Here is a 288,358-nt window from a genome sequence, read left to right as displayed (position 1 = left end):
CTGTGTCCTGATCCACTCAGGGCCTGCATCTCCTTGTTAAACTCCTTCTTGAAGCGATCCCTGATTGACCGCCACTGCTTGACAACTCTTTAACCTATAAAGTGAAAGCACAAATTGGTTAGTATACAACTTACATCCTGCAACATGAATGAACTGTGAATACTTAAGCGCTTCATTCTGGGCCCGAACATCGAGTTCCTCCCAGGTGTCCACATTACATCATGGCAGACTTCCTCCCAGAGTCAACGGGTCACAACGATACCAGCGTGACGGCGGTCCTCCATGATCCACAACGGCTCCCACTCTCGAATTAGATCGATGAGGAGGTCGATGTTTAGCCCGTCCTCCTCACTGTCCGAGTCAGGAGCAAGCAGTGAAGCCTGTTAAAAAAGACAAAAAGCAAAGACATTAGACTCAAAATAACAACATCAAGCTGAAAGAAAAAAAAAGGTGCTTACTCGATAGCGACCCCCCTGACGCTCACGCCGATGACCCTTGGAGGCGCTTTGAGGAACCCTGGATTGAGCCCCAGAATCGGAAGACTATAAAAGAAAAGAAAAAACATTGTGTGTTTTGATGTAGGCTTATGAGTTGTGTGTACTGTGATGTCTGTTATGATCTCTTTTTGTGTTGTGTGTACTGTGATGTGTGTGATGATGTGGTTCTGCGATTCATGTAAACTTACCAATTGCGAGCACACTCCGGGTATCTCTCCACCCTTCACGTCTCCTTCTGGAAGCACCTCTTGTGCTGCAGTTTCCTGTTATACAAAAATGATATATTAATAATTATATATATACTAGCTGTACTACCCGGCTTCGCACGGGTTAGTAACTGCTGTTAGCAAAATAGAATGTGTTAACAAAAAATTATTCTGCACACAAAAACCACAAAACAAATAAATAGAAATGTAATTATTAAAAGGCAAAAACTAAGTTAATAGAAGCATTTCACAACATATACTTGAGCAGCAGAGATATTCCGCACAGATTTAACTAAATTGGCCAAGTAATGTGAAGTAATCTTCTACTACTAATTTGAGAGCCTTTTGATAAACGACATTCGTAGTTTTTCCTTCAGGTGCAAAGGCGAACAGATTTTTGGCTGTTCCACCTCTTGAACAGGCCACATAAAGTTGACCATGAGAAAAGCATGGAGATTGTAAATCGATTCCAACTACTTTCAAGGACTCTCCCTGAGCCTTGTTGAAGGACATAGCAAATGCCAGTTGAACAGGAAACTGGAGGCGTTTAAAATCAAAAGGCAAATCAGATGGAATGAGAGAAATTGTTGGAATGAAAACATCTCCAGTGGCACATCCTGTCAAAATGGTTACCTCAATTACATGTGGAAACAGATTCATAATCAAGAGTCTTGTTCCATTACACAGTTTTGGTGGATCCAAATTTCTCAATAGCAGAATAGGTGCTCCAGGTTTTAGAAAGTGGTTGTGAGGAGGAAGTCCTTGTGGCTCCAAGGAATTGAGGAACTCAGTTGGATAAAATAATGCTTGAGCAGGGTCTATTACTGTATCCACTGACTTGTAGGTTGAGCACAAACCTGGAAGGAGATTTTGAAATTGAAGATTGATCTTGTTGACGCTGTCATTTTTGGGAGCTAGTATAGCCTTTTCACACAGCCAGCCAGAATTTTGAAGTCACAATGCAACAAAAATTGCTTGGGAAGGTGATCTGTCCAGTGGTTGAGTTTACTGGTGCCTTGCCATCTCCAATAGTCAACAGCTGGCTCAAAAACAGTCCAGCAGAAACATTGCCTGTCATGTAGACCCTCATGTTTGTGTTCAGTGAAATTTTCTTTACTTTTCTCCAAAGGTATGATGCTTTGACACAGGCATTGAGTTCGTCTGCAGGGGTTGATCTTGGAATAACAGGTAGTGTTTGGTGTAAGTCACCTGCCAAAACAACAGCTACTCCTCCCATGATATATTTGTTGCTACGCAGGTCTTGCAGCAGTCTGTCCACTGCTTCCAGAGCCCTTTTGTGTGACATGGCGCATTCATCCCAAATGATGGCACTACATTTTTGAAGCAATTTGGCCAGTCCTGAACCCTTGGCAATATAACACACATGGGGCTGTCACTATGAGACAGGTTAAGTGGTAGTTTCAATGTCGAATGTGCTGTCCTGCCACCTTTTAAAAGCGTAGCTGCAATTCCAGAAGATGCCACTGCAAGTGCAATCTTTTTTTTTGTCGAAATTTTGCCAGGAGCAAGTTGATTACAAATGTCTTTCCTGTTCCACCTGGAGCATCAAGGAAGATAATCCCACCTTTGTTGGTTTCACTGAAACTTAAAATGTAGTTATAGGCGTCCCTTTGATCTGGTACCAATATTGGCTCGTTCTGAGACACAAACACTGTCAGTTCATCAATATTGTAGCTTGTTTCTATGAAAATCTCCCTACACATGGATGCCTTCAGGATTTCTTATTGGAGCAGGCAAACCAAGCAACTGTAAGGCTTTTCCTGACATTGCCATGCACTGATCTTCAAGGAGCATTAAAGTTTCATTGAACATTTCCTCAGTGGAGTTGATGAGTTGCTGAGGATTTTCCCTTCTAATTTGCATAAGGATGTCCTCACTGAGATCAGTTTTGTACTTTGTCCGAATCTCAAGAGGATTTGAAATGCTACAGGTTGTTAGAATAATAGCAAAGATGTGTCTTAGTCTCTTTGGGGTTTGTGTGGCTGCTGCTTCACTGAGGCTCATGTCCCAGTGTCCATCATTTTCCAGAAGTCCTTTTCTTTGGCAAGCTTCCCTGAATGTTTCACACACATGGCCTTCAATGGTCTTCAGGCCAGAAAATGATGTAGGGCCTTTGACAACATGAAGTAACATGCGCAGGTAGAAGTACTCTGCATTTGACGGATGAACAGTGTAGACACGACTAAAAATATCAGTTGCTTTCACCCCTGGATAGCCTTCAATATCAAGCCCCCGTTTCCTCCGTTCCAGTGTTTTTCTGGAGGCATTCCAAGTGTACTACTTTGGTAAATCATAGTAGAGAATTGTTTTTGCAAAAGGGTCTTGTTGACACAGCTCAAAAAATGCCAATAGGGTGGTCTTAGGTGGTGTTAGGAGCTGCTGCTGCAAGTTTGCTGGGTTACAGTAAATTCTCTGTCCATTTTCCAAGTGCACACTCAGATGCACAACTAGTGGGTAGCGCTCATGAATGGAGAATCCTAGTATTCTCCAAACAGCTTCATTGCTGCTTATGTACCTGCCCATCTGGACTGCCTCCATTTCATCAATAATAGGTCAATTTTTCTGGAGTTCAAAAACTGCTTGATCACTTGTGGACATATTTGCAGATATACTTGATTCATTTCAAAGGGTGGCAAGATTCAACATTTATGTGTGCCTGGAAGATTTTTGAGAGCAAAGGGTTGTAAGGCACTACCCGCCTGTTGTAAATTTCTATCTCTTGGAGTGATGATCCAACATGCATTTTGAGCTTTGCTGTGAAACCACCATCCCCTGGCTTTCTTCTTCGGTAGACTGGATATCCATCTTGTCCTGTTTGGGTTTCTTGGACCAGGGATCGTGGGTAATGCTTTGAACACCTGCCATCAATCATACAGGGAGAATTTTTGTTGAGACTCCCACATGGACCATGGATCATGTTTTTGTGATGGTGTCAAACAGCAATGGGTCAATCTAAAGGTCTGGCAATTCGGCACTGATGATATTGTCAATTTCGTTAGGCTGTATTTTTTGCTTCAGCTAGATCAAGATGTGGGCGTGAGGAAGGCCTCTTTTTTGCCATTCAACTTAATACATCCAGGACTGCATCTCAACATAAATATGTGATTTTGTGATGAGATTAGTTATGTTTGAAAACCAGAGAAATAAGGTCATGGAGATTCACTGTTTTTTGGCCCGCAACAGGTGCCCTCCAATTTCCTCCCAGGCAGGATTGCAAGTAAAGGTGATGACAAGATCTGGACGGCCATACTTTCTCACATAAGTCATTGCATCATGTGTGTATTCATGCATGTGTCGTGGGCTTCCCGTGACAGTTGATGGAAGAGTAACCATTTTCCCCAACTCTTTTGGATCAGCATCATTTGCAACAGCATCTCTAAGGTGAATATATTCCTCTGCCCTGAGCTTATTTTTATTTAGCCAGATATATAAAAGACATTCACTCTCAATCTTTGCATACATGTCAACAATAAATTGGTGGAAGAGGTGTTTGTATTTCAAGATGTGATTTTCCTCTGCAAATCTTGTCATGATCCTAAATGCATAGAACCGGATACAACGTGAGGCCATCCGGTGCAATCCGGGGCTAATACAAGTCTATGAGAAAAAAACGGAACCGTTTGCAGCTTTTGCCGGTTCCATTTTTTCAAAAAAGGCTCATGTGTGAAAGTAGCCTTACCCTAGCTCTAAACACTATTTAACAGTAAAAAATAAATATACAGGCCACATTTTGAAGAATGTGGTATCTCAGTCAAACGCCAGATGTATCTGTGGCCTACAAAATGTGGTATTTCAGGGCTACATTCCACTGTATTTGCTGTTTTTAACCTGATTTCTATACACTATTTTTGGGGCCAAAATAAAAACACAGGCCACATATTTTACAGTGTGGTATCTCCGTGACATGCCTCATTTATCTTTGGTCTACAAAGTGTGCTCTTCAGGCTTCCATTCACCTTTTTTGCTGTGTGTTACCCTAGCTCTAAACAGTAAACAGTAAACAGTAAACACCCATGGGGAAATGTTTGTCAGCCCATGCACTTAGTGTATGGGCATGGCAAGTCTAGGAGACCCGCTCCTTTAAATTGGGCCTAGTTTTTAATGAGGCCTTCCTCCACATCTCATCATCCACTGCCACTAGTGTTATGATCCGGTGACTTTGGAGCCGCATGAAGCTTTCTCTGGAGTAGGTGGAATCTGTACTGACCGCAAACCCTGAACTAACACCGCAACTAGAAGTAGCCATGGGGTGTGCCTAACAAACCCTAGACACCTCGACACAGCCGGAGGACTAAATACCCCTATAGATGGAAATAGGAATACTACCTTGCCTCAGAGCAGAACCCCAAAGGATAGGCAGCCCCCCACGAATAATGACTGTGAGTAGGAGAAGAAAGACACACTCAGGCAGAAAACAGAATTCAGCAAAAGAGGCCACTCTAGCTAAATAGGGAAAGATAGGACAGAATACTAAGCGGTCAGTAATAAAACTCTAAAAATATCCACAGCAGAAAATACAAAAGTTCCACAATCTAACTAAAGACATGGAATGTATATCTGCAACTCCTGAGAATCCAACAAGACTGAGAAAATACTGACACAATCTAAGCTGGACAAAAAAACAATGAATAGCACTCAATTATTAAGCACACAGCATGTGTGCCACAAAAACAAAACCAGACACTTATCTTTGCTGATTTGGCAGCAAGGCAGAAGGAACTAAACAAGGACCAACACCTCCAAAAAACATGGACAACTGGCAAGGACTAATGAATCCTGCACGCCTAAATACCCCAGTCAGAACTACAATCAGCAGATACACCTGACCAGGACTGCAACCCAGGGACAACTGCATTACCACCTACAACCACCGGAGGGAGCCCAAAAGCAGAATTTACAACACACTAGATCACCAGGGTTAACTTGTTCCGAGCTGCTACAGTGTTGTGAATCATACTTTTTGGCTCCCTCTTGTGGTCACTAGTGGTATGACTCTGGGATTGTCTTTTCCCAGCTTGGCACCCACCTGGTTCGTTAGTCCAGGGGTGTTGCTATTTAAACTTCCTGGATTCTCAGTCTGGTGCCTGGCATCGTTGTAATCAGTTCCTTTCTGTTTGCTCCTGTCTGCTGGTCCTGGTTCTTTGCAAAATAAGCTAAGTCCTGCTTCATTACTTTGGGTTATTTGCATTGTTCTTATTTTTGTCCAGCTTGTACAATATGTGATTCCTGATATTGCTGGAAGCTCTAGGGGGCTGATATTCTCCCCCCGCGCCGTTAGTCGGTTCGGGGGTTCTTGAATACTCAGCGTGGGAATTTTGATAAGGTTTTTTGCTGACCGTATAAGTCATCTTCCTATATTCTGCTATTAGTCAGTGGGCCTCTCTTTGCTAAATCCTAGTTCATTCTTACGTTTGTCTTTTCTTCTTACCTCACCGTTATTATTTGTTGGGGGCTTGTATCCAACTTTTGGGGTCTTTTTCTCTGGAGGCAAGAAAGGTCTATTTTTCCCTTATAGGGTTAGTTAGTTCTCCGGCTGGCGCGAGACGTCTAGAATCAACGTAGGCACGTTCCCCGGCTGCTGCTAGTTGTTTGTGCTAGGATCAGGTATACGGTCGGCCTAGTTACCACTTCCCTATGAGCTGTTTTTTTGTGTTTGCAGACAATGTAATAACCTCTGAGACCCTCTGCCATTGGGGTCATAACATACAGTCAATTTTTGGGCATGGGTGTCTATGATCCCCATAAAAAAAATGTTTAAAAAATGTAAAAATGTACCCCCCATGGGGAAATGTTTGTCAGCCCATCCACTTAGTGTATGGGCATTACGAGTGTAGGAGACCCGCTCCTTTGTAATGGGACAGTTTTTAGGAGGCCCTCCTCTATGTTTCTTCCAAGAGGGATTGGGGTACATGTAAATTTGGGTCAAGGCGGCCCTTGCATTCAATGCATAAGGAGACAGTATGGCAGGACCAACTGAATAATGTGAAGTGGGTTTTCCTGTGGCCATCCAGTAACTGGGTTCAAAGGCTTATTGGGGTGCATATGTCTTGATAGCGGCGCAGGCCTTGGATTAAATGCAACATTTTTTCAGGAAGCGCTCCTGTACCTCTCGTGAAAGGGGTTTTGGGGTACGCTGTAATTCTTGGCAGCCACTCACTTTATAGGCTACAACAGCATAGGAGACCCACTGTTTCATAATGGCCCTTTAAGAAGATTAATGCCGCCTGATACCTCTCTAAAAATAGGCTTTGTGACTTTAAGGCTGCCATCACACTAGCAGTGTTTTTTGTCAGTATTTTACATCAGTATTTGTAAGCCAAAACCAGGAATGGGTGATAAATGCAGAAGTGGTGCATATGTTTCTGTTATACTTTTCCTCTATTTGTTCCACTCCTGGTTTTGGCTACAAATACTGATATAAAATACTGATCAAATACTGCTAATGTGACGGCAGCCTAAGGGTCCCTCCTTCATATACATGAAACAAGATGTCTCCTTATGTGTCACACACCACATGGCCAGCTAGGGGTGTTAAATGTTACAATGACCTTTCCCAGTGAATGCATTTGCATTGGTTGAAAGCAATGTTACAGTTGAAAAATGCATCAAAAACGCTGCGTGTGAACATAGCCTAAGTGATGGAGAAATATTTTGGTCTGGGGTTAATTATTTTGCCTTATATACAAGTCATTACCCTGGAGAGGATGTACCTTAACATATTTTCCAGGAAAATCCATTTTGGTTTCGTTTTTGTATGTTTTTTGGTGCACCTGTAAAAATGGCGTGAAACTCTGACAGCATTGCTTACACCTGTGACCTAGGAGTCAGGAATGCTTCCAGGGGCGATCCCCATGATGTTCCTGTGTCATATGAGCAGTGATTCCATCATTTTCTGACATTTTTAGACCTTAAAAGGACCCCGGGGGGATCGCGGTAAAAATACTCGGGTTTCCCATAGACATACATTGGTCTCGTTGTTCTGGCCGAGTACCCGAGTATTCCAATCTGCTCTACCAGAGCAACGAGCACCCGAGCATTTTAGTGCTCGCCCATCACTACATATAACGTGTAAACCGAATACCGTACGAACAGCGAATAGTAACGAATACACTCGCTCATCACTATGTCTGCCACTAATTTTTGTGAATGTGTAGGTTACATAGTTACATAGTTACATGGTTATTAAGGTTGAAGGAAGACTTTAAGTCCATCTACACTCACTGGCCACTTTATTAGGTACACCTGTCCAACTTCTTGTTAACACTTAATTTCTAATCAGCCAATCACATGGCGGCAACTCAGTGCATTTAGGCATGTAGACATGGTCAAGACAATCTCCTGCAGTTCAAACCGAGCATCAGTATGGGGAAGAAAGGTGATTTGAGTGCCTTTGAACGTGGCATGGTTGTTGGTGCCAGAAGGGCTGGTCTGAGTATTTCAGAAACTGCTGATCTACTGGGATTTTCACGCACAACCATCTCTAGGGTTTACAGAGAATGGTCCGAAAAAGAAAAAAAATCCAGTGAGCGGCAGTTCTGTGGGCGGAAATGCCTTGTTGATGCCAGAGGTCAGAGGAGAATGGGCAGACTGGTTCGAGCTGATAGAAAGGCAACAGTGACTCAAATCGCCACCCGTTACAACCAAGGTAGGCCTAAGAGCATCTCTGAACGCACAATGCGTCAAACTTTGAGGCAGATGGGCTACAGCAGCAGAAGACCACACCGGGTACCACTCCTTTCAGCTAAGAACAGGAAACTGAGGCTACAATTTGCACAAGCTCATCGAAATTGGACAGTAGAAGATTGGAAAAACGTTGCTTGGTCTGATGAGTCTCGATTTCTGCTGCGACATTCGGATGGTAGGGTCAGAATTTGGCGTAAACAACATGAAATATTTGGGATGTGGTGGAACGGGAGATTCACATCAGGGATGTGCAGCCGACAAATCTGCGGCAACTGTGTGATGCCATCATGTCAATATGGACCAAAATCTCTGAGGAATGCTTCCAGCACCTTGTTGAATCTATGCCACGAAGAATTGAGGCAGTTCTGAAGGCAAAAGGGGGTCCAACCCGTTACTAGCATGGTGTACCTAATAAAGTGGCCAGTGAGTGTAGTTCAACCCATAGCCTACCCTAACATGCCCTAACATGTTGATCCAGGGGAAGGCAAAAAAAACCCATGTGGCAAAGAGTAACTCCACCATGGGGAAAAATATTCCTTCCCGACTCCACATACGGCAATCAGACTAGTTCCCTGGATCAACGCCTTATCAAGGAATCTAGTGTATATACCCTGTAACATTATACTTTTCCAGAAAGGCATCCAGTCCCCTCCTAAATTTAATTAATGACTCACTCATTACAACATCATACGGCAGAGAGTTCCATAGTCTCACTGCTCTTACAGTAAAGAATCCGCGTCTGTTATTATGCTTAAACCTTCTTTCCTCCAGACGTAGAGGATGCCCCCTTGTCCCTGTCTCAGGTCTATGATTAAAAAGATCATCAGAAAGGTCTTTGTACTGTCCCCTCATATATTTATACATTAAAATAAGATCACCCCTTAGTCTTCGTTTTTCCAAACTAAATAGCCCCAAGTGTAATAACCTATCTTGGTATTGCAGACCCCCCAGTCCTCTAATAACCTTGGTCGCTCTTCTCTGCACCCGCTCCAGTTCAGCTATGTCTTTCTTATACACCGGAGACCAGAACTGTGCACAATATTCTAAGTGTGGTCAAACTAGTGACTTGTATAGAGGTAAAATTATGTTCTCCTCATGAGCATCTATGCCTCTTTTAATACATCCCATTATTTTATTTGCCTTTGTAGCAGCTGCCTGACACTGACCACTGAATATGAGTTTGTCATCCACCCATACACCCAGGTCTTTCTCATTGACGGTTTTGCCCAGAGATTTAGAATTAAGCACATAGTTATACATCTTATTACTTCTACCCAAGTGCATGACCTTACATTTATCCCTATTAAAGCTCATTTGCCATTTATCAGCCCAAGCTTCTAGTTTACATAAATCATCCTGTAATATAGAATTGTCCTCCCCTGTATTGATTACCCTGCAGAGTTCAGTGTCATCTGCAAATATTGAAATTCTACTCTGAATGCCCCCTACAAGGTCATTAATAAATATGTTAAAAAGAAGAGGGCCCAATACTGACCCCTGTGGTACCCCACTGCTAACCGCGACCCAGTCCGAGTGTGCTCCATTAATAACCACCCTTTGTTTCCTTTCCCTGAGCCAGCTCTCAACCCACTTACACATATTTTCCCCTATCCCCATTACTCTCATTTTATGTAACAACCTTTTGTGTGGCACCGTATCAAAAGCTTTTGAAAAGTCCATATACACTATATCCACTGGGCTCCCTTGGTCCAGTCCGGAACTTACCTCTTCATAGAAGCTGATCAAATTAGTCTGACATGATCGGTCCCTAGTAAACCCGTGCTGATACTGGGTCATGAGGTTATTTCTCTTCAGATACTCCAGCATAGCATCCCTTAGAATGCCCTCCAGGATTTTACCCACAGTAGAGGTTAAGCTTACTGGCCGATAATTACCGAGTTCAGTTTTTGTCCCCTTTTTGAATATTGGCACCACATTTGCTATACGCCAGTCCTGTGGTACAGACCCTGTTATTATGGAGTCTTTAAAGATTAAAAATAATGGTCTATCAATGACTGTACTTAATTCCTGCAGTACTCGGGGGTGTATCCCATCCAGGCCCGGAGATTTGTCAATTTTAGTTATTTTTAGACGCCGCCGTACTTCCTGCTGGGTTAAGCAGGTGACATTTAATTGGGAATTATTATCACTAGTCATATTGTCTGCCATGGGATTTTCTTTTGTAAATACTGATGAAAAAAAGTCATTTACCATATTGGCTTTTTCCTCATCCTCATCCACCATTTCACCCAGACTATTTTTAAGGAGGCCAACACTGTCATTTTTTAGTTTCTTACTATTTATATATTTAAAGAATATTTTGGGATTATTTTTACTCTCTCTGGCAATGAGTCTCTCTGTCTCAATCTTTGCTGCCTTGATTTGCTTTTTACAGAATTTATTTAATTTTCTGTATTTATTTAATGCCTCCTTACTACCTACTTCCTTTAATTCTCTAAATGCTTTCTTTTTGTCTCTTATTGCGCCCCTTACAGCTCTATTTAGCCATATTGGTTTCCTCCTATTTCTAGTATGTTTATTCCCATACGGTATATACTGTGCACAGGTCCTATCCAGGATGCTAATAAACGTCTCCCATTTTCTTTGTGTATTTTTGTGTCTCAGGATATCGTCCCAGTTAATTGCACCAAGATCATCTCTCATCTGTTGGAAATTTGCCCTCCTGAAGTTTAGTGTCCGTGTCACCCCCCTACTACCCATCTTATTAAAGGTTACATGAAAACTTATTATTTTGTGATCACTATTCCCCAAGTGACCCCCAACCCTTATATTTGATATGCGGTCTGGCCTGTTGGTTAATATTAGGTCTAGCAGTGCCCCCCTTCTTGTTGGGTCCTGAACCAGTTGTGAAAGGTAATTGTCTCTCATAGTTGTCAAAAACCGATTACCTTTACTGGAACTGCAGGTTTCTGTTCCCCAATCTATTTCAGGGTAGTTGAAGTCCCCCATAATAATGACTTCTCCTTGAGTCGCAGACTCATCTATTTGCTTTACGAGGATATTCTCCATTGCTTCCATTATTTTTGGAGATTTATAACAAACCCCTATCAGTAATTTATTATTTTTTCCCCCTCCCCTTATCTCCACCCACAGGGACTCTACATTTTCATTAGATTCACCTATATTATCACGCAGGATGGGTTTTAAGGTCGATTTTACATACAGACACACCCCTCCCCCTCGCTTATCTGTACGGTCATTTCTGAACAGGCTATAGCCCTGCAAGTTAACAGCCCAGTCATGGCTCTCATCCAGCCACGTCTCAGATATCCCCACCATGTCATAATTATGCTCCAACAACATTAGTTCTAATTCGTCCATTTTGTTGGCTAGGCTTCTGGCATTAGTATACATGCACTTGATGTTACTCTCTGTACCTCTATTCTTTCTTAAATTATTAACTGTTCTAACCCCACCCCCTATGCCACCGCCACCCCCAACTTCCTTATTTGTGCCCAGGTCTCTATCTGCCCTATCTTTCCCTCCTATAAATTGAATACCCTCCCCCCCAATCCCTAGTTTAAACACTCCTCCAACCTTCTAACCATTTTCTCCCCCAGCACAGCTGCACCTTCCCCATTGAGGTGCAGCCCGTCCCTAGCGTAGAGCCTGTAGCCAACTGAGAAGTCGGCCCATTTCTGCAGGAACCCAAACCCCTCCTTCCTACACCAATTCTTGAGCCACTTATTAACCTCCCTAATCTCCCGTTGCCTCTCTGGCGTGGCACGTGGTACAGGCAGTATTTCGGAAAATACCACGCTGGAGGTCCTTGCTTTCAGCTTGCAGCCTAATTCCCTGAAATCATCTTTAAGGACCTTCCACCTACCTCTAACTTTGTCATTTGTGCCAATGTGCACCATGACCGCTGGGTCCTCACCAGCCCCTCCCAGTAATCTGTCCACCCGATCAACGATGTTTCGGACTCGAGCGCCAGGTACGCAGCACACCGTCCGACGATCCCTGTCTTTGTGACAGATTGCCCTATCTGTTCCCCTAATTATTGAGTCCCCCACTACCAGCACCTGTCTGGCCTGCCCTGCTCTCCTATTTCCCTCCTTACTGGAGCAGTCACTCCTCCGGCTTTCAGAGGACATGCCTGGCTGCAGCAGTGCTACCCCTGTACTGGCACCCCCCTCATCTGCCAACTTAGCAAACTTATTGGGGTGAGCCAGATCAGGACTAGCCTCCCTGGCACTCTTCCCTCTACCCTGCCTTCTATCTGTCACCCAGCTAACTGCCACACTGTCCTGCAGCTCCATCCTACCATCCCCCTCCTCATCTATCCCATTGAGCGTCTGCTCTGTGAGCAGAAGACTCCTCTCCATATTGTCTATGGATCTCAGTGTTGCCAGCTGCACATTTAGATCCTGAATCTGAGCTTCCAAATGCACAACGTGCTCACATCTTGCACAGCAGTATGCACCCTCGACCGGCTGGTCAAGGACTGCATACATGTGGCAAGACGTGCACTGGATGGCATTAACAATTGTGGAGCACATTTCCTAATGAGGATTGCACCACACAGAAACGATAATTAAAAATAAATACAAAGTATTAATTAAAAAAAAAAAAAAAAAACAGAAGCAATTCCTCCCTTGGAAACTCCCTGATTCCAAAGTCACTGAATCACAAGTCACACACTTACCGCTGTTCACACTTACGCTCAGGTCACACTCAGCTCGTTCACACTCGCTGTGCTGAAGATTTATAGATTTTTTTTTCTCTCTATCTCCCCTCAACAGCAATCCACCTTGCTGTTCAGATGCACTTCCACTGAATGGGTCTTCTTCATGTCTGTTGCCTGTATCAGTAGGCCTCCGAGACAGGCAGTCCTCTACATCTTTTGAGTCAACCGCTCGGGTTATTATCCTTACATTTTTCTGACAATAGTAGTCTATGAAACTGATTTTGTGCCATCTGGGAGTGGATGAGCATAAAAGCAGGTTGAGCTGTTGTTTGTGGTACGAGGGCTCCCAGCACAGCAGGCCTACACATACCTCACTCACCTCCTATGAGGACTCCCAGCACAGCCGGCCTACACAAACCTCACCCACCTCGTATGAGGGCTCCCAGCACAGCCGGCCTACACATACCTCACTCACCTCCTATGAGGACTCCCAGCACAGCCGGCCTACACAAACCTCACCCACCTCGTATGAGGGCTCCCAGCACAGCCAGCCTACACATACCTCACCCACCTCGTATGAGGGCTCCCAGCACAGCCGGCCTACACATACCTCACCCACTTTGTATGAGGGCTACCAGCACAGCCGGCCTACACATACCTCACCCACCTCGTATGAGGGCTCCCAGCACAGCCAGCCTACACATACCTCATCCACCTCATATGAGGGCTCCCAACACAGCCGGCCTACACATACCTCACCCACCTCGTATGAGAGCTCCCAGCACAGCCGGCCTACACATACCTCACCCAACTCGTATGAGAGCTCCCAGCACAGCTGGCCTACACATACCTCACCCACCTTCTAAGAGGGCTCCTCCCAGCACAGCCGGCCTACACATACCTCACCCACCTCGTATGAGGGCTCCCAGCACAGCCAGCCTACACATACCTCATCCACCTCGTATGAGGGCTCCCAGCACAGCCGGCCTACACATACCTCACCCACTTTGTATGAGGGCTCCCAGCACATCCGGCCTACACATACCTCACCCACTTTGTATGAGGGCTCCCAGCACATCCGGCCTACACATACCTCACCCACTTTGTATGAGGGCTCCCAGCACAGCCGGCCTACACATACCTCATCCACCTCATATGAGGGCTCCCAACACAGCCGGCCTACACATACCTCACCCACCTCGTATGAGAGCTCCCAGCACAGCCGGCCTACACATACCTCACCCACCTTGTAAGAGGGCTCCTCCCAGCACAGCCGGCCTACACATACCTCACCCACCTCGTATGAGGGCTCCCAGCACAGCCAGCCTACACATACCTCACCCACTTTTTATGAGGGCTCCCAGCACATCCGGCCTACACATACCTCACCCACTTTGTATGAGGGCTCCCAGCACATCCAGCCTACACATACCTCACCCACCTCGTATGAGGGCTCCCAGCACAGCCAGCCTACACATACCTCACCCACCTCGTATGAGGGCTCCCAGCACAGCCGGCCTACACATACCTCACCCACCTCGTATGAGAGCTCCCAGCACAGCCGGCCTACACATACCTCACCCAACTCGTATGAGAGCTCCCAGCACAGCTGGCCTACACATACCTCACCCACCTTGTAAGAGGGCTCCTCCCAGCACAGCCGGCCTACACATACCTCACCCACCTCGTATGAGGGCTCCCAGCACAGCCGGCCTACACATACCTCACCCACTTTGTATGAGGGCTCCCAGCACATCCGGCCTACACATACCTCACCCACTTTGTATGAGGGCTCCCAGCACATCCGGCCTACACATACCTCACCCACCTCGTATGAGGGCTCCCAGCACAGCCAGCCTACACATACCTCACCCACCTCGTATGAGGGCTCCCAGCACAGCCGGCCTACACATACCTCACACACCTCGCATGAGGGCTCCCAGCACAGCCAGCCTACACATACCTCACACACCTCGTATGAGGGCTCCCAGCACTGCCAGCCTACACATACCTCACACCCCTCGTATGAGGGCTCCCAGCACAGCAGGCCTACACATACCTCACCCACCTCATATGAGGGCTCCCAACACAGCCAGCCTACACATACCTCACCCACCTCGTATGAGGGCTCCCAGCACAGCCGGCCTACACATACCTCACCCCCCTCCTATGAGGGCACCCAGCACAGCCGGCCTACACATACCTCACCCACCTCGTATGAGGGCTCCCAGCACAGCAGGCCTACACATACCTCACCCACCTTGTATGAGGGCTCCCAGCACAGCCGGCCTACACATACCTCACCCACCTCGCAGGCGATCGTAATCCAAACTGAACATTGCAATATTCGCTCATCTCTCGTCTCCACACTCTGTAACGTCTGATATTATTTGTACAGGTTACACTTAATTATAAAGAGCTGTGGATTTTATTGGTGCCATATAAATAAAATCATTATTTTCCTGTTTGCTTATTTCAATCACTTTCTCCTTTACATACTGGTTGAATAAAGAACCAAGTGATGTTTGGATGTTTCCATATGTAACAAATGACTTTACATGGGAATCTTTCCTTTTTCTAGTGACTCCACAGAACATTAGATGATGTGTGTAGAAGGTGTGCTGTGCTTTACTAACATTACTTATCACACATATTACAGATATTATTAGAAAATAATTATTCAATCATATTACAACACTTGTACTTAAGAAATGCGGGGAGTGTCAGTACCTGAGGGTATCCGTATAATCCAAGGATTTGTGCTGCTGCAATAGTGGGAAGTGAGTGCTGATCCCCAACGATACCAACCAGCTGACCACGGCCCGTACAAGAGTAATTCGGTATTATCTCACCCGGGCCAGACAGAAAATGTAACACATGTCGTGTTGCCAGTCGTCCGTCAGAGCACGAGTCATAAAGATGATATCCCAGCGTAATATTGGGCAAAATGTCCGGATTCTTGTTGATATTTTCGATGGCAAAAAGAAGAATCAGAAAAGGTAATCTATACTGAGAGTCTTCCCTATAAAAAGATTAAAAAAAAATCTTTAAATAAATGAATATACTGTACATATACAATATATATATATATATATATATATATATATATATATATATATATATATATATATATATATATATATACACACAGTGCTTTGAAAAGTATTCCTTTTCTGAGAACTTTTCCACACTATCTCACATCACACTCGTAAAGCCTAACCCTCGTTTTAGTTTTAATTTCATAAATTAATAGTAGACATGAAAATAAGCAGCTTTGATACAAGAACTGAGATTAGCTCATAATAATAATAAAGTGTATAGGATATTCACTCACAAACAATGACATCACCTACTCAAGGACGACAAGGACACTCCCTGAGAAAGCCACTAGGCGAAACGTGCGTTTGCTTCACAGGAGCCACGGGGTGCGGACTATTGGCATGATTTATGTATTCTCTTACTCCATCTTTCTTTTGCCTTTCTATGTATAATGCATGTTTCCAATATTTACTTATATCAGTTTATAGGCTAATGTTATGGGGTTTTGTATAAGTAGGAGGTTGTAACTGTGTCCTTGTACCCACTACAATTATTGTGTTGTGCTCTTGAATATTTTGTCATTTGGTTTCCCTTTTTTATGTCATCTATATTTTAAATATTATTATTTATTAAATATTCTATACTAGATGGTAGCCCGATTCTAACGCATCGGGTATTCTAGAATAGGTATGTAGTTTATTTATGAAGATTTTATGAATAATACATTGAATACACAGGATTCGGCCGGCCGCGACCAATTAGTGAAGCGTGGCTCAAATCCCGCTCCAATTAGCGGCCAGACTGCGCCTGTCACTGATTGTTCGAGGCCAGCCATGTGGTATATAACACCCCACATAGTAAATAGCACAGCCACGTAGTATATTGCACAGCCACATAGTATATAGCACAGCCACATAGTATATAGCACAGCCTATGGAGTATATAGCATAGCCAACGGAGTATATAGCACAGCCACGTAGTATATAACACAGCCACGTAGTATATAGCACAGCCACATAGTATATAGCACAGCCTATGGAGTATATAGCATAGCAAAGGGAGTATATAGCACAGCCACGTAGTATATAACACAGCCCACGGAGTATATTGCACAGCCACGTAGTATATAGCACAGCCACATAGTATATAGCACAGCCTATGGAGTATATAGCATAGCCAACGGAGTATATAGCACAGCCACGTAGTATATAACACAGCCCACGGAGTATATAGCACAGCCACGTAGTATATAACACAGCCCACGGAGTATATAGCACAGCCACGTAGTATATAACACAGCCCACGGAGTATATAGCACAGCCACGTAGTATATAGCACAGCCCACGGAGTGTAAAACAGCTCACACAGCATATAACACAGCTCAAGTAGTATATAACAGCCCACGCATGCAGTATATAACACAGCCCACGTAGTGTATAACACAGCCCATGTAGTGTATAACACAGCCCACACAGTGTATAACACAGGCCACGTAGTGTATAACACAGGGCACTGTTATGATCCTTATTGGCTGAGGATCACAAAACGGACTAGCTAAGTTTCTGAACATAGAAACGAGCTCTAGGGAGGTGGTACCTGGACTGACCGCAAACCTGATGCTAACCAAACACACTAAAGGTAGCCGGTGAACGTGCCTAAAATCCTGGAAGTCTCGACGCAGCCTGAGAAACTAGCTACCCCTAGAGGGAAAATAAGACCTCACTTGCCTCAGAGAAATAACCCCAAAGATATAGGAAGCCCCCAACAAATAATAACGGTGAGATAACGGGAAAATACAAACATAGAAATTAAAACAGATTCAGCAAATGAGGCCCGCTAATACTAGATAGCAGAAGACAGATAGGGAACTGTGCGGTCAGTAGAAAACCCTATGCAAAATATCCACGCTGAGAATACAAGAACCCCCACACCAACTAACGGTGTGGGGGGAGAAACTCAGCCCCATAGAGCTACCAGCAAGTGAGGAAATCACATATAAGCAAGCTGGACAAGGACTAATCACCAACCAAGAAACATATTGAACACTGGTGATCAAAAAATGAATAAACAAAACTTAGCTTCTCTTGAAGAGACTGATAACGAAGGAATGCAGGAGAGCTCCAAATAGCACTGAATACATTGACAGCCAGCAACAACTGAAAGTCCAGGTGAGCTAAATAGGAAACCAACTACCAGATAACGAGACAGCTGATGCCAGCCACAAACCTACAGAAAGACACAAAGAGCCACCAGAGGGAGCCCAAAGACAGCACTCACGCAGTACCACTTGTGACCACAAGAGGGAGCCCAAAAATAGAGTTCACAACAGGGCACGTAGTATATAGCACAGCCTACACAGTACATTGCACAGCCCACATAGTATATTGCACAGCCCATGTAGTACATTGCACAGCCCACGTATTATATTGAACAGCCCACGTATTATATTGCTATAAAGGTACGGATGAATGACCTCGGGGAGACCAAAACATCCCACACCGCGGAGACACCATCACATGTTTCTCAACGCAGTGATCCAGAACACTGCCCCCATCCCTTATGGGAAATATGCAAATGCATGTAGAGTAGCTGCGGATACACCATCACGTGTTTCTCAACGCAAGCAGTGAATAGCCAGGCCTTTCCCCAGGAAGGAACAACCACGGGAAGGGCAGCATCCAATAATGGAAAACATCCAATACAGGAAAACCACCTATGCCAAGCATGGTATCCATCCACAGACAGCTGTTTCAGGGTTTTTGCCCCTCATCAGTGTGGAGCAGGAAACTGGCTATTAGGAGCAGTGCCTAGTAAAAAGGCTATAAAGGTACGGATGAATGACCTCGGGGAGACCAAAACATCCCACACCGCGGAGACACCATCACATGTTTCTGAATGCAGTGATCCAGAACACTGCCCCCATCCCTTATGGGAAATATGCATATGCATGTAGAGTAGCTGCACCACCAGCAATGATACTCCAACTACTAGCTCACCACTCCAGACCGAGAAATCCACGCACTAGACAGAAGCTATAATCGGTGACCCCCAATGTTCAGGAGAACTATTTAAAGGCAGTGGGCATGGCCCAGCTTCCAATCCGAGCATCAGGTAAATTAACCACGGACCAGCTAGATAAAATCTAGCCGAGGCCAATGAGCGCATAGTGGTCAAAAGCGGAATTACCACTGCCTGTCGAACGACCTGGTCTGAACAGCGTCCAACATGACAGTACCCCGCCTTCTACGAGGGACCCCAGGGCCCTCAAGGCTTATAGGACCCGGCTTGACCGGATGGCAGCGGTGGAAATACCTGATTAGCCGATCCGCATGAACGTTCGAGGCTGGTACCCAGGACCTCTCCTCAGGCCCATAACCATGCCAGTGTACCAAGTACTGGAAAGTGTGGCGCACTACATGAGAGTCAACCACCTTGGAGACTTCAAATTCCAAATTACCATCCACCAAGACTGGAGATGGCATAGGCGCCGCGTCCACGGAACCCACCACCTTCTTTAAAAGAGACCTGTGGAACACGTTGTGTATCTTATACACCGTAGGAAGCTCCAATCGGTACGCTACTGGGTTAATGACGGCGGTGACCCTAAATGGACCAATAAACCGTGGACCCAATTTAGGGGATGGTATTTTGAGTCTTATGTTTTATGTGGATAACCACACCCAGTCAACCACACTCAGGTCCGGTCCTGGCACACGCTGTTATGACCCCAGTGGACAGGGTCTCAGAGGAACGTGTAAGTCTGCGAGATACAAAAATCCAGCTCATAGGGCTGTGGTAACTGGGTTGACCAAATAGCTACTCCTAACGCCAACACTAGAAGTAGCCGGGGATCATGCCTACGGTGATCGCTAGATGACTCGCGCCAGCCGGAGAATCTAACTACCCCTAGGAGAAGAAAACAAAGACCTCTCTTGCCTCCAGAGAAAGGGACCCCAAAGCAAGATACAAGCCCCCCACAAATAATAACGGTGAGGTAAGAGGAAATGACAAACACAGAAATGAACCAGATTCAGCAAAGAGAGGCCAGCTTACTAATAGCAGAATAAAGCAAGATAACTTATCTGGTCAACAAAAACCCTATAAAAATCCACGCTGGAGATTCAAGAACCCCCGAACCGTCTAACGGTCCGGGGGGAGAACACCAGCCCCCTAGAGCTTCCAGCAAAGGTCAGGATACAGATTGGAACAAGCTGGACAAAAATACAAAACAAAACCAAAGCAAAAAGCAAGGAAGCAGACTTAGCTTGAAATACAGGAACCCGGATCAAAGGACAAGAGCACAACAGATTAGCTCTGAATTCAACGATGCCAGGCATAGAACTGAAGGTCCAGAGAGCTTATATAGCAACGCCTCTGAACTAACGGCCCAGGTGAGCATATAGGAGAAGACAGAAGCTCCAGTGTCAAATCACTAATGACCACTAGAGGGAGCAAAACGCAAATTCACAACAGTACCCCCCCCTTAGTGAGGGGTCACCGAACCCTCACCACGACCACCAGGGCGATCAGGATGAGCGGCGTGAAAGGCACGAACTAAATCGGCCGCATGAACATCAGAGGCGACCACCCAGGAATTATCTTCCTGACCATAGCCCTTCCACTTGACCAGGTACTGAAGCCTCCGCCTGGAGAGACGAGAATCCAAGATCTTCTCCACCACGTACTCCAACTCGCCCTCAACCAACACCGGAGCAGGAGGCTCAGCAGAAGGAACTACAGGCACAACGTACCGCCGCAACAAGGACCTATGAAACACGTTGTGGATAGCAAACGACACAGGAAGATCCAGACGAAAGGATACAGGATTAAGGATTTCCAATATCTTGTAAGGACCAATAAAACGAGGTTTAAATTTGGGAGAGGAAACCTTCATTGGAACAAAGCGGGAAGAAAGCCACACCAAATCCCCAACACGTAGTCGGGGACCCACACCGCGGCGGCGGTTGGCAAAGCGCTGAGCCCTCTCCTGTGACAACTTCAAGTTGTCCACCACAAGATTCCAGATCCGCTGCAACCTATCCACCACAGAATCCACCCCAGGACAGTCAGAAGGTTCCACATGACCCGAAGAAAAACGAGGGTGGAAACCAGAGTTGCAGAAAAACGGCGAAACCAAAGTGGCGGAACTAGCCCGATTATTAAGGGCAAACTCAGCCAACGGCAAGAAGGTCACCCAATCGTCCTGATCAGCAGAGACAAAACACCTCAAATAAGCCTCCAAAGTCTGATTAGTTCGCTCCGTCTGTCCATTAGTCTGAGGATGGAAAGCAGACGAAAACGACAAATCAATGCCCATCCTACTACAAAAGGATCGCCAGAATCTGGAAACGAACTGGGATCCTCTGTCTGACACAATATTCTCAGGGATGCCGTGCAAACGAACCACGTTCTGGAAAAACACAGGAACCAGATCGGAAGAGGAAGGCAGCTTAGGCAAAGGAACCAAATGGACCATCTTGGAGAAGCGATCACATATCACCCAGATAACAGACATGCCTTGAGACACCGGAAGATCAGAAATGAAATCCATGGAGATATGTGTCCAAGGTCTCTTAGGGACAGGCAAGGGCAAGAGCAACCCGCTGGCACGAGAACAGCAAGGCTTAGCTCGAGCACAAGTCCCACAGGACTGTACAAATGACCGCACATCCCTTGACAAGGAAGGCCACCAAAAGGATCTGGCCACCAGATCTCTGGTGCCAAAAATTCCTGGGTGACCTGCCAACACCGAGGAATGAACCTCGGAAATGACTCTGCTGGTCCACTTATCAGGCACAAACAGTCGGTCAGGTGGACAAGAATCAGGCCTATCAGCCTGAAATCTCTGCAACACACGTCGCAGATCTGGAGAAATAGCTGACAAGATAACTCCATCCTTAAGAATACCAACAGGTTCAGCGACTCCAGGAGCATCAGGCACAAAGCTCCTGGAAAGAGCATCGGCCTTCACATTCTTTGAACCTGGTAAATACGAGACAACGAAGTCAAAACGGGAGAAAAACAATGACCAGCGGGCCTGTCTAGGATTCAGGCGTTTAGCAGACTCGAGATACATCAGATTTTTGTGATCAGTCAAGACCACCACACGATGCTTAGCACCCTCGAGCCAATGACGCCACTCCTCAAATGCCCATTTCATGGCCAACAACTCCCGATTGCCCACATCATAATTTCGCTCAGCAGGCGAAAACTTCCTAGAGAAAAAGGCGCAAGGTCTCATAACAGAGCAACCAGGGCCTCTCTGCGACAAAACGGCCCCTGCTCCAATCTCTGAAGCATCCACCTCAACCTGAAAGGGAAGCGAGACATCAGGCTGGCACAAAACAGGCGCCGAAGTAAACCGACGTTTCAACTCCTGGAAAGCCTCCACGGCAGCAGGAGCCCAATTAGCCACATCGGAGCCCTTCTTGGTCATATCCGTCAAAGGTTTCACAATGCTAGAAAAATTAGCGATAAAACGACGGTAGAAGTTAGCGAAACCTAAGAACTTCTGAAGACTCTTAACTGACGAGGGCTGAGTCCAATCAAGAATAGCTCGGACCTTGACTGGGTCCATCTCCACAGCAGAAGGGGAAAAAATGAACCCCAAAAAGGGAACCTTCTGTACACCAAAAAGACACTTTGAGCCCTTGACAAACAAAGAATTTTCACGCAAAATTTTAAAGACCATCCTGACCTGCTCCACATGCGAGTCCCAATTATCAGAAAAAACCAGAATATCATCCAGATAAATGATCAAAAATTTATCCAGATAGTTCCGAAAAATGTCATGCATAAAGGACTGAAAAACTGAAGGGGCATTAGAGAGCCCAAAAGGCATCACCAAGTACTCAAAATGACCTTCGGGCGTATTGAATGCGGTTTTCCATTCATCACCTTGCTTAATGCGCACAAGGTTGTACGCACCACGAAGGTCTATCTTGGTAAACCACTTGGCACCTTTAATCCGGGCAAACAAGTCAGACAACAGCGGCAAAGGATACTGAAATTTGACAGTGATCTTATTTAAAAGCCGATAGTCAATACAAGGCCTCAAAGATCCGTCCTTTTTAGCCACAAAAAAGAATCCCGCACCAAGAGGGGAAGAAGACGGACGGATGTGTCCTTTCTCCAGAGACTCCTTGATATATGAACGCATAGCGGTATGTTCAGGTATCGACAGATTAAACAGTCTTCCCTTAGGAAACTTACTGCCTGGAATCAAATCAATTGCACAGTCACATTCCCTATGAGGAGGCAGTGCACTGGACTCAGACTCACTGAAGACATCCTGATAACACTGGCCAACAGTGAAAATGTTTCTGAAATGAAAATAGCTGGTTTGTAATAATTTTAGCATCCTAAAAACGAATATGTTACTTAAAAATCATTATTAGCTCTTGTTGCTGAGATACAGGTCATTTAAGATTATTATGCAGGAAAATAGGGAAATTTTGAATTTTCAACAAATGTGTATTGGTAAACCTGATTACAGACCTGTTGAACCAATGTCAGCCATTTTATAAATTGTGTCTGCATAGTTTGTACTAATTGAAGTCTCTTTCTCTTGTTGCAGTAATTTTGTGGAGAGAATTTACACTTTGAAAATGCCTCGTAAATGTGCAAATATTGTTAACAATTTTTGTTACGTGTGTGGTTATGTGACATTTGCCAACCAAAGAAGACCAATTACTCCACTTGTGAAGACTGCTTACCATCATTACTTTGCTTATACGTGGCACTTAAATACGTGGCACTTATACGTGGCACTTAAATACGTGGCACTTATATACGTGGCATTTTGAGACCTATAATTTTTCCACATTTTGGTCCACAGAGTCATGTGAGGTCTTGTTTTTTGCGGGACGAGTTGACGTTTTTATTGGTAACATTTTCGGACACGTGACCATTTTTTATCACTTTTTATTCCGTTTTTTGTGAGGCAGAATAACCAAAAACCAGCTATTCATGAATTTCTTTATACCGTTCTGCGTTTGGTAAAATTGATAAAGCAGTTTTATTCGTCGGGTCAGTACGATTACAGCGATACCTCATTTATATCATTTTTTAATGTTTTGGCGCTTTTATACGATAAAAACTATTTTATAGAAAAAATAATTATTTTGGCATCGCTTTATTCTGAGGACTATAACTTTTTTATTTTTTTGCTGATGATGCTGTATGGCGGCTTGTTTTTTGCGGGACAAGATGACGTTTTCAGCGGTACCATGGTTATTTATATCCATCTTTTTGATCGCGTGTTATTCCACTTTTTGTTCGGCGGTATGGTAATAAAGCGTTGTTTTTTGCCTCGTTTTTTTTTTTTTTTTCTTACGGTGTTTACTGAAGGGGTTAACTAGTGGGACAGTTTTATAGGTTGGGTCGTTACGGACGCGGCGATACTAAATATGTGTACTGTACTGTGCAATTTATACTCTTGTAATGAATTCTTCTCGCTACCTACAGCACATACTTCCATGGCGTGTATCTAAAAAACGAGAGCTAATTAAACAATTCTGTGGGTATATTTGAGTTTCTCGACCCAAAATTAGTAATATTTGCCTATTTTCATCAAAGAAACATAAAAAAAGTTGTTTTTTGTTGGCCTGTGTAATCAGACAAATACTCCGGAACTTCCGAAGGCGTAGAAGAAGCAATAGACACAGGCAGGGAATCCTCATGAATACCACGACAGCCCCAACTTGACACTGACATAGCCTTCCAGTCCAGGACTGGATTATGGGTCTGTAACCATGGCAGCCCCAAAACAACCACATCATGCATTTTATGCAAAACAAGAAAACGTATCACCTCGCGGTGTTCAGGAGTCATGCACATGGTAACCTGTGTCCAATACTGCGGTTTATTTTCTGCTAATGGCGTAGCATCAATACCCCTAAGAGGTATAGGATTTTCTAATGGTTCAAGAATAAAACCACAGCGCTTAGCAAATGAGAGATCCATAAGACTCAGGGCAGCACCTGAATCTACAAACGCCATGACAGGATAAGATGACAGTGAGCAAATCAAAGTTACAGACAGAATAAACTTAGGATGCAAATTACCAACGGTGACAGGACTAACAACCTTAGATATACGTTTAGAGCATGCTGAGATAACATGTGTAGAATCACCACAGTAGTAGCACAAGCCATTCTGGCGTCTATGAATTTTCCTCTCATTTCTAGTCAGGATTCTATCACATTGCATCAAATCAGTTGTCCGTTCAGACAACACCATGAGGGAATTTGCGGTTTTTCTATCACATTGCCTCAAATCAGGTGTCCGTTCAGACAACACCATGAGGGAATTTGCGGTTTTGAGCTCCCGCAACCGCCGGTCAATTTGAATAGCCAGGGCCATGGTATCATTCAGACCTGTGGGAATAGGAAAACCCACCATAACATTCTTAATGGCTTCAGAAAGGCCATTTCTAAAATTAGCAGCCAGTGCACACTCGTTCCAATGTGTCAGCACGGACCATTTCCGAAATTTTTGGCAATACACTTCAGCCTCGTCCTGGCCCTGAGACATAGCCAGCAAGGCTTTTTCAGCCTGAATCTCAAGATTGGGTTCCTCATAAAGTAAACCGAGCGCCAGAAAAAACGCATCAATATCAGCCAATGCCGGATCTCCTGGCGCCAACGAAAAAGCCCAATCTTGAGGGTCACCCCGTAAGAATGAAATAACAATTTTTACTTGTTGAGCAGAGTCTCCAGACGAACAGGGTCTCAGGGACAAAAACAATTTACAATTATCCCTGAAATTCCTAAACTTAAATCGGTCTCCTGAAAACGGTTCAGGAATCGGTATCTTGGGTTCAGACCTAGGATTTCTGATAACATAATCTTGTATACCCTGCACACGAGCAGCAAGCTGGTCCACACTTGTAATCAAGGTCTGGACATTCATGTCTGCAGCAAGCTTAAGCCACTCTGAGGTAAAGGGGAAAAGAAAAAAAAAAAAAAAAAAATGAGAGAGAAAAAAAAACTCAAAATTTTCTTTCTTATAATCCCACTTCTGCAATGCATCAAACATTCAATACTGGCCTGGCATACTGTTATGACCCCAGTGGACAGGGTCTCAGAGGAACGTGTAAGTCTGCGAGATACAAAAATCCAGCTCATAGGGCTGTGGTAACTGGGTTGACCAAATAGCTACTCCTAACGCCAACACTAGAAGTAGCCGGGGATCATGCCTACGGTGATCGCTAGATGACTCGCGCCAGCCGGAGAATCTAACTACCCCTAGGAGAAGAAAACAAAGACCTCTCTTGCCTCCAGAGAAAGGGACCCCAAAGCAAGATACAAGCCCCCCACAAATAATAACGGTGAGGTAAGAGGAAATGACAAACACAGAAATGAACCAGGTTCAGCAAAGAGAGGCCAGCTTACTAATAGCAGAATAAAGCAAGATAACTTATCTGGTCAACAAAAACCCTATAAAAATCCACGCTGGAGATTCAAGAACCCCCGAACCGTCTAACGGTCCGGGGGGAGAACACCAGCCCCCTAGAGCTTCCAGCAAAGGTCAGGATACAGATTGGAACAAGCTGGACAAAAATACAAAACAAAACCAAAGCAAAAAGCAAGGAAGCAGACTTAGCTTGAAATACAGGAACCCGGATCAAAGGACAAGAGCACAACAGATTAGCTCTGAATTCAACGATGCCAGGCATAGAACTGAAGGTCCAGAGAGCTTATATAGCAACGCCCCTGAACTAACGGCCCAGGTGAGCATATAGGAGAAGACAGAAGCTCCAGTGTCAAATCACTAATGACCACTAGAGGGAGCAAAACGCAAATTCACAACAACACGCCTACTGTCAGCCACATGTTTGTACCTAGCACCCACACTCAACAGGCGCTGTTTAACTCTCCTCCAGACTGATAATTGTGCTCCTAACTGGTCATCCTCCGGGACGCCGGAAGAGCCCCCCTGACTCAAAGTACAAAATTGAGGAGGAAGCCCGTAAACACAAAAAAACAGAGACTCCCCAGACGACTCCTGGTGGTGATTATTGATGGCAAACTCAGCCAAAGGAAGAAACTTCGACCACTCCTCCTGGTTATCCGAAACAAAGCAGCATAAGTACTGTTCCAAATTTTGATTCATACGCTTGGTCTGACCATTTGACTGAGGATGAAATGCCGTGAACAAACTGCTTTCCAAAATTTTGCCACAAACCGAGACCCCCTATCAGAAACGATGTCAGACAGAACCCCATGACGTCTGACCACTTCCTGCACAAATACCTGAGCCAAAGTCTTAGCGTTAGGCAACGAAGGCAAAGACACAAAGTGTGACATTTTTGAGAACCGATCAACAATCACCAAGATGACCGTGTTCCCAGCTCAGGAGGGCAAGTCAGTGATAAAATCCATGGAGATTTCCGTCCATGGCTTACTAGGTACCTCGAGAGGAAGTAGTGTGCCAACAGGATGGGAGCAGGGCATCTTAGTCCTAGCGCACGTGGTGCAAGCTGACACGTATGAGACCACGTCCTGTTGGATCTTGGGCCACCAAAACCGACGTGACACCAACTCCAAAGTACCCCTAACCCCTGGATGGCCAGCCAGGACAGCATCATGATGCTCTGCCAAAACCTTTAAGCGGAAATGAAGCGATACAAACGTTTTGTTGACGGGAAGCTCAGATGGTACCTCCTCCTGGGCCTCGGCAATCTCAGCCTCAACCTCGGTAGTGAGTGCCGAAACCACAACACCCTTTTGGAGGATGGGTACTGGATCTTCCTGAGGCTCTCCCCCCGGAAAACACCTGGACAAAGCATCCGCTTTAGTGTTTTTAGAACCAGGTCTGTAAGGGACAACAAAGTTGAACCGGGTGAAAAACAATGCCCAGCGAGCCTGCCTGGGAGACAGACGCTTGGCAGACTCCAAATAAAGCAAATTCTTATGGTCGGTAATAACAGGAACCTGATGAACCGACCCCTCCAAGAAGTGTCGCCATTCCTCAAAGGCCAATTTGATTGCCAACAACTCTCTGTTGCCGATATCGTAGTTACGTTCGGCGGGCGACAGTTTCTTGGAAAAATAGGCGCACGGACGCAAACCGCTCAAGGATGAGCCTTGTGACAACACCGCCCCCACACCAACCTCAGACACATTGACTTCTATAACAAAAGGTTTCGATACATCTGGCTGCACCAGAATGGGAGCCGAAACAAACCTGTTTTTAAGAGATTCAAATGCGCACACAGCAGCCTCAGGCAAAACGGAGAAATTGGTACCCTTATTAGTCATGTCAGTTAGCGGTTTAGCAATGATAGAAAAATCCTTGATAAACTTGCTATAGTAGTTAGAAAACCCAAGGAACCGCTGAAGTGCTTTTAGGTTATCAGGCCGTTCCCAATGCAACACCGCTTGCACCTTAGCGGCGTCCATTTTAAAACCAGAAGCAGACAAAATATAGCCCAAGAAAGGCAACTCCTGTACCGAAAATACACATTTCTCCAGTTTTGCATACAGCTTATTTTCTCTGAGAAGCTGTAACACCTGCCTGACATGATCTAAATGAGTATCACGGTCGCAAGAATATATGAGGATGTCATCTAGGTACACAATAACGAATTTCCCCAAAACATGCAAGAACACATCATTTATGAAATGTTGAAACACTGCAGGTGCGTTAGTCAACCCAAATGGCATCACCAAATTTTCAAAATGACCCTCAGGGGTATTAAAAGCCGTCTTCCACTCATCACCTTGATGGACTCTTATGAGGTTGTACGCCCCCCTGAGGTCAAGCTTGGTAAACCACTTAGCACCTGCCACCTGGTTGAACAAATCCGGTATCAATGGCATAGGGTATGGATCACGAACCGTAATCTGGTTTAATTCCCTGAAATCCAGACACGGCCGAAGTCCACCATCTTTCTTCTTAACGAAGAAGAACCCTGCTGCCACTGGTGAGGATGAAGGCCTGATGTGCGCTTTGCTCAAACTTTCAGCAATGTAATCCTTTAGCTCTTGTCTCTCCGGACCGGAGATGTTAAACATCCTTGCTTTAGGCAACTTGGCCCCTGGTTTAAACCTGATAGAACAGTCATAGGAGCAATGTGGTGGCAACTCTGAACAACCCTTCTCAGAGAACACATCCACAAAATCCAGAAGTAACTCAGGAACTCTTGGAGTCACAGGAGAATTTCTTGGCCACATGTGTTTCTGCAGACAGAAATCACTCCACTGAATTATATCCTGAGTTTTCCAGTCAATAACCGGGTTGTGTGTAGACAACCATGGAAAACCCAGAACCAATTGTGCCGGAAGACTCTTGAGCACCTTACATGTAACCTGCTCGAAATGAAGAACCCCAATGTGGAGTTTAACCTCAGCCACAAACTCAGTAATCTCCCCCTGTGGGAGAGGAGCAGAATTGATGGTGACCACGTGGATAAGATGAGGCAGTTTTTCGATCCTAAAACCAGCAGTGCGCACAAACTCCTCATCAATGAGATTTGTGGCAGAACCACTATCCACAAAAACAGTGATTGGTAGCTCTCTGCCAGCGACAACAACTTTGGCAGGGAGCATGCACTGAGAAACCATCATGGAGGATATACATAAGCTCAGATTGGACTCCTCCACACCCTCTGAGCTTAGAAGTTTTCCACTGTTGCATTTTTCTTTGACAGCAGAGGACAGATATTAATAAAATAACCAGTTTTACCGCAGTAAAAACAGGCTTCCTGAGTACAGGAGCTCGATTCTTAACATGTGATACCAATGTGACTTGCATAGGGTCCGTGGGCTCACCTGCAGCAACCTCACGTGAACCTAAACCTTCACCCACAGGCGGCGTCTCATGATCTTCCTGACGCAAATGGCGATCAATGCGGACAACAAATATGGTCAAAGAAGAGAAAGAGCCAAAAAGAACGTGCACACCTACTACAAAATATATAGCAAAATATAGAATAAATTTTATTACAAGCAAAAACACCATACAAATATAAAATCAATTAAAAAACGTGTAACAAAGTACACAACACCCCAATATAACAGCCTATGCAGGAAATGCGAAATCTGCAAAAAACACGCTAAATACACTGTACTAATGAACACCTTGTTCACAAGAAATACAATATGAGGTATGCTAACATAAATGTTTATAACAGAAATGCACGGACCAAGCCCTCTAAAAAGCACACACACATTATAGGCGTCCCTATATGTGTCCTAAATGAAAGCAAATGTAAAGGGCATATAGCGTGTACACATATACAATATGCTAGTGGCCCTGAAAGGGTGAAAGGAATGCTGCAAATGAGTTAAATCTCACAAAGTACGAGCCTGCAATTAAACCCTGGGAACCACAGAGAGTGGAGAGAAGCTCAGGTAAAACAGGCAATGAATACAACCTGGAGCCCAGTCATGTATCTGGAAAAAAAAAAAAATGTGGACCACAGAGAGAGCAGGAAACGCTGTGCAATGCTGAAAAGTGAGGGCAGCAGGGAAAATGGTCCACAAAACACCCAGATATATCAGGGCCAAAATGTGGGGTGTGGAAAGATCCCACGCGTATCGCTGCTGAAAAGCAGCTTCGTCAGGGAAAGTAGTACACGTAAGCAAGTGTCCGCTTTATATATGTATAGTATAATGAGGACATACTATACGGGTGTGCTGCGTCTGTAGCACAGGACCAGAAGTGAGTCAGAGGAAGCGGGGCCTGCACTGATGTGAGGAAACAATCCAGCAAGTGAATACACTTGCATGGATAGAGGAAGAGGAGCCGCCGAGAGAAGTATTCAGGCAGAGAGAGGAGAGCAGGCGCAGTGTGCGGCAGGATCAGAAAAGGAATGGAGCAACAGTAGTGCTGCAGGCATAGAAATGAATGGAATCAGAACGCACTGCATATGAAGGGAAACCTAAAGATAAACTGCATAATAGTTACAAAATGCATATGGCTATGAAATAGAGCCAAGGGACACATATTAAAAAAAAAAATATATATATATATATGTATATATATAACGATATATGTATATCAAGAAAAACCCACCAAACCCAAATATATAGAGGGGTAATACAAAATAACAGGGGGTCAGGATATATGCAAAAATAAATATAACCATAAAGAAATTCATATAGATGCCCGAGGGCAAGGTACATAGAAAAACTTACATAAGGGTATACAAAATATGCATAAAGATTTTTTGTAACAATGAGATGTCACATATACATATATACATACACGCACATATACATATATATACAGTATATACATATATATATATATATATATATATATATATATATATATATATATACACATGCATACATACATGCATACACACATATACATAATTAATTGTACAAAGAACAGTACGGTGTCCACACATATGCTCCAAGAACGTTCCAGAATAAAGGCCCAGAACAAGTGAACCACGATGCCTACAAATGAATGCTCTAGTCCAAAAGATGCTGCGCATTGTAGCTGGGGCAAAAAACTTTGGCCAAGGGTAAGACATGCCCCCAGTAAAGAGATCTTGATCCTGCCGTGGGGGAAATTTAGACGTGAAAAGATGTCTCCAATAACACGAACACCACAAAATAGCACCATAGTAAAGGGATACAGTCCAGAGAAAGTTATTTCTTTATATGTATATAATAATGGTCCAAACAGAACAGGGCCATATTGAGAAATAAGAGTCAGCCCAGGAATCCTGTATATAACAGTTCTTCGTTTAGTCCTGAGGGTGCCATAGAATTGAGGCGAAAGATCCAGCGGGCTTCATGTTGGAGGAGAAGTCTACGTCGGTCACCACCTCTTTCATTACAGAAGATTTTCTGCAGGCCAAAAATGCGGACAACAAGACTCATAGCGGAATCTAGTGAAGCAGGAGTCTCGTACATTAGGAGGGCTTTTTTAACCTTATCAGAAACTCAATGAATAAAGTCACTCCAGAGCACGGGATCATTCCACTGTGTGTCGACTGCCCAGCGGCGAAATTCAGAACAGTAATCCTCTGCAACACGCTCCCCCTAGCAAATAGTGCATATCTTAGATTCTGCTAGAGCCATTCTGTCCGGATCGTCGTAAATGTGTCCTAGAGCAGAAAAAAAACTCTCCATCGAGTTAAATGTAACAGAATCAGACGGCAAAGAAAATGCCCATGTTTGGGGATCGCCGCTTAATAATGACAACACCAGGCCCACACACTGAGCCTCATTACCGGAGGAGATCGGGCGCATACGGAAATACAGTTTGCAAGCTTCCCGAAAAGAAACAAATTAACTGCGTTCCCCAGCAAATTTTTCAGGCAAATTAAACTTAGGCTCAGCAACTTTACCTGTAACTCCGGCTTGCACATTAGACACTGCTAGTCCCTGTTTCTGTACTACCCCCCTTAACTCAGTGACCTGTAGGGACAGCGCCTCCAACTGGCGGGTTATGGAAATCATGGGATCCATGGAAATAATGTTGGGCCGATTATAATGTCACGGGAGACCTAGGCAGGAAAGAGCTAATAACCCGGGCCCCTGCGATTTCCCTCAGACTAGGGAACCCCTGACTGACCCTCTCCCAGAGTTTACACTGATGGTGTGCATGTCTGGGCCTCCACCCTCGCCCTATCTCCTGTTTCAACCCTAGGCTGAAACCACCACCCACCACCCAGTGAAGAGTCCACACTCCAACACCCACAGTTAGCACATACAAGGATAACGGAAAAATAAGCACCATGCCACAGTCACTCAGGAATACACTATAAATGCAAAGGGCAAAACAAATACAAATATAGGAAGGAGCAAATAAGTCAATGGGAAATACACCACACACAAGACAGAAGCTATAATCGGCGACGCCCAATGTTCAGGAGAACTATTTAAAGGCAGTGGGCATGGCCTAGCTTCCAATCCGAGCACCAGGTAAATTAAGCCCGGACCAGCTAGATAAAATCTAGCTGACGCAAATGAGCACATAGTGGTCAAAAGCGGAATTACCGCTGTCTGTCGAATGACCTGGCCTGAACAGCGTCCGACATGACACCCATGTAGTACATTGCACAGCCCATGTATTATATTGCACAGCCCACGTAGTATATTGCACAGCCCATGTAGTATATTGCACAGCCCACGTAGTTTATTGCACAGCCCATGTAGTACATTGCACAGCCCACGTATTATATTGCACAGCCCACGTATTATATTGCGCATCCCACGTAGTATATTGCACAGCCCGTAGCGCTCCGGTCCCAAGAGTGCATTGCGGTTTCGTGAGATGATGACGTGCGGTCTCGTGAGACCGCTACGTCATCATCTCACGAGACCGCAATGCATGGAGCGGTCACCGGAGCGTCACGAGGAGGGGGGAAGGCCTGTTCCTGATCTGGGGGCCGACACACGGTGAGTATATAACTATTTTTTATTTTTTTTATTATTTTTAACATTAGATCTTTTAACTATTGATGCTGCATAGGCAGCATCAATAGTAAAAAGTTGGTCACACAGGGTTAATAGCAGTGGTAACTGAGTGCATTACACCGCAGCATAATGCGGTCTGCTAATGCTGCCATTAACCCTGTGTGAGTGCTCACTGGAGGAGATTATGGAGCGGGCACTGACTGCGGGGAGGAAGGAGCGACCATTTTGTCGCCGGACTGTGCCCGTCGCTGATTGGTCGTGGCCGTTTTGCCGCGAACAATCAGACAGACAGAAAGACAGAAAGACGGAAGTGACCCTTAGACTATTATATAGTAGATTTTATATTGTTTCTCATGTGGGTTATTCACTCAGTTTGAGTAGGTTAAATAAGCAGCTTTGTAAGATCTAAACCAAGGAGTCCACTTCTTTCTCTTCGGAACTGATCGGTGTTTATTAACGTTCTCCCCTCTAAGGTAACACCGGGGTTCAGTGTAGAGAGACGTTCCCATTACTGAGATAGGAGATGGCAGTAACTGATGGACTGTCTAATTCGGAGCATGTGCACAGCGCAGACAATTATTTTTATTACATTTTACCTCCATATTCACCTCTCCAATACACGGTCTTTTACCAGGTCCTGGTTTATGGTTTATTCCTAGAATTTCTTATTTTGTCATTTTTTGGAACATTTTTGAATTTTGTGGAAAAGATGTTAAAAATAATGCAAACATCTACCTGTACATGTCTTTTACCAACTTAAATTCAAAGGAATGGAGCACACTCAGCAAATCATGTGGTGCAGGCTGTACTTGGGAAGAACCCAATACCAGTCAAATAAGCGAGAAAACAGCCGCACTCTCTCGGGTTATAGCTTGCAAAGTGGTGTATTTATTCACATGTGTTTGACATTCAAATATATGTACACATACAGCAGGATAAGAAAAAAAGTGACGTTTCGACCCAGTTCCGGGTCTTTCTCAAACTGAGTAGCTGATGCTGTTTGAAAATTTGAAATTAGGTCCCAAAAGGGGCTCCTCTTGGTGTGGCGCTGGGGTATCCTGCTTCCTGGAAGTGTGTGTGCACACACTTCCAGGAAGCAGGATACCCCAGCGCCACACCAAGAGGAGCCCCTTTTGGGACCTAATTTCAAATTTTCAAACAGCATCAGCTACTCAGTTTGAGAAAGACCCGGAACTGGGTCGAAACGTCACTTTTTTTCTTATTCTGCTGTATGTGTACATATATTTGAATGTCAAACACATGTGAATAAATACACCACTTTGCAAGCTATAACCCGAGAGAGTGCGGCTGTTTTCTCGCTTATTTTACCAACTTAAAGCGCCACTCCAGCTTTCTTTTCCTGCAGCCCTGCAGTGATGCTACTAATGTCAGTCCCCTGCACTTCTACAGCCTCATACTCACCAGGTGCCATCTCCATCTGCTCTCAGCGCTGCACCCATCGGTCTTCAGCAGTTTGTGACCGGTCTGATTGCTCTAGTGCGGGACTGATGAGCAGGAAGTCACTCCTCAATGCAGGAGACTCCCATAGACTCACACTGAGAGCTTGTGATTCCCGGTCGGTTAGAAGCTGCCGTCACAAGATAGTGCGGTGCAGCTGAAGATGGAGGGTGGTAGGTATAATACTAGGGGCAGGGAACCTAAATTATTAGCTGCACTCCAGCGCTGCCATAACACATGCTGAGTGGTGTGATAACTGGAGAATGATACACACCACACATATATATCATACTGGAGCCATGATTGGTTTTCTATATGTACAGTTGTGTGAAAAAGTGTTTGCCCTAATAATAATAATAATAATAATTAGTGATGAGCAAGCACTAAAATGCTCAGGTGCTCGTTGTTCGGGTCAAGCAGATTGGAATACTCGGGTACTCGGCCAGAACAACGAGCCCAATGTAAGTTTATGGGAAACCCGAGTATTTTACCGCGGTCCCCCGTGGGTCCTTTTAAGGTCTAAAAACGTCTGAAAAAGATGGAAACACTGCTCATATGACACAGGGACCTCATGGGGATTGCCCCTGGAAGCATTCCTGACTCATAGTTCACATGTTTATTCAATTTTTTCCGAGATTCATGCTATTTTTCCCGGTGCCACAAAAAATACATGAAAACAAAACCAAAACGGGTTTTGCATGAAAATATGTCAAGGTACATCCTTTGCAGGTTATTGACTTGCCTGTAAGGCCAAATATTTGACCCCAGACCGAAAATTTCCTCTCCCACTTAGGCTTAGTTCTGACGCAGCGTTTTGGAAGCGTTTTTCAACTTTAACATTGCTTTCAACCACTACAAATGCATTCACTGGGAAATGTCATTGTAGCATTTAACACCCCTAGCTGGCCATGTGGTGTGTGACACATAAGCAGACCCATCTTGTTTCATTTATGAAGGTGGGACTCTTAAAGTCATAGAGCCTATTTCTACTGGTGTATCAGGCGGCATTAATCTTCTTAAAGGGCCATTGTGAAACAGTGGGTCTCACAAGCTGTTGTAGCCTATGCTGTGAGTAGATGGGCTACCAAGAATTATGACGAACCACAATACCCCTGTCATAGGATGTCCAGGGGGGACTCCTGAAAAAGTGTTGCACTGAATTCAAGGCCTGCCTTGATACCAATTCATATGCACCCCATTATGCCTTGGAACCCACATACTGGATGGGCCCATGAAAATCATCTTCACAATATGCATTTTGTGCTCCATACTCCTTTGTTTTACACATTTGCAGCAAGGCGAGCCGTGCTGCATAGTCAGTCATATGCAGCCCATTAGGCCTTGAAACCCACATACTGGATGGAGCCATGAAAATCCACTCGTATTTTGTAATGGTATGATGGTTCCCTCTTTGAACAATTATTTACAGGAGAATTTGGCAATTTTATTTGCCATGTTGTTAACACTAAGGTTCAGATACGGCTTTAAAAAAGGCTAATATTTGCAATACAATGTAACATAGTAATATAGTAACATAGTAACATAGTAAGGCCGAAAAAAGACATTTGTCCATCCAGTTCAGCCTATATTCCATCATAATAAATCCCCAGATCTACGTCCTTCTACAGAACCTAATAATTGTATGATACAATATTGTTCTGCTCCAGGAAGACATCCAGGCCTCTCTTGAACCCCTCGACTGAGTTCGCCATCACCACCTCCTCAGGCAAGCAATTCCAAATTCTCACTGCCCTAATAGTAAAGAATAGTGTTGAGCATTCCGATACCGCAAGTATCGGGTATCGGCCGATACTTGCCGTATCGGAATTCCGATACCGAGATCCGATACTTTTGTGGTATCGGGAATCGGTATCGGGATTAATATCAATGTGTAAAAGAAAGAATTAAAATAAAAAATAGGGATATACTCACCTCTCCGACGCTGCCTGGACTTTACCGCCGTAACCGGGAGCCGTTGTACCTAAGAATGTGCGCTTGAAGGGCCTTAGATGACGTCACGGCGCTCTGATTGGTCGCGTAGTGGTCACGTGACCGCTACGCGACCAATCACAAAGCCGTGACGTCACCTAAGGTCTTTCAAGCGCATGAAGAGAGGTGAGTATATCCCTATTTTTTATTTTAATTCTTTCTTTTACACATTGATATAGATCCCAGGGCCTGAAGGAGAGTTTCCTCTCCTTCAGACCCTGGGAACCATCAGGATACCTTCCGATACTTGGTGTCCCATTGACTTGTATGGGTATCGGGTATCGGTATCGGATTAGATCCGATACTTTGCCGGTATCGGCCGATACTTTCCGATACCGATACTTTCAAGTATCGGACGGTATCGCTCAACACTAGTAAAGAATCCTCTTCTATGTTTGTGGAAAAACCTTCTCTCCTCCAGAAGCAAATAATGCCCCCTTGTGCCCGTCACCTTCCTTGGTATAAACAGATCCTCAGCGAGATATTTATATTGTCCCCTTATATACTTATACATGATTATTAGATCGCCCTTCAGTCGTCTTTTTTCTAGACTAAATAATCCTAATTTCGCTAATCTATCTGGGTATTGTAGTTCTCCCATCCCCTTTATTAATTTTGTTGCCCTCCTTTTTACTCTCTCTAGTTCCATTATATCCTTCCTGAACAACGGTGCCAAAAACTGGACACAGTACTCCATGTGCGGTCTAACAAGGGATTTGTACAGAGGCAGTATAATGCTCTCATCATGTGTATCCAAACCTCTTTTAATGCACCCCATGATCCTGTTTGCCTTGGCAGCTGCTGCCTGGCACTGGCTGCTCCAGGTAAGTTTATCATTAACTAGGATCCCCAAGTCCTTCTCCCTGTCAGATTTACCCAGTGGTTTCTCGTTCAGTGTGTAATGGTGATATTGATTCCTTCTTCCCATGTGTATAACCTTACATTTATCATTGTTAAACCTCATCTGCCACCTTTCAGCCCAAGTTCCCAACTTATCCAGATCCATCTGTAGCAGAATACTATCTTCTCTTGTATTAACTGCTTTACATAGTTTTGTATCATCTGCAAATATCGATATTTTACTGTGTAAACCTTCTACCAGATCATTAATGAATATGTTGAAGAGAACAGGTCCCAATACCGACCCCTGCGGTACCCCACTGGTCACAGCGACCCAGTTAGAGACTATACCATTTATAACCACCCTCTGCTTTCTATCACTAAGCCAGTTACTAACCCATTTACACACATTTTCCCCCAGACCAAGCATTCTCATTTTGTGTACCAACCTCTTGTGCGGCACGGTATCAAACGCTTTGGAAAAATTGAGATATACCACGTCCAATGACTCACCGTGGTCCAGCCTATAGCTTACCTCTTCATAAAAACTGATTAGATTGGTTTGACAGGAGCGATTTCTCATAAACCCATGCTGATATGGAGTTAAACAGTTATTCTCATTGAGATAATCCAGAATAACATCCTTCAGAAACCCTTCAAATATTTTACCAACAGTAGAGGTTAGACTTAATGGCCTATAATTTCCAGGTTCACTTTTAGAGCCCTTTTTGAATATTGGCACCACATTTGCTATGTGCCAGTCCTGCAGAACAGACCCCGTCGCTATAGAGTCCCTAAAAATAAGAAATAATGGTTTATCTATTACATTACTTAGTTCTCTTAGTACTCGTGGGTGTATGCCATCTGGACCTGGATATTACTAACAACAAAATTCAAGGAATAGTATGATTAAATAGTGTGAGTGCATACACTTTTTTTCTATGTTAACATACACCGGTAACATATAAGTACACATAAGTATTAAATAACTATAGTGATTATACATATATCTGAAGATACACTACATACAGTATATTTAGATCATCATCACCAAGAGGCTTTTCAACATCATCCGTCTGGAATATCAGAGAAGCAACACCAAGACAGAGAACCCCTGGGAGATTACCTACACTGCATAGGCATCCCCAATTATGTAGGTATCAGCACACTGTACAATTACAGGTACCCCAGTTTTGACATCTGTCTTAGTCATGTTTCTCTGGTTTTATATAGTAATTTACACTATGTAGTAACTCTAGTTTCACCCAGACCTTCAAGTGGCCACTTTTCAAGGTTGTATGAATCTGAGATATCATGGACTCATCAGACAAAGAGCCATAAACCCCTAAAAAATAAAAGCCACAAGGATTTAGATCAAACCACCACCAGCATAGTTTCAGTAAACCTTAATGTTTTAGAATGACAAACAGCAAACATATAGAGGATTAGAACTGTTTGTGAAGTGAATAAACAAACATTTATCAAGATTCTGTCACTATGAGCATTGTCTGTCACATCTGTAAATGTTTTACAAGAAATGCAGCTATGTGATTGTCTGAATGCATTCTGTATACAGTATTTAAATCTTGGTTACAAATATCCATTTGTATCTTTGCCATTTGTACATTTGAAGCTGCCAAAGTTTTGGCTCTCAAGGAGAGAAGCTAAAGGAGTCGACAAAGAAATAATTGTAATGAACTACACAGCCAAACTAACAGCATTGCTTTATAAAATTTATATGAAGTATATCGTGTCCAATGTGAACAACCAGGCAAAACAAAAAGGAGCTTTTTAAGGGAGCTCTTTAAGGTACACAAATGTTATGAAGTCTTTGCCAACAAGGCTGTGGTTTCACCAATGTGGGGTACCTTTTTTAAAAATACACTAGTGCCATTGCAGGCCCCTAGCCAAAAAATTAGTGGCCTATAATAGTACAGAACACGTTCACCCTGGTGATCTAGTGGCAGTTAAAGGACACATTGCAGGAGACCGAGTTAAGAAGTAGGCCCAAATAAATGTCATGCCCAATTCCCCAATGTGTTGTCCTTTTTAAAAAAAAATAAAATAGTTGCATCACAGCCCCCTAGCCCAAAAATCAGTGGCCCATAACAGTACAGAGCAAGTTAACCATGGTGATCTAGTGGCAGTTAAAGGACACATTGCAGGAGACCGAGTTAAGAAGTAGGCCCAAAGAAATGTCATGCCCAATTGCCCAATGTGTTGTCCTTTTTTTAAAAAAATAAAATAGTGCCATCACAGCCCCTTTGGCCAAAATGCACGATACAGACCACGTTCACCCTGGTGATATATTGGTTCTGGATGAGGAGTGTTACAGAACCCCCCAGCACCCAGAATATGTTATGCAGTTATTTGTATATATAATAGGTTCCATGTGAGATATATGTCCCTAATGCATCAGCCCACAGGCTGCGCCCCTGGGCAGAGGAGACAAGATATCCCCCTTCTGACCTCCCCCACCTTTGTAATTCCCACAGTAAATATCAGCAGGCTCCAGCCACCTGCGGCTATTGTAATGTATGTCTGGCCTGCCGCTTTTGAATGGGCCTACCCTCTGTATCTGTTGTGATATATATTCTGTGTTCTGTGAATAAAGTGTTGTGAGACTGGAAATACGTGGAGAAGCAGTCAGCATTTATATGCTCTCATGTAATCAAGGAATTCCAGCCAGCGTCCTTCATTCAGACTCCAGCCAAAGACAAAGTGGACCTCCTGAAACACGGGGTGGTACTGAAAGAGGTACCCCAGCTTGGTAGACCCCGTTACACTGGTGGCAGCAGTGGGATCTGATACCCCTTCTACAGGAGGGAAGGAATAAATGGAAAACAACTACCAGAAGTTAAAGAGGACTACATTAAAAGATCTAGTGGAAGCCCGAGGGTTAAACGCCAGCAACAAAACAAAAGCGGATTTGATCATGGAACACGATGGTGCAGCGCCCCCTATGTGAACGTGGAGGAGACTGAATTCCAGAGGGAGGTAAAGAACAGACTGGCGTTCTATGGCCCAAACCCTGCAGTAGAGATCATACGAGAGGTGATGGCTGATGTGCGTACTGATCTGAAGGAACAGATGGCCGAGCCGACCAGGATAGAGCTAACCAAGATGGAGATGGCAGAGCGGACCAAAGTGGAGCTAGCCAAGATGGAGATGGCAGAAAGGAGAGAGGAGAGTCAGCGAGCAGGGGGAGCTCTGGCCTCCAACCAGGTACCTTCCACAGTAAGCCACAAAAAGATCCAGTATAATGTCTTCCGACAGTTGGGGGAGGCAGAGGAAAACATTGATGGCTTTCTGCAGGACTTTGAGCGGCAGTGTGCCCTTCATCAAGTGAAGCCGGAGGAACAGGTTCAGATTCTGGCCAGCAAGCTGACCGGCCAGGCAGCGGATGCCTATCACATGGTACCTGATGAGGACTGTATGGACTATGAGCGGATCAAAGAAGTGATCTTGGCCCGGTATGCGCTGACCCCAGAGGCATACCGCCAAAAGTTCCGTGGACTTATAAAATGAGTAACCGATACCCACGCTGAATGGGCCTGTAAATTACCACGGTCACTGCTACAGTGGGTACAAGGGAGCCAAGCAACCACTAAGGAGGACGTCCTCCAGCTCTTCTTGTTAGAACGATTCTTTAATGGACTAACCCCCGAGACACAGGAATGGCTTCGGGACAGGCGGCCAATGACTCTTGAGGAAGCCGCTCGTCTGGCCGATGAACATCATGACGCCAGGAGGCCTCAGTTGTCTGGATCAAAGATGGTCACTAGGGTTCCGCCGATAGACCTGGAGGGCCCCAAACCACCGAAGATTGTAGCGGGACCAGCTAGAAACCTGGCCTACCACAGTTCCCCTGGGGCGCGATGCCACACCTGCCGTCAGCTGGGCCACCTGCAAAGACAATGTCCCAACCGGACTCAGCATACCCAGTGGCCAAAGGCGGGAACAGCTACCTTCAGCCGGGCCGCTGTACACTGCTACCAAGGCAAAGCTGACCCGGCATTGGGGGCTATGACTAACCATGGGATGGAAGAGATGGAGGAAGTGCTGCATGAAGTAGACCCCATGCAGGCAGCCCAGGCAGATAATCGACAACAGTATAGACAGGTCGTGTGGGTTAATGGGAAACGCATGCAGGGACTAAGAGATTCCGGAGCAACTTTGACCCTTGTGAAGCCTCATCTCGTCTGGGACCAAGAGAAGACGGACCGGACAGTGGCAGTCCGTGTAGCAGGGGGAGCCATACATCGACTGCCCACTGCCAGGATTCACCTGAACTGGGGAGTCATGGATGGCCTTGTTGAGGTCAGCTTGATGGAGAATTTGCCTGCAGACGTCTTGCTAGGAAATGACTTGGGGCCTATGTTGTCTGCCTTCTCGGTTGCCCCTCTGGCTGAGACATATCCTGTGACCACCCGGAGACAAGCTCGAGCTGCAGAGGCGGAATCACACTCAGAGGAGGCCCAGGTAAGACATCCCAGCCCTACACGTATTCCCATAGCCAGACACATTTCTTGAGCCACCCCAGATGAATTTAAGAGGGAGTTACTTGAGGATCCTTCATTGGAGGGATATCATGGGAAGGCACAGGAGGGGAGAGCGGTACTGGAAGGGGAACAGTTTATATGGAAGCAGGGACTCCTCTACCGGATCACAGAGCAGCACCACACAAGGACGAGCCCCACTATAAAAGGACAGCTGGTAGTTCCCAAGAAGTATAGGCAGGAGTTACTGCGAATCTCTCATGACATACCCTTGGCCGGGCGCATCGGCATCAGTCGCACCAGGCATCGTCTGACACAAAACTTCTTTTGGCCGGGGGTCACCTATGATGTTCGTCAGTACTGCCAGACCTGTGACAGTTGCCAGCACATTGGCAAGAGGGGAGATCGATGCAAGGCCAAATTATGCCCCCTCCCCATTGTGGAGGAACCATTTAGCCGAGTAGCGGTCGATCTGATAGGGCCGTTAGCTAAACTCAGTCCGTCAGGGAAAAGGTATATATTGACAGTGGTAGATTATGCCACACGGTATCCAGAGGCGGTTGCGTTACCTAACCTACTGGCAGAGACGGTGGCGGCTGCCCTGCTCCAGGTTTTCTCACGGGTTGGAATTCCCCTGGAGATTTTCTCGGACCAGAGTACCCAGTTTACAGCAGAGGTGACCAACCAACTGTGGAAGCTGTGCGGCGTAAAGTCCATTAGAAGTGCAGCGCACCAGAGTCCTGGTAGTTGCAGTAATGTTGCTCTTCCACCAGGGGGAGTGATGTTACGACTGATTGTACTAAAGGAGTTCACCTGACCAGGTATCACAGTCACACACTACACTTCACACTCCGGCCACCAGGGGGAGCAAAGGGTTCTATCTATTAGGCCACTCCTCACACTCGGGTAAAACTGGGGGTTGGATAGGAAGTTAGAGAGAGAAGCTACCTGGGTTTGACCCAGAGAAGACCTGTCAGGCAGACGGGGAGAAGGAGGAACATCTGAGCTGCAGACAGAGGTCCCTGTCAGGGGTGGGATCCTGGCAGAGACTTAGCAAGAGATAGAACGTTACAGAGCTGCGCCTGCACCTCATTGCGGCAGCATCTTAAGAAAGGACAAGACGTGGAGAAGTGAGAAACGAGATAACAGCACAAGGAGATAACACCAGGAGGAGTCCCGCCTTAAGATCGGCAACATCCTTCTGAGGCACGTAGCCGGTGGCCAGAACACCGAGGGAGTAATAGGCTCTACGCATTACTTTAAACAACGGCAGGACAGTTAATTCCAAGTTGGCTGCCCAACCTTAATACCTATGAAGACAACGGAGGCAAATTGTGAGAGAAGGGCGTCACTAGGGTCCCTATAAAATAGCTCCAGGCCTTCCCTGTCATACGGGTCGTCCTATCCATACCATCTGGGGGACTGAGAGAGAGAAACAGAAACATACACGACAGTTGTGAGGACTATCCCGTGGTGCCCAGCATGGAGGTACTACAACACACAGGCACTTTTAGGAAGGCTACTGATTTCCACCTGCAAAGGGAACTCTGGATGTGCCTTCGGACCGGCCGGACTCAGCCAGCCCTGTTAGCAGTGCTCTGGATTGTGGACACTGAAGTCTACAGTAAAAGGTAAAGAGACTGCAACCCTGTGTCCTCGTTATTTACTGCGACCTACACCATCATCATCAACCTTACTTGGAAGCGCTGGGGACATACTTCACCTGTGGGAAGGTATACCATCTAGCTGCCATAACATCACCCCAGCGGACACCTAAGCAGCGTCGGTCACCCTGACCGAATACCACAGGTGGCATCACAAACACTTGACAAACTACACCTTTAATTGGGCGCCCTTTAGCAGGGCCACGGACTGGGTCGGGCCACCGTGACATCCCCAGAACCGAGACAGAGCGACCCGGTACCGAGTACCCCACAGCCCTGCGCTTGGGGGCGATCCAGAAGCGCCCCGTACCACCCGCAAACCAATGGGTTGTGTGAACGCTTTAACGGGATGTTAAAACAACTCATTGGGACTTTTACCAGGACCTACAGGGACTGGGAGAAATTCTTGCGTCACCTCCTGTTTGCCTATCGGGAGGTGCCCCAAGAATCCACGGGGTTCTCCCCGTTCGAACTGGTATACGGTAGACGGGTAAGGGGACCCCTAGACTTAGTGCTAGAACACTGGGAAGGGGAGGGCACCATAGAAGGGGTACCTATTGTACCCTATGTGCTGGAATTCCGGGACCGCCTACAGGAGCTGACCCAGGCTGTACGTGGGAACCTGCAGATGGCCCAATGGCGCCAGCGCGTATGGTACGATCGGAGGGCTAGAGAACGCACCTTTGAGATAGGACAGAAGGTCCTGTTGTTAGAACCCACTAGGCAGAAAAAGTTCCAAGCTGCATGGCAGGGGCATTACCAGGTAGTGGGGAAAATAGCCAACACCACCTATAATGTTGCCGATTGTGACGACCCCAGGGTTATCCACATGTTCCATGTGAATATGCTGAAGCCCTACCGGGAGCGCCCTGAAGAGGTAGTGGCCATTTGTGCACCTGAAGTAGAGGATGTAGCAGGACTCCCCTTGCCTGATGTCTTAGGGGAGAGGACTCAGTCTAAAACATGGGACCAGGTACACTGGGGTGAAGACCTAGGTCCCCAGGAGAGACAGCAGGCAGTGGCGTTGTTGAGGCAGCGACAGAGAATGTTTTCAGGGAGACCGAGTTACACCCACCTGGCACAACACAAGGTTGAGACCCAGGATCAGACCCCCCTGAGACAACCCCCCTTCTGTGTCCCTGAGTCTGTACGAGAAGGGATGCAACAAGAGATACGAGAGATGTTGCGTTTAGGGGTCATTGAAGAATCAGATAGTCCTTGGGCATCCTGTTGTGAATTCCGTTCTCAGGCTCCCTCCTCTGGTCATGAATGGTACTTTGTTGAGTTCTGTTCTTGGGCTCCCTCTGGTGGCTTTGAGTGATACGGCTGGTCTTTAGCTGGGCTCCCAGCTGCCTCATTTTCTGCTATGCTGGTTCCTATTTAACTCCACCTGGATCTTTACTTGTTGCCAGCTGTCGTTGTATTCAGTATTGGTTCAGATCTCTCTGGGACTTCTCTTGTGACCTGTCTCCTCCTGGCGAAGCTAAGTTTATGCTTGTTCATTTTTGCTCATTGCTTTTGGAAAATGTTTCTCAGTACATGATCAGTTCAGTCCAGCTTGCTTATATGCTATTTCCTTGCTAGCTGGAAGCTCTGGGGTGCAGAGTTGCGCCCCTCACATCGTGAGTCGGTGTGGGGGTCTTTTTGTATTCTCTGCATGGATAATTTTGTAGTGTTTTGTACTGACCGCACAGTTCCCTTGCTATCTTCTGACTATTTAGTTATTAGCGGGCCTCATTTGCTAAAACCTGTTTTCATTTCTATGTTTGTGTTTTCTCCTTAACTCACCGTTATTATTTGTGGGGGGCTCTCTATACTTTGGGGAAATTTCTCTGAGGCAAGTGAGGCTTTGTTTCTCTCTAGGGGTAGCTAGCTCTCAGGCTGTGAAGAGGCGTCTAGGCAGAGTCAGGAACGCTCCACGGCTGCCTATAGTGTGTGTTGATAGGATCAGGTTTGCGGTCAGTAAAGTTCCCACATTCCCAGAGCTTGTCCGATATTTCTGGTTTACCTGTCAGGTCATTTCAAGTGTTCCTGACCACCAGGTCCATAACAGCATCCCCCGTAGTGTTAGTGCCCGAGAAGGATGGGACTACACGGTTTTGTGTAGAATATCGCAGGCTCAATGAGAAACCGGTGACGGATGGGTATCCCATGCCACGCGTGGATGAGCTGTTAGACCGGCTGGCGGGGGCAAAGTATTTGACCACCATTGATCTATGCAAAGGCTACTGGCAGATTCCCCTTAGTCCTGACGCTATTCCCATGTCTGCATTTGTCACCCCATTCGGCTTATTCCAGTTTCTAGTTATGCCATTCGGGATGAAGAATGACTCTGCGACCTTCCAGAGGCTGGCTGACCGGCTTCCGGATGGTCTCCAGGACTATGCGTGTGCCTACCTGGATGACATCACCATCTACAGCGCGACATGGGAAGAGCATCTAAATCACCTAGAGACAGTATTGGACAGGATCCACAAGGCCGGAATCACCCTGAACCCAAACAAGTGTCACGTGGGCAAAGCAGAGGTTCAGTATTTAGGACATTGGGTGCGAAGTGGGAAACAGCGACCAGAAACAGCCAAGATTGAGGCCATAGCCAAATGGCCCACCCCACGCACTAAAACCCAGGTCATGGCATTTCTAGGGACAGCGGGGTATTACAGGAAATTTGTCCCCAATTACAGCAGCGCCTCACTGATCTGACCCATAATAACCAACCCCGCCAGGTAACCTGGACCCCAGAGTGTGAGGAAGCCTTCCGCCAGCTAAAGGACGCCCTCACCAATACCCCTGTATTGGCTGCACCCGATTCACCTAAACGTTTCCTGGTTCACACAGACGCTTCTATGTTTGGATTGGGGGCAGTACTGAGACAAGTCGGGCCAGATGGCCAAGAACACCCGGTAGCTTACCTGAGTCGGAAACTACTGCCCCGTGAAGTAAGCTATGCGGCCATCGAGAAGGAGTGCCTGGCAGTAGGATGGGCACTCAAAAAGTTACAACCATATTTGTATGGACGACAGTTTTTCCTCCTAACGGACCATAATCCCCTAGTCTGGCTTAATCGGGTCTCCGGAAACAACGCCAGATTACTGCAGTGGAGTTTAGCCCTACAACCTCTAAACTTCACCATCCACTACAGACCCGGCAAACAAAACTGTAACGCCGATGGACTAAGTCAACAAACGGAACTTGTACCAACCCCATAAACTTCGGTCATTGCCAAACTGATCCGTTAAGGATCAGACTGTGTGTGCCGATCGCGTCGCTGAAAGGGGGATCCGTGTTACAGAACCCCCCAGCACCCAGAATATGTCATGCAGTTATTTTTATATATAATAGGTTCCATGTGAGATATATGTCCCTAATGCATCAGCCCACAGGCTGCGCCCCTGGGCAGAGGAGACAAGATATCCCCCTTCTGACCTCCCCCACCTTTGTAATTCCCACAGTAAATATCAGCAGGCTCCAGCCACCTGCGGCTATTGTAATATATGTCTGGCCTGCCGCTTTTGAATGGGCCTGTCCTCTGTATCTGTTGTGATATATATTCTGTGTTCTGTGAATAAATTGTTGTGAGACTGGAAATACGTGGAGAAGCAGTCAGCTTTTATATGCTCTCATGTAATCAAGGAATTCCAGCAAGCGTCCTTCATTCAGACTCCAGCCAAAGACAAAGTGGACCTCCTAAAACATGGGGTGGTACTGAAAAAGGTACCCCAGCTTGGTAGACCCCGTTACAAGGAGGAAAGGAGGAAGAGGATAAGGAGGAGGATAAGAACAAACAGACCAAATCTGCCCTTGTTCATTTTTATAATAGTCAGCCTGTCAGCATTTTCAGTTGACAGGCGGATGCGCTTATCTGTTATAATTCCACCAGCTGCACTAAAAACCCGCTCTAACAGAACGTTAGCAGCAGGGCAGGTCAGGACCTCCAAGGCATAGAGAGCCAGTTCATGCCATATGTCCAGCTTGGATACCCAATAATGAAAAGGCACAGTGAAATCACGGAGGACGTTTGTACGATCTGCAAGGTACTCCCTCACCATCTTCCCAAACATTGCATTTCTTGTGACAGCAACCCTTGCCTCTGAGCTGCCACGATGTGAGGGTCTGAGAAAACTGTCCCAGAACTTGGCAATTGTTCTCATGCCTGAGCTGGATTGTACTTCTGTCGCTCTCGCTTGGACTCCTTGGTTGTACAACAAACTCTGACGTCTGCTGCCAGCGTTCTCACATGGGAATATTCTAAGTAATTACACTACAAGGGCCCTGTGGTACTGCAACATTTTAGTACACCTCTCTGCCTCAGGCAGAAGAGATTGAAAGTTCTCCTTGTAGCGTGGGTCTAGAAGTGTCACCCTAAATTTTGATAATCCGAGGGTCACATGAAATGCAGCTCAACATAAAGTCAGCCATGCGTGCCAGACTGCTAACAGGCAAGACTTCCGTGTCCTCACTAGTATTGAGCGATACCTTCCGATATCTGTAAATATCGGTATCGGATTGGATCGACCGATATCCAAAAAATATTGGGTATCGCCGATACCTTTTTGGAAATGCACTGAATAGCAAGGTGGATTGCTGCTGAGGGGAAAAAGAAAAAAAAATCTTTAAATCTTCAGCTTAGCGAGTGTGAACGAGCTGAGTGTGACCTGAGCGTAAGTGTGAACGGCAGTAAGTGTGACTTGTAATTCAGTGACTTTGGATTCAGGGAGTTTCCAAGGGAGGAATTGCTGTATGTATTTTATTAATACTTTGTATTGATTTTTATTTAACGCTTTTGTCTGGTGCAATCCCCATTAGGAAATATGCTCCACTATTGTTAATGCCATCCAGTGCACATCTTGCCACATGTATGCAGTCCTTAATCAGCCGGTGGAGGGTGCACACTGCTGTGCGAGATGTGAGCACATTGTGCATTTGGAAACCCAGATTCTGAATCTAAATGTGCAGCTGGAAACACTGAGATCCATAGACAACATGGAAAGGAGTCTTCTGCTCACTGAGCAGGCGCTCAATGGGATAGATGAGGGGAGGATGGTAGGATGGAGCTGCAGGACAGTGAAGCAGCAAGCTGGGAGACAGAAAGCAGAGTAGAGGGAAGAGTGCCATGGAGGCTAGTCCTGATCTGGCACACCTGTTGTGAATCATACTTTTTGGATCCCTCTTGTGGTCACTAGTGGTATGACTCTGGGATTGTCTTTTCCCAGCTTGGCACCCACCTGGTTCGTTAGTCCAGGGGTGTTGCTATTTAAACTTCCTGGATTCTCAGTCTGGTGCCTGGCATCGTTGTAATCATTTCCTTTCTGTTTGCTCCTGTCTGCTGGTCCTGGTTCTTTGCAAAATAAACTAAGTCCTGCTTCATTACTTTGGGTTATTTGCATTGTTCTTATTTTTGTCCAGCTTGTACAATATGTGATTCCTGATATTGCTGGAAGCTCTAGGGGGCTGATATTCTCCCCCCGCGCCGTTAGTCGGTTCGGGGGTTCTTGAATACTCAGCGTGGAAATTTTGATAGGGTTTTTTGCTGACCGTATAAGTCATCTTCCTATATTCTGCTATTAGTCAGTGGGCCTCTCTTTGCTAAATCCTAGTTCATTCTTACGTTTGTCTTTTCTTCTTACCTCACCGTTATTATTTGTTGGGGGCTTGTATCCAACTTTTGGGGTCTTTTCTCTGGAGGCAAGAAAGGTCTATTTTTCCCTTATAGGGTTAGTTAGTTCTCCGGCTGGCGCGAGACGTCTAGAATCAACGTAGGCACGTTCCCCGGCTGCTGCTGTTTGTTGTGCTAGGATCAGGTATACGGTCAGCCTAGTTACCACTTCCCTATGAGCTGGTTTTTTGTGTTTGCAGACTATGTAATAACCTCTGAGACCCTCTGCCATTGGGGTCATAACAGTATGACAGGCCAAAGTGAATAGTTAATGCATTGCAGAAGTGGGATTAAAAGAAAGGAAATTCTGAGTTTTTTTTTTTCCTTCCTTTCTTCCTCCCCTTTTTCTCTGAGTGGCTATAAGCTTGGCTGCAGACATGAATGTCCAGACTCTGATTACTAGTGTGGATCAGCTTGCTGCTCGTGTGAAAGGCATTCAGGATTTTGTTACTAGTAGTCCTATGTCAGAACCTAAAATACCTATTCCTGAGCTGTTCTCTGGAGACCGATTTAAATTTAGGAATTTCAGGAATAATTGTAAATTGTTTCTATCTCTGAGACCTCGTTCGTCTGGAGACTCAGCTCAGCAGGTTAAAATTGTTATCTCCTTCTTGCGGGGCGACCCTCAGGATTGGGCCTTCTCGTTGGCACCAGGAGATCCGGCATTGGCAAATATTGATGCGTTTTTTCTGGCGCTCGGATTACTTTATGAGGAGCCCAATCTTGAAATTCAGGCAGAAAAAGCTTTGCTGGCTATCTCTCAGGGCCAGGATGAAGCTGAAGTGTATTGAAAAAAATTTCAGAAATGGTCCGTGCTTACTCAGTGGAATGAGTGTGCTCTGGCCGCAAATTTCAGAAATGGCCTTTCTGAAGCCATTAAGAATGTGATGGTGGGTTTCTCCATTCCTACAAGTCTGAATGATTCCATGGCGCTGGCTATTCAGATTGACCGGCGTTTGCGGGAGCGCAAAGCCGCTAATCCTCTGGTGGTATTGTCTGAACAGACACCTGATTTAATGCAATGTGATAGAATTCAGACTAGAAATGAACGGAAAAATCATAGACGTCAGAATGGGTTGTGTTTTTACTGTGGTGATTCTACACATGTTATATCAGCATGCTCTAAACACTTAACAAAGGTTGTTAGTCCTGTCGCCATTGGTAATTTGCAACCTAAATTTATTTTGTCTGTGACCTTGATCTGCTCATTGTCTTCCTACCCTGTTATGGCGTTTGTGGATTCAGGTGCTGCCCTGAGTCTCATGGACTTGTCGTTTGCCAAGCGCTGTGGTTTTGTTCTGGAGCCTTTGGAAAATCTTATCCCTCTTAAAGGTATTGATGCTACGCCATTGGCAGAAAATAAACCGCAGTTTTGGACACAAGTGACCATGTGCATGACTCCTGAACATCGGGAGGTGATTCGTTTTCTTGTTCTGCATAAAATGCATGATTTGGTCGTTTTGGGTCTGCCATGGTTACAGACCCATAATCCAGTTTTGGATTGGAAGGCTATGTCTGTGTCAAGTTGGGGCTGTCAGGGAATTCATAGCGATTCCCCGCCGGTGTCTATTGCTTCCTCTACTCCTTCAGAAGTGCCTGAGTATTTGTCTGACTATCAGGATGTATTCAGTGAGTCCAGGTCCAGTGTTCTTCCTCCTCATAGGGACTGTGACTGCGCTATAGATTTGATTCCGGGCAGTAAATTTCCTAAGGGAAGATTATTTAATCTGTCTGTACTTGAGCATACCGCAATGCGTTCTTATATCAAGGAGTCTCTGGAGAAGGGGCATATTCGTCCATCCTCTTCCCCTCTTGGTGCGGGATTCTTTTTTGTGGTCAAGAAGGACGGATCTTTGAGACCTTGTATAGACTATCGGCTTCTGAATAAAATCACTGTTAAATTTCAGTATCCTTTGCCTCTATTGTCGGACTTGTTTGCCCGGATTAAGGGTGCCAGGTGGTTCACCAAGATAGATCTTCGCGGTGCGTACAACCTTGTGCGCATTAAGCAGGGAGATGAATGGAAAACTGCATTTAATACGCCCGAAGGTCATTTTGAGTACTTGGTGATGCCTTTTGGGCTCTCTAATGCTCCTTCAGTGTTTCAGTCCTTTATGCATGACATCTTCCGGAAGTATCTGGATAAATTTATGATTGTTTATCTGGATGATATTCTGTTTTTTTCTGATGATTGGGACTCTCATGTAAAGCAGGTCAGGATGGTGTTTCAGGTTTTGTGTGAGAATGCTTTGTTTGTGAAGGGCTCAAAGTGTCTCTTTGGAGTGCAGAAGGTTCCCTTTTTGGGTTTTATTTTCTCCCCTTCTGCTGTGGAGATGGACCCAGTCAAGGTCCGAGCTATTCATGATTGGACTCAACCTACGTCGGTTAAGAGTCTTCAGAAGTTCTTGGGTTTTGCTAACTTCTACCGTTGTTTTATCGCTAACTTCTCTAGCGTTGTTAAACCGTTGACGGATATGACCAAGAAAGGTTCTGATGTTGCTAACTGGGCTCCTGCAGCCGTGGAAGCCTTCCAAGAGCTGAAGCGCCGATTTACTTCGGCGCCTGTTTTGTGTCAGCCTGATGTCTCACTTCCTTTTCAGGTTGAAGTGGATGCTTCTGAGATCGGTGCAGGGGCTGTTTTGTCGCAGAGAGGCTCTGGTTGCTCTGTAATGAGACCATGTGCTTTTTTCTCTAGGAAGTTTTCGCCTGCTGAGCGGAACTATGATGTTGGGAATCGGGAGTTGTTGGCCATGAAGTGGGCATTTGAGGAGTGGCGTCATTGGCTCGAGGGTGCTAAGCATCGTGTGGTGGTCTTGACTGATCACAAAAATCTGATGTATCTCGAGTCTGCTAAACGCCTGAACCCTAGACAGGCCCGTTGGTCATTGTTTTTCTCCCGTTTTGACTTTGTGGTCTCGTACCTACCTGGTTCAAAGAATGTGAAGGCTGATGCTCTTTCTAAGAGCTTTGTGCCTGACTCTCCTGGAGTCTCAGAGCCAGCTAGTATTCTTAAAGAGGGAGTAATCTTGTCGGCCATTTCTCCTGATTTGCGACGTGTGTTGCAGAGATTTCAGGCTGGTAGACCTGACTCTTGTCCACCTGACAGACTGTTTGTTCCTGATAAATGGACCAGCAGAGTCATTTCCGAGGTTCATTCCTCGGTGTTGGCAGGGCATCCGGAGATTTTTGGCACCAGAGATTTGGTGGCTAGGTCCTTTTGGTGGCCTTCCTTGTCACGGGATGTCCGGTCATTTGTGCAGTCCTGTGGGACTTGTGCTCGGGCTAAGCCTTGTTGTTCTCATGCCAGCGGGTTGCTTTTGCCCTTGCCTGTCCCGAAGAGGCCTTGGACACACATTTCCATGGATTTCATTTCAGATCTTCCGGTGTCTCAAGGAATGTCTGTCATCTGGGTGGTATGTGACCGTTTTTCCAAGATGGTCCATTTAGTGTCCTTGCCTAAGTTGCCTTCCTCTTCCGATCTGGTTCCTTTGTTCTTTCAGAATGTGGTTCGTTTGCACGGCATTCCTGAGAATATCGTGTCTGACAGAGGATCCCAGTTTGTGTCCAGGTTCTGGCGATCCTTTTGTGCTAAGATGGGCATTGATTTGTAGTTTTCATCTGCCTTTCATCCTCAGACTAATGGCCAAACGGAGCGAACTAATCAGACTCTAGAGGCTTATTTGAGGTGTTTTGTTTCTGCAGATCAGGATGATTGGGTGACCTTTTTGCCATTGGCTGAGTTTGCCCTTAATAATCGGGCTAGTTCCGCTACTTTGGTTTTGCCATTTTTCTGCAACTCTGGTTTTCATCCTCGTTTTTCCTCGGGACATGTTGAGCCTTCTGACTGTCCTGGGGTGGATTCTGTGGTGGATAGGTTGCAGCAGATTTGGAATCAGGTGGTGGACAACTTAAAGTTGTCACAGGAGAAGGCTCAGCGTTTTGCCAACCGCCGCCGCGGTGTGGGTCCCCGACTTCATGTTGGGGATTTGGTATGGCTGTCTTCTCGGTTTGTTCCTATGAAGGTCTCCTCTCCTAAATTCAAGCCTCGCTTCATTGGTCCTTATAAGATTTTGGAAATCCTTAATCCAGTGTCCTTTCATTTGGATCTTCCGGTGTCGTTTGCCATTCACAACGTGTTCCATAGGTCGTTGTTGAGGCGGTACGTTGTGCCTGTGGTTCCTTCTGTTGAGCCTCCTGCTCCGGTGTTGGTTGAGGGCGAGTTGGAGTACGTGGTGGAGAAGATCTTGGATTCTCGTCTCTCTAGACGGAGGCTTCAGTATCTGGTCAAATGGAAGGGCTATGGTCAGGAGGATAATTCCTGGGTGGTCGCCTCTGATGTTCATGCGGCCGATTTGGTTCGTGCCTTTCACGCTGCTCATCCTGATCGCCCTGGTGGTCTTGGTGAGGGTTCGGTGACCTCTCCTTAAAGGGGGGGGTACTGTTGTGAATCATACTTTTTGGCTCCCTCTTGTGGTCACTAGTGGTATGACTCTGAGATTGTCTTTTCCCAGCTTGGCACCCACCTGGTTTGTTAGTCCAGGGGTGTTGCTATTTAAACTTCCTGGATTCTCAGTCTGGTGCCTGGCATCGTTGTAATCAGTTCCTTTCTGTTTGCTCCTGTCTGCTGGTCCTGGTTCTTTGCAAAATAAGCTAAGTCCTGCTTCATTACTTTGGGTTATTTGCATTGTTCTTATTTTTGTCCAGCTTGTACAATATGTGATTCCTGATATTGCTGGAAGCTCTAGGGGGCTGATATTCTCCCCCCGCGCCGTTAGTTGGTTCGGGGGTTCTTGAATACTCAGCGTGGAAATTTTGATAGGGTTTTTTGCTGACCGTATAAGTCATCTTCCTATATTCTGCTATTAGTCAGTGGGCCTCTCTTTGCTAAATCCTAGTTCATTCTTACGTTTGTCTTTTCTTCTTACCTCACCGTTATTATTTGCTGGGGGCTTGTATCCAACTTTTGGGGTCTTTTCTCTGGAGGCAAGAAAGGTCTATTTTTCCCTTATAGGGTTAGTTAGTTCTCCGGCTGGCGCGAGACGTCTAGAATCAACATAGGCACGTTCTCCGACTGCTGCTATTGGTTGTGCTAGGATCAGGTATACGGTCAGCCTAGTTACCACTTCCCTATGAGCTGGTTTTTTGTGTTTGCAGACTATGTAATAACCTCTGAGACCCTCTGCCATTGGGGTCATAACACACACCCCAATAAGTTTGCTAAGTTGGCAGATGAGGGGGTGCCAGTACAGGGGTATCAGTGCTGCAGCCAGGCATGTCCTCAGAAAGCTGGAGGAGTGACTGCTCCAGTAAGGAAGGAAATAGGAGAGCAGGGCAGGCCAGACAGGTGCTTGTAGTGGGGGACTCAATTATTAGGGGAACAGATAGGACAATCTGTCACAAAGACAGGGATCGTCGAACGATGTGCTGCCTACCTGGCGCTCAAATCCGACACATCGCTCATCGGGTGGACAGATTACTGGGATGGGCTGGTGAGGACCCAGCGGTCATGGGGCACATTGGCACAAATGACAAAGTTAGAGGTAGGTATAAAGTCCTTAAAGATGATTTCAGGGAATTAGGCTGCAAGCTGAAAGCAAGGACCCCCAATGTGGTATTTTCCGAAATACTGCCTGTACCACGTGCCCCGCCAGAGAGGCAACGGGAGATTAGGGAGGTTAATAAGTGGCTCAAGAATTGGTGTAGGAAGGAGGGGTTTGGGTTCCTGCAGAAGTGGGCTGACTTCTCAGTTGGCTACAGGCTCTACGCTAGGGATGGGCTTCACCTCAATGGGGAAGGTGCAGCTGTGCTGGGGGAGAAAATGGCTAGAAGGTTGGAGGAGTGTTTAAACTAGGGAATGGGGGGAGGGTATTCAATTTATAGGAGGGGAAGATAGTGCAGATAGAGAACTGGGCACAAATAAGGAAGTTGGGGGTGGCGGTGGCATAGGGGGTGGGGTTAGAACAGTCAATAATAATTTAAGAAAGAATAGAGGTACAGAGAGGAACATCAAGTGCATGTATACTAATGCCAGAAGCCTCACCAACAAAATGGACGAATTAGAATTAATGGTGTTGGAGCATAATTTTGACATGGTGGGGATATCTGGGACGTGGCTGTATGAGAGCCATGACTGGGCTGTTAACTTGCAGGGCTATAGCCTTTTCAGAAATGACCGTACAGATAAGCGAGGGGGAGGGGTGTGTCTGTATGTAAAATCGACCTTAAAACCCATCCTGCGTGATAATATAGGTGAATCTAATGAAAATGTGGAGTCCCTGTGGGTGGAGATAAGGGGAGGGGGAAAAAATAATAAATTACTGATAGGGGTTTGTTATAAATCTCCAAAAATAATGGAAGCAATGGAGAATATCTGTTGTGGATTCTGTTTTTGGGCTCCCTCTGGTGGTTACAACTGGTACTGGGTGACTTTGGTGGGTTGCGGTCTCTGGTTTCCACCTGTCCATCAGTGGCTGGGTGTTTCCTATTTAACCTGGCTTTCCTGTCATTCCCTTGCCGGCTATCAATGTATCAGTGTGTCTCTGTTACTTTTGCTACCTGCTCCTAAGGCCTTCAAGACAAGCTAAGTCTGGATTTCCCTGTTTCATGTTTGCTTTCATGTTTTTTAGTCCAGCTTGCAGATATGTGATCCTCTGCTGCTGGTTGCTCTGGTGGGCTGAAATTACCACTCATGTACCATGAGTTGGCACATGAGTTCAAGTAATTTCAGGATGGTATTTTGAAGGGTTTTAAGCTGACCGCGCAGTTCACCTTTTGTATCCTCTGCTATCTAGCTTTTAGCGGGCCTCATTTTTGCTGAATCTATTTTCATAACTACGTTTGTGCCTTCCTCTCATTTCACCGTCATTATATGTGGGGGGCTGCTATTTCTGTGGGAATATTTCTCTGGAGGCAAGCGAGGTCTGTGATTCTTCTGATAGGGGAAGCTAGATCTCCGGCTGACGCGAGGCGTCTAGAGTCCCCCCAGGAACGCTCCCCGGCTACTGCTAGTTGAGTGTTGAGGTTCAGGATCGCGGTCAGCTCAGGTTCCATCACCCTAGAGCTCGTCCTGTTTTTGCCCGTGTTCAGTTGTTACAATTCCCTGCCATTGGGAACATGACAGTATAGCCGGCCCACAAAGTGTTAATTGTTTGGGCTGAAGCAGGAGAAAAAGAAGTGTTGAGGAGAAATTTTTTTTTTTCTTCCTCAGAGTTTTGCTGCCTAGCCCTTAATTGCTGTCTAGCTGCTTCTTACCTCCTCTTAACCCTTGAATGGCTCTGACCTTAGCTGTTTAACATGGATGTCCAGAGTTTGGCTTCCAGCCTGAATAATCTCGCTGCTAAAGTTCAAAGCATACAGGATTTTGTTGTTCACACTCCGATGTCTGAACCTAGAATTCCTATTCCAGAGTTTTTTTCTGGAGATAGATCTACCTTCCTGAATTTCAGGAACAATTGCAAATTGTTTCTTTCTTTGAAATCTCGCTCCTCTGGAGACCCTGCTCAGCAGGTCAAGATTGTGATATCTTTCCTGCGGGGCGACTCTCAGAATTGGGCATTTGCATTGGCACCAGGGGATCCTGCATTGCTCAGTGTGGATGCATTTTTTTCTGGCACTGGGATTGCTCTATGAGGAACCTAACCTGGAGATTCAGGCTGAAAAGGCTTTATTAGCCCTCTCTCAGGGGCATGATGAAGCGGAGGTATATTGTCAAAAATTTCGGAAATGGTCGGTGCTTACTCAGTGAAATGAGTGCGCCCTGGCTGCAAACTTCAGAGATGGTCTTTCTGAGGCCATTAAGGATATTATGGTGGGGTTCCCTATGCCTACAGGTCTGAATGAGGCTATGACTATGGCCATTCAGATTGATCGGCGTTTATGGGAGCGCAAACCTGTGCACCAGTTGGCGGTGTCTTCTGAACAGGCACCTGAGACTATGCAATGTGATAGAATTCAGTCCAGAAGTGAACGGCAAAATTATAGGCGGAAAAATGGATTGTGTTTTTATTGTGGTGATTCAGCTCATGTTATATCAGCATGCTCTAAACGCACAAAAAGGGTTGATAAATCTTTTGCCATTAGTACTCTGCAGTCTAAGTTCATTTTGTCTGTAACTCTGATTTGTTCACTGTCATCCATTTCCGTCGATGCCTATGTGGATTCGGGCGCTGCCCTGAGTCTTATGGATTGGTCATTTGCCAAACGCTGCGGTTTTAGTCTGGAGCCTCTGGAAATTCCTATTCCTTTAAAGGGAATTGACTCTACACCATTGGCTATGAATAAACCGCAGTACTGGACACAAGTGACCATGCGCATGACTCCCGTTCATCAGGAGGTGATTCGCTTCCTTGTACTGTATAATTTACATGATGTACTAGTGCTTGGTCTGCCATGGTTACAAATTCATAATCCAGTCCTGGATTGGAAAACAATGTCTGTGTTAAGCTGGGGATGTCGGGGGGTTCATGATGATGCACCTCTGATTTCAATCGCTTCATCTACTCCTTCTGAGGTCACTGTGTTTTTGTCTGACTATCGGGATGTTTTTGAGGAGCCTAAGCTCAATTCGCTCCCTCCTCATAGGGATTGTGACTGTGCTATAGAATTGATTCCTGGCAGTAGGTTCCCTAAGGGTCGTTCATTTAATCTGTCAGTGCCAGAGCATACTGCTATGCGGAATTATATTAAGGAGTCCTTGGAAAAGGGACATATTCGTCCATCTTCGTCCCCTCTGGGAGCAGGTTTTTTTTTCGTGGCTAAAAGAGATGGTTCCCTGAGGCCTTGTATAGATTATCGCCTTCTGAATAAGATTACAGTCAAATATCAATATCCATTGCCATTATTGACTGATTTGTTTGCTCGCATTAAGGGGGCTAGGTGGTTCACTAAGATAGATCTTCGTGGTGCGTATAATCTTGTGCGGATAAAGCAGGGTGATGAGTGGAAAACCGCATTTAATACGCCTGAGGGCCATTTTGAGTATTTGGTAATGCCTTTCGGACTTTCTAATGCTCCTTCAGTCTTTCAGTCCTTTATGCACAATATTTTCCGTGAATATCTGGATAAGTTTATGATTGTGTATTTGGATGATATTTTGGTGTTTTCTGATGACTGGGAGTCTCATGTTCTACAGGTCAGGAAGGTGTTTCAAGTTCTGCGGGCTAATTCTCTGTTTGTGAAGGGTTCAAAATGTCTCTTCGGAGTCCAGAAGATTTCTTTTTTGGGGTACATTTTTTCTCCTTCTACTATTGAGATGGATCCCGTCAAGGTTCAGGCTATTTGTGACTGGACACAACCTACATCTGTTAAGAGTCTTCAGAAGTTCTTGGGTTTTGCTAATTTTTATCGTCGGTTCATTACTAATTTTTCCAGTGTTGTTAAACCTTTGACTGATTTGACTAAAAAGGGTGCTGATGTTGCTAATTGGTCTCCTACGGCTGTGGAGGCCTTTCAGGAACTTAAGCGCCGGTTTTCTTCTGCTCCTGTGTTATGTCAACCAGATGTTTCACTTCCTTTTCAGGTTGAGGTTGATGCTTCCGAGATTGGAGCGGGGGCGGTTTTGTCACAGAGAAGTTCCGATGGCTCGGTGATGAAGCCATGTGCGTTCTTTTCTAGAAAATTCTCGCCCGCCGAGCGCAATTATGATGTGGGTAATCGGGAGCTTTTGGCCATGAAGTGGGCATTTGAGGAGTGGCGTCATTGGCTTGAGGGTGCTAGGCATCGTGTGGTGGTCTTGACTAGGGTTGAGCGAAACGGGTCGATCATTTTCAAAAGTCGCCGACTTTTGGCTAAGTCGGCGTCTCATGAAACCCGATCCGACCCCTGTGCTTGTCGGCCATGCGGTACGCGACTTTCGCGCCAAAGTCGCGTTTCAATGACGCGAAAAGCGCCATTTCTCAGCCAATGAAGGTGAACGCAGAGTGTGGGCAGCGTGATGACATAGATCCTGGTCCCCACCATCTTAGAGAAGGGCATTGCAGTGATTGGCTTGCTGTCTGCGGCGTCACAGGGGCTATAAAGGGGCGTTCCCGCCGACCGCCATCTTACTGCTGCTGATCTGAGCTTAGGGACAGGTTGCTGCCGCTTCATCAGAAGCAGGGAGAGCGTTAGGCAGGGTCCACTAACCACCAAACCGCTTGTGCTGCAGCGATTTCCACTGTCCAACACCACCTTCGGTGTGCAGGAACAGTGGAAGCTATTTTTTTTTTTTTTTCCCCTCAGCGCTGTAGCTCATTGGGCTGCCCTAGAAGGCTCCGTGATAGCTGTATTGCTGTGTGTACGCCACTGTGGAAACCAACTGCTTTTTTCAAAGCACATATCCTCTTGTTCCTTCCTTTCTGCACAGCTATCTTTTTTGTTTGTCCACACTTTTTATTTAATTTGTGCATCAGTCCACTCCTATTGCTGCCTGCCATACCTGGCTTACATTACTGCAGGGAGATAGTAATTGTAGGACAGTTTTTTTTTTTTTTTTGTTTTTTTTTTGTGGGAGATTAAGATTGGCATTTCTGCTACAGTGCCATCCCTGTGTGTGCCATCTCTCACTGAGTGGGCCATAGAAAGCCTATTTTTTTTTTTTTTTAAATATTATTGGGTTTCTAAAGTCTCCCTGAAAAAACAAAAAAAACCTAAAAAAACAGTGGGAGAGTAATATTGCCCTTTCAGCTTGTGTGCCAGTCTTGACTCCTGGGTGTGCCACCTCTCTCCCTCTCATTCAGTGGGCCATAGAAAGCCTATTTATTTTTTTTTTTAAATATTATTGGGTTTCTAAAGTCTCCCTGAAAAAAACAAAAAATACATAAAAAAACAGTGGGAGAGTAATATTGCCCTTTCAGCTTGTGTGCCAGTCTTGACTCCTGGGTGTGCCACCTCTCTCCCTCTCATTCAGTGGGCCATAGAAAGCCTTTTTTTTTTTTGGTTTTTTTAATATTATTTGGTTTCTAAAGTCTCCCTGAAAAAAACAAAAAAAACATAAAAAACAGTGGGAGAGTAATATTGCCCTTTCAGCTTGTGCGCCAGTCTTGACTCCTGGTTGTGCCACCTCTCTCTCTCTAATTGTGGGCCATAGAAAGCCTTTTTTTTTTTTTAAAATATTATTGGGTTTCTAAAGTCTCCCTGAAAAAACAAAAAATACATAAAAAAACAGTGGGAGAGTAATATTGCCCTTTCAGCTTGTGTGCCAGTCTTGACTCCTGGGTGTGCCACCTCTCTCCCTTTCATTCAGTGGGCCATAGAAAGCCTATTTATTTTTTCCGTGATTTGTGTTCTAAATTCTACCTCAACACAAAAACACTACATCAATCAGTGGGAGAAAAATATTGGCCTCAGTCAGGGCTTGTGTGCCACTGCTGTGTGTGCTATCTCTCATTCAGTGGGCTATAGCAAGCCTATTTTTTTTTTTTTTTTTTTTTTTTTAATATTATTTGGTTTCTAAAGTCTCCCTGAAAAAAAAAAAAAACCTAAAAAAACAGTGGGAGAGTAATATTGCCCTTTCAGCTTGTGTGCCAGTCTTGACTCCTGGGTGTGCCACCTCTCTCCCTCTCATTCAGTGGGCCATAGAAAGCCTATTTATTTTTTTTTTTAAATATTATTGGGTTTCTAAAGTCTCCCTGAAAAAACAAAAAATACATAAAAAAACAGTGGGAGAGTAATATTGCCCTTTCAGCTTGTGTGCCAGTCTTGACTCCTGGGTGTGCCACCTCTCTCCCTCTCATTCAGTGGGCCATAGAAAGCCTTTTTTTTTTTTGGTTTTTTTAATATTATTTGGTTTCTAAAGTCTCCCTGAAAAAAACAAAAAAAACATAAAAAACAGTGGGAGAGTAATATTGCCCTTTCAGCTTGTGCGCCAGTCTTGACTCCTGGTTGTGCCACCTCTCTCTCTCTAATTGTGGGCCATAGAAAGCCTTTTTTTTTTTTTTTTTTAATATTATTTGGTTTCTAAAGTCTCCCTGAGAAAAAAAAATAAATAAATTAGGTGGGAGATTAATATTGACATTAGTGCTTGAGTGACAGTCCTGCGTGTGTGTCATCTCTGTGATTTTGTGCCACAGAAAACAGAGTGTGTAACATTGTGCCTGATTTTCCTTGTGGTCTCACCAACCTGTTAAGGGATATTGAAATCATACTGAAGTTATAGCTCACCGTGTAAGTTGTTTGATAGCAACAAATAAAGTTACTTTGGTTAAGATTTTAAAACAATGAGGAAGTCTGGTGCAAGAGGTCGTCGTGGGCGTTCATTGTCAGCTGGTAATGATGGTAGTGGTAGTGGAGCATCAGGTGGTCGTGGGGATAAAAATATTCCACCTAAGTCTGGAGCTGTGGAGCCAGTTTCGTCGTCAGGCTACACAAGGCCTCGAACGCTCTCTTTTCTGGGAGTAGGAAAACCGCTTTTAAAGGCGGAGCAGCAACAGCAAGTTTTGGCTTACATTGCAGACTCAGCCTCTAGCTCTTTTGCCTCCTCTTCCGAAACTGGTAAATGTAAAAGCAGCGCGTCGCTTGTGGATGTTCACGGTCAGGGACAAGTCGCTTCCTTGTCCTCCTCAGCAAAAACTACAACAAGAGAGAAGGATGCAGCAGGCGACACAACGGGTCACTCCATGGAGCTCTTTACACATACCGTCCCTGGCTTAGAAAGTGAAACATTTAACAGGCCATGCCCATTACAAGTATATTCTGACATGGAGTGCACTGATGCACAGCCACAGCCAGAGTACTATGCTGCTCCTTTGACTCAGACCACCACATTGCCCTCTCAGGGTACAGATCCACAATCAGACCCTGATGAGACTATGTTGCCCCGCCACGAACGCTATACCACCGACCGACACAGTGACACAGACGAAGTTGCACACGAGCTCGAAGAGGAGGTAATAGATGACCCAGTTATTGACCCCGATTGGCAGCCATTGGGGGAACAGGGTGCAGGCGGCAGTAGTTCAGAAGCGGAGGTGGAGGAGGGGCCGCAGCAGGCATCAACATCGCAACAGGTTCCATCTGCCGGGCCCGTATCTGGACCAAAACGCGTGTCAAAGCCAAAACCTGTTGGAGCACAGCGTTGCCATCCGGTTAAAGCTCAGTCTGCAATCCCTGAAAAGGGATCAGAGTCTAGGAAGAGTGCAGTCTGGCATTTTTTTAAACAACATCCAACTGATCAGCGCAAAGTCATCTGTCAAAAATGTTCAACTAGCTTAAGCAGAGGTCAGAATCTGAAAAGTCTAAATACTAGTTGCATGCATAGACACTTAACCACCATGCATTCTCAAGCCTGGACTAACTACCAAACGTCCCTCAAGGTTGTAGCACCCTCGGCCAATGAAGCTAGTCAGCAACGCAACATCCCTTCCGTCACTGTAAGGCCACCATTTTCCGCACCACCGGCAGTATCTGTGCAGGTTTCTTTGCCAGCCAAAAGCAGTCAGGGTCAGGGAATCACCAGTTTTGTAGGAGGAAATATTGCATGTAGGGCACCGGCGGAAACAATACCGTCTCCAACCGTCTCTCAGTCTGCCATGTCCACCGGCACACCCGAAAGTTCCACGATCTACAGCTCTCCAGTCCAGCTCACCCTACATGAGACTCTGGTTAGAAAAAGGAAGTACTTATCCTCGCATCCGCGTACACAGGGTTTTAACGCCCACATAGCTAGACTAATCTCGTTAGAGATGATGCCCTACCGGTTAGTTGAAAGCGAAGCTTTCAAAGCCCTGATGGAGTACGCTGAACCACGATACGAGCTACCCAGTCGACACTTTTTTTCCAGAAAAGCCATCCCAGCCCTGCACCAGCATGTTAAACAGCGCATCGTCCATGCACTCAGGCAATCTGTGAGTACAAAGGTGCACCTGACTACAGATGCATGGACCAGTAGGCATGGCCAGGGACGTTATGTGTCCATCACGGCACACTGGGTGAATGTGGTGGATGCAGGGTCCACAGGCGACATCAATTTAGGGACAGTTGTGCCTAGCCCACGGTCTAGGAAACAGTTGGCTGTAGGCGTTCGCACCCCCTCCTCCTCCTCCTCGTCCTCCTGCAGAAGCTACAGCTCTTCCACAGAACGCAGTCGGCCAACCACTCCATCGGCAGATGACACTGTTGCACACCAGTTGTCCCATTATGGGCCAGCTACTGCCAAGCGTCAGCAGGCTGTATTGGCTATGAAGTGTTTGGGCGACAACAGACACACCGCGGAAGTTCTGTCCGAGTTCTTGCAACAAGAAACGCAGTCGTGGCTGGGCACAGTAGATCTTGAGGCAGGCAAGGTAGTGAGTGATAACGGAAGGAATTTCATGGCTGCCATCTCCCTTTCCCAACTGAAACACATTCCTTGCCTGGCTCACACCTTAAACCTGGTGGTGCAGTGCTTATTGAAAACTTATCCTGGGTTCTCCGACCTGCTCCTCAAAGTGCGTGCACTTTGCTCACATATCCGACGTTCGCCTGTACACGCCAGCCGTATGCAGACCTATCAGCGGTCTTTGAACCTTCCCCAGCATCGCCTAATCATAGACGTTGCAACAAGGTGGAACTCAACACTGCACATGCTTCAGAGACTGTGCGAACAGAGGCGTGCTGTTATTTATTTGTGGGAGGATACACGGGCAGGCAGTAGGATGGCAGACATGGAGTTGTCAGGTGTGCAGTGGTCGAAGATACAAGACATGTGTCAAGTCCTTCAGTGTTTTGAGGAATGCACACGGCTGGTTAGTGCAGACAACGCCGTAATAAGCATGAGCATCCCCCTAATGCGTCTGCTGATGCAAAGTTTGACGCACATAAAGGAGCAGGCGTCTGCACCAGAGGAAGAGGGAAGCCTTGATGACAGTCAGCCATTGTCTGGTCAGGGCAGTGTACAGGACGAGGTAGCGGGCGAAGAGGAGGTGGAGGACGAGGAGGATGATGGGGATGAGTATATTTTTAATGCGGAAACTTTCACGGGGGCACAGGAAATTGGTTGCGTGTCACGGCCGGGTTCTGGTTTTTTGAGGGACACAAGTGACGTAGATTTGCCTGCAACTGCCCCTCAACCAATCACAACCGGAGATTTGACAAGTGGAACTTTGGCCCACATGGCGGATTATGCCTTACGTATCCTACAAAGGGACACACGCATTACGAAAATGATGAACGATGACGATTACTGGTTGGCCTGCCTCCTTGATCCACGCTATAAAGGCAAATTGCAAAATATTATGCCACATGAGAACTTGGAACTAATATTAGCAACCAAACAATCAACTCTTGTTGACCGTTTGCTTCAGGCATTCCCAGCACACAGCGCACGTGATCGTTCTCACACGAGCTCCAGGGGGCAGCAGACTAGGAGTGTTAGGGGTGCACACATCAGAAGTGGCGTTGGACAGAGGGGTTTTCTGACCAGGTTGTGGAGTGATTTTGCTATGACCGCAGACAGGACAGGTACTGCTGCATCAATTGAAAGTGACAGGAGACAACATTTGTCCAGTATGGTTACTAACTATTTTTCATCCCTTATCGATGTTCTCCCTCAACCGTCATTCCCATTTGATTACTGGGCCTCCAAATTAGACACCTGGCCAGAATTGGCAGAATATGCATTGCAGGAGCTTGCTTGCCCGGCAGCAAGTGTCCTATCAGAAAGAGTATTCAGTGCTGCAGGGTCAATATTAACCGAAAAAAGGACTCGTCTGGCTACCCAAAATGTTGACGATCTAACATTCATTAAAATGAACCACAACTGGATTTCAAAATCTTTTGCCCCACCTTGCCCGGCCGACACCTAGCTTTCCTATGAAAAGCTCTTGCCTGTGAATTACTTTTCTAATGTCTAATTTGCTGCTGCAGATTGTACAGCATACGACATGTTTACACCTCCCTAAATGGCCAAACTCCCCACACGGGGCCGTGGTATCGCGACTTGGCGCAAGCACCCGTGAGACTGCTGTTTGTCTGAAGAGGTGGGTGTGCTCGCTTTTGGTTGACGGCATTGCTACTGGGTCCCTCATAGTACAATGTAGTGTCTCTGGCGGTGGTGGTGCGCACCCAACGTCAGACACACCGTTGTAACATGAGTGGCCCTGGGGCGGTCCCGCCGGCCTCAAGAGAGTTCCCCCCTACCCCAGCTCAAACTGGGCTCTACTACGTGCAAAATTATGTCGCACAGCTCCACCAATCTTTAGTCTATTCGCTGACATCATTCAATGTCTGGCACTGACAATACAAATTTGTAGACATCTATGATGCAACTTAAAGTAGTCTGTGTCTGTGTCCTATATTGGCACCATTAAATAGTTACTGCCAAATTACTATGTCAGAAACACAGCAGATGAGCCCACCCCTGTACCTAAGTATGCCATCTTTTTTTTTGTTTTGGTTGTTTTGCGAGACATTAACATCTATTTATATTTTGGGAGTACTGGGACAGACACTCCTTGCACTACTCCTCCACTCAGCACCAAGCTGCCTGCCCGTGTATCCATGTAACCGCTGTAAAACTGCCATGAGCCTATTGTTTGTTATTTTAGGCCTTTGATAGCCTGTCTGCGGTCCCTACTCCTCCACTGACCACCAAGCTGCCTGCCCGTGTATCCATGTAACCGCTGTAAAACTGCCATGAGCCTATTGTTTGTTATTTTAGGCCTTTGAAGCCTTTCTGCGCTCCCTCCTTCCACTAGTCCTCCACTGACCAGACCACTGCTGCCCGTGTACCCCTGGAACCAATTTTAAAGTGCCTACAGCCAGCCCATTTTATTGTGTTAGGCCTTCGAAGCCTGTCTGCGGTCCCTCCTTCCACTAGGCCTCCACTGACCAGACCACTGCTGCCCGTGTACCCCTGGAACCAATTTTAAAGTGCCTACAGCCAGCCCATTTTATTGTGTTAGGCCTTCGAAGCCTGTCTGCGGTCCATACTTCCACTAGTCCTCCACTGACCAGACCACTGCTGCCCGTGTACCCCTGGAACCAATTTTAAAGTGCCTACAGCCAGCCCATTTTATTGTGTTAGGCCTTCGAAGCCTGTCTGCGGTCCATACTTCCACTAGGCCTCCACTGACCAGACCACTGCTGCCCGTGTACCCCTGGAACCAATTTTAAAGTGCCTACAGCCAGCCCATTTTATTGTGTTAGGCCTTCGAAGCCTGTCTGCGGTCCCTCCTTCCACTAGGCCTCCACTGACCAGACCACTGCTGCCCGTGTACCCCTGGAACCAATTTTAAAGTGCCTACAGCCAGCCCATTTTATTGTGTTAGGCCTTCGAAGCCTGTCTGCGGTCCATACTTTAAATACTCCTCCACTCAGCACCAAGCTGCCTGCCCGTGTATCCATGTAACCGCTGTAAAACTGCCATGAGCCTATTGTTTGTTATGTTAGGCCTTTGATAGCCTGTCTGCGGTCCCTACTTTAAATACTCCTCCACTCACCACCACCAAGCTGCCTGCCCGTGTATCCATGTAACCGCTGTGAAACTGCCATGAGCCTATTGTTTTTTTATGTTAGGCCTTTGATAGCCTGTCTGCGGTCCCTACTTTAAATACTCCTCCACTCACCACCACCAAGCTGCCTGCCCGTGTATCCATGTAACCGCTGTAAAACTGCCATGAGCCTATTGTTTGTTATGTTAGGCCTTTGAAGCCTTTCTGCGCTCCCTCCTTCCACTAGTCCTCCACTGACCAGACCACTGCTGCCCGTGTACCCCTGGAACCAATTTTAAAGTGCCTACAGCCAGCCCATTTTATTGTGTTAGGCCTTCGAAGCCTGTCTGCGGTCCATACTTCCACTAGTCCTCCACTGACCAGACCACTGCTGCCCGTGTACCCCTGGAACCAATTTTAAAGTGCCTACAGTCAGCCCATTTTATTGTGTTAGGCCTTCGAAGCCTGTCTGCGGTCCATACTTCCACTAGGCCTCCACTGACCAGACCACTGCTGCCCGTGTACCCCTGGAACCAATTTTAAAGTGCCTACAGCCAGCCCATTTTATTGTGTTAGGCCTTCGAAGCCTGTCTGCGGTCCATACTTCCACTAGTCCTCCACTGACCAGACCACTGCTGCCCGTGTACCCCTGGAACCAATTTTAAAGTGCCTACAGCCAGCCCATTTTATTGTGTTAGGCCTTCGAAGCCTGTCTGCGGTCCATACTTCCACTAGGCCTCCACTGACCAGACCACTGCTGCCCGTGTACCCCTGGAACCAATTTTAAAGTGCCTACAGCCAGCCCATTTTATTGTGTTAGGCCTTCGAAGCCTGTCTGCGGTCCATACTTCCACTAGGCCTCCACTGACCAGACCACTGCTGCCCGTGTACCCCTGGAACCAATTTTAAAGTGCCTACAGCCAGCCCATTTTATTGTGTTAGGCCTTCGAAGCCTGTCTGCGGTCCATACTTTAAATACTCCTCCACTCACCACCAAGCTGCCTGCCCGTGTATCCATGTAACCGCTGTAAAACTGCCATGAGCCTATTGTTTGTTATGTTAGGCCTTTGATAGCCTGTCTGCGGTCCTTACTTTAAATACTCCTCCACTCACCACCTAGCTGCCTGTGTATCCATGTAACCGATGTAAAACTGCCATGACTGCCTACTGTTTGTTATTTTAGGCCTTTGATAGCCTGTCTGCGGCCCCTACTTGCAATACTCCTCCACTGACCACAATGCTGCCTGGAGTGCCTGCCTGTGTATCCATGTAACCGATGTAAAACTGCCATGACTGCCTACTGTTTGTTATTTTAGGCCTTTGATAGCCTGTCTGCGGCCCCTACTTGCAATACTCCTCCACTGAGCACAATGCTGCCTGGAGTGCCTGCCTGTGTATCCATGTAACCGATGTAAAACTGCCATGACTGCCTACTGTTTGTTATTTTAGGCCTTTGATAGCCTGTCTGCAGCCCCTACTTGCAATACTCCTCCACTGACCACACCAATGCTGCCCGTGTACCCCTGGAACCTATTTAAAAGTTCATAGAGCCTAGTTATATATTTTATTTACTATTAATAAGGCCATGATGGACTACGCTGTACCACGCTACAAGCTAACCAGTCGACACTTCTTTTGTGAGAAAAGCCATCCCAACCCTCCACCAGCATGTAGAAGACCGCATTGTCCATGCACTCTGGCAATCTGTGAGTACAAAGGTGCACCTGACAACAGACGCATGGACCTGTAGGCATGGCCACGGAAGATTACGTGTCCATTACGGCGCAATGGGTTAATGTGGTGGATGCATGGTCCACAGGGGACAGCCTACTAAGTCTGTCTGCAGTCCCTAATTCAAATTGTCCTCCACTGTCTAAATCGGAACTTCCACCTTCTGGCTTTCGGCCTATAGTATCAGAAATTAAACTGCATTTGGCCTTCAACTTTGGTTAGGGCCTACTAACGGCTTCTGCCCCTCCCTGGTGTTGCCCTCAACTAAATAAAGCTGAGCTTCAACCTTCCGGCTCTCATTATGTGGTTTTAAAAAAAAAAATGGTGGTTAGGGCCTACTAACGGCTTCTGCCCCTCCCTGGTGTTGTCCTCAACTAAATAAAGCTGAGCTTCAACCTTCCGGCTCTCATTATGTGGTTTAAAAAAAAAAAATGGTGGTTAGGGCCTACTAACGGCTTCTGCCCCTCCCTGGTGTTGTCCTCAACTAAATAAAGCTGAGCTTCAACCTTCCGGCTCTCATTAAGTGGTTTTAAAAAAAAAATGGTGGTTAGGGCCTACTAACGGCTTCTGCCCCTCCCTGGTGTTGTCCTCAACTAAATAAAGCTGAGCTTCAACCTTCCGGCTCTCATTAAGTGGTTTTAAAAAAAAAATGGTGGTTAGGGCCTACTAACGGCTTCTGCCCCTCCCTGGTGTTGTCCTCAACTAAATAAAGCTGAGCTTCAACCTTCCGGCTCTCATTAAGTGGTTTTAAAAAAAAAAAAAATGGTGGTTAGGGCCTACTAACGGCTTCTGCCCCTCCCTGGTGTTGTCCTCAACTAAATAAAGCTGAGCTTCAACCTTCCGGCTCTCATTAAGTGGTTTTAAAAAAAAAATGGTGGTTAGGGCCTACTAACGGCTTCTGCCCCTCCCTGGTGTTGTCCTCAACTAAATAAAGCTGAGCTTCAACCTTCCGGCTCTCATTATGTGGTTTTAAAAAAAAAAATGGTGGTTAGGGCCTACTAACGGCTTCTGCCCCTCCCTGGTGTTGTCCTCAACTAAATAAAGCTGAGCTTCAACCTTCCGGCTCTCATTATGTGGTTTTAAAAAAAAAAATGGTGGTTAGGGCCTACTAACGGCTTCTGCCCCTCCCTGGTGTTGTCCTCAACTAAATAAAGCTGAGCTTCAACCTTCCGGCTCTCATTAAGTGGTTTTAAAAAAAAAATGGTGGTTAGGGCCTACTAACGGCTTCTGCCCCTCCCTGGTGTTGTCCTCAACTAAATAAAGCTGAGCTTCAACCTTCCGGCTCTCATTAAGTGGTTTAAAAAAAAAAATGGTGGTTAGGGCCTACTAACGGCTTCTGCCCCTCCCTGGTGTTGTCCTCAACTAAATAAAGCTGAGCTTCAACCTTCCGGCTCTCATTAAGTGGTTTTAAAAAAAAAAAAAATGGTGGTTAGGGCCTACTAACGGCTTCTGCCCCTCCCTGGTGTTGTCCTCAACTAAATAAAGCTGAGCTTCAACCTTCCGGCTCTCATTAAGTGGTTTTAAAAAAAAAATGGTGGTTAGGGCCTACTAACGGCTTCTGCCCCTCCCTGGTGTTGTCCTCAACTAAATAAAGCTGAGCTTCAACCTTCCGGCTCTCATTAAGTGGTTTTAAAAAAAAAAAAAATGGTGGTTAGGGCCTACTAACGGCTTCTGCCCCTCCCTGGTGTTGCCCTCAACTAAATAAAGCTGAGCTTCAACCTTCTGCTCCAAATTACCATTTTAAAAAATGCAATAGGCTTTTCCGGCCTACTAAAGGTGTCTGCCCCTCCCTGGTGTTGTCCTCAACTGAACAAAGCTGAGCTTCCACATTCTGGCTTTCGCCCTATACTATCAGATATTAAACTGCATTTGGCCTACTAGTGTGGTTAGGCCCTTGAAACAGTGTCTGCTGCTCTTGGGTTTGCTACTCCACTGAACAAAGCAATGCCGCCTGTTTAGTCCTGTTACCAATTTTGAACTGCATGTAGCCTACTTTATTCTTTGGCCCTATATCTGTTTCCTCCTCATCCTGCCCATTGCCCAGCCACTGCTAAATGAGTCTGCTGGTACATTGACCTAGACCACTACATTCCCCTTGTACTCTACACAGCCAGAATCTGTCCCTGCTGAAAGTAAGGTTCCCCTTCCCGCATGTTATACCACCTTACACAGGGACAAAGAGGAAGGTGCAGATGAAAGTGCAGGTTCCTTCATCAGGTGGGGGGGCATACTCGTTGGCGACGTCACTGGCACAGGGCCCCTCAGAGTACGCAAAAGTGTCGCTGCTGGTGGGAGGCGCCCCCGCCATGCAAACACACCGCCGTACTTTGAGGGGCCCTGTGCCAGTGGCAATGCGAACGAGTGGGCCCCCCCTGCTTGCTCAGGATCACAGCACTTGCAACTTTTAAATACTTACCTTTCCCTGCAACACCGCCGTGACGTAGTCCGCATTTCCTGGGCCCACGAAAAACTTGAGCCAGCCCTACTCCCCCCACAACTTTCCCCCAATTCCCTATGCCCAACTATTATTATACAGTTAATTAAGATTGGCAAGCTTCAGAAACAAGAATGGATGTTTTTGGCATTAAAATGGGCACTGTAGGTGTTTTCCTGGCCTCCACTCACTGCCGACTATGCTTCCCCATTGACTTGCATTGGGTTTCGTGTTTCGGTCGATCCCCGACTTTTAGCGATAATCGGCCGACTGCACTCGACTCGACTCTGGACAAAATCGGGTTTCCCAAAACCCTACTCGATCTTAAAAAAATGAAAGTCGCTCAACCCTAGTCTTGACTGATCACAAAAATCTGATTTACCTTGAGTCTGCCAGGCGTCTGAATCCTAGACAGGCTCGTTGGTCGTTGTTTTTTTCTCGCTTCAATTTTGTGGTTTCATACCTGCCAGGTTCAAAGAATGTGAAGGCAGATGCTCTTTCCAGGAGTTTTGTGCCTGACTCTCCTGGAGACTCTGGGCCTACTGGTATCCTTAGGGATGGGGTAATATTGTCCGCCGTCTCCCCAGACTTGCGACGTGCATTGCAGGAGTTTCAGGTGGATAAACCTGATCGTTGTCCACCAGAAAGACTGTTTGTCCCGGATGATTGGACCAGTAGAGTCATCTCCGAGGTCCATTCTTCTGTGTTGGCTGGTCATCCTGGAATATTTGGTACTAGAGACTTGGTGGCCAGGTCTTTTTGGTGGCCTTCTTTGTCAAGGGATGTGCGTACCTTTGTGCAGTCTTGTGAAGTGTGTGCTCGGGCTAAGCCTTGCTGTTCTCGGGCCAGTGGGTTGTTGTTGTCCTTGCCTATCCCAAAGAGGCCTTGGACGCACATTTCCATGGATTTTATTTCAGATCTCCCTGTCTCACAGAAAATGTCCGTTATCTGGGTTGTGTGTGACCGCTTTTCTAAGATGGTTCATTTGGTACCCTTACCTAAGTTTCCTTCCTCCTCTGAGTTGGTCCCTTTGTTTTTTCAGAACGTGGTTCGTTTGCATGGGATTCCGGAGAATATCGTTTCTGACAGGGGATCCCAGTTTGTGTCTAGATTTTGGCGGACGTTTTGTGCCAAGATGGGTATTAATTTGTCTTTCTCGTCTGCATTCCATCCTCAGACGAATGGCCAGACGGAGCGAACTAATCAGACCTTGGAGACTTATTTAAGGTGTTTTGTTTCTGCTGATCAAGATGACTGGGTAGCCTTTTTGCCACTGGCCGAATTTGCTCTTAATAACCGGGCTAGTTCTGCTACTTTGGTTTCTCCTTTCTTTTGTAATTCGGGGTTTCATCCTCGTTTTTCCTCTGGTCAGGTGGAGCCTTCGGATTGTCCTGGAGTAGACGTGGTGGTGGACAGGCTTCATCAGATTTGGAATCAGGTGGTGGACAATTTGAAGTTGTCTCAGGAGAAGGCTCAGCAGTTTGCTAATCGCCGTCGCCGCGTGGGTCCCCGACTTCGTGTTGGGGACTTGGTGTGGTTGTCTTCTCGTTTTGTCCCTATGAAGGTCTCTTCTCCTAAGTTCAAGCCTCGGTTCATCGGTCCTTATAAGATCTTGGAGATTCTTAACCCTGTGTCTTTTCGATTGGATCTCCCAGCATCGTTTGCTATTCATAATGTGTTCCATCGGTCGTTATTGCGGAGGTATGAGGTGCCCGTTGTTCCTTCGGTTGAGCCTCCTGCTCCGGTGCTGGTGGAGGGAGAATTGGAGTATGTTGTTGAGAAGATCTTGGATTCTCGTGTTTCCAGACGTAGACTCCAGTATTTGGTTAAGTGGAAGGGTTATGGTCAGGAGGATAATTCCTGGGTGGTCTCCTCTGACGTTCATGCGACTGATTTGGTCCGCGCCTTCCATAGAGCTCATCCTGATCGCCCTGGGGGTTCTCGTGAGGGTTCGGTGACCCCTCCTCAAGGGGGGGGTACTGTTGTGGATTCTGTTTTTGGGCTCCCTCTGGTGGTTACAACTGGTACTGGGTGACTTTGGTGGGTTGCGGTCTCTGGTTTCCACCTGTCCATCAGTGGCTGGGTGTTTCCTATTTAACCTGGCTTTCCTGTCATTCCCTTGCCGGCTATCAATGTATCAGTGTGTCTCTGTTACTTTTGCTACCTGCTCCTAAGGCCTTCAAGACAAGCTAAGTCTGGATTTCCCTGTTTCATGTTTGCTTTCATGTTTTTTAGTCCAGCTTGCAGATATGTGATCCTCTGCTGCTGGTTGCTCTAGTGGGCTGAAATTACCACTCATGTACCATGAGTTGGCACATGAGTTCAAGTAATTTCAGGATGGTATTTTGAAGGGTTTTAAGCTGACCGCGCAGTTCTCCTTTTGTATCCTCTGCTATCTAGCTTTTAGCGGGCCTCATTTTTGCTGAATCTATTTTCATAACTACGTTTGTGCCTTCCTCTCATTTCACCGTCATTATATGTGGGGGGCTGCTATTTCTGTGGGAATATTTCTCTGGAGGCAAGCGAGGTCTGTGATTCTTCTGATAGGGGAATCTAGATCTCCGGCTGGCGCGAGGCGTCTAGAGTCCCCCCAGGAACGCTCCCCGGCTACTGCTAGTTGAGTGTTGAGGTTCAGGATCGCAGTCAGCTCAGGTTCCATCACCCTAGAGCTCATCCTGTTTTTGCCCGTGTTCAGTTGTTACAATTCCCTGCCATTGGGAACATGACAAATATCCTCGTTAAGCAAATAGATGAAGCTGCGACTCAAGGACAAGTCATTATTATGGGGGACTTCAACTACCCTGAAATAGATTGGGGAACAGAAACCTGCAGTTCTAGTAAAGGTGATCGGTTTTTGACAACTATGAGAGACAATTACCTTTCACAACTGGTTCAGGACCCAACAAGAAGGGGGGGACTGCTAGACCTAATATTAACAAACAGGCCAGACCGCATATCAAATATAAGGGTTGGGGGTCACTTGGGGAATAGTGATCACAAAATAATAAGTTTTCATGTCTACTTTAATAGGATGTGTAGTAGAGGGGTGACAAGGACACTAAACTTCAGGAGGACAAATTTCCAACATATGAGAGATGATCTTGGTGCAATTAACTGGGACGATATCCTGAGACACAAAAATACACAAAGAAAATGGGAGACGATTATTAGCATCCTGGATAGGACCTGTGCACAGTATATACCATATGGGAATAAACATACTAGAAATAGGAGGAAACCAATATGGCTAAATAGAGCTGTAAGGGGCGCAATAAGTGACAAAAAGAAAGAATAGAGAGAATTAAAGGAAGTAGGTAGTGAGGAGGCATTAAATAAATACAGAAAAATTACATGAAATCTGTAAAAAGCAAATCAAGGCAGCAAAGATTGAGACAGAGAGACTCATTGCCAGAGAGAGGAAAAATAATCCCAAAATATTCTTTGACTACGTAGATAGTGAGAAACTAAACAATGACAGTGTTGGCCCCCTTAAAAATAGTCTGGGTGAAAAGGTGGATGAGGAAAAAGCCAATATGCTAAATTACTTCTTTTCATCAGAATTTACACAAGAAAATCCCATGGCAGACAATATGATCAGTGATAACAAAAATTTCCCATTAAGTGTCACCTGCTTAACCCAGCAGGAAGTACGGCGGCGTCTAAAAATCACTAAAATTGACAAATCTCCGGGCCCGGATGGGATCCATTCCCGAGTACTGCAGGAATTAAGTACAGTCATTGATAGACCATTATTTTTAATCTTTAAAGAGTCCATAATAACAGGGTCTGTACCACAGGACTGGCGTATAGCAAATGTGGTGCCAATATTCAAAAAGGGGACAAAAACTGAACTGGGAAATTATAGGCCAGTAAGCTTAACCTCTACTGTGGGTAAAATCCTGGAGGGCATTCTAAGGGATGCTATACTGGAGTATCTGAAGAGGAATAACCTCATGACCCAGTATCAGCACGGGTTTACTAGGGACCGTTCATATTAGACTAATTTGATCAGCTTCTATGAAGAGGTAATTTCCGGACTTGACCAAGGGAACCCAGTAGATGTAGTGTATATGGACTTTTCAAAAGCTTTTGAAACGGTGCCACACAACAGGTTGATACATAAAATGAGAATAATGGGGATAGGGGAAAATATGTGTAAGTGGGTTGAGAGCTGGCTCTGGGATAGGAAACTGTTGTGAATTCCGCTCTTGGGCTCCCTTTCGGTGGTTGCAAGTGGCACTTTTGTGAGTTCTGCTCTTGGGCTCCCTCCGGTGGATGTAAGTGGTATGGCTGCTTCTTGGATTTAGCATCAGCAGCTGTTTCCACTGATCATCTTTCTGGCTCGGCTATTTTAGTCTGGCCTTATCCCTCACTCAATGCCAGTTGTCATTTGTTCCTGCTTAGAGTCACAGCTCTTTTGGATTTCCCTGACACTCTGACCAGTTCAGCAAAAGATAAGTCCTTGCTTCTCCTTTTGCAGTCCACTTATTGTGGACTTTATTGTTCAGCTCATTCTATGTTTTTTGTCCAGCTTATCAGTATGGAACTATTCAGCTAAGCTGGAAGCTCTGGGCAGCAGATTTTGCCCTCCACACCTTTAGTCAGGTGTGGAGATTTTTACAATCTCTGCGGTGGCCTTTTTCTAGTTTTTATTACTGACCGCACAGTGTTCTGTCCTGTACTATCTGTCTAGCTAGAATTGGCCTCCTTTGCTACATCTTGTTTCATTCTATGTATGTCATTTCCCTCTCCACTCACAGTCATTATTTGTGGGGGGCTGTCTATCCTTTGGGGATTTTCTCTGAGGCAAGATAGCTTTCCTGTTTCTACCTTTAGGGGTAGTTAGTTCTTAGGCTGTGACGAGGTGTCTAGGGAGTGACAGGAACATCCCACGGCTACTTCTAGTGTTGTGTTAAGATCAGGAACTGCGGTCAGTATAGTTCCCACCTGCATAAAGCTCGTCGCATGTCGCTCCTAAATCACCAGTCCATAACAGTACAACTGGCCGAAAATGAGTTAAATGCATCTCAAAAGAAGGAAAAAAAAAGAGTTCTGAGCCTTTTTTTTTCTTTAGTCTGTTTTGTCTTTTTTTTTTCCTCTTAATCTCTGGGTGGTTCAGGATTTTGACACGGGCATGGATGCTCAGGGTTTGTTTTCTCATGTGGATCAGCTTGCTGCAAGAGTACAGAGTATTCAAGATTATGTTGTTCAGACTCCGGCTTTAGAGCCTAGAATTCCTACTCCAGATTTGTTTTATGGGGATAGATCCAAGTTTTTGAACTTTAAAAATAACTGCAAATTGTCTTTTGCTCTGAAACCCCGTTCCTCTGGTGATCCCATTCAGAAAGTTAAAATAGTCATTTCTCTGCTGCGTGGTGACCCTCAGGACTGGGCATTCTCCCTTGAATCAGGGGATCCGGCATTGCTTAATGTAGATGCATTTTTTCAATCGCTCGAATTATTGTATGACGAACCTAACTCTGTGGATCATGCAGAAAAAAACCTTGTTGGCCCTGTGTCAGGGTCAGGAAGCGGCAGAATTATACTGCCAGAAATTTTGAAAATGGTCTGAGCTCACTAAATGGAATGAGGATGCTCTGGCAGCAATTTTCAGAAAGGGTCTTTCTGAAGCCCTTAAAGGGAACCTGTCACCCCGTTTTTTCCGTATGAGATAAAAATACTGTTAAATAAGGCCTGAGCTGTGCATTGCAATAGTGTATTTTGTGGACCCCGATTCCCCACCTATGCTGCCGAAATACGTTACCAAAGTAGTCGTTTTCGCCTGTCAATCAGGCTGGTCTGGTCAAAAGGGCATGGTGTCTTCCCCCAGATCTTGCTTAGTCTTCCGTTGGTGGCGTAGTGGTGTGCGCATGCCCAAGGTCCCGAATCCACTGCACAGGGGAGTGAAAAGATCGCGATGTGCGCTATTTCATTGGTGATCGGTGGGGGCGGCCATCTTCCTTTGGCCGCGCGTGCGCAGAAGCGGCGCTCTGCTGGCCGCGGCTTCAGGAAAATGGCCGCGGGATGCCGCGCGTGCGCAGATGGAGATCGCGGCGGCCATTTTCCTGAAGCCGAGATGCGAACTCTGCTTCAGGAAAATGGCCGCCGCGATCTACATCTGCGCACGCGCGGCATCCCGCGGCCATCTTCCTGAAGCCGCGGCCAGCACAGCGCCGCTTCTGCACATGCGCGGCCAAAGGAAGATGGCCGCCCCCACCGATCACCAATGAAATAGCGCACATCGCGATCTTTTCACTCCCCTGTGCAGTGGATTCGGGACCTTGGGCATGCGCACACCACTACTGTCATGATTCCCAATGGCAGGGACTTAGGCAAAAAACGGACAAGCTCTAGGAAGGATGGTATCTTTAGGTAACCGCGATACTGAACCTAACACGCAACTAAAAGTAGCCAGGGGGTGTGCCTACGTTGTCTCTAGACACCTCGCACCAGCCGGAGAGCTAACTACCCCTAGTAGAGGAATACACAGACCTGACTTGCCTCCAGGGAAACCCCAAAGGTTATAGTAGCCCCCCACATATAATAACGGTTAGGTAAGAGGAAAACACAAACGCAGTATGAATATAGATTCAGCAAAGCGAGGCCCTCTGACTAGATAGCGGAATATACAAAAGAGGACTTCGCGGTCACCTCAAAAACCCTAAACAGCCATCCTGGAATTACCTTAACTCCGTTGTCAACTCATGACACCGGAGTAGCAATTCCAGATCACTAGATCTTCCAGCAGCATGAGAAATGTTAATGCATGCTGGACAAAACAAACACAAAAAGCCAAAGATTCAACTTAGCTGAATTGCAGACTTGGAGCAGGAAGCAAGCAACAAGGTGCTCTGATAACATTGATTGCCGGCACTACAATGACTGAGAAGCCAGACTAAATAGGAGACTCCCAATTTCCTAATGGAAACAGGTGCACTGGAAAAACAAGACACCAGTCAACCAGTACCACCAGTAACCACCAGAGGGAGCCCAAAAACAGAATTCACAACAGTACCCCCCCCTTAAGGAGGGGGCACCGAACCCTCATGAGAACCACCAGGGCGATCTGGATGCGCCCTATGAAAGGCGCGAACCAAATCAGAGGCATGAACATCAGAGGCAGTCACCCAAGAATTATCCTCCTGACCGTATCCCTTCCATTTAACCAAATATTGAAGTCTCCGTCTGGAAATGCGAGAGTCCAAAATCTTCTCCACAACATACTCCAATTCACCCTCCACCAGCACAGGAGCAGGAGGCTCAACAGAAGGAACAACCGGTACCTCGTACCTCCGCAACAACGACCGATGGAAGACATTATGAATGGTGAAAGATGCTGGTAGATCCAAACGAAAAGATACAGGATTAAGAATCTCCAAAATCTTATAAGGACCTATAAACCGAGGTTTAAACTTAGGAGAGGAGACCTTCATAGGGACAAAACGAGAAGACAACCACACCAAGTCCCCAACACGGAGATGATGACCCACACGACGATGACGATTAGCAAACTGCTGAGTCTTCTCCTGAGACAACTTCAAATTGTCCACCACATGACTCCAAATCTGGTGCAGTCTATCCACCACAGTGTCCACTCCACGACAATCCGAAGATTCCACCTGGCCAGATGAAGAACGAGGGTGAAACCCTGAATTGCAAAAGAAAGGAGAAACCAGAGTGGCAGAACTGGCCCGATTATTGAGGGCAAACTCTGCCAACGGCAAAAAGGCGACCCAATCATCCTGATCAGCAGACACAAAACACCTCAAATAAGTCTCCAAGGTCTGATTAGTTCGCTCCGTCTGGCCATTAGTCTGGGGATGGAACGCAGACGAAAAAGATAAATCAATGCCCATCCTGGCACAGAACGCTCGCCAGAACCTAGACACAAATTGAGATCCCCTGTCAGAAACGATGTTTTCCGGGATACCATGTAAACGAACCACATTCTGAAAAAATAAAGGAACCAACTCCGATGAAGAAGGCAATTTGGGCAAGGGTACCAAATGAACCATCTTAGAAAAACGGTCACACACCACCCAAATAACAGACATTTTCTGAGAAACCGGGAGATCCGAGATAAAGTCCATAGAGATGTGCGTCCACGGCCTCTTCGGAATAGGCAAGGACAACAACAATCCACTAGCCCGAGAACAGCAAGGCTTGGCCCGAGCACAAACATCACAAGACTGCACAAAGGTACGCCCATCCCGAGACAGGGAAGGCCACCAGAAGGATCTGGACACCAAATCTCTGGTACCAAAAATTCCAGGGTGACCTGCCAACACAGAAGAATGAACCTCTGAGATGACTCTACTGGTCCACTCATCTGGAACAAACAATCTCCCAGGCGGACAACGATCAGGCTTATCAGTCTGAAACTCCTGCAAAGCACGTCGCAAGTCTGGGGAGACAGCAGACAAAATCACTCCATCCTTAAGGATACCCGTAGGCTCAGAATCCCCAGAGGAGTCAGGCTCAAAACTCCTAGAAAGAGCATCTGCCTTCACATTTTTCGAGCCCGGCAAGTATGAAACCACAAAATTAAACCGGGAGAAAAACAAAGACCAGCGCGCCTGTCTAGGATTCAGATGCCTGGCAGACTCAAGGTAAATCAGATTCTTGTGATCAGTCAAGACCACCACCTGATGTCTAGCACCCTCAAGCCAATGACGCCACTCCTCAAATGCCCACTTCATAGCCAAGAGCTCCCGATTACCGACATCATAATTTCGCTCGGCGGGCGAAAACTTTCGAGAGAAGAATGCACATGGTCTCATCACTGAGCAATCGGGACCTTTCTGCGACAAAACCGCCCCTGCTCCAATCTCGGAAGCATCAACCTCAACCTGAAATGGGAGCGAAACATCAGGCTGGCGCAACACAGGAGCAGAAGAAAAGCGGCGCTTAAGCTCCTGAAAGGCCTCCACAGCCGCAGAGGACCAATTGGCAACATCAGCACCCTTCTTAGTCAAATCAGTCAGAGGTCTAGCCACACTTGAAAACCCAGTTATAAATCGACGATAGAAATTAGCAAAGCCCAAGAACTTCTGAAGACTCTTCAGGGAAGTAGGCTGCGTCCAATCACAAATAGCCCGAACCTTTACAGGATCCATCTCAACAGAAGAAGGGGAAAAAATATACCCCAAAAAGGAGATCTTCTGAACCCCAAAAATGCACTTTGAACCCTTTACAAACAAAGAATTGGACCGCAAAACCTGAAAAACCTTCCTAACCTGTTGTACATGCGACTCCCAGTCATCCGAAAAAATCAATATATCATCCAAATACACAATCATAAATTTATCCAGGTATTTACGGAAAATATCGTGCATAAAGGACTGAAAGACTGAAGGAGCATTAGAAAGACCAAAAGGCATTACCAAATACTCAAAATGGCCCTCGGGCGTATTAAATGCAGTTTTCCACTCATCTCCCTGCTTAATCCGCACCAAATTATACGCACCCCGAAGATCAACCTTAGAGAACCACTTTGTCCCTTTAATACGAGCAAATAAATCAGTCAATAGTGGCAAAGGATACTGATATTTGACTGTAATCTTATTCAACAAGCGATAATCAATACAGGGCCTCAGGGAGCCATCCTTTTTACCCACGAAAAAAAAGCCTGCTCCTAAAGGGGATGAGGATGGACGGATATGTCCCTTTTCCAAGGACTCCTTAATATACTCTCGCATAGCAGCATGCTCAGGCACAGACAGATTGAACAAACGACCCTTGGGAAACTTACTGCCAGGAATCAATTCTATAGCGCAATCACAATCCCGATGAGGGGGAAGAGAACCAAGTTTAGGCTCCTCAAAAACATCACAAAAATCAGACAAAAATGCCGGAATTTCAGAGGGAGTAGATGAAGCAATGGAAACCAAAGGTACTTCCCCATGAGCCCCCCGACATCCCCAGCTTAACACAGACATTGTTTTCCAGTCAAGGACTGGATTATGAGTTTGCAACCATGGCAATCCAAGCACTAAGACATCATGCAAGTTATGCAACACAAGGAAGCGAATCACCTCCCGATGGTCAGGAGTCATACACATAGTCACTTGCGTCCAGAATTGTGGTTTATTCCTAGCCAAAGGTGTGGAGTCGATACCCTTCAGAGGGATAGGAACTTCCAAAGGCTCTAGGCTAAACCCACAGCGTCTGGCAAACGACCAATCCATAAGACTCAAGGAAGCGCCAGAATCCACATAGGCATCCACAGTGATAGATGATAATGAACAGATCAAAGTTACAGACAAAATAAACTTAGATTGTAAGGTGCCCATTGAAAAAGACTTATCAACCTTTTTTGTGCGTTTAGAGCATGCTGATATAACATGAGCAGAATCACCACAGTAGAAGCACAACCCATTTTTGCGCCTATAGTTCTGCCGTTCACCTCTGGACAGAAATCTATCACATTGCATAATCTCTGGTGCCTGCTCAGAAGACACCGCCAAATGGTGCACAGGTTTGCGCTCCCGTAAACGCCGATCAATCTGAATAGCCATAGTCATGGATTCATTCAGACCTGTGGGCGTTGGAAACCCCACCATGACATCTTTAACGGCGTCAGAGAGACCTTCTCTGAAATTCGCCACCAGGGCGCACTCATTCCACTGAGTAAGCACAGACCATTTTCAAAATTTTTGACAATATATTTCAGCTTCATCATGCCCTTGAGAGAGGGCTATCAAGGCCTTTTCAGCCTGAATCTCCAAATTAGGTTCCTCATAGAGCAACCCCAGTGCCAGAAAAAACACATCCACACTGAGCAGCGCAGGATCCCCTGGTGCCAATGCAAATGCCCAATTCTGGGGGTCACCCCGCAACAAGGAAATAACAATTTTAACCTGCTGAGCGGAATCTCCAGCGGAGCGAGATCTCAGAGAAAGATACAATTTACAATTGTGCTTAAAATTCAAAAAACGAGATCTATCTCCAGAAAAGAACTCGGGTATAGGGATCTTGGGTTCAGACATAGGAGCATGTATAACATAGTCTTGGATATTTTGAACCTTAGAAGCGAGAGCACTCAGGTTCGAAGCCAAACTCTGGACATCCATCTCTTAACAGCAGAGATCTGAGCCATTCAGGGGTTAAGAGGAGAGAAAAAAAAAAAAACAGAAAAAACAGCAGACTGCAATTATGGCTAGACAGAACTTCTGAGTAAAAAACAAAAAACAAAAAGTGTCAGAAACTTCTTTTTTCTCTCTTTCTTCAGCCAATACTCTTAATACATTACGGCCGGCAATACTGTCATGATTCCCAATGGCAGGGACTTAGGCAAAAAACGGACAAGCTCTAGGAAGGATGGTATCTTTAGGTAACCGCGATACTGAACCTAACACGCAACTAAAAGTAGCCAGGGGGTGTGCCTACGTTGTCTCTAGACACCTCGCACCAGCCGGAGAGCTAACTACCCCTAGTAGAGGAATACACAGACCTGACTTGCCTCCAGGGAAACCCCAAAGGTTATAGTAGCCCCCCACATATAATAACGGTTAGGTAAGAGGAAAACACAAACGCAGTATGAATATAGATTCAGCAAAGCGAGGCCCTCTGACTAGATAGCGGAATATACAAAAGAGGACTTCGCGGTCACCTCAAAAACCCTAAACAGCCATCCTGGAATTACCTTAACTCCGTTGTCAACTCATGACACCGGAGTAGCAATTCCAGATCACTAGAGCTTCCAGCAGCACGAGAAATGTTAATGCATGCTGGACAAAACAAACACAAAAAGCCAAAGATTCAACTTAGCTGAATTGCAGACTTGGAGCAGGAAGCAAGCAACAAGGTGCTCTGATAACATTGATTGCCGGCACTACAATGACTGAGAAGCCAGACTAAATAGGAGACTCCCAATTTCCTAATGGAAACAGGTGCACTGGAAAAACAAGACACCAGTCAACCAGTACCACCAGTAACCACCAGAGGGAGCCCAAAAACAGAATTCACAACACACTACGCCACCAACGGAAAACTAAGCAAGATCTGGGGGAAGACACCACGCCCTTTAGACCAGACCAGCCTGATTGACAGGCAAAAACGACTACTTTGGTAACGTATTTCAGTAGCATAGGTGGGGAATCGGGGTCCACAAAATACACTATTGCAATGCACAGCTCAGGCCCTATTTAACAGTATTTTTATCTCATATGGAAAAAATGGGGTGACAGGTTCCCTTTAAAGATGTTATGTGGGGTTCCCTACGCCTGTTGGTTTAAGCGAATCTATGTCTTTAGCCATTCAGATTGATCGGCGCCTGCGCGAGCGCAAAGTGGTGCACCATATGGCAGTGTCCTCTGGACAGAGTCCTGAGCCTATGCAATGTGATAGGATTTTGACTAGAGCAGAACAGCGGGGATACAGACTTCAGAACGGGCTGTGTTTTTACTGTGGTGATTCTGCTCATGCTATTTCTGATTGCCCTAAGCGTATTAAGAGGGTCGCTAGATCTGTTACCATCAGTACTGTACAGCCTAAATTTCTCCTGTCTGTGACCCTGATTTGCTCATTGTCATCCTTTTCTGTCATGGCATTTGTGGATTCAGGCGCTGCCCTGAACTTAATGGACTTAGAATTCGCCAGGCGCTGTGGTTTTTCTTTGCAGCCTTTGCAGAGCCCTATTCCTTTGAGGGGTATTGATGCTACACCGTTGGTCAAGAATAAACCTCAGTATTGGACTCAGCTGACTATGTGCATGGCTCCAGCACATCAGGAAGATTGCCATTTTCTGGTGTTGCATAATTTACATGATGTTGTTGTACTGGGTTTTCCATGGTTACAGGTACACAATCCAGTGCTGGATTGGAAATCTATGTCTGTGACTAGTTGGGGTTGTCAAGGGGTACATACTGACGTTCCTTTGATGTCAATTTCCTCTTCCCCCTCCTCTGATGTTCCTGAGTTTTTGTCAGATTTCCAGGATGTATTTGATGAGCCCAAATCCAGTTACCTTCCTCCACATAGGGACTGTGATTGTGCTATTGACTTGATTCCTGGCTGTAAGTTCCCTAAGGGCCGACTTTTCAATCTGTCTGTGCCAGAGCATGCCGCCATGCGGAGTTATATTAAGGAGTCTTTGGAGAAGGGGCATATTCGGCCGTCTTCATCACCATTGGGAGCTGGATTCTTTTTTGTTGCCAAGAAGGATGGCTCCTTGAGACCCTGTATTGATTATCGCCTTCTTAATAAGATCACGGTCAAGTTCCAATACCCTTTGCCTTTACTTTCTGATTTCTTTGCTCGGATTAAGGGTGCTAGTTGGTTTACCAAGATTGACCTTCAAGGAGCATATAATCTTGTTCATATTAAACAGGGTGACGAATGGAAAACTGCATTTAATACGCCCGAGGGCCATTCTGAATACCTTGTGATGCATTTCGGGCTTTCTAATGCTCCTTCTGTATTTCAGTCCTTTATGCATGATATTTTCCGCAATTATCTTGATAAATTCTTGATTGTGTATTTGGATGATATTCTGATTTTTTCCGATGATTGGGAGTCTCATGTGAAGCAGGTCAGGATGGTATTCCAGATCCTTCGTGATAATGCCTTGTTTGTGAAGGGGTCTAAGTGCCTATTTGGAGTTTAGAAGGTCTCTTTTTTGGGGTTTATTTTTTCTCCTTCGTCTATAGAAATGGATCCTGTTAAGGTCCAAGCCATTCATGACTGGATTCAGCCCACATCTGTGAAGAGCCTTCAGAAATTTTTGGGCTTTGCTAATTTTTATCGCCGATTCATTACCAACTTTTCCAGTGTGGTTAAGCCCCTGACCGATTTGACAAAGAAAGGCGCTGATGTGACGAATTAGTCCTCTGCGGCTGTTGAGGCCTTTCAGGAGCTTAAACGTCGATTTACTTCTGCCCCTGTGTTGTGTCAGCCGGATGTTTCTCTTCCTTTCCAGATTGAGGTTGACACTTCTGAGATTGGGGCAGGGGCCGTTTTGTCAGAGGAATTCTGATGGTTCCTTGATGAAACCGTGTGCCTTCTTTTCCCGAAAGTTTTCACCTGCGGAACGCAATTATGATGTCGGCAATCGGGAGTTGTTGGCTATGAAGTGGGCATTTGAGGAGTGGCGACATTGGCTTGAGGGAGCCAAGCACCGCGTTGTGGTCTTGACCGATCATAAGAATCTAATTTACCTCGAGTCGGCCAAGTGGCTGAACCCTAGACAGGCTCGTTGGTCCCTGTTTTTCTCCTGTTTCGATTTTGTGGTCTCACATCTTCCGGGATCTTAGAATGTTAAAGCGGATGCCCTCTCTAGGTGTTTTTTGCCTGATTCTCCTGGTGTCCTTGAGCCGGTTGGCATTCTTAGGGAAGGGGTGATTCTTTCTGCCATCTTCCCTGATTTACGGCGGGTGCTTCAGGAATTTCAGGCTGATAAACCTGACCGCTGTCCTATGGGGAAGCTGTTTGTTCCTGATAGATGGACAAGTAAGGAAATTTCTGAGGTCCATTGTTCGGTGTTGGCCGGTCATCCTGGGATTTTTGGTACCAGAGATTTGGTTGCTAGGTCCTTTTGGTGGCCTTCTTTGTCGTGGGATGTGCGTTCTTTTGTGCAGTCCTGTGGGACTTGTGCCCGGGCTAAGCCTTGTTGTTCCCACGCTAGTGGGTTGCTTTCACCTTTGCCTGCCCCTGAGAGGCCCTGGACGCATATTTCCATGGATTTTTTTTTGGATCTTCCTGTGTCCCAGAAGATGTCTGTTATCTGGGTGGTTTGTGACCGGTTCTCTAAAATTGTCCATTTGGTACCTTTGCCTAAGTTGCCTTCCTCCTCTGATTTGGTTCCATTGTTTTTTCAGCATGTGGTTCGTTTGCATGGCATTCCGGAAAATATTGTGTCTGACAGAGGTTCCCAGTTTGTTTCTAGGTTTTGGCGGGCCTTTTGTGCTAGGATAGGCATTAATTTGTCTTTTTCTTCGGCGTTCCATCCTCAGACAAATGGCCAAACTGAGCGAACTAATCAAACCTTGGAAACCTATTTGAGATGCTTTGTGTCTGCTGATCAGGATGATTGGGTGGCTTTCTTGCCGTTGGCCGAGTTTGCCCTTAATAATCGGGCCAGTTCGGCTACTTTGGTTTCGCCTTTCTTTTGTAATTTTGGTTTCCATCCTCGTTTTTCTTCAGGGCAGGTTGAGCCTTCTGATTGTCCTGGTGTAGATTTTGTGATGGACAGGTTACAGCAGATTTGGACTCATGTGGTGGACAATTTGACGTTGTCTCAGGAAAAGGCTCAACGTTTTGCTAACCGCCGTCGGCGTGTTGGTCCTCGGCTTTGGGTGGGGGATTTAGTCTGGTTATCTTCTCGTCATGTTCCTATGAAGGTTTCTTCCCCTAAGTTCAAGCCTCGGTTTATAGGTCCTTATAAGATTTCTGAGATTATCAATCCAGTGTCTTTTCGTTTCGCCCTTCCAGCCTCTTTTGCCATCCACAACGTTTTCCATAGATCTTTGTTGCGGAGATATGTGGTACCCGTTGTTCCCTCTGTTGATCCTCCTGCCCCGGTGTTGGTTGAGGGGGAGTTGGTATATGTGGTTGAGAAAATTTTGGATTCTCGTTTTTCGAGGCGGAGGCTTCAGTATCTTGTCAAGTGGAAGGGTTATGGCCAGGAGGATAATTCTTGGGTTGTTGCCTACGATGTCCATGCCGCCGATTTGGTTCGTGCTTTTCACTTGGCTCCTCCTGATCGGCCTGGGGGCTCTGGTGAGGGTTCGGAGACCCCTCCTCAAGGGGGGGTACTGTTGTGAATTCCGCTCTTGGGCTCCCTCCGGTGGTTGCAAGTGGCACTTTTGTGAATTCTGCTCTTGGGCTCCCTCCTGTGGTTTTGAGTGGAATGGCTGCTTCTTGGATTTAGCATCAGCAGCTGCTTCCACTGATCATCTTTTTGGCTCGGCTATTTTAGTCTGGCCTTATCCCTCACTCAATGCCAGTTGTCATTTGTTCCTGCTTAGAGTCACAGCTCTTTTGGATTTCCCTGACACTCTGACCAGTTCAGCAAAAGATAAGTCCTTGCTTCTCCTTTTGCAGTCCACTTATTGTGGACTTTATTGTTCAGCTCATTCTATGTTTTTTGTCCAGCTTATCAGTATGGAACTATTCAGCTAAGCTGGAAGCTCTGGGCAGCAGATTTTGCCCTCCACACCTTTAGTCAGGTGTGGAGATTTTTACAATCTCTGCGGTGGCCTTTTTCTAGTTTTTATTACTGACCGCACAGTGTTCTGTCCTGTACTATCTGTCTAGCTAGAATTGGCCTCCTTTGCTACATCTTGTTTCATTCTACGTATGTCATTTCCCTCTCCACTCACAGTAATTATTTGTGGGGGGCTGTCTATCCTTTGGGGATTTTCTCTGAGGCAAGATAGCTTTCCTGTTTCTACCTTTAGGGGTAGTTAGTTCTTAGGCTGTGACGAGGTGTTTAGGGAGTGACAGGAATATCCCACGGCTACTTCTAGTGTTGTGTTAAGATCAGGAACTGCGGTCAGTATAGTTCCCACCTGCTCAGAGCTCGTCGCATGTCGCTCTTAAATCACCAGTCCATACCAGGAAACAAAGGGTGGTTATTAATGGAGCACACTCGGACTGGGTCGCGGTTAGCAGTGGGGTACCACAGGGGTCAGTATTGGGCCCTCTTCTTTTTAACATATTTATTAATGACCTTGTAGGGGGCATTCAGAGTAGAATTTCAATATTTGCAGATGACACTAAACTTTGCAGGGTAATCAATACAGGGGAGGACAATTTTATATTACAGGATGATTTATGTAAACTAGAAGCTTGGGCTGATAAATGGCAAATGAGCTTCAATGGGGATAAATGTAAGGTCATGCACTTGGGTAGAAGTAATAAGATGAATAAGTATGTGCTTAATGATAAATCTCTGGGCAACACCGTCAATGAAAAAGACCTGTGTGTATGGGTGGATGACAAACTCACATTCAGTGGCCAGTGTCAGGCAGCTGCTACAAAGGCAAATAAAATATTGGGATGTATTAGAAGAGGCATAAATGCTCATAAGGAGAACATAATTTTACCTCTATACAAGTCACTAATTTGACCACACTTAGAATACTGTGCACAGTTCTGGTCTCCGGTGTATAAGAAAGACATAGCTGAACTAGAGCGGGTGCAGAGAAGAGCGGCCAGGGTTATTAGAGGACTGGGGGTCTGCAATACCAAGATAGATTATTACACTTAATGTATAAGTATATGAGGGGACAGCACAAAGATATTTCGGATGATCTTTTTAATCATAGACCTGAGACAGGGACAAGGGGGCATCCTCTACGTCTAGAGGAAAGAAGGTTTAAGCATAATAACAGACGCAGATTCTTTACTGTAAGAGCAGTGAGACTATGGAACTCTCTGCCGTATGATGTTGTAATGAGTGATTCATTACTTACATTTAAGAGGGGACTGGATGCCTTTCTGGAAAAGTATAATGTTACAGGGTATATACACTAGATTCATTGATAGGGCGTTGATCCATGGAACTAGTCTGATTGCCGTATGTGGAGTCGGGAAGGAATTTTTTTCCCCAATGTGAAGCTTACTCTTTGCCACATGGTTTTTTTTTTGCTTTCCTCTGGATCAACATGTTAGGGCACTTTAGGTTAGGCTATGGGTTGAACTAGATGGACTTAAAGTCTTCCTTCAACCGTGATAACTATGAAACTATGATACTGATACCGGAAACCAATGCAAGTCAATGGGACACAAATATCGGAATAAAAATAAGCCATTTCTTTCCTTCTACATCCTGTTCCGGAGGGGGGAAGAGTGTGGGCGGTACATGGGCGGAGAGTGCATGTCTGTATTGGACCGAGGGGGGTCTGTGCGGGCCTGCCGGGGCTCTGTACGGGCCTCTCAGGGGTCTGTGTGGGCTTCCGGCGGTCTGTGCGGGCCTGCTGGGTGTCTGTACAGGCCTCTCGGGGGTCTGTGAGGGCCTGCCAGGGGTCTTTACATGCCTCTCGGGGGTCTCTGCCGCCTGCCGGGGGTCTGTGCGGGTGTGCAACCATCGTCCGATGGGACTACAAGTCCCATTTGGCTATGCCTGCTACAATGGCAGTGATTGACACATTAGCCAATTATGGGACAGTAGTGGTCCCATCATCCGGCTAATGTGTTAAATGTAAAAAATCAAACATGCATACTATATACATACTGCATACATACTACATACAACATACTACTCACATACTACATACATACATACTACATACATACAACATACTGCATACATACATACATACATACATACATACATACATACAACATACATACAACATACTATATACACTCACTGGCCACTTTATTAGGTACACCTGTCCAACTTCTTGTTAACACTTAATTTCTAATCAGCCAATCACATGGCGGCAACTCAGTGCATTTAGGCATGTAGACATGGTCAAGACAATCTCCTGCAGTTCAAACCGAGCATCAGTATGGGGAAGAAAGGTGATTTGAGTGCCTTTGAACGTGGCATGGTTGTTGGTGCCAGAAGGGCTGGTCTGAGTATTTCAGAAACTGCTGATCTACTGGGATTTTCACGCACAACCATCTCTAGGGTTTACAGAGAATGGTCCGAAAAAGAAAAAAAATCCAGTGAGCGGCAGTTCTGTGGGCGGAAATGCCTTGTTGATGCCAGAGGTCAGAGGAGAATGGGCAGACTGGTTCGAGCTGATAGAAAGGCAACAGTGACTCAAATCGCCACCCGTTACAACCAAGGTAGGCCTAAGAGCATCTCTGAACGCACAGTGCGTCGAACTTTGAGGCAGATGGGCTAAAGCAGCAGAAGACCACACCGGGTACCACTCCTTTCAGCTAAGAACAGGAAACTGAGGCTACAATTTGCACAAGCTCATCGAAATTGGACAGTAGAAGATTGGAAAAACGTTGCTTGGTCTGATGAGTCTCGATTTCTGCTGCGACATTCGGATGGTAGGGTCAGAATTTGGCGTAAACAACATGAAAGCATGGATCCATCCTGCCTTGTATCAACGGTTCAGGCTGGTGGTGGTGATGTGCAGCCGACAAATCTGCGGCAACTGTGTGATGCCATCATGTCAATATGGACCAAAATCTCTGAGGAATGCTTCCAGCACCTTGTTGAATCTATGCCACGAAGAATTGAGGCAGTTCTGAAGGCAAAAGAGGGTCCAACCCGTTACTAGCATGGTGTACCTAATAAAGTGGCCAGTGAGTGTACGTACTACATACATGCATACTACATACATACTACATACATACAACATACATAATACATTCATTATATACATACATACATGCATACATACTACATACATACTGTGATGCAGTGACCCCTTTGGCAGCTAGGGGGTGCTGTATGTGCTCCTTGGGATATGCATGGAGGCATATCTGTTGTGATAATGGTGGTGAACAGTGACTGGCATTGTTGTGAATGGCCGATATGTGTCGCAGAGGGAGTCTGCGTGGTAAGTCTGATGTAATGTGGTTGTTCTGGGACCTGTAGTCCATCAAGAGTTTGTGTAGTGTTGTATAATAGTCAAGGGAGACTTACTAGGCTAGTTGTCTAAGGGGTAACGTTTCTCCTTATGGAGAGTGACATACCAGCTGGCTTGTCTGTCATGATTCCCAATGGCAGGGACTTAGGCAAAAAACGGACAAGCTCTAGGAAGGATGGTAACTTTAGGTAACCGCGATACTGAACCTAACACGCAACTAAAAGTAGCCAGGGGGTGTGCCTACGTTGTCTCTAGACACCTCGCGCCAGCCGGAGAACTAACTACCCCTAGTAGAGGAATACACAGACCTGACTTGCCTCCAGGGAGACCCCATAGGTTATAGTAGCCCCCCACATATAATAACGGTTAGGTAAGAGGAAAACACAAACGCAGTATGAATATAGATTCAGCAAAGCGAGGCCCTCTGACTAGATAGCGGAATATACAAAAGAGGACTTCGCGGTCACCTCAAAAACCCTAAACAGCCATCTTGGAATTTCCTTAACTCCGTTGTCAACTCATGACACCGGAGTAGCAATTCCAGATCACTAGAGCTTCCAGCAGCACGAGAAATGTTAATGCATGCTGGACAAAACAAACACAAAAGGCCAAAGATTCAACTTAGCTGAATTGCAGACTTGGAGCAGGAAGCAAGCAGCAAGGTGCTCTGATAACATTGATTGCCGGCACTACAATGACTGAGAAGCCAGACTAAATAGGAGACTCCCAATTTTCTAATGGAAACAGGTGCACTGGAAAAACAAGACACCAGTCAACCAGTACCACCAGTAACCACCAGAGGGAGCCCAAAAACAGAATTCACAACAGTACCCCCCCTTAAGGAGGGGGCACCGAACCCTCATGAGAACCACCAGGGCGATCTGGATGCGCCCTATGAAAGGCGCGAACCAAATCAGAGGCATGAACATCAGAGGCAGTCACCCAAGAATTATCCTCCTGACCGTATCCCTTCCATTTAACCAAATATTGAAGTCTCCGTCTGGAAATGCGAGAGTCCAAAATCTTCTCCACAACATACTCCAATTCACCCTCCACCAGCACAGGAGCAGGAGGCTCAACAGAAGGAACAACCGGTACCTCGTACCTCCGCAACAACGACCGATGGAAGACATTATGAATGGTGAAAGATGCTGGTAGATCCAAACGAAAAGATACAGGATTAAGAATCTCCAAAATCTTATAAGGACCTATAAACCGAGGTTTAAACTTAGGAGAGGAGACCTTCATAGGGACAAAACGAGAAGACAACCACACCAAGTCCCCAACACGGAGATGATGACCCACACGACGATGACGATTAGCAAACTGCTGAGTCTTCTCCTGAGACAACTTCAAATTGTCCACCACATAACTCCAAATCTGGTGCAGTCTATCCACCACAGTGTCCACTCCAGGACAATCCGAAGATTCCACCTGGCCAGATGAAAAACGAGGGTGAAACCCTGAATTGCAAAAGAAAGGAGAAACCAAAGTGGCAGAACTGGCCCGATTATTGAGGGCAAACTCTGCCAACGGCAAAAAGGCAACCCAATCATCCTGATCAGCAGACACAAAACACCTCAAATAAGTCTCCAAGGTCTGATTAGTTCGCTCCGTCTGGCCATTAGTCTGGGGATGGAACGCAGACGAAAAAGACAAATCAATGCCCATCCTGGCACAGAACGCTCGCCAGAACCTAGACACAAATTGAGATCCCCTGTCAGAAACGATGTTTTCCGGGATACCATGTAAACGAACCACATTCTGAAAAAATAAAGGAACCAACTCCGATGAAGAAGGCAATTTGGGCAAGGGTACCAAATGAACTATCTTAGAAAAACGGTCACACACCACCCAAATGACAGACATTTTCTGAGAAACCGGGAGATCCGAGATAAAGTCCATAGAGATGTGCGTCCACGGCCTCTTCGGAACAGGCAAGGACAACAACAATCCACTAGCCCGAGAACAGCAAGGCTTGGCCCGAGCACAAACATCACAAGACTGCACAAAGGTACGCACATCCCGAGACAGGGAAGGCCACCAGAAGGATCTGGCCACCAAATCTCTGGTACCAAAAATTCCAGGGTGGCCTGCCAACACAGAAGAATGAACCTCTGAGATGACTCTACTGGTCCACTCATCTGGAACAAACAATCTCCCAGGCGGACAACGATCAGGCTTATCAGTCTGAAACTCCTGCAAAGCACGTCGCAAGTCTGGGGAGACAGCAGACAAAATCACTCCATCCTTAAGGATACCCGTAGGCTCAGAATCACCAGAGGAGTCAGGCTCAAAACTCCTAGAAAGAGCATCTGCCTTCACATTTTTCGAGCCTGGCAAGTATGAAACCACAAAATTAAACTGGGAGAAAAACAAAGACCAGCGCGCCTGTCTAGGATTCAGACGCCTGGCAGACTCAAGGTAAATCAGATTCTTGTGATCAGTCAAGACCACCACCTGATGTCTAGCACCCTCAAGCCAATGACGCCACTCCTCAAATGCCCACTTCATAGCCAAGAGCTCCCGATTACTGACATCATAATTTCGCTCGGCGGGCGAAAACTTTCGAGAGAAGAATGCACATGGTCTCATCACTGAGCAATCGGGACCTTTCTGCGACAAAACCGCCCCTGCTCCAATCTCGGAAGCATCAACCTCAACCTGAAATGGGAGCGAAACATCAGGCTGGCGCAACACAGGGGCAGAAGAAAAGCGGCGCTTAAGCTCCCGAAAGGCCTCCACAGCCGCAGAGGACCAATTGGCAACATCAGCACCCTTTTTAGTCAAATCAGTCAGAGGTCTAGCCACACTTGAAAACCCAGTTATAAATCGACGATAGAAATTAGCAAAGCCCAAGAACTTCTGAAGACTCTTCAGGGAAGTAGGCTGCGTCCAATCACAAATAGCCCGAACCTTAACAGGATCCATCTCAACAGAAGAAGGGGAAAAAATATACCCCAAAAAGGAGATCTTCTGAACCCCAAAAATGCACTTTGAACCCTTTACAAACAAAGAATTGGACCGCAAAACCTGAAAAACCTTCCTAACCTGTTGAACATGCGACTCCCAGTCATCCGAAAAAATCAAAATATCATCCAAATACACAATCATAAACTTATCCAGGTATTTACGGAAAATATCGTGCATAAAGGACTGAAAGACTGAAGGAGCATTAGAAAGACCAAAAGGCATTACCAAATACTCAAAATGGCCCTCGGGCGTATTAAATGCAGTTTTCCACTCATCTCCCTGCTTAATCCGCACCAAATTATACGCACCCCGAAGATCAACCTTAGAGAACCACTTTGCCCCTTTAATACGAGCAAATAAATCAGTCAATAGTGGCAAAGGATACTGATATTTGACTGTAATCTTATTCAACAAGCGATAATCAATACAGGGCCTCAGGGAGCCATCTTTTTTACCCACGAAAAAAAAACCTGCTCCTAAAGGGGATGAGGATGGACGGATATGTCCCTTTTCCAAGGACTCCTTAATATACTCTCGCATAGCAGCATGCTCAGGCACAGACAGATTGAACAAACGACCCTTGGGAAACTTGCTGCCAGGAATCAATTCTATAGCGCAATCACAATCCCGATGAGGGGGAAGAGAACCAAGTTTAGGCTCCTCAAAAACATCACAAAAATCAGACAAAAATGCCGGAATTTCAGAGGGAGTAGATGAAGCAATGGAAACCAAAGGTACTTCCCCATGAGCCCCCCGACATCCCCAGCTTAACACAGACATTGTTTTCCAGTCAAGGACTGGATTATGAGTTTGCAACCATGGCAATCCAAGCACTAAGACATCATGCAGGTTATGCAACACAAGGAAGCGAATCACCTCCCGATGGTCAGGAGTCATACACATAGTCACTTGCGTCCAGAATTGTGGTTTATTCCTAGCCAAAGGTGTGGAGTCGATACCCTTCAGAGGGATAGGAACTTCCAAAGGCTCTAGGCTAAACCCACAGCGTCTGGCAAACGACCAATCCATAAGACTCAAGGAAGCGCCAGAATCCACATAGGCATCCACAGTGATAGATGATAATGAACAGATCAAAGTTACAGACAAAATAAACTTAGACTGTAAGGTGCCAATTGAAAAAGACTTATCAACCTTTTTTGTGCGCTTAGAGCATGCTGATATAACATGAGCAGAATCACCACAGTAGAAGCACAACCCATTTTTACGCCTATAATTCTGCCGTTCACCTCTGGACAGAATTCTATCACATTGCATAATCTCTGGTGCCTGCTCAGAAGACACCGCCAAATGGTGCACAGGTTTGCGCTCCCGTAAACGCCGATCAATCTGAATAGCCATAGTCATGGATGCATTCAGACCTGTGGGCGTAGGAAACCCCACCATGACATCTTTAACGGCGTCCGAGAGACCTTCTCTGAAATTCGCCGCCAGGGCGCACTCATTCCACTGAGTAAGCACAGACCATTTTCAAAATTTTTGACAATATATTTCAGCTTCATCATGCCCTTGAGAGAGGGCTATCAAGGCCTTTTCAGCCTGAATCTCCAAATTAGGTTCCTCATAGAGCAACCCCAATGCCAGAAAAAACGCATCCACACTGAGCAGCGCAGGATCCCCTGGTGCCAATGCAAATGCCCAATTCTGGGGGTCACCCCGCAACAAGGAAATAACAATTTTAACCTGCTGAGCGGAATCTCCAGCGGAGCGAGATCTCAGAGAAAGATACAATTTACAATTGTGCTTAAAATTCAAAAAACGAGATCGATCTCCAGAAAAGAGCTCGGGTATAGGGATCTTGGGTTCAGACATAGGAGCATGTATAACATAGTCTTGGATATTTTGAACCTTAGAAGCGAGAGTATCCAGGCTTGAAGCTAAACTCAGGATATCCATTTCTCAGCAGCAGAGATCTGAGCCATTCAGGGGTTAAGAGGAGAGAAAAAAAAAAACAGCAGACTGCAATTATGGCTAGACAGAACTTCTGAGTAAAAAAAAAAAAAAAAAAAAGTGTCAGAAACTTCTTTTTTTTTCTCTCTTTCTTCAGCCAATACTCTTAATACATTAGGCCGGCAATACTGTCATGATTCCCAATGGCAGGGACTTAGGCAAAAAACGGACAAGCTCTAGGAAGGATGGTAACTTTAGGTAACCACGATACTGAACCTAACACGCAACTAAAAGTAGCCAGGGGGTGTGCCTACGTTGTCTCTAGACACCTCGCGCCAGCCGGAGATCTAACTACCCCTAGTAGAGGAATACACAGACCTGACTTGCCTCCAGGGAGACCCCAAAGGTTATAGTAGCCCCCCACATATAATAACGGTTAGGTAAGAGGAAAACACAAACGCAGTATGAATATAGATTCAGCAAAGCGAGGCCCTCTGACTAGATAGCGGAATATACAAAAGAGGACTTCGCGGTCACCTCAAAAACCCTAAACAGCCATCCTGGAATTTCCTTAACTCCGTTGTCAACTCATGACACCGGAGTAGCAATTCCAGATCACTAGAGCTTCCAGCAGCACGAGAAATGTTAATGCATGCTGGACAAAACAAACACAAAAGGCCAAAGATTCAACTTAGCTGAATTGCAGACTTGGAGCAGGAAGCAAGCAACAAGGTGCTCTGATAACATTGATTGCCGGCACTACAATGACTGAGAAGCCAGACTAAATAGGAGACTCCCAATTTCCTAATGGAAACAGGTGCACTGGAAAAACAAGACACCAGTCAACCAGTACCACCAGTAACCACCAGAGGGAGCCCAAAAACAGAATTCACAACACTTGTCAAAGTAAGGAGGCTTATTCGCTGTGCAATGCTCCTCTGGGAAATTAAATATGCAAATTGCCTCTTCTGAGAAAAAGAGGACTTAACTCTATAGCGCTACCTGTTGGAAGTAGCGATCCTACAAGTCACAATCAACCCTTATTTTAATTTACTAGGCTAGTTGTGTGAGATGGGGGGGACAAACTAGCCACACATACACATTCCAATCCAGGGGATTGGTTAAGGGTATATAGTGTGACCAGGGTGTGGGTCACATGTTCCTGTGTGGTTCCAGTGTTTGGACCTGAGTGGTGAAGGTCCTTGAAGTATGTGTTGGATTTCCTGTGAGTAGGAGTCCTGAGGAGTTCGTGCTGGTGTGTTGGGAGCTTCTGGGAGAAGGACCGGATCCCTGAATAGCGCACAGTAAGACTCTGATTCTGGATGGTCTATGTTGGGGGAAGCCACCGTCCTTCGGTGGGTCTGGACTGACTAAGATATGCCACCCAGGCAAGTTGGTGATCCCTGTGAGGCAGCTTTCCCAGAGGAGTGGACTGAGAAGGAGTCAGCAGGTAGAGTAGGAGCTCCCATCAGGTACTATACAGACTGTTGGTGCTTGTGATGTTCTATGAACTGTGTGGTCTCCCACAGCAACTGAACGGAGTGAGGTTCAGCGTGTTTAGAGACCGCAACCCAGGGTCATATGAGCTGTATGTGACTTGGGACATTGGTGAAGTGTACGGCGTAAGGACACCCATGGTAACTGGGCGAAGTGAGATGTCCAGCATGTTTAGTGTCCGTGAGTCAAAGCCGTAAATGAAGTGTTTGAGATAAAGCTGCAAGTTAATATCACCAGTTGGTGCCTATTGTGTTCTATGGAATGTATATAATGAACTGTGCATAAACCGGTTTATGACACTTTAATAAACCGTACAGACTGTGTTTAAGCAAAAAATTGTGCCTGACTACGTTAATCCCGTGCCAAGCGAGTGTCCCCCAATACACTCAGTAAGATCAATCTTAGATATGGTGCTTGAGGCGGGCAACGATCCAGGACGCACATGTGGAGTTAATTGCTGTGGCTCGGCGGGTCCACGAAGCTGACAAACAAACCAAGAGAGGATGGAGTTTATGTCCATAAAAATTGAAGTTTATTTATCCCATTAAATTGACATATACAATTTATACAAAACTACAAAACATAAATTAGAAATTATGCATAGGGTGGGTAGCACAGACTAACACGAAGTGCTGTCCATCACCGACGCCAAATGTAAAGAAGTCAAATGTCTATGTAAGTATCATATCGGCAGAGCACAGAATCAATTGGAAAATAGATAAACTGTATAAAGAAAACATGGTAAAGCCCTGTACACAGGCCACTACCGTGAGGTAGCTATATATGAAAATCCATTTCCATGCTCTTACCAACAAAGCAGGCGTCAGACCAGGACAGCACCGTTGCCCCAAAGCGCGTTTCGCGTCGGCTTCTGTTCTTGGGCTCCCTCTGGTGGCTACTGGTGGTACTGGGTGACTTGTGTCTTGTGCTTCCAGTGCACCTGTTTCCATCTGTAGTGTGGGAGTTTCCTATTTAGTCTGGCTTCTCAGTCATTCTAGTGCCGGCAATCAATGTTACCAGAGTCCCCTTCTGTCTAGACTCCCCCACTTGGGTTGTGAGCATGTGGGTGAATCCCTGTTGTTTATTATTCTTTTTTTTGGGTCTGTTTTATGATTACCACGAAGCTGACAAGCATCTTGCTGTGGATCGGCGGGTCCACGAAGGTGACAAGCGTCTTGCTGTGGATCAACGGGTCCACGAAGGTGACAAGCGGCTTGCTGTGAATCGGCGGGTCCACGAAGTTTGTGGTGTAGCCGTGCAGAGCCTTGTGGAGCGTAGCTGCAGTTGCAGCAAGAAGTTCTGCAGCAGGCGGAGCTGCAGCAGCTTGTGGTCGGCAGCCGGAGGTGCCGGTTGTGTGTGACTGCAGCAGGAGCTGTGGCAGTACCAGCAGGAGATGGTGAAGTGACATATAAAAGGAAAAAATAAAAAAAAAATTCTCTTCCTCAGATTGTGCAGACTCTTAAAGGGCCAGTACAAGCCCAGAGACATAGTGGTGTACTGTGCGAACTGGGGCCTGAGTGCCGTGGGGGAGTCCACGGGGTGTACCCAGGGAAGGGGTGGTGTCGCTAAAAGGGGCGGTAGCCCGAAAAGAGGTACCGCAGACAAATAGGTGCCCAGGGTGTGTAAGTTATGTGTGTTCGGTATGCTGTGTGAACTGTCCACCTGGTGAAAGTTTACGAGGGTGTGCCCTGCACGTGCATGAGATGGAAATGCATGGACTGGTCGATTCTGGGGCCCCGGTGACTCTAGTGAGAGTTGCACCTGAGGTATTTGAAATAACCAGGGACTTATAGTCCCATCGGACGATGCCTGCAAACCCGCACAGACCCCCGTGAGGCCCGCACAGTACCCCGGCAACCTGCACAGACCCCCAGCAGCCCGCACAGACCCCCGGCAGCCCGCACAGACCCCCGGCAGGCCCGTACAGACCCCCGGCAGCCCACACGGACCCCAGGCAGCCCGCACAGACCCCCGGCAGCCCGTACAGAGACCCCTGGCAGGCCCGTACAGACCCCTGGCAGGCCTGAACAGACCCCTGGCAGGCCCGCACAGATCCCCGGCAGGCCCGCACAGACCCCCAGCAGGCCCGCACAGATCCCCGGCAGGCCTGCACAGACCCCCGGCAGGCCCGTACAGACCCCCGGCAGGCCCGCACAGACCCCCGGCAGGCCCGCACAGACCCCCGGCAGGCCCTCACAGACCCCTGGCAGGCCAATACAGACACCTGGCAGGCCCATACAGACCCCTGGCAGGCCCGCACAGATCCCCGGCAGGCCCACACAGACCCCCCATGGTCACACACAGACACGCAGTCTCCACACACGCACCGCCCACATTCCATTACAGTGCATCATTGCACTATAGGAACTTCCGATTCCAGTATCCGATATCTTAAAAGTATCAGAACTCAGTATCTCAATTCCGATACAACGAATATCGGCCGATACCCGATATTTGCAGTATCGGAATGCTCAACACTAGTCCTCACCCACAGGATGACTGACCATGCTGTCCTCCTCCTCCTCATCCTCCTCCCTGTCCTCAGGCCATCCCCGCTGAACAGGAGCTAATACAGATTTGTTTGTAGTACCATCTATAGTGCATGAAAGTAGCTCCTGTTCTTCCTCATCCTCCTCCTCATTGCCTACCAATCCACATTGAGAAGTAGTGACGATGGGTTGAGTGTAATCCCCCTGTATGCTTCCTTGCTCCATGTCCTCATGCTCCGCCTGCAATGCATCCTCTTTAATTGTGAGCAGAGAGTTTTTAGAATGCTGAGAAGTGGGATGGTGATGTGTTGTGAATTCTGTTCTTGGGCTCCCTCTGGTGGCTACTGGTGGTACTGGGTGACTTGTGTCTTGTGCTTCCAGTGCACCTGTTTCCATCTGTAGTGTGGGAGTTTCCTATTTAGTCTGGCTTCTCAGTCATTCTAGTGCCGGCAATCAATGTTACCAGAGCACCTCTGTTTCTTGCTACCTGCTCCAAGTCTGCAATTCAGCTAAGTTGAATCTTTGGCATTTTTTGTGTTTGTTTGGTCCAGCATGCATTTATATTTCTTGTGCTGCTGGAAGCTCTAGTGATCTGAAATTACTACTCCGTTGTCATGAGTTGATAACGGAGTTAAGGTAATTTCATGATGGCTGTTTTTGCCTAGTCCCTGCCATTGGGAATCATGACAGTGATGCTAATTATGGCGTCATCGCCGCTCACCCTCTTGGTGCAGTCCTCAAAGTTTTGAAGGATGTTACCTATGTCCGACATCCATGTCCACTCTTGAGGTCTTATGTGTGGAGTCTGACCAGAAATTTGATGGCCTTTTTGGTGTTAGTAGTCAACAATGGTCCTCTTCTGCTCACAAATCCTTTCCAACGTATGCAGCATAGAGTTCCAGCATGTGGGGACATCACTAGTGTTGAGCATTCCGATACCGCAAGTATCGGGTATCAGTCGATATTTGCGGTATCGGAATTCCGATACAGAGTTCCGATATTTTCCGTATATCAGATACCGGAATCGGAAGTTCCCAGAATTCAAACTGCCCGAATTTAGCCAATGAGGACTGATTAGAAGTGTGGACACATCTTGTTCTGCATGGTGGGCATGGAAGTACTGGCATGGCTGTGATTGGCTGCTGAAATGATGTCATGATGCACTATAAAAGTCGCTGCTGCCATTTAGGGCTCACTCTGCTGTGAATTCAGTTAGGGACAGGACACTGTGTTCTGACTGAGGGCCAGTTTAGAGATAACGATTTGCTTCATTGTGCTTTACCCAGACTAATTTAGCAACTGCTGTGTTAGAACCTTGCAGCGCTGTTCACAGCTGTCTGCAAGGTCTCTGTGTGAGTGCACATCGCTCTGTAGTCTGTGTGCCATAGCCGGTTGTATTCAGCTCAGGGTGCATCACTGCCTCATACCGATCTATCCATTGTCCTTTTTTGCTATTAGTGCAGCCTGCTGCACTTTTTTCAAATATTTCCTTTTAGTGGCTTTCCACCCGTATCTAGCTAAATTGTGGAAAAACACTACATAGGATTACATAGAGGAGCTTTTTTGGCCTTGCAGCGCCATTTACGGCTGTCTGCACGGTCTCCGTGTGAGTGCACATCGCTCTGTAGTCTGTCCGCAGCCACAGCAGGTTGCAGTAAGCTCAGGGTGCGTCACTGCCTCATACTGTTAAATCCATTGTCCTTTTTTGCAATTAGTGCAGCCTGCTTCACATTTTTTCAAATATTTCCTATTAGTGGCTTTCCACCCGTATCCAGCTAAGTTGTGGAAAAACACTACATAGGATAACATAGAGGAGATTTTTTTGGCCTTGCAGCACCTTTTACGGCTGTCTGCACGGTCTCTGTGTGAGTGCACATCGCTCTGTAGTCATTTCTGCAAAAAATAAATAAATAAATAAATAATAAAGTTCACCAAACACAACACTGTACAGTTGTGTAGGCCACATTAGCTCATATTAAAGTCTAGTCCACACTTTAGAAAATTAGTGTTTCTTATACCTGTTAGGAGCTGTTCAGGAATAAGCAAACTAAGCCCTTAGTACTTTTCTGCTTATCTTTATCAGTCAACCAAGATGAAGAGGGCAGGAAGTAAGGCACGTGGGCGCGGAGCAGGGAGAGGATGTGGGGATTCTGTGCTTGCTGCGGGCACTGGTGACTCATCATCCCCCAGCTTCAGCAGGGAACAGTCGTTCATGCGCAGCTTTGTAGGAGATCGCCGTACACCGCTGCTGTGTGAAGAACAAATTGAAGCCGTTGTCGGATGGATGGCAGCTAATGCATCGACTTCAATTAGTGCCACATCCTCTCAGACACAGAGCACTGGAGAGCACCCATCTGTCTCTTCACCACCTGCCAAATTGCCCAGGCAGTCAGAGAGCCCAGGACAGGAGCAGTCTCTACTTCTGTTCTCTGAATCTCTTGGCATGGAAACAGGGGGCCAGTCAAGCAGCATTGGAGAAATGGAAGAAGAGGCAGTGTGCAGTGATGCCCAACAGCTTTGTCTCTCTGACTCTGAAGAGGCAGGTGGGCCAGTGCCTCCGGTCACCACACCGCAGTACGCATCTGATGATGAGACACAGGTGCCACTTTCTGGTACATACTGTGCTGCCGAGACAACCCAGGAGGAGCAGTTGGTGGCAGAGGGTAGTGTAGATGATGAGGTCCTTGACCCATCGTGGCGTGAGGTACAGGAAGGTGGTGGGAGTAGTTCTGAGGAAGAGATTCCCCGAACAGGCCAGAGAGGGAGGGGGAAGACTGCGGTTCCTGTAGCCTCCACTTCGGCACCCGTTAGGAGCATGCCTCTTCCAAAAGCCAAAATGGGTGCTCCGAAGACTTGCAGTGCCTGGTCAAGCATGTGGAGGGACACATAAAACATGTGCTACTGAACGCCGTCAGTAGCATGGTCCACCTCCCCACTGATGCGTAGACCAGTCACCATGGACAGGGGCGATACCTTTCCCTCACTGCCCATTGGGCTAATGTTGTTGAGCTGGGTACAGATCGTGCGAGTGGCGCAGACCGTGTTCTGCCAACTCCAAGGATTGCAGGAATCCAGTCTGTCCGCAGTAGTGTATCAGAGGTACCATTCATCAAACTCAATTTGACAGGTGCCCCACCCCTATCAAAATGTATCAAAAGGGTGTAACCCCTCCTCCCCTCCCTGTCAGCCAGCTGTCCCTCCGGCTGGCTGATTTTCCCTTTTGACATAGTTGGATATTGTTAATTTGCTCCAGTGATTATTATCCCAGTATTTGTTTTATATTAGATTTTCATATGTACTGTAGTTGTTGTGTGACTGCATTCTGTAATCAGGGGCAGTGTGCTTTATTACCAATGGTATTTTTCTATCAAAAAGACTAATTGGGTCATTATATGTTGTATTAAGTTTACTCTTATTTGCAAGTGCTGCGAGAATAACACAGTCCATAATGCTCAGCATGTGGTTATGTTATGTTATCTCATCTAAACAGAGTATGTATCTGTCTATGCCCGCTGAAGCAGCAAAAGCAAATACAGCTGTAGAACTGCACAGAGAGCAGTTTAAAATATTTATTGCCAAATACCACAACTACACAAAGATAAAGAATACATTCTAGTTAGCTATGTGAGTTGAATGAGTCTGATACTATAACTGCTGGCAGTTGCTAAAATGTGGCTCTACTGGCCATTAACTAGGCAACCAGAGTTTCTGTGTTGGAGATAGAATTTATTGTTGTAAAATAAATACAGCTCAAAGACATTTCAATACTATACATTAACTAAATGCTAGAGTTTCTGTAACAGAAACTAGTGACCATTAACTAGATGCTAGCAGATGTCAGCTAGCAGTGTGAAGCTGATAGACAAGAACATTTTTGATTAAATTGATAAAGCGATAATGTCAGGTGTTGGACATGCATTTATCAGTCTTTCATACGTATCTCTGTGTTGATCCTTTTCAGCTCATCACCCTGGCCTCGGTGTGTATGGCAATGTACCTGGTTTATAAGACATTATCACAGGTATATTATGTATATTTTGTGTTTTGCATCATTATTTGATACTGTAATTCTCATTTTATATGAGCTTTATAACACATTCTCATTTTTATATGTGTTTTATAACACACTCTCACGGGGATATTATGTATATTTGTGTTTTGCATCATTATTTGATACTGTAATTCTCATTTTATATGAGATTTATAACACATTCTCATTTTTATATGAGATTTATAACACATTTGTATGGGTATATTATGTATATTTTGTGTTTTGCATCATTATTTGATACTGTAATTCTCATTTTATATGAGATTTATAACACATTCTCATTTTTATATGAGATTTATAACACACTCTCACGGGGATATTATGACTATTTGTGTTTTGCATCATTATTTGATACTGTAATTCTCATTTTATAGGAGAGTTATAACACATTCTCATTTTTATATGAGATTTATAACACATTCTCATTTTTATATGAGTTTTATAACACATTCTCACAGGGGATATTATGTATATTTTGTGTATTGCATCATTATTTGATACAGTAATTCTCATTTTATATGAGATTTATAACACATTCTCATTTTTATATGAGTTTTATAACACATCACACGCATTTTACGGGCATATTATGTTTATTATGTGTTTTTGCAGCATTATTTGTTTCAAATTTACAAATCTAAAATGGTCTGTATGTATATGCGCGTTGAAATTGTGGGGCGGCCTTTGATGATGATAAAAATGCTGTAAAACGTCAGAATGATCTACGACATTTCATTATTAGTTAATTTTTCAACCAATAGCCAACCAAGCTTAGTCATGTGGATTTAGATTTATTTAAATTCACAGGTGGTGTATGTACACATGCATGATTTAGTTTAAAAGCATATAGTTCAGCGATAATGTCAGGAGTTGGACAGGCATTTATCAGTCTTTCATACGTATCACAGAAAGATTTTAGTTTGATCTGTGCGAGTTTGCTGTGCGAGTTTGATATGGACGTACTGAGCAGACATGGCAATAAATATTTTGATGTGTTCATCATTCCACACAGGGCTCCCTGTGTAAGATGAATGTTCAGCAACATTCTGTTTTTTACTTACGCGGCGCCGTGACACTGAGCGTTTCTTTAGAGGTAGTACATTGTCAAAATCGCTAGAAGATCCTGCAAGAGCAGAATCTGCAGATTGTACAGCTTGACACACCCGTATATTGAATGGAACTGTGGGTGACCACATACCCTCGGAGAGCTGTTCAATTTCTCTGTTTTCAGAAGTAACTTGTGGGGTGCTGACTGTGCTATTGGCCTCCTGAGTTATACAGGGACTAGCACTCTGCGATGCAAATCGCTTTCTTGAAACATTCTTAGACTTTTGACGTGAAATCTTGGGGCTTGGATTCCCGGAGTGTTTGGGTGCCGCATAGCTTTCCTCACGATCTACAACACAGATGGGCGAAAGAGGCGTTGTTCTCACAGACGCATTAGCTCTTTTTGGTTGATTCTGCGCAGATCCGTAATTACACCGCTGCAAATCTCGTGGTTGAAGATCCGGCGTATCTAAAAGAAAAGATGCAAGTGTCTATTACTCGCGAAATCGGTGTAAAATTGGAAAAGCTACACGCCGACACTTATCTATGATCCTGCGTAATATTTGAAAACTTACCGGCGACAGTTATCCATGAAATCATTGTAACCATATTTGCATAAATACAGTATAGAGCAGACAAGATATATACTTACAAGCATGAACCGGGAATTGCACCTCTGCAGCTCCTGGTTTAATCGACCACGCATTGTTCAAACTCGTCGAGACGGGGATATTCTCTTTTTCAAATTGAATTTTTCTGATAGCTAGTTTCGCAGGTGTAAATAAAATATAACTATTAGTTAACACAGAAGTGATTTTCTACACAAAAGTGAGAACCGTATGTATTTCAAGTGAACTGTTACCTTTTCTATTCTTGAGACACCTGCTTAACGAATTTCCGCATCTTTTAGGAGCATTGGGTAGCGGCGAAATTACAGTGTTCTTGACATCTATGATCTCGACGTCTGAATCCAGATTTTCACATGGTTCGGGAACACACCAGTTTTCGGGCATATAGACCGATGTCTGCGTGTCTGTATCTGTATGAGAAATTGCACTTAATTCGTGTTTACATACAAAGGATTAAAGCATCTGACATAGTATAATATAGTTTTTACGGTATAACCCCTGTTTATGGTGGCCAGCGGCATTATTTGTTTTAATAATTTAACCGTATATTTATTATGACATAATTTGTGTAATACAATAGTTAATAGCTGTTATAGTTTTACGGTATAACCAATATTTGTGGTGTAAAATTAATATAGCATGACTTATTCCGTATTACCTATGTATTGCTTGGTATAAACGTGTTTGTCTGTGGTGGTGTGGAATTAACACAGATAATATATATATATATATATATACATATACATATATATATATATATCTTTCTTACTTGTGATAAGGTGAAGAGCAGGCTCATTATCTTCTAACGGTTCCACAGCTAGGGATTCAAAGAGTTCATAATTCGGCGTGACAAAATTATTGCGATAATCGGGAGACATACACGCCCCTTAAATAAGAAAGATTGCAAGAATATATAATTAATATAAATTACTTATACTATAATGACTTAATCAGAATCATCCAATACTCTGTACACTATATTCGGTATAATACCTAATGTGGTGCTTGTAAGAAGGGGACTGTATTGATCGCGGTGATATTGGGATTCTATCTTAAATAAAAAAGGGGAAAAGTTTTATCTATATCTATACCGACGATAAATACAGTTTAAAACTACGTTACAAATATATACGCTACAGACAAACTTACTTTTTCAAAAAGTAGAACAACTGCTCAGATGGCTGAAAACTGTCTTTAAGATTCTGTGTGACAAACTGGAGGTGCTTGACCTGTATTTAAAGAGAAAACACCGCCCACAAGTTCTGACAGTGTTCAGCCCTTCAGTGATACAGGAAAGATAAATATCTTGGTACAGTGTCACAATGACATTTTTCCCTATCTAAATGCAAAAAGGCGAACCTAATTTCATATTAGATGTTGTATTTATTCCAAATATTCCAGACCTATGTAATATATTTCACTCCCAGATAAGTTGCTTATTTTAACACAACAGCTGCAGCTCATTGGTGTACTCCGATACTGCCTGGATGATTCTGATTAAGTCATTATAGTATAAGTAATTTATATTAATTATATTTTCTTGCAATCTTGCTTATTTAAGGGGTGTGTATGTGTCACGGGGAGACAAGGAGGGCGAGAGCAAATAACCCGGGCCCCTGCAATTTCCCTCAGACTAGGGAAAACCTGTCTGACCCTCTACCTGAAGTTTACACTGATGGTGTGCATGTCCAGGCCTCCACCCTCACCCTGACTCCTGATTCAGCCCTAGACTGAACACCACCGCCCACCACCCAGTGAATGCAATAGACCAATACCCAGAGTTATAACAAACAAGGATAAAGGAAAATATACACCACACCGCAGTCAATCAGGAATACACTATAAATGTGCAGGGCAAAATAAATACAAATATAGGAAGGAGTAAATAAGACAAAGGAAAATACACCACCAGCAACGATTCTCCAACAACCAGCTCTCCACTCTGGACCGAGATAACTACGGAAAAGACAGAAGCTATAATCGGTGACGCCCAAAGATCAGGAGAACCATTTAAACGAAATGGGCATGGCCCAGCTTCCAATCCGAGGATCAGATAAATTAACCCCGGAGCAGCCAGACGAAAACTAGCCGACGCCAATGAGCAAACAGTGGTCAAAAGCGGAATTACCGCTGTCTGTCAGACGACCTGGTCTGAACAGTGTCCGACATGACAGTATGTCCCGATTATCACAATAATTTTGTCACGCTGAATTATGAACTCTTTGGTTCCATAGCTGCGGAACCGTTAGAAGATAATGAGCCTGCTCTTCACCTTATCACGGGTAAGAAAGCTATATACAGTATATATATATATATATATATATATATATATATATATACTAGATTGTGGCCCGATTCTAACGCATCGGGTATTCTAGAATATGCATGTCCCCGTAGTATATGGACAATGATGATTCCAGAATTCGCGGCAGACTGTGCCCGTCGCTGATTGGTCGAGGCAACCTTTATGACATCATCGTCGCCATGGCAACCATTATGACATCTACGTCGATACTCTGCCCTTCGCTGATTGGTCGAGGCCTGGCGGCCTCGACCAATCAGAGACTTGGGATTTCCAGGACAGACAGACAGACAGACAGAAAGACAGACAGACAGACAGACAGACGGAAAAACCCTTAGACAATTATATATATATATATATATATATATATATATATATATATATATATATAATCTGTGTTAATTCCGCCACAAATACTGGTTATGCCGTAAAACTATAACAGCTATTAACTATTGTATTACACAAATTATGTCATTATACCGTAAAACTATATTATACCGTGTCAACTGCTTTAATCCTTTGTATGTAAACACGGGCTAAGTGCAATTTCTCATACAGAAAGTGACACGCAACCATCGGTCTATATGCCGGAAAACTGGCGTGCTCCCGAACCATGTCAAGATCTGGACTCAGACGTCGAGATCATAGATGTCAAGAACACTGTAATTTCACAGCTACCCGATGCTCCTAAAAGACGTGGAAATTCGTTAAGCAGGTGTCTCAAGAATAGAAAAGGTAACGGTTCACTTGAAATACATACGATTCTCACTTTTTCTGTAATAGTTATATTTTATATACAACTGGTAAACTAGCTGTCAGAAAAATTCAATTTGAAAAAGAGAATATCCTCGTCTCGACGAGTTTGAACAATGCGCGGTCGATTAAACCAGGAGCTGCGGAGGTGCAATTCCCAGTTCATACTTGTAAGTATATATCTGGTCTGCTCTATACTGGATTTATGCAAATATTGTTACAATGATTTCATGGGTAACTGTCTCCGGTAAGTTTTCAAATATTACGCAGATTCATAGATACCGTATATACTCGAGTATAAGCCGAGATTTTCAGCCCAAATTTTTGGGCTGAAAGTGCCCCTCTCGGCTTATACTCGAGTCATGATCGGTGGTGGGGTCGGCGGGTGAGGACTGTCATATACTCACCTAGTCCCGGCGTTCCTGGCGCTCCCCCTGCCCGTCCCACGGTCTCCGGGTGCTGCAGCCTCTTCCCCTGAGCGGTCACATGGGACCGCTCATTAGAGAAATGAATAGGCTGCTCCACCTCCCATAGGGGTGGAGCCGCCTATTCATTTCTCTAATGACGGTGCCGGTGACCGCTGATAGAGGAAGAGGCTGTGGCACCGAAGACCAGCTGTCCGGGGGAAGGAGCGGGACGCCGGGAGCAGGTAAGTATGACATATTCACCTGTCCTTGTTCCATACGCCGGGCGCCGCGCCATCTTCCCGGCGTCTCTCTGCACTGACTGTGCAGGTCAGAGGGCGCGATGACGCATATAGTGTGCGCGCCGCCCTCTGCCTGATCAGTCAGTGCAGAGAGATGCCGGGACGGGACGTGAGGAGCTGCAAGCAAGAGAGGTGAGTATGTGTTTTTTTTTTATATTGCAGCAGCAGCAATGGCACAGATTTATGTGGAGTATCTATGGGGCAACGGTGCTGAGCACTATATGGCACAGCTATCTATGGGGCAACGGTGCAGAGCACTATATGGCACAGCTATGGGGCAACGGTGCAGAGCACTATATGGCACAGCTATCTATGGGGCAACGGTGCAGAGCACTACATGGCACAGCTATGGGGCAACAGTGCAGAGCACTATATGGCACAGCTATCTATGGGGCAACAGTGCAGAGCACTATATGGCACAGCTATGGGGCAACGGTGCAGAGCACTATATGGCACAGCTATCTATGGGGCAATGGTGCAGAGCACTATATGGCACAGCTTTATGTGGAGCATCTATGGGGCCATAATGAACGGTGCAGAGCCTTATATGTGGCACAGCTTTATGTGGAGCATCTATGGGGCCATAATAAACGGTATGGAGTATCTATTTTTAATTTTGAAATTCACCAGTACCTGCTGCATTTTCCACCCTAGGCTTATACTCGAGTCAATAAGTTTTCCCAGTTTTTTGTGGCAAAATTAGGGGGGTCGGCTTATACTCGGGTCGGCTTATACTCGAGTATATACGGTAAGTGTCGGCGTGTATCTTTTCCAATTTTAAACCGATTTCGCGAGTAACAGACGGTTACATCTTTTCTTTTAGACACTCCGGATCTTCAACCACGAGATTTGCAGCGGTGTAATTACGGCTCTGCGCAGAATCAACCACAAAGAGCTAATGCATCTGTGAGAACAACGCCTCTTTCGCCCATCTGTGTTGTAGATCGTGAGGAAAGCTACGCGGCACCAAAACACTCCGGGAATCCAAGCCTCAAGATTCTACATCAAAAATCTAAGAACGTTTCAAGAAAGCGATTTGCATCGCAGAGCGCTAGTCCCTGTATAACTCAGGGGTAGGGTTGAGCGAAACGGGTCGGCCATTTTCAGAAGTCGCCGACTTTTGGCAAAGTCGGGTTTCATGAAACCCGACCCAACCCCTGTGTGGGGTCGGCCATGAGGTCGGCGATCTTCTGAATCTGGTATCGGAATTCCGATACCGAGTTCCGATATGTTTGCGATATCGGAACTCGGTATCGGAATCCACATTTAAGTGTAAAATAAAGAATTAAAATAAAGAATATTGATATACTCACCCTCTGACGCGCCCTGGTAGTAACCGGAATCTTCCGGTCCTAAGAATGGCGCTTGAAAGACCTTTCGAATGCTTCACGGCTTGTGATTGGTCGCGGCGGCCCACGTGACCGCTGAGCGACCAATCACAACAAGCCGTGACGTAATTCTCAGGTCCTAAATTCCTCATTCTAGGAATTTAGGCCATGAGAATTACGTCACGGCTTGTGATTGGTCGCTGAGCGGTCACGTGGGCCGCCGCGACCAATCACAAAGCCGTGACGTCATCTAAGGCCCTTCACGCGCTAATTCTTAAGAAGGAAGGCTGCCGGAAAGAAGCCGAGGGTGAGTATATTCCTATTAGGTATATACTCACCCTCGGACGCACCCTGCTTATTTCCGGCAGCCTTCCTTCTTAAGAATTAGCGCGTGAAGGGCCTTAGATGATGTCACGGCTTTGTGATTGGTCGCGGCGGCCCACGTGACCGCTCAGCGACCAATCACAAGCCGTGACGTAATTCTCATGGCCTAAATTCCTAGAATGAGGAATTTAGGACCTGAGAATTACGTCACAGCTTGTTGTGATTGGTCGCTCAGTGGTCACGTGGGCCGCCGCGACCAATCACAAGCCGTGAAGCATTTGAAAGGTCTTTCAAGCGCCATTCTTAGGACCGGAAGATGCCGGTTGCTACCAGGGCGCGTCAGAGGGTGAGTATATCAATATTTTTTATTTTAATTCTTTATTTTACACTTAAATATGGATCCCAGGGCCTGAAGGAGAGTTTCCTCTCATTCAGACCCTGGGAACCATAGTATCCCATTGCACTGCATTGGGTTTCGCGTTTCGGCCGACCCCGACCCCGGCTTTTTTATAGGATCGGCCGATTTCACTCGACCTGACTTTTGAGAAAGTCGGGTTTCGTGAAACCCGACCCGATCCTATAAAAATCAAAGTCGCTCAACCCTACTCAGGAGGCCAATAGCACAGTCAGCACCTCACAAGTTACTTCTGAAAACAGCGAAATTGAACAGCTCTCCGAGGGTATGTGGTCACCAACAGTTCCGTTCAATATATGGGTGCATCAAGCTGTACAGTCTGCAGATTCTGCTCTTGCAGGATCTTCTAGCGATTATGACAATGTACTACCTCTAAAGAAACGCGCAGTATCGCAGCGCCGCATAAGTAAAAAACACACTGTTGCTGAACATTCATCTTACATGGGGAGCCCTGTGTGGAGTGATGAACAGTTGAACACATCAAAATCTTTATTGCCATGTCTGCTCAGTACGTCCATATCAAACTCGCACAGATCAAACTAAAATCTTTCTGTGTTACGTATCAAAGATTGATAAATGCCTGTCCAACTCCTGACATTATCGCTGAACTATACGCTTTAAACTAAATCATGCATGTGTACATACACTCCACCTGTGAATTTAAATAAATCTAAATCCACATGACTAATTATTATTATTATTATTATTATTATTATTATTATTATATGTGAATACCGACTCTGATATAAAAATCAAGAGATCGCTGAAATTGTGGGATATGTTAATTGTACCTTCTAAAATACATATTACAAAAAGAAGCCACAAATAACTGTTTGTGTGTGTCTTTGTGCACCGCGGTATTGAGATTTAGCTAACATTGCAGAATCGTATCAGAGGGGCAGCTGGCTGCCAGCTTTGCATGGGCATTATCTGTACAGGGTGGGGCGTTATCACACCTAACACAACCCTGGACATGTTGATTCTAAATATGTAGCGGTCAGCTCCATTGGTAACTAATCTCAGCTACACAGAGAACACTGCTTCTAAAATACATATTCAGAAAGAAGCCACAAACAACTGTTTGTGTTAATCTCGCAGCACTTGCATATAAGAGCAAATGCCACAACTACACAAAGATAAAGAATACATTCTAGCTAGCTAAGTGAGTTGAATGAGCCTGATACTATAATTGCTATCAGTTGCTAAAATGTGACTCTAGTGACCATTAACTAGACAGCCAGAGTTTCTGTATTCCATATACAATGTATTGTGTCTGATACATACTTTAATAAATCTTTTTAAATTTTTACAATATCGTGTCTTTGGTAGTGTTGAGCGATACCGTCCGATACTTGAAAGTATCGGCATCGGAAAGTATCGGCCTATACCGGCAAAGTATCGGATCTAATCCGATACCGATACCCGATACCAATACAAGTCAATGGGACACCAAGTATCGGACGGTATCCTGTATGGTTCCCAGGGTCTGAAGGAGAGGAAACTCTCCTTCAGGCCCTGGGATCCATATCAATGTGTAAAAGAAAGAATTAAAATAAAAAATAGGGATATACTCACCCTCTGACGCGCCCTGGACTTTACCGCCGTAACCGGGAGCCGTTGTAGCTAAGAATGCACGCTTGAAGGGCCTTAGATGACGTCACGGCGCTCTGATTGGTCCGTAGCAGTCGCGTGACCGCTACACGACCAATCACAAAGCCGTGACGTCACCTAAGGTCTTTCAAGCGCTTGAAATACCTTAGAAGACGTCCGCAGCTTCTGATTGGTCGCGTAGCGGTCGCGTGACTGCTACGCGACCAATCACAAAGCCGTGACGTCACCTAAGGTCTTTCAAGCGCTTGAAAGACCTTAGGTGACGTCACTGCTTTGTGATTGGTTGCGTAGCGGTCGCGTGACTATCGGTATCGGACTATCGCAGCTGACATCCGGCATTATGTGCCAGGAGCAGTCACGGACCGCCCCGGCACATTAACCCCCAGCACACCGCGATCAAACATGATCGCGGTGTACCGGCGGTACAGGGAAGCATCGCGCAGGGAGGGGGCTCCCTGCGTGCTTCCCTGAGACGATCGGTACAAGGGAATGTGCTCACCTTGTACCGAGCGTCTCCTCCCTGCAGGCCCCGGATCCAAAATGGCCGCGGGGCTGCATCCGAGTCGTGCAGGGAGTACTTCCGGGTCAGGAGCAGGCTGCAGCTGCACCTCTGTAAGCCTGCAGTGATGAGTGAGATCGCCAATCTCACAGAGTGCTGTGCAAACTGTAAGATCGGCGATCTGTGATATCCCCCCTGGAACAAAGTAAAAAAGTAAAAAAAATAAATTTCCACATGTGTAAAAAAATAAATAAATTCCTAAATAAAGAAAAAAAAAATATTATTCCCATAAACACATTTCTTTATCTAAAAAAACAAAAAAACAATAAAAATACACATATTTAGTATCACCGCGTCCGTAACGACCCAACCTATAAAACTGTCCCACTAGTTAACCCCTTCAGTGAACACCGTAAGAAAAAAAAAACTAGCCAAAAAACAACGCTTTATTATCATACCGCCAAACAAAAAGTGGAATAACACACGATCAAAAAGATGGATATAAATTACCATGGTACCGCTGCAATCGTCATCTTGTCCTGCAAATAACGAGCCATGACACAGCATATAAGCAAAAAAAAAAAAAAGTTATAGTCCTCAGAATAAGGGATGCCAAAATAATTATTTTTTCTATAAAATAGCTTTTATCGTATAAAAGCGCCAAAACATAAAAAAATGATATAAATGAGATATCGCTGTAATATTACTGACCCAACGAATAAAACTGCTTTATCCATTTTACCAAACGCGGAACGATATAAATGCCTCCCCCAAAAGAAATTCATGAATAGCTGGTTTTTGGTCATTCTGCCTCTCAAAAATCGGAATAAAAAGTGATCAAAAACTGTCACGTGTCCGAACATGTTACCAATAAAAACATCAACTGGTTACCCAAAAAACAAGACCTCATATGACTCTGTGAACCAAAATATGGAAAAATTATAGGTCTCAAAATGTGGAGACGCAAAAACTTTTTTGCTATAAAAAAGCGTCTTTTAGTGTGTGACAGCTGCCAATCATAAAAATCTGATATAAAAAACGCTATAAAAGTAAATCAAACCCCCCTTCATCACCCCCTTAGTTAGGGAAAAATAATAAAATTAAAAGAATGTATTTATTTCCATTATCCCATTAGGGCTAGGGTTAGGGTTAGGGCTAGGGTTAGGGTTGGGGCTAGGGTTAGGGCTACGGTTAGGCTTAGGGCTAGGGTTAGGGATAGCGTTAGGGTTGGGGCTAAAGTTAGGGTTAGGGTTGGGGCTAAAGTTAGGGTTAGGGTTGGGGCTAAAGTTAGGGTTAGGGTTGGGGCTAAAGTTAGGGTTAGGGTTTGGATTACATTTACGGTTGGGATTAGGGTTGGGATTAGAATTAGGGGTGTGTCAGGGTTAGGGGTGTGGTTAGGGTTACCGTTGGGATTAGGGTTAGGGGTGTGTTTGGATTAGGGTTTCAGGTAGAATTGGGGAGTTTCCACTGTCCAGGCACATCAGGGGCTCTCCAAACGCGACATGGTGTCCGATCTCAATTCCAGCCAATTCTGCATTGAAAAAGTAAAACAGTGCTCCTTCCCTTCCGAGCTCTCCTTTGCGCCCAAAGAGGGGTTTACCCCAACATATAGGGTATCAGCGTACTCGGGATAAATTGGACAACAAAGATTGGGGTCCAATTTCTCTTTTTATCCTTGGGAAAACAAAAATTTGGGGGGCTTAAAATCATTTTTGTGGGAAAAATAAGATTTTTTTATTTTCACGGCTCTGCGTTGTAAACTGTAGTGAAACACTTGGGGTTCAAAGTTCTCACAACACATCTAGATAAGTTCCTTGGGAGGTCTAGTTTCCAATATGGGGTCACTTGTGGGGGGTTTCTACTGTTTGGGAACATCAGGAGCTCTGCAAATGCAATGTGACGCCTGCAGACCAATCCATCTAAGTCTGCTTTCCAAATGGCGCTCCTTCCTTCTGAGCTCTGCCATGCACCCAAACAGTGGTTCCCCCCCACATATGGGGCATCAGCATACTCAGGACAAATTGGACAACAACTTTTGGGGTCCAATTTATCCTGTTACCCTTGTGAAATTACAAAACTGGGGGATAATAAAATCATTTTTGTAAAAAAAAAATAATTTTCATTTTCACGGTTCTGCGTTATAAACTGTAGTGAAACACTTGGGGGTTCAAAGCTCTCAAAACACATCAAGATAAGTTCCTTAGGGGGTCTACTTTCCAAAATGGTGTCATTTGTGGGGGGTTTTAATGTTTAGGCACATCAGGGGCTCTCCAAACGCAACATGACGTCCCATCGTAATTCCAGTCAATTTTGCATTGAAAAGTAAAATGGTGCTCCTTCAATTCCGAGCTTTGCTATGCGGCCAAACAGTGGTTTACCCCCACATTTGGGGTATCAGCGTACTCAGGACAAATTGCACCACATTTTTTGTGGTCTAATTTCTTCTCTTACCCCTGGGAAAATAAAAAATTGGGGGCGAAAAATCATTTTTGTGAAAAAATATTATTTTTTTTTTTACGGCTCTGCACTATAAACTTCTGTGAAGCACTTGTTGGGTCAAAGTGCTCACCACACATCTAGATAAGTTCCTTAAGGGGTTTACTTTCCAAAATAGTGTCACGTGTGGGGGGTTTCAATGTTTAGGCACATTAGGGGCTCTCCAAACACAACATGGCGTCCCATCTCAATTCCAGTCAATTTTGCATTGAAAAGTCAAATGGCGCTCCTTCCCTTCCGAGCTCTGCCATGCACCCAAACAATGGTTTACACCCATATATGGGGTATCAGCGTACTCAGGACAAATTGCACAACAACCTTTGGGGTCCATTTTCTCCTGTTACCCTTGGTAAAATAAAACAAATTGGAGCTGAAATACATTTTGTGTGAAAAAAAGTTAAATGTTCATTTTTATTTAAACATTCCAAAAATTCCTGTGAAACACCTGAAGGGTTAATAAACTTCTTGAATGTGGTTTTGAGCACCTTGAGGTGCAGTTTTTAGAATGGTGTCACACTTGGGTATTTTCTATCATATAGACCCCTCAAAATGACTTCAAATGAGATGTGGTCCCTAAAAAAAAAATGGTGTTGTAAAAATGAGAAATTTCTGGTCAGCTTTTAACCCTTATAACTCCCTAACAAAAAAAAAATTTGGTTCCAAAATTGTGCTGATGTAAAGTAGACATGTGGAAATGTTACTTATTAAGTATTTTGCGTGACATATTTCTGTGATTTAAGGGCATAAAAATTCAAAGTGGAAAAATTGCGACATTTTCATAATTTTCGCAAAATTTCCGTTTTTTTCTCAAATAAACGCAAGTTATATCAAATAAATTTTAACACTAGCATGAAGTACAATATGTCATGAGAAAACTTTGTCAGAATCGCCAAGATCCGTTGAAGCATTCCAGAGTTATAACCTCATAAAGGGACAGTGGTCAGAATTGTAAAAATTGGCCCGGTCATTAACGTGCAAACCACCCTCGGGGCTTAAGGGGTTAATATTATAAAGAAATATATAGCAATATTGAACCAAGATGACAAACTCAGAGAAATCATAAAAAACGACATTCGCTTTGTAGCAATAAAAGCCCCCACATTGGGATCAGTTTATTTTCCAGTCAGATGGAACAAACATCTAAAAATAAAACATGGCTAGATTATAAAGGGTTCTTTAAATGCGGAGCAAATCGCTGCACAACATGTGAACATGCAAAGAAAACAAAAGAATTCAGTTCTTTTCATAATTCATCAACTTATCAAATCAAGGACTATATAAATTGTAACACACCTTATGCTGTCTTGGTTCCATAAGGTTCTTAATAAGACTAATACAATATAGAGACTCCTTTTTAAATCCAGCCAATTGGCTTAGCGACATAGCGGGATGGATTGTTTTTGTTATTTTACAGACTTGTATGCAAATTTTGTTGCTTTGCTTATTGTTTTATGTAGCCATAAAAGTGCTAATATATGAATTACCTAAGGCTGAACCTTCTGTAGTCTATCATGGGCCCCGTATGGCCACTGCTGATGGGGGAGGTGAGTGTCCACACTGAGGGTGGATGGGCGAAGCAGGTAGAAAGCCCCCTTGTGGGTACTAGACCCATGAGACAGTAGCTCCTTTGTGGACATCAGCTGACCCTGTAGCAAAGGTTATACCATTTACAAAAGGGGGAAATTGATATAGAAGGGTTAATAGTTTGCCTTTAAGTGCCTTTTTCCTTTAATTGCTAGAATTACTAGGATCTGTTGTTACAGTAGTCTGCTAGTCTCCTCTTCAAGGAGACTATACTTCATATCATGTATGTCCTCAATAGTCAGCCCCAACATGCTCTGGGTACGTGAGGAATAAAGGTCAGTATGACCCTGGGTGATGGTGGGGCTACATGACTTACATTGAAATGCATTTGTTGTAAATGGTATAAAACATTGCCTTGTTTTTGATATATCAGATAAAAGTGACTTACTCACAGAATGTGTGTGCGGTGTCCTTTGTTTCCAAGCGCACTTGTAAAATGACAGGCGTAACCTCCTGATTTGGCCTCACTGGTGATCTTGCGTACTGACATTGGGTCAGAATGCAAACAGCTACGTCACGTCATAGAATGCACCCAATGTATAGTGCAGTATACGGGATGCACATGTTGTCCTTTAAAAACCCGCAGATGTAAAAAATTCAGCTGCGGCAATAAAAACTAAATTTCCGAGCACTAAAAAATACTCAGAGGACACCCGAGCATGCTCGGGAAGTCTTGAGTTATGAGTATATTCGCTCATCACTATTAACTACATACAGTATATTTAGATGATCACCAAGAGGCTTTTAAACATCATCCATCTGGAATATCAGAGAAGCAACACCAAGACAGAACCCCTGGGAGATTACCTACACTGCATGGGCTTCCCCCAATTATGCAGGTATCAGCACACTGTATATGTACAGGTACCCCAGTTTTGGCATCTTTCTTAGACATGTTTCTATGGTCTTATATAGTGAATTACACTATGTAGTAACTCTAGTTTCACCCAGACCTTCAAGTGGCCACTTTTCAAGGTTTTATTAAACTGAGATATCATGTAGTCTGTTGTGAATTTACCTTTTTGGCTCCCTCTAGTGGTTACTAGTGATTTGACTCTGGGAATGTCTGCCATCCCTTGTATGCTCACCTGGGTCGTTAGGTCAGGGGTGTTGCTATATAAGCTCCCTGGACCTTCAGTTCAATGCCTGGCAACGTTGTAATCAGAGCTAATCTGTTGTGCTCTTGTCTACTGATCCTGGTTCCTGCTAGATTAAGCTAAGTCTGCTTTCTTGCTTTTTGCTATTTGTTTTTGTTTGCATTTTTGTCCAGCTTGTACATAATCTGTATCCTAACCTTGCTGGAAGCTCTAGGGAGGCTGGAGTTCTCCCCCCGGGCCGTTAGACGGTTCGGGGGTTCTTGAATTTCCAGTGTGGATTTTCGATAGGGTTTTTGTTGACCATATAAGTTATCTTACTACATTCTGCTATTAGTAAGTGGGCCTCTCTTTGCTAAACCTAGTTAATCTCTGTGTTTGTCATTTCCTCTTACCTCACCGTTATTATTTGTGGGGGGCTTGTATCCAACTTTTGGGGTCTATTCTCTGGAGGCAAGAGAGGTCTTTGTTTTCCTCTTCTAGGGGTAGTTAGTGCTCCGGCTGGCGCGAGACATATAGCGACCAACGTAGGCATGTTCCCCGGCTACTTCTAGTGTTGGCGTTAGGAGTAGATATATGGTCAACCCAGTTACCACTGCCCTATGAGCTGGATTTTTGTACTTCACAGACTTACTTGTTCCTCTGAGACCCTCGCCATTGGGGTCAGAACAGTTTGCCAGGCCAGTATTAAATGTTAAATGCATTGCAGAAGCGGGATTATAAGAAAGAAAATTCTGAGTTTTTTTTTTTTTCTCTTTCTCATTTTTTTTTCTTTTCCCCTTTACCTCTGAGTGGCTTGTGTTTGCTGCAGACATGAATGTCCAGACCTTGATTACAGGTGTGGACCAGCTTACTGCTCGTGTGCAGGGCATACAAGATTATGTTATCAGAAATCCTATGTCAGAACCTAAGATACCGATTCCTGAACTGTTTTCCGGAGACCGATTTAAATTTAGAAATTTCAGGAATAATTGTAAATTGTTTTTGTCCCTGAGACCCTGTTCATCTGGAGACTCCGCTCAGCAAGTGAAAATTGTTATTTCTTTTTTACGGGGCGACCCTCAGGATTGGGCCTTCTCGCTGGCGCCAGGAGATCCGGCATTGGCTGATATTGATGCGTTTTTTCTGGCGCTCGGTTTGCTTTATGAGGAACCCAATCTTGAGATTCAGGCAGAAAAAGCCTTGCTGGCTATGTCTCAGGGCCAGGACGAGGCTGAAGTGTATTGCCAAAAATTTCGGAAATGGTCCGTGCTGACCCAGTGGAACGAGTGTGCATTGGCTGCAAATTTCAGAAATGGCCTTTCTGAAGCCATTAAGAATGTGATGGTGGGTTTTCCCATTCCCACAGGTCTGAATGATTCCATGGCCCTGGCAATTCAAATCGACCGGCGGTTGCGGGAGCGCAAAACCGCAAATTCCCTCATGGTGTTGTCTGAACAGGCACCTGATTTAATGCAATGTGATAGAATCCTGACTAGAAATGAGCGGAAAATTCATAGACGCCAGAATGGCTTGTGTTACTACTGTGGTGATTCTACACATGTTATCTCAGCATGCTCTAAACGTCTCACTAGGGTTGTTAGTCCTGTTGCCATTGGTAATTTGCAACCTAAATTTATTCTGTCTGTAACTTTGATTTGCTCACTGTCATCGTATCCTGTCATGGCGTTTGTAGACTCAGGTGCTGCCCTGAGTCTGATGGATCTGTCATTTGCCAAGCGCTGCGGTTTTGTTCTGGAGCTATTAGAAAATCCTATCCCTCTTAGGGGTATTGATGCTACGCCTTTGGCAAAAAATAAACCGCAGTTTTGGACACAGGTTACCATGTGCATGACTCCTGAACATCGGGAGGTGATACGTTTTCTTGTTCTGCATAAGATGCATGATTTGGTTGTTTTGGGTTTGCCATGGTTACAGACACATAATCCAGTCTTGGACTGGAAGGCAATGTCGGTGTCAAGTTGGGGCTGCCATGGAATTCATGGAGATTCCCTGCCCTTGTCTATTGCTTCTTCTACGCCTTCGGAAGTTCCGGCGTATTTGTCTGATTATCAGGATGTCTTCAGCGAGTCTAAGTCCAGTGCACTGCCTCCTCATAGGGAATGTGACTGTGCAATAGATTTGATTCCTGGCAGTAAGTTTCCTAAGGGGAGACTGTTTAATTTGTCGGTACCTGAACATACCGCGATGCGTTCATATATCAAGGAGTCTCTTGAGAAGGGGCATATCCGTCCTTCTTCTTCCCCTCTTGGTGCGGGATTCTTTTTTGTGGCCAAAAAGGAGGGATCTTTGAGGCCTTGTATTGACTATCGGCTTTTAAACAAGATCACTGTCAAATTTCAGTATCCTTTGCCGCTGTTGTCAGACTTGTTTGCCCGGATTAAAGGTGCCAAGTGGTTCACCAAGATAGACCTTCGTGGTGCGTACAACCTTGTGCGCATTAAGCAAGGCGATGAATGGAAAACCGCATTCAATACGCCCGAAGGTCATTTTGAGTACTTGGTGATGCCATTTGGGCTCTCTAATGCACCTTCAGTTTTTCAGTCCTTCATGCATGACATTTTCCGGAAGTATCTGGATAAATTTTTGATTGTTTATCTGGATGATATTCTGGTTTTTTCTGATGATTGGGACTCGCATGTGGAGCAGGTCAGGATGGTTTTTAAGATTTTGCGTGAAAATTCTTTGTTTGTTAAAGGCTCAAAGTGTCTCTTTGGTGTACAGAGGGTTCCCTTTTTGGGGTTCATTTTTTCCCCTTCTGCTGTGGAGATGGACCCAGTCAAGGTCCGAGCTATTCATGATTGGACTCAACCCTCGTCAGTTAAGAGTCTTCAGAAGTTCTTGGGTTTTGCTAACTTCTACCGTCGTTTTATCGCAAATTTTTCTAGCGTTGTTAAACCATTGACGGATATGACCAAGAAAGGCTCTGATGTAGCTAACTGGGCTCCTGCTGCCGTGGAGGCTTTCCAGGAGTTGAAACGCCGGTTTACTTCGGCGCCTGTTTTGTGCCAACCTGACACCTCACTTCCCTTTCAGGTGGAGGTGGATGCTTCGGAGATTGGGGCAGGGGCCGTTTTGTCGCAGAGAGGCCCTGGTTGCTCTACTATGAGACCTTGTGCCTTTTTCTCCAGGAAGTTTTCGCCGGCAGAGCGAAATTATGATGTGGGCAATCGGGAGTTGTTGGCCATGAAGTGGGCATTTGAGGAGTGGCGTCATTGGCTCGAGGGTGCTAAGCATCGTGTGGTGGTCTTGACTGATCACAAAAATCTGATGTATCTCGAGTCTGCTAAACTCCTGAATCCTAGACAGGCCCGCTGGTCATTGTTTTTCTCCCGTTTTGACTTTGTGGTCTCGTATTTACCAGGTTCTAAGAATGTGAAGGCCGATGCTCTGTCTAGGAGCTTTGTGCCTGATGCTCCTGGAGTCGCTGAACCTGTGGGTATTCTTAAGGAAGGAGTTATCTTGTCAGCTATTTCTCCTGATCTGCGGCGTGTGTTGCAGAGATTTCAGGCTGGTAGGCCTGACTCTTGTCCATCTGACAGATTGTTTGTGCCTGCTAAATGGACCAGCAGAGTCATTTCCGAGGTTCATTCCTCAGTGTTGGCAGGGCACCTGGGAATTTTTGGCACCAGAGATCTGGTGGCCAGGTCCTTTTGGTGGCCTTCCTTGTCAAGGGATGTACGGTCATTTGTGCAGTCCTGTGGAACTTGTGCTCGAGCTAAGCCTTGCTGTTCTCGTGCCAGCGGGTTGCTCTTGCCCTTGCCTGTCCCGAAGAGACCTTGGACACACATCTCTATGGATTTCATTTCTGATCTTCCGGTGTCTCAGGGCATGTCTGTCATCTGGGTAATATGTGATCGTTTCTCCAAGATGGTCCATTTGGTTCCTTTGCCTAAGCTGCCCTCCTCTTCTGATCTGGTTCCTGTGTTCTTCCAGAACGTGGTTCGTTTGCACGGCATTCCTGAGAATATTGTGTCGGACAGAGGATCCCAGTTTGTTTCCAGGTTCTGGCGATCCTTTTGTGGTAGGATGGGCATTGATTTGTCGTTTTCGTCCGCTTTTCATCCCCAGACTAACGGACAAACGGAGCGAACTAATCAGACTCTGGAGGCTTATTTGAGGTGTTTTGTCTCTTCTGATCAGGATGATTGGGTGACCTTCTTGCCATTGGCTGAATTTGCCCTTAATAATCGGGCTAGTTCCGCCACCTTGGTTTCGCCATTTTTCTGCAACTCTGGTTTCCATCCTTGTTTTTCCTCGGGACATGTGGAGCCTTCTGACTGTCCTGGGGTGGATTCTGTGGTGGATAGGTTGCAGCGGATCTGGAGTCATGTGGTGGACAACTTGAAGTTGTCACAGGAGAAGGCTCAGCGTTTTGCCAACCGCCTCCGCTGTGTGGGTCCCCGACTTCGCGTTGGGGATTTGGTATGGCTGTCTTCTCGATTTGTTCCTATGAAGGTCTCCTCTCCCAAATTTAAGCCTCGCTTCATTGGTCCTTACAAGATATTGGAAATCCTTAATCCTGTATCCTTTCGCCTGGATCTTCCGGTGTCGTTTGCCATTCACAACGTATTTCATAGGTCCTTGTTGCGGCGGTACGTTGTGCCTGTGGTCCCTTCTGCTGAGCCTCCTGCTCCGGTGTTGGTTGAGGGCGAGTTGGAGTACGTGGTGGAGAAGATCTTAGATTCTCGTCTCTCCAGGCGGAGGCTTCAGTACCTGGTCAAGTGGAAGGGCTATGGTCAGGAGGATAATTCCTGGGTGGTCGCCTCTGATGTGCATGCGGCCGATTTGGTTCGTGCCTTTCACACCGCTCATCCTGATCGCCCTGGTGGTCTTGGTGAGGGTTCGGTGACCCCTCACTAAGGGGGGGGTACTGTTGTGAATTTACCTTTTTGGCTCCCTCTAGTGGTTACTAGTGATTTGACTCTGGGAATGTCTGCCATCCCTTGTATGCTCACCTGGGTCGTTAGGTCAGGGGTGTTGCTATATAAGCTCCCTGGACCTTCAGTTCAATGCCTGGCAACGTTGTAATCAGAGCTAATCTGTTGTGCTCTTGTCTACTGATCCTGGTTCCTGCTAGATTAAGCTAAGTCTGCTTTCTTGCTTTTTGCTATTTGTTTTTGTTTGCATTTTTGTCCAGCTTGTACATAATCTGTATCCTAACCTTGCTGGAAGCTCTAGGGAGGCTGGAGTTCTCCCCCCGGGCCGTTAGACGGTTCGGGGGTTCTTGAATTTCCAGTGTGGATTTTCGATAGGGTTTTTGTTGACCATATAAGTTATCTTACTACATTCTGCTATTAGTAAGTGGGCCTCTCTTTGCTAAACCTAGTTCATCTCTGTGTTTGTCATTTCCTCTTACCTCACCGTTATTATTTGTGGGGGGCTTGTATCCAACTTTTGGGGTCTATTCTCTGGAGGCAAGAGAGGTCTTTGTTTTCCTCTTCTAGGGGTAGTTAGTCCTCCGGCTGGCGCGAGACATATAGCGACCAACGTAGGCATGTTCCCCGGCTACTTCTAGTGTTGGCGTTAGGAGTAGATATATGGTCAACCCAGTTACCACTGCCCTATGAGCTGGATTTTTGTACTTCACAGACTTACTTGTTCCTCTGAGACCCTCGCCATTGGGGTCATAACAGTAGTCATCAGACGAGGGGCCATAAACCCCTAGAAAATAAAAGCCGAGAGAAGCAGACGTGTCTCAGGAGAGCTCCTATAATCCTGCTACAATCCTGTTACTTAGACCCTTTCTAACGTGGGTTTCTGATTGGATTTGTGGTCCCTCTGAGCCGCGGAAGATATTTGGCTGCCGTGGGAGCTTGGGAGAGATATAAATTGCCGCCAATGGTCCGCCTGCCCTCCGTGTATGGTTCCTAGGCCTCACCCGGATGGCGGTTCCTCTTTTGTGTTTTATTATGCCTTGATGAGTGAGTATGGGGTCTGAAATGATATGCATGGCCTGGAATGTGCGTGGTATTAAGTCTCCCCAAAAAATATCAAAGTATTTTCCTGATTAAATGCTATCACCCTCACATAGTGGCGTTGGTGGAGACACACTTGACTAGAGATACGGCTCGATGTATACAAAAACCATGGGTACAATGGTCTATACATGCGTTTCACACTAGTTACTCCAGGGGGGTTTCACTACTAATCCATAGAGATGTCAGGTGGGAGATGAAGGAGGCCAGGAGAGATTCTGAAGGTCGGTTCGTCTTTGTTCATGCATTAATCAACTCTCGAGAATATGTCATATTATGTATTTACAATCCTCCGCCAGCTAATTTATCTATTCTTAGAAAGGCAATGAGTTTTGCTCTGGGCTTCCCAAACACAAATATCATATGTATGGGAGATTTTAATTTAGTTATGGATGGTCGCTTAGATCGATTGAGATTGGGAGAAGATCTGGTTGGAGAGCCATCCTTTCAGGCCCCATCCCAACTGGCTCTATTTATAGAGGGGAGTGGATGGTTAGACCTGTGGAGAATGCGCCACCCTGGGGTGAAAATCTACACCTGTCACTCATCTACTAGACGCACTCTCTCCCGTCTGGATTACATATTTGGATCAAGGGAGTTGGCGACATGGGTAGACAGTATTGAGCATGGTAATAGGGGAATATCTGACCACAGCCCGATCATTCTTAAACTCAAATATGGGCAGTCCAGAGGTAATATAACTTGGAAATTAAACCTATTCTGGCTTAAACTGATAGACTCGAGTGACAGAACTGTAGGCCAACTGAAATGTTTCATTTCATCCCATTCTGGACCCCAAAACACCAATATATTTTGGGATGCCCTTAAGGCATATTTAAGAGGATGTCTATCTTCTACAATATCATATATAAAAAGGGAGACCTCGCGAGAGGACGATGAGATGGAACAACGGTTGAAAGAGTCGGAATCTGTATTTGTATCTAACCCAACTAACAACAATAGACTTGCGTGGTTAACCTCCCAGAGATTATATGACCAACATATAGATACGAAATCTAAACGGAAACTATTTTTTACTCGTCAATCCTACTTTGAGATGGGAAACCAGGCTAGCAAATTTTTAGCTTTCTTGGTAAGACAACATAATATGTCCAACACTATATTGCAAATTCGAACATCAGATGGCTCATTAGTATCCTCAACTGAGGAAATACTTCACTGTTTTCATGATTATTACGAGTCATTATATACGTCTAAGTGTGGCTTTGATGTTTTGGGAAGCCTGGATTATTTATCAAACGTGACATTCCCTACGCTAGACCCAGCTCAGCGTGCCTTTATGAACGCTGAGTTCACCTTGGAGGAAGTCGAGCAGGCATTGACAGATATGGCCTCTGGAAAGGCTCCTGGTCCAGACGGATTTCCTGTCGAATTATATAGGAAATACCATGATATTTTAGCCCCACTCCTGCTGGGGGTGTTCCGAGGGATGCGAGGGGGGGACTCTATGCCAGACTCTTTTTACGAGGCGAATATTATTATACTCAAAAAGGAGGGGAAGGATCCACTGGATTGTGGATCTTATCGGCCTATATCATTAGTCAATGTAGATTATAAGATCTTCACCAAAATCCTGGCTACTAGGTTGAACTCTATTATACTTAATCTCATACACCCAGATCAAACAGGTTTCATGCCGGGTAAAAATACTTCTATCAATATTAGACGAGTCCAATCAGTAGTACAATACAGCTCACTAGTGTCAGATAACTCTTGGGCACTGGCATCGCTGGATGCAGCCAAGGCCTTTGATTATCTTGAATGGCCCTTTTTATTAGCATGTTTGAAAAAATATGGCTTTGGTGATAATTTTCTTAAATGGGTGGAAATGCTATATATGAAACCTAGAGCCAGCATCAGTATAAATGGCTCCATCTCTAAACCCTTCTTTTTATACAGAGGGACCCATCAGGGATGCCCCCTTTCCCCGGCCCTTTTTGCCCTGGCGTTGGAGGCGTTGGCGATACGAATCAGGTCCTCTTCTGCTATTAAAGGTATACGCATAGCTGTGTCATGATTCCCAATGGCAGGGACTAGGCAAAAACGGACGAGCTCTAGGAAGATGGTATCTTAGGTAACCGCGATACTGAACCTAACACGCAAATAAAAGTAGCCAGGGGGTGTGCCTGCGTTTTATCCCTAGACACCTCGCGCCAGCCGGAGATCTAGCTACCCCTAGTAGAGGAATACACAGACCTGGCTTGCCTCCAGGGAAACCCCAAAAGTTATAGTAGCCCCCCACATATAATAACGGTTAGGTAAGAGGAAAACACAAACGCAGTATGAATATAGATTCAGCAAAGTGAGGCCCTCTGACTAGATAGCGGAAAATACAAAAGAGGACTTCGCGGTTACCTCAAAACCCTTACAGCCATCCTGAAATTACCTTAACTCCGTTATCAACTCATGACAACGGAGTAGTAATTTCAGATCACTAGAGCTTCCAGCAGCACAAGAAATATAAATGCATGCTGGACAAAACAAACACAAAAAAATGCCAAAGATTCAACTTAGCTGAATTGCAGACTTGGAGCAGGTAGCAAGAAACAGAGGTGCTCTGGTAACATTGATTGCCGGCACTAGAATGACTGAGAAGCCAGACTAAATAGGAAACTCCCACTCTCCAGATGGAAACAGGTGCACTGGAAACACAAGACACAAGTCACCCAGTACCACCAGTAGCCACCAGAGGGAGCCCAAAAACAGAATTCACAACAGTACCCCCCCCTTAAGGAGGGGGCACCGAACCCTCATGAGAACCACCAGGGCAATCTGGATGCACCCAATGAAAGGCGCGAACCAAATCAGAGGCATGAACATCAGAGGCAGTTACCCAAGAATTATCCTCCTGACCATATCCCTTCCATTTAACCAAATATTGAAGTCTCCGTCTGGAAATGCGAGAGTCCAAAATCTTCTCCACAACATACTCCAATTCACCCTCCACCAGCACAGGAGCAGGAGGCTCAACAGAAGGAACAACCGGTACCTCGTACCTCCGCAACAACGACCAATGGAAGACATTATGAATGGTGAAAGATGCTGGTAGGTCCAAACGAAAAGATACAGGATTAAGAATCTCCAAAATCTTATAGGGACCTATGAACCGAGGTTTAAACTTAGGAGAAGAGACCTTCATAGGGACAAAACGGGAAGATAACCACACCAAATCTCCAACACGGAGACGATGACCCTCACGACGATGACGATTAGCAAACTGCTGAGTCTTCTCCTGAGACAACTTCAAATTGTCCACCACATGACTCCAAATCTGATGCAGTCTATCCACCACAGTGTCCACTCCAGGACAATCCGAAGATTCCACCTAGCCAGATGAAAAACGAGGGTGAAACCCTGAATTGCAAAAGAAAGGAGAAACCAGAGTGGCAGAACTGGCCCGATTATTGAGGGCAAACTCTGCCAACGGCAAAAAGGCGACCAAACACCTCAAATAAGTCTCCAAGGTCTGATTAGTTCGCTCCGTCTGGCCATTAGTTTGAGGATGGAACGCAGACGAAAAAGACAAATCAATGCCCATCCTGGCACAGAACGCTCGCCAGAACCTAGACACAAATTGAGATCCCCTGTCAGAAACGATGTTCTCCGGGATACCATGCAAACGAACCACATTCTGAAAAAACAAAGGAACCAACTCCGATGAAGAAGGCAATTTGGGCAAGGGTACCAAATGAACCATCTTAGAAAAACGGTCACACACCACCCAAATAACGGACATTTTCTGAGAAACCGGGAGATCCGAGATAAAGTCCATAGAGATGTGCGTCCATGGCCTCTTCGGAATGGGCAAGGACAACAACAATCCACTAGCCCGAGAACAGCAAGGCTTGGCCCGAGCACAAACATCACAAGACTGTACAAAGGTACGCACATCCCGAGACAGGGAAGGCCACCAGAAGGACCTGGCCACCAAATCTTTGGTACCAAAAATTCCAGGGTGGCCTGCCAACACAGAAGAATGAACCTCTGAGATGACTCTACTGGTCCACTCATCTGGAACGAACAATCTCCCAGGTGGACAACGATCAGGCCTATCAGTCTGAAACTCCTGTAAAGCACGTCGCAAGTCTGGGGAGACAGCAGACAAAATCACTCCATCCTTAAGGATACCCGTAGGCTCAGAATCACCAGAGGAGTCAGGCTCAAAACTCCTAGAAAGAGCATCGGCCTTAACATTTTTCGAGCCCGGCAAGTATGAAACCACAAAATTAAACCAGGAGAAAAACAATGACCAGCGTGCCTGTCTAGGATTCAGACGCCTGGCAGACTCAAGGTAAATCAGATTCTTGTGATCAGTCAAGACCACCACCTGATGTCTAGCCCCCTCGAGCCAATGACGCCACTCCTCAAATGCCCACTTCATAGCCAATAGCTCCCGATTACCGACATCATAATTTCGCTCGGCGGGCGAAAATTTTCGAGAGAAGAATGCACATTGTCTCATCACTGAGCAATCAGGACTTCTCTGCGACAAAACCACCCCCGCTCCAATCTCGGAAGCATCAACCTCAACCTGAAAAGGGAGCGAAACATCAGGCTGGCGCAACACAGGGGCAGAAGAAAAGCGGCGCTTAAGCTCCCGAAAGGCCTCCACAGCCGCAGAGGACCAATTGGCAACATCAGCACCCTTCTTAGTCAAATCAGTCAGAGGTTTAGCAACACTTGAAAACCCAGTTATAAATCGACGATAGAAATTAGCAAAGCCCAAGAACTTCTGAAGACTCTTCAGGGAAGTAGGCTGCGTCCAATCACAAATAGCCCGAACCTTGACAGGATCCATCTCAACAGAAGAAGGGGAAAAAATGTACCCCAAAAAGGAGATCTTCTGAACCCCAAAGATACACTTTGAGCCCTTTACAAACAAAGAATTGGACCGTAAAACCTGAAACACCTTCCTAACCTGTTGAACATGCGACTCCCAGTCATCCGAAAAAACCAAAATATCATCCAAATACACAATCATAAATTTATCCAGGTATTTACGGAAAATATCATGCATAAAGGACTGAAAGACTGAAGGGGCATTAGAAAGACCAAAAGGCATTACCAAATACTCAAAATGGCCCTCGGGCGTATTAAATGCAGTTTTCCACTCATCTCCCTGCTTAATCCGCACCAAATTATACGCACCCCGAAGATCAACCTTAGAGAACCATTTTGCCCCTATAATACGAGCAAATAAATCAGTCAATAGTGGCAAAGGATACTGGTATTTGACTGTAATCTTATTCAACAGGCGATAATCAATACAGGGCCTCAGGGAGCCATCTATTTTACCCACGAAAAAAAAACCTGCTCCTAAAGGGGATGAGGATGGACGGATATGTCCCTTTTCCAAGGACTCCTTAATATACTCTCGCATAGCAGCATGCTCAGGCACAGACAGATTGAACAAACGACCCTTGGGAAACTTGCTGCCTGGAATCAAGTCTATAGCACAATCACAATCCCTGTGAGGGGGAAGAGAACTAAGTTTAGGCTCCTCAAAAACATCACAAAAATCAGATAAAAATTCCGGAATTTCAGAGGGAGTAGATGAAGCAATGGAAACCAAAGGTACTTCCCCATGAGCCCCCTGACATCCCCAGCTTAACACAGACACTGTCTTCCAGTCAAGGACTGGATTATGGGTTTGCAACCATGGCAATCCAAGCACTAAGACATCATGCAAGTTATGCAACACAAGGAAGCGAATCACCTCCCGATGGTCAGGAGTCATACACATAGTCACTTGTGTCCAGAATTGTGGTTTGTTCCTAGCCAAAGGTGTGGAGTCGATACCCTTCAGAGGGATAGGAACTTCCAAAGGCTCTAGGCTAAACCCACAACGTCTGGCAAAGGACCAATCCATAAGACTCAAGGAAGCGCCAGAATCCACATAGGCATCCACAGTAATAGATGATAATGAACAGATCAAAGTTACAGACAAAATAAACTTAGACTGTAAGGTGCCAATTGCAAAAGGCTTATCAACCTTTTTTGTGCGTTTAGAGCATGCTGATATAACTAGGGTTGAGCGAAACGGGTCGATCATTTTCAAAAGTCGCCGACTTTTGGCTAAGTCGGCGTCTCATGAAACCCGATCCGACCCCTGTGCTTGTCGGCCATGCGGTACGCGACTTTCGCGCCAAAGTCGCGTTTCAATGACGCGAAAAGCGCCATTTCTCAGCCAATGAAGGTGAACGCAGAGTGTGGGCAGCGTGATGACATAGATCCTGGTCCCCACCATCTTAGAGAAGGGCATTGCAGTGATTGGCTTGCTGTCTGCGGCGTCACAGAGGCTATAAAGGGGCGTTCCCGCCGACCGCCATCTTACTGCTGCTGATCTGAGCTTAGGGACAGGTTGCTGCCGCTTCGTCAGAAGCAGGGAGAGCGTTAGGCAGGGTCCACTAACCACCAAACCGCTTGTGCTGCAGCGATTTCCACTGTCCAACACCACCTTCGGTGTGCAGGGACTGTGGAAGCTATTTTTTTTTTTTTTTCCCCTCAGCGCTGTAGCTCATTGGGCTGCCCTAGAAGGCTCCGTGATAGCTGTATTGCTGTGTGTACGCCACTGTGGAAACCAACTGCTTTTTTCAAAGCACATATCCTCTTGTTCCTTCCTTTCTGCACAGCTATCTTTTTTGTTTGTCCACACTTTTTATTTAATTTGTGCATCAGTCCACTCCTATTGCTGCCTGCCATACCTGGCTTAGATTACTGCAGGGAGATAGTAATTGTAGGACAGTCCCTGTTTTTTTTTTGTTTTTTTTGTGGGAGATTAAGATTGGCATTTCTGCTACAGTGCCATCCCTGTGTGTGCCATCTCTCACTGAGTGGGCCATAGAAAGCCTATTTATTTTTTCCGTGATTTGTGTTCTAAATTCTACCTCAACACAAAAACACTACATCAATCAGTGGGAGAAAAATATTGGCCTCAGTCAGGGCTTGTGTGCCACTGCTGTGTGTGCTATCTCTCATTCAGTGGGCTATAGAAAGCCTATTTTTTTTTTTTTTTTTTTTTTTAATATTATTTGGTTTCTAAAGTCTCCCTGAAAAAAAATAAATACCTAAAAAAACAGTGGGAGAGTAATATTGCCCTTTCAGCTTGTGTGCCAGTCTTGACTCCTGGGTGTGCCACCTCTCTCTCTCATTCAGTGGGCCATAGAAAGCCTATTTATTTATTTTTTTAAAATATTATTGGGTTTCTAAAGTCTCCCTTAAAAAACAAAAAATACATAAAAAAACAGTGGGAGAGTAATATTGCCCTTTCAGCTTGTGTGCCAGTCTTGACTCCTGGGTGTGCCACCTCTCTCTCTAATTGTGGGCCATACAAAGCCTTTTTTTTTTTTTTTTTAAATATTATTGGGTTTCTAAAGTCTCCCTTAAAAAACAAAAAATACATAAAAAAACAGTGGGAGAGTAATATTGCCCTTTCAGCTTGTGTGCCAGTCTTGACTCCTGGGTGTGCCACCTCTCTCTCTAATTGTGGGCCATACAAAGCCTATTTATTTTTTTAAAAAATATTATTGGGTTTCTAAAGTCTCCCTTAAAAAACAAAAAATACATAAAAAAACAGTGGGAGAGTAATATTGCCCTTTCAGCTTGTGTGCCAGTCTTGACTCCTGGGTGTGCCACCTCTCTCTCATTCAGTGGGCCATAGAAAGCATTTTTTTTTTTTTCCTTGATTTGTGTTCTAAAATCTACCTCAACACAAAAACACTACATCAATCAGTGGGAGAAAAATATTGGCCTCAGTCAGGGCTTGTGTGCCACTGCTGTGTGTGCTATCTCTCATTCAGTGGGCTATAGAAAGCCTATTTATTTATTTATTTTTTTTCTTATTATTTGGTTTCTAAAGTCTCCCTGAAAAAAAAAAAAATAAATAAAAAAACAGTGGGAGAGTAATATTGCCCTTTCAGCTTGTGTGCCAGTCTTGACTCCTGGGTGTGCCACCTCTCTCTCTCATTCAGTGGGCCATAGAAAGGCTATTTTTTTTTTGTTTTTTTAATATTATTTGGTTTCTAAAGTCTCCCTGAAAAAAACAAAAAATACATAAAAAAACAGTGGGAGAGTAATATTGCCCTTTCAGCTTGTGTGCCAGTCTTGACTCCTGGGTGTGCCACCTCTCTCTCATTCAGTGGGCCATAGAAAGCTTTTTTTGTTTTGTTTTTTTTAATATTATTTGGTTTCTAAAGTCTCCCTGAAAAAAAAAAAAAACAGTGGGAGAGTAATATTGCCCTTTCAGCTTGTGTGCCAGTCTTGACTCCTGGGTGTGCCACCTCTCTCTCTCATTCAGTGGGCCATAGAAAGGCTATTTTTTTTTTTGGTTTTTTTAATATTATTTGGTTTCTAATAGGGTTGAGCGAAACGGGTCGATCATTTTCAAAAGTCGCCGACTTTTGGCTAAGTCGGCGTCTCATGAAACCCGATCCGACCCCTGTGCTTGTCGGCCATGCGGTACGCGACTTTCGCGCCAAAGTCGCGTTTCAATGACGCGAAAAGCGCCATTTCTCAGCCAATGAAGGTGAACGCAGAGTGTGGGCAGCGTGATGACATAGATCCTGGTCCCCACCATCTTAGAGAAGGGCATTGCAGTGATTGGCTTGCTGTCTGCGGCGTCACAGGGGCTATAAAGGGGCGTTCCCGCCGACCGCCATCTTACTGCTGCTGATCTGAGCTTAGGGACAGGTTGCTGCCGCTTCGTCAGAAGCAGGGAGAGCGTTAGGCAGGGTCCACTAACCACCAAACCGCTTGTGCTGCAGCGATTTCCACTGTCCAACACCACCTTCGGTGTGCAGGGACTGTGGAAGCTATTTTTTTTTTTTTTTCCCCTCAGCGCTGTAGCTCATTGGGCTGCCCTAGAAGGCTCCGTGATAGCTGTATTGCTGTGTGTACGCCACTGTGGAAACCAACTGCTTTTTTCAAAGCACATATCCTCTTGTTCCTTCCTTTCTGCACAGCTATCTTTTTTGTTTGTCCACACTTTTTATTTAATTTGTGCATCAGTCCACTCCTATTGCTGCCTGCCATACCTGGCTTACATTACTGCAGGGAGATAGTAATTGTAGGACAGTTTTTTTTTTTTGTTTGTTTTTTGTGGGAGATTAAGATTGGCATTTCTGCTACAGTGCCATCCCTGTGTGTGCCATCTCTCACTGAGTGGGCCATAGAAAGCCTATTTATTTTTTCCGTGATTTGTGTTCTAAAATCTACCTCAACACAAAAACACTACATCAATCAGTGGGAGAAAAATATTGGCCTCAGTCAGGGCTTGTGTGCCACTGCTGTGTGTGCTATCTCTCATTCAGTGGGCTATAGCAAGCCTATTTTTTTTTTTTTTTTTTTTTTTTAATATTATTTGGTTTCTAAAGTCTCCCTGAAAAAAAAAAAAAAACCTAAAAAAACAGTGGGAGAGTAATATTGCCCTTTCAGCTTGTGTGCCAGTCTTGACTCCTGGGTGTGCCACCTCTCTCTCATTCAGTGGGCCATAGAAAGCATTTTTTATTTTTTTTCCTTGATTTGTGTTCTAAAATCTACCTCAACACAAAAACACTACATCAATCAGTGGGAGAAAAATATTGGCCTCAGTCAGGGCTTGTGTGCCACTGCTGTGTGTGCTATCTCTCATTCAGTGGGCTATAGCAAGCCTATTTTTTTTTTTTTTTTTTTTTTAATATTATTTGGTTTCTAAAGTCTCCCTGAAAAAAACTAAAAAAACTAAAAAAACAGTGGGAGAGTAATATTGCCCTTTCAGCTTGTGTGCCAGTCTTGACTCCTGGGTGTGCCACCTCTCTCCCTCTCATTCAGTGGGCCATAGAAAGCCTATTTATTTTTTTTTTTTTAATATTATTTGGTTTCTAATTCTCCCTGAAAAAAAAAAAAAAAACCTAAAAAAACAGTGGGAGAATAATATTGCCCTTTCAGCTTGTGTGCCAGTCTTGACTCCTGGGTGTGCCACCTCTCTCCCTCTCATTCAGTGGGCCATAGAAAGCCTATTTATTTTTTTTTTAAAATATTATTGGGTTTCTAAAGTCTCCCTGAAAAAACAAAAAATACATAAAAAAACAGTGGGAGAGTAATATTGCCCTTTCAGCTTGTGTGCCAGTCTTGACTCCTGGGTGTGCCACCTCTCTCCCTTTCATTCAGTGGGCCATAGAAAGCCTATTTATTTTTTCCGTGATTTGTGTTCTAAATTCTACCTCAACACAAAAACACTACATCAATCAGTGGGAGAAAAATATTGGCCTCAGTCAGGGCTTGTGTGCCACTGCTGTGTGTGCTATCTCTCATTCAGTGGGCTATAGCAAGCCTATTTTTTTTTTTTTTTAAATATTATTTGGTTTCTAAAGTCTCCCTGAAAAAAAAAAAAAAACCTAAAAAAACAGTGGGAGAGTAATATTGCCCTTTCAGCTTGTGTGCCAGTCTTGACTCCTGGGTGTGCCACCTCTCTCCCTCTCATTCAGTGGGCCATAGAAAGCCTATTTATTTTTTTTTTTTTAATATTATTTGGTTTCTAATTCTCCCTGAAAAAAAAAAAAAAAACCTAAAAAAACAGTGGGAGAATAATATTGCCCTTTCAGCTTGTGTGCCAGTCTTGACTCCTGGGTGTGCCACCTCTCTCCCTCTCATTCAGTGGGCCATAGAAAGCCTATTTATTTTTTTTTTAAAATATTATTGGGTTTCTAAAGTCTCCCTGAAAAAACAAAAAATACATAAAAAAACAGTGGGAGAGTAATATTGCCCTTTCAGCTTGTGTGCCAGTCTTGACTCCTGGGTGTGCCACCTCTCTCCCTTTCATTCAGTGGGCCATAGAAAGCCTATTTATTTTTTCCGTGATTTGTGTTCTAAATTCTACCTCAACACAAAAACACTACATCAATCAGTGGGAGAAAAATATTGGCCTCAGTCAGGGCTTGTGTGCCACTGCTGTGTGTGCTATCTCTCATTCAGTGGGCTATAGCAAGCCTATTTTTTTTTTTTTTTTTTTTTAAATATTATTTGGTTTCTAAAGTCTCCCTGAAAAAAAAAAAAAAACCTAAAAAAACAGTGGGAGAGTAATATTGCCCTTTCAGCTTGTGTGCCAGTCTTGACTCCTGGGTGTGCCACCTCTCTCCCTCTCATTCAGTGGGCCATAGAAAGCCTATTTATTTTTTTTTTTTTAATATTATTTGGTTTCTAATTCTCCCTGAAAAAAAAAAAAAAAACCTAAAAAAACAGTGGGAGAATAATATTGCCCTTTCAGCTTGTGTGCCAGTCTTGACTCCTGGGTGTGCCACCTCTCTCCCTCTCATTCAGTGGGCCATAGAAAGCCTATTTATTTTTTTTTTAAAATATTATTGGGTTTCTAAAGTCTCCCTGAAAAAACAAAAAATACATAAAAAAACAGTGGGAGAGTAATATTGCCCTTTCAGCTTGTGTGCCAGTCTTGACTCCTGGGTGTGCCACCTCTCTCCCTTTCATTCAGTGGGCCATAGAAAGCCTATTTATTTTTTCCGTGATTTGTGTTCTAAATTCTACCTCAACACAAAAACACTACATCAATCAGTGGGAGAAAAATATTGGCCTCAGTCAGGGCTTGTGTGCCACTGCTGTGTGTGCTATCTCTCATTCAGTGGGCTATAGCAAGCCTATTTTTTTTTTTTTTTTTTTTTAAATATTATTTGGTTTCTAAAGTCTCCCTGAAAAAAAAAAAAAAACCTAAAAAAACAGTGGGAGAGTAATATTGCCCTTTCAGCTTGTGTGCCAGTCTTGACTCCTGGGTGTGCCACCTCTCTCCCTCTCATTCAGTGGGCCATAGAAAGCCTATTTATTTTTTTTTTTAAATATTATTGGGTTTCTAAAGTCTCCCTGAAAAAACAAAAAATACATAAAAAAACAGTGGGAGAGTAATATTGCCCTTTCAGCTTGTGTGCCAGTCTTGACTCCTGGGTGTGCCACCTCTCTCCCTTTCATTCAGTGGGCCATAGAAAGCCTATTTATTTTTTCCGTGATTTGTGTTCTAAATTCTACCTCAACACAAAAACACTACATCAATCAGTGGGAGAAAAATATTGGCCTCAGTCAGGGCTTGTGTGCCACTGCTGTGTGTGCTATCTCTCATTCAGTGGGCTATAGCAAGCCTATTTTTTTTTTTTTTTTTTTTTAAATATTATTTGGTTTCTAAAGTCTCCCTGAAAAAAAAAAAAAAACCTAAAAAAACAGTGGGAGAGTAATATTGCCCTTTCAGCTTGTGTGCCAGTCTTGACTCCTGGGTGTGCCACCTCTCTCCCTCTCATTCAGTGGGCCATAGAAAGCCTATTTATTTTTTTTTTTTTAATATTATTTGGTTTCTAATTCTCCCTGAAAAAAAAAAAAAAAACCTAAAAAAACAGTGGGAGAATAATATTGCCCTTTCAGCTTGTGTGCCAGTCTTGACTCCTGGGTGTGCCACCTCTCTCCCTCTCATTCAGTGGGCCATAGAAAGCCTATTTATTTTTTTTTTAAAATATTATTGGGTTTCTAAAGTCTCCCTGAAAAAACAAAAAATACATAAAAAAACAGTGGGAGAGTAATATTGCCCTTTCAGCTTGTGTGCCAGTCTTGACTCCTGGGTGTGCCACCTCTCTCCCTTTCATTCAGTGGGCCATAGAAAGCCTATTTATTTTTTCCGTGATTTGTGTTCTAAATTCTACCTCAACACAAAAACACTACATCAATCAGTGGGAGAAAAATATTGGCCTCAGTCAGGGCTTGTGTGCCACTGCTGTGTGTGCTATCTCTCATTCAGTGGGCTATAGCAAGCCTATTTTTTTTTTTTTTTTTTTTAAATATTATTTGGTTTCTAAAGTCTCCCTGAAAAAAAAAAAAAAACCTAAAAAAACAGTGGGAGAGTAATATTGCCCTTTCAGCTTGTGTGCCAGTCTTGACTCCTGGGTGTGCCACCTCTCTCCCTCTCATTCAGTGGGCCATAGAAAGCCTATTTATTTTTTTTTTTTTAATATTATTTGGTTTCTAATTCTCCCTGAAAAAAAAAAAAAAAACCTAAAAAAACAGTGGGAGAATAATATTGCCCTTTCAGCTTGTGTGCCAGTCTTGACTCCTGGGTGTGCCACCTCTCTCCCTCTCATTCAGTGGGCCATAGAAAGCCTATTTATTTTTTTTTTAAAATATTATTGGGTTTCTAAAGTCTCCCTGAAAAAACAAAAAATACATAAAAAAACAGTGGGAGAGTAATATTGCCCTTTCAGCTTGTGTGCCAGTCTTGACTCCTGGGTGTGCCACCTCTCTCCCTTTCATTCAGTGGGCCATAGAAAGCCTATTTATTTTTTCCGTGATTTGTGTTCTAAATTCTACCTCAACACAAAAACACTACATCAATCAGTGGGAGAAAAATATTGGCCTCAGTCAGGGCTTGTGTGCCACTGCTGTGTGTGCTATCTCTCATTCAGTGGGCTATAGCAAGCCTATTTTTTTTTTTTTTTTTTTTTTTAAATATTATTTGGTTTCTAAAGTCTCCCTGAAAAAAAAAAAAAAACCTAAAAAAACAGTGGGAGAGTAATATTGCCCTTTCAGCTTGTGTGCCAGTCTTGACTCCTGGGTGTGCCACCTCTCTCCCTCTCATTCAGTGGGCCATAGAAAGCCTATTTATTTTTATTTTTTTAATATTATTTGGTTTCTAATTCTCCCTGAAAAAAAAAAAAAAAACCTAAAAAAACAGTGGGAGAATAATATTGCCCTTTCAGCTTGTGTGCCAGTCTTGACTCCTGGGTGTGCCACCTCTCTCCCTCTCATTCAGTGGGCCATAGAAAGCCTATTTTTTTTTTTTTTTAAATATTATTGGGTTTCTAAAGTCTCCCTGAAAAAACAAAAAATACATAAAAAAACAGTGGGAGAGTAATATTGCCCTTTCAGCTTGTGTGCCAGTCTTGACTCCTGGGTGTGCCACCTCTCTCCCTTTCATTCAGTGGGCCATAGAAAGCCTATTTATTTTTTCCGTGATTTGTGTTCTAAATTCTACCTCAACACAAAAACACTACATCAATCAGTGGGAGAAAAATATTGGCCTCAGTCAGGGCTTGTGTGCCACTGCTGTGTGTGCTATCTCTCATTCAGTGGGCTATAGAAAGCCTATTTATTTATTTATTTTTTTTCTTATTATTTGGTTTCTAAAGTCTCCCTGAAAAAAAAAAAAAACCTAAAAAAACAGTGGGAGAGTAATATTGCCCTTTCAGCTTGTGTGCCAGTCTTGACTCCTGGGTGTGCCACCTCTCTCCCTCTCATTCAGTGGGCCATAGAAAGCCTATTTATTTTTTTTTTTTTAATATTATTTGGTTTCTAAAGTCTCCCTGAGAAAAAAAAATAAATAAATTAGGTGGGAGATTAATATTGACATTAGTGCTTGAGTGACAGTCCTGCGTGTGTGTCATCTCTGTGATTTTGTGCCACAGAAAACAGAGTGTGTAACATTGTGCCTGATTTTCCTTGTGGTCTCACCAACCTGTTAAGGGATATTGAAATCATACTGAAGTTATAGCTCACCGTGTAAGTTGTTTGACAGCAACAAATAAAGTTACTTTGGTTAAGATTTTAAAACAATGAGGAAGTCTGGTGCAAGAGGTCGTCGTGGGCGTTCATTGTCAGCTGGTAATGATGGTAGTGGTAGTGGAGCATCAGGTGGTCGTGGGGATAAAAATATTCCACCTAAGTCTGGAGCTGTGGAGCCAGTTTCGTCGTCAGGCTACACAAGGCCTCGAACGCTCTCTTTTCTGGGAGTAGGAAAACCGCTTTTAAAGGCGGAGCAGCAACAGCAAGTTTTGGCTTACATTGCAGACTCAGCCTCTAGCTCTTTTGCCTCCTCTTCCGAAACTGGTAAATGTAAAAGCAGCGCGTCGCTTGTGGATGTTCACGGTCAGGGACAAGTCGCTTCCTTGTCCTCCTCAGCAAAAACTACAACAAGAGAGAAGGATGCAGCAGGCGACACAACGGGTCACTCCATGGAGCTCTTTACACATACCGTCCCTGGCTTAGAAAGTGAAACATTTAACAGGCCATGCCCATTACAAGTATATTCTGACATGGAGTGCACTGATGCACAGCCACAGCCAGAGTACTATGCTGCTCCTTTGACTCAGACCACCACATTGCCCTCTCAGGGTACAGATCCACAATCAGACCCTGATGAGACTATGTTGCCCCGCCACGAACGCTATACCACCGACCGACACAGTGACACAGACGAAGTTGCACACGAGCTCGAAGAGGAGGTAATAGATGACCCAGTTATTGACCCCGATTGGCAGCCATTGGGGGAACAGGGTGCAGGCGGCAGTAGTTCAGAAGCGGAGGTGGAGGAGGGGCCGCAGCAGGCATCAACATCGCAACAGGTTCCATCTGCCGGGCCCGTATCTGGCCCAAAACGCGTGTCAAAGCCAAAACCTGTTGGAGCACAGCGTTGCCATCCGGTTAAAGCTCAGTCTGCAATCCCTGAAAAGGGATCCGAGTCTAGGAAGAGTGCAGTCTGGCATTTTTTTAAACAACATCCAACTGATCAGCGCAAAGTCATCTGTCAAAAATGTTCAACTAGCTTAAGCAGAGGTCAGAATCTGAAAAGTCTAAATACTAGTTGCATGCATAGACACTTAACCACCATGCATTTTCAAGCCTGGACTAACTACCAAACGTCCCTCAAGGTTGTAGCACCCTCGGCCAATGAAGCTAGTCAGCAACGCAACATCCCTTCCGTCACTGTAAGGCCACCATTTTCCGCACCACCGGCAGTATCTGTGCAGGTTTCTTTGCCAGCCAAAAGCAGTCAGGGTCAGGGAATCACCAGTTTTGTAGGAGGAAATATTGCATCTAGGGCACCGGCGGAAACAATACCGTCTCCAACCGTCTCTCAGTCTGCCATGTACACCGGCACACCCGAAAGTTCCACGATCTCCAGCTCTCCAGTCCAGCTCACCCTACATGAGACTCTGGTTAGAAAAAGGAAGTACTTATCCTCGCATCCGCGTACACAGTGTTTTAACGCCCACATAGCTAGACTAATCTCGTTAGAGATGATGCCCTACCGGTTAGTTGAAAGCGAAGCTTTCAAAGCCCTGATGGAGTACGCTGAACCACGATACGAGCTACCCAGTCGACACTTTTTTTCCAGAAAAGCCATCCCAGCCCTGCACCAGCATGTTAAACAGCGCATCGTCCATGCACTCAGGCAATCTGTGAGTACAAAGGTGCACCTGACTACAGATGCATGGACCAGTAGGCATGGCCAGGGACGTTATGTGTCCATCACGGCACACTGGGTGAATGTGGTGGATGCAGGGTCCACAGGCGACATCAATTTAGGGACAGTTGTGCCTAGCCCACGGTCTAGGAAACAGTTGGCTGTAGGCGTTCGCACCCCCTCCTCCTCCTCCTCCTCGTCCTCCTGCAGAAGCTACAGCTCTTCCACAGAACGCAGTCTGCCAACCACTCCATCGGCAGATGACACTGTTGCACACCAGTTGTCCCATTATGGGCCAGCTACTGCCAAGCGTCAGCAGGCTGTATTGGCTATGAAGTGCTTGGGCGACAATAGACACACCGCGGAAGTTCTGTCCGAGTTCTTGCAACAAGAAACGCAGTCGTGGCTGGGCACAGTAGATCTTGAGGCAGGCAAGGTAGTGAGTGATAACGGAAGGAATTTCATGGCTGCCATCTCCCTTTCCCAACTGAAACACATTCCTTGCCTGGCTCACACCTTAAACCTGGTGGTGCAGTGCTTATTGAAAACTTATCCTGGGTTCTCCGACCTGCTCCTCAAAGTGCGTGCACTTTGCTCACATATCCGACGTTCGCCTGTACACGCCAGCCGTATGCAGACCTATCAGCGGTCTTTGAACCTTCCCCAGCATCGCCTAATCATAGACGTTGCAACAAGGTGGAACTCAACACTGCACATGCTTCAGAGACTGTGCGAACAGAGGCGTGCTGTTATTTATTTGTGGGAGGATACACGGGCAGGCAGTAGGATGGCAGACATGGAGTTGTCAGGTGTGCAGTGGTCTAAGATACAAGACATGTGTCAAGTCCTTCAGTGCTTTGAGGAATGCACACGGCTGGTTAGTGCAGACAACGCCGTAATAAGCATGAGCATCCCCCTAATGCGTCTGCTGATGCAAAGTTTGACGCACATAAAGGAGCAGGCGTCTGCACCAGAGGAAGAGGAAAGCCTTGATGACAGTCAGCCATTGTCTGGTCAGGGCAGTGTACAGGACGAGGTAGCGGGCGAAGAGGAGGTGGAGGACGAGGAGGATGATGGGGATGAGTATATTTTTAATGCCGAACCTTTCCCGGGGGCACAGGAATTTGGTTGCGTGTCACGGCCGGGTTCTGGTTTTTTGAGGGACACAAGTGACGTAGATTTGCCTGCAACTGCCCCTCAACCAATCACAACCGGAGATTTGACAACTGGAACTTTGGCCCACATGGCGGATTATGCCTTACGTATCCTAAAAAGGGACACACGCATTACGAAAATGATGAACGATGACGATTACTGGTTGGCCTGCCTCCTTGATCCACGCTATAAAGGCAAATTGCAAAATATTATGCCACATGAGAACTTGGAACTAATATTAGCAACCAAACAATCAACTCTTGTTGACCGTTTGCTTCAGGCATTCCCAGCACACAGCGCACGTGATCGTTCTCACACGAGCTCCAGGGGGCAGCAGACTAGGAGTGTTAGGGGTGCACACATCAGAAGTGGCGTTGGACAGAGGGGTTTTCTGACCAGGTTGTGGAGTGATTTTGCTATGACCGCAGACAGGACAGGTACTGCTGCATCAATTGAAAGTGACAGGAGACAACATTTGTCCAGTATGGTTACTAACTATTTTTCATCCCTTATCGATGTTCTCCCTCAACCGTCATTCCCATTTGATTACTGGGCCTCCAAATTAGACACCTGGCCAGAATTGGCAGAATATGCATTGCAGGAGCTTGCTTGCCCGGCAGCAAGTGTCCTATCAGAAAGAGTATTCAGTGCTGCAGGTTCAATATTAACCGAAAAAAGGACTCGTCTGGCTACCCAAAATGTTGACGATCTAACATTCATTAAAATGAACCACAACTGGATTTCAAAATCTTTTGCCCCACCTTGCCCGGCCGACACCTAGCTTTCCTATGAAAAGCTCTTGCCTGTGAATTACTTTTCTAATGTCTAATTTGCTGCAGCTGATTGTACAGCATACGACATGTTTACACCTCCCTAAATGGCAAAACTCCCCACACGGGGCCGTGGTATCGCGACTTGGCGCAAGCACCCGTGAGACTGCTGTTTGTCTGAAGAGGTGGGTGTGCTCGCTTTTGGTTGACGGCATTGCTACTGGGTCCCTCATAGTACAATGTAGTGTCTCTGGCGGTGGTGGTGCGCACCCAACGTCAGACACACCGTTGTAACATGAGGGGCCCTGGGGCGGTCCCGCCGGCCTCAAGAGAGTTCCCCCCTACCCCAGCTCAAAATGTGCTCTACCACGTGCAAAATTATGTCGCACAGCTCCACCAATCTTTAGTCTATTCGCTGACATCATTCAATGTCTGGCACTGACAATACAAATTTGTAGACATCTATGATGCAACTTAAAGTAGTCTGTGTCTGTGTCCTATATTGGCACCATTAAATAGTTACTGCCAAATTACTATGTCAGAAACTCAGTAGATGAGCCCACCCCTGTACCTAAGTATGCCACCTTTTTTTTTTGTTTTGGTTGTTTTGCGAGACATTAACATCTATTTATATTTTGGGAGTACTGGGACAGACACTCCTTGCACTACTCCTCCACTCACCACCAAGCTGCCTGTGTATCCATGTAACCGCTGTAAAACTGCCATGAGCCTATTGTTTGTTATTTTAGGCCTTTGATAGCCTGTCTGCGGCCCCTACTTGCAATACTCCTCCACTGACCACCAAGCTGCCTGCCCGTGTATCCATGTAACCGCTGTAAAACTGCCATGAGCCTATTGTTTGTTATTTTAGGCCTTTGATAGCCTGTCTGCGGTCCCTACTTTAAATACTCCTCCACTGACCACCAAGCTGCCTGCCCGTGTATCCATGTAACCGCTGTGAAACTGCCATGAGCCTATTGTTTGTTATGTTAGGCCTTTGATAGCCTGTCTGCGGTCCCTACTTTAAATACTCCTCCACTGACCAGACCACTGCTGCCCGTGTACCCCTGGAACCAATTATAAAGTGCCTACAGCCAGCCCATTTTCTTATGTTAGGCCTTTGAAGCCTGTCTGCGGTCCCTACTTTAAATACTCCTCCACTGACCAGACCGCTGCTGCCCGTGTACCCCTGGAACCAATTATAAAGTGCCTACAGCCAGCCCATTTTCTTATGTTAGGCCTTTGAAGCCTGTCTGCGGTCCCTACTTTAAATACTCCTCCACTGACCAGACCGCTGCTGCCCGTGTACCCCTGGAACCAATTATAAAGTGCCTACAGCCAGCCCATTTTCTTATGTTAGGCCTTTGAAGCCTGTCTGCGGTCCCTACTTTAAATACTCCTCCACTGACCACCAAGCTGCCTGCCCGTGTATCCATGTAACCGATGTAAAACTGCCATGACTGCCTACTGTTTGTTATTTTAGGCCTTTGATAGCCTGTCTGCAGCCCCTACTTGCAATACTCCTCCACTGACCACACCAATGCTGCCCGTGTACCCCTGGAACCTATTTAAAAGTTCATAGAGCCTAGTTATATATTTTATTTACTATTAATAAGGCCATGATGGACTACGCTGTACCACGCTACAAGCTAACCAGTCGACACTTCTTTTGCGAGAAAAGCCATCCCAACCCTCCACCAGCATGTAGAAGACCGCATTGTCCATGCACTCTGGCAATCTGTGAGTACAAAGGTGCACCTGACAACAGACGCATGGACCTGTAGGCATGGCCACGGAAGATTACGTGTCCATTACGGCGCAATGGGTTAATGTGGTGGATGCATGGTCCACAGGGGACAGCCTACTAAGTCTGTCTGCAGTCCCTAATTCAAATTGTCCTCCACTGTCTAAATCGGAACTTCCACCTTCTGGCTTTCGGCCTATAGTATCAGAAATTAAACTGCATTTGGCCTTCAACTTTGGTTAGGGCCTACTAACGGCTTCTGCCCCTCCCTGGTGTTGCCCTCAACTAAATAAAGCTGAGCTTCAACCTTCTGCTCCAAATTACCATTTTGAAAAATGCAATAGGCTTTTCAGGCCTACTAAAGGTGTCTGTCTGTGTGCCCCTGCCTGGTGTTGTCCTCAACTAAATAAAGCTGAGCTTCAACCTTCCGGCTCTCATTATGTGGTTTTAAAAAAAAAATATGGTGGTTAGGGCCTACTAACGGCTTCTGCCCCTCCCTGGTGTTGCCCTCAACTAAATAAAGCTGAGCTTCAACCTTCTGCTCCAAATTACCATTTTGAAAAATGCAATAGGCTTTTCAGGCCTACTAAAGGTGTCTGTCTGTGTGCCCCTGCCTGGTGTTGTCCTCAACTAAATAAAGCTGAGCTTCAACCTTCCGGCTCTCATTAAGTGGTTTTAAAAAAAAAAAATGGTGGTTAGGGCCTACTAACGGCTTCTGCCCCTCCCTGGTGTTGCCCTCAACTAAATAAAGCTGAGCTTCAACCTTCTGCTCCAAATTACCATTTTGAAAAATGCAATAGGCTTTTCAGGCCTACAAAAGGTGTCTGTCTGTGTGCCCCTCCCTGGTGTTGTCCTCAACTAAATAAAGCTGAGCTTCAACCTTCCGGCTCTCATTATGTGGTTGTAAAAAAAAAAATGGTGGTTAGGGCCTACTAACGGCTTCTGCCCCTCCCTGGTGTTGTCCTCAACTAAATAAAGCTGAGCTTCAACCTTCCGGCTCTCATTATGTGGTTTTAAAAAAAAAAATGGTGGTTAGGGCCTACTAACGGCTTCTGCCCCTCCCTGGTGTTGTCCTCAACTAAATAAAGCTGAGCTTCAACCTTCCGGCTCTCATTATGTGGTTTTAAAAAAAAAAATGGTGGTTAGGGCCTACTAACGGCTTCTGCCCCTCCCTGGTGTTGTCCTCAACTAAATAAAGCTGAGCTTCAACCTTCCGGCTCTCATTATGTGGTTTTAAAAAAAAAAATGGTGGTTAGGGCCTACTAACGGCTTCTGCCCCTCCCTGGTGTTGTCCTCAACTAAATAAAGCTGAGCTTCAACCTTCCGGCTCTCATTATGTGGTTTTAAAAAAAAAAATGGTGGTTAGGGCCTACTAACGGCTTCTGCCCCTCCCTGGTGTTGTCCTCAACTAAATAAAGCTGAGCTTCAACCTTCCGGCTCTCATTATGTGGTTTTAAAAAAAAAATATGGTGGTTAGGGCCTACTAACGGCTTCTGCCCCTCCCTGGTGTTGCCCTCAACTAAATAAAGCTGAGCTTCAACCTTCTGCTCCAAATTACCATTTTGAAAAATGCAATAGGCTTTTCAGGCCTACTAAAGGTGTCTGTCTGTGTGCCCCTGCCTGGTGTTGTCCTCAACTAAATAAAGCTGAGCTTCAACCTTCCGGCTCTCATTAAGTGGTTTTAAAAAAAAAAAATGGTGGTTAGGGCCTACTAACGGCTTCTGCCCCTCCCTGGTGTTGCCCTCAACTAAATAAAGCTGAGCTTCAACCTTCTGCTCCAAATTACCATTTTGAAAAATGCAATAGGCTTTTCAGGCCTACAAAAGGTGTCTGTCTGTGTGCCCCTCCCTGGTGTTGTCCTCAACTAAATAAAGCTGAGCTTCAACCTTCCGGCTCTCATTATGTGGTTTTAAAAAAAAAAATGGTGGTTAGGGCCTACTAACGGCTTCTGCCCCTCCCTGGTGTTGTCCTCAACTAAATAAAGCTGAGCTTCAACCTTCCGGCTCTCATTATGTGGTTTTAAAAAAAAAAATGGTGGTTAGGGCCTACTAACGGCTTCTGCCCCTCCCTGGTGTTGTCCTCAACTAAATAAAGCTGAGCTTCAACCTTCCGGCTCTCATTATGTGGTTTTAAAAAAAAAAATGGTGGTTAGGGCCTACTAACGGCTTCTGCCCCTCCCTGGTGTTGTCCTCAACTAAATAAAGCTGAGCTTCAACCTTCCGGCTCTCATTATGTGGTTTTAAAAAAAAAAATGGTGGTTAGGGCCTACTAACGGCTTCTGCCCCTCCCTGGTGTTGCCCTCAACTAAATAAAGCTGAGCTTCAACCTTCTGCTCCAAATTACCATTTTGAAAAATGCAATAGGCTTTTCAGGCCTACTAAAGGTGTCTGTCTGTGTGCCCCTGCCTGGTGTTGTCCTCAACTAAATAAAGCTGAGCTTCAACCTTCCGGCTCTCATTAAGTGGTTTTAAAAAAAAAAAATGGTGGTTAGGGCCTACTAACGGCTTCTGCCCCTCCCTGGTGTTGCCCTCAACTAAATAAAGCTGAGCTTCAACCTTCTGCTCCAAATTACCATTTTGAAAAATGCAATAGGCTTTTCAGGCCTACAAAAGGTGTCTGTCTGTGTGCCCCTCCCTGGTGTTGTCCTCAACTAAATAAAGCTGAGCTTCAACCTTCCGGCTCTCATTATGTGGTTTTAAAAAAAAAAATGGTGGTTAGGGCCTACTAACGGCTTCTGCCCCTCCCTGGTGTTGTCCTCAACTAAATAAAGCTGAGCTTCAACCTTCCGGCTCTCATTATGTGGTTTTAAAAAAAAAAATGGTGGTTAGGGCCTACTAACGGCTTCTGCCCCTCCCTGGTGTTGTCCTCAACTAAATAAAGCTGAGCTTCAACCTTCCGGCTCTCATTATGTGGTTTTAAAAAAAAAAAATGGTGGTTAGGGCCTACTAACGGCTTCTGCCCCTCCCTGGTGTTGCCCTCAACTAAATAAAGCTGAGCTTCAACCTTCTGCTCCAAATTACCATTTTAAAAAATGCAATAGGCTTTTCCGGCCTACTAAAGGTGTCTGCCCCTCCCTGGTGTTGTCCTCAACTGAACAAAGCTGAGCTTCCACATTCTGGCTTTCGCCCTATACTATCAGATATTAAACTGCATTTGGCCTACTAGTGTGGTTAGGCCCTTGAAACAGTGTCTGCTGCTCTTGGGTTTGCTACTCCACTGAACAAAGCAATGCCGCCTGTTTAGTCCTGTTACCAATTTTGAACTGCATGTAGCCTACTTTATTCTTTGGCCCTATATCTGTTTCCTCCTCATCCTGCCCATTGCCCAGCCACTGCTAAATGAGTCTGCTGGTACATTGACCTAGACCACTACATTCCCCTTGTACTCTACACAGCCAGAATCTGTCCCTGCTGAAAGTAAGGTTCCCCTTCCCGCATGTTATACCACCTGACACAGGGACAAAGAGGAAGGTGCAGATGAAAGTGCAGGTTCCTTCATCAGGTGGGGGGGCATACTCGTTGGCGACGTCACTGGCACAGGGCCCCTCAGAGTACGCAAAAGTGTCGCTGCTGGTGGGAGGCGCCCCCGCCATGCAAACACACCGCCGTACTTTGAGGGGCCCTGTGCCAGTGGCAATGCGAACGAGTGGGCCCCCCCCCTGCTTGCTCAGGATCACAGCACTTGCAACTTTTAAATACTTACCTTTCCCTGCAACACCGCCGTGACGTAGTCCGCATTTCCTGGGCCCACGAAAAACTTGAGCCAGCCCTACTCCCCCCACAACTTTCCCCCAATTCCCTATGCCCAACTATTATTATACAGTTAATTAAGATTGGCAAGCTTCAGAAACAAGAATGGATGTTTTTGGCATTAAAATGGGCACTGTAGGTGTTTTCCTGGCCTCCACTCACTGCCGACTATGCTTCCCCATTGACTTGCATTGGGTTTCGTGTTTCGGTCGATCCCCGACTTTTAGCGATAATAGGCCGACTGCACTCGACTCGACTCTGGACAAAATCGGGTTTCCCAAAACCCTACTCGATCTTAAAAAAATGAAAGTCGCTCAACCCTAGTTTCTAAAGTCTCCCTGAAATAAAAAAAAAACTTAAAAAAACAGTGGGAGAGTAATATTGCCCTTTCAGCTTGTGCGCCAGTCTTGACTCCTGGGTGTGCCACCTCTCTCTCTCTAATTGTGGGCCATAGAAAGCCTTTTTTTTTTTTTTTTTTTTTTAATATTATTTGGTTTCTAAAGTCTCCCTGAGAAAAAAAAATAAATAAATTAGGTGGGAGATAAATATTGACATTAGTGCTTGAGTGACAGTCCTGCGTGTGTGTCATCTCTGTGATTTTGTGCCACAGAAAACAGAGTGTGTAACATTGTGCCTGATTTTCCTTGTGGTCTCACCAACCTGTTAAGGGATATTGAAATCATACTGAAGTTATAGCTCACCGTGTAAGTTGTTTGACAGCAACAAATAAAGTTACTTTGGTTAAGATTTTAAAACAATGAGGAAGTCTGGTGCAAGAGGTCGTCGTGGGCGTTCATTGTCAGCTGGTAATGATGGTAGTGGTAGTGGAGCATCAGGTGGTCGTGGGGATAAAAATATTCCACCTAAGTCTGGAGCTGTGGAGCCAGTTTCGTCGTCAGGCTACACAAGGCCTCGAACGCTCTCTTTTCTGGGAGTAGGAAAACCGCTTTTAAAGGCGGAGCAGCAACAGCAAGTTTTGGCTTACATTGCAGACTCAGCCTCTAGCTCTTTTGCCTCCTCTTCCGAAACTGGTAAATGTAAAAGCAGCGCGTCGCTTGTGGATGTTCACGGTCAGGGACAAGTCGCTTCCTTGTCCTCCTCAGCAAAAACTACAACAAGAGAGAAGGATGCAGCAGGCGACACAACGGGTCACTCCATGGAGCTCTTTACACATACCGTCCCTGGCTTAGAAAGTGAAACATTTAACAGGCCATGCCCATTACAAGTAGATTCTGACATGGAGTGCACTGATGCACAGCCACAGCCAGAGTACTATGCTGCTCCTTTGACTCAGACCACCACATTGCCCTCTCAGGGTACAGATCCACAATCAGACCCTGATGAGACTATGTTGCCCCGCCACGAACGCTATACCACCGACCGACACAGTGACACAGACGAAGTTGCACACGAGCTCGAAGAGGAGGTAATAGATGACCCAGTTATTGACCCCGATTGGCAGCCATTGGGGGAACAGGGTGCAGGCGGCAGTAGTTCAGAAGCGGAGGTGGAGGAGGGGCCGCAGCAGGCATCAACATCGCAACAGGTTCCATCTGCCGGGCCCGTATCTGGCCCAAAACGCGTGTCAAAGCCAAAACCTGTTGGAGCACAGCGTTGCCATCCGGTTAAAGCTCAGTCTGCAATCCCTGAAAAGGGATCCGAGTCTAGGAAGAGTGCAGTCTGGCATTTTTTTAAACAACATCCAACTGATCAGCGCAAAGTCATCTGTCAAAAATGTTCAACTAGCTTAAGCAGAGGTCAGAATCTGAAAAGTCTAAATACTAGTTGCATGCATAGACACTTAACCACCATGCATTTTCAAGCCTGGACTAACTACCAAACGTCCCTCAAGGTTGTAGCACCCTCGGCCAATGAAGCTAGTCAGCAACGCAACATCCCTTCCGTCACTGTAAGGCCACCATTTTCCGCACCACCGGCAGTATCTGTGCAGGTTTCTTTGCCAGCCAAAAGCAGTCAGGGTCAGGGAATCACCAGTTTTGTAGGAGGAAATATTGCATCTAGGGCACCGGCGGAAACAATACCGTCTCCAACCGTCTCTCAGTCTGCCATGTACACCGGCACACCCGAAAGTTCCACGATCTCCAGCTCTCCAGTCCAGCTCACCCTACATGAGACTCTGGTTAGAAAAAGGAAGTACTTATCCTCGCATCCGCGTACACAGTGTTTTAACGCCCACATAGCTAGACTAATCTCGTTAGAGATGATGCCCTACCGGTTAGTTGAAAGCGAAGCTTTCAAAGCCCTGATGGAGTACGCTGAACCACGATACGAGCTACCCAGTCGACACTTTTTTTCCAGAAAAGCCATCCCAGCCCTGCACCAGCATGTTAAACAGCGCATCGTCCATGCACTCAGGCAATCTGTGAGTACAAAGGTGCACCTGACTACAGATGCATGGACCAGTAGGCATGGCCAGGGACGTTATGTGTCCATCACGGCACACTGGGTGAATGTGGTGGATTCAGGGTCCACAGGCGACATCAATTTAGGGACAGTTGTGCCTAGCCCACGGTCTAGGAAACAGTTGGCTGTAGGCGTTCGCACCCCCTCCTCCTCCTCCTCCTCGTCCTCCTGCAGAAGCTACAGCTCTTCCACAGAACGCAGTCTGCCAACCACTCCATCGGCAGATGACACTGTTGCACACCAGTTGTCCCATTATGGGCCAGCTACTGCCAAGCGTCAGCAGGCTGTATTGGCTATGAAGTGCTTGGGCGACAACAGACACACCGCGGAAGTTCTGTCCGAGTTCTTGCAACAAGAAACGCAGTCGTGGCTGGGCACAGTAGATCTTGAGGCAGGCAAGGTAGTGAGTGATAACGGAAGGAATTTCATGGCTGCCATCTCCCTTTCCCAACTGAAACACATTCCTTGCCTGGCTCACACCTTAAACCTGGTGGTGCAGTGCTTATTGAAAACTTATCCTGGGTTCTCCGACCTGCTCCTCAAAGTGCGTGCACTTTGCTCACATATCCGACGTTCGCCTGTACACGCCAGCCGTATGCAGACCTATCAGCGGTCTTTGAACCTTCCCCAGCATCGCCTAATCATAGACGTTGCAACAAGGTGGAACTCAACACTGCACATGCTTCAGAGACTGTGCGAACAGAGGCGTGCTGTTATTTATTTGTGGGAGGATACACGGGCAGGCAGTAGGATGGCAGACATGGAGTTGTCAGGTGTGCAGTGGTCTAAGATACAAGACATGTGTCAAGTCCTTCAGTGTTTTGAGGAATGCACACGGCTGGTTAGTGCAGACAACGCCGTAATAAGCATGAGCATCCCCCTAATGCGTCTGCTGATGCAAAGTTTGACGCACATAAAGGAGCAGGCGTCTGCACCAGAGGAAGAGGAAAGCCTTGATGACAGTCAGCCATTGTCTGGTCAGGGCAGTGTACAGGACGAGGTATCGGGCGAAGAGGAGGTGGAGGACAAGGAGGATGATGGGGATGAGTATGTTTTTAATGCTGAACCTTTCCCGGGGGCACAGGAAATTGGTTGCGTGTCACGGCCGGGTTCTGGTTTTTTGAGGGACACAAGTGACGTAGATTTGCCTGCAACTGCCCCTCAACCAATCACAACCGGAGATTTGACAACTGGAACTTTGGCCCACATGGCGGATTATGCCTTACGTATCCTAAAAAGGGACACACGCATTACGAAAATGATGAACGATGACGATTACTGGTTGGCCTGCCTCCTTGATCCACGCTATAAAGGCAAATTGCAAAATATTATGCCACATGAGAACTTGGAACTAATATTAGCAACCAAACAATCAACTCTTGTTGACCGTTTGCTTCAGGCATTCCCAGCACACAGCGCACGTGATCGTTCTCACACGAGCTCCAGGGGGCAGCAGACTAGGAGTGTTAGGGGTGCACACATCAGAAGTGGCGTTGGACAGAGGGGTTTTCTGACCAGGTTGTGGAGTGATTTTGCTATGACCGCAGACAGGACAGGTACTGCTGCATCAATTGAAAGTGACAGGAGACAACATTTGTCCAGTATGGTTACTAACTATTTTTCATCCCTTATCGATGTTCTCCCTCAACCGTCATTCCCATTTGATTACTGGGCCTCCAAATTAGACACCTGGCCAGAATTGGCAGAATATGCATTGCAGGAGCTTGCTTGCCCGGCAGCAAGTGTCCTATCAGAAAGAGTATTCAGTGCTGCAGGTTCAATATTAACCGAAAAAAGGACTCGTCTGGCTACCCAAAATGTTGACGATCTAACATTCATTAAAATGAACCACAACTGGATTTCGAAATCTTTTGCCCCACCTTGCCCGGCCGACACCTAGCTTTCCTATGAAAGGCTCTTGCCTGTGAATTACTTTTCTAATGTCTAATTTGCTGCAGCTGATTGTACAGCATACGACATGTTTACACCTCCCTAAATGGCCAAACTCCCCACACGGGGCCGTGGTATCGCGACTTGGCGCAAGCACCCGTGAGACTGCTGTTTGTCTGAAGAGGTGGGTGTGCTCGCTTTTGGTTGACGGCATTGCTACTGGGTCCCTCATAGTACAATGTAGTGTCTCTGGCGGTGGTGGTGCGCACCCAACGTCAGACACACCGTTGTAACATGAGGGGCCCTGGGGCGGTCCCGCCGGCCTCTAGAGAGTTCCCCCCTACCCCAGCTCAAAATGTGCTCTACCACATGCAAAATTATGTCGCACAGCTCCACCAATCTTTAGTCTATTCGCTGACATCATTCAATGTCTGGCACTGACAATACAAATTTGTAGACATCTATGATGCAACTTAAAGTAGTCTGTGTCTGTGTCCTATATTGGCACCATTAAATAGTTACTGCCAAATTACTATGTCAGAAACTCAGCAGATGAGCCCACCCCTGTACCTAAGTATGCCACCTTTTTTTTTGTTTTGGTTGTTTTGCGAGACATTAACATCTATTTATATTTTGGGAGTACTGGGACAGACACTCCTTGCACTACTCCTCCACTCACCACCAAGCTGCCCGTGTATCCATGTAACCGCTGTAAAACTGCCATGAGCCTATTGTTTGTTATTTTAGGCCTTTGATAGCCTGTCTGCGGTCCCTACTTTAAATACTCCTCCACTCACCACCAAGCTGCCTGCCCGTGTATCCATGTAACCGCTGTAAAACTGCCATGAGCCTATTGTTTGTTATTTTAGGCCTTTGAAGCCTGTCTGCGGTCCCTCCTTCCACTAGTCCTCCACTGACCAGACCACTGCTGCCCGTGTACCCCTGGAACCAATTATAAAGTGCCTACAGCCAGCCCATTTTTTTATGTTAGGCCTTTGAAGCCTGTCTGCGGTCCCTCCTTCCACTAGTCCTCCACTGACCAGACCACTGCTGCCCGTGTACCCCTGGAACCAATTATAAAGTGCCTACAGCCAGCCCATTTTTTTATGTTAGGCCTTTGAAGCCTGTCTGCGGTCCCTCCTTCCACTAGTCCTCCACTGACCAGACCACTGCTGCCCGTGTACCCCTGGAACCAATTATAAAGTGCCTACAGCCAGCCCATTTTTTTATGTTAGGCCTTTGAAGCCTGTCTGCGGTCCGTCCTTCCACTAGTCCTCCACTGGCCAGACCACTGCTGCCCGTGTACCCCTGGAACCAATTATAAAGTGCCTACAGCCAGCCCATTTTTTTATGTTAGGCCTTTGAAGCCTGTCTGCGGTCCCTCCTTCCACTAGTCCTCCACTGGCCAGACCACTGCTGCCCGTGTACCCCTGGAACCAATTATAAAGTGCCTACAGCCAGCCCATTTTTTTATGTTAGGCCTTTGAAGCCTGTCTGCGGTCCCTCCTTCCACTAGTCCTCCACTGACCAGACCACTGCTGCCCGTGTACCCCTGGAACCAATCATAAAGTGCCTACAGCCAGCCCATTTTTTTATGTTAGGCCTTTGAAGCCTGTCTGCGGTCCCTCCTTCCACTAGTCCTCCACTGACCAGACCACTGCTGCCCGTGTACCCCTGGAACCAATTATAAAGTGCCTACAGCCAGCCCATTTTTTTATGTTAGGCCTTTGAAGCCTGTCTGCGGTCCCTCCTTCCACTAGTCCTCCACTGACCAGACCACTGCTGCCCGTGTACCCCTGGAACCAATTATAAAGTGCCTACAGCCAGCCCATTTTTTTATGTTAGGCCTTTGAAGCCTGTCTGCGGTCCCTCCTTCCACTAGTCCTCCACTGGCCAGACCACTGCTGCCCGTGTACCCCTGGAACCAATTATAAAGTGCCTACAGCCAGCCCATTTTTTTATGTTAGGCCTTTGAAGCCTGTCTGCGGTCCCTCCTTCCACTAGTCCTCCACTGACCAGACCACTGCTGCCCGTGTACCCCTGGAACCAATTATAAAGTGCCTACAGCCAGCCCATTTTTTTATGTTAGGCCTTTGAAGCCTGTCTGCGGTCCCTCCTTCCACTAGTCCTCCACTGACCAGACCACTGCTGCCCGTGTACCCCTGGAACCAATTATAAAGTGCCTACAGCCAGCCCATTTTTTTATGTTAGGCCTTTGAAGCCTGTCTGCGGTCCCTCCTTCCACTAGTCCTCCACTGGCCAGACCACTGCTGCCCGTGTACCCCTGGAACCAATTATAAAGTGCCTACAGCCAGCCCATTTTTTTATGTTAGGCCTTTGAAGCCTGTCTGCGGTCCCTCCTTCCACTAGTCCTCCACTGGCCAGACCACTGCTGCCCGTGTACCCCTGGAACCAATTATAAAGTGCCTACAGCCAGCCCATTTTTTTATGTTAGGCCTTTGAAGCCTGTCTGCGGTCCCTCCTTCCACTAGTCCTCCACTGGCCAGACCACTGCTGCCCGTGTACCCCTGGAACCAATTATAAAGTGCCTACAGCCAGCCCATTTTTTTATGTTAGGCCTTTGAAGCCTGTCTGCGGTCCCTCCTTCCACTAGTCCTCCACTGGCCAGACCACTGCTGCCCGTGTACCCCTGGAACCAATTATAAAGTGCCTACAGCCAGCCCATTTTCTTATGTTAGGCCTTTGAAGCCTGTCTGCGGTCCCTACTTTAAATACTCCTCCACTCACCACCAAGCTGCCTGCCCGTGTATCCATGTAACCGCTGTAAAACTGCCATGAGCCTATTGTTTGTTATGTTAGGCCTTTGATAGCCTGTCTGCGGTCCCTACTTTAAATACTCCTCCACTCACCACCAAGCTGCCTGCCCGTCTATCCATGTAACCGCTGTAAAACTGCCATGAGCCTATTGTTTGTTATGTTAGGCCTTTGATAGCCTGTCTGCGGTCCTTACTTTAAATACTCCTCCACTCACCACCTAGCTGCCTGTGTATCCATGTAACCGCTGTAAAACTGCAATGAGCCTATTGTTTGTTATTTTAGGCCTTTGATAGCCTGTCTGCGGCCCCTACTTGCAATACTCCTCCACTGACCACAATGCTGCCTGGAGTGCCTGCCTGTGTATCCATGTAACCGATGTAAAACTGCCATGACTGCCTACTGTTTGTTATTTTAGGCCTTTGATAGCCTGTCTGCAGCCCCTACTTGCAATACTCCTCCACTGACCACAATGCTGCCTGGAGTGCCTGCCTGTGTATCCATGTAACCGATGTAAAACTGCCATGACTGCCTACTGTTTGTTATTTTAGGCCTTTGATAGCCTGTCTGCGGCCCCTACTTGCAATACTCCTCCACTGACCACAATGCTGCCTGCCTGTGTATCCATGTAACCGATGTAAAACTGCCATGACTGCCTACTGTTTGTTATTTTAGGCCTTTGATAGCCTGTCTGCGGCCCCTACTTGCAATACTCCTCCACTGACCACAATGCTGCCTGGAGTGCCTGCCTGTGTATCCATGTAACCGATGTAAAACTGCCATGACTGCCTACTGTTTGTTATTTTAGGCCTTTGATAGCCTGTCTGCGGCCCCTACTTGCAATACTCCTCCACTGACCACAATGCTGCCTGGAGTGCCTGCCTGTGTATCCATGTAACCGATGTAAAACTGCCATGACTGCCTACTGTTTGTTATTTTAGGCCTTTGATAGCCTGTCTGAGGCCCCTACTTGCAATACTCCTCCACTGACCACAATGCTGCCTGCCTGTGTATCCATGTAACCGATGTAAAACTGCCATGACTGCCTACTGTTTGTTATTTTAGGCCTTTGATAGCCTGTCTGCGGCCCCTACTTGCAATACTCCTCCACTGACCACAATGCTGCCTGCCTGTGTATCCATGTAACCGATGTAAAACTGCCATGACTGCCTACTGTTTGTTATTTTAGGCCTTTGATAGCCTGTCTGCGGCCCCTACTTGCAATACTCCTCCACTGACCACAATGCTGCCTGGAGTGCCTGCCTGTGTATCCATGTAACCGATGTAAAACTGCCATGACTGCCTACTGTTTGTTATTTTAGGCCTTTGATAGCCTGTCTGCGGCCCCTACTTGCAATACTCCTCCACTGACCACAATGCTGCCTGGAGTGCCTGCCTGTGTATCCATGTAACCGATGTAAAACTGCCATGACTGCCTACTGTTTGTTATTTTAGGCCTTTGATAGCCTGTCTGCGGCCCCTACTTGCAATACTCCTCCACTGACCACAATGCTGCCTGGAGTGCCTGCCTGTGTATCCATGTAACCGATGTAAAACTGCCATGAGTGCCTACTGTTTGGTATTTTAGGCCTTTGATAGCCTGTCTGCAGCCCCTACTTGCAATACTCCTCCACTGACCACACCAATGCTGCCCGTGTACCCCTGGAACCTATTTAAAAGTTCATAGAGCCTAGTTATATATTTTATTTACTATTAATAAGGCCATGATGGACTACGCTGTACCACGCTACAAGCTAACCAGTCGACACTTCTTTTGCGAGAAAAGCCATCCCAACCCTCCACCAGCATGTAGAAGACCGCATTGTCCATGCACTCTGGCAATCTGTGAGTACAAAGGTGCACCTGACAACAGACGCATGGACCTGTAGGCATGGCCACGGAAGATTACGTGTCCATTACGGCGCAATGGGTTAATGTGTTGAATGCATGGTCCACAGGGGACAGCCTACTAAGTCTGTCTGCAGTCCCTAATTCAAATTGTCCTCCACTGTCTAAATCGGAGCTTCCACCTTCTGGCTTTCGGCCTATAGTATCAGAAATTAAACTGCATTTGGCCTTCAACTTTGGTTAGGGCCTACTAACGGCTTCTGCCCCTCCCTGGTGTTGCCCTCAACTAAATAAAGCTGAGCTTCAACCTTCTGCTCCAAATTACCATTTTAAAAAATGCAATAGGCTTTTCCGGCCTACTAAAGGTGTCTGTCTGTGTGCCCCTGCCTGGTGTTGTCCTCAACTGAATAAAGCTGAGCTTCAACCTTCCGGCTCTCATTAAGTGGTTTTAAAAAAAAAAATGGTGGTTAGGGCCTACTAACGGCTTCTGCCCCTCCCTGGTGTTGCCCTCAACTAAATAAAGCTGAGCTTCAACCTTCTGCTCCAAATTACCATTTTAAAAAATGCAATAGGCTTTTCCGGCCTACTAAAGGTGTCTGTCTGTGTGCCCCTGCCTGGTGTTGTCCTCAACTGAATAAAGCTGAGCTTCAACCTTCTGCTCCAAATTACCATTTTAAAAAATGCAATAGGCTTTTCCGGCCTACTAAAGGTGTCTGTCTGTGTGCCCCTGCCTGGTGTTGTCCTCAACTGAATAAAGCTGAGCTTCAACCTTCCGGCTCTCATTAAGTGGTTTTTAAAAAACAAAATGGTGGTTAGGGCCTACTAACGGCTTCTGCCCCTCCCTGGTGTTGCCCTCAACTAAATAAAGCTGAGCTTCAACCTTCTGCTCCAAATTACCATTTTAAAAAATGCAATAGGCTTTTCCGGCCTACTAAAGGTGTCTGTCTGTGTGCCCCTGCCTGGTGTTGTCCTCAACTGAATAAAGCTGAGCTTCAACCTTCCGGCTCTCATTAAGTGGTTTTTAAAAAAAAAAATGGTGGTTAGGGCCTACTAACGGCTTCTGCCCCTCCCTGGTGTTGCCCTCAACTAAATAAAGCTGAGCTTCAACCTTCTGCTCCAAATTACCATTTTAAAAAATGCAATAGGCTTTTCCGGCCTACTAAAGGTGTCTGCCCCTCCCTGGTGTTGTCCTCAACTGAACAAAGCTGAGCTTCCACATTCTGGCTTTCGCCCTATACTATCAGATATTAAACTGCATTTGGCCTACTAGTGTGGTTAGGCCCTTGAAACAGTGTCTGCTGCTCTTGGGTTTGCTACTCCACTGAACAAAGCAATGCCGCCTGTTTAGTCCTGTTACCAATTTTGAACTGCATTTAGCCTACTTTATTCTTTGGCCCTATATCTGTTTCCTCCTCATCCTGCCCATTGCCCAGCCACTGCTAAATGAGTCTGCTGGTACATTGACCTAGACCACTACATTCCCCTTGTACTCTACACAGCCAGAATCTGACCCTGCTGAAAGTAAGGTTCCCCTTCCCGCATGTTATACCACCTTACACAGGGACAAAGAGGAAGGTGCAGATGAAAGTGCAGGTTCCTTCATCAGGTGGGGGGGCATACTCGTTGGCGACGTCACTGGCACAGGGCCCCTCAGAGTACGCAAAAGTGTCGCTGCTGGTGGGAGGCGCCCCCGCCATGCAAACACACCGCCGTACTTTGAGGGGCCCTGTGCCAGTGCCAATGCGAACGAGTGGGCCCCCCCCTGCTTGCTCAGGATCACAGCACTTGCAACGTTTAAATACTTACCTTTCCCTGCAACACCGCCGTGACGTAGTCCGCATTTCCTGGGCCCACGAAAAACTTGAGCCAGCCCTACTCCCCCCACAACTTTCCCCCAATTCCCTATGCCCAACTATTATTATACAGTTAATTAAGATTGGCAAGCTTCAGAAACAAGAATGGATGTTTTTGGCATTAAAATGGGCACTGTAGGTGTTTTCCTGGCCTCCACTCACTGCCGACTATGCTTCCCCATTGACTTGCATTGGGTTTCGTGTTTCGGTCGATCCCCGACTTTTAGCGATAATCGGCCGACTGCACTCGACTCGACTCTGGACAAAATCGGGTTTCCCAAAACCCTACTCGATCTTAAAAAAATGAAAGTCGCTCAACCCTAGATATAACATGAGCAGAATCACCACAGTAGAAGCACAACCCATTTTTACGCCTATAATTCTGCCGTTCACTTCTGGACAGAATTCTATCACATTGCATAATCTCCGGTGCCTGCTCAGAAGACACCACCAAATGGTGCACAGATTTGCGCTCCCGTAAACGCCGATCAATCTGAATAGCCATAGTCATGGATTCATTCAGACCTGTGGGCGTAGGAAACCCCACCATGACATCTTTAACGGCGTCAGAGAGACCTTCTCTGAAATTCGCCGCCAGGGCGCACTCATTCCACTGAGTAAGCACAGACCATTTTCAAAATTTTTGACAATAAATTTCAGCTTCATCATGCCCTTGAGAGAGGGCTATCAAGGCCTTTTCAGCCTGAATCTCCAAATTAGGTTCCTCATAGAGCAACCCCAGTGCCAGAAAAAACGCATCCACACTGAGCAGCGCAGGATCCCCTGGTGCCAATGCAAATGCCCAATTCTGGGGGTCACCCCGCAACAAGGAAATAACAATTTTAACCCGCTGAGCGGGGTCTCCAGCGGAGCGAGATCTCAGAGAAAGATACAATTTACAATTGTGCTTAAAATTCAAAAAACGAGATCTATCTCCAGAAAAGAACTCAGGTATAGGGATCTTGGGTTCAGACATAGGAGCATGTATAACATAGTCTTGGATATTTTGAACCTTAGAAGCGAGAGTATTCAGGTTTGAAGCTAAACTCTGGATATCCATTTCTCAACAGCTGAGATCTGAGCCATTCAGTGGTTAAGAGGAGAGAAAAAAGCAGCAGATTGCAATTATGGCTAGACAGAACTTCTGAGTAAAAAAAAAAAAAAAAAAAGTATCAAAAACTTCTTTTTTCTCTCTTTCTTCAGCCAATACTTTTAATACATGTCGGCCGGCAATACTGTCATGATTCCCAATGGCAGGGACTAGGCAAAAATGGACGAGCTCTAGGAAGATGGTATCTTAGGTAACCGCGATACTGAACCTAACACGCAAATAAAAGTAGCCAGGGGGTGTGCCTGCGTTTTATCCCTAGACACCTCGCGCCAGCCGGAGATCTAGCTACCCCTAGTAGAGGAATACACAGACCTGGCTTGCCTCCAGGGAAACCCCAAAAGTTATAGTAGCCCCCCACATATAATAACGGTTAGGTAAGAGGAAAACACAAACGCAGTATGAATATAGATTCAGCAAAATGAGGCCCTCTGACTAGATAGCGGAAAATACAAAAGAGGACTTCGCGGTTACCTCAAAACCCTTACAGCCATCCTGAAATTACCTTAACTCCGTTATCAACTCATGACAACGGAGTAGTAATTTCAGATCACTAGAGCTTCCAGCAGCACAAGAAATATAAATGCATGCTGGACAAAACAAACACAAAAAAATGCCAAAGATTCAACTTAGCTGAATTGCAGACTTGGAGCAGGTAGCAAGAAACAGAGGTGCTCTGGTAACATTGATTGCCGGCACTAGAATGACTGAGAAGCCAGACTAAATAGGAAACTCCCACTCTCCAGATGGAAACAGGTGCACTGGAAACACAAGACACAAGTCACCCAGTACCACCAGTAGCCACCAGAGGGAGCCCAAAAACAGAATTCACAACATAGCTGATCGTGTAGACACTATTGGCCTGTATGCTGATGACATGGTGATATTCATGGATCAGGTAGAGGAAACATTACCGCAAGTAATAGCCACCATAGATAACTTTAGTAGATATTCAGGTTTATATATAAACTGGGATAAATCCTGATGCCCCTTTCTCACTCTCCAACACCTGGTCTCGAAACTTTATCCCCCCTTCCTGTAGTGTCCAGCTTTAAGTATCTAGGGGTATATATATCTCAATATAGTAGATCTGACCTGCAGCTCAATATATTCCCACTCTTAGAATTAGTTAAATTTAAATTTACGTCTTGGAGCAAACTCCCTTTATCCGTGGCTGGTCGTATTAATCTAATTAAAATGATCTTACTTCCTAAGCTCAGTTACTGCCTCCAACACAGTTCTTTGCCAATACCTAAGTCATTTTTTGCAGCACTGAACTCTCAACTCACCACTTTCATATGTGGGAAAACTAGACCCAAACTTAAATTATCTACACTACAGAGACCGAAGCAGGGGGGAGGAGCGACACTCCCGGATTTTTATTTATACTACCTGGCCGGTCAGGCAAAAGCTCTTAATAAATGGATGCCCAATAGCAGCCTCCCCAACTCGGAAAACCATTTAATTCATTCGGCTCGTGCTGATTGCCCACTAAATTTTTTGGAGGCGGAGAAGATTGGTGTTCCCCGACTGTTATCTCTGCTCCGTCTGGCGCGTTTAGTCTGGAGACAAATTAAAAAAACTATGGGATATACAGATATTATAGCGGAGATGCCCTTGTGGAATAATAGTTATTTCTCCACTCTATTGAATCACCCATCGGCAGATTTCTGGGCAAGGGTTTCCTCAATAGGGGATTTGTATGATGGAGGGGTCTTTGCGTCTTTTGAACAATTGCAAAATAAACATGATATACCGAGATCCCAATTTTTTCGTTACTTACAGTTAAGATCAGCTGTTCAATCATATATGAGACGCGGGTACAGGTCGTGCTATATCCTCTTTACCTTTGATAGGAATCCTTAAATCGCAAGGCCCCCAGGGTCTTATCTCCTACTTATACACCTATTTGCTATCTTCGGGAGCTGCAGCTACCACCAAATCCGTTAGGCCATGTGCACACGTTCAGGATTTTTAGCGTTTTTTTCGCGTTTTTTCGCTATAAAAACGTGATAAAAACGCGAAAAAAACGCTAACATATGCCTCCTATTATTTTAAGTGTATTCCGCATTTTTTGTGCAAATGTAGCCTTTTTTTCCGCGAAAAAATCGCATCGCGGAAAAAAAAGCAACATGTTCATTAAAATGCGGAATTGCAGGGGATTCCGCACACCTAGGGGTCCATTGATCTGCTTACTTCCCGCACGGGGCTGTGCCCACAATGCGGGAAGTAAGCAGATTATGTACGGTTGGTACCCAGGGTGGAGGAGAGGAGACTCTCCTCCACGCACTGGGCACCATATAAGTGGTCAAAAAATAAGAATTAAAATAAAAAATAGTCCTATACTCACCCTCGATGTCCCTCGCAGTGTTCCCGCCTCACCGCTGCACGCTGCCGTTCGGTTCCTGTAGCTGGTGTGCGGAGAAGGACCCTGCCGATGACGTCACTGTCCTGTGATTGGTCGTGAGCGGTCATGTGACCGCTCACATGACCGTGACGTCACGGAAGGTCCTGTGCGCACAGACCAGCTATAGGAAGAGGAACGGACGCCGCTGAGGAGATGTCTGGGTGAGTATAAGCATTTTTTTATTTTTTTTATTATTTTTAAACATTCTATCTTTTACTATAGATGCTGCACAGGCTGCATCTATAGTAAAAAGTTGGTCACACTTGTCAAACGCTATGTTTGACAAGTGTGACCAACCTGTCAGTCAGTTTTCCAAGCGATGCTACAGATTGCTTGGAAAACTTTAGCATTCTGCAAGCTAATTACGCTTGCAGAATGCTAAAAAAATGCGAAAAAAAACGGAAAAAAAACGCAAAAAAAAAATGCGGATTTCTTGCAGAAAATTTCCGGTTTTCTTCAGGAAATTTCTGCAAGAAATCCTGAACGTGTGCACATGGCCTTAAAGAGAAATGGGGGGAATTGCTTTCTAATGTACAAGGGGAAGAATGGGAAGATATTCTTGAATCTCCGATTAAAGTATCCCCCTCAGTTAATAATAGGATGACCCAGCTGTATATAATGCATCAATCATACCTAACCCCGATACGTCTTTTTAAAATGGGCCGGTTCCAGACGACAGAATGTATGCGGTGTCACTCGTTAGATGCAGATTTTGTACATATGGTATGGAGGTGTTCTATTATTCTTCAATACTGGAAAGAGGTGACAATACTACTAACATCAGTACTGCAGATTCCTGTTCCCCTTGACCCACTAGTCTGTCTATTTGGAGTGTGGGAGGAGGAGACCTGGGATCACTACACCAGTATCTTCTTGCGTGAAACGCTTTTTATGGCGCGTAAGGTACTAGCATTGAGATGGATGGGAAACTCCTGTCCATCTAGAAGAGCCTGGATAGACCTAGTCAATTCCGTTATTCCGTATGAACGTACGCTATATCAGAATAGGGGCTGTCCGGGAAAGTTTGACAAAATCTGGGGCCGTTGGAATTCTTCTCATGCTACTCTTTAGATATGTCATGATGGTCTCTTCATTGGGGGTGGCTGGGGGCATTGCACGGAGGGGCGGGTACGGGGTTACGCGGCAAAGTAGTTAGTAATTAGAGTAGGTATAGGCTCAATTTAAGAGTTTTAGTCTTTTTCAGGGTTTTTTTCTTTTTTTTTCTTTCTCACCTATGTAGTACATTTGTTACAATAAATGTATTATCTATAACATATACAAGATAATACTGATTATATGTAGAAAATACCCTCGATTACATGTTTAACGTATATACTTGGGTTGAGCGACTTTCATTTTTTTAAGATCGAGTCGGGTTTTGTGAAACCCGACTTTGTCCAGAGTCGAGTCGAGTGCAGTCGGCCGATTATCGCTAACAGTCGGGATCGACCGAAACACGAAACCCAATGCAAGTCAATGGGGAAGCATAGTCGGCAGTGAGTGGAGGCCAGGAAAACACCTTCAGTGGCCATTATAATGCCAAAAACATCCATTCTTGTTTTCTGAAGCTTGTCAATCTAAATTAACTTTATAATAATAGTTGTTCATTGGAACTTGGGGGTCATTTGGCAAAAGTTGTGGGGAGTAGGGCTGGTTCAAGGTTTTAGTGGGCCCAGGAATCATGGACTACGTCACGGCGGTGGAGCAGGGAGAGGTAAGTATTTCAACGTTGCAAGTGCTGTGATCCTGAGCAAGCAGGGGTGGCCCACTCGTTCGCATTGGCACTGGCACAGGGCCCCTCAAAGTACGGCGGTGTGTTTGCATGGCGGGGGCGCCTCCCACCAGCAGCGACACTTTTGCGTACTCTGAGGGGCCCTGTGCCAGTGACGTCGCCAACGAGTATACCCCCCCCCACCTGATGAAGGAACCTGCACTTTCATCTGCACCTTCCTCTTTGTCCCTGTGTAAGGTGGTATAACATGCGGGAAGGGGAACCTTACTTTCAGTAGGGTCAGATTCTGGCTGTGTAGAGTGCAAGGGGAATGTAGTGGTCTAGGTCAATGTACCAGCAGACTCATCTAGCAGTGGCTGGGCAATGGGCAGGATGAGGAGGAAACAGATATAGGGCCAAAGAATAAATTAGGCTAAATGCAGTTCAAAATTGGTAACAGGACTAAACAGGCGGCATTGCTTTGTTCAGTGGAGTAGCAAACCCAAGAGCAGCAGACACTGTTTTAAGGGCCCAACCACACTAGTAGGCCAAATGCAGTTTAATATCTGCTACTGTAGGCCAAAAGCCAGAAGGTTGAAGCTCAGCTGTATTCAGTTGAGGTCAACACCAGGGAGGGGGAGACACCATTAGTAGGCCCGTAACCACCAATTTTTAAAAACACAGCACTTAATGAGAGCCAGAAGGTTGAAGCTCAGCTGTATTCAGTTGAGGTCAACACCAGGGAGGGGCAGACACCGTTAGTAGGCCGTAAATAAAGTTGAAGGTCAAATGCAGTTTTATATCTGATACTATAGGCCGAAAGCCAGAAGGTTGAAGCTCAGCTGTATTCAGTTGAGGGCAAACACCAGGGAGGGGCAGACACCGTTAGTAGGCCCATAACCACCAATTTTTAAAAACACAGCACTTAATGAGAGCCAGAAGGTTGAAGCTCAGCTGTATTCAGTTGAGGGCAAACACCAGGGAGCAGCAAACAGAGCTATTAGGCCCCAACCAGCACCTAAAAAAATATATATATATATATATATATATATATATATATATATATATATATATATATATATATATATATATATATATATTAGAGCCAGAAGGTTGAAGCTCAGCTGTATTCAGTTGAGGTCAACACCAAGGAGGGGCAGACACCGTTAGTAGGCCGTAAACAAAGTTGAAGGCCAAATGCAGTTTAATATCTGATTTTATAGGCCAAAAGCCAGAAGGTTGAAGCTCAGATTTATTCATTTGAGGACAACTTGAATTAGGGACTGCAGACAGACTTAGCAGGCTGTCCCCTGTGTGGACCATGCATCCAATACATTAACCCATTGCGCCATAAAGGACACGTAACCTTCCGTGGCCATGCCTACAGGTCCATGCGTCTGTTGTCAGGTGTACCTTTGGACTCGCAGATTGACAGAGTGCATGGACAATGCGGTCTTTTACATGCTGGTGGAGGGGTGGGATGGCTTTTCTCACAAAAGAATTGTCAACTGGGTAGCTCATAGCGTGGTACAGCGTAGTCCATCATGGCTTTATTAATATTAAATAAAAAATAGGCTCTATGCACTGTAAAATAGGTTCCAGGGGTAAACGGGCAGCATTGGTGTGGTCAGTGGAGGAGGATTGCAAGGAGGCACCGCAGACAGGCTAACAAAGGCCTAAAATAACAAACAATAGGCTCATGGCAGTTTTAAATCGGTTACATGGATACACATGCAGGCAGCATTGTGGTCAGTGGAGGAGTAATGCAAGTAGGGACCACAGACAGGCTATCAAAGGCCTAAAATAACAAACAATAGGCTCATGGCAGGTTTAAATCGGTTACATGGATACACAGGCAGGCAGCATTGTGGTCAGTGGAGGAGTATTGCAAGGAGGGACCGCAGACAGGCTAACAAAGGCCTAAAATAACAAACAATAGGCTCATGGCAGTTTTAAATCGGTTACATGGATACACAGGCAGGCAGCATTGTGGTCAGTGGAGGAGTATTGCAAGGAGGGACCACAGACAGGCTAACAAAGGCCTAAAATAACAAACAATAGGCTCATGGCAGTTTTAAATCGGTTACATGGATACACAGGCAGGCAGCATTGTGGTCAGTGGAGGAGTATTGTAAGGAGGCACCGCAGACAGGCTAACAAAGGCCTCAAATAACAAACAATAGGCTCATGGCAGTTTTAAATCGGTTACATGGATACACAGGCAGGCAGCATTGTGGCAGTGGAGGAGTAATGCAAGTAGGGACCGCAGACAGGCTATCAAAGGCCTAAAATAACAAACAATAGGCTCATGGCAGTTTTAAATCGGTTACATGGATACACAGGCAGGCAGCATTGTGGTCAGTGGAGGAGTATTGCAAGGAGTGTCTGACACAGTTAGTACTCCCAAAATATAAATAGATGTTAATGTCTCGCAAAACAACCCCCCCCCAAAAAAAGAGTGGCATACTTAGGTACAGGGGTGGGCTCATCTGCTGAGTTTCTGACATAGTAATTTGGCAGTAAATATTTAATGGTGCCAATATAGGACACTGACCCAGACTACTTTAAGTAGCATCATAGATGTCTACAAATTGGTATTGTCAGTGCCAGACATTGAATGATGTCAGCGAATAGACTAAACATTGGTGGAGTTGTGCGAGCTAATTTTGCACGTGGTAGAGCACAGTTTGAGCTGGGGTAGGGGGCAACTCTCTTGTGGCCGGTGGTACCGCCCCAGGGCCCCTCATGTTACAACGGTGTGTCTGACGTTGGGTGCGCACGACCACCGCCAGAGACACTACATTGTACTATGAGGGACCCAGTGGCAGTGCCGTCGACCAAAAGTGGGCACACCCACCTCTTCAGACAAACATCACTGTAACGGGTGCTTGAGCCAAGTGGCGAGACCACGGCCCCGTGGGGGGAGTTTTCCCTTTGAGGGAGGTGTAAACATATCGTATGCTGGACAAACAGCTGCTGCAAATTAAGAGATTGGAACACTCAGTGAGACCAGTCCACAAGCAAGCACTTTTTATAGGAAAGCTAGGTGTCAGCCGGGAAAGGTGGGGCAAAATAATTTGAAATCCAGGAGTGGTTCATTTTAATGAAGGTGAGATCATCCACATTTTGGGTAGCCAGACGAGTCCTTTTTTCGGTTAATATTGAACCAGCAGCACTGAATACTCTTTCTGATAGCACACTAGCTGCTGGGCAAGCAAGCTCCTGCAATGCATATTCTGCCAATTCAGGCCAGGTGTCTAATTTGGATGCCCAGTAATCAAATGGGAATGACGGTTGAGGGAGAACATCGATAAGGGATGAAAAATAGTTAGTAACCATACTGGACAAATGTTGTCTCCTGTCACTTTGAATAGATGCTGCAGTACCTGTCCTGTCTGCGGTCATTGCAAAATCACTCCACAACCTGGTCAGAAAACCCCTCTGTCCAACGCCACTTCTGATCTGTGCACCTCGAACACCTCTGCCATGTAGCCCCCTGCAGCTTGTGTGAGAACCATCACCGGCGAAGTGTGCTGGGAATGCCTGAATCAAACGGTCTACAAGAGTAGCTTGTTTGGTTGCTAATATTTGTTCGAGGTTCTCATGTGGCATAATATTTTGCAACTTGCCTTTATAGCGAGGGTCAAGGATCTAGGCCAACCAGTAATCATCATCGCTCATCATTTTAATAATGCGTGTGTCCCTTTTGAGGATACGTAAGGCATAATCCGCCATGTGGGCCAAAGTTCCAGTTGTCAAATCTGCGGTTGTGCTGGTTGGAGGGGCAGTTACAGGCAAATCTACGTCACTTGTCTCCCTTAAAAAAACAGAACCCGGCCTTGCAACGCCACTAATTTCTGTTGGCCCAGGAGAAGCTTCCTCATTCAAAAAGTACTCATCCCCATCATCCTCCTCGTCCTCGTCCTCCTCTTCGCCCGCTACCGCGTCCTCAACACGTCCCTGACCAGACAATGGCTGACTGTCATCAAGGCTTTCCTCTTCCTCGGCTGCAGACGCCTGCTCCTTTATGTGCGTCAAACTTTGCATCAGCAGACGCATTAGCGGGATGCTCATGCTTATTATGGCGTTGTCTGCACTAACCAGCCGTGTGCATTCCTCAAAACACTGAAGGACTTGACACAGGTCTTGTAGCTTCGACCACTGCACACCTGACAACTCCATGTCTGCCATCCAACTGCCTGCCCGTGTATGTGTATCCTCCCACAAAAACATAACAGCACGCCTCTGTTCGCACAGTCTCTGAAGCATGTGCAGTGTGGAGTTCCACCTTGTTGCAATGTCGATGATTAGGCGATGCTGGGGAAGGTTCAAAGACCGCTGATAGTTCTGCATACAGCTGGAGTGTACGGGCGAACGGCGGATATGCGAGCAAAGTCTACGCACTTTGAGGAGCAGGTCGGGTAACCCCGGGTAACTTTTCAGGAAGCACTGCACCACCAGGTTTAAGGTGTGAGCCAGGCAAGGAATGTGTTTCAGTTGGGAAAGGGCTATGGCAGCCATGAAATTCCTTCCGTTATCACTCACAACCTTGCCTGCCTCAAGATGTAAAGTGCCCAGCCATGACTGAGTTTCATTCTGCAAAAACTCGGACAGAACTTCCGCGGTGTGTCTGTTGTCACCCAAACACTTCATTGCCAATACAGCCTGCTGACGCTTGCCACTAGCGGTCCCATAATGGCACACCTGGTGTGCAACAGTGGCAGCTGCGGATGGAGTGGATGTGCGACTGCGGTCTGTGGACGAGCTCTCGCTTCTGCAGGAGGACGAGGAAGAGGAGGAGGGGGGGCGAACGCCTACAGCCAACTATTTCCTTGACCGTGGGCTAGGCAAAACTGTCCCAATATTGCTGTCCCCTGTGGACCCTGCATCCTCCACATTCACCCAGTGTGCCGTGATGGACACGTAACGTCCCTGGCCATGCCTACTGGTCCATGCATCTGTTGTCAGGTGCACCTTTGCAGTCACAGACTGCCTGAGTGCATGGACGATGCGGTCTTTAACATGCTGTTGGAGGGCTGGGATGGCTTTTCTAGAAAAGAAGTGCCGACTGGGTAGCTCGTAGCGTGGTACAGCGTAGTCCATCAGCGCTTTGAAAGCTTCGCTTTCAACTAACCGGTAGGGCATCATCTCTAATGGGATTAGTCTAGCAATGTGTGCGTTCAAACCCTGTGTACGCGGATGCGAGGATGAGTACTTCCTTTTCCTAACAAGAGTCTCATGTAGGGTGAGTTGGACTGGAGAGCTGGAGATCGTGGAACTAGCGGTGGTGCCGGTGGACATGGGTGAGTGAGAGAGGGTTGGAGATGGTATTCTTGCCGGTGCCCCAGATGCAGTGTTTCCTACTGCAAACCTGGCGATTCCCTGACTTCTTTGGCCTGGCGACGAAAGCTGCACAGATACTGCAGGTGGTGCGGGAAATGGTGGGTTTACAGCGAGGGAAGGGATGTAGCATTGCTGACTAGGTTCATTGGCCGAGGGTGCTGCAACCTTTAGGGACGTTTGGTAGTTAGTCCAGGCTTGCAAATGCATGGTGGATAAATGTCTATGCATGCAACTTGTATTTAGACTTTTAAGATTCTGACCTCTGCTTAAGGAAGTTGAACATTTTTGACAGATGACTTTGCGCTGATCATTTGGATGTTGTTTAACCCCTTAACGACCGCCGATATGCCTTTTAATGGCGGCCGCTAAGTGTACTTAAACCACAGCGCCGTTAATTAACGGCGCTGTGGAAAAAGTGAATAGCGCCCCCCAGAGTTGGATTTTCTCTGGGGTCTCGGTTGCCGAGGGTAGCCGAGACCCCAGAGAACATGATTCGGGGGGTTTTTACCGACCCCCGAGTTGCGATCGCCGGTAATTAACCGTTTACCGGCGGTCGCAACAACAAACAAAAAAAAAACGCGATTTGCCTTTTAATTTCTCTGTCCTCCGATGTGATTGCACATCGGAGGACAGAGAAATAGGGTCCCCGATGGCCCCCGATAGCCCCCCAATACTCACCTATCTCCCCCGGTGCTCCTCGTGGCTCCCGATGGGCGCCGCCATCTTTTTTCCGGGAAAAAATGGCGGGCGCACGCGCAGTATGCCCGCCGCCCGGCACCTGGAAGATCTTTGGGGTCTCGGCTGCCGGGGGTAGCCGAGACCCCAAAGAACATGATCGGGGTCGGTTTACACCGACCCCTGTTTTGCGATCGCCGGTAATTAACAGTTTACCGGCGACCGCAAAAAAAAAGCGATCTGTAATTCTCTGTTATCTGATGTGATCGCACATCAGAGGACAGAGAAATAGGGGGATTCGGGGACCCTATAATACTCACCCGGTGTCCCTGGGTCCTCTTCTGTCTTCTCTTGCCGGACGGCTTTTTCCTCATGGCGGGCGCATGCGCAGTGCGCCCGCCATCTGCTGCCATCTGCCGGCCGGCAGGAGAGACGAGTTCGGGCTAAAATTAGGGTTAGGGTTAGAGTTAGGGTTAGGGTTAGGGTTAGAGTTAGGGTTAGGGTTAGGGTCAGAGTTAGAGTTAGAGTTAGAGTTAGGGTTAGGGTTAGGGTTGGGGCTAAAATTAGGGTTAGGGTTAGGGCTAGGGTTAGAATCAGGCTACTTTCACACTAGCGTTTTTTGGCTTCCATCGCAATGCGTCGTTGGAGAAAAAACGCATCCTGCAAAAGTGCTTGCAGGATGCGTTTTTTCTCCATTGGCTTGCATTAGCGACGCATTGCGACGGATTGCCACATGTCGCATCCATCGTGCGATGGATGCGTCGTGCTTTGGCGGACCGTCGGCACAAAAAAAGCTACATGTAACTTTTTTGTGCGACGTGTCCGCCATTTCCGACTGCGCATGCGCGGCCGTAACTCCGCCCCCGCCTCCCCGCACCTCACAATGGGGCAGCGGATGCGTTGAAAAAACAGCATCCGCTGCACCCATTGTGTGGCGCTTACAACGCTAGCGTCGGTACGTCGGCCCGGCACACTGCGATGGGCCGAGTACGACGCTAGTGTGAAAGTAGCCTTAGGCTTCTTTCACACTTGCATCGGTACGGGGCGGTCGCAATGCGTCGGCCCGATGTACCGACGCACGTTGTGAAAATTTTGCACAACATGGGCAGCGGATGCAGTTTTTCAACGCATCCGCTGCCCAGTCTATGTCCTGGGGACGAGGGGGCAGAGTTACGGCCACGCATGCGCGGAAATGGCGGACGCGACGTACAAAAAAAAGGTTACATTGAACTTTTTTTGTGACGGCGGGGCTAAAGTTATGGTTAGGGTTGGGGCTAAAGTTAGGGTTAGGGTTGGGGCTAAAGTTAGGGTTAGGGTTGGGATTAGGGTTTAGATTAGGGTTGGGATTAGGGTTACGTTTGGGATTAGAGTTGGGATTAGGGTTAGGGTTGGGATTAGGGTTGGGATTAGGGTTAGGGGTGTGTTGGATTTAGGGTTTTGATTAGGGTTATGGTTAGGGTTGAGATTAGGGCTGTTTTGGGGTTAGGGTTGTGATTATCGTTAGGGTTGTGATTAGGATTATGGATCGGGTTAAGATTAGGGTTAGGGGTGTGTTGGAGTTAGGGTTGGAGTTATAATTTGGGGGTTTCCACTGTTTAGGTACATCAGGGGGTCTCCAAACACGACAGCCAATTTTGCGCTAAAAAAGTCAAATGGTGCTCCCTCCCTTCTGAGCTCTGCCGTGCGCCCAAACAGTGGTTTACCCCCACATATGGGGCATCAGCGTACTCGGGATAAATTGAACAACAACGTTTGGGGTCCAATTTCTCCTGTTACCCTTGTGAAAATAAAAACTTGGGGGCTAAAAATCTTTTTTGTGGGAAAAAAAAATATTTTTTTATTTTCACTACTCTGCATTATAAACTTCCGTGAAGCACTTGAGCATTCAAAGTACTCACCACATATCTAGATAAGTTCCTTAGGGGGTCTAGTTTCCAAAATTTGGTCACTTGTGGGGGGTTTCTACTGCTTAGGTACATCAGTGGCTCTGCAAACGCAACTTAACGCCCGCAGACCATTCTATCAAAGCCTGCATTTCAAAATGGCGCTCCTTCCCTTTCCGAGCTTTGCCGTGCGCCTAAACAGTGGTTTACCCCCACATATTGGGTACCAGTATACTCAGGACAAATTGGACAACAACTTTTGGGGTCCAATTTCACTTGTTACTCTTGTGAAAATAAAAATTTGGGGGCTAAAAAAATCTTTTTTTGAGGAAAAAAAAATATTTTTTATTTTCACTACTCTGCATTATAAACTTCTGTGAAGCACTTGGGCATTCGAAGTTCTCACCACATATCTAGATAAGTTCCTTGGGGGGTCTATTTTCCAAAATGGGGTCACTTGTTTGGGGTTTCTACTGTTTAGGTACATTAGGGGTCTGCAAACGCAACATAATGCCCGCAGACAATTCTATCAAAGTCTGCATTCCAAAATGGCGCTCCTTCCCTTCCGAGCTCTGCCGTGCGCCCAAACAGTGGTTTACCCCCACATATGGGGTACCAGCATACTCAGGACAAATTGGACAACAACTTTTGGGGTCCAATTTCTCTTGTTACCCTTGTGAAAATAAAAACCTGGGGGCTAAAAAATCTTTATTGTTAAAAAAAAATATTTTTTATTTTCACGACTCTGCATTATAAACTTCTGTGATGCACTTGGGCATTCAAAGTTCTCACTGCACATCTAGATAAGTTCCATGGGGGGTCTAGTTTCCAAAATGGGGTCACTTTTGGGGGGTTTCTACTGTTTAGGCACATCAGGGGCTCTCCAAACGCGACATGGCGTCCGATCTCAATTCCAGTCAATTTTGCAATGAAAAGTCAAATGGTGCTCCTTTGCTTCCGAGCTCAGCCATGCGCCCAAACAGTGGTTTACCCCCACATATGGGGTGTCGGCGTACTCAAGACAAATTGTACAACAACTTCTGGGGTCCATTTTCTCCTGTTACCCTTAGTAAAATAAAAATTTGGAGGCAAAAAGATCATTTTTGTAGAAAAAATGCGATTTTTTTATTTTCACGGCTCTACGTTATAAACTTGTGTGAAGCACCTGGGGGTTTAAAGTGCTCACCACCACACATCTAGATAAGTTCCTTAAGGGGTCTAATTTCCAAAATGGTGTCATTTGTGGGGGGTCTCCACTGTTTAGGCACATCAGCAGCTCTCCAAACGTGACATGGCGTCCGATCTCAATTCCAGCCAATTCTACATTGAAAAAGTAAAACGACGCTCCTTCTCTTCCAAGCTCTGCGGTGCGCCCAAACAGTGGTTTACCCCCACATATGGGGTATCGACGTACTCAAGAGAAATTGCACAACAACTTTTGTGGTCTAATTTCTCCTGTTACCCTTGTGAAAATAAGAATTTGTGGGCGAAAAAGTCATTTTTGTGAAAACAAATGCGATTTTTTATTTTCACGGCTCTACGTTATAAACTTCTGTGAAGCACTTGGGGGTTCAAAGTGCTCACCACACATCTAGATAAGTTCCTTAAGTGGTCTAGTTTCCAAAATGGTGTCACTTGTGGGGGGTTTCCACTGTTTAGGCACATTAGGGGCTCTCCAAACGCGACATGGCGCCTGATCTCAATTCCAGCCAATTCTGCATTGAAACAGTCAAACGGTGCTCCTTCAATTCCAAGCTCTACGGTGCGCCCAAACAGTGGTTTATCTCCACATATGGGGTATCGGCGTACTCGGGAAAAATTGCACAACAAAATTTGTGGTTAAATTTCTGTTTTTACACTTGTGAAAATTAAAAAAAATGGTTCTGAAGTAAAATGTTTGCAAAAAAAAGTTAAATGTTCATTTTTTTCTTCCACATTGTTTCAGTTCCTGTGAAGTACGTAAAGGGTTAAACTTCTTGAATATGGTTTTGAGCAGCTTGAGGGGTGCAGTTTTTAGAATGGTGTCACACTTGGTTATTTTCTATCATATAGACCCCTCAAAATTACTTCAAAGGTGATGTGGTCCCTAAAAAAAACATGGTGTTGTAAAAATGAGAAATTGCTGGTCAACTTTTAACCCTTATAACTCCCTAACAAAAAAAAAAATTGTTTCCAAAATTGTGCTGATGTAAAGTAGACATGTGGGAAATGTTATTTTTTAACTATTTTTTGTGACATATCTCTCTGATTTAAGGGCATAAAAATAAAAAGTTTGAAAATTGCAAAATTTTAATTTTTTTTGCCATATTTCCATTTTTTTCATAAATAATCACAAGTAATATGGAAGAAATTTTACCACTATCTTGAAGTACAATATGTCACGAAAAAATAATTTCTCAGAATCAGCGGGATCCGATAAAGCGTTCCAGAGTTATAACCTCTTAAAGTGACACTGGTCAGAATTGTAAAAATTGGCTCGGTCATTAAGTACCAAATTGGCTCTGTCACTAAGGGGTTAAAAAAATGCCAGACTGCACTCTTTCTACTATCGGATACCTTTTCAGGCATTGCAGACTGAGCTTCTTTAACCGGATGGCCACACTGTCCTCCAACTGGTTTTGGTTTTGCCACGCGTTTTTGGCCAGATACGGGCCCGGCAGATGGAACCTGTTGTGATGTTGATGCCTGCTGCGGCTCCTTCTCCGCTTCTTAACTACTGCCGCCTGCAATGGCTGCCAATCGGGGTCAACAACTGGGTCATCTATGACCTCCTCTTCTATGTCGTGTGCAACTTCGTCTGTGTCACCGTGTAAGCCGGTGGTATAGCGTCCGTGACGGGGCACCATAGTCTCCGCTGGGTTTGATTCTGCCTCATTACACTGCGAGGGCAATGTTCTGGTCTGAGTCAAAGGAACAGCATAGTAATCTGGCTGTGGCTATGCATCTGTGCACTCCATGTCCGATTCAACTTCTTATGGGCATGGCCTGTTAACTGTTTCACTGTCTAACCCAGGAACGGTATGTGTAAAGAGCTCCATGGAGTAACCTGTTGTGTCGACTGACGCATCCTTCACTGTTGTTCTGTGTGAAGGACACAAGGAAGCGACTTTTTCCTGACCGGGAGCATCCACTGATGATGCACTGCTCTGACATTTGGAACTTTCCGAGGAGGAGGCGAAAGAGCTAGAGGCAGAGTGAGCAATGAAAGCCAATACTTGTTCCTCCTGCTCCGGCTTCAAAAGTGGTTTTCCTACTCCCAGAAAAGAGAGCGTTCGAGGCCTTGTGTAGCCAGACAACGAACCTGGCTCAACAACTCGAGACTTAGGTGCTGTACTGCTTTTACCACGACCACCTGATGCTCCACCACCACTACCATCATTACCAGCTGACAATGACCGCCCACGGCCACGACCTCTTCCACAAGACTTCCTCATTGTTTGCAAAACGTAACCAAAGTAACGATATTTGTTACTGTAAAACAACGTATAAGTTGAACTCAAACTTCTGTAGGATTTATATATACCTTTATAGGTGCCTGAAACTGAAAGGAAAATCAGGCCCAATTTTACACACTAGGTTTTCTGTGCCCCAATAATTTGAGACAGATGGCACACACAGGAGCAGCACTCAAGCAGACTTGCCAATATTTATCTCCCACTAATTATTTTTTTTTGAAAAGGGAGAATGTACCCAAAAACAAAAAAAAAGTATCACACACTGGTTTTCGGTGGCACACAATGAGAGACAGATGGCACACACAGGACTGGCACGGAGGCAAACTTGCCAATATTTATCTCCCACGAACTATTTTTTTGAAAAGGGATAATTTACCCAAAAAAAACAAAAAGGCCTAGTATTACACAGTGCTTTTCGGTGGAAAACACAATGAGAGACAGATGCCACACACAGGACTGGCACGGAGGCAGACTTGCCAATATTTATCTCCCACTAACTATTTTTTTTTTTAAAAGGGAGAATTTACCCAAAAAAAACAAAAAGGCCCAGTATTACACAGTGCTTTTCGGTGGCACACAATGAGAGACAGATGCCACACACAGGACTGGCACGGAGGCAGACTTGCCAATATTTATCTCCCACTAACTATTTTTTTTTGAAAAGGGAGAATTTACCCAAAAAAACCCAAAAAGGCCCAGTATTACACAGTGCTTTTCGGTGGCACACAATGAGAGACAGATGCCACACACAGAAATGGCACGGAGGCAGACTTGCCAATATTTATCTCCCACTAACTATTTTTTTTTTTAAAAGGGAGAATTTACCCAAAAAAAACCAAAAAGGCAGAGTATTACACAGTGCTTTTCGGTGGCACACAATGAGAGACAGATGCCACACACGGGACTGGCACGGAGGCAGACTTGCCAATATTTATCTCCCACTAATAATTTTTTTTTTAAAGGGAGAATTTACCCAAAAAAAACAAAAAGGCCCAGTATTACACAGTGCTTTTCGGTGGCACACTGTTGTGAATTGTGTTTCTGGGCTCCCTCTTGTGGTCACTAGTGGTATTGTATGAGTCTTGTCTTTCTGCAGGCTTGGGCTTCAGCTGTTTCATTAAGCTGTGGGTGTTCCCTATTTAGTCCTCTTTAGGACTCAGTCTCTTGCCTGGAATCGATGTATTCAGTTCTATTTGGTCTCCTCTGATTCCTTGCCATCTGTCTCATGCATGAAAAGCTAAGTCCTGTTTGCATTCTTTGAATCATTTGTATTGTCAGTGCTTTTTGTCCAGCTTGCTCAATATGTGATTTTCTAGCTCGCTGGAAGCTCTGGGGGTGCTGATATTCTCCCCTCACATCGTCAGTCGGTGTGGGGGTTCTTGAATATTCAGCGTGGATGTTTTTGCAGGGTTTTCTGCTGACCGCATAGTTCACTTTCTATTTTCTGCCTATTTAGATTAGTGGGCCTCACTTTGCTGTATCTAGTTCATCTCTACGTTTGTGTTTTCCTCTTGCCTCACTGTTATTATTTGTTGGGGGCTTTCTACATCTTTGGGGTTAATTTCTCTGGAGGCAAATGAGGTCTTATTTTTCCCTCTAGGGGTAGTCAGTTCTCCGGCTGGCTCGAGACGTCTAGAATCAACGTAGGCACGTTCACCGGCTACTTCTAGTTGTGTGTTAGGATCAGGAATGCGGTTAGCCCAGTTTTCCACCTCCCTAGAGCAGTTCCTATGTTTTGATGACTTATCAGAAATACCAGAGATCCTCTACCACTAGGATCATAACAGCGCACAATGAGAGACAGATGGCACACACAGGACTGGCACGGAGGCAAACTTGCCAATATTTATCTCCCACTAACTATTTTTTTTTGAAAAGGGAGAATTTACCCCAAAAAAACAAAAAGGCCCAGTATTACACACTGCTTTTCGGTGGGACACAATGAGAGACAGATGCCACACACAGGACTGGCATGGAGGCAGACTTGCCAATATTTATCTCCCACTAACTATTTTTTTTTGAAAAGGGAGAATTTACCCAAAAAAAACAAAAAGGCCCAGTATTACACAGTGCTTTTCGGTGGCACACAATGAGAGACAGATGCCACACACAGGACTGGCACGGAGGCAGACTTGCCAATATTTATCTCCCACTAACTATTTTTTTTTTTGAAAAGGGAGAATTTACCCCCAAAAAACAAAAAGGCCCAGTATTACACAGTGCTTTTCGGTGGCACACAATGAGAGACAGATGGCACACACAGGACTGGCACGGAGGCAAACTTGCCAATATTTATCTCCCACTAACTATTTTTTTTGAAAAGGGAGAATTTACCAAAAAAAAAAAAAAAAAAGGCCCAGTATTACACTGTGCTTTTTGGTGGCACACAATGAGAGAGAGATGCCACCCACAGCAATGGCACGGAGGCAGACTTGCCAATATTTATCTCCCACTAATTTTAATTTTTTTTTTGAAAAGGGAGAATTTATAAAAAAAAAAAAAATGGCCAAGTATTACACAGTGGTTTTCGGTGGCACACAATGAGAGAGAGATGCCACCCACAGCAATGGCACGGAGGCAGACTTGCCAATATTTATCTCCCACTAATTTTTTTTTTGGAAAAGGGAGAATGTAGCAAAAAAAAAAATGGCCAAGTATCACACAGTGGTTTTCGTTTTCGGTGCCACACAATGAGAGAGAGATGCCACCCACAGCAATGGCATGGAGGCAGACTTGCCAATATTTATCTCCCTGCAGTTATCTCAGAAAAGTATGGCAGGCAGCTATAAAAAGGACTGCTGCACACAAAAGTGTGGACAAACACACAAGATAGCTGTGCAGAAAGGAAGGAACAACAGGATTTGTGCTTTGAAAAAAGCAGTTGGTTTGCACAGCGTCGTACACACACAGGCACAGCAACGCAGCTATCAGGGTCAGGGAGCCTTCTAGGGCAGCCCAATGAGCGACAGCGCTGAGGAAAAAAAAAGGTAGCTTCCACTGTCCCTGCAAACAAAAGGTGGTGTTGGACAGTGGAAATCGCTACAGCACAAGCGGTTTGCAGCTTTATGTACCCTGCCTATCACTATCCCTGCTTCTGAAGAAGCGGCAGCAACCTCTCCCTACACATCAGCAGCAGTAAGATGGCGGTCGGCGGGAACGCCCCTTTATAGCCCCTGTGACACCGCAGAAAGCAAGCTAATCACTGCAATGCCCTTCTCTAAGATGGTGGGGACTGACATCTATGTCATCACGCTGCCCACACTCTGCGTCCACCTTCATTGGCTGAGAAATGGCTCTTTTAGCGTCATTGAAACCCAACTTTGGCGTGAAAGTCGCGTACCGCATGGCCGATGCAACGCTGGGATCGGCTCGGTTTCATGAGACGCCGACTTTGCCAAAAGTCGGCGACTTATGAAAATGAACGATCCGTTTCACTCAACCCTAGTATATACTTTGTATGCTATGTTTCATAACTTGAATATACTCTGTACGTAATGCAACTGATTCTGTTACTAATAAACAAATTTAAAAAAAAAGCCTGGTATGACCATAAAGCCAGGACCCAGGAATTTATGGACAAGTGCTCATGATTATTGCAACCACTGCCACTGTACAAGGAACTATAAACTATTGAGCAATGTGGACTAAAGTGAGCAGGCCAGAGGTCTGTGTAGACCTCATAGCGTACTAACTTATTATGAGGGGGGAGAGGTTGTGATGGTGGGATATGCTATGTGAGTATCATTTTTGTGTATGTTTCTGTTTTGCTTGTTTTTGTGGTGTTCTCTTGTGGAAGGAGTTGTTTGCTGGTTGGTGGGTGGCTGTTGCTGCCATCTGGTATCAGCCCTTAGAGCGCTGTATTGTATGCTAATACCATGTTGACCTAGCTTGTTGAGGCGGTGAGCATTTCTGCCCCCAGTGTGTCCAGCATTCTGCCCCCTATGTCTCCAGTACTACCCCCAGTGTGTCCAGCATTCTGCCCCCAGTGTGTCCAGCATCTCTTCCCCCTATGTCTCCAGTCCTGCCTCCAGTGTGTCCAGCATTTCTGCCCCCAGTGTGTCCAGCATTTCTGCCCCCAGTGTGTCCAGCATTCTTCCTCGAGGCCCCCTGGATCGCCACTCTCAAAAAAAAAAACACAAGTTCTTACCTGGCTGCGCTCCTGCGGTGGGTGGCGAAGCTCCCTCCCTCCACGCACGTGAAGCGTGCACTCGCCGACGGCTGACAATGACGACAGACGCCGGCCAAGTGCGCGCTGCGGCTCACGTTAGCTGCCAGCCTCTGATTGGCTGGCGGCTGTTAATTATTAACATGCTGGCGCGAGCCCGCACGTCAATAGCATTAAACTGCCACAGCGGCAATAGGGCAGGGGCCCCCTCTTCTCACCAGGCCCCATACGTCAGTCAGGGCAGTAATGCCCTGATGGCGGCCCTGGTTCTGAAGTTAGGGAGGATACACCTATGACTTTAGGGATACTATTATAAACTAGGACTTTGCAATTGGATAAAATGAGAAGCAAAGTAATTGAGATCTATACGTTTGGAAAAGGTTATAAAGCAATTTTTCAAGCTTTGGGACTCCAGCAAACCACAGTGAGAGCCATTATCCACAAATTGAAAAAACAGTGATGAATCTTCCAAGGAGTGGCCTGGCGACCAAAATTTCCACAAAAGCACAGTGACATCTCATCCAAGATGTTGCAAAAGATATCAAATCTAAAGAACTGCAGGCCTCACTTGACTCAGTTAAGGTCAGTGTTCATAACTCCACCATAAGAAAGAAATATATAAGGGGTGCTCACTGCTAGAAAAGAGGTGCTCTGGAGAAAAATTACAATATGAATATCAAAAAAGAACTCCGGCACACTATAAGTTCCAAATAAATGATGTAGTTTGTTACATGCTTCCAAAAAATCAGTGATATATTTTTTTTGAGGACACATCAATATTGACATGTTTAATCTGGTGTTGTGGATTATTATGGATGCACTACTGATTTACCAATATACAAACTGTGCTATAATACATGTTATTTTGAATTTATGTTACGGACTTTTGCTTTGTGGTTATGTATATATCATTTTGACAAAATAATTTAACCCCTTAACCCCTTCATGACCGTGGGATTTTTCGTTTTTCCGTTTTCGTTTTTCACTCTCCTCCTTCCCAGAGCCATAACTTTTTTATTTTTCCGTCAATTTGGCCATGTGAGGGCTTATTTTTTGCAGGACGAGTTGTAATTTTGAATGACACCATTGGTTTTACCATGGCATGTACTAGAAAACAGGAAAAAAATTCCAAGTGCGGTGAAATTGCAAAAAAAGTGCAATCCCACACTTATTTTTTGCCTGGCTATTTTCCTAGCTTCACTAAATGCTAAAACTGACCTGCTATTATGATTCCCCAGGTCACTACGAGTTCATAGACACCTAACATGACTAGGTTAGTTTTCACCTAAGTGGTAAAAAAAAATTCCAAACTTTGCAAAAAAAAATTAAAAATAAAATTGTGCCATTTTCCGATACTCGTAGCGTCTCCATTTTTCATGATCTGGGGTCGGTTGAGGGCTTATTTTTTGCGTGCCGAGATGGCGTTTTTAATTATACCAATTCGGTGCAGATGAGTTCTTTTGATAGCCCGTTATTGCATTTTAATGCAAATCACGGCGACCAAAAAAACGTAATTCTGGCGTTTCGATTTTTTTTCTCGTTACGCCGTTTTGCGATCAGGTTAATGCTTTTTTTTATTGATAGATCGGGCGATTCTGAACGCGGCGATACCAAATATGTGTAGGTTTGATTATTTTTTTATTGATTTATTTTGATTGGGGCGAAAGGGGGGTGATTTAAACTTTTATATTTTTTTTATTTTTTTCACATTTTTTTTAACTTTTTTTTTTAACTTTTACCATGCTTCTATAGCCTCCATGGGAGGCTAGAAGCAGGCACAGCCCGATCGGCTCTGCTACATAACAGCGATCATCAGATCGCTGTTATGTAGGAGAATTGCAGGTGTGCTGTGAGCGCCGACCACAGGGGGGCGCTCACAGCCACCGGCGATCAGTAACCATAGAGGTCTCAAGGACCTCTATGGTTACTGTCCTGACACATCGCCGACCCCCGATCATGTGACGGGGGTCAGCGATGCGCTCATATCCGGCCGCCCGGCCGGATGCGGTAGTTAAATGCCGCTGTCTGCGTTTGACAGCGGCATTTAACTAGTTAATAGCGGCGGGTGATCGCGATTTCACCCGCCGCTATTGCGCGCACATGTCAGCTGTAAAAAACAGCTGACATGTCGCGACTTTGATGTGCGCTCACCGCCGGAGCGCACATCAAAGCAGGGGACCCGACATCGGACGGTATAGTACGTCCGATGTCGGGAAGGGGTTAAGCCCTGAGGGTGGTTTGCACGTTAATGACCGGGCCAATTTTTACAATTCTGACCACTGTCCCTTTATGAGGTTATAACTCTGGAACGCTTCAACGGATCTTGGCAATTCTGACACTGTTTTCTCGTGAGATATTTTACTTCATGTTAGTGGTACAATTTATTCAATATAACATGTGTTTATTTGTGAAAAAAATGGAAATTTGGCAAAAATTTTGAAAATTTCACAATTTTCCAACTTTGAATTTTTATGCCCTTAAATCACAGAGATTCGTCATGCAAAATACTTAATAAGTAACATTTGCCACATGTCCACTTTACATCAGCACAATTTTGGAACCAAAATTTTTTTTTGTTAGGGAGTTATAAGGGTTAAAATTTGACCAGCAATTTCTCATTTTTACACCATTTTTTTTTAGGGACCACATCTCATTTGAAGTCATTTTGAGGGGTCTATATGATAGAAAATACCCAAGTGTGACACCATTCTAAAAACTGCACCCCTCAAGGTGCTCAAAACCACATTCAAGAAGTTTATTAACCCTTCAGGTGCTTCACAGGAATTTTTGGAATGTTTAAATAAAAATGAACATTTAACTTTTTTTCACACAAAATTTAGTTCAGCTCCAATTTGTTTTATTTTACCAAGGGTAACAGGAGAAAATGGACCCGAAAAGATGTTGTACAATTTGTCCTGAGTACGCCAATACCCCATATGTGGGGGTAAACCACTTTTTGGGCACATGACAGAGCTGGGAAGTGAAGGAGCGCCATTTGACTTTTCAATGCAAAATTGACTGGAATTGAGATGGGACGCCATGTTGCGTTTGGAGAGCCCCTGATGTGCCTAAACATTGAAACCCCCCACAAGTGACACCATTTTGGAAAGTAGACCCCTTTGGAACTTATCTAGATGTGTGGTGAGCACTTTGACCCACCAAGTGCTTCACAGAAGTTTATAATGCAGAGCCGTAAAAATAAAAAATCATATTTTTTCACAAAAATGATATTTTCGCCCCCAATTTTTTATTTTCCCAAGGGTAAGAGAAGAAATTGGACCCAAAAATTGTTGTGCAATTTGTCCTGAGTATGCTGATACCCCATATGTGGGTGTAAACCACTGTTTGGGTGCATGGCAGAGCTCGGAAGGGAAGGAGCGCCATTTGACTTTTCAATGCAAAATTGACTGGAATTGAGATTGGACGCCATGTTGCGTTTGGAGAGCCCCTGATGTGCCTAAACATTGAAACCCCCCACAAGTGACACCATTTTGGAAAGTAGACCCCTTAAGGAACTTATCTAGATGTGTGGTGAGCACTTTGACCCAACAAGTGCTTCACAGAAGTTTATAATGCAGAGCCGTAAAAATAAAAAATCATATTTTTTCACAAAAATGATCTTTTCGCCAATTTTTTATTTTCCCAAGGGTAAGAGAAGAAATTAGACCACAAAAGTTGTTGTTCCATTTGTCCTGAGTACAAAGATACTGTCCCTTCTCCAAAGACTCCTTTATATAAGCACGCATCGCGGCATGCTCAGGTACAGACAGATTAAATAGTCGTCCCTTAGGAAATTTACTACCAGGAATCAAATCTATAGCGCAGTCACAGTCCCTATGAGGAGGAAGGGCACTGGACCTGGACTCACTGAATACATCCTGATAGTCCAACAAATACTCAGGGACTTCAGAAGGAGTAGAAGAAGCAATAGACACCGACGAGGAATCGCAATGAATTCCCTGACAACCCCAACTTGACACGGACATTGCCTTCCAATCCAAAACTGGATTATGGGTCTGTAACCATGGCAGACCCAGAACAACCAAATCCTGCATTTTATGCAAAACAAGAAAACAAATCACCTCCCGATGTTCCGATGTTCAGGAGACATGCACATGGTCACTTGTGTCCAATACTGCGGTTTATTCTCCGCCAATGGCGTAGCATCAATTCCTCTAAGAGGAATAGGATTTTCTAAAGGCTCTAGGACAAAACCACAGCGCTTGGCAAACGATAAATCCATAAGACTCAGGGCAGCACCTGAATCCACAAATGCCATAACAGGGTAGGAAGACAATGAGCAAATCAAAGTCACAGACAAAATGAACTTAGGCTGCAAATTACCAATGGCGACAGGACTAACAACCTTTGATGGCCGTTTAGAGCATGCCGAGATAACATGTGTAGAATCACCACAGTAAAAACACAACCCATTCTGACGCCTATGATTTTGCCGTTCGGTTCTAGTCAGGATTCTATCACATTGCATTGAGTCAGGTGTCCGTTCAGACAACACCGCCAGAGGATTAGCAGCAAACGCCGATCAACCTGGATGGCCAGAGCCATAGAATCATTCAGACTTGTAGGAATGGGAAAACCCACCATCACATTCTTAATGGCTTCAGAAAGGCCATTTCTGAAATTTGCGGCCAGAGCACACTCATTCCATTGAGTAAGCACGGACCATTTCCGAAATTTTTGGCAGTACACCTCAGCTTCATCCTGGCCCTGAGAGATAGCCAGCAATGCTTTTTCTGCCTGTATTTCAAGATTGGGCTCCTCATAAAGCAATCCGAGCGCCAGAAAAAACGCATCAATATTTGCCAATGCCGGATCTCCTGGCGCCAATGAGAAAGCCCAATCCTAAGGGTCGCCACGCAAGAAGGAGATAACAATTTTAACTTGCTGAGCTGAGTCTCCAGACGAACGAGGTCTCAAAGATAGAAACAATTTACAATTATTCCTAAAATTCCTAAATTTAAATCGATCTCCAGACAACAGCTCAGGAATAGGTATCTTAGGCTCTGACATAGGACTGCTAATAACAAAATCCTGAATGCCCTGCACACGTGCAGCAAGCTGATCCACACTAGTAATCAGAGTCTGAACATTCATGTCTGCAGCAGAGCTTCAAGCCACTCAGAGATAAAGGGGAGGAAGAAAAAAAACAAAAAAACCCCTCAGACTTCTTTTCTTATAATCCCGCTTCAGCAGTGCACTTTTGGGCCTGGAATACTGTTATGATCCTAATGGTAGAGGATCTCAGGAGTTCCAGCTAAGTCTGCAAACACAAAAAACAGCTCATAGGGAAGTGGTAACTTGGCTGACCTTATACCTGATCCTAGCACAACAACTAGCAGCAGCCGGGGAACGTACCTACGTTGATTCTAGACGTCTCGCGCCAGCCGGAGAACTAACTAACCCTTTCAGAGAAAATAAGACCTCTCTTGCCTCAAGAGAAAAGACCCCAAAGTCATAATACAAGCCCCCAACAAATAATAATGGTGAGGTAAGAAGAAATGACAAACGTAAGAATGAACTGGATTTAGCAAAGAGAGGCCCACTGACTAATAGCAGAAAATAGGAAGATGACTTATGCGGTTAGCAAAAAACCCTACAAAATATCCACGCTGAATATCCAAGAACCCCCGCACCGACTAACGGTGTGGGGGGAGAATAACAGCCCCCCTTGAGCTTCCAGCAAAATCAGGAATCACATTTTAAACAAAGCTGGAACAAAATAAGAGTAATTCAAATACACAAAAATAAGGAAGCAGGACTTAGCTTATCTTGCAAAATCAGGAGACCAGGAGACAGGAGAAAACAGACATGGTCTGATAACAACGATTCCAGGCACTATACAGAGTATCCAGGAAGTTTATATAGGCACACCCAAGGCCAAACGAACCAGGTGAGTGCCAACCTGGGGAAAGACAATACAAGTGCCATACCGCTAATGACCACAAGAGGGAGCCAAGAAATATAGTTCACAACAGGAGATATAAGGCGGTGCAGAACTGTGGAGAGCTTTGTGGGTGAGAGAGATGAGTTTATACTGGACCCTGTAGCGAATGGGTAACCAGTGTAATGACTGGCACAAGATGGAGGCATCGGTGAAGCGGTTAGACAGAAATATGACCCTGGCTGCCGCATTCAAGATGGATTGGAGAGGAGAAAGTTTGGTAAGAAGGAGACCGATCAGAAGAGAGTTGCAGTAGTCCAGACGAGAATGAATAAGAGCGACAGTAAGAGTCTTAGCAGTTTCAAAGGTGAGAAAAGGTCGGATTCTGGAGATGTTTTTAAGATGCAGGTGACAAGAGCGAGTGAGTGATCGGATATAGGGAGTAAAGGAAAGTTCGGTGTCGAATATGACCCCAAGACAGTGGGCATACTGCTTTGGAGTTATGGTTGAACCCTCCAGGGTAATTTCGATGTTGGGTAGAGAGAGGTTAGTAGAAGGGAGAAACACAAGAAGTTCCATTTTGGAGAGATTTAGTTTCAGATAGAGGGAGGACATGATGTTAGAGACAGCAGACAGACAATCCTTGGTATTTTGAATTAGGGTAGGGGTGATGACAGGGGAACAGTAAAATATGGTCGTGGCAGTGTGATGTTCTTGGGCTGTTTTGATGCTTCAGGACCTGGAAGACTTGCTGTGATAAATGTATCCATGAATTCTGCCATCTACCAAAAAATCCTGAAGCTGAAGCACACTTGGGATATGCAGCAGGACAATGATCCAAAACATAGCAGCAAGTCCACCTTTGAATGGCTCATGAAAAGCAAAATTAAGACTTTGGAGTTACCTAGTCAAAGTCCTGACCTTAATTCTATTGAGAAGCTATGGCGTGACCTTCAAAATGCAGTTTATTCTCGGAAACCCTGCAATGTGGTTGATTTATAACAATTCTGCAAAGATGAGTTGCCAAAATTCCTCCAGAGCGTTGTAGAAGACTCATCACCAGTTGTGGCAAACACTTGATTGCAGTGGTTACTGCTGAGGGCGGCACAATCAGTTATTAGATTTAGGGTATGTGCACACATCTGGATTTCTTGCAGAAATTTCCTGAAGAAAACCGGAAATTTTCTGCAAGAAATCCACATTTTTTTTTTTGCGTTTTTTTTCCGGTTTTTTTGTGTGTTTTTTTGCATTCTGCAAGCGTAATTAGCTTGGAGAATGCTAAAGTTTTCCAAGCGATCTGTAGCATCGCTTGGAAAACTGACTGACAAGTTGGTCACACTTGTCAAACATACTGCTTGACAAGTGTGACCAACTTTTTACTATAGATGCAGCTTATGCAGCATCTATAGTAAAAGATAGAATGTTTAAAAATAATAAAAAAAATAAAAAATGGTTATACTCACCCTTTGCAGACAGCCGATGTCCAGCGGCGTCCGTTCCTTTAGATGCCGCTGTGGTTCAGGACCTTCAATGACGTCGCGGCTTGTGATTGGTCGCGTGAGCGGTCACATGAGCGGTCACGCGACCAATCACAAGACAGCGACGTCATCGCAGGTCCTGAGCCACACCATCTATAGGAACGGAAGCGGCAGCATGCAGCGGTGAGAGGCGGGAACACTTCGGGGGCCATCAGAGGGTGAGTATATGACTATTTTTTATTTTAATTCTTTTTTTGACCAATTATATGGTGCCCAGTCCATGGAGGAGAGTCTCCTCTCCTCCACCCTGAGTACCAACCGCACATAATCTGCTTACTTCCCGCATGGTGTGCACAGCCCCGTGCGGGAAGTATGCAGATCAATGCACTCCTAGGTGTGCGGAATCCCTGCAATTCCGCATTTTTAATGAACATGTTGCTTTTTTTCCGCGATGCGATTTTTTCGCGGAAAAAAATGCAACATTTGCACAAAAAATGCGGAATACCATGTAAATAATAGGAGGCATATGTTAGCGTTTTTTTCCCCTTTTTTTCGCGTTTTTATAGCGAAAAAACACGATAAAAACGCGAAAAATCCTGAATGTGTGCACATGGCTTTAGGGGCAATCAGTTTTTCACACAGGGCCTGTAGGTTTGGATTTCTTTTTCCATTAATAATAAACACCTTCATTTACAAGACTGCATTTTGTGATTTTTTGTGTATAATATTTACAGGTGCGGGCTGCCACAGGAGTATTCACACGGTTAAGTATGCCACAATATTGTGTATCTCCTTAATTTTGATACCTGATACATTGCTTTCTTTAGAAATGTTTACTCAATAAGTGAGATACATGATACTGTAGGCATATTGGGGCATTTTAGTAATAGTATATTTATTCATATATTTCTATGAGATTATGTTATATATGGTATAATTCTTTCCCCTCAGTTTTCACTGGCTCTTAATGTATTGGATATAAATAATTATATTGTGCTGCTATACAACGTCTTTTTGCACTTTTTTGCAATATGGCACTTTGGGTTTTTAAGTCTTACCCTTATTATATATAATTATTATTTTTTATATTATTGTGGCATTATTGACTTATACAAACTCATTACATATGAGAATTTTTGCACATTAACCGTTTGTGGCAGTACCTATTCTGAGCCATGTTGTCTTATTAATTATATAGAAATTATAATCATTTAGTGTGTGGGTACCTATACGAAAAAATTTTTTGTGTCCATCTAAGGTATATTCATATCTACTACAGATTTTATGGGCTATTATATATAATGTGTTGGTCCTTGTGACATCTCGTACTTTTTTTCTACCTGGTTTTGTTTTCCCTTCTATATGTATTTTGTTATGTTTTTATGATTAATAAAACTATGTTTATTATACTTGTATTATGTTGTAGGTTTATATAATATTGGTGAATGTACGCTATTTATCTATCTTTGTATATGTGTATTCATTTAATATTGACATTTGTTTGGTGATCTGAAACATTTTAGTGTGAAAAACATGCAAAAAAATACGAAATCAGGAAGGGGGCAAACACTTTGTCACACAACTGTGTATCTACTTCAATAGCATTTTGCAAGGGTTGAAGTTTGAGGTTGAAATTATTGTCAAAAGTTAATTATAGTGTTGTACAAAATGTAAGTAAAAGAAAAAACGTCAATAGGACACTAGAAAAAAAAACCTGTACAAGGACTAATAATGTGTGAGCCTCCGAATCCCCAGGACCACTGGCACAAGCCCCCGGGCGTTAGTACTACCAAACAGACTGCACTTGGCTCATTTGCCTCCGGTAAGTGTATTGTGGGGAACTAGCGGAGGCCGTTATGGTAGAGACGGCAATCACTCACATCTCTCACAGCAGGACTATGCTACATCTAAGGCCGGGGACACACATAACGTATAAAAAACGGTCCATTTTTCACGGACGAGAATCGCACAAATGTTTCAAAAACAGTGATCCGTGTGCAGTGCGAGTATGCGATTTCCTCGCATCAAATGATCCGTGTGACATCCGTGTGTCATCCGTATGCCATCCGTATGCCGAGATTTTCTCGGAAGCTTGCAAAATGGACATATATCGGTTTTGCCACCTGTAAAAATTTAAATCATCACCCAGAACATTATTTAATGGCCCTAAAACAGGTGGCAGCCACCAATCAAGGCAGCAGAGTCCCTGCTTGTGTTGGTGCACTTCTGCTTGATGAGCAACATGTCGGATCTACTGACTTTTAACACCACAGAGCTTGTGCTTTACAACTGGGTACTTTCCCAACATTTTGGGGAGCCATACCCAGTAATTGATGATCCGAGGAGGCGGAGACGGATGTGGGTACATCCACTTATGAAGCAACGGATCAAGAAAGGACATTTCAAACGTCTGTATGCTGCTCTGAGGACCAATCCAGACAAATTCTTCAACTATTGTCGGATGCGGATACAAAGGTTTGATATTTTGTTGGAGATTTTGCGACCAGGGATTACCAAGAAGGACACCAGGATGCGACAATCCATTTCTGCAGAGGAGCGCCTTATCCTTATTTTACGGTATGTATCAATCCTCTGTTTCCAAACAAAGATTTGTGCTTAATGCTATTACCCATTGTGAAAAGTAGCTATTTAAATGGTTCCTAAACTTCAACATACCCGTATTTTCCGGCATATAAGACGACTGGGCGTATAAGACGACCCCCCAACTTTTCTAGTTCAAATATAAAATCTTATGAAAAGTCGGGGGTCTTCTTATACGCCGTATGTCGTCTTATAGGGCCGGGGCCTAATGTGTCTTTGGGGGGGAGTGGTCCTGATGAGGAAGAGGGCTCATCTCACAGGAAAGTGTGAGTGGAGTATCCCCCATTACCTCATTGTAGCTGCAGTGTAGGGTGCTGGGGAGCGGCGGCGGCCACCGCCCCACAGCACAGCACCCATGCGGCACAAAGAGGAGCAGCAGCTGCTGCCTTTCCCCAGCACAGAGACCCCATGCTGCATCTCCAATGAGGTAATGGGGATACTCCACTCACACTTTCCTGTGAGACGCCCCCTCTTCGGCATCGGGACCACTCCCCCCCACCCACCATATACACATTGGTGTCTGCACTCGGCGTACAAGACGGCAGCCGGCGTATAAGACGACCCCCGACTTTTTTAAAGATTTTCAGGGGTTAAAAATTAGTCTGATACGCCAGAAAATACCGTAATTTAGGATAAAGTTGGAATATTTTAGCAAATCGAACATCAAAGCCATCGCATGTCCTTAATGTTTGAGGAATCATGGCATATTATTTTGACAATTGTATTTTTGCCACAGAGAACACTGTAATGTTTTAATTTTGTAGGGTAAACAAATTATCTTTTTTCTTTTAGCTTCCTTGCCACTGGACTATCATATGCGGCACTGCATTTAGAGTTTTTACTTGGCAAATCTACAATTTTGGGAATTGTGCGGGATACATGCACGGAAATATGGAGAAGACTCCATCAAGAGGTGATGCCAGAGCCGAAAATGTCCGATTGGTTACGGATTGCCCAAGGATTTCAGGACACCTGCCAGTTTCCGCACTGTATTGGGGCTCTGGACGGAAAGCACATCCGTGTGCGTAAGCCGCCGGGCTCAGGGACCCAATTCTATAATTATAAACAGTTTTTCTCTGTAGTGCTGTTGGCCCTGGTCGACAGCAACTACAGGTTTATAATTGTAGATATTGGGGCCTATGGGAGAACTGGAGACTCTAGAGTCTTCAGTTCTTCCTTAATGGGTCGGCGGCTGCGCAACAATGATTTGGATCTCCCACCCCCAAGTAACCTACCAGGGGTGAATTTAGATGCGGTGCCTTACATGATGGTAGCAGATGAAGCGTTTCAATTATCCAGGAACGTCATGAGGCCATATCCACGGAGAGGCCTGGACTACCGGCGTAGAATTTTTAATTTGCGCCTTTCACGTGCCCGCCGTCTGGTAGAGTGTTCATTTGGCATTCTCACTGCTAAATGGCGGGTACTTCAGTCTGCAATACAACTGAGTGAAGGCAATGTCAATGGTGTCATCAAAGCATGTGTTGTTCTTCACAACTTTACTAGATACCATGATTGCCCATCATCTGCTGCTGTGGAAATTGATTATGCTAATACTGTATTGCCTACTCCACATGTTCTTCCTTCTCGTCATCAGCCCTCAGGCCTAAAAGTTCGTGATGTGTTAACAAATTATTTTGTGTCACCAGAGGGAGCGACTTATTGGCAAGACAATGCTGTTGTGCTTTAAATTTTCTTTATATTGTTAGTTAATAAATAGCTTAATGTTCATGTGTGAATTGTGTAGTATGTTTCTACTTTTCCTTTCCCAAAAAGTTTGTAAGTTGCCACATCATCTTTGTAGTTCTAAGAATACACAACACTTATATTTTGACCAACATTTTTACTGCTCAAAGCATATATATATTTGCCCAAAACATATTAACATCATATGTAATTTTTGGCCTATTAACCAGAGTCAACCAGAACAAAGAACAGGCCAATGGCGCCAAAAACAAAAATAAAAAACATAAATGACCTCCCGAAACTTTTGGAACAGAACTTACAGGTTCTGGTAGGTTGGGGGTGGCGATGGTGATTGCGGGTGTCCAGCATGTGCTGAACTTGGCCTAGGTGGTGGACCAACCAGACTGTCAACCTGTGGTACTGCAGATATATATGAAGGGTGTTGTTGCAAGTTTCTATCCTGAGTGTGCGGTAAAACTGGATATTGAGGGTAGAACGACATAAAGTCCTGTGTACTGTATTGACCCATTTGGTCATACCCCCCAATATGGCCATGTCGAGCAGACACATGTTGGGACCAGCCTCCAAACATGTGTCTGTTCAAGTGGTCAGATTGGGCAGTGGATGGTTATTCATTAATTGGCCTGTTTGGTTGTTGTTGGGTGTTTTGGGCAGGCTGTTGTTGTGGAGCTATACGTGGCAAGGGGGGTGCTGCAACTGTTTGGTTGGGTTCCTCTGGAAGGTCTTGCACCGCCAGAACATTTGTAGGTGACATTTGCCACTGTTCTAGGTAGTTGAACAAACGAATGGGGTTGTTTGGGGGTGTTGCCGCATCAATAACAATTTGGATACAACCTCTGGTCCGCAGCCTGAGCGAGCATGGAATGGGCCGTAAATAGCGGGCAAGACTGCGGAAGTACGCTTCCTCCCCATTGTCATGTGCAGCCCTTGACAAATAGTCCAACACCCTTGTATCCACTTGCCTCCTGGTGCCAGTATTAGAAGCCACTCTTCTGCGCCGACAACGGTTTGGTCTGGTAGTAGGCTGTGGTGATGTATCCAGAGTCAAGGTTGGACTGCTGCTCTGGCCTCCTTCCTCAACCTCTGGATTGGCCTCCTGTGTGGCAGAGATGCTGCTGCTGGTTGTGGTTGGTTGCTGCTTGGTGCTTGCCCTGATGGTCCAGCAATTTCGGAATCTTCACCAATGGGGTCAATCACCACCTCCGAGTCAGATGCAGTCTCTCTTTCTGTCAGATTGGACTCTGTTCTGTATTTCACAAATGATTTGAGAGGCAAAAATTAGAAACATATTCACGTTAGAAGATGTGTATATGTTTTTGGGACATGCATCCACTTACGGTCTGAGCTCCATCACCGGGGCAAGAAAATTCAGCCTATCAAAATACAGATATTTTCTTTTTTTGGGTGCTGCATCACCACTCCGCCCAGAAACTTGACATTCCCGCCGGTATTGATCCCGGCAACTCCGCCAGCGTCTAGTGACATCATTCACTGCAAAGAAGCAAAAGTTGTTTGGGGAATAACAAATAATAATAAAGAATCTTTATTTTTACATAACGATAACATATTTGGCAGTTTGTAAAAAACATTATCATTGCTGTCACCAATGTGGCTCCCAATATAAATTCACGATGAGTATGTCTTTGGATTGTGTGAGGAAAGCGGAGTGGCCAGAGGAAACCCACGCAAACACGGAGAGAACATTCAAACTCTTTGCATATTTTGTCCTTGGTGGAATTTGAACCCAGGACTCATATCCAGTGAGCCACCATGCTGGCCAAGCACATAACTACAACAGGTCCAGGGTTTGCAAGCACACGCAGGCCCTGGAGCCTAAGGGGACATAAAACTCCCTTGGTAAGATCTGAAAGGACTCTAGCTACTATATTGGAACCATATTGGTGTGTCTTGTTAATGTTTTTTGTTATGATCCTTAGTGGCTGAGGACCACAAATAGACCAGCAAGTGATTAAACTTAGGACAAGCTCTAGGGAGATGGTAACTGGACTGATCGCAAATCTGAACCTATCCAACACAACTAGAGGTAGCCGGTGAACGTGCCTAAAAAATTCCTAGACGTCTCAAGCCAGCCTGAGAAACTAGCTACCCCTAAAGAGAAAGAAAGACCTCGCTTGCCTCCAGAGAAATAATCACCAAAGATATAGAAGCCCCCAACAAATATTAACGGTGAAGTAAGAGGACGGCACATACATAGGGATGAAATCAGATTCAGCAAAAGAGGCCCACTAGTACTAGAAAGCAGAAAATAGAGCAGGGGTCTATGCGATCAATAAAAAACCCTTACAAAATATCCATCCTGAGATTTCAAGAACCCACGCACCAACTAACGGTGTGTGGGGAGAAACTCAGTCCACTAGAGCAACCAACAAGCGAGGGAATCACATTTTAGCAAGCTGGACAAGAAAACATGATAAACACTGATGATCAAAAAATGAGCAAACAAAACTTAGCTTGTCTTGGATGGACTGGGAGCAAGGTAGTCAGAAGGAATCTGAGTAGCACTGATTACATCGACAGCCGGCAACAAGTGGAAGTGAAACAGAGCTATATAGGAACCTCCCAGAGGATAATGAACCAGCTGATAGCCAGAGACCAGCAGGATAACAAACAAAGCCACCAGGGGGAGCCCAAAGCAAAAGTCACACCATACCACCTGTGACCACAAGAGGGAGCCTGAAAACAGAGTTCACAACAGTTTTTGTAGCCTCAACCAAGAGCTTGGAACATTTACATCACTCATAAACACACCACATATGATGTGTTCATGCCTATTTTTCTCAAGACCAAAATGTTAAAGCACATTTTTTGGTAAAGGATGGTACTTACAAATTTCTTGCTGAACCTCTTGAGGTCGCTCATCAAAATCGGGGAACATGTGGTGACAGATTGCCCTCCATGCTGCGTCTTTTCGTGCGCGGTCCGCATAATGTGCGTCGCGTTGGTCCCATAACTCTGGTCTATCATGGACCAGAGCAATCAGCATCTCAACATTTATATGCCTGGCCATGCTGCTACACAGTACACTCCGTGGAGGCGTGCTTCCTGCTTTGCAATCCAGCGTGGGCCATAAATTAGCATGCCAAAGCTTCCTGATGGTGGATGATTCAATTTCCTGTCACCTGGAGAAGTCTTCCGTATTTCTCGCAATGCACACGCATGGTCCGTGTGTAATCCGATTTTTTTCGCACCCATACACTTGCATTGGCGAGTCTCGGCCGAGATACGCTGACAATCGCAGCATGCTGCGAGTTCCCTCGGATCCGAAACACGGTGGAGAAAATATCGGATGATGGGAGCTGGACCATAGATTAACATTGGGCCGAGTGCTATGCGATTTTTTATCGCATAGCACTCGTCCGTATTACGGTCTAGTGTGACCCCGGCCTAATGGGAATAACGTGATTTTGAGTCAGTGTTCTGCCCAGAACTGGATGTCTGATCGCAAATAACTAATTTATATATATAAGTAAATAGAGAAATCTATCAGAGCTCTGTGTTATTAATTAGGCTGTTGGCCACTATCGGATTCCATCGTTTTTATGGTGCGGTGACTTTATTATAACTAGGATGGGTTTTTGTTAAAGGGAACCTGACAGCTCATGAACACGGCCATCATGTATCACACATTGTCTGTATGATTTCTGCCATGTATGTGGTATTACAGAGAAAAATAATATAAGAGAAGCTGAGAGAGAAAACCTCACGGAGACCTGTCTAAGGCTGGTGTCACACTTGGCGTAAGACAATACGCCACGTATTATACGTCCGTACTACGGCCGTAATACGGAGAAATGTTCCCAAAATATTGATCCGTAGTCAGGGTGTGTCAGCGTATTTTGCGCATGGCATCCTCCGTATGTAATCCGTATGGCATCCGTACTGCGAGATTTTCGCGCAGGCTTGCAAATCCGACATCTAATGGATTTATGTGCTCAAATGTTCGGGAAAACATATATACAGTATACATATATATATATATATATATATATATATATATGTCATTGAGACACATATATATATATTCTGTATTTAGATTTCATTCAGCGCGATAGCTGTGAAAAGCCGGTAATTCAATTGCCGGCTTTTCATTTCTCCTGCACAAACCCGACATGATATGAGACATGATTACATACAGTAAACCATCTCATATCCCCTTTTTTTTGCAGATTTCACACTACTAATGTTAGTAGTGTGTATGTGCAAAATTTCAGCGCTGTAGCTGCTGAAATAAAGGGTTAAATGGCGGAAAAAATTGGCGTGGGCTCCCGCGCAATTTTCTCCGCCAGAATGGTAAAGCCAGTGACTGAGGGCAGATATTAATAGCCAGGAGAGGGTCCATGGTTATTGCCCCCCCTCCCCCCGGCTACAAACATCTGCCCCCAGCCACCCCAGAAAAGGCACATCTGGAAGATGCGCCTATTCTGGCACTTGGCCACTCTCTTCCCACTCACTGTAGCGGTGGGATATGGGGTATGACATAGGTCCTGGTCCCCACCATCTTAGAGAAGGGCATTGCAGTGATTGGCTTGCTGTCTGCGGCATCACAGGGGCTATAAAGGGGCGTTCCCGCCGACCGCCATCGCACTGCTGCTGATCTGAGCTAAGGGAGAGGTTGCTGCCGCGTCATCAGAAGCAGGGATAGCGTTAGGCAGGGTCCACTACCCACCAAACCGCTTGTGCTGTAGCGATTTCCACTGTCCAACACCACCTTCGGTGTGCAGGGACAGTGGAAGCTACATTTTTTTTTTCTGTCAGCACTGTAGCTCATTGGGCTGCCCTAGAAGGCTCCGTGATAGCTGTATTGCTGTGTGTACGCCACTGTGGAAACCAACTGCTTTTTTCAAAGCACATATCCTCTTGTTCCTTCCTTTCTGCACAGCTATCTTTTTTTGTTTGTCCACACTTTTTATTTAATTTGTGCATCAGTCCACTCCTATTGCTGCCTGCCATACCTGGCTGAGATTACTGCAGGGAGATAGTAATTGTAGGACAGCTTCTTTTTTTCTTTTTTTTTTTTTTTTTGGGGGGGGAGATTAAGATTTGCATTTCTGCTAGAGTGCCATCCCTGTGTGTGCCATCTCTCACTCAGTGGGCCATAGAAAGCCTATTTATTTTTTTGCTTGATTTGGGTTCTAAAATCTAACTGAAAAAAAAATCACTACATCCATCAGTGGGAGATTAAAACTGTCCTCAGGGCTTGCGTGCCACTCCTGATCCTGACTCCTGTGCGCGCCATCTCTCACTCAGTGGGCCATAGAAAGCCTATTTATTTTTTTGCTTGATTTGGGTTCTAAAATCTACCTGAAAAAAAAACACTACATCAATCAGTGGGAGAAAAATATTGGCCTCAGGGCTTGTGTGCCACTCCTGATCCTGACTCCTGTGAGCGCCATCTCTCACTCAGTGGGCCATAGAAAGCCTATTTATTTTTTTGCTTGATTTGGGTTCTAAAATCTAACTGAAAAAAAAATCACTACATCCATCAGTGGGAGATTAATACTGTCCTCAGGGCTTGTGTGCCACTCCTGATCCTGACTGCTGTGAGCGCCATCTCTCACTCAGTGGGCCATAGAAAGCCTATTTATTTTTTTGCTTGATTTGGGTTCTAAAATCTAACTGAAAAAAAAACACTACATCAATCAGTGGGAGATTAATACTGTCCTCAGGGCTTGTGTGCCACTCCTGATCCTGACTCCTGTGCGCGCCATCTCTCACTCAGTGGGCCATAGAAAGCCTATTTATTTTTTTGCTTGATTTGGGTTCTAAAATCTAACTGAAAAAAAAACCACTACATCCATCAGTGGGAGATTAATACTGTCCTCAGGGCTTGTGTGCCACTCCTGATCCTGACTCCTGTGCGCGCCATGTCTCACTCAGTGGGCCATAGAAAGCCTATTTATTTTTTGCTTGATTTGGGTTCTAAAATCTACCTGAAAAAAAAACACTACATTAATCAGTGGGAGAAAAATATTGGCCTCAGGGCTTGTGTGCCACTCCTGACTCCTGTGTGTGCCATCTCTCACTCAGTGGGCCATAGAAAGCCTATTTATTTTTTTGCTTGATTTGGGTTCTAAAATCTACCTAAAAAAAATCACTACATCAATCAGTGGGAGAAAAATATTGGCCTCAGTCAGGGCTTGTGTGCCACTCCTGACTCCTGTGTGTGCCATCTCTCACTCAGTGGGCCATAGAAAGCCTATTTATTTTTATTTTTATTATTTGGTTTCTAAATTGTCCCTGAAAAAATCATTTTATCTTATTTGGTTTCTAAAGTCTCCCTGAGAAAAAAAAAATATAGGTGGGAGATTAATATTGACATTTGTGCTTGAGTGACAGTCCTGCGTGTGTGGCATCTCTGTGATTTGGTGCCACAGAAAACAGAGTGTGTAACATTGTGCCTGATTTTCCTTGTGGTCTCACCTACCTGTTAAGGGATATTGAAATCATACTGAAGTTATAGCTCACCGTGTAAGTTGTTTGACAGCAACACATAAAGTTACTTTGGTTAAGTTTTTAAAACAATGAGGAAGTCTGGTGCAAGAGGTCGTGGCCGTGGGTGTTCATTGTCAGCTGGTAATGATGGTAGTGGTAGTGGAGCATCAGGTGGTCGTGGGGATAAAAATATTCCACCTAAGTCTGGAGCTGTGGAGCCAGTTTCGTCGTCTGGCTACACAAGGCCTCGAAAGCTCTCTTTTCTGGGAGTAGGAAAACCGCTTTTAAAGCCGGAGCAGCAACAGCAAGTTTTGGCTTACATTGCAGACTCAGCCTCTAGCTCTTTTGCCTCCTCTTCTGAAACTGGTAAATGTAAAAGCAGCGCGTCGCTTGTGGATGTCCACGGTCAGGGACAAGTCGCTTCCTTGTCCTCTTCAGCAAAAACTACAACAAGAGAGAAGGATGCAGCAGGCGACACAATGGGTTACTCCATGGAGCTCTTTACACATACCGTCCCTGGCTTAGAAAGTGAAACACTTAACAGGCCATGCCCATTACAAGTAGATTCTGACATGGAGTGCACTGATGCACAGCCACAGCCAGAGTACTATGCTGCTCCTTTGACTCAGACCACCACATTGCCCTCTCAGGGTACTGATCCACAATCAGACCCTGATGAGGCTATGTTGCCCCGCCACGAATGCTATACCACCGACCGACACAGTGACACAGACGAAGTTGCACACGAGCTCGAAGAGGAGTTAATAGATGACCCAGTTGTTGACCCCGATTGGCAGCCATTGGGGGAACAGGGTGCAGGCGGCAGTAGTTCAGAAGCGGAGGTGGAGGAGGGGCTGCAGCAGGCATCAACATCGCAACAGGTTCCATCTGCCGGGCCCGTATCTGGCCCAAAACGCGTGTCAAAGCCAAAACCTGTTGTAGGACAGCGTGGCCATCCGGTTAAAGCTCAGTCTGCAATCCCTGAAAAGGGATCCGATGCTAGGAAGAGTGCAGTCTGGCATTTTTTTAAACAACATCCAATTGATCAGCGCAAAGTCATCTGTCAAAAATGTTCAACTAGCTTAAGCAGAGGTCAGAATCTGAAATGTCTCAATACTAGTTGCATGCATAGACACTTAACCACCATGCATTTTCAAGCCTGGACTAACTACCAAACGTCCCTTAAGGTTGTAGCACACTCGGCCAATGAAGCTAGTCAGCAACGCAACATCCCTTCCGTCACTGTAAGGCCACCATTTTCCGCACCACCGGCAGTATCTGTGCAGGTTTCTTTGCCAGCCAAAAGCACTCAGGGTCAGGGAATCACCAGTGTTGTAGGAGGAAATATTGCATCTAGGTCACCGGCGGAAACAATACCGTCTCCAACCGTCTCTCAGTCTGCCATGTCCACCGGCACACCCGCAAGTTCCACGATCTCCATCTCTCCAGTTCAGCTCACACTACATGGGACTCTGGTTAGAAAAAGGAAGTACTTATCCTCGCATCCGCGTACACAGGGTTTTAACACCCACATAGCTAGACTAATCTCGTTAGAGATGATGCCCTACCGGTTAGTTGAAAGCGAAGCTTTCAAAGCCCTGATGGAGTACGCTGAACCACGATACGAGCTACCCAGTCGACACTTTTTTTCCAGAAAAGCCATCCCGGCCCTGCACCAGCATGTTAAACAGCGCATCGTCCATGCACTCAGGCAATCTGTGAGTACAAAGGTGCACCTGACTACAGATGCATGGACCAGTAGGCATGGCCAGGGACGTTATGTGTCCATCACGGCACACTGGGTAAATGTGGTGGATGCAGGGTCCTCAGGGCACATCAATTTCGGGACAGTTGTGCCTAGCCCACGGTCTAGGAAACAGTTGGCTGTAGGCGTTCGCACCCCCTCCTCCTCCTCCTCCTCGTCCTCCTGCAGAAGCTACAGCTCTTCCACAGACCGCAGTCGGCCAACCACTCCATCGGCAGATGACACTGTTGCACACCAGTTGTCCCATTATGGGCCAGCTTCTGCCAAGCGTCAGCAGGCTGTATTGGCTATGAAGTGTTTGGGCGACAACAGACACACCGCGGAAGTTCTGTCCGAGTTCTTGCAACAAGAAACGCAGTCGTGGCTGGGCACAGTAGATCTTGAGGCAGGCAAGGTAGTGAGTGATGTTGTGGATTCTGTTTTTGGGCTCCCTCTGGTGGTTACAACTGGTACTGGGTGACTTTGGTGGGTTGCGGTTTCTGGTTCTCACCTGTCCATCAGAGGCTGGGTGTTTCCTATTTAACCTGGCTTTCCTGTCATTACCTCGCCGGCTATCAATGTATCAGTGTGTCCCTGTTACCTTTGCTACCTGCTCCCAAAGTCTGCAAGACAAGCTAAGTCTGGATTTCCCTGTTTCTATTTGCTTTCATGTTTTTAGTCCAGCTTGCAGATATGTAATCCTCTGCTGCTGGTTGCTCTAGTGGGCTGAAATTACCACTCATGTACCATGAGTAGTGTTGAGCGATACCGTCCGATACTTGAAAGTATCGGTATCGGAAAGTATCGGCCGATACCGGCAAAGTATCGGATCCAATCCGATACCGATACCCGATACCAATACAAGTCAATGGGACTCATGTATTGGACGGTATTCCTGATGGTTCCCAGGGTCTGAAGGAGAGGAAACTCTCCTTCAGGCCCTGGGAACCATATTAATGTGTAAAAGAAAGAATTAAAATAAAAAATATTGCTATACTCACCTCTCCGACGCAGCCTGCACCTTACCGAGAGAAGCGGCAGCGTTCTTTGTTTAAAATTCACGCTTTTCTTTCCTTTACTGAAGTCCCGGCTTGTGATTGGTCGCGTGCCGACTATGTGGCCGGGACGCAACCAATCACAGCAAGCCGTGACGTAATTTCAGGTCCTTCAGGATTTTAAAATTACGTTCCGGCTTTGTGATTGGTTGCGTCGCAGTCACATGGGCAACGCAACCAATCACAGCAAGCCGTGACGTAATTTCAGGTCCTTAAGGATTTTAAAATTACGTCCCGGCTTTGTGATTGGTTGCGTCGCAGTCACATGGGAGACGCAACCAATCACAAGCCGTGACGTCACGGGAGGCTGGACACGCGCGCATTTTAAAATGGGCGCGTGTCCAGCCTCCCGTGACGTCCCGGCTTGTGATTGGTTGCGTCGCGGTCAACCAATCACAAGCCGGGAGGCTGGACACGCGCGCATTTTAAAATGCGCGCGTGTCCAGCCTCCCGTGACGTCACGGCTTGTGATTGGTTGCGTCTCCCATGTGACTGCGACGCAACCAATCACAAAGCCGGGACGTAATTTTAAAATCCTTAAGGACCTGAAATTACGTCACGGCTTGCTGTGATTGGTTGCGTTGCCCATGTGACTGCGACGCAACCAATCACAACGCCGGAACGTAATTTTAAAATCCTGAAGGACCTGAAATTACGTCACGGCTTGCTGTGATTGGTTGCGTCCCGGCCACATGGTCGGCACGCGACCAATCACAAGCCGGGACTTCAGTAAAGGAAAGAAAAGCGCAAATTTTAAACAAAGAACGCTGCCGCTTCCCTCGGTAAGGTGCAGGCTGCGTCGGAGAGGTGAGTATAGCAATATTTTTTATTTTAATTCTTTCTTTTACACATTTTTACATTAATGTTGTTTCGATACCGATACCCGATACCACAAAAATATCGGATCTCGGTATCGGAATTCCGATACAGCAAGTATCGGCCGATACCCGATACTTGCAGTATCGGAATGCTCAACACTAACCATGAGTTGGCACATGAGTTAAAGTAATTTCAGGATGGTTTTTTGAAGGGTTTTAAGCTGACCGCGCAGTTCACCTTTTGTATCCTCTGCTATCTAGCTCTTAGCGGGCCTCATATTTGCTGAATCTATTTTCATAACTACGTTTGTGCCTTCCTCTCATTTCACCGTCATTATATGTGGGGGGCTGCTATTTCTGTGGGAATATTTCTCTAGAGGCAAGCGAGGTCTGTGATTCTTCTGATAGGGGAAGCTAGATCTCCGGCTGGCGCGAGGCGTCTAGAGTCCCCCCAGGAACGCTCCCCGGCTACTGTTAGATGAGTGTTGAGGTTCAGGATTGCGGTCAGCTCAGGTTCCATCACCCTAGAGTCCTATGTAACAACAGTCGCACTCAATAAGGAGAGTTCTTCTGAATTTTGTTAGTCAAAAAACGTGGTTTCTTTATTGTGAACAAACACCAAAATAAAGGTATCACCGCAGTGTTTCAAGGTAACGTTTCGACCCACAGGGTCTTTCTCAAACCTTACTGAAACAGAAAACAAAGTATACAAGGTATCACAAAACATGAACAAGTAACATATAGTATTTACAAAATTAATATATAGTATTTACAAAATTAATATGTACAAATACAAGGTCCCTATCTATTTGAAATATGTGTTATGTCGCCATGAAGGTCGACAGGAAGACAGCATTGCAGGACCCAACAAGATACTTGAGGAGATACATTGGTGAGAAACATCAGGGTAGTCCTTGGACGTAGTCATGGAAATGAGGAAACAATGGAATATCTGTGCGGCACAAGCTGCAGAAGCGGGGCGTACTGCAGGAATAATATCATACAGAAACCAAGACTATGGTAAAATCAACCAGTATTCTAGATAAACAATAGAATATGAGTATAATGGTCAGGCAGGCAGAAATAGTATCGGACAAACATAATGCCATAATGCAATGATATAGGTGAGGGTCTGAGATACCCAGGTGGTGGATGCTGGTAGGGGCAAGAGGGTTACATTCGTTCATACACATCATCCTATAATGCCAAAAATCTACACCATCATCCATAAACATTGGTCTATCTTGACCAAATCCTACCCCAGTGTTGAAGCCTTCCAGACCCCTGCACTCATGTGTAAACGACGCCCACAGAACATCAGAGATAGCCTAGTTAGAGCGGACATAGGGAGTTTCTCTAGGGTCCCTAAACAGACCTTTCTGGGCACAGAACGTCATGGTACATTCCCGTGCCTCAACTGTGCATGTTGCTCCAACATCATCAAAGGGGAAAGAATCACCCACCCCCACACCGGTAGATACTACAGCATCAAAGGATTCTACACATGTGATACCAACTATGTTGTTTATCTCATAAAGTGCCCGTGTGGTTTACTTTATGTGGGTGAGACCACCCAGCATCTACGTGACAGAATTTCTAGTCACAAGTCCACCATACGCTGCAAAAAAACCTGGTTACCAGTTCCCCACCACTTCATCAGTGCGAACCACAGTGTCTCGCAACTGAGAGTGCAAGTGATTGAGCACGTTGAGAGGCCTCGAAGAGGGGGAGATCACATCAAGCGATTGAAGGAAAGAGAGGCCTACTGGATTTATACCCTTCAAACACTGGCTCCAAGAGGCCTTAACCGAGAACTGGACCTCACATTCAAGTAACCATACTTGTATTACTGTAATGGAATTTTGATTACTGTCATTGAATTTTGACTTTTATACCCATACAGGTGGTGGATAAACGATCCTTTTTTTTCCTTTCAACTAAACTTTACTTTATTTTTCCAGACACACTAGTCCTCTGCCTTCCCCGTAGGGTGAGTATGGTACATTGTGCAGTTATATTTTTTCCAAATTTTTCTAATTTTTTCCAATTTATTTTCATTTTTTACATTTATTTCTTATTTTTAATTTTATTTTTATTTTAATTTTTCTATTATTTCTATTATTATTATTTTTATTTTTATTTTTAGTTTTAGTTTTATTTTATTTTTTCATTTATTTTTTCCTTGATTTCTATTTTTATTTATTTCCAATTTATTTTATTATTTCATTACTTCTTGATCATCCTTATTTTATCATTATTTTTATTAATTTTTATTTTTCATAATGTTCATCATTTTCTACTGCATTTTATTTTTAGCAGTATGTTGTTGCATTGTTTTCCCATTGTTTCAGCTCCCTCTAGCTTCATTATTTGATTATTATTTTTTCATTTCATCTTAATTTTTCATTTCATCTAATTTCCCATTTCATCCATTTTTTACACACATTCTCCCCGTTGTATACAAGGTTATAGTTTCCTCTACATATAGTTCCTGCCCAATGTTTCAAGTCCTGCACACTAGGTCACATACAACGAGCCCCCAGCAGGCTCTTTTCCTGTTTCGTTACTATGTACCACCAGCGCTCCCAGCACATTATGCCTGAGACCTTTCGTTTCTCCTCATCATACCAAGCTATCTCTTCATGGGGAGTATGGCACTCTGTGTCCTCTTACACATCATTCTCATTTACAATCCATGTCTCACCGCTACTCTGCGCTCCTGCGCAGACGATTACCACCGTGATCCCCGCCCCTCGCCCTTTGTGCACACTGCGCATGCGCAACTTGGCTCGTCTTTTCCAAGCGTTCCAGACCTCTCTCTGCGCACTGCACAGTGCGCCTGCGCACCCCATGCCCCGCACTTCCTGCCGCCCGGCACAAAAGGCGCCTCTTTTCCGGGTCCCACACACACCACCACCGCAGACGCCAGTCACTCTCTAGTTACAGGTAATTATATCCGCTGTTCTCTCCTTTCCCCTGCTTTGTACTCAGAGCCTCCATCATCATATTCACTACTGTGGCATTCTTTCCCATAGCCCCTAACGGGACTCCTGCACCTCTCCAGGGATATGTGCCCTCTGCTCGGTATCTACTATTATAAGGTCAGTTTCCTGCCTCAGTTTCCTGCCTCTGTCATTCTCTTGCCCCTACCAGCATCCACCACCTGGGTATCTCAGACCCTCACCTATATCATTGCATTATGGCATTATGTTTGTCCGATACTATTTCTGCCTGCCTGACCATTATACTCATATTCTATTGTTTATCTAGAATACTGGTTGATTTTACCATAGTCTTGGTTTCTGTATGATATTATTCCTGCAGTACGCCCCGCTTCTGCAGCTTGTGCCGCACAGATATTCCATTGTTTCCTCATTTCCATGACTACGTCCAAGGACTACCCTGATGTTTCTCACCAATGTATCTCCTCAAGTATCTTGTTGGGTCCTGCAATGCTGTCTTCCTGTCGACCTTCATGGCGACATAACACATATTTCAAATAGATAGGGACCTTGTATTTGTACATATTAATTTTGTAAATACTATATATTAATTTTGTAAATACTATATGTTACTTGTTCATGTTTTGTGATACCTTGTATACTTTGTTTTCTGTTTCAGTAAGGTTTGAGAAAGACCCTGTGGGTCGAAACGTTACCTTGAAACACTGCGGTGATACCTTTATTTTGGTGTTTGTTCACAATAAAGAAACCACGTTTTTTGACTAACAAAATTCAGAAGAACTCTCCTTATTGAGTGCGACTGTTGTTACATAGGATTATATTCTGGAGTATCCCTCCAAGTTCAGTCTGCACCAACACTAGCGAGAGTGCACGTCTTGTCCTGTACTACCATCACCCTAGAGCTCGCCCTGTTTTTGCCCGTGTTCGGTTGTTCAGATTCCCTGCCATTGGGAACATGACAGTATAGCCGGCCCACAAAGTGTTAATTGTTTGGGCTGAAGCAGGAGAAAAAGAAGTGTTGAGGAGAATTTTATTTTTTTTTTCCCCTCAGAGTTTTGCTGCCTAGCCCTTAATTGCTGTCTAGCTGCTTCTTACCTCCTCTTAACCCTTGAATGGCTCTGACCTTAGCTGTTTAACATGGATGTCCAGAGTTTGGCTTCCAGCCTGAATAATCTTGCTGTTAAAGTTCAAAACATACAGGATTTTGTTTGTCACACTCCTATGTCTGAACCTAGAATTCCTATCCCAGAGTTTTTTTCTGGAGATAGATCTACCTTCCTGAATTTCAGGAACAATTGCAAATTGTTTCTTTCTTTGAAATCTCACTCCTCTGGAGACCCCGCTCAGCAGGTTAAGATTGTGATATCTTTCCTGCTGAGCGACCCTCAGAATTGGGCATTTGCATTGGCACCAGGGGATCCTGCATTGCTCAGTGTGGATGCGTTTTTTCTGGCACTGGGATTGCTCTATGAGGAACCTGGAGATTCAGGCTGAAAAGGCTTTATTAGCCCTCTCTCAGGGGCATTATGAAGCAGAGGTATATTGTCAAAAATTTCGGAAATGGTCGGTGCTTACTCAGTGGAATGAGTGCGCCCTAGCTGCAAAATTCAGAGATGGTCTTTCTGAGGCCATTAAGGATATTATGGTGGGGTCCCCTGCGCCTACAGGTCTGAATGAGGCTATGACTATGGCCATTCAGATTGATCGGCGTTTACGGGAGCGCAAACCTGTGCACCAGTTGGCGGTGTCTTCTGAACCGGCACCTGAGACTATGCAATGTGATAGAATTCAGTCCAGAAGTGAACGGCAAAATTATAGGCGGAAAAATGGATTGTGTTTTTATTGTGGTGATTCAGCTCATGTTATATCAGCATGCTCTAAACGCACAAAAAAGGTTGATAAATCTTTTGCCATTAGTACTCTGCAGTCTAAGTTCATTTTGTCTGTAACTCTGATTTGTTCACTGTCATCCATTTCCGTCGATGCCTATGTGGATTCGGGCGCTGCCCTGAGTCTTATGGATTGGTCATTTGCCAAACGCTGCGGTTTTAGTCTGGAGCCTCTGGAAGTTCCTATTCCTTTAAAGGGGATTGATTCTACACCATTGGCTATGAATAAACCACAGTACTGGACACAAGTGACCATGCGCATGACTCCCGTTCATCAGGAGGTGATTCGCTTCCTTGTACTGTGTAATTTACATGATGTACTAGTGCTTGGTCTGCCATGGTTACAAACTCATAATCCAGTCCTGGATTGGAAAACAATGTCTGTGTTAAGCTGGGGATGTCAGGGGGTTCATGATGATGCACCTCTGATTTCAATCGCTTCATCTACTCCTTCTGAGGTCCCTGCGTTTTTGGCTGACTATCGGGATGTTTTTGAGGAGCCTAAGCTCAATTCACTCCCTCCTCATAGGGATTGTGACTGTGCTATAGAATTAATTCCTGGCAGTAAGTTCCCTAAGGGTCGTTTATTTAATCTGTCAGTGCCAGAGCATACTGCTATGCGGAATTATATTAAGGAGTCCTTGGAAAAGGGACATATTCGTCCATCTTCGTCTCCTCTGGGAGCAGGTTTTTTTTTCGTGGCTAAAAAAGATGGTTCCCTGAGGCCTTGTATAGATTATCGCCTTCTGAATAAGATTACAGTCAAATATCAATATCCATTACCTTTACTGACTGATTTGTTTGCTCGCATTAAGGGGGCTAGGTGGTTCACTAAGATAGATCTTCGTGGTGCGTATAATCTTGTGCGGATAAAGCAGGGTGATGAGTGGAAAACCGCATTTAATACGCCTGAGGGCCATTTTGAGTATTTGGTAATGCCTTTTGGACTCTCTAATGCTCCTTCAGTCTTTCAGTCCTTTATGCACAATATTTTCCGTGAATATCTGGATAAGTTTATGATTGTGTATTTGGATGATATTTTGGTGTTTTCTGATGACTGGGAGTCTCATGTTCTACAGGTCAGGAGGGTGTTTCAAGTTCTGAGGGCCAATTCTCTATTTGTGAAGGGCTCAAAATGTCTCTTCGGAGTCCAGAAGATTTCTTTTTTGGGGTACATTTTTTCTCCTTCTACTATTGAGATGGATCCCGTCAAGGTTCAGGCTATTTGTGACTGGACACAACCTACATCTGTTAAGAGTCTTCAGAAGTTCTTGGGTTTTGCTAATTTTTATCGTCGGTTCATTACTAATTTTTCCAGTGTTGTTAAACCTTTGACTGATTTGACTAAAAAGGGTGCTGATGTTGCTAATTGGTCTCCTACGGCTGTGGAGGCCTTTCGGGAACTTAAGCGCCGGTTTCTTCTGCTCCTGTGTTATGTCAACCAGATGTTTCACTTCCTTTTCAGGTTGAGGTTGATGCTTCCGAGATTGGAGCGGGGGCGGTTTTGTCACAGAGAAGTTCCGATGGCTCGGTGATGAAGCCATGTGCGTTCTTTTCTAGAAAATTCTCGCCCGCCGAGCGCAATTATGATGTGGGTAATCGGGAGCTTTTGGCCATGAAGTGGGCATTTGAGGAGTGGCGTCATTGGCTTGAGGGTGCTAGACATCGTGTGGTGGTCTTGACTGATCACAAAAATCTGATTTACCTTGAGTCTGCCAGGCATCTGAATCCTAGACAGGCTCGTTGGTCATTGTTTTTTTCTCGTTTCAATTTTGTGGTTTAATACCTGCCAGGTTCAAAGAATGTGAAGGCAGACGCTCTTTCCAGGAGTTTTGTGCCTGACTCTCCTGGAGACTCTGGGCCTACTGGTATCCTTAGGGATGGGGTAATATTGTCCGCCGTCTCCCCAGACTTGCGACGTGCATTGCAGGAGTTTCAGGCGGATAGACCTGATCGTTGTCCACCAGAAAGACTGTTTGTTCCGGATGATTGGACCAGTAGGGTCATCTCCGAGGTCCATTCTTCTGTGTTGGCTGGTCATCCTGGAATATTTGGTACTAGAGACTTGGTGGCCAGGTCTTTTTGGTGGCCTTCTTTGTCAAGGGATGTGCGTATCTTTGTGCAGTCTTGTGAAGTGTGTGCTCGGGCTAAGCCTTGCTGTTCTCGGGCCAGTGGGTTGTTGTTGTCCTTGCCTATCCCGAAGAGGCCTTGGACGCACATTTCCATGGATTTTATTTCAGATCTTCCTGTCTCACAGAAAATGTCCGTTATCTGGGTTGTGTTTGATCGCTTTTCTAAGATGGTTCATTTGGTACCCTTACCTAAGTTGCCTTCCTCCTCTGAGTTGGTCCCTTTGTTTTTTCAGAACGTGGTTCGTTTGCATGGGATTCCGGAGAATATCGTTTCTGACAGGGGATCCCAGTTTGTGTCTAGATTTTGGCGGACATTTTGCGCCAAGATGGGCATTAATTTGTCTTTCTCGTCTGCATTCCATCCTCAGACGAATGGCCAGACGGAGCGAACTAATCAGACCTTGGAGACTTATTTAAGGTGTTTTGTTTCTGCTGATCAAGATGACTGGGTTGCCTTTTTGCCACTGGCGGAATTTGCTCTTAATAATCGGGCTAGTTCTGCTACTTTGGTTTCTCCTTTCTTTTGTAATTCAGGGTTTCATCCTCGTTTTTCCTCTGGTCAGGTGGAGCCTTCGGATTGTCCTGGAGTAGATGTGGTGGTGGACAGGCTGCATCAGATTTGGAATCAGGTGGTGGACAATTTGAAGTTGTCTCAGGAGAAGGTTCAGCAGTTTGCTAATCGCCGTCGCCGCGTGGGTCCCCGACTTGGTGTTGGGGACTTGGTGTGGTTGTCTTCTCGTTTTGTCCCTATGAAGGTCTCTTCTCCTAAGTTCAAGCCTCAGTTCATCGGTCCTTATAAGATCTTGGAGATTCTTAACCCTGCGTCTTTTCGTTTGGATCTCCCAGCATCGTTTGCTATTCATAATGTGTTCCATCGGTCGTTATTGCGGAGGTATGAGGTGCCCGTTGTTCCTTCGGTTGAGCCTCCTGCTCCAGTGCTGGTGGAGGGAGAATTGGAGTATGTTGTTGAGAAGATCTTGGATTCTCGTGTTTCCAGACGTAGACTCCAGTATTTGGTTAAGTGGAAGGGTTATGGTCAGGAGGATAATTCCTGGGTGGTCGCCTCTGATGTTCACGCGACTGATTTGGTCCGCGCCTTCCATAGAGCTCATCCTGATCGCCCTGGGGGTTCTCGTGAGGGTTCGGTGACCCCTCCTCAAGGGGGGGTACTGTTGTGGATTCTGTTTTTGGGCTCCCTCTGGTGGTTACAACTGGTACTGGGTGACTTTGGTGGGTTGCGGTTTCTGGTTCTCACCTGTCCATCAGAGGCTGGGTGTTTCCTATTTAACCTGGCTTTCCTGTCATTACCTCGCCGGCTATCAATGTATCAGTGTGTCCCTGTTACCTTTGCTACCTGCTCCCAAAGTCTGCAAGACAAGCTAAGTCTGGATTTCCCTGTTTCTATTTGCTTTCATGTTTTTAGTCCAGCTTGCAGATATGTAATCCTCTGCTGCTGGTTGCTCTAGTGGGCTGAAATTACCACTCATGTACCATGAGTTGGCACATGAGTTAAAGTAATTTCAGGATGGTTTTTTGAAGGGTTTTAAGCTGACCGCGCAGTTCACCTTTTGTATCCTCTGCTATCTAGCTATTAGCGGGCCTCTTATTTGCTGAATCTATTTTCATAACTACGTTTGTGCCTTCCTCTCATTTCACCATCATTGTATGTGGGGGGCTGCTATTTCTGTGGGAATATTTCTCTAGAGGCAAGCGAGGTCTGTGATTCTTCTGATAGGGGAAGCTAGATCTCTGGCTGGCGCGAGGCGTCTAGAGTCCCCCCAGGAACGCTCCCCGGCTGCTGTTAGTTGTGTGTGTTGAGGTTCAGCATCGCGGTCAGCTCAGGTTCCATCACCCTAGAGCTTGTCCTGTTTTTGCCCGTGTTCGGTTGTTCAGATTCCCTGCCATTGGGAACATGACAGAGTGATAACGGAAGGAATTTCATGGCTGCCATCTCCCTTTCCCAACTGAAACACATTCCTTGCCTGGCTCACACCTTAAACCTGGTGGTGCAGTGCTTATTGAAAACTTATCCTGGGTTCTCCGACCTGCTCCTCAAAGTGCGTGGACTTTGCTCACATATCCGACGTTCGCCTGTACACTCCAGCCGTATGCAGACCTATCAGCGGTCTTTGAACCTTCCCCAGCATCGCCTAATCATAGACGTTGCAACAAGGTGGAACTCAACACTGCACATGCTTCAGAGACTGTGCCAACAGAGGCGGGCTGTTATGTTTTTGTGGGAGGATACACATACACGGGCAGGCAGTAGGATGGCAGACATGGAGTTGTCAGGTGTGCAGTGGTCTAAGATACAAGACATGTGTCAAGTCCTTCAGTGTTTTGAGGAATGCACACAGCTGGTTAGTGCAGACAACGCCGTAATAAGCATGAGCATCCCCCTAATGCGTCTGCTGATGCAAAGTTTGACGTACATAAAGGAGCAGGCGTCTGCACCAGAGGAAGAGGAAAGCCTTGATGACAGTCAGCCATTGTCTGGTCAGGGCAGTGTACAGGACGAGGTAGCGGGCGAAGAGGAGGTGGAGGACGAGGAGGATGATGGGGATGAGTATATTTTTAATGCAGAAGCTTTCCCGGGGGCACTGGAAATTGGTTGCGTGGCAAGGCCGGGTTCTGGTTTTTTGAGGGACACAAGTGACGTAGATTTGCCTGAAACTGCCCCTCAACCAATCACAACCGGAGATTTGACAACTGGAACTTTGGCCCACATGGCGGATTATGCCTTACGTATCCTAAAAAGGGACACACGCATTATGAAAATGATGAACGATGACGATTACTGGTTGGCCTGCCTCCTTGATCCACGCTATAAAGGCAAATTGCAAAATATTATGCCACATGAGAACTTGGAACTAATATTAGCAACCAAACAATCAACTCTTGTTGACCGTTTGCTTCAGGCATTCCCAGCACACAGCGCACGTGATCGTTCTCACACGAGCTCCAGGGGGCAGCAGACTAGGAGTGTTAGGGGTGCACACATCAGAAGTGGCGTTGGACAGAGGGGTTTTCTGACCAGGTTGTGGAGTGATTTTGCTATGACCGCAGACAGGACAGGTACTGCTGCATCAATTGAAAGTGACAGGAGACAACATTTGTCCAGTATGGTTACTAACTATTTTTCATCCCTTATCGAGGTTCTCCCTCAACCGTCATTCCCATTTGATTACTGGGCCTCAAAATTAGACACCTGGCCAAAATTGGCAGAATATGCATTGCAGGAGCTTGCTTGCCCGGCAGCAAGTGTCCTATCAGAAAGAGTATTCAGTGCTGCAGGTTCAATATTAACCGAAAAAAGGACTCGTCTGGCTACCCAAAATGTTGACGATCTAACATTCATTAAAATGAACCACAACTGGATTTCGAAATCTTTTGCCCCACCTTGCCCGGCCGACACCTAGCTTTCCTATGAAAAGCTCTTGCCTGTGGACTACTGTGAATTACTTTTCTAATGTCTAATTTGCTGCAGCTGATTGTCCGGCATACAACATGTTTACACCTCCCTAAATGGCCAAACTCCCCACACGGGGCCGTGGTATCGCGACTTGGCGCAAGCACCCGTGAGACAGCTGTTTGCCTGAAGAGGTGGGTGTGCTCGCTTTTGGTCGACGGCATTGCTACTGGGTCCCTCATAGTACAATAAAGTGTCTCTGGCGGTGGTGGTGCGCACCCAACGTCAGACGCACTGTTGTAACATGAGGGGCCCTGGGCCTGTACCGCCGGCCACAAGAGAGTTCACCCACCCCCAGGCCAAACATTGCTCTACCACTTCCACAGTTATCTCTCACACTTCCACCAATGTTTAGTCTATGCGCTGACATCCTTCCATACCTGCCACTGACAATACCATTGTGTTGACATGTATGATGGTACTTAACATAGTCAGGGGCAGTGTCCTCTATTTACCACAGTAAATACTTTGCGCTAAATTAGGAGGTCTGAAACAATGCAGAGGATCCCACCCCTGAACCTAATGATTGCACCCTTTAGTGTCTTTGTTTTAATGCGAGACATTCACATTTATTTGTTGTTTTTTGACTACTAACTGGCAGACACTCATTACAATCGGCCTCCGTTGACCACACCACTGCTGCCCGTGTACCCCTGGAACCAATTATAAAGTGCCTACAGCCAGCCCATTTTATCATGTTAGGCCTTCGAAGCCTGTCTGCGGTCCCTCCTTCCACTAGGCCTCCACTGACCAGACCACTGCTGCCCGTGTACCCCTGGAACCTATTATAAAGTGCCTACAGCCAGCCCATTTTATTATGTTAGGCCTTCGAAGCCTATCTGCGGTCCCTCCTTCCACTAGGCCTCCACTGACCAGACCACTGCTGCCCGTGTACCCCTGGAACCTATTTTACAGTGCCTACAGCCAGCCCATTTTATCATGTTAGGCCTTAGAAGCCTGTCTGCGGTCCCTCCTTCCACTAGGCCTCCACTGACCTGACCACTGCTGCCCGTGTACCCCTGGAACCAATTATAAAGTGCCTACAGCCAGCCCATTTTATCATGTTAGGCCTTCGAAGCCTGTCTGCGGTCCCTCCTTCCACTAGGCCTCCACTGACCAGACCACTGCTGCCCGTGTACCCCTGGAACCTATAATAAAGTGCCTACATCCAGCCCATTTTATTATGTTAGGCCTTCGAAGCCTGTCTGCGGTCCCTCCTTCCACTAGGCCTCCACTGACCAGACCACTGCTGCCCGTGTACCCCTGGAACCTATTATAAAGTGCCTACAGCCAGCCCATTTTATTATGTTAGGCCTTCGAAGCCTGTCTGCGGTCCCTCCTTCCACTAGGCCTCCACTGACCAGACCACTGCTGCCCGTGTACCCCTGGAACCTATTATAAAGTGCCTACAGCCAGCCCATTTTATTATGTTAGGCCTTCGAAGCCTGTCTGCGGTCCCTCCTTCCACTAGGCCTCCACTGACCAGACCACTGCTGCCTGTGTACCCCTGGAACCTATTATAAAGTGCCTACAGCCAGCCCATTTTATTATGTTAGGCCTTCGAAGCCTGTCTGCGGTCCCTCCTTCCACTAGGCCTCCATTGACCAGACCACTGCTGCCCGTGTACCCCTGGAACCTATTTTACAGTGCCTACAGCCAGCCCATTTTATCATGTTAGGCCTTGGAAGCCTGTCTGTGGTCCCTCCTTCCACTAGGCCTCCATTGACCTGACCACTGCTGCCCGTGTACCCCTGGAACCTATTATAAAGTGCCTACAGCCAGCCCATTTTATTATGTTAGGCCTTGGAAGCCTGTCTGCGGTCCCTCCTTCCACTAGGCCTCCACTGACCAGATCACTGCTGCCCGTGTACCCCTGGAACCAATTATAAAGTTTATAAGCGTGTCCCGAGGAACACTCCGGTATAAAACATCAGAAAATATAAAAATAAGTATTTTGCTTATAATAAAGAAAATACTGGAGAGATATCAAATGCATACATTTTAACATTAAAAACACATACAACCAAAAACTGGTACAGTACCAAAATTGGCCACCAGCTACAAAAACTTTCTCCTGCAAGTAGTTAACTGAAAGGTTTTTTCCATTGAAAACACAGATATGGCATCCACCGAGTGTTGTGCTGTCGCGTCTTCTTTATATTATTGCCAAGAAGCTGCAACTGAATAAAGCTGTGCTTCAACCTTCTGGCTTTCGGCCTATAGTATCAGATATTAAACTGCATTTGACCTTCAACTTTGGTTACGGCCTACTAACGGTGTCTGCCCCTCCCTGGTGTTGCCCTCAACTGAATAAAGCTGAGCTTCAACCTTCTGGCTCTCATTAAGTGCTGTGTTTTTAAAAAATGGTGGTTAGGGCCTACTAACGGTGTCTGCCCCTGCCTGGTGTTTTTCCTCAACTGAATACAGCTGAGCTTCAACCTTCTGGCTCTCATTAAGTGCTGTGTTTTTAAAAATTGGTGGTTAGGGCCTACTAACGGTGTCTGCCCCTCCCTGGTGTTGCCCTCAACTGAATAAAGCTGAGCTTCAACCTTCTGGCTCTCATTAAGTGCTGTGTTTTTAAAAATTGGTGGTTAGGGCCTACTAACGGTGTCTGCCCCTCCCTGGTGTTGCCCTCAACTGAATAAAGCTGAGCTTCAACCTTCTGGCTCTCATTAAGTGCTGTGTTTTTAAAAAATGGTGGTTAGGGCCTACTAACAGTGTCTGCCCCTCCCTGGTGTTGCCCTCAACTGAATACAGCTGAGCTTCAACCTTCTTGCTCTCATTATGTGCTGTGTTTTTAAAAATTGGTGGTTAGGGCCTACTAACGGTGTCTGCCCCTCCCTGGTGTTGCCCTCAACTGAATAAAGCTGAGCTTCAACCTTCTGGCTCTCATTAAGTGCTGTGTTTTTAAAAAATGGTGGTTAGGGCCTACTAACGGTGTCTGCCCCTCCCTGGGGTTGCCCTCAACTGAATACAGCTGAGCTTCAACCTTCTGGCTCTCATTAAGTGCTGTGTTTTTAAAAAATGGTGGTTATGGCCTACTAACGGTGTCTGCCCCTCCCTGGTGTTGCCCTCAACTGAATAAAGCTGAGCTTCAACGTTCTGGCTCTCATTAAGTGCTGTGTTTTTAAAAATTGGTGGTTAGGGCCTACTAACGGTGTCTGCCCCTCCCTGGTGTTGCCCTCAACTGAATAAAGCTGAGCTTCAACCTTCTGGCTCTCATTAAGTGCTGTGTTTTTAAAAAATGGTGGTTAGGGCCTACTAACGGTGTCTGCCCCTCCCTGGTGTTGCCCTCAACTGAATACAGCTGAGCTTCAACCTTCTGGCTCTCATTAAGTGCTGTGTTTTTAAAAAATGGTGGTTATGGCCTACTAACGGTGTCTGCCCCTCCCTGGTGTTGCCCTCAACTGAATAAAGCTGAGCTTCAACCTTCTGGCTCTCATTAAGTGCTGTGTTTTTAAAAAATGGTGGTTAGGGCCTACTAACGGTGTCTGCCCCTCCCTGGTGTTGCCCTCAACTGAATAAAGCTGAGCTTCAACCTTCTGGCTCTCATTAAGTGCTGTGTTTTAAAAAATTGGTGGTTAGGGCCTACTAACGGTGTCTGCCCCTCCCTGGTGTTGCCCTCAACTGAATACAGCTGAGCTTCAACCTTCTTGCTCTCATTATGTGCTGTGTTTTTAAAAATTGGTGGTTAGGGCCTACTAACGGTGTCTGCCCCTCCCTGGTGTTGCCCTCAACTGAATAAAGCTGAGCTTCAACCTTCTGGCTCTCATTAAGTGCTGTGTTTTTAAAAATTGGTGGTTAGGGCCTACTAACGGTGTCTGCCCCTCTCTGGTGTTGCCCTCAACTGAATACAGCTGAGCTTCAACCTTCTTGCTCTCATTATGTGCTGTGTTTTTAAAAATTGGTGGTTAGGGCCTACTAACGGTGTCTGCCCCTCCCTGGTGTTGCCCTCAACTTAATAAAGCTGAGCTTCAACCTTCTGGCTCTCATTAAGTGCTGTGTTTTTAAAAATTGGTGGTTAGGGCCTACTAACAGTGTCTGCCCCTGCCTGGTGTTGTCCTCCACTGAACAAAGCTGAGTTTCCACCTTCTGGCTCTTTTTTTTTTTTTTTTTTTTTTTTAAATTGCTGGATGGGGCCTAATAGCTCTGTTGCTCCTCCCTGGTGTTTGTCCTCAACTAAAAAAAGCTGAGCTTCAACCTTCTGGCTTTCGGCCTATAGTATCAGATATTAAACTGCATTTGGCCTATTAGTGTGTTTGGGCCCTTAAAACAGTGTCTGCTGCTCCTGGGTTTGCTACTTCACTCAACAAAGCAATGCCGCCTGTTTTGTCCTGTTACCAATTTTGAACTGCATTTAGCCTACTTTATTCTTTGGCCCTATATCTGTTTCCTCCTCATCCTGCCCACTGCCCAGCCACTGCTACATGAGTCTGCTGGTACATTGACCTAGACCACTACATTCCCCTTGCACTCTACACAGCCAGAATCTGACCCTGCTGAAAGTCAGGTTCCCCTTCCTGCATGTTATACCACCTTACACAGGGACAAAGAGGAAGGTGCAGATGAAAGTGCAGCTTCCTTCATCAGGTGGGGGGGCATACTCGTTGGCGACGTCACTGGCACAGGGCCCCTCAGAGTACGCAAAAGTGTCGCTGCTGGTGGGAGGCGCCCCCGCCGTGCAAACACACCGCTGTACTTTGAGGGGCCCTGTGCCAGTGCCAATGCCAACGAGTGGGCCCCCCCCTGCTTGCTTAGGATCACAGCACTTGCAAACTTGACATACTTACCTCTCACTGCTCCACCGCCGTGACGTAGTCCACGTTTCCTGGGCCCACTAAAACCTTGAACCAGCCCTACCCCCCACAACTTTTGCCAAATGACCCCCAATTTCCAGTGCCCAACTATTATTATAAAGTTAATTCAGATTGACAAGCTTCAGAAAACAAGAATGGATGTTTTTGGCATTAAAATGGGCACTGTAGGTGTTTTCCTGGCCTCCACTCACTGCCGGCTATGCTTCCCCATTGACTTGCATTGGGTTTCGCGTTTCGGTCGATCCCCGACTTTTAGCGATAATCGGCCGACTTCACTCGACTCGACTCTGGACTAAGTCGGGTTTCACAAAACCCGACTCGATCTTAAAAAAATGAAAGTCGCTCAACCCTAGCCAGGACTGATCGATGGTGGAGCGAGGTCTGCAGCAGTCACTATTCTCACCACGTACGGACACTACAGACATGAGATGATTACGTACTCTGTACATCCTATTCCTATAGGGTAATTATTTGGATTTCCTAAATCCATTGCCCTTTGATAGACCGATAACAGCCCACCAATGATGAAATCTTTATCCTGGTAATGATGTCCATACATATGAATAAAATCTTTTATCTTGAGATCACAGACATATTTTGTTAAAGGAAGCCATGGAAGCAGCAATATAATAAGGAAACTGAACATCTCCTGATATAATAATATAACTGAATAAGAAGTAGATTCTATTCTCAGTGATGAAGACGCACGAACAGCAGTGACACAAAGCACACGGCCCGTAGGATCAATGACATGAAGACGGCGATCTTCTCCCCTCTTCTTATACAGAATGGTGGGATATATTTTACATTGTCTGACCTCACACATTATTCTGGATCTGCTCCCCGATGATTGTGATCTGAACCGTATTACACTGGATAATTCAAGAATAAGATGAAGGAACAGAAATAAGACTTTTATTTGCTCTTTTAATGAAACTTATTTTCTGTTGCTTTAACACAAACTTATTTCTCAATCATCAGATCGTACATTAACCCCTTTTGAGTTGCACTTACTGTATAACATGACTGTGGCTACATTTCTGGACAATAATTCTCAGTTATTGTAGCACCCCACTAAGCCGTGTCTGGGGGAAGGATGTCTGATAGTTCTCCCCTCAATAGAGCACAGTACATCCACCGGAAACTGTCTGGGAGCTGTGATGGAATGCAGGAGGGTCTTCTTCCAGGGGTCGACTCAAGAATTGTTTGTCCATGGTCCATACACACACAGAAGATGAGTATAAAGCACCTAACATATTTATTTATATGGAGATAAATGGAGAACATTGAAAGAAGAATATCAAATATCAGCAAAACAAACTGAATTACGGAGTCTACAAGTAAAGATACATTATGGGGCTTTGCAGTAAACCTAAATATTATGACACTTCCCCCTTAAATTACAACAGGCACACTCATAATATCACTAAAGATAAAACAGGCTGTAGCAATGGAAAAACACAAATGTTGGGGCCCAGTTGTTACGAATGTTGGTGCAATTACGGAATCCGTTGGTGCAATTACGGAATCCGTTGGTGCAAATTGTTTAAGAGAGGTCATCGCCATTTTGCAAGACATAGCCAAGTCAGCCCTGTGGAAAGAGCAGCATGCCCTTAATAAAGAAATAAAGGCCCTCGTGCAGCAACAGCAGGTGGATATAACCGGTGGGGAGATTGGTAGCATAAGGCTAAATGATCCCAACTCCATTATGCTTCCCCCAGGAGTGAGACTCTCATCTGGAGCACAGCAGCCATAGGCATCAGAGGCCGGGACTACCAAGATCTGCTTAAACCAGTCCATTCAGATACAGACTAACTGTGATGACAGCCAGGGGCATTGCTGATGTTAAAAAGGGCAGTGTCCCGGTATGTGTTCTGAACTGTGGGGACGAGGAAGCTCACTTGCCCCGTTATGCAACCGTAGCCAAAATATTCACAGTCGGCAACACCAGTATTCAGGCTGTAGAACCCTTGGATCCATCTGAGGCAATAGATGGTAATGGCTTTCTTGTTCAGATGGAGGACTGGTTCCAAAAGATACATGCTGGCACTGACTCCACTCCTGCACATCAGAAAAATGGAGCATATCGAGTAGTGCAAGAATATGAGAGGGTATATGCAGCGCCCCAGAGTCCTGGTGGTTGCAGTAATGTCGTTCTTCCACCAGGGGGAGTGATGTTACCTCTGAAGGCAATAAAGGAGATCTCTTTACTAGGTATCACAAACCACATTACACACTTCACACTCCAGGCCGCCAGGGAGAGCTACGCTCCTATCTATTAGGGCACTCCTCACAATTAGGTAAAACTGGTGTTCTGGACAGAAAGAGAGGCAAAACCTGGCTGGAGCGAGTTCCAGTCAGATCCAGACTGCGGTCTGAGGAAGACGAGGGTCCACGGAGCTGTGCCTGCCCCACGTGCGGCAGCATCCTAAGAAAGAGACATTAGAAGAGAAGTGTATTACAGAGGGTGAGAAACGAAGTCATAGCAAAAGGAGAAGAATCCAGAAGGAGTTCTGCCCTGTAAAAGGCTGCCTCCGTCTGAGGCGCAGGAATCCGGTAGCCAGAACACCGAGGGAGTAAGGATCTCTACGCTTTACTTCAGAGACTGGCAGGACAGTTAATTCCACGTTAGCTGCCCGAGCTTATACCCAGGAGGCACGGTGGCAACTTGTGGGGGCCGGGGCCTCATAGAGTCCCTGTAAAAAGCCTCAGGTCATCAGTCATATGGGTTTGTCCTATCATATCCATCAGGGGGACAGAGAGAAAGAGACATAACATCTGCAATAGTTGTGAGGACCTTACCGAGAAGCTCAGCAGGGAGGGACTACAATACCCAGGCGCAAGAGGAAGGCTACTGATTTCCACCTGTATAAGGGGAGTCTGGATTTGCCTTCAGACCGGCCGGACTCATCCTACCCTGTGATCTGTACCCTGGACTGTGTACACTGAAGCCTTCAGTAAAGGTAAAGAGACTGCAACCTTGTGTCCTCGTTCTTCACTGCGCCTTACACCATTCACCATCTACACTCTGGGAAGCCCTGGGAATACACTTCACCTGTGGTGGGAAGGTATACCATCTAGCTGCCATAACATCACCCCAGCAGACCCCTAAGCAGCGACGTTCACCCTGACCAAATACCACAGTTGGCATCACGAACATTATCCCTTTAAAGACCTTTCCCCCATTTACAATGGACATTCCCAAGGGCCGGGTCAGCCACCGTGACATCCCCACCGAGAACCGAAGGACCCGGTACCGAGTACCTCGATGCCCTACTGGGGGCACTCCATTATTTTGGCGTCACAAACAAGATCTACTTAAGCCTGAAAATCAGGTCATGTGCGCCTAAGAACTGTGCCAGAATTGTATTTGAACTGTGTTTCATTGCTGAACTGTGTTTTGCAAAAGACCGCCAAAATTCCCGTCAGAACCGCCGCCATTACAGCGCCACGAGGAGCGCAGAAGAAGAAGAAGGGCGTGACAATATGGGAGGAGACTACTAGAGCGGCGCCAAGAGTGACGACCTCCCCCTCTGACTGCTGCTGCGAGAGGACGATGTGCCCAGGAGCCAAGGAGCCCCACCCCCAGAAGATGGCCGAGCAGCGTGCACGTGTGGTTGCAGACCCTGCACGAAGATGATGAACAGCGGGTACCTGAAAGAGGACGACCCGATCCACAGCAATCCCGAGGCACCGGAGGAAGACCTGGACTTTTCGCTGTCAGAGGATCTGGACTTTCAGGAGCCACAGGTGGAGAAGTCGTACCGCCAGCCCCTGAACACCAAGATGGCGATGGCAGAGAAATTGAAGTTGGTACTATGCAGGATTAATGCTCTGGAAGAGCCGCAGTCCATGCGGCAGCCGATTCCAGTATCCTTGTTAGCGGGACAGACAGGCATCAATGGAACCACATTAGGTGCAAGTTTGGAAAACGACCCCCGCCCCGGTAACCGATCCCACTCCAGCGACTGCCCATCTCCCAGATGCTGACCTAACACCCGCCATCGTTCCTGGTCTGATGACTCCCAACACAACCGATGAGGTCCTCCCCCCGCTACCAACATCCATGGGCATACCACTAGATGTGAGCCCTGAGGGGGTGATCTTCAAATGGGACACTCCAAAGACCAGACCAGACGGGTCCAAACAAGGAGGTTCCTATATCGGAGTCACCTGGGAAGAATATAAATAATGTCTAGTGCTGCAATGGAGGGAGAAGGATAAACAGAAAGCCCAATGTGACACGCCGGCCACTAAAACCAGTGAGGCGACAGTTCCCCCGTGAGATGTGGTATAGTGGTGACTAGTGTTGAGCATTCCGATAACGCAAGTATTGGGTATCGGCCGATATTTGCGGTATCGGAATTGCGATACCGAGTTCCGATATTTTCAGTATATCGGATACTGGAATCGGAAGCTCCCACAATTCAAAGTGCCCAAATTCAGCCAATGAGGAATGATTAGAAGTGTGGGCACATCCTGATCTGCATGGTGGGCATGTAAGTACTGGCATGGCTGTAATTGGCTGCTGAAATGATGTCATGATGCACTATAAAAGTCGCTGCCGCCATTTAGGGCTCACTCTGCTGTGAATTCAGTTACAGTAGGGACAGGACACTGTGTTCTGACTGAGGGCCAGTTTAGAGATAGCGATTTGCTTCATTGTGCTTTACCCAGACTAATTTAGCAACTGCTGTGTGAGATCCTTGCTTTTGCCTTGCAGCGCTGTTCACAGCGGTCTGCAAGGTTTCTGTGTGTGTGAGTGCAGCTCACTCTGCAGTCTGTCCGCAGCCACAGCCGGTAGTAGTCAGCTCAGAGTGAGTCACTGCCTCATACCGTTCCATTGTCCTTTTTTGCAATTAGTGCAGCCTGCTGCACATTTTTTCAAACATTTCCTATTAGTGGCTTTCCATCCGTATCCAGCTAAATTGTGGAAAAACACTACATAGAATTACATAGAGCAGATTTTGTTGGACTTGCAGCGCAGTTTACGGCTGTCTGCATGGTCTCTGTGTGAGTGTAAGGATTTGGATTGTACATCGCTTCCTGTCTGCTGTTGCCCTCAGTTCAGTTACTTTTGCCCTTACCTAAGATGGAGTCACTGGCCTCACGGGGGCCATCTTGTTTCCTGTCAGACTTTCCCTGTTCCTGTCTGTGGTATATATAAGGGAGCTCTGTATATTACTCATTGCTTGAGTATCTTGTTCCTGGACTTGTGATCAAGCTGGAAGAACTGCTATCTTGCTGGTTTCTTCGTTACCTTGGGATACCCCACCTGTCTCCGGATGTACATCTCTTCATCGTAAGACTTGTTTCCCTGGATCTGCTCTGCACTCGTCTCTGCTGCTGGACTTTTCCCTGCTAGGAGGCCTGGCCTGGTCTCCAGGTCTCTGGACCTGACATACCTGGACTTCCACGGTCTGTACACGTGCTTACTGCTTATCCAGCTCTGTCTGCTACTAACCTGCTGTGTCATAGCTTTTTACCTGCATACCATCATAAATATTATTGAACTCTTAACCTGTTGTCTCTCGGCCTCTTTTCTGACCCATGATACTGATCTCCACTGCACTAAGTTTATAACAGAATACTCAAGCCCAAAAAAATGGAGATCTCTGGGTCAGATTCTATGGAGGTGCGAATGAAAAAACTTTGCTCTTTTGTCTCTGGACCTCATGGGGAGCTGCAGGCTATAAAAACAAAACTGGGCACATTAGAATCACAAACTAATCATAATGCGAATGTGGCCGATACGTCTATTCAGGCCTTAGCGTCTCGACTTTCAAATGTGGAGACTACAGCTGCAGCCATGGTATCTGCTCCAATCCCAGCTCCTGGTCCGGCTTTTCCTAAACTCCCACCATTCAGGTTTGGTGGTGAAAGAGAGAAATTTCGGGGGTTTTTAAATCAATGTCAGCTGTATTTTTCTGCACGTGCGGCCCAGTTTGCAACTGATCGGGATAAAGTGTTGACTATAATTATGTTGCTAACAAACAAAGCGTTAGCCTGGGCTAATCCTCTGATTGAGACTAATGATGTGTACTTGAATTCCCTGAAAGACTTTACTGCAGCAATGTGTCAAATGTTTGATGACCCTAATCGGAGTATCACAGCTGAAACCGCACTACTGACACTACGTCAAGGGAAGCGTCCTGTTGTGGAATACGCAATGGAGTTTCGGAAATGGGTGCTGGATACTACATGGTGCGATTCAGCGAAATATGCAGTGTTCAGGAGAGGTTTATCTGCTTCCATCAAAGATGAACTAGCTCGAGGTGAATCACCTACTAACTTGGCTGACTTTATACATCATTGTATTCGGATTGATATTCGTCTCACCGAACGTCGTCAAGAAAAATGGGCTGATGCTAATCGTAATAACTTTATGCCTTTTCCATCCCCCACCAAGGAGGCGCTGACTAAGACTTTATCTCAGACAGAACTGGAACCTATGCAGGTTGACGCAGTACGGAGGAAACCCATCGATGCACGTAAGGAATATCGTTTCAAGGAGAATCTGTGTTTTTACTGCGGTAAATCGGGTCACTATATTTCAGAGTGCCCTGGGAAAAATCGCAAGTCCGCAGCTGCGGTAACTGGACTTGACTTTTCAGACGTATCTTCAGTGTGTTCTCTTCCGCACAGACAGGAAATATCTGCTGAAAACTTTGATTTCCCTGATGATTCATCGCTCATCGGTAACATCATCTCCTGTGGACATAGCCTTACTTTCCGTAAGTTCTACCACGGCGAGGAGGGATTCGCTCTGCTGCGTTTCCATCAAAATTTGGGTGTGTTCCTGCTGGATCACCTGCTCCGCCATGATAGACTCTGGAGCTTGCAGCAATCTCATGGACATCTCCTTTGCTGAAAAACATGGCATACGCTCACGAAAAAGAGACTCTCCTGTGTTTATGGAGACCGTGGACGGGTCTCCACTAATATCTGGGCCTGTGAAACTGGAAACAGTCCCACTAAAGATCCGTATGGGCGCGGATCATTCTGAAAATATGTCCTTTTTGTTGATTTCTTCTCCTAATTTTCCTATTATTTTAGGTTTGCCCTGGTTGCGGCTGCGAAATCCAACTATCAATTGGACAACGAAGGAATTACAGTTTCCAAATGAATCAGCATTGTCTGGAGAGCTGGCTCCAGTGAAAACAGCAGTCACGGTCGACTCGACATTACCGGTAGAGTATCGGGACTTTAGTGATGTGTGTGACAAAAAAAATGCGGATAAATTACCGCCACATCGGCCATATGACTGCCCCGTGGAATTATTACCTGGTGCCGCGATTGCTTTCGGGAGTATTTGTCCATTGTCTGGGCCAGAATTAAAAGCTCTCAAGGAGTACATAGATGAAAACCTAGCTAAGGGGTTTATACGACCATCTTCCTCCCCAGCAGGTGCTCCAATCTTCTTTGTCAAAAAAAAAGATGGCTCACTCCGACCATGCATTGACTACCGGGAGCTCAACAAAGTTACAATCAGGAACTCTTATCCACTCCCACTAATTCCCGAACTACTTGAGAGAGTGCGACATGCCAAAATCTTCACAAAATTGGATCTTCGTGGAGCATACAATCTAGTACCGATTCGTCCTGGCCATGAGTGGAAAACGGCTTTTCGGTCACATTATGGACATTTCGAGTACCTCGTTATGTCTTTCGGTCTCCGTAAAGCACCGGCTACATTCCAGCACTTGGCAAATGATGTTTTCAGGGATATACTCGATATTTTCGTTGTGATTTATTTGGATGACATTTTGATTTTTTCCAGCAATATCGAGGACCATCAGCGACATGTGAAAATGGTTTTGGATCGTCTACGGCAGAATCATTTATACATCAAACTGGAGAAATGTGAGTTTCACAAAACAGAGATTCAATTCTTGGGATATGTTATTTCTCCCTAGGGTCTCAGCATGGACGCAAGCAAGACACAAGCCATTCAGGAGTGGCCAACTCCCAAGTCAGTGAAGGAAGTACAGCGATTTATTGGATTCGCCAATTTTTACAGGCGCTTTATTAAAAATTTTTCAGCGATTGTTGCACCCATCACTCAGTTAACCCAGAAGAAGACGCCATTTGTCTGGTCTCCCCAAGCTCAAACAGCATTTTCTACGTTGAAATCTAAATTTACGACAGCTCCCATTCTTGTCCACCCTGATCCAGACAAAGCCTTCATAGTGGAATTGGATGCCTCGGACTGTGCTGTAGGGGCCATACTCTCGCAAAGAACAGGTGAGAAAGATCTCTTGCATCCGTGTGCCTTTCTCTCGCAGAAATTGTCACCCGCAGAAAGGAATTACGACGTTGGCAACAAGGAACTGTTAGCCATCATAACCGCATTTAAGGAATGGAGACATCTGTTACAAGGAGCATCCCAACAGATTGTTATACTCACGGATCATCGGAATCTCGAATTCATGAGGTCAGCAAGATGTCTGAAACCTAGACAGGCTCGATGGAATCTTTTTCTTAATCAATTTGATTTTGTCATTTCCTATAGGCCGGGCTCTCGTAATAAGAAGGCTGATGCACTATCCAGGATTCATTCAGATGAAGCAACTTCGGCTTCGTCTTCAAGGACCATTCTTTCTGAGAAAAACTTTGTAAGTGTCTTGCATAATCAGGATCTTCTAACTGAGATTAAGGAGGCTTATGCTGCAGATTCACTTTTGAGTCAACCACCCACTCAGGTAAATCTGACTTTCAAGAATGGACTTTGGTTTCAAGGACAGCGTCTGTATATCCCAGAAACAGTAAAACTGAGTGTGTTGAAATTAATGCATGACTCTAAGTTTGCCGGTCATAGAGGAGTTCAGAAGACTCAAGAATTTCTATCTCATTTTTTCTGGTGGCCGACTTTTCGGAAAGATGTTCTTCGGTACGTGTCATCATGTGAGGTATGTGCCAGGTCAAAAGTCCCTCGTTCTTCACCTACAGGACTGTTGCAACCTCTGCCTATTCCATCTCGTCCCTGGGGGTCTATTTCAATGGATTTTATTGTGGAGTTGCCTTTGTCACAGGGAAAAACCACGATTCTTGTAGTAGTTGACCGGTTGACTAAAGCTGCTCATTTTATTCCATGTGCTGGTGTCCCAACAGCTAAGCAAACAGCGGATATTGTTGCGCAAAATGTTTTTCGTTTACACGGAGCTCCGGATGAAGTAATATCTGATCGTGGAGTTCAATTCACCTCACGGTTCTGGCAAAGCTTCTGTGCTGCTCTGGACATCAAAGTAAAATTATCATCTGCCTTTCATCCACAGTCTAACGGCCAAACAGAGCGGACCAATCAAACCTTGGAGCAGTATCTGCGTTGCTACGTGTGTCATCTACAAGACGATTGGGTGAGTCTACTTCCGTTGGCCGAGTTCACGTATAACAACTCTCAGAATGCTTCCACCAAATTATCTCCGTTCTTTGCTAACAAGGGATATCATCCCAGTATTCTCCCTCGACTCCCCATAGACATGTCTGTGCCTGCGGTTGCTGACCGCATTGCATCTTTACAGCAAAATTTGGACGTTCTAAAAAACACCTTAGTTTCAGCACAGGAAAGATTCAAGAAGGCCGCAGACAGATTCCGTAAGCCAGCACCAACATACAAGGTAGGAGACATGGTCTGGCTCTCAACAAAAAACTTAAAACTCAGAATTCCGACTTCCAAGCTGGGGCAAAAATATGTTGGCCCATATAAGATCAGCGGTATTGTGAATCCTGTAGCCTGTCGACTCAAGTTGCCTAACTCTTTAAAAATTCATCCTGTTTTCCATGTTTCCCTGCTTAAACCAGCAGTTCTTGATTCTTTTCCCGGATGCACCTCTGCTCCTCCTGATCCAGTCCTCATTGATGGGCAAGAGGAATTCGTTGTGGAGAAAATCGTGGATTCTCGGATTCATAGGAGACATCTTCAGTATCTGGTGAAATGGCAGGGATACTCGGTTGAAGAAAATTCCTGGGAACCTCTGGAAAACATCCATGCTCCCCATCTGATCAGACTGTTTCACAGCAGATACCCCAATAAGCCAGACTTAAGATCGTCCAGAGGACGTCTTTTAAGAAGGGAGTAATGTAAGGATTTGGACTGTACATCGCTTCCTGTCTGCTGTTGCCCTCAGTTCAGTTACTTTTGCCCTTACCTAAGATGGAGTCACTGGCCTCACGGGGGCCATCTTGTTTCCTGTCAGACTTTCCCTGTTCCTGTCTGTGGTATATATAAGGGAGCTCTGTATATTACTCATTGCTTGAGTATCTTGTTCCTGGACTTGTGATCAAGCTGGAAGAACTGCTATCTTGCTGGTTTCTTCGTTACCTTGGGATACCCCACCTGTCTCCGGATCTACATCTCTTCATCGTAAGACTTGTTTCCCTGGATCTGCTCTGCACTTGTCTCTGCTGCTGGACTGTTCCCTGCTAGGAGGCTGTTGTGAACTATACTTCTTTGCTCCCTCTTGTGGTCACTAGTGGTGTGGCACTTGGATTGTCTTTCCCCAGGTTGGTACTCACCTGGTTCGTTAGGCCAGGGGTGTTGCTATTTAAACTTCCTTGATTCTTAGTCTGGTGCCTGGCATCGTTGTAATCAGTTCATTTCTGTTTGCTCCTGTCTGCTGGTCCTGGTTCTTTGCAAGATAAGCTAAGTCCTGCTTCCTTATTTTTGTTTACTTGCTTTGTTCCTATTTTTGTCCAGTACAAAATGTGATTCCTTATATTGCTGGAAGCTCTAGGGGGGCTGATATTCTCCCCCCACACCGTTAGTCGGTTCGGGGGTTCTTGGATATTCAGCGTGGATATTTTTTGTAGGGTTTTTTGCTGACCGTATTAGTCATCTTCCTATTTTCTGCTATTAGTCAGTGGGCCTCTCTTTGCTAAAATCTAGTTCATTCTTACGTTTGTCTTTTCTTCTTACCTCACCGTTATTATTTGTTGGGGGCTTGTATTTATCTTTGGGGTCTTTTCTCTGGAGGCAAGAGAGGTCTTATTTTCCCTGAAAGGGTTAGTTAGTTCTCCGGCTGGCGCGAGACGTCTAGGATCAACGTAGGTACGTTCCCCGGCTACTGCTAGTGATTTGTGCTAGGATTAGGTATACGGTCAGCCTAGTTACCACTTCCCTTGGAGCTGGTTTTTGTGTTTGCAGACTTTGCTGAAACCTCTGAGATCCTCTGCCATTGGGATCATAACAGTATGCCAGGCCTAAGTGAATAGTTAATGCATTGCAGAAGCGGGATTAAAAGAAAAGAAGTTCTGAGTTTTTTTTTTTTTTCTTCCTTCCCCTTTATCTCTGAGTGGCTAAGCTCTGCTGCAGACATGAATGTTCAGACTCTGATTACTAGTGTGGATCAGCTTGCTGCACGAGTGCAGGGCATTCAGGATTTTGTTACTAGTAGTCCTATGTCAGAGCCTAAGATACCTATTCCTGAGCTGTTCTCTGGAGATCGATTTAAATTTAGGAATTTTATGAATAATTGTAAATTGTTTCTATCTTTGAGACCTCGTTCGTCTGGAGACTCAGCTCAGCAAGTTAAAATTGTTATATCCTTCTTGCGTGGCGACCCTCAGGATTGGGCTTTCTCGTTGGCGCCAGGAGATCCGGCATTGGCAAATGTTGATGCGTTTTTTCTGGCGCTCGGATTGCTTTATGAGGAGCCCAATCTTGAAATTCAGGCAGAAAAAGTTTTGCTGGCTATCTCTCAGGGCCAGGATAAAGCTGAAGTGTATTGCCAAAAATTTCGGAAATGGTCCGTGCTTACTCAATGGAAAGAGTGTGCTCTGGCCGCAAATTTCAGAAATGGCCTTTCTGAAGCCATTAAGAATGTGATGGTGGGTTTCTCCATTCCTACAAGTCTGAATGATTCTATGGTGCTGGCCATTCAGATTGACCGGCGTTTGCGGGAGCGCAAATCCGCTAATCCTCTGGCAGTGTTGTCTGAATGGACACCTGTCTCAATGCAATGTGATAGAATCCTGACTAGAACCGAACGGCAAAATCATAGACGTCAGAATGGGTTGTGTTTTTACTGTGGTGATTCTACACATGTTATATCAGCATGCTCTAAACGCCTAACAAAGGTTGTTAGTCCTGTCGCCATTGGTAATTTGCAACCTAAATTTATTTTGTCTGTGACTTTAATTTGCTCATTGTCTTCCTACCCTGTTATGGCGTTTGTGGATTCAGGTGCTGCCCTGAGTCTTATGGACTTGTCGTTTGCCAAGCGCTGTGGTTTTGTTCTGGAGCCTTTAGAAAATCCTATCCCTCTTAGAGGAATTGATGCTACGCCATTGGCGGAAAATAAACCGCAGTTTTGGACACAAGTGACCATGTGCACGACTCCTGAACATCGGGAGGTGATTCGTTTTCTTGTTCTGCATAAAATGCATGATTTGGTCGTTTTAGGTCTGCCATGGTTACAGACCCATAATCCAGTTTTGGATTGGAGGGCTATGTCTGTGTCAAGTTGGTGCTGTCAGGGAATTCATTGCGATTCCCCGCCGGTGTCTATTGCTTCCTCTACTCCTTCAGAAGTTCCTGAGTATTTGTTTGACTATCAGGATGTATTCAGTGAGTCCAGGTCCAGTGCTCTTATAGGGACTGTGACTGCGCTATAGATTTGATTCCGGGTAGTAAATTTCCTAAGGGACGATTATTTAATCTGTTTGTACCTGAGCATGCCGCAATGCGTTCTTATATCAAGGAGTCTTTGGAGAAGGGGCATATTCGTCCATCCTCTTCTCCTCTTGGTGCGGGATTCTTTTTTGTGGCCAAGAAAGACGGATCTTTGAGACCTTGTATAGACTATCGGCTTCTGAATAAAATCACTGTTAAATTTCAGTATCCTTTGCCTCTATTGTCGGACTTGTTTGCCCGGATTAAGGGTGCCAGGTGGTTCACCAAGATAGATCTTCGTGGTGCGTACAACCTTGTGCGCATTAAGCAGGGAGATGAATGGAAAACTGCATTTAATACGCCCGAAGGTCATTTTAAGTACTTGGTGATGCCTTTTGGGCTCTCTAATGCTCCTTCAGTGTTTCAGTCCTTTATGCATGACATCTTCCGGAAGTATCTGGATAAATTTATGATTGTATATCTGGATGATATTCTGGTTTTTTCTGATGATAGGGACTCTCATGTAAAGCAGGTCAGGATGGTGTTTCACGTTTTGCGTGATAATGCTTTGTTTGTGAAGGGCTCAAAGTGTCTCTTTGGAGTGCAGAAGGTTTCCTTTTTGGGTTTTATTTTCTCCCCTTCTGCTGTGGAGATGGACCCAGTCAAGGTCCGAGCTATTCGTGATTGGACTCAACCCACGTCTGTTAAGAGTCTTCAGAAGTTCTTGGGTTTTGCTAATTTCTACCGTCGTTTTATCGCTAACTTTTCTAGCGTTGTTAAACCTTTGACGGATATGACCAAGAAAGGTTCTGATGTTGCTAATTGGGCTCCTGCAGCTGTGGAGGCCTTCCAGGAGCTGAAGCGCCGGTTTACTTTGGCGCCTGTTTTGTGTCAGCCTGATGTCTCACTTCCCTTTCAGGTTGAAGTGGATGCTTCTGAGATCGGTGCAGGGGCTGTTTTGTCGCAGAGAGGCTCTGGTTGCTCTATAATGAGACCATGTGCTTTTTTTTCTAGGAAGTATTCGCCTGCTGAGCGGAACTATGATGTTGGTAATCGGGAGTTGTTGGCCATGAAGTGGGCATTTGAGGAGTGGCATCATTGGCTCGAGGGTGCTAAGCATCGTGTGGTGGTCTTGACTGATCACAAAAATCTGATGTATCTCGAGTCTGCTAAGCGCCTGAATCCTAGACAGGCTCGTTGGTCATTGTTTTTCTCCCGTTTTGACTTTGTGGTCTCGTACCTGCCTGGTTCGAAGAATGTGAAGGCTGATGCTCTTTCTAGGAGCTTTGTGCCTGACTCGCCTGGAGTCTCAGAGCCAGCTGGTATTCTTAAAGAGGGAGTAATCTTGTCGGCCATTTCTCCTGCTTTGCGACGTGTGTTGCAGAGATTTCAGGCTGGTAGACCTGACTCTTGTCCACCTGACAGACTGTTTGTTCCTGATAAATGGACCAGCAGAGTTATTTCCGAGGTTCATTCCTCGGTGTTGGCAGGGGATTTTTGGCACCAGAGATTTGGTAGCTAGGTCCTTTTGGTGGCCTTCCTTGTCACGGGATGTGCGGTCATTTGTGCAGTCCTGTGGGACTTGTGCTCGGGCTAAGCCTTGCTGTTCTCGTGCCAGCAGGTTGCTTTTGCCCTTGCCCGTCCCGAAGAGGCCTTGGACACACATTTCCATGGATTTCATTTCAGATCTTCCGGTATCTCTAGGAATGTCTGTCATCTGGGTGGTGTGTGATCGTTTTTCCAAGATGGTCCATTTGGTGCCCTTGCCTAAGTTGCCTTCCTCTTCCGATCTGGTTCCTTTGTTCTTTCAGAATGTGGTTCGTTTGCACGGCATTCCTGAGAATATCGTGTCTGACAGAGGATCCCAGTTTGTGTCCAGGTTCTGGCGATCCTTTTGTGCTAAGATGGGCATTGATTTGTCATTTTCGTCTGCCTTTCATCCTCAGACTAATGGCCAAACGGAGCGAACTAATCAGACACTGAAGGCTTATTTGAGATGTTTTGTTTCTGCGGATCAGGATGATTGGGTGACCTTCTTGCCATTGGCTGAGTTTGCCCTTAATAATCGGGCTAGTTCCGCTACTTTGGTTTCGCCTTTTTTCTGCAACTCTGGTTTTCATCCTCGTTTTTCCTCGGGGCATGTTGAGCCTTCTGACTGTCCTGGGGTGGATTCCGTGGTGGATAGGTTGCAGCGGATTTGGAATCATGTGGTGGACAACTTAAAGTTGTCACAGGAGAAGGCTCAGTGTTTTGCCAACCGCCGCCGCGGTGTGGGTCCCCGACTTCGTGTTGGGGATTTGGTATGGCTGTCTTCTCGGTTTGTTCCTATGAAGGTCTCCTCTCCTAAATTCAAGCCTCGCTTCATCGGTCCTTATAAGATTTTGGAAATCCTTAATCCAGTGTCCTTTCGTTTGGATCTTCCGGTGTCGTTTCCCATTCACAAAGTGTTCCATAGGTCTTTGTTGCGGCGGTACGTTGTGCCTGTGGTTCCTTCTGTTGAGCCTCCTGCTCCGGTGTTGGTTGAGGGCAAGTTGGAGTACGTGGTGGAGAAGATCTTGGATTCTCGTCTCTCTAAACGGAGGCTTCAGTATCTGGTCAAATGGAAGGGCTATGGTCAGGAGGATAATTCCTGGGTGGTCGCCTCTGATGTTCATGCGGCCGATTTGGTTCGTGCCTTTCACGCTGCTCATCCTGATCGCCATGGTGGTCTTGGTGAGGGTTCGGTGACCCCTCCTTAAAGGGGGGGTACTGTTGTGAACTATACTTCTTTGCTCCCTCTTGTGGTCACTAGTGGTGTGGCACTTGGATTGTCTTTCCCCAGGTTGGTACTCACCTGGTTCGTTAGGCCAGGGGTGTTGCTATTTAAACTTCCTGGATTCTTAGTCTGGTGCCTGGCATCGTTGTAATCAGTTCATTTCTGTTTGCTCCTGTCTGCTGGTCCTGGTTCTTTGCAAGATAAGCTAAGTCCTGCTTCCTTATTTTTGTTTATTTGCTTTGTTCCTATTTTTGTCCAGCTTGTACAAAATGTGATTCCTTATATTGCTGGAAGCTCTAGGGGGGCTGATATTCTCCCCCCACACCGTTAGTCGGTTCGAGGGTTCTTGGATATTCAGCGTGGATATTTTTTGTAGGGTTTTTTGCTGACCGTATTAGTCATCTTCCTATTTTCTGCTATTAGTCAGTGGGCCTCTCTTTGCTAAAATCTAGTTCATTCTTACGTTTGTCTTTTCTTCTTACCTCACCGTTATTATTTGTTGGGGGCTTGTATTTATCTTTGGGGTCTTTTCTCTGGAGGCAAGAGAGGTCTTATTTTCCCTGAAAGGGTTAGTTAGTTCTCCGGCTGGTGCGAGACGTCTAGGATCAACGTAGGTACGTTCCCCGGCTACGGCTAGTGATTTGTGCTAGGATTAGGTATACGGTCAGCCTAGTTACCACTTCCCTTGGAGCTGGTTTTTGTGTTTGCAGACTTTGCTTTAACCTCTGAGATCCTCTGCCATTGGGATCATAACAGGAGGCCTGGCCTGGTCTCCAGGTCTCTGGACCTGACATACCTGGACTTCCACGGTCTGTACACGTGCTTACTGCTTATCCAGCTCTGTCTGCTACTAACCTGCTGTGTCATAGCTTTTTACCTGCATACCATCATAAATATTATTGAACTCTTAACCTGTTGTCTCTCGGCCTCTTTTCTGACCCATGTACTGATCTCCACTGCACTAAGTTTATAACAGTGAGTGCACATCGCTCTGTAGTCTGTCCGCAGCCACAGCGGGTTGTAGTCAGCTCAGGGTGCATGACTGCCTCATACCATTCAATCCATTGTCCTTTTTTGCAATTAGTGCAGCCTGCTGCACATTTTTTCAAATATTTCCTATTAGTGGCTTTCCATCCGTATCCAGCTAAATTGTGGAAAAACACTACATAGGATTACATAGAGCAGCTTTTTTGGGCCTTGCAGGGGCGTTTACGGCTGTCTGCATGGTCTCTGTGTGAGAGCACATTGCTCTGTTGTCTCTCCGCAGCCACAACCGGTTGTAGTCAGCTCAGGCTGCGTCAGTGCCTCATACCATTCCATTGTCTGTTTCTCAATTAGTGCAGCCTACGGCACATTATTTCTAATTTATCCTATTAGTGGCTTTCCATCCGTATCCTGCTAGATTGTGGAAAAACACTATATAGGATTACATAGAGGAGCTTGCTTTGGCCTTGCAGCGCCGATCACAGCTGTCTGTATGGTCTGTGTGTGAGTGCAGCTCATTCTGTAGTCAGTTCTGCAAAAAAAAAAATAATAAAGGTCACCAAACACACCACTTTACAGTTGTGTAGGCCACATTAGCTCATATTAAAGTCTAGTCCACACTTTAGAAAATTAGTGTTTCTTATACCTGTTAGGAGCTGTTCAGGAATAAGCACACTAAGCCCTCAGTACTTTTCTGCTTGTCAACCAAGATGAAGAAGGCAGGGAGTAAGGCATGTGGGCGTGGGCATGGAGCAGGGAGAGGATGTGGGGATTCTTTGCCTGCTGCAGACACCGGTGACTCATCATCACCCAGTTTCAGCAGGGAACAGTCCTTCATGCGCAGCTTTGTAGGAGATCGCGGTACCATGCTGCTGCGTGAAGAACAAATTGAAGCCATTGTCGGATGGATGGCAGCTAATGCATCGACTTCAATTAGTGCCACATCCTCTCAGGCACAGAGCACTGGAGAGCACCCATCTGTCTCTTCACCACCTTCCAAATTGCCCAAGCAGTCAGAGAGCCCAGGACAGCAGCCATATCTACTTCTGTTCTCTGAATCTCTTGGCTTGGAAACAGGGGGCCAGCCAAGCAGCATTGGAGAAATGGAAGAAGAGGCAGTATGCAGTGATGCCCACGGCTTTGTCTCTCTGACTCTGAAGAGGCGGGTGGGGCCAGTGCCTCCGGTCACCACACCACAGTACGCATCTGATGATGAGACTCAGGTGCCACTTTCTGGTGCGCACTGTGCTGCCGAGGCTACTCAGGACAAGAAGTTGGTGGCAGAGGGTAGTGTAGATGATGAGGTCCTTGACCCATCGTGGCGTGAGGTACAGGAAGATGGTCGGAGCAGCACTGAGGAAGAGATTCCCCGAATGGGCCAAAGAGGGAGAGTGAGGGGGAAGACTGCGGTTCCTGTAGCCTCCACTTCGGCACCCGTTAGGAGCATGCCTCTTCCAAAAGCCAAAATGGGCACTCCCAAGACTTGCAGTGCCTGGTCCTTTTTTGACATAGTTGCAGATGACATTTGCTTTGTCAAATGCAAAGTGTGTCATCAGAAAGTCAAAAGAAGGAAAAATGTCAGAAACCTCAATACCTCAAATATGTGGAAACATCTGCGGACCAAGCATGCGGTGGAGTTACAAAAACACACTGAAGACCAAAGCCAACCAACAGCGGCAGCTACCACCTCTTCAGCTCGTGTTGTTGCCTCTTCCTCCAGCTCACACACAGCTGGTTCAGCTTCCTCCTAGGATCGCCATGGAAGAACCTCTGGCACTGTTGTCCAGAGACCCAGTGTAATTCCACCCACAGCACCACGTTCCCAGTCCTCCTCACACTCCAAGCTCAGTCTACAACCATCGGTAGCACAGGTGTTGTGAATTCCATTCTCGGGCTCCCTCCTGTGGTCAAGAGTGGTACTGTGTGAGTTCTGTTCTTGGGCTCCCTCTGGTGGCTTTTCGCGATACGGCTGGTCTGTAGCTGGGCTCCAGCTGCCTCGTTTTCTGCTAGTCTGGCTGCCTATTTAACTCCACCTGGACCTTTACTTGTTGCCTGCTGTCGTTGTATTCAGTACTGGTCCTGATCTCTCTTGGACTTCACTAGTGTCCTGTCTCCTCCTGGAGAAGCTAAGTCTTGCTAGTTCATGTTTGCTCATTGTTTTCTTGAAAATGTTTCTCACCATATGATGAGTTCAGTCCAGCTTGCTTATATGTGATTTTCTCGCTTGCTGGAAGCTCTGGGGTGCAGAGTTGCGCCCCTCACATCGTGAGTCGGTGTGGGGGTTTTTTGTATTCTCTGCGTGGATAATTTTGATAGTATTTTAGACTGACCGCACAGATTCCTTGCTATCTTCTGACTATTTAGTGTTAGCGGGCCTCATTTGCTAAAATCTGTTTTCATTTCTACGTTTGTGTTTTCCCCTTAACTCACCATTATTATTTGTGGGGGGCTGTCTAAACTTTGGGGTAATTTCTCTGAGGCAAGTGAGGCTGTGTTTCTCTTTAGGGGTAGCCAGTTTCTCAGGCTGTGAAGAGGCGTCTAGGTTTTTAGGAAAGCTCCATGGCTGCCTATAGTGTGTGTCGATAGGATCAGGGTTGCGGTCAGTAAAGTTCCCACATCCCCAGAGCTTGTCCTTAATCTCTGGTTTACTTATCAGGTCAGTTTTTGTGATCCTAACCACCAGGATCATAACAGTACAGCAGGCCGGTAAAGTGTTAATGCATCGCAAAAGAGGGATGAGAGAAGTCCTGAGTTACTTTTTTTTTTCCTCTGCAGTGTGTCTAGCTTCTCTCCTCCCCTTAATCTCTGGGTGGTTCAGAATTCAGCTGCAGATATGGACATTCAGAGTCTGTCTTCTAGTGTGGATCATCTCACTGCAAGGGTACAAAGCATTCAGGATTATGTAGTTCACAGTCCTATGTCAGAGCCTAAAAGACCAATTCCTGAGTTGTTCTCTGGAGATAGATCTAGGTTTTTGAACTTCAAAAATAATTGCAAATTGTTCCTTTCTCTGAGACCTCGTTCCTCTGGTGACCCTGTTCAGCAAGTTAAAATTATTATTTCTTTGTTACGTGGTGACCCTCAAGATTGGGCATTCTCCCTGACGCCAGGAGATCCTGCATTGCTAAATGTGGATGTGTTTTTTCTGGCTCTTGGATTGCTTTATGAGGAACCTAATCTAGTAGACCAGGCAGAAAAGGTTTTGCTGGCTCTCTCTCAGGGTCAGGATGAAGCAGAGGTTTATTGTCAGAAGTTTATGAAATGGTCTGTGCTCACTCAATGGAATGAGTGCGCCCTGGCAGCGATTTTTCAGAAAGGGTCTTTCTGAAGCCCTTAACCCCTTAATCCCATCTGACGTACTATCCCGTCAAGGTGACCTGGGACTTAATTCCCAGTGACGGGATAGTACGTCATACGCAATCGGCCGCGCTCATTGGCCTATCGCAGCTGACATCCGGCTCTATGTGCCAGGAGCGGTCAAGGACCGCCCCCGGCACATTAACCCCCGGAACACCGCGATCAAACATGATCGCGGTGTACTGGCGGTATAGGGAAGCATCGCGCAGGGAGGGGGCTCCCTGCGGGCTTCCCTGAGACCCCTGGAGCAACGCGATGTGATCGCGTTGCTCCGAAGGTCTCCTACCTCCCTCCTCGCCGCAGGTCCCGGATCCAAGATGGCCACGGCATCCGGGTCCTGCAGGGAGGGAGGTGGCTTACCGAGTGCCTGCTCAGAGCAGGCGCTGGTAAGCCTGCAGCCCTGCACAGCAGATCGTCGATCTGACAGAGTGCTGTGCACACTGTCAGATCAATGATCTGTAATGTCCCCCCTGGAACAAAGTAAAAAAGTTAAAAAAAAATTCCCCACATGTGTGTAAAAAAAAAATAAAAAAAATATCCTAAATAAAGAAAAAAAAATATTATTCCCATAAATACATTTCTTTAGCTAAATAAAATAAAAAAAACAATAAAAGTACATATATTTAGTATCGCCGCGTCCGTAACGACCCAAACTATAAAACTTCTTCAGTAAACACCGTAAGACAAAAAAAAAAAAACGAGGCAAAAAACAATGCTTTATTATCATACCGCCGAACAAAAAGTGGAATAACACGCGATCAAAAAGACTGATATAAATAACCATGGTACCGCTGAAAACGTCATCTTGTCCCGCAAAAAGCGAACTGCCATACAGCATCATCAGCAAAAAAATAAAAAAGTTATAGTCCTGAGAATAAAGCTATACCAAAATAATTATTTTTTCTATAAAATAGTTTTTGTCGTATAAAAGCGCCAAAACATAAAAAAATGATATAAATGAGGTATCGCTGTAATCGTACTGACCCGACAAATAAAACTGCTTTATCAATTTTACCAAACGCGGAACGGTATAAACGCCTTTCCCAAAAGAAATTCATGAATAGCTGGTTTTTGATCACTCTGCCTCACAAAAATCGGAATAAAAAGCGATCAAAAAATGTCACGTGTCCGAAAATGTTACCAATAAAAACGTCAACTCGTCCCGCAAAAAACAAGACCTCACATGACTCTGTGGACTCAAATATGGAAAAATTACAGCTCTCAAAATGTGGTAACGCCAAAAATATTTTTTGCAATGAAAAGCGTCTTTCAGTGTGTGACGGCTGCCAATCATAAAAATCCGCTAAAAAACCCGCTATAAAAGTAAATCAAACCACCCTTCATCACCCCCTTAGTTAGGGAAAAATAAAAAAATTAAAAAATGTATTTATTTCCATTTTCCCATTAGGGTTAGGGCTAGAGTTAGGACTAGAGTTAGGGCTAGGGTTAGGGTTAGGGTTAGGGCAAGGGCTAGGGTTAGGGCTAGGGTTAGGGTTAGGGCTAGGGTTGGGGCTAGGATTAGGGCTAGAGTTAGGGCTAGGTTTGGTGCTAGGGTTAGGGCTAGGGTTAGGGCTAGGGTTAGGGCTAGTGCTACGGCTAGTGTTAGGGCTAGTGATAGGGCTAGGGTTAGGGCTAGGGTTACGGCTAGGGTTGGGGCTAGGGTTGGGGCTACAGTTAGGGTTGGGGCTAAAGATAGGGTTAGGGTTTGGATTACATTTACGGTTGGGAATAGGGCTGGGTGTGTCTGGGTTAGAGGAGTGGTTGGGGTTACTGTTGGGATTAGGGTAAGGGGTGTGTTTGGATTAGGGTTTCAGTTATAATTGGGGGGTTTCCACTGTTTAGGCACATCAGGGGCTCTCCAAACGGGACATGGCATCCGATCTGAATTCCAGCCAATTCTGCGTTGAAAAAGGAAAACAGTGCTCCTTCCCTTCAGAGCTCTCCCGTGTGCCCAAACAGGGGTTTACCCCAACATATGGAGTATCAGCGTACTCAGGACAAATTGAACATCATGTTTTGGGGTCCAATTTCTCTTGCTACCCTTGGAAAAATACAAAACTGGGGGCCAAAAAATAAATTTTGTGGGAAAAAAAAGATTTTTTATTTTCACGGCTCTGCGTTGTAAACTGTAGTGAAACACTTGGGGTTTCAAAGTTCTCACAACACATCTAGATAAGTTCCTTGGGGGGTCTAGTTTCCGATATGGGGTCACTTGTGGGGGTATTGTACTGTTTGGGTACATCAGGGGCTCTGCAAATGCAACGTGACGCCTGCAGACCAATCCATTTAAGTCTGCATTCCAAATGGCGCTCCTTCCCTTCCGAGCTCTGTCATGCGCCCAAACAGTGGTTCCCCCTCACATATGGGGTATCAGCGTACTCAGGACAAATTGGACAACAACTTTTGGCGTCCAATTTATCCTGATACCCTTGTGAAAATACAAAACTGGGGGCTAAAAATCATTTTTTTTTTTTTTAAGAATTTTTATTTTCACGGCTCTGCGTTATAAACTGTAGTGAAACACTTGGGGGTTCAAAGGTCTCAAAACACATCTTAGGGGGTCTACTTTCCAAAATGGTGTCACTTGTGGGGGGTTTTAATGTTTAGGCACATCAGGGGCTCTCCAAACGTAACATGGCATCCCATCTTAATTCCAGTCAATTTTGCATTGAAATGTAAAATAGCGCTCCTTCCCTTCCGAGCTCTGCTATGCGCCCAAACAGTGGTTTACCCCCACATATTGGGTATAGTCGTACTCAGGACAAATTGCACAACAACTTTTGTGGTCTAATTTCTTCTCTTACCCTTGGGGAAATAAAAAAATGGGGGCGAAAAAATCATTTTTGTGAAAAAATATGATTTTTTATTTTTACGGCTCTGCATTATAAACTTCTGTGAAGCACTTGTTGGGTCAAAGTGCTCAACACACATCTAGATAAGTTCCTTAAGGGGTCTACTTTCCAAAATGGTGTCACTTGTGGGGGTTTCAATGTTTAGGCACATCAGGGGCTCTCCAAATGCAACATGGCGTCCCATCTCAATTCCAGTCAATTTTGCATTGAAAAGTCAAATGGCGCTCCTTCCCTTCCGAGCTCTGCCCTGCGCCCAAACAATGGTTTACACCCACATATGGGGTATCAGCGTACTCAGGACAAATTGCACAACAATTTTTGGGTCCAATTTCTTCTCTTACCCATGGTAAAATAAAAAATTGGGGGCAAAAAGATCATTTTTTGTGAAAAAAAATGATTTTTTATTTTTACGGCTCTGCATTATAAACTTCTGTGAAGCACTTGTTGGGTCAAAGTGCTCACCACACATCTAGATAAGTTCTTTAGGTGGTCTACTTTCCAAATTGGTGTCACTTTTGGGGGGTTTCAATGTTTAGGCACATCAGGGGCTCTCCAAATGCAACATGGCGTCCCATCTCAATTCCAGTCAATTTTGCATTGAAAAGTCAAATGGCGCTCCTTTCCTTCCGAGCTCTGCCATGCGCCCAAACAGTGGTTTATGGGGTATCAGCGTACTCAGGACAAATTGTACAACTAATTTTGGGGTCTATTTTCTCCTGTTACCCTTGGTAAAATAAAACAAATTGGAGCTGAAATAAATTTTGTGTGAAAAAAAGTTAAATGTTTATTTTTATTTAAACATTCCAAAAATTCCTGTGAAATACCTGAAGGGTTAATAAACTTCTTAAAAGTGGTTTTGAGTACCTTGAGGGGTGAAGTTTTTAGAATAATGTCACACTTGGGTATTTTCTATCATATAGACCCCTCAAAATGACTTCAAATGAGATGTGGTCCCTAAAAAAAAATGGTGTTGTAAAAATGAGAAATTGCTGGTCAACTTTTAACCCTTATAACTCCATCACAAAAAAAAAATTTTGGTTCCAAAATTGTGCTGATGTAAAGTAGACATGTGGGAAATGTTACTTATTAAGTATTTTACGTGATATATGTCTGTGATTTAAGGGCATAAAAATTCAAAGTTGGAAAATTGCGAAATTTTTAAAATTTTCACCAAATATTCGTTTTTTTCACAAATAAACGCAAGTTATATCGAAGAAATTTTACCAATATCATGAAGTACAATATGTCACGAGAAAACAGTGTCAGAATCGCCAAGATCCGTTGAAGCGTTCCAGAGTTATAACGTCATAAATGGACAGTGGTCAGAATTGTAAAAATTGGCCCGGTCATTAACGTGCACACCACCCTCGGGGCTTAAGGGGTTAAGGATGTTATGGTGGGGTTCCCCACACCTGCGGGTCCGAATGAGTCAATGTCTTTGGCCATTCAGATTGATCGGCGTTTGCGGCAGCGCAAACCTGTGCACCATCTGGCGGTATTTTCTGAGCAGAAGCCTGAGTCTATGCAATGTGACAGGATTCTGACCAGAATTGAACGGCAAAATCACAGAAGTCAGAATGGGTTGTGCTTTTACTGTGGTGATTCTGCTCATGTTATCTCAGATTGTTCTAAGCGCACAAATAGGTTCGCTAAGTCTGTCACCATTGGTACGGTACAGCCTAAATTCATTTTGTCTGTTACTTTGATTTGCTCTCTGTCATCCTACTCAGTTATGGCTTTTGTGGATTCAGGTGCTGCCCTGAATTTGATGGATTTGTCATTTGCCAGGCGCTGTGGTTTTATCTTGGAGTCTTTGCAAATCCCTATTCCACTAAAGGGAATTGATGCTACGCCATTGGCCAAGAATAAGCCTCAGTACTGGACTCAAGTGACCATGTGCATGACTCCTGCACATCAGGAGGTGATTCGCTTTCTTATGTCACATAATTTGCATGACGTTGTCGTGTTGGGTCTGCCATGGCTGCAGGTTCATAATCCAGTCCTGGATTGGAAAGCAATGTCTGTGTCAAGTTGGGGTTGCCAGGGGATTCATGGCGATGCTCCTTTGGTGTCAATTGCTTCTTCTACTCCTTCTGAAGTCCCTGAATTTTTGTCGGACTGCCAGGATGTATTTGATGAGCCCAAATCCAGTGCCCTACCTCCTCATAGGGATTGTGATTGTGCTATAAATTTGATTCCTGGTAGTAAGTTCCCTAAGGGACGACTTTTTAATTTATCTGTACCAGAACATGCCGCTATGCGGAGTTATATTAAGGAGTCTTTGGAGAAAGGGCATATTCACCCGTCCTCATCCCCTTTGGGTGCGGGGTTCTTTTTTGTGGCCAAGAAGGATGGTTCTCTGGGACCCTGTATAGATTATCGCCTTCTAAATAAAATCTCGGTCAAATTTCAGTATCCTTTGCCACTGCTGTCTGATCTGTTTGCTTGGATTAGGGGGGCTAGTTGGTTCACCAAGATAGATCTTCGAGGAGCTTATAATCTTGTGCGTATAAAGCAGGGCGATGAATGGAAAACAGCATTTAATACGCCCGAAGGCCATTTTGAGTACTTGGTGATGCCTTTTGGGCTTTCTAATGCCCCTTCCGTGTTTCAGTCCTTTATGCACGACATCTTCCGAGAGTATCTGGATAGATTTATGATTGTGTACCTGGATGATATTTTGGGCTTTTCTGATGATTGGGAATCTCATGTGAAGCAGGTCAGGATGGTATTTCAGATCCTGCGTGCCAATGCCTTGTTTGTGAAGGGCTCTAAATGTCTCTTCGGAGTCCAGAAGGTTTCCTTTTTGGGCTTTATTTTTTCTCCTTCTACTATTGAGATGGATCCAGTCAAGGTCCAGGCTATTTATGACTGGACTCAACCTACATCAGTGAAGAGTTTTCAGAAGTTCTTGGGCTTTGCTAATTTTTACCGTCGCTTCATCACTAATTTTTCTAGTGTGGTTAAGCCTTTGACGGATTTGACCAAGAAGGGTTCTGATGTTACGAATTGGTCTCCTGTGGCCGTGGAGGCCTTTCAGGAGCTGAAACGTCGGTTTTCTTCAGCTCCTGTCTTGCGTCAGCCGGATGTCTCTCTTCCTTTCCAGGTCGAGGTTGATGCTTCTGAGATTGGAGCAGGGGCTGTCTTGTCGCAGAGAAGCTCTGATGGCTCTGTGATGAGGCCTGTTATGATCCTAGTGGTAGAGGATCTCTGGTATTCCGGCTAAGTCTGCAAAAACATAGGAACTGCTCTAGGGAGGTGGAAACTGGGCTAACCGCATACCTGATCCTAACACACAACTAGAAGTAGCCGGTGAACGTGCCTACGTTGTTTCTAGATGTCTCGAGCCAGCCGGAGAACTGACTACCCCTAGAGGGAAAATAAGACCTCACTTGCCTCCAGAGAAATTAACCCCAAAGATATAGAAAGCCCCCAAAAAATAATAACGGTGAGGCAAGAGGAAAACACAAACGTAGAGATGAACTAGATTCAGCAAAGTGAGGCCCACTAATCTAGATAGGCAGAAAATAGAAAGTGAACTATGCGGTCAGCAAAAAACCCTGCAATAACATCCACGCTGAATATTCAAGAACCCCCGCACTGACTGACGGTGTGAGGGGAGAATATCAGCACGCTAGAGCTTCCAGCGAGCTAGAAAATCACATTTTGAGCATGCTGGACAAAAAACACTGATAATGCAAATGATCCTAAGTATGCAAACAGGACTTAGCTTTTCTTGCATGAGACAGATGGCAAGGAATAAGGAGGAGACCAAATTGGACTGAATACATCGATACCAGGCAAGAGACTGAGTCCTAAGGAGGACTAAATAGGGAACACCCACAGCTTAATGAAACAGCTGAAGCCCAGGCCTGCAGAAAGACATGACTCATACAATACCATTAGTGACCACAAGAGGGAGCCCAGAAACACAGTTCACAACAGTACCCCCCCCCTTGAGGAGGGGTCACCGAACCCTCACCAAGACCCCCAGGGCGATCAGGATGAGCAGCGTGAAAGGCATGAACCAAATCAGCCGCATGAACATCAGAGGCGACAACCCAGGAATTATCCTCCTGACCATAGCCCTTCCACTTAACCAAATACTGAAGTCTACGTCTAGAGATACGAGAATCCAAGATCTTCTCTACTACGTACTCCAACTCGCCCTCAACCAAAACCGGGGCAGGAGGCTCAACAGCAGGAACCACAGGCACCACGTACCGCCGCAACAAGGACCTATGGAACACATTAGGAATAGCAAATGACGCTGGAAGGTCCAAACGAAAAGACACCGGGTTAAGGATTTCCAAAATCTTATAAGGACCGATAAAGCGAGGCTTGAACTTAGGAGAGGAGACCTTCAAAGGAACATGCCGAGAAGACAACCAAACCAAATCCCCAACACAAAGTCGGGGACCCACACCGCGGCGGCGGATGGCAAAACGCTGAGCCTTCTGCTGTGACAATTTCAAATTGTCCACCACATGGTCCCAAATCCGCTGCAACCTATCCACCACAGAATCAACCCCAAGTCAGTCAGAAGGTTCAACCTGGCCCGAGGAAAAACGAGGATGAAAACCAGAATTGCAGAAAAAGGGCGAAACCAAAGTGGCAGAACTAGCCCTATTATTAAGGGCAAACTCGGCCAGTGGCAAAAAGGTCACCCAATCATCCTGATCAGCAGAAACAAAACATCTTAAATAAGTTTCCAACGTCTGATTAGTTCGCTCGGTTTGGCCATTAGTCTGAGGATGAAAAGCCGATGAGAACGACAAGTCAATACCCATCTTAGCACAAAAGGATCGCCAGAATCTGGACACAAACTGGGATCCTCTGTCAGACACAATATTCTCAGGGATGCCGTGCAAACGAACCACATTCTGAAAGAACAAAGGAACCAAATCGGAGGAGGAAGGCAACTTAGGTAAGGGCTCCAAATGGACCATTTTAGAAAAACGATCACACACCACCCAGATGACAGACATCTTCTGAGATAATGGAAGATCCGAAATGAAATCCATGGAAATGTGCGTCCAAGGCCTCTTCGGGATAGGCAAGGGCAAAAGTAACCCGCTGGCACCCTTAATCCGAGCAAACAAATCAGACAACAATGGTAAAGGATACTGAAATTTGACCGTGATCTTATTCAGAAGACGATAATCTATACAACGTCTCAAAGACCCGTCCTTCTTGGCCACAAAAAAGAATCCTGCACCAAGAGGGGAAGAGGATGGGCGAATATGTCCCTTCTCCAAAGACTCCTTTATATAACTCCGCATCGCGGCATGCTCTGGTACAGATAAATTAAAGAGTCGACCCTTAGGAAATTTACTACCAGGAATCAAATTTATAGCACAATCACAGTCCCTATGAGGAGGAAGGGCACTGGACCTGGGCTCACTAAATACATCCTGGTAATCTGAAAAAAAATCAGGGGTCTCAGAAGGAGTGGAAGAAGCAATAGACACCAACGGAGTATCGCCATGAATCCCCCGACAACCCCAACTTGACACAGTCATAGCTTTCCAATCCAAAACTGGATTATGGGTCTGTAGCCATGGCAGACCCAAAACGACAACATCATGCAAATTATGCAGAACAAGGAAACGAATCACCTCCTGATGTACAGGAGTCATGCACATGGTCACCTGCGTCCAATACTGAGGTTTATTCTCCGCCAATGGCGTAGCATCAATTCCTCTAAGAGGAATAGGAAATTCCAAAGGCTCCAGGACAAAACCACAGCGCCTGGCAAACGACAAATCCATCAGACTCAGAGCAGCACCAGAATCCACAAAAGCCATGACTGAGTAAGAAGATAATGAACAAATTAAGGTCACAGACAAAATAAATTTAGGGTGTAAAGTACTAATGGCGACAGGATTAACAACTCTTTTTAAGCGCTTAGAGCATGCTGAGATAACATCCGTTGAATCACCACAGTAAAAACACAACCCATTTTGACGTCTGTGATTTTGCCGTTCGGCTCTGGTCAGAATTCTGTCACATTGCATAGGGTCAGGTGTCCGTTCAGACAGCACCGCCAAAGGATTAGCAGATTTGCGCTCCCGCAAACGCCGATCAATTTGAATGGCCAGAGCCATTGAATCATTCAGACTTGTAGGGATAGGAAACCCCACCATCACATTCTTCATGGCTTCAGAAAGACCATTTCTGAAATTTGCGGCCAGGGCACAATACACCTCAGCTTCGTCCTGACCTTGAGAGATAGCTAGCAACGCCTTTTCAGCCTGATTTTCAAGATTAGGCTCCTCATAAAGCAAACCAAGCGCCAGAAAATACGCATCAACATTCACCAATGCAGGATCTCCTGGTGCCAGAGAGAAAGCCCAATCTTGAGGGTCGCCACTAGTGTTGAGCGATACCGTCCGATACTTGAAAGTATCGGTATCGGAAAGTATCGGCCGATACCGGCAAAGTATCGGATCTAATCCGATACCGATACCCGATACCAATACAAGTCAATGGGACTCAAGTATCAGACGGTATTCCTGATGGTTCCCAGGGTCTGAAGGAGAGGAAACTCTCCTTCAGGCCCTGGGATCCATATTAATGTGTAAAAAAAAGAATTAAAATAAAAAATATTGCTATACTCACCTCTCCGACACAGCCTGGACCTCACCGAGGGAACCGGCAGCGTTCTTTGCTTAAAATGCACGCGTTTCCTTCCTCCCGTGACGTCACGGCTTGTGATTGGTCGCGTGCCGCCCATGTGGCCGCGACGCGACCAATCACAGCAAGCCGTGACGTAATTTTCAGGTCCTGAATGCCTAATTCTAGGCATTCAGTGTTGTGGATTCTGTTTGCGGGCTCCCTCTGGTGGTTACTGCTGGTACTGGGTGACTTTGGTGGGTTGCGGCCTTTGGTTTCCATCTGTCCATCAGAGGCTGGGTGTTTCCTATTTTACCTGGCCTCTCTGTCATTTCCCTTGCCGGCTATCAATGTGTTCAGATGTGCTCTGTTTGGTTCCTGCCTACCTGCTTCCAGATCTTTCAGGATAAGCTAAGTGCTGATTTTCAGTTGTTTGGTTTTTTGTCCAGCTTGCTTAGAATGTCTCTTTGTTAGCTGGTTGCTCTAGTGGACTGAGGTTCTCCCCATGTGCCATGAGTTGGCACATGGGTTCTTGTAATCTCAGGATGTTTTTTTTGATTAGGGTTTTTTGCTGACCGCTCAGTCCCCTTTTGTGTCATTCTGCTTTCTAGTTTTCAGCGGGCCTCTATTTGCTAAAGCTATATACATCATCTCTATGTATGTGCCTTCCTCTCATTTCACCGTCAATACATGTGGGGGGCAACTATATCTTTGGGGTTAATTCCTCTGGAGGCAAGTGAGGTCTTTGTTTTCTCTGCAGTACTAGTTAGCTCTTAGGCTGGTGCGTGGCGTCTAGAACCAACGTAGGCACGCTCCCTGGCTATCTCTAGTTGCGTTTGTCAGGCGTAGGGCAGCGGTCAGCCCAGGTTCCATCACCCTAGAGCTCGTCCGATATTTATATTACTTTGCTTATCCTGTGCTATCCCTAGCCATTGGGGATTCATGACAATTCAGGATTTTAAAATTACGTTCCGGCTTGTGATTGGTCGCGTCGCGGTCACATGGGCGACGCGACCAATCACAAGCCATGACGTCACGGGAGGCAGGAAACGCGCGCATTTTAAAATTACGTCCCGGCTTGTGATTGGTTGCGTGCCGCCCATGTGGCCGTGACGCGACCAATCACAGCAAGCCGTGACGTAATTTTCAGGTCCTGAATGCCTAATTCTAGGCATTCAGGATATTAAAATTACGTTCCGGCTTGTGATTGGTCGCGTCGCGGTCACATGGGCGACGCGACCAATCACAAGCCATGACGTCACGGGAGGCAGGAAACACGCACATTTTAAAATTACGTCCCAGCTTGTGATTGGTTGCGTGCCGCCCATGTGACCGCGACGCGACCAATCACAGCAAGCCGTGACGTAATTTCAGGTCCTGAATGCAGAATTATACAGTACTGAGCATCATGTGTGGCCGTTATACAGTATAAAGCATCATGTGTGGCCAATGGCCATTATACAGTATGGAGCATCATGTGTGGCCGTTATACAGCATGGAGCATCATGTGTGGCCAATGGCCATTATACAGTATGGAGCATCATGTGAGGCCATTATACAGTATGGCGCATCATGTGTGGCCATTATATAGTATAGAGCATCATGTGTGGCCAATGGCCATTATACAGTATTGAGCATCATGTGTGGCTGTTATACAGTATGGAGCATCATGTGTGGCCGTTATACAGTATGGAGCATCATGTGTGGCCAATGGCCATTATACAGTATGGAGCATCATGTGTGGCCATTATACAATATGGAGCATCATTTGTGGCCATTATACAGTATGGAGCATCATGTGTGGCCGTTATACAGTATGGAGCATCATGTGTGGCCATTATACAGTATGGAGCATCATGTGTGGCCAATGGCCATTATACAGTATGGAGCATCATTTGTGGCCATTATACAGTGTGGAGCATTATGTGTGGCCATTATACAGTATGGAGCACTGTGGCCATATTTTTTCGTTTATAATTATTGTATATAAAACAGTGTGATCAGCAGTGCTAAATGGCTGTGGTTGGGACGTGGATATGGGTTTGACTAGTTGTGAAATAGGTGTGGTCAGAAGCGTGGCCTAAAATTTGCTGAGGCGCACTACGCACACCGCACACTTTATTCCTCCTTCCCTTCTTCAAAAGTTGGGAGGTATGGTACCGCATTTGCCAGATCATGGCAAGTGCCGCAAATCCCATAGGGAATGAATAAGACCGAACGCAGTGTTGCTGTAAGGGATCCGTTACGCGGCACATGCATAAAAACTGCCGGATCTGCTGCAAAAGGTGACTTTCACATCAGCGATTCTTGCTAAAGTCACTGCCAATAGTGTCATACTCACAAAAGGGGGAGGCACCACTAAAAGTGCCTAGGGCAGCAGAAACCCTAAATATGGCCATGGCCACACATGATGCTCCATACTGTATAACGGCCACACATGATGCTCCATTCTGTATAAAGGCCACACATGATGATCAATATTGTATAACAGCCACACATGATGCTCAATACTGTATAATGGCCACACACAGTTCTCCATACAGTATAATGACCCCCCTCCTGTATGCAAGGCTCATATTCCCCCCTGTATGCATGGCCCATATTCCCCCCTGTATGCATGGCTCATATTCCCCCCCTGTATGCATTATTATTATTATTATTATTATTATTTATTGTTATAGCGCCATTTATTCCATGGCGCTTTACAAGTGAGGAGGGGTATACATAATAAAAACAAGTACAATAATCTTGAACAATACAAGTCATAACTGGTACAAGAGGAGTGAGGACCCTGCCCGCGAGGGCTCACAATCTACAAGGGATGGGTGAGAATACAGTAGGTGAGGATAGAGCTGATCGTGCAGCGGTTGGTTGATCGGTGGTTACTGCAGGTTGTAGGCTTGTCGGAAGAGGTGGGTCTTCAGATTCTTTTTGAAGGTTTCGATGGTGGGCGAGAGTCTGATGTGTTGTGGTAGAGGGTTCCAGAGTAGGGGTGATACGCGAGAGAAATCTTGTATACGATTGTGGGAAGAGGAGATAAGAGGGGGTAGAGAAGGAGATCTTGTGAGGATCGGAGGTTGCGTGTAGGAAAGTACCGGGAGATGAGGTCACAGATGTAAGGAGGAGACAGGTTGTGGATGGCTTTGTACGTCATGGTTAGGGTTTTGTACTGGAGTCTCTGGGCAATGGGGAGCCAGTGAAGGGATTGACAGAGGGGAGAGGCCGGAGAATAGCGGGGGGACAGGTGGATTAGTCGGGCAGCAGAGTTTAGAATAGATTGGAGGGGTGCGAGAGTGTTTGAGGGGAGGCCACAGAGCAGGAGGTTGCAGTAGTCAAGACGCGAGATGATGAGGGCATGGACTAGGGTTTTTGCAGATTCTTGGTTGAGGAATGAACGGATTCGTGCATGGCATGGCTCATATTCCCCCCTGTATGCATGGCTCATACTCCCCCCCTGTATGCATGGCTCATATTCCCCCCTGTATGCATGGCTCATATTCTCCCCCCCTGTATGCATGGCTCATATTCACCCCCCTGTATGCATGGCTCATATTCACCCCATTGTATGCATGGCTCATATTCACCCCCCTTTATGCATGGCTCATATTCCACCTGCCCCTGTATGCATGGCTCATCTCTCCACCCCCCTGTATGCATGGCTCCTCTCTCCACCCCCCCTGTATGCATGGCTCATATTCCACCCCCCGTATGCATGGCTCATCTCTCCACCTCCCTGTATGCATGGCTCACCTCTCCACCCCCCCACCTGTTTGCATGGCCCATATTCCACCCCCTGTATGCATGTCTCATCTCACCACCCCCCTGTATGCATGGCTCATCTCTCCACCCCCCCATCTTGAATAGCGCAGCTTACCATCCTCCTTCATCCCCCTCCCCTGTCCCCCCCATCCCTCATACTTACCTGTTCCTCACCGCGCAACCGCGACGTCCCTCTGGCTGTCCCGACTCCCGGCGCTGCACTTTCTTCCTGCATGAGCGGTCAGGTGATACCACTCATTAAGGTCATGAATATGCGCATATTTATTACCTTAATGAGTGGTACCACATGACCGCTCATTCAGGAGCGCTGCAGAAGCCGAGACAGGCATCGCTGCATCAGGGTGAGTATCATCGTCTTCAAGGAGGGTGGGAGGTGGGTGGGAGGTGGGTGGGAGGCAGGCGGCCGGGGGGGCTGCCAGGGGGGCGGGGGGCATGTGGCATTGGGGAGGCGTTGGTCGGTAGGTGACCCAGCTTTAAAAAAAAATAAAAAAAACAACTGAACCTTGCTCAGGTGCCAACCCCTGCATTGTCCCCGCCCTAGGCATGTGCCCTCACGTGCCTAGTGGCAAATACGGCCCTGTGAGAGGCCATTATACAGTATTGAGCATCATGTGTGGCTGTTATACAGTATGGAGCATCATGTGTGGCCATTATACAGTATTGAGCATCATGTGTGGCCGTTGTACAGTATGGAGCATCATGTGTGGCCAATGGCCATTATACAGTATGGAGCATCATGTGTGCCCGTTATACAGTATGGAGCATCATGTGTGGCCAATGGCCATTATACAGTATGGAGCATCATGTGTGGCCATTATACAGTATGGAGCATCATGTGTGGCCGTTATACAGTATGGAGCATTATGTGTGGCCAATGGCCATTATACTGTATTGAGCATCATGTGTGGCCGTTATACAGTATGGAGCATCATGTGTGGCCGTTATACAGTATGGAGCATCATGTGTGGCCAATGGCCATTATGTAGTATGGAGCATCATGTGTGGCCATTATACAGTATTGAGCATCATGTGTGGCCGTTATACAGTATGGAGCATCATGTGTGGCCGTTATACAGTATGGAGCATCATGTGTGGCCATTATACAGTATAGAGCATCATGTGTGGCCAATGGCCATTATACAGTATGGAGCATCATGTGTGGCCATTATACAGTATGGAGCATCATGTGTGGCCATTATACAGTATTGAGCATCATGTGTGGCTGTTATACAGTATGGAGCATCATGTGTGGCCAATGGCCATTATACAGTATGGAGCATCATGTGTGGCAGTTATACAGCATGGAGCATCATGTGTGGCCATTATACAGTATGGAGCATCATGTGTGGCCGTTGTACAGTATGGAGCATCATGTGTGGCCAATGGCCATTATATAGTAATGAGCATCATGTGTGGCTGTTATACAGTATGGAGCATCATGTGTGGCCATTATACAGTATGGAGCATCATGTGTGGCCAATGGATATTATACAGTATGGAACATCATGTGTGGCCATTATACAGTATGGAGCATCATGTGTGGCCGTTATACAGTATGGAGCATCATGTGTGGCCAATGGCCATTATACAGTATGGAGCATCATGTGTGTCCATTATACAGTATTGAGCATCATTTGTGGCCATTATACAGTATGGAGCATTATGTGTGGCCATTATACAGTATGGAGCACTGTGGCTATATTTTTTCGTTTATAATTATTGTATATAAAACAGTGTGATCAGCAGTGCTAAATGGCTGTGGTTGGGACGTGGATATGGGTGTGACTAGTTGTGAAATAGGTGTGGTCAGAGGCGTGACCTAAAATTTGCTGAGGCGCACTACGCGCGCCGCACACTTTATTCCTCCTTCCCTTCTTCAAAAGTTGGGAGGTATGGTACCGCATTTGCCAGATCATGGCAAGTGCCGCAAATCCCATAGGGAATGAATAAGACCAAACGCAGTGTTGCTGTAAGTGATCCGTTACGCGGCACATGCAGAAAAACTGCCGGATCTGCTGCAAAAGGCGACTTTCACATCAGCGATTCTTGCTAATGTCACTGCCAATAGTGTCATACTCACAAAAGGGGAAGGCACCACTAAAAGTGCCTAGGGCAGCAGAAACCCTAAATATGGCCATGGCCACACATGATGCTCCATACTGTATAACGGCCACACATGATGCTCCATACTGTATAAAGGCCACACATGATGCTCAATATTGTATAACAGCCACACATGATGCTCAATACTGTATAATGGCCACACACAGTTCTCCATACAGTATAATGACCCCCCTCCTGTATGCATGGCTCATATTCCCCCCTGTATGCATGGCTCATATTCCCCCCTGTATGCATGGCTCATATTCCCCCCCTGTATGCATGGCTCATATTCCCCCCTGTATGCATGGCTCATACTCCCCCCCTGTATGCATGGCTCATATTCCCCCCTGTATGCATGGCTCATATTCTCCCCCCCCTGTATGCATGGCTCATACTCCCCCCCCCTGTATGCATGGCTCATATTCACCCCCCTGTATGCATGGCTCATATTCACCCCCCTGTATGCATGGATCATATTCACCCCCCTGTATGCATGGCTCATATTCACCCCCCTGTATGCATGGCTCATATTCACCCCCCTGTATGCATGGCTCATATTCCACCTCCCCCTGTATGCATGGCTCAACTCTCCACCCCCCTGTATGCGTGGCTCATCTCTCCACCCCCCCGTATGCATGGCTCATATTCCACCCCCCGTATATATGGCTCATCTCTCCACCTCCCTTTATGCATGGCTCACCTCTCCACCCCCTCACCTGTATGCATGGCCCATATTCCACCCCCCTGTATGCATGTCTCATCTCACCACCCCCCTGTATGCATGGCTCATCTCTCCACCCCCCCATCTTGAATAGCGCAGCTTACCATCCTCCTTCATCCCCCTCCCCTGTCCCCCCATCCCTCATACTTACCTGTTCCTCACCGCGCAGCCGCGACGTCCCTCTGGCTGTCCCGACTCCCGGCGCTGCACTTTCTTCCTGCGTGAGCGGTCAGGTGATACCACTCATTAAGGTCATGAATATGCGCATATTCATGACCTTAATGAGTGGTACCACGTGACCGCTCATTCAGGAGCGCTGCAGAAGCCGAGACAGGCATCGCTGGATCAGGGTGAGTATCATCGTCTTCAAGGAGGGTGGGTGGGAGGCGGGTGGCCGGGGGGGCAGCCAGGGGGGCGGGGGGCATGTGGCATTGGGGAGGGGTTGGTTTGGAGGTGACCCAGCTTTAAAAAAAAAAAAAAAAAAACAAATGAACCTTGCTCAGGTGCCAACCCCTGCATTGTCCCCGCTCTAGGCATGTGCCCTCACGTGCCTAGTGACAAATACGGCCCTGTGTGTGGCCATTATACAGTATTGAGCATCATGTTTGGCTGTTATACAGTATGGAGTATCATGTGTGGCCATTATACAGTATTGAGCATCATGTGTGGCCATTATACAGTATGGAGCATCATGTGTGGCTAATGGCCATCATACAGTATGGAGCATCATGTGTGCCCGTTATACAGTATGGAGCATCATCTGTGGCCAATGGCCATTATACAGTATGGAGCATCATGTGTGGCCATTATACAGTATGGAGCATCATGTGTGGCCGTTATACAGTATGGAGCATCATGTGTGGCCAATGGCCATTATACTGTATTGAGCATCATGTGTGGCCGTTATACAGTATGGAGCATCATGTGTGGCCGTTATACAGTATGGAGCATCATGTGTGGCCAATGGCCATTATGTAGTATGGAGCATCATGTGTGGCCATTATACAGTATTGAGCATCATGTGTGGCCGGTATACAGTATGGAGCATCATGTGTGGCCGTTATACAATATGGAGCATCATGTGTGGCCATTATACAGTATGGAGCATCATGTGTGGCCAATGGCCATTATACAGAATGGAGCATCATGTGTGGCCATTATACAGTATTGAGCATCATTTGTGGCCATTATACAGTATGGAGCATCATGTGTGGCCATTATACAGTATGGAGCACTGTGGCCATATTTTTTCGTTTATAATTATTGTATATAAAACAGTGTGATCAGCAGTGCTAAATGGCTGTGGTTGGGACATGGATATGGGTGTGACTAGTTGTGAAATGGATGTGGTCATAGGCGTGGCCTAAAATTTGCTGAGGCGCGCTACGCACGCCGCACACTTTATACCTCCTTCCCTTCTTCAAAAGTTGGGAGGTATGGTACTGCATTTGCCAGATCATGGCAAGTGCCGCAAATCCTATAGGGAATGAATGAGGCCGAACGCAGTGTTGCTGTAAGTGATCCGTTACGCGGCACATGCAGAAAAACTGCCGGATCTGCTGCAAAAGGCGACTTTCACATCAGCGATTCTTGCTAAAGTCACTGCCGATAGTGTCATACTCACAAAAGGGGGATGCAGCACTAAAAGTGTCTAGGGCAGCAGAAACCCTAAATATGGCCATGGCCACACATGATGCTCCATACTGTATAACGGCCACACATGATGCTCCATACTGTATAAAGGCCACACATGATGCTCAATATTGTATAACAGCCACACATGACGCTCAATACTGTATAATGGCCACACACAGTTCTCCGTACAGTATAATGACCCCCCTCCTGTATGCAAGGCTCATATTCCCCCCTGTATGCATGGCCCATATTCCCCCCTGTATGCATGGCTCATATTCCCCCCCTGTATGCATGGCTCATATTCCCCCCCTGTATGCATGGCTCATACTCCCCCCTGTATGCATGGCTCATACTCCCCCCTGTTTGCATGGCTCATATTCCCCCCTGTATGCATGGCTCATATTCTCCCCCCTTGTATGCATGGCTCATACTCCCCCCCCCTGTATGCATGGCTCATATTCACCCCCCTGTATGCATGGCTGATATTCAACCCCCGTATGCATGGCTCATATTCACCCCCTGTATGCATGGCTCATATTCCACCTCCCCCTGTATGCATGGCTCATCTCTCCACCCCCCTGTATGCATGGCTCATCTCTCCACCCCCCCTGTATGCATGGCTCATATTCCACCCCCCGTATGCATGGCTCATCTCTCCACCTCCCTGTATGCATGGCTCACCTCTTCACCCCCCCACCTGTATGCATGGCCCATATTCCACCCCCCTGTATGCATGGCTCATCTCACCACCCCCTTGTATGCATGGCTCATCTCTCCAACCCCCCATCTTGAATAGCGCAGCTTACCGTCCTCCTTCATCCCCCCTCCCCTGTCCCCCCCATCCCTCATACTTACCTGTTCCTCACCGCGCAGCCGCAACGTCCCACTGGCTGTCCCGACTCCCAGCGCTGCACTTTCTTCCTGCGTGAGCGGTCAGGTGATACCACTCATTAGGTCATGAATATGCGCATATTCATGACCTTAATGAGCGGTACCACGTGACCGCTCATTCAGGAGCGCTGCAGAAGCCGAGACAGGCATCGCTGGATCAGGGTGAGTATCATCGTCTTCAAGGAGGGTGGGTGGGAGCCGGGTGGGAGACAGGCGGCGTGGGGGGGGCGGCAAGGGGGGCGGGGGCATGTGGCATTGGGGAGAGGTTGGTCGGGAGGTGACCCAGCTTTAAAAAAAACAAAAAACAAAACAACTGAACCTTGCTCAGGTGCCAACCCCTGCATTGTCCCCGCCCTAGGCATGTGCCCTCATGTACCTAGTGGCAAATATGGCCCTGTGTGTGGCCATTATACAGTATTGAGCATCACGTGTGACTGTTATACAGTATGGAGCATCATGTGTGACCATTATACAGTATTGAGCATCATGTGTGGCAGTTATACAGTGTGGAGCATCATGTGTGGCCAATGGCCATTATACAGTATGGAGCATCATGTGTGCCCGTTATACAGTATGGAGCATCATGTGTGGCCAATGGCCATTATACAGTATGGAGCATCATGTGTGGCCATTATACAGTATGGAGCATCATGTGTGGCCAATGGCCATTATACTGTATTGAGCATCATGTGTGGCTGTTATACAGTATGGAGCATCATGTGTGGCCATTATACAGTATGGAGCATCATGTGTGGCCAATGGCCATTATGTAGTATGGAGCATCATGTGTGGCCATTATACAGTATTGAGCATCATGTGTGGCCGTTATACAGTATGGAGCATCATGTGTGGCCGTTATACAGTATAGTTACATAGTTATTAAGGTTGAAGGAAGACTGTAAGTCCATCTAGTTCAACCCATAGCCTAACCTAACATGCCCTAACATGTTGATCCAGAGGAAGGCAAAAAAAACCCATGTGGCAAAGAGTAACTCCACATTGGGGAAAAAAATTCCTTCCCGACTCCACATACGGCAATCATACTAGTTCCCTGGATGAATGCCTTATCAAGGAATCTAGTGTATATACCCTGTAACATTATACTTTTCCAGAAAGGTATCCAGTCCCCTCTTAAATTTAATTCATGAATCACTCATTACAACATCATATGGCAGAGAGTTCCATAGTCTCACTGCTCTTACAGTAAAGAATCCGCGTCTGTTATTATGCTTAAACCTTCTTTCCTCCAGACGTAGAGGATGCCCCCTTGTCCCTGTCTCAGGTCTATGATTAAAAAGATCATCAGAAAGGTCTTTGTACTGTCCCCTCATGTATTTATACATATGGAGCATCATGTGTGGCCATTATACAGTATGGAGCATCATGTGTGGCCAATGGCCATTATACAGTATGGAGCATCATGTGTGGCCATTATACAGTATTGAGCATCATTTGTGGCCATTATACAGTATGGAGCATCATGTGTGGCCATTATACAGTATGGAGCACTGTGGCCATATTTTTTCGTTTATAATTATTGTATATAAAACAGTGTGATCAGCAGTGCTAAATGGCTGTGGTTGGGACATGGATATGGGTGTGACTAGTTGTGAAATGGATGTGGTCATAGGCGTGGCCTAAAATTTGCTGAGGCGCGCTACGCACGCCGCACACTTTATACCTCCTTCCCTTCTTCAAAAGTTGGGAGGTATGGTACTGCATTTGCCAGATCATGGCAAGTGCCGCAAATCCTATAGGGAATGAATGAGGCCGAACGCAGTGTTGCTGTAAGTGATCCGTTACGCGGCACATGCAGAAAAACTGCCGGATCTGCTGCAAAAGGCGACTTTCACATCAGCGATTCTTGCTAAAGTCACTGCCGATAGTGTCATACTCACAAAAGGGGGAGGCAGCACTAAAAGTGCCTAGGGCAGCAGAAACCCTAAATATGGCCATGGCCACACATGATGCTCCATACTGTATAACGGCCTCACATGATGCTCCATACTGTATAATGGCCACACACAGTTCTCCATACAGTATAATGACCCACCTCCTGTATGCAAGGCTCATATTCCCCCCTGTATGCATGGCTCATATTCCCCCCCTGTATGCATGGCTCATATTCCCCCCCTGTATGCATGGCTCATACTCCCCCCCCCTGTATGCATGGCTCATATTCACCCCCCCGTATGCATATGCATGGCTCATATTCACCCCCCCTGTATGCATGGCACATATTCACCCCCCCGTATGCATGGCTCATAATCCACCTCCCCCCTGTATACATGGCTCATCTCTCCACCCCCCTGTATGCATGGCTCATCTCTCCACCCCCTTTATGCATGGCTCATATTCCACCCCCCCTGTATGCATGGCTCATCTCTCCACCCCCCCTGTATGCATGGCTCACCTCTCCACCCCCCTCCACCTGTATGCATGGCTCATATTCCACCCCCCCTGTATGGATGGATTATCTCTACACCCCTCCATCTTGAATGGCGAGGCTTACCATCCTCCTTCATCCCCCTCCCCTGTCCCCCCCATCCCTCATAGTTACCTGTTCCTCACCGCGTGGCCGCGACATCCCTCTGGCTGTCCCGACTCCCGACGCTGCACCTTCTTCCTGCGTGAGCGGTCAGGTGATACCGCTCATTAAGGTCATGAATATGCGCATATTCATGACCTTAAAGAGCGGTACCACGTGACCGCTTATTCAGGAGCGCTTCAGAAGCCGAGACAGGCATCGCTGGAGCAGGGTGAGTATCGTCTTCAAGGAGGGTGGGTGGGAGGTGGGTGTTAGGCAGGCGGCCGGGGGGGCGGCCAGTGGGGGGCGGGGGGTGTGTGGTGTTGGGGAGGGGTCGGTCGGGAGGTGACCCAGCTTTAAAAAAAAAACAAAAAAAACAAGCAAACCTTGCTCAGGTGCCGCCCCCTGCATTGTCCCCGCCCTAGGCACGTGCCCTCACATGCCTAGTGGCAAATATGGCCATGTGTGTGGCCATTATTGTCATGAATCCCCAATGGCTAGGGATAGCACAGGATAAGCAAAGTATAATAAATATCGGACGAGCTCTAGGGTGATGGAACCTGGGCTGACCGCTGCCCTACACCTGACAAACGCAACTAGAGATAGCCAGGGAGCGTGCCTACGTTGGTTCTAGACGCCACGCACCAGCCTAAGAGCTAACTAGTACTGCAGAGAAAACCAAGACCTCACTTGCCTCCAGAGGAATTAACCCCAAAGATATAGTTGCCCCCCACATGTATTGATGGTGAAATGAGAGGAAGGCACACACATAGAGATGATGTATATAGCTTAGCAAATAGAGGCCCGCTGAAAACTAGAAAGCAGAATGACACAAAAGGGGACTGAGCGGTCAGCAAAAAACCCTAATCAAAAAAAACATCCTGAGATTACAAGAACCCATGTGCCAACTCATGGCACATGGGGAGAACCTCAGTCCACTAGAGCAACCAGCTAACAAAGAGACATTCTAAGCAAGCTGGACAAAAAACCAAACAACTGAAAATCAGCACTTAGCTTATCCTGAAAGATCTGGGAGCAGGTAGGCAGGAACCAAACAGAGCACATCTGAACACATTGATAGCCGGCAAGGGAAATGACAGAAAGGCCAGGTAAAATAGGAAACACCCAGCCTCTGATGGACAGATGGAAACCAAAGGCCGCAACCCACCAAAGTCACCCAGTACCAGCAGTAACCACCAGAGGGAGCCCGCAAACAGAATCCACAACAGTACCCCCCCCTTGAGGAGGGGTCACCGAACCCTCACGAGAACCCCCAGGGCGATCAGGGTGAGCTCTATGGAAGGCGCGGACCAAATCAGTCGCATGAACATCGGAGGCGACCACCCAGGAATTGTCCTCCTGACCATAACCCTTCCACTTAACCAAATACTGGAGTTTGCGTCTGGAAACACGAGAATCCAAGATCTTTTCAACAACATACTCCAATTCTCTCTCCACCAGCACCGGAGCAGGAGGCTCGACCGAAGGAACAACAGGCACCTCATACCTCCGCAACAACGACCGATGGAACACATTATGAATAGCGAACGATGCTGGGAGATCCAAACGGAAAGATACAGGGTTAAGAATCTCCGAGATCCTATAAGGACCGATGAACCGAGGCTTGAACTTAGGAGAAGAGACCTTCATAGGGACAAAACGAGAAGACAACCACACCAAGTCCCCAACAAGAAGTCGGGGACCCACGCGGCGACGGCGATTAGCAAACTGCTGAGTCTTCTCCTGAGATAACTTCAAATTGTCCACCACCTGATTCCAAATGTGATGTAACCTGTCCACCACCACGTCCACTCCAGGACAATCCGAAGACTCCACGTGACCAGAGGAAAAACGAGGATGAAACCCCGAATTACAAAAAAAAGGAGAGACCAACGTGGCCGAACTAGCCCGATTATTAAGAGCAAATTCGGCCAGTGGCAAAAAAGCAACCCAGTCATCCTGATCAGCAGAAACAAAACACCTCAAATAAGTTTCCAAGGTCTGATTAGTTCGCTCCGTCTGGCCATTCGTCTGAGGATGGAATGCAGACGAGAAAGACAAATCAATGCCCATCTTGGCACAAAACGTCCGCCAAAATCTAGACACAAACTGGGATCCCCTGTCAGAAACGATATTCTCCGGAATCCCATGCAAACGAACCACGTTCTGAAAAAACAAAGGAACCAACTCAGAGGAGGAGGGCAACTTAGGCAAGGGCACCAAATGAACCATCTTAGAAAAGCGGTCACACACAACCCAGATAACGGACATTTTCTGTGAAACCGGGAGATCAGAAATAAAATCCATGGAAATGTGCGTCCAAGGCCTCTTCGGGATGGGCAAGGATAACAACAACCCACTAGCCCGTGAACAGCAAGGCTTAGCTCGAGCACACACTTCACAAGACTGCACAAAGGTACGCACATCCCTAGACAAGGAAGGCCACCAAAAAGACCTGGCCACCAAGTCTCTTGTACCAAATATTCCAGGATGACCAGCCAACACAGAAGAATGGACCTCGGAGATGACTCTACTGGTCCAATCATCCGGAACAAACAGTCTTTCTGGTGGACATCGATCCGGTTTATCCACCTGAAACTCCTGCAATGCGCGTCGCAAGTCTGGGGATACGGCGGACAATATTACCCCATCCCTAAGGATACCAGCAGGCCCAGTATCTCCAGGAGAGTCAGGCACAAAGCTCCTGGAAAGAGCATCTGCCTTCACATTCTTTGAACCTGGCAGGTATGAAACCACGAAATTGAAACGAGAAAAAAATAACGACCAACGAGCCTGTCTAGGATTCAAACGCCTGGCAGACTCAAGGTAAATGAGATTCTTGTGATCAGTCAAGACCACCACGCGATGTTTAGCACCCTCAAGCCAATGACGCCACTCCTCAAATGCCCACTTCATGGCCAAAAGCTCCCGATTACCCACATCATAATTGCGCTCGGCGGGCGAGAATTTTCTAGAGAAGAAAGCACATGGCTTCATCACCGAGCCATTAGAACTTCTCTGTGACAAAACCGCCCCCGCTCCAATCTCAGAAGCATCAACCTCCACCTGGAAAGGAAGTGAAACATCTGGTTGACACAACACAAGAGCTGAAGAAAACCGGCGCTTAAGTTCCCGAAAGGCCTCCACGGCCGCAGGAGACCAATCAGCAACATCAGCACCCTTTTTAGTCAAATCAGTCAAAGGTTTAACAATACTGGAAAAATTAGCAATGAACCGACGATAAAAATTAGCAAACCCCAAGAACTTCTGAAGGCTCTTAACAGATGTAGGTTGTGTCCAGTCACAAATAGCCTGAACCTTAACGGGATCCATCTCAATAGTAGAAGGAGAAAAAATGTACCCCAAAAAAGAAATCTTCTGGACTCCGAAGAGACACTTTGAGCCCTTCACAAACAGAGAATTGGCCCTCAAAACCTGAAACACCTTCCTGACCTGTAGAACATGAGACTCCCAGTCATCAGAAAACACCAAAATATCATCCAAATACACAATCATAAACTTATCCAGATATTCACGGAAAATATTGTGCATAAAGGACTGAAAGACTGACGGAGCATTGGAGAGTCCAAAAGGCATTACCAAATACTCAAAATGGCCCTCAGGCGTATTAAATGTGGTTTTCCACTCATCACCCTGTTTTATCCGCACCAGGTTATACGCACCACGAAGATCTATTTTAGTGAACCACCTAGCCCCCTTAATGCGAGCAAACAAATCAGTAAATAATGGCAATGGATACTGGTATTTGACTGTAATCTTATTCAGAAGGCGATAATCTATACAAGGCCTCAGGGAACCATCTTTTTTTGCCACGAAAAAAAAACCTGCTCCCAGAGGGGACGAAGATGGACGAATATGTCCCTTTTCCAAGGACTCCTTAATATAATTCCGCATAGCAGTATGCTCTGGCAGTGACAGATTAAATAAACGACCCTTAGGGAACTTACTGCCAGGAATCAATTCTATAGCACAGTCACACTCTCTATGGGGAGGGAGCGAATTGAGCTTAGGCTCCTCAAAAACATCCCTATAATCCGACAAAAATGCAGGGATCTCCGAAGGAGTAGATGAAGCGATAGAAATCGGAGGTGCATCATCATGAACCCCCTGACATCCCCAGCTTAGCACAGACATTGTTTTCCAGTCCAGGACAGGATTATGAGTTTGTAACCATGGCAGACCAAGCACTAGTACATCATGTAAATTATACAGTACAAGGAAGCGAATCACCTCCTGATGAACGGGAGTCATGCGCATGGTCACTTGTGTCCAATACTGCGGTTTATTCATAGCCAATGGTGTAGAATCAATTCCTTTCAGAGGAATAGGAACTTCCAGAGGCTCTAGACTAAAACCGCAGCGTTTAGCAAATGACCAATCCATAAGACTCAGAGCAGCGCCTGAATCCACATAGGCATCGACGGAAATGGAAGACAGTGAAAAAATCAGAGTCACAGACAAAATGAACTTAGACTGCAGAGTATCAATGGCAAAAGATTTATCAACCCTTTTTGTGCGTTTAGAGCATGCTGATATAACATGAGCTGAATCACCACAATAAAAACACAAACCATTTTTCCGCCTATAATTTTGCCGTTCACTTCTGGACTGAATTCTATCACATTGCATAGTCTCAGGTGCCTGTTCAGAAGACACCGCCAACTGGTGCACGGGTTTGCGCTCCCGTAGACGCCGATCAATCTGAATGGCCATAGCCATAGACTCATTCAGACCTGTAGGCGCAGGGAACCCCACCATAATATCCTTAATGGCCTCAGAAAGACCATTTCTGAAGTTTGCAGCCAGGGCGCACTCATTCCACTGAGTAAGCACCGACCATTTCCGAAATTTCTGACAATATATTTCCGCTTCATCATGCCCCTGAGAGAGGGCTAATAAAGCCTTTTCAGCCTGAATCTCTAGGTTAGGTTCCTCATAGAGCAATCCCAATGCCAGAAAAAACGCATCCACACTGAGCAATGCAGGATCCCCTGGTGCCAATGCAAATGCCCAATTCTGAGGGTCGCCCCATAGGAACGATATAACAATCTTAACCTGTTGAGCAGGGTCTCCAGAGGAGCGAGATTTCAAAGAGAGAAACAATTTACAATTGTTCCTGAAATTCAGGAAGGTAGATCTATCTCCAGAAAAAAACTCTGGAATAGGAATTCTAGGTTCAGACATGGGAGTGTGAACAACGAAATCCTGTATATTTTGAACCTTTGCCGCGAGATTACTCAGGCTGGAAGCCAAACTCTGGACATCCATGATAAACAGCTAAGATCAGAGCCATTCAAGGGTTAAGAGGAGGTAAGAAGCAGCTAGACAGCAATTAAGGGCTAGGCAGCAAAACTCTGAAGGAAAAAAAAAAAAAAATTTCCTTTAACACTTCTTTTTCTCCTGCTTCAGCCCAAACAATTAACACTTTGTGGGCCGGCTATACTGTCATGAATCCCCAATGGCTAGGGATAGCACAGGATAAGCAAAGTATAATAAATATCGGACGAGCTCTAGGGTGATGGAACCTGGGCTGACCGCTGCCCTACGCCTGACAAACGCAACTAGAGATAGCCAGGGAGCGTGCCTACGTTGGTTCTAGACGCCACGCACAAGCCTAAGAGCTAACTAGTACTGCAGAGAAAACCAAGACCTCACTTGCCTCCAGAGGAATTAACCCCAAAGATATAGTTGCCCCCCACATGTTTTGACGGTGAAATGAGAGGAAGGCACACACATAGAGATGATGTATATAGCTTAGCAAATAGAGGCCCGCTGAAAACTAGAAAGCAGAATGACACAAAAGGGGACTGAGCGGTCAGCAAAAAACCCTAATCAAAAAAACCATCCTGAGATTACAAGAACCCATGTGCCAACTCATGGCACATGGGGAGAACCTCAGTCCACTAGAGCAACCAGCTAACAAAGAGACATTCTAAGCAAGCTGGACAAAAAACCAAACAACTGAAAATCAGCACTTAGCTTATCCTGAAAGATCTGGGAGCAGGTAGGCAGGAACCAAAAAGAGCACATCTGAACACATTGATAGCCGGCAAGGGAAATGACAGAAAGGCCAGGTAAAATAGGAAACACCCAGCCTCTGATGGACAGATGGAAACCAAAGGCCGCAACCCACCAAAGTCACCCAGTACCAGCAGTAACCACCAGAGGGAGCCCGCAAACAGAATCCACAACACATTATACCGTATTGAGCATCATGTGTGGCCGTTATACAGTATGGAGCATCATGTGTGGCCAATGGCCATTATACAGTATGGAGCATCATGTGTGGCCATTATACAGTATGGAGCATCATGTGTGGCCGTTAGACAGTATGGAACATCATCTGTGGCCAATGGCCATTATACAGTATTGAGCATCATGTGTGGCCGTTATACAGTATGGAGCATCATGTGTGGCCAATGGCCATTATACAGTATGGAGCATCATGTGTGCCCATGATTCAGTATTGAGCATCATTTGTGGCCATTATACAGTATGGAGCATTATGTGTGGCCATTATACAGTATGGAGCACTGTGGACATATTTTTTCATTTATAATTATTGTATATAAAACAGTGTGATCAGCAGTGCTAAATGGCTGTGGTTGGGACGTGGATATGGGGGTGACTAGTTGTGAAATGGGTGTGGTCAGAGGAGTGGCCTAAAATTTGCTGAGGCGCACTACGCGCGCCGCACACTTTATACCTCCTTCCCTTCTTCAAAAGTTGGGAGGTATGGTACCGCATTTGCCAGATCATGGCAAGTGCCGCAAATCCCATAGGGAATTAATGAGGCCAAACGCAGTGTTGCTGTAAGTGATCCGTTACGCAGCACATGCAGAAAAACTGCCAGATCTGCTTTAAAAGGCGATTTTCACATCAGCGATTCTTGCTAAAGTCACTGCCGATAGTGTCACACTCACAAAAGGGGAGGCAGCACTAAACGTGCCTAGGGCAGCAGAAACCCTAAATACGGCCCTAGCCACACATGATGCTCCATACTGTATAACGGCCACACATGATGCTCCATACTGTATAAAGGCCACACATGATGCTCAATACTGTATAATGGACACACACAGTTCTCCGTATATATAATGTATAATGACCCCCCTCCTGTATGCATGGCTCATATTCCCCCCTGTATGCAAGGCTCATATTCCCCCCTGTATGCATGGCTCATATTCCCCCCCTGTATGCATGGCTCATATTCCACCCCCTGTATGCATGGCTCATATCCCCTCCTGTATGCATGGCTCATACTCCCACCCCTGTGTGCATGGATCATATTCACCCCCCTGTATGCATGGCTCATATTCACCCCCTCTGTATGCATGGCTCATATTCCCCCCCCCGTATGCATGGCTCATATTCAACCTCCCCCTGTATGCATGGCTCATCTCTCCACCCCCCCTGTATGCATGGCTCATTTCTCCATCCCCCCTGTGTGCATGGCTCATACTCCACCCCCCTGTATGCATGGCTCATCACTCCACCCCCCCTGTATGCATGGCTCACCTCTCCACCCCCCACCTGTATGCATGGCTCATATTCCACCCCCCTGTATGCATGGCTCATCTCTCCACCTCCCCTGTATGCATGGCTCATCTCTCCATCCCCCAATCTTGAATGGCGCGGCTTACCATCCTCCTTCATCCCCCTCCCCTGCCCCCCCATCCCTCATACTTACCTGTTCCTCACCGCACGGCCACGACGTCCCTCTGGCTGTCCCGACTCCCGGCGCTGCACCTTCTTCCTGCGTGAGCGGTCGGGTAATACCGCTCATTAAGGTCATGAATATGCGCATATTCATGACCTTATTGAGCGGTACCTCGTGAACGCTCATTTAGGAGCGCTGCAGAAGCCGAGACAGGCATCACTGGATCAGGGTGAGTATCGTCTTCAAGGAGGGTGGGTGGGAGACGGGCGGCCGCGGGGGCGGCCAGGGGGGGCGGGGGGCATGTGGCATTGGGGAGGGGTCGGTCGGGAGGTGACCCAGCTTTAAAAAAAAAACAACCGAACCTTGCACAGGTGCCGCCCCCTGCATCGTCCCCGCCCTAGGCATGTGCCCTCACGTGCCTAGTGGCAAATACGGCCCTGCCTGGACTAACTACCAAATGTCCCGTACCGTTGCTGCACCTGGTGAGAATGAAGGTAGTAAGCAACGCTACATTGCTTCCCTCACTGTAAGCCCACCGGTTAGGACACCACCAGCAGCAAATGTGGAGGTATCATCGCAAGGCCAAAGCAGTCAGGGAATCACAAGGTTTTTGGTAGGAAATACTGTATGTAGGCCAACAGCAAGAATACCATTACCAACCCTCTCTCAATCTGCCATGTCCACCACCACCACCACCGCTAGTTCCACCATATGCTGCTCTCCAGTCCAGCTCACCCTACAAGAGACTCTCGTTAGGAGAAGAAAGTACTCATCCTCTCATCCGCATACACAGGGTTTGAACGCCCACATTGCTAGACTAATCTCGTTAGAGATGATGCCCTACCGGTTGGTTGAAAGCGAAGCTTTCAAAGACCTGATGGCCTATGCAGTACCACGCTATGACCTACCCAGTCGGCACTTCTTTGCAAGAATAGCCATCTCAGCCTTCCACCATCATGTCAAAGACCGCATTGTCCATGCACTGAGGCAGTCAGTAAAAGGTGCACCTCACAACAGATGCATGGACCAGTAGGCATGGCCAGGGATGTTACGTGTCCATCACGGTGCACTGGGTTAATGTGGTGGATGCAGGGTCCACAGCGGACAGCCATAGTGGGACAGTTCTGCCTAGCCCATGGTCTAGGAAACAGTTGGCTGTAGGCGTTCGCTACCCCCCTCCTCCTCCTCCTCCAGAAGCGAAAGCTCGTCCACAGACCGCAGTCGCACGACCACTCCATCCGCAGCTGACAGTGTTGCACACGAAGTGTCCCATTATCGAACAGCTAGTGGTAAGCGTCAGCAGGCTGTGTTACAAATGAAGTGTTTGGACGACAACAGACACTGCAGAAGTACTGGCCGAGTAATTGCAGCAAGAAACTCAGTCATGACTGGACAGTGTACATCTTGAGGCAGGCAAGGTATTCAGTGATAACTAGTGTTGAGCATTCCGATACCGCAAGTATCGTGTATCGGCCGATACTTGCGGTATCGGAATTCCGATACCGAGATCCGATACTTTTGTGGTATCAGGAATCGGTATAGGAACCATATTCATGTGTAAAATAAAGAATTAAAATAAAAAATAGGGATATACTCACCCTCTGACGCGCCCTGGTTGTAACCGGCAGCCTCCGTTCTTAAGAATGAGCACGTGAAGGGCCTTCGATGATGTCACGGCTTCTGATTGGTCGTGTAAGCGCTCATGTGACCGCTCACGCGACCAATCACAAACCGCGACGTCATCGCAGGTCCTTCAGGCGCTCATTCTTGGGAGCGGAGGCTCCCGGTTACGGCGGTAAGGTCCAGGGGCCGCCGGAGAGGTGAGTATATGGATATATATATATATATATATGGATATACTCACCTCTCACGCGACCAATCAGAAGCCGCAACGTCATCGAAGGCCCTTCACGCGCTCATTCTTAGGAACGGAGGCTGCCGGTTACAACCAGGGTGCGTCAGAGGGTGAGTATATCCCTATTTTTTATTTTTATTCTTTATTTTACACATGAATATGGATTCCAGAGCCTGAAGGAGAGTTTCCTCTCCTTCAGACCCTGGGAACCATTCCGATACTTTGCGTCCCATTGAAATGCATTGGTATCGGGTATCGGCGAGATCCGATATTTTGCCGGTATCCGATACCGATACCAATGCATATCGGAAGGTATCGCTCAACACTAGTGTTGAGCATTCCGATACCGCAAGTATCGGGTATCGGCCGATACTTGCGGTATCGGAATTCCGATACCGGGATTCCGATACTTGCCGCGTATCGGATACCGGAATCGGAAGTTCCAAGATTCAAAATGCAGAAATTCAGCCAATGAGAATGATTCCAAGTGTGGGCACATCCTGTTTAGCATGGAGGGCATGAAACTACTGGCAAGGCTGTGATTGGCTGCTGAAATGATGTCATGATGCAGTTTAAAAGTCGCTGGCGCCATTTTGCGATCACTCTGCTGTGAATTCAGTTAGTGACAGGACGCTGTTTGCTGACTGAGGGACAGTTTAGAGATAGCGATTTGCTTCTTTGTGCTTTCCAAAGGCTAATTTAGCAACCGCTGTGTTCACCTACTATTCACCTTGCTTTTGCCTTGTAGCGCTGTTTTCACAGCGATCTGCAAGGTCTGTGTGTGTGTGTGTGTGTGTGTGTGTGTGTGAGTGCAGCCCACTCTCTAGTCTGAGTGCAGCCACATAGGCCATCCATAGCTGGTTGTATTCAGTTCAGGGAGGGTGGTTCATTGCCTCATACTGTTCTTTTTTTTTTTTTTTTCAAGTAGTGTAGTTTGCTGCTAATTTATTCAAAAAAATCCTATTAGTGTCTTTCCACCCGTCTCCAGCTAATTTGTGGAAAAACACTACATAGGATAACGTAGAGGAGGGTTTTTGGGCCTTGCAGCGCCGTTTACGGCTGTCTGCACGGTCTCCGTGTGATTGCAGCTCGCCCTGTAGTCTGTGAGCAGCCATAGCCTGGTTGTCTCCAGCTCAGGGTTGTTCACTGCGTCATACCGCCAAATCAATTTTCATTTTGTTTTAAGTAGTGCAGGCTGCTGCACATTTTTTCAAAAAATTCCTATTAGTGTCTTTCCACCCGTCTCCAGCTAATTTGTGGAAAAACACTACATAGGATAACGTAGAGGAGGGTTTTTGGGCCTTGCAGCGCCGTTTACGGCTGTCTGCACGGTCTCCATGTGACTGCAGCTCGCCCTGTAGTCTGTGAGCAGCCATAGCCTGGTTGTCTCCAGCTCAGGGTTGTTCACTGCGTCATACCGCCAAATCAATTTTCATTTTGTTTTAAGTAGTGCAGGCTGCTGCACATTTTTTCAAAAAATTCCTATTAGTGTCTTTCCACCCGTCTCCAGCTAATTTGTGGAAAAACACTACATAGGATAACGTAGAGGAGGGTTTTTGGGCCTTGCAGCGCCGTTTACGGCTGTCTGCACGGTCTCCGTGTGACTGCAGCTCTATCCGTTGTCAGTTCAGCCCCCAAAAAATAAATAAATAATAAAGTTCACCAAACACACCAGTTACACCACTTTACATTTGTGTAGGCCACATTAGCTCATATTAAAGTCTAGTCCACACTTTAGAAAATTAGTGTTTCTTATACCTGTTAGGAGGAGTTGCTCAGGAATAAGCACACAAAGCCGTTAGTACTTTTCTGCTTATCTTTATCAGTCAACCAAGATGAAGAAGGCAGTGAGTAAGGCACGTGGGCGTGAGCGCGGAGCAGGGAGGGGACGTGGGGATTCTGTGCCTGCTGCGGGCACCGGTGACTCATCAGCACCCACTTTCACCAGGCAACAGTCATTCATGCGCAGCTTTGTGTCAGAGCGACGTACACCGCTGCTGCGTGAAGACCAAATTGAAGCCGTTGTCGGATGGATGGCAGCTAATGCATCAACTTCAATTAGTGCCACATCCTCTCAGACACAGAGCACTGGAGAGCAGCCATCTGTCTCTTCACCACCTGCCAAATTGCCCAGGCAGACAGAGAGCCCAGGACAGGAGCCGTCTCTACTTCTGTTCTCTGAATCTCTTGGCTTGGAAACAGGGGGCCAGCCAAGCAGCATTGGAGAAATGGAAGAAGAGGCAGGGTGCAGTGATGCCCAACAGCTTTTTCTCTCTTCCTCTGAAGAGGCGGGTGGGCCAGTGGCTCCGGTCACCACATCGCAGGCCGCATCAGCTGATGATGACACTCAGGTGCCACTTACTGGTGCGTGCTCTGCTGCTGAGACTACCCAGGAGGAGCAGTTGGGGGCAGAGGGTAGTGTAGATGATGAGGTCCTTGACCCATCTTGGCGTGAGGGACAGGAAGGTGGTGGGAGCAGCTCTGAGGAAGAGATTCCCCGTACGGCCCAAAGAGGGAGAGGGAGGGGGAAGACTGCGGATCCTGCAGCCTCCGCTTTGGCACCCGTTAGGAGCATGTCTCTTCCAAAAGCCAAAAAGGGCGCTCCCAAGACTTGCAGTGCCTGGGCCTTTTTTGACACAGTTGCAGATGACATTTGCTATGTCAAATGCAAGGTGTGTCATCACAAAGTAAAAAGAGGTCGAAATGTCAGCAGCCTCAATACCTCCAACATGTGGAAACATGTGCGCACCAGGCACCCGGCGTTGTTAGAAAAACACACTGAAGAGCTAGGCCAACCAACAGCGGCAGCTACCACCTCTTCAGCTCGTGTTGCCTCTTCCTCCAGCTCACACGCAGTTGGTTCGGCTTCCTCCCAGGATCGCCGTGGAAGAACCTCTGGCCCTGCTGTCCAGAGACCCGCTGTAATTCCACCCGCAGCACCACTTTCCCAGTCATCCACACACTCCCAGCCCAGTCTACAGCCATCGGTAGTACAGGCATGGGAGAAAAGGCGGCCTTTCTTGTCAAACCACCCACGAGCACAGGCTCTGACTGCAGGCATTGCCAAACTTCTGTCACTGGAAATGCTGTCATTCAGGCTGGTGGAGACTGACAGCTTCCGTGACTTGATGTCATTGGCAGTCCCACAGTACAATGTGCCCAGCCGCTTTTACTTCAGCAGGCAAGCCGTCCCTGCCCTGCACAAGCATGTGGAGGGACACATAAAACACGCGCTACTGAACGCCGTCAGTAGCAAGGTCCACCTCACCACCGATGCGTGGACCAGTCAACATGGACAGGGGCGATACCTTTCCCTCACTGCCCATTGGGTTAATGTCGTTGAGCCGGGTACAGACCGTGCGAGTGGCGCAGGACGTGTCCTGCCCACTCCAAGGATTGCAGGAATCCATTCTGTACGCATTGACTCCTCCTCTTACACCAGTTCCTCAGAATCATCGCTGCAGGAGCCGTCACAGTCCACCTCCACATGGACCCGTGATGAACGTGTACCTGTTACGACCGACATGAGCACAGCCGTGGCCAAACGTCAACAGGCCGTCTTGAAATTAATTTTTTTGGGGAATCGTAGCCACACAGCGCAGGAGCTCTGGAATGCCATCAAGCAGGAGAGCGATGTGTGGTTTGTGCCAGCGAATCTCCAGCCAGGCATGGTAGTGTGTGATAATGGCCGAAATCTGGTGGCAGCTCTGGGCCTCGGCAACCTCACTCACATCCCATGTCTGGCACATGTGCTCAATTTGGTCGTGCAGAGCTTTTTGAGGGACTATCCGGATCTTGATGCACTGCTGCACAAGGTCCGCCTAGAGTGTGCTCACTTGCGGCGTTCCAGCACGGCAAAAGCGCGCATTGCGGCTCTGCAGCGCCGACACCGCCTGCCGGAACATCGCATCATATGTGACCTACCTACCAGGTGGAATTCCACGTTACATATGTTGGAGCGGTTGTGTGAGCAGCAGCAAGCTGTAATGGAGTACCAGCTGCTTCAGGCGCAAAGAAGTCGCACTCAGCGCCGTACAGACTTCACAACCACAGAGTGGGCCACTATGAATGACGTCTGCCAGGTTTTGCGTCCCTTTGATTATTCCACGCGGATGGCGAGTGCAGATGATGCACTAGTCAGCATGACTGTCCCCCTTATCTGCCTGCTTGAAAAATCACTGCAAGCGCTAAGGGATGATGTTGTGGAAGAGGTGGAGGATGAGGATTCACCATTTCCATCATCTTCTGGACAGTCAGCGCCACGTGGTTCCTCACAAATGCGTAGGCAGGGGACAGTTTGTGAGGAGGATGAGGAGGAGTCAATGGAGGAGGAAGACATCCGTCCAGAGGAGGGAGTTACCGAATTGTCCAGTACTCAGTGTGTACAGCGAGGGTGGGGTGATGACGAGCGGGCAGATATCACGCCTCCAGCAGGGGACAGCGTTTCTTGGGCAGTTGGCAGTCTGCAGCACATGGTGGATTACATGCTGCAGTGCCTGAGAAACGACCGCCGCATCGCCCACATTCTCAACATGTCTGATTATTGGGTGTTCACCCTCCTCGATCCTCGCTACCGGGACAACGTAGAAAGCCTCATCACACCGTTGAACCGGGAGCGAAAAATGCGGGAGTACCAAGACACACTGGTCAATTCCATCATCTTCTCCATTCCAACTGAGAGAAGTGCTGCTAGTGCATTCCAAAGCAGCTCAGTGCGTCCAGGCAGTGGTGGAGGCTCTGCACAAAGAGGGAGCAGAAGCAGTGCCTCTGCCCAAGGCAAGACCAGTATGGCCCAACTGTGGCACAGTTTTGTGTGCCCCCCACAAAAGTCTACACCATCACAGATGGCTCCAGTCAGCAGGAGGCAACGGTTCTGTCAGATGGTGACAGACTACATGTCTTGCCCTCTTGCTGTACTCCCAGACGGCTCTTCCCCTTTCAAGTTTTGGGTCTCAAAGCTGGATACATGGCCAGAGCTAAGCCAGTATGCATTGGAGGTGCTGTCTTGCCCTGCGGCCAGTGTATTATCAGAACGTGTCTTTAGTGCTGCAGGTGGTGTACTAACTGACCGTCGCATGCGACTATCCTCCGATAACGTTGACCGGCTTACTTTCCTGAAAATGAACAAGGCCTGGATCTCGCAGGAATTTGCCACTCCTCCTCCTGATTAAATAATTAGGTCACTGTATACGTTATCCAGGTCTCCTGTTGTGTTCATCTTTCTACCACCTGAACTTAAATTCCTGGGCTCCAACACCGCCAGTTGAGGCTCAGAAGTGCCGTCTGCACAGTCAAAACATACGACCCAGTGTTCTTGGGTTTCAGTAACGTCAGCTGATCCCCAGCTGTGTAGCTGGCAATGTGTCATGCGACCGCCACGCTGACACAACAACTGAAATGTAAGGGAATCTGTCCCCCCCACCAAGGCGTTTGTTACTGAAAGAGCCTCCTTGTGCAGCAGTAATGCTGCACAAGGAAAAGGTAGCTATTTTGGTTTAGCTCCTTGCACACGCAGAACTTAACACTTATAAAATGTGTCCACTGATACCGTAAAACCGTCCCGGAGGTGGGACTTTCCTTCGTAATATGACGCAGCACAGCCGTCATTCCTCCCCCCCCGGCGCCGCGCCCCGGCTCCTCAGCGTTGTTTGATTCCGTCCCGGAGCCTGTGCTGTTATGTTATCCCGTGGCCAGGCACACTTAGCGCTGCCCGTCTTCTGGCATCATTTGGTGTCAGGATGGCTGCGCCTGTGCGGCCGCGCTGGCCGAGGGCCCGCCTCGCAGTGTCTTCTGATTTAATCCCACTGGGGGCCTGGGATCCATGGACATGCGCAGTGCATATCTGAACCTCCACCTCTCACTCATCTCCCTACGGCTTCTTCAGACTGTTCGGTGTCAGCTGGTCCCTAATAGCATGCCACGGCCGTGACACCGCACAGTCTTAAGAAGCCGTAGGGAGGGGAGTGAGAGGCGAGGATATGCACTGCGCATGGCCATGGATCCCAGGCCCCCAGTGGGATAAAATCAGAAGACACTGCGAGGCGGGCTCTCGGCCAGCGCGGCCGCACAGGCGCAGCCAGCCTGACACCAAATGATGTCAGAAGATGGGCAGCGCTAAGTGTGCCTGGCCAAGGGATAACATAACAGCGCAGGCTCCGGGACGGAATCAAACTACGCTGAGGAGCCGGGGCGCGGCGCCCGGGGGGAAGGAATGACGGCTGTGCTGCGTCATATTACGAAGGAAAGTCCCACCTCCGGGACGGTTTCACGGTTTCAGGGGACACATTTTATAAGTGTTTAGTTCTGTGTTTGCAAGGAGCATGATGAAAAGAGCCACCTTTTCCTTTTGCATCTTTTGTGCTGCACAAGCTGGCTCTTTCAGCTACAAACGCCTTGGGGGGGTTAAAGGTTCCCTTTCGACTTTCTCAGGCTTCGGCCTACATTGTGTTCCTCTGCTTTTCCACCTGTCCCTGGGCTCCAACACCGCTAGTTGTTGCCTGGTAGTGCTGTACGCACAGTCAACAGTCCCTCCTCTGTTATTGGGGTTCAGTAACGTCAGCTGTTCCCCTGCTGTGTGTGTGGCAATCCCTCCTACCTCCTCCACCTCCTCCTCCTCCACCTGTCCCTGGGCTCCAACACCGCTAGTTGTTGCCTGGTAGTGCTATACGCACAGTCCCAACAGTCCCTCCTCTGTTATTGGGGTTCAGTAACGTCAGCTGTTCCCCTGCTGTGTGTGTGGCAATCCCTCCTACCTCCTCCACCTCCTCCTCCTCCACCTGTCCCTGGGCTCCAACACTGCTAGTTGTTGCCTGGTAGTGCTGTACGCACAGTCCCAACAGTCCCTCCTCTGTTATTGGGGTTCAGTAACGTCAGCTGTTCCCCTGCTGTGTGTGTGGCAATCCCTCCTATCTCCTCCACCTCCTCCTCCTCCACCTGTCCCTGGGCTCCAACACCGCTAGTTGTTGCCTGGTAGTGCTGTACGCACAGTCAACAGTCCCTCCTCTGTTATTGGGGTTCAGTAACGTCAGCTGTTCCCCTGCTGTGTGTGTGGCAATCCCTCCTACCTCCTCCACCTCCTCCTCCTCCACCTGTCCCTGGGCTCCAACACCGCTAGTTGTTGCCTGGTAGTGCTGTACGCACAGTCCCAACAGTCCCTCCTCTGTTATTGGGGTTCAGTAACGTCAGCTGTTCCCCTGCTGTGTGTGTGGCAATCCCTCCTATCTCCTCCACCTCCTCCTCCTCCACCTGTCCCTGGGCTCCAACACCGCTAGTTGTTGCCTGGTAGTGCTGTACGCACAGTCAACAGTCCCTCCTCTGTTATTGGGGTTCAGTAACGTCAGCTGTTCCCCTGCTGTGTGTGTGGCAATCCCTCCTACCTCCTCCACCTCCTCCTCCTCCACCTGTCCCTGGGCTCCAACACCGCTAGTTGTTGCCTGGTAGTGCTGTACGCACAGTCAACAGTCCCTCCTCTGTTATTGGGGTTCAGTAACGTCAGCTGTTCCCCTGCTGTGTGTGTGGCAATCCCTCCTACCTCCTCCACCTCCTCCTCCTCCACCTGTCCCTGGGCTCCAACACCGCTAGTTGTTGCCTGGTAGTGCTGTACGCACAGTCCCAACAGTCCCTCCTCTGTTATTGGGGTTCAGTAACGTCAGCTGTTCCCCTGCTGTGTGTGTGGCAATCCCTCCTACCTCCTCCACCTCCTCCTCCTCCACCTGTCCCTGGGCTCCAACACCGCTAGTTGTTGCCTGGTAGTGCTATACGCACAGTCCCAACAGTCCCTCCTCTGTTATTGGGGTTCAGTAACGTCAGCTGTTCCCTTGCTGTGTGTGTGGCAATCCCTCCTACCTCCTCCACCTCCTCCTCCTCCACCTGTCCCTGGGCTCCAACACCGCTAGTTGTTGCCTGGTAGTGCTGTACGCACAGTCAACAGTCCCTCCTCTGTTATTGGGGTTCAGTAACGTCAGCTGTTCCCCTGCTGTGTGTGTGGCAATCTCTCCTACCTCCTCCACCTCCTCCTCCTCCACCTGTCCCTGGGCTCCAACACCGCTAGTTGTTGCCTGGTAGTGCTGTACGCACAGTCCCAACAGTCCCTCCTCTGTTATTGGGGTTCAGTAACGTCAGCTGTTCCCCTGCTGTGTGTGTGGCAATCCCTCCTATCTCCTCCACCTCCTCCTCCTCCACCTGTCCCTGGGCTCCAACACCGCTAGTTGTTGCCTGGTAGTGCTATACGCACAGTCCCAACAGTCCCTCCTCTGTTATTGGGGTTCAGTAACGTCAGCTGTTCCCCTGCTGTGTGTGTGGCAATCCCTCCTATCTCCTCCACCTCCTCCTCCTCCACCTGTCCCTGGGCTCCAACACCGCTAGTTGTTGCCTGGTAGTGCTGTACGCACAGTCCCAACAGTCCCTCCTCTGTTATTGGGGTTCAGTAACATCAGCTGTTCCCCTGCTGTGTGTGTGGCAATCCCTCCTACCTCCTCCACCTCCTCCTCCTCCACCTGTACCTGGGCTCCAACACCGCTATTTGTTGCCTGGTAGTGCTATACGCACAGTCCCAACAGTCCCTCCTCTGTTATTGGGGTTCAGTAACGTCAGCTGTTCCCCTGCTGTGTGTGTGGCAATCCCTCCTATCTCCTCCACCTCCTCCTCCTCCACCTGTCCCTGGGCTCCAACACCGCTAGTTGTTGCCTGGTAGTGCTGTACGCACAGTCCCAACAGTCCCTCCTCTGTTATTGGGGTTCAGTAACGTCAGCTGTTCCCCTGCTGTGTGTGTGGCAATCCCTCCTACCTCCTCCACCTCCTCCTCCTCCACCTGTCCCTGGGCTCCAACACCGCTAGTTGTTGCCTGGTAGTGCTGTACGCACAGTCAACAGTCCCTCCTCTGTTATTGGGGTTCAGTAACGTCAGCTGTTCCCCTGCTGTGTATATGGCAACGTGTACTGCGGCCGCCACGCAGGCACAACAAGTTAAATTTAAGGGAACCTGTCCCCCCCCCCCCCCCAGGCGTTTGTTACTGAAGGAGCCACCTTCTGCAGCAGTAATGATGCAAAGGGAAAAAGTGCCTCTTTTCGTGGTGCTCCTTGCACATGCTGAACCTAACACTTATGAAAAGTGTCCCCTCCTACCGTGATACCGTCCGGTAGGTGGAACTTTCCTTTGTGATGTGAAGCAGCACAGCCGTCATTCTTACCCCCTTGGCGCCGTGCGCCGCCTCCTCAGCGTTGTTTGAATCAGTCCTGGAGCCTGCGCTGTTAGGTTAGCCCTTGGCCATGCACACATTTTGCGCTGCCCGTCTTCTGACATCATTTGGTGTCAGGCTGGCTGCGCCTGTGCGGCCGCGCTGGCCGAGATCCCGCCTCGTACTGTCTTCTGATTTCATCCCACTGGGGGCCTGAGATCCATGGACATGCGCAGTGCATATCTGAACCTCCACCTCTCACTCATCTCCCTACGGCTTCTTCAAACTGTGCGGTGTCAGCTGGTCCCTAATAGCATGCCACTGCCGTGACACCGCACAGTCTGAAGAAGCCGTAGGGAGGGGAGTGAGAGGCGAGGATATGCACTGCGCATGGCCACGGATCTCAGGCCCCCAGTGGGATGAAATCAGAAGACAGTACGAGGCGGGATCTCGGCCAGCGCGGCCGCACAGGCGCAGCCAGCCTGACACCAAATGATGTCAGAAGACGGGCAGCGCAAAATTTGTGCATGGCCAAGGGCTAACCTAACAGCGCAGGCTCCAGGACTGATTCAAACAACGCTGAGGAGGCGGCGCACGGCGCCAAGGGGGTAAGAATGACGGCTGTGCTGCGTCACATCACAAAGGAAAGTTCCACCTACCGGACGGTATCACGGTAGGAGGGGACACTTTTCATAAGTGTTAGGTTCAGCATGTGCAAGGACCATAATTAAAAGAGCTAAGTTTACCTTTTCCAGCATTAGTGCTGTACACGATGGCTCTTTCAGCTACAAACGCCTGGGGGGGGGTTAAAGTTTCCCTTTCAACTTGCTCCAGTGCAGGCTTCGGCTTACACTCTGCTCCCTCTCCTCCTCCTGCTGACCCTGGTCTCCAACACCGCCAGTTAGGGCCCGGTACTGCTAGCTGCACAGAGAAAAACACCAGCCAATGTGTCAGTGGGGTTCAGCACCGCCAGCTGTTCCCCTGCTGTGTAGCCGGCATCGTGTCCTGCAAAAGCCACGCAGACACAAGAACTGAAATTGAAGGAAACCTGTCCCCCCTCCCCCAGGTGTTTCTACGTTTTACAGCCACCTTGTACGACAGTAATGCTGCATGTGTGCAAGGTGGCTCAGAAACTTAGTCTCCTTGCCCATGGGGAACTGAACACATCTAAAATGAGTCCTCTGCGACCATTAAAACGTCCCTCAGGTGTGATTTTCCTTTGTATTGACACGCAACAAGCTCCTTGGTAGCGCTGCCCGTCTTCTGGCATCATTGTTTGGCTGCCTGCGCCTCTGCGGCCGCCTTGCCCCACACAACGCCCCTCGGTGTCTTATTAATTTGGACTGCGAGGGTGTGATTGATGGGCATGAACGGTGCATTTCTTCGCCTGTCCCTCATCTCCTTCCGCCTTCTTCGGACTGTGCGGCTTCATGGCCGTGGCATGCGATAAGGGATCAGCTGACGCCGCATAGTCTGAAGCGGGTGTAAGAAACCAAGCGAGAGGCGAACATATGTACTGCACCAGGCCATGAATCCCAGCCCCGCAGTGTTTTAACAATGTTAAGACACTGCAGGGCTGGGATTCATGGTCATCGCAAACCGCACCGGCCGACATTACATGATGTCAGAGGATGGGCAGCGCTAACAGCGCAAGGCCAAGGGATGCTCAGGAGGCCGCGCCAAGCACCAAGGTGGCATTTTTGCCAGCTGTACTGCGTCTCTTTACGAAGGGAACTCACGCCTCAAAATCAGTTTGACTGTGTAAGGGCCTAAATGTTATACGTGTTCCTTTCAGCGTGTGCAAGGAGCAAAATTAAAAGAGCAACCTTTGACTTGTGCAGCATTACTGCTGCATAAGCTGTGGCTCTTCTACTTTGTAACACCTGAGTGGGGGTTAAAGGTTTACTTTAAAATTGGTTCAATTAGGCTTCGGCCTACACTCTGCTCCCCCTGCAGAGCCCTGGCTCCAACACCGCCAGTTGGGGCCCGGTACTGCTAGCTGCACAGAGAAAAACACCAGCCAATGTGTCAGTGGGGTTCAGCACCGCCAGCTGTTCCCCTGCTGTGTAGCCGGCAACGTGTCCTGCGACCGCCACGCAGGCACAACAGACCCAAAGCTGCCGCCACTGCAGGCTTCGGCCTACACTCCCCTCCCCCTTGCTCCTCCTCCTGCTCCTCCTCCTGCTGACCCCGGGCTCTAACACCGCCAGTTGGGGCCCGGTACTGCTAGCTGCACAGAGAAAAACACCAGCCAATGTGTCAGTGGGGTTCAGCACCGCCAGCTGTTCCCCTGCTGTGTAGCCGGCAACGTGTCCTGCGACCGCCACGCAGGCACAACAGACCCAAAGCTGCCGCCACTGCAGGCTTCGGACAACACTCCCCTCCCCCTTGCTCCTCCTCCTGCTCCTCCTCCTGCTGACCCCGGGCTCTAACACCGCCAGTTGGGGCCCGGTACTGCTAGCTGCACAGAGAAAAACACCAGCCAATGTGTCAGTGGGGTCCAGCACCGCCAGCTGTTCCCCTGCTGTGCAGCCGGCATCGTGTCCTGCAAAAGCCACGCAGACACAAGAACTGAAATTGAAGGGAACCTGTCCCCCCTCCCCCAGGCGTTTGTACGTTTTACAGCCACCTCGTACAGCGGTAATGCTGCATGTGTGCAAGGTGGCTCATAAACGTATTCTCCTCGCACATGTGGAACTGAAAACACGTCTAAAATGTGTCCTCTGTGTGACCATTTAACCGTCCCGGTGGTGTGACTTTCCTTTGTAATGACACGCTGCAACCCCCTTGGTAGCGCTGCCCATCTTCTGGCATCATTCTTTGGCTGCCTGCGCCTCTGCGGCCGCTCTGACCCACACAACGCCCCTCGGTGTCTTATTTATTGGGACTGCGAGGGTGTGATTGATGGGCATGAGCAGTGCATATCTTCGCCTGTTGTCACTCATCTCCTTCCGCCTTCTTCAGACTGTGCGGCTTCATGGCCGTGGCATGCGATAAGGGATCAGCTGACGCCGCACAGTCTGAAGCGGGTGTAAGGACCCGAGTGCGAGAGGCGAACATATGTGCTGCGCCAGGCCATGAATCCCAGCCCCGCAGTGTTTTAACAATGTTAAGACACTGCGGGGCTGGGATTCATGGTCATCGCGAACCGCACCGGCCGACATTAAATGAGGTCAGAAGATGGGCAGCGCTAACAGCGCTAGGCCTGGGGATAACACGGCAGCGCAGACTCCTGTACAGCAAATAACAACGCTCAGGAGGCTGCACCCAGCACCAAGGTGGGATTCTTGACATCTGTGCTGCGTCTCATTACAAAGGGAACTCCGCCAGTTGGGGCCCGGCACTGCTAGCTGCACAGAGAAAAACACCAGCCAATGTGTCAGTGGGGTTCAGCACCGCCAGCTGTTCCCCTGCTGTGCAGCCGGCATCGTGTCCTGCAAAAGCCACGCAGACACTTGCTCTTGTACCTTCTGCTCCCCATCCTGGTTCCAGTACTGTCAGCTGGTTCTGGGCAGAGCCTTTGGCTTAGGTGCCTCCCTCTGGGTATCCGAGTTCCACCAACGTCAGGTGGTCCTTGGTAGTGCTTTCAGGCACGGGTACCTCCTGCTTAGTAACCGGGTTCCAGTAACGTCAGCTGGTCCTCGGTAGTTCCATTGGCTCTTGGACCTTCGGCTACCCATCCGGGTTTCAGCACCGTCAGCTGGTTCTCGGCAGTGTCTTTTGCTCTTGTACCTTCTGCTCCCCATCCTGGTTCCAGTACCGTCAGCTGGTTCCGGGCAGAGCCTTTGGCTTAGGTGCCTCCCTCTGGGTATCCGAGTTCCACCAACGTCAGGTGGTCCTTGGTAGTGCTTTCAGGCACGGGTACCTCCTGCTTAGTAACCGGGTTCCAGTAACGTCAGCTGGTCCTCGGTAGTTCCATTGGCTCTTGGACCTTCGGGTAGCCATCCGAGTTCCAGTTCCATCAGCTGGTTCTCGGCATTTTCTCAGCCTTCTTGTACCTTCTGCTACATTTCCAAGTTCAAGAGACTAAACACGATGACCCGGAAGACCACCTTTAAGATGACGACGACACCAGAGACGACAACCACCGTGATGACGACGACCCTGGAGACGATGACCCTGAAGACCACCCCGATGACGACGACCCCGGAGACGACGACCCTGGAGACGACGACGACCTGGAAGACCGAGAAGCAGAAGAACAAGAGGCTGCAGAACAAAGAGCAGAAGAACATTAAGCATAACACTAAATATCAGAGCAAAAAATATTATCTAAATTATAAGCAGAAGAAGACTAAGCAGTGTATGGGGGTGAGTCTGTTCCTCCTCGTGGTGCCCCTGGATAAAGCCTGATGCTGCAGGCCAAACTGAACGCGGACAAATGTAACTGTTTTGTGACAGGCAGAACGGAAGGTGTAATCTTCAAACTTTTATAGATAACAACTACGGGAATGCCTGTCACAAATAAGAATATGATGAAGAAGTAGAATATGATGAAGATAATAGTAAAATAAAAATAATATGAACAATGTAACCAAAAAAATAATAGGTAGAAGATGAAGAAGAAGATGAATAAGGTGAAGAAGTTGATGTCAAAGAAGCTGATGATGAGGATAATGAAGAAGAAAGTGTGGGAGAAGTAAAAAAGAAGGTGAAGGGCGTGGAAGTAGTGAAACATCAATATCTGACAAAATTAAAAAAAAATTAACATAGTCAAAATCTTTCTACCGCCGAACGTCATAAAAAAAAACAAAATCCTGCTATTCTATTACATTGGGCTAAACCTCTGTGCCTTTAATGTCTCCGCCACGTCCCCCAATACATCCTACATTATTCTTAGTTGTTTTCCTTCATGTAGAATGAACCTACAAGTTTATAAAGGGTTTATTTTAATTCCGATATTTTCGTCCCATTGACTTGCATTGGGATCGGGTATCGGTATCGGATTAGATCCGATATTTTGACGGTATCGGCCGATACTTTCCGATACCGATACTTTCCGATATCGGAAAGTATCGCTCAACACTACTCAACACTAGTGATAACGGAAGGAATTTTATGGCTGCCAAAGCCCTTTCAGAACTGAAACACATACCTTGCCTGACTCACACCTTGAACCTGGTGGTGCAGTGCTTCCTGAAAAATTATCCGGGGATACCAGCCCTGCTCCTGAAGGTGCGAAGACTTTGCTCGCACATCAGCCGGTAGCCCGTACACTCCAGCCATATGCTGAACCATCAGCAATCGCTGAATCTTCCCCAGCACCACCTAATAATCGACGTTGCATCAAGGTGGAACTCCACACTGCACATGCTTCAGAGGCTGTGCGAACAGAGACGTGCTGTAATTTATTTGTGGGCGGATACACATACACGGGCCTCGGCAAATTATAGGCCACGCCTCTGACCACACCCATTTCACAACTAGTCACACCCATATCCACGTCCCAACCACAGCCATTTAGCACTGCTGATCACACTGTTTTATATACAATAATTATAAAAAAAAAACTAAATACGGCCTTGGCCACACAAGAACCCATGTGAGTGCCGTTTTCCTGGACAGGTGGGTGTGCCCACTCTTGGGCGACGGCACTGGGACAGGGTCCCTCATAGTACAATGAAGTGTCTCTGATGGTGGTGGTGCACAACCAACATCAGACACACCATCGTAATATGAGGGGCCCTGTGCCAACGAGAGAGTGTTCCCCCCAGCTCAAACAGTGCTCTTCCACTTGCAATACTTACCTCTCCCTGTTCCACCACTGTGTAGTCTGTGCTGTTAAATCCTTCAATGGCACTGACAATACAAATTTGTTGAAATGATAGATGATAGTTAAAATATACAGGGGCCCTGGCCTCCATTTAGACCTGTTAATACTTTGCACCTACTACCACTGTCTGCTACTCAGCAGAGGATCCCACCCCTGTACCTAGCTATGCCACCTGGTTATTTATGAAAAAAAAGTTGGCAGATATTTAGCCTACTTTATTATTAGGGCTTACTCAATGTGTTAGCCACTCCTTACAGTTGTCCTCCGCTGAACAAAGCAATGCCGTGTGGTTAGTCCTGTTACCAATTGTGAACTGCATTTAGACTACTTACTTATTTAGACCTACTCACTGTGTAAGCCACTCCTTAAAGTTTTCCTCTGCTGAACAAAGTAATGCCGCCACTTTAGTCTTGTTATCAATTTTTAAATGCATTTAGCCTACTTACTTATTTGGGCCTACTCACTGTGTCAGCCTCTCATTACAGTTGTCCTCTGCTGAACAAAGCAATGCCGCCTGGCTAGTCCTGTTACCAATTTTTAACTCCTTTAAGCCTACTTACTTATTTGGGCCTACTCCCTGTGTCAGCCTCTCATTACAGTTCTCCTCCGCTGAAAAAAACAATGCCGCCTGGTTAGTCCTGTTACCAATTTTGAACTGCATTTATCCTACTTACTTATTTGGGCCTACTCACTGTGTCAGACTCTCATTACAGTTGTCCTCCACTGAACAAAGCAATGCCGCCTGGTTAGTCCTGTTACCTATTTTGAACTGCAATTAGCCTACTTACTTATTTGGGCCTACTCACTGTGTCAGCCTCTCATTACAGTTGTCCTCCGCTGAAAAAAGCAATGCCGCCTTGTTAGTCCTGTTACCAATTTTGAACTGCATTTAGCCTACTTACCTATTTGGGCCTACTCACTGTGTCAGCCTCTCATTTCAGTTGTCCTCCGCTGAAAAAAGCAATGCCGCCTGGTTAGTCCTGTTACTAATTTTGAACTGCATTTAGCCTACTTACTTATTTGGGCCTGCTCACTGTGTCAGCCACTCCTTACAGTTGTCCTCCACTGAACAAAGCAATGCCGCCTGGTTAGTCCTGTTACCAATTTTGAACTGCATTTAGCCTACTTACTTATTTGGGCCTACTCACTGTGTCAGCCTCTCATTACAGTTGTCCTCCACTGAGCAAAGCAATGCCGCCTGGTTAGTCCTGTTACCAATTTTGAACTGCATTTAGCTTACTTACTTATTTGGGCCTACTCACTGAGTCAGCCACTCCTTACAGTTGTCCTCCACTGAACAAAGCAATGCCACCTGGTTAGTCCTGTTATCAATTTTGAACTGCATTTAGCCTACTTACTTATTTGGGCCTACTCACTGTGTCAGCCTCTCATTACAGTTGTCCTCCACTGAGCAAAGCAATGCCGCCTGGTTAGTCCTGTTACCAATTTTGAACTGCATTTAGCTTACTTACTTATTTGGGCCTACTCACTGTGTCAGCCTCTCATTACAGTTGTCCTCCACTGAGCAAAGCAATGTTGCCTGGTTAGTTCTTTTACCAATTTTGAACTGCATTTAGCCTACTTACTTATTTGGACCTACTCACTGTGTCAGCCACTCCTTACAGTTGTCCTCCGCTGAACAAAGCAAAGCCGCCTGGTTAGTCTTGTTACCAATTTTGAACTGCATTTAGCCTACTTACATATTTGGGCATACTCACTGTGTCAGCCTCTCATTACAGTTGTCCTCTGCTGAAAAAAGCAATGCCGCCTGGTTAGTCCTGTTACCAATTTTGAACTGCATTTATCCTACTTACTTATTTGGGCCTACTCACTGTGTCAGCCTTTCATTACAGTTGTCCTCCGCTGAACAAAGCAATGGCGCCTGGTTAGTCCTGTTACCAATTTTGAACTGCATTTAGCCTACTTACTTATTTGGGCCTACTCACTGTGTCAGCCACTCCTTACAGTTGTCCTCCACTGAACAAAGCAATGCCGCCTGGTTAGTCCTGTTACCAATTTTGAACTGCATTTAGCCTACTTACTTATTTGGGCCTACTCACTGTGTCAGCCTCTCATTACAGTTGGCCTACGCTGAACAAAGCTGAACAAAGCAATGCCACCTGGTTAGTCTTGTTACCGATTTTGAACTGCATTTAGCCTACTTACTTATTTGGGCCTACTGACTGCGTCAGCCTCTCATTACAGCTGTCCTCCGCTGAACAAAGCTGAACAAAGCAATGCCACCTGTGTTGTGAATTTGCTTTTTGCTCCCTCTAGTGGTTACTAGTTTTTTGACTCTGGTTTTTCTGTCATTCCTTTTATCCGCACCTGGGTCGTTACTTAGGGGTGTTGCTATATAAGCTCCCTGGACCTTCAGTTCAATGCCTGGCAACGTAGTTATCAGAGCTAGTCTGCTGTGCTCTTGTCTACTGATCCTGGTTCCAGTTATATCAGCTAAGTCTGCCTTTTGCTTTTTGCTATTTGTTTTGGTTTTGTATTTTTGTCCAGCTTGTTCCAAATCTATATCCTGACCTTTGCTGGAAGCTCTAGGGGGGCTGGTGTTCTCCCCCCGGACCGTTAGACGGTTCGGGGGTTCTTGAATTTCCAGTGTGGATTTTAATAGGGTTTTTGTTGACCATATAAGTTACCTTTCTTTATTCTGCTATCAGTAAGCGGGCCTCTCTGTGCTAAACCTGGTTCATTTCTGTGTTTGTCATTTCCTCTTACCTCACCGTCATTATTTGTGGGGGGCTTCTATCCAGCTTTGGGGTCCCCTTCTCTGGAGGCAAGAAAGGTCTTTGTTTTCCTCTACTAGGGGTAGCTAGATTCTCCGGCTGGCGCGTGTCATCTAGAATCAACGTAGGAATGATCCCCGGCTACTTCTAGTGTTGGCGTTAGGAGTAGATATATGGTCAACCCAGTTACCACTGCCCTATGAGCTGGATTTTTGTATTTTGCAGATTTCCACGTTCCTCTGAGACCCTCGCCATTGGGGTCATAACAGTTTGCCAGGCCAGTATTAAATGTTTAATGCATTGCAGAAGAGGGATTATAAGAAAGAAGATTCTGAGTTTTTTTTTTTTTTCTTCTTCCCCTTTATCTCAGAGTGGCTATGCTTGCTGCAGACATGAATGTCCAGACCTTGATTACAAGTGTGGACCAGCTGGCTACTCGTGTGCAGGGCATACAAGACTATGTTATCAGAAATCCTAGGTCAGAACCTAAAATACCGATTCCTGAACTGTTTTCCGGAGACAGGTTTAAGTTTAGGAATTTCGTGAATAATTGTAAATTGTTTTTGTCCCCGAGACCCTGTTCATCTGGAGATTCTGCTCAGCAAGTAAAAATTGTTATTTCGTTCTTACGGGGCGACCCTCAGGATTGGGCTTTTTCGCTGGCGCCAGGAGATCCGGCATTGGCTGATCTTGATGCGTTTTTTCTGGCGCTCGGTTTACTTTATGAGGAACCCAATCTTGAGATTCAGGCAGAAAAGGCCTTGCTGGCTATGTCTCAGGGGCAGGACGAGGCTGAAGTGTATTGCCAAAAATTTCGGAAATGGTCCGTGCTGACACATTGGAACGAGTGTGCACTGGCCGCTAATTTTAGAAATGGCCTTTCTGAAGCCATTAAGAATGTTATGGTGGGTTTTCCCATTCCCACAGGTCTGAATGATACTATGGCACTGGCTATTCAAATTGACCGGCGGTTGCGGGAGCGCAAAACCGCAAATTCCCTCATGGTGTTGTCTGAACAGACACCTAATTCGGTGCAATGTGATAGAAAAACCGCAAATTCCCTCATGGTGTTGTCTGAACAGACACCTGATTTAATGCAATGTGATAGAATCCTGACTAGAAATGAGCGGAAAATTCATAGACGCCGGAATGGCTTGTGCTACTACTGTGGTGATTCTACACATGTTATCTCAGCATGCTCTAAACGTATAGCTAAGGTTGTTAGTCCTGTCACCGTTGGTAATTTGCAACCTAAATTTATTCTGTCTGTAACTTTGATTTGCTCACTGTCATCTTATCCTGTCATGGCGTTTGTAGATTCAGGTGCTGCCCTGAGTCTCATGGATCTCTCATTTGCTAAGCGCTGTGGTTTTACTCTTGAACCATTAGAAAATCCTATTCCTCTTAGGGGTATTGATGCTACACCATTGGCAGCAAATAAACCGCAGTATTGGACACAAGTTACCATGTGCATGACTCCTGAACACCGCGAGGTGATACGTTTCCTGGTTTTACATAAAATGCATGATTTGGTTGTTTTAGGGCTGCCATGGTTACAGACCCATAATCCAGTCCTGGACTGGAAGGCTATGTCAGTCTCAAGTTGGGGCTGTCGTGGTATTCATGGGGATTCCCTGCCTGTGTCTATTGCTTCTTCTACGCCTTCGGAAGTTCCGGAGTATTTGTCTGATTATCAGGATGTCTTCAGTGAGTCTGAGTCCAGTGCACTGCCTCCTCATAGGGACTGTGACTGTGCTATAGATTTGATCCCAGGCAGTAAATTTCCTAAGGGAAGACTGTTTAATCTGTCGGTACCTGAACATACCGCTATGCGTTCATATATCAAGGAGTCTCTGGAGAAAGGACATATTCGTCCGTCTTCTTCCCCTCTTGGTGCGGGATTCTTTTTTGTGGCAAAAAAGGACGGATCTTTGAGACCTTGTATTGATTATCGACTTTTAAATAAGATCACTGTCAAATTTCAGTATCCTTTACCGCTGTTGTCTGACTTGTTTGCCCGGATTAAGGGTGCCAAGTGGTTCACCAAGATAGACCTTCGTGGTGCGTACAACCTTGTGCGCATTAAGCAAGGTGATGAATGGAAAACCGCATTCAATACGCCCGAAGGTCATTTTGAGTACTTGGTGATGCCTTTTGGGCTCTCCAATGCGCCTTCAGTTTTTCAGTCCTTTATGCATGACATTTTCCGGAAGTATCTGGATAAATTTTTGATTGTTTATCTGGATGATATTTTGGTTTTTTCTGACAATTGGGATTCGCATGTGGAGCAGGTCAGGTTGGTCTTTAAAATTTTGCGTGAAAATTCTTTGTTTGTCAAGGGCTCAAAGTGTCTCTTTGGTGTGCAGAAGGTTCCCTTTTTGGGGTTCATTTTTTCCCCTTCTGCTGTGGAGATGGACCCAGTCAAGGTCCGAGCTATTCTTGATTGGACTCAGCCCTCGTCAGTTAAGAGTCTTCAGAAGTTCTTGGGCTTCGCTAACTTCTACCGTCGTTTTATCGCTAATTTTTCTAGCATTGTGAAACCTTTGACGGATATGACCAAGAAGGGCTCCGATGTAGCTAACTGGGCTCCTGCTGCCGTGGAGGCTTTCCAGGAGTTGAAACGCCGGTTTACTTCGGCGCCTGTTTTGTGCCAGCCTGACGTCTCACTTCCCTTTCAGGTTGAGGTGGATGCTTCGGAGATTGGGGCAGGGGCCGTTTTGTCGCAGAGAGGCCCTGGTTGCTCTGTTATGAAACCTTGTGCCTTTTTCTCTAGGAAGTTTTCGCCTGCCGAGCGAAATTATGATGTGGGCAATCGGGAGTTGTTGGCCATGAAATGGGCATTTGAGGAGTGGCGTCATTGGCTCGAGGGTGCTAAGCATCGTGTGGTGGTCTTGACTGATCACAAAAATCTGATGTATCTCGAGTCTGCTAAACGCCTTAATCCGAGACAGGCCCGCTGGTCATTGTTTTTCTCCCGCTTTGATTTTGTTGTCTCGTATTTACCAGGTTCAAAGAATGTGAAGGCCGATGCTCTTTCTAGGAGCTTTGTGCCTGATGCTCCTGGAGTCGCTGATCCTGTTGGTATTCTTAAAGATGGAGTTATCTTGTCAGCTATTTCTCCGGATCTGCGACGTGTGTTGCAGAGATTTCAGGCTGATAGGCCTGAGTCTTGTCCACCTGACAGACTGTTTGTCCCGGATAAGTGGACCAGCAGAGTCATTTCCGAGGTTCATTCCTCGGTGTTGGCAGGTCACCCGGGAATTTTTGGCACCAGAGATCTGGTGGCCAGGTCCTTTTGGTGGCCTTCCTTGTCAAGGGATGTGCGGTCATTTGTGCAGTCCTGTGGGACTTGTGCTCGAGCTAAGCCTTGCTGTTCTCGTGCCAGCGGTTTGCTCTTGCCCTTGCCTGTCCCGAAGAGACCTTGGACACATATCTCCATGGATTTCATTTCTGATCTTCCGCTATCTCAGGGCATGTCTGTTATCTGGGTGATATGTGATTGCTTCTCCAAGATGGTCCATTTGGTTCCTTTGCCTAAGCTGCCTTCCTCTTCCTATCTGGTTCCTGTGTTTTTCCAGAACGTGGTTCGTTTGCACGGCATCCCTGAGAATATTGTGTCAGACAGAGGATCCCAGTTCGTTTCCAGGTTCTGGCGATCCTTTTGTAGTAGGATGGGCATTGATTTGTCGTTTTCGTCTGCTTTCCATCCTCAGACTAATGGACAGACGGAGCGAACCAATCAGACTTTGGAGGCTTATTTGAGGTGTTTTGTCTCTGCTGATCAGGACG

This window comes from Ranitomeya variabilis, chromosome 1 (assembly GCF_051348905.1).
Source record: "Ranitomeya variabilis isolate aRanVar5 chromosome 1, aRanVar5.hap1, whole genome shotgun sequence".
NCBI lineage: Eukaryota > Metazoa > Chordata > Amphibia > Anura > Dendrobatidae > Ranitomeya > Ranitomeya variabilis.
Note: the sequence above shows the minus strand (reverse complement) of the source record.